At 37.4% G+C, this 243,793-nt stretch overlaps 6 protein-coding genes and 4 long non-coding RNA genes across 25 annotated transcripts in view; 5 read left to right on the forward strand and 5 right to left on the reverse strand.

Moving 5' to 3' along the window:
• The window catches only part of MKRN2 (makorin ring finger protein 2), a 32,080-nt gene extending 24,199 nt beyond the window's left edge, over nt 1-7,881 (reverse strand). For 6 of the 7 annotated variants that reach the window (XM_085516947.1, XM_015874733.3, XM_085516945.1 and 3 more), the window contains exons 1-5: nt 3,514-3,585; nt 3,214-3,342; nt 1,757-1,935; nt 1,180-1,484; nt 216-430 (exon numbers count right to left, since the gene is read on the reverse strand). In XM_085516947.1, the coding sequence (XP_085373073.1) occupies nt 216-430; nt 1,180-1,484; nt 1,757-1,935; nt 3,214-3,342; nt 3,514-3,539 (854 nt within the window). In that variant the 5' untranslated portion in view covers nt 3,540-3,585. Of the gene's footprint in view, nt 1-215; nt 431-1,179; nt 1,485-1,756; nt 1,936-3,213; nt 3,343-3,513; nt 3,586-4,231; nt 4,334-7,750 lie in introns of those variants that run through there. The other variant, XM_085516949.1, reaches the window with a different exon arrangement.
• On the forward strand, nt 3,636-6,685 carry MKRN2OS (MKRN2 opposite strand). The gene is made up of 4 exons (XM_015874740.3): nt 3,636-3,871; nt 3,944-3,993; nt 4,783-4,945; nt 6,058-6,685. Exons 1-4 carry the CDS (start codon nt 3,666-3,668, stop codon nt 6,275-6,277), a joined length of 639 nt encoding a protein of 212 aa, XP_015730226.3. The 5' UTR covers nt 3,636-3,665; the 3' UTR covers nt 6,278-6,685.
• TSEN2 (tRNA splicing endonuclease subunit 2) lies at nt 7,448-14,882 on the reverse strand. 4 transcript variants are annotated; one of them, XM_085516941.1, is made up of 12 exons: nt 14,824-14,882; nt 14,494-14,686; nt 13,737-13,818; nt 13,002-13,038; nt 12,053-12,584; nt 11,859-11,936; nt 11,515-11,565; nt 10,760-10,898; nt 9,687-9,723; nt 9,143-9,254; nt 8,456-8,545; nt 7,448-7,917 (listed from the first exon to the last, which is right to left on the reverse strand). In XM_085516941.1, the coding sequence occupies exons 2-12, from the start codon at nt 14,665-14,667 to the stop codon at nt 7,858-7,860; spliced, it is 1,392 nt and encodes a 463-aa protein (XP_085373067.1). In that variant the 5' UTR covers nt 14,668-14,686; nt 14,824-14,882; the 3' UTR covers nt 7,448-7,857. The 4 variants fall into 4 exon arrangements, with proteins under 4 accessions (XP_085373067.1, XP_085373066.1, XP_015730217.2 ...); XM_085516940.1 differs by having other exon boundaries at nt 14,494-14,689; XM_015874731.3 differs by having other exon boundaries at nt 14,774-14,882.
• Nucleotides 14,883-17,656: 2,774 nt separating this feature from the next.
• Nucleotides 17,657-36,886, reverse strand: LOC116654030 (uncharacterized). The gene is made up of 4 exons (XR_004308853.2): nt 36,799-36,886; nt 22,451-22,533; nt 20,284-20,369; nt 17,657-17,785 (listed from the first exon to the last, which is right to left on the reverse strand). It is a non-coding gene; the product is annotated as an uncharacterized LOC116654030 (long non-coding RNA).
• Nucleotides 36,887-45,507: 8,621 nt separating this feature from the next.
• Nucleotides 45,508-91,456, reverse strand: PPARG (peroxisome proliferator activated receptor gamma). Of its 3 annotated transcripts, none has more exons than XM_015874772.3 (7): nt 91,416-91,456; nt 66,487-66,714; nt 64,753-64,922; nt 63,878-64,016; nt 57,007-57,206; nt 55,095-55,545; nt 45,508-48,558 (listed from the first exon to the last, which is right to left on the reverse strand). In XM_015874772.3, exons 2-7 carry the CDS (start codon nt 66,704-66,706, stop codon nt 48,311-48,313), a joined length of 1,428 nt encoding a protein of 475 aa, XP_015730258.1. In that variant the 5' UTR covers nt 66,707-66,714; nt 91,416-91,456; the 3' UTR covers nt 45,508-48,310. The 3 variants fall into 3 exon arrangements, with proteins under 3 accessions (XP_015730258.1, XP_085373087.1, XP_085373086.1); XM_085516961.1 differs by having other exon boundaries at nt 91,295-91,456; XM_085516960.1 differs by lacking the exon at nt 91,416-91,456 and adding an exon at nt 69,265-69,477.
• Nucleotides 91,457-91,534: 78 nt separating this feature from the next.
• Nucleotides 91,535-92,048, forward strand: LOC146758374 (uncharacterized). Its single transcript, XR_014934850.1, has 2 exons — nt 91,535-91,668; nt 91,926-92,048. It is a non-coding gene; the product is annotated as an uncharacterized LOC146758374 (long non-coding RNA).
• Nucleotides 92,049-118,634: 26,586 nt separating this feature from the next.
• SYN2 (synapsin II) lies at nt 118,635-222,147 on the reverse strand. 2 transcript variants are annotated; one of them, XM_015874777.3, is made up of 13 exons: nt 221,671-222,147; nt 186,944-187,001; nt 184,599-184,690; nt 183,334-183,490; nt 176,460-176,549; nt 150,382-150,444; nt 147,979-148,121; nt 145,616-145,690; nt 141,679-141,781; nt 136,966-137,115; nt 125,887-125,947; nt 121,913-122,210; nt 118,635-119,538 (listed from the first exon to the last, which is right to left on the reverse strand). In XM_015874777.3, the coding sequence occupies exons 1-13, from the start codon at nt 222,033-222,035 to the stop codon at nt 119,403-119,405; spliced, it is 1,791 nt and encodes a 596-aa protein (XP_015730263.2). In that variant the 5' UTR covers nt 222,036-222,147; the 3' UTR covers nt 118,635-119,402. The 2 variants fall into 2 exon arrangements, with proteins under 2 accessions (XP_015730263.2, XP_085373088.1); XM_085516962.1 differs by lacking the exon at nt 150,382-150,444.
• TIMP4 (TIMP metallopeptidase inhibitor 4) lies at nt 119,478-175,630 on the forward strand. 4 transcript variants are annotated; one of them, XM_015874776.3, is made up of 7 exons: nt 119,478-119,565; nt 121,073-121,166; nt 158,758-158,853; nt 168,754-168,851; nt 171,359-171,473; nt 171,803-171,927; nt 172,070-175,630. In XM_015874776.3, coding segments are annotated over exons 2-7 (633 nt in total). In that variant the 5' UTR covers nt 119,478-119,565; nt 121,073-121,165; the 3' UTR covers nt 172,268-175,630. The 4 variants fall into 4 exon arrangements, with proteins under 4 accessions (XP_015730262.1, XP_015730261.1, XP_085373089.1 ...); XM_015874775.2 differs by lacking the exons at nt 119,478-119,565; nt 121,073-121,166 and adding an exon at nt 141,774-141,807; XM_085516963.1 differs by lacking the exons at nt 119,478-119,565; nt 121,073-121,166 and adding an exon at nt 158,551-158,673.
• LOC146758375 (uncharacterized) lies at nt 125,944-131,227 on the forward strand. The gene is made up of 2 exons (XR_014934851.1): nt 125,944-129,778; nt 129,813-131,227. It is a non-coding gene; the product is annotated as an uncharacterized LOC146758375 (long non-coding RNA).
• A 184-nt stretch (nt 222,148-222,331) lies between the features above and the next one.
• LOC146758376 (uncharacterized) lies at nt 222,332-242,969 on the forward strand. The gene is made up of 3 exons (XR_014934852.1): nt 222,332-223,602; nt 230,752-230,809; nt 242,579-242,969. It is a non-coding gene; the product is annotated as an uncharacterized LOC146758376 (long non-coding RNA).
• Nucleotides 242,970-243,793: the final 824 nt, after the last annotated feature.

A 243,793-nucleotide genomic window follows, 5' to 3' on the forward strand; every position in this document is an offset into this window, starting at 1 on the left:
TGATGCACCCTACCTGGCCTTGTACTACTGTGCACATTTCTAGCACTTGGACCAAGATTTTCTGAGCTCATATTTTACTAATGGCGGTACTAATATTTACAGCTACGAGATCTCTTACAACCACATTTATTTCTCTTATCAAGTCAAAATACAGCAGAATGCCCACCCCACTGACACAGGTCACAGAGACAACGGTCCGGTTAATGTGAACTTACTTTATGATTGGATTCTCAAACTGCTTGGCACACCTCCACTGCCGGATGCAGGACAAGCAGTACGTGTGATTGCAGTTGGAGAGGATCCCAAATCTCCTCTCTGAGGCTGATGGCTTTTCATACACCACTTCCATGCAGATGCTGCATACTTTGTCCTGACTCGCCTGAAAGGCAAAGGCCTTCTCCATCTCATGCTCAAATGTTGCCATGCACATCTGTCACAGGAGAGATGTCACTGATTATTGCTGTCTACATATTGGGCCGTTCTTTATAAAGCCAAAGTGTCTATGGCATGAATCTATTACAGGAAAAACATGATACACTGATGGAGAGCATCCCTACTATCCTTCATCATCATCATATAATCTTAAGAACTTTAAGAGTGATCACATAATTCCACCCTCCCATGTTCTCTGCAGCTTTCTAAGTATCAGAGGTAGGGCTGCCTGAACACTTCATTTACACCTGTCTGCATCTGTTACAGAGCAGCAGTTAAGCAAGGCAGTGCTTCAGATATCCCTAAGTCCCATCTAATTCAGGGTCCAGTATGGATGCTGCACTCAGGACGTTACTCTGTTTATCAGTAAGGCCTCAGTCATCAGACTCTAAGTTTTACCCTAGATAAGGAACTGGTTTCTTATGATGGGCTTCCTACAGCAGTTCTCACACCGTACTCAGTGATGTACCAATTCCTTTTACAGCACTACAACTGAGACCTCCCGTCGGCTACAAAAGACATCTTCCTAAAAGAGTCCTAGAGTATCTGGGAAGAAGGCAAGTTTCCCATAAGAAAGGGGAAGTCACTGTAAAGTGCTGTCAGCATCAACGTTACCACTGGGGCCCTGGATGCTTGTCATTCCACAGATAGACAAACTACAACAAAACACACCTTTCTATTTTTAAAAAACAAACCAAATGTAGCACTAAGCACACGCATCTCACACCGATTTCATGTTAACATTACCATCTCATGAGCCTTCCTCTGTTCTTGGTCAAAAGGGTGAAGCACTTGCAGCCCGCATATTTCACACACGTCCCCGTGCAGGTAAAGGCAGCGCTCCCCGAAGTGACACGCTCCTGCTGCAGCGTAAGGACAGAGCTGCTCTCCATCACCAAAGGAACTTCCAGCTACTGGATCTTCCAGCCCACTGCAAATAGCTTCCAAATACGAATGGGGCTTCATTTCCACATTATCACTTTTGTCACTGCAACACACCACATCATCTGCGGCACTGGCTTTTTCCTTCTCTTCATTCAAGCCACACAGATCTTAAGAAAGAAAAATGTAATATTAATAACACACCACAAAACCTACACAAGAAGCTCCCTATATTTTCTTTTCAATTAAAACCAGTTTTTAGCTTTACAAATGTCTCCTAAATAAAATCTTCTCAGCCCTAAGCCTCTTTCATTCCTATGTTATAAGATCTCCAGCACCTCTTTCCCACTGTCCTTGAACTCAAGTTAAAAAAAAAAAACATGAAAAATGACCCAGAACCAGAGGACAACATCAAGGATAAGCACAGTAGCCTCCTACTCACTTCTGTCCCTGAGCACAAGCGTTTTCTTCTCCCGTTTGCCACTCTCCCGCAGCTTGCTCTTGGTTGCAGGTGTGCTGTGCTCAGGTGCAGGGCGAGGGCTGAGCAGCGCTGCTGACGCCATAGCAGGAGGCACAGGAGCTGCTGCACCCCCAGAGGCAGGGAGCCTGATGTGGTCGTACCTGTAAGAAACACAGTAAGTGCTGGAAAAGCTCAGCTCAGGGCACAGTGGAAGGACGGCTACTTTGAATGTATTTATTTACACAAAGGGTTGTTTTAATGAGTTGTCTGAAATGTTCAGTCTCTTTCAAAGCCAGACTGAAGGACTTCTCAGACTCAGCAAAATGAAAGCATGTCAAGATCTTCCTCTCTAGAGAGGCCTATCACAGCTGAAAGAGCATCATTCACGTGCAGGTTAGATCAGGTCTTTGTCATCCTCATGCAAAAAGCTTTGTTAACATTTCTCTGAGAAGCAAAATTAAAAAGCCGTGCAGTAAGGATTGATGTGATCTCATTCTCCCTGTCCAAGCAGGGACATAAAAACTTCCTGCTCCCATACCACCGTGATGTCGTGTCTGCACACAGGACAGGAAAGGTTCCAAATGACTATGGAAACATACTCTCAGCAGCAGAATAAGAAGCAACCAGTACAGTACAAAGGTTTCTCTAGCAAAGCCACAAACATCAGCAGCCCATCCGCATCCAGAGCCCTCAGCTGTCCCAACACTGCTGGAGCAGCACATCAGCACTCCGCAGCTGCATATGGTGGTAATTCCATCTGAGCAAGCTATGAGAGCTGCAGAACTCTAAGTGCAGCTGGATGCAGGTCTGACAGCACAGGCAGAGCCCAGGGAAGGAACATAATGCAGAACTGCAGCCACACGACACCCTGACACCTCTGGCTGCTGCTGAGTGCCACAGACACAGGACTCCATCTGCCCCAGCTCTGCAGCACACTGCTGATGGCACACAGCATTTACCAGAGCACCTGTGCAGGAGTTTGAACCCAAAGGCCGCAACATAAGGTATGAAACCATTGCTCACAGAGCTGAGGAGCACAAAGAACACCCGCTTTGCTTTAAGACAGAACTCTAACTCCTCTAACCTCAGCACCAGGATGTGCAGGAACAAAAGCAGCAAAGCACTGCTGGGACACTACTGTGCCTTGTACAGCCCATAGCACACCTCACAGCCTGGCACTGCCACACATGGCATTCTGCTTTTAGCACCCAACGCTCCTCACCATGAGGTGAAAGCACATAAAACCCGATGCCTCTTTTCCACAGGACAAGGCCCAGTCAAACCATAACACTATGCCCATGTATGCTGGCTCCAGGAGGGGCAGCAAAGCTCGCTGTTGATTTATTACATCAACATGAGTATTTTGCCACTCAAACACCTCATCTCTCCTCGAGCTTTGCGTCCCCCCTGCTCCTCAGAGCACACGGCCCGGCTCTCACCTGCAGCGGGCTCCATAGGCGCACTGTCCCTTCTGGTAGTACTTGCAGATGGTGGAGGACTTGCTGCTGGACAGGTCGTGCGAGAACAGACACTTGTTCCCCTCCCGGCACACCCCCTGCACGTAGTACCTGTGGAGAAGCACCCGGTATAAATGGCTCCTCTCTGGGAGGCGCCTTCCCGCGCACAGCGCCGCCCCACACGGCCCATCCCGTCCCCCCGCATGTTGTTCTCCCGGGACCCCCCGCCGGTTCGGCCCGTCCGTGTCGGATCGGTCCCGGCCGTGCCCGGCGCTCACTCACCTGCACGTCACCTGCCTGGTGCTCATCCTCGCTCCGTTCTCCCCGCCCGGCCGGTTCCGCTGCGCCGCGGGGAAGGGGCGGGGCCGACACGGCCACAATTACCCGACGCTCCGCACCACAGAGACGCCGCACGGCGGGATAGAGCGTCGGCCATGGAGGCGGCCGCCATCCTGTACGTGCGGCACTGCGCCGCCGCCATCTTCTGCCGCCGCGTTCCCCCGCTGTGCCCCGTGTGCGGCCGCCCCCTGCGCGATGCCGGGCTGCTCAGCGCCCCCGTGAGCCTCCAATGTCCCTTCGTGCACGGACACCGGCAGCACCGCGCCTTCCTGCTGCGGCCCACGGCCGGCAGCTTCCTGCGGTACGGGACGGGACGGGGCTGAACAGCGGGACGCGCACGGCTCGTGTGTCACGGGCCATGTTTCTCTTTCAGAGAATACGACGGGAACTCGGATCTGCACGTGGGAATATCCAACGCTCGGGGTAAAACGCACTGAATATGGCTGACAACCTGCTGGCAATGCTGCCTCACACACACAGTGCTGCACACACAGCATCACAGAATGACCCGGGTTGGAAGGGACCACAAGGATCATGTAGTTCCAACCCCCCTGCCCGGCAGGGCCAAGTAACACAGCAGTAAGAGCTGGGAGCTGCTGCCTGCAGGAGCACATAGATATCAACACCCACATCAACACCCACGTCCCATTAGTGAGCTTGCCTTGCAGACATCCGCACGCTGAGCGAGTCAGAGCCATGTGCTGCTCTTCTCCCAGTTCCACTCAGTGCTGAGGAGCTGCACAGGACGGAGCTGATGGGTGACCTGTATTCGTGACAAACAAATAACAGCCAGGCAGCAAACAGTTTGGCTTATTAAACTGTCATTGCTAATTCTGAAGTCATCCCTAACTAAAACAAGCAAGCAAACACTACGTTAGCAGTCATTACAGGTTTCCAGAGCACAGCAGCCCATCAAATGGATGTTTCGAGTGAGATACTGCGTTAATAGAAAAGTGGTCTGAATAGGAGGTGTCAAAAAGAAACCTGGCAGTCCTTGTTAAAAGATCGGAAATTACCCTGTAACAATGACAACAGTTCTTTGATACAAGTAAACATTGCACTTCCTGCTCTAGCTCTAGGCCTCTGAGGGGAAGCTATGGCCTAGTTAAAAGAGTGGCATTAAGAAAAAAAACAGTAGCTTTCAACACTTAAAAATGCACACGAATCCATTTCCCCTGTACTACCTGCCAACCTGTTGCTCTTTATTTCCAGGAGTGGTGTATCATTACAATGAAGAGGGCGTTCACAGAGATGAAAGCGGATGGGAGCAGTGCATTAGTGTCCCACTAGTACAGCCAGACATGTTTGAGCTTCTTCAGCAGTGGGATCAAATCCTGGAGGAATTTTCTATGGGAGAGGAGTGGCTTCCTCACAGGTATGTAGCTGAACAGGTGAATGCAATAGGAGTATTTAGGATGGTAAATTAAGCCATTCTGTTTTGGATCCTGTGAGGTCTGTGGTTCATTCAGCTCCGTGGAACACACATTAATAAGAAACCAGTCTGAAATCTTTAAGATTGTCTTGAAACTCAGTGATGGTTTTTAAGGATGTGAACTATAAAGTTTTCTTCAGCAACAGAAGAACTGCAGGAAAAAGAACACTGGGATGCTACCTTTAAACTACACTGCTGGGTATCTTTTAAGTGTTTAACCACGCGGCTGCAGACATCACAGTATGTAAGAACAAGTCTAAAGAGGTTTCAGCAATTACAGTAATATAAGGAGATGAAAGTTTGACCCAGATTGAAGGTGTATATAAACCACAAACCTATTGGTTTTACAAGCATCTTTGACATTTCTTGAATTCCTGGTTCATTAAAGTTATTGCTGAAATTAACTTGATGTTAAACAAGCAATGGTAGAAAGTGAGTAGATTATGCATCTCTTCGACAAGGGTTTCTTCTGTTTTCCCTGTCAGACACTGACAAAGTCACCTAGTTTTCAAAAAATAAGACCAGCGACCACTTCAGCTGCTGAACAGTGGACTTGTAGATGTTAAACCCTAATGCTTATTTTTCCAGTGGACTGGAACTGTGCTAAACTAATCCCGTAACTACTTTTAATTTTCTTGTTCACTTTCCATTTAATGCAAGGATGGTGTAAGAGACCAACAAAGAGCAGTGGCTGCAGACATGACCAACATCTTAAATTACTGAGTTATTAATTTTCCTTGACAAGACAAATACATGCTTTCCAAAAAATGAGGTGTATGAGACAAGGAATGCCTCACAGGGATAGAAAGAACAAGGGGTAAGTGACACAGGATGAGGTGATTATAGAACAAGCTTGAGGATTAGGCAGATGGCAGGTAGTTATTCAAGGCCAGTGGAAAAACCATCACAAGGTTACCACTGCAGGAGGATATTTTCAAGATAACACAGTAACAACACAGAAGAGCAAAGGTTGACAAGGTAAAAACCAAAGCAGTATTTTTTAAATATTTAGAAGTAATCAGTGCTGACTCCTACTAATGCAATCTTTTTCCTAGGTATGAAGAACATGACCACAACTGCTACACGTATGCACTGGCATTCATTAACAGTGTACTGACTGCACAAGGAAAGCAGCAAATGAGTAAAAGTGAATTTACAGAGAAGTTTGTGATTCCACAGACAAAGAATGCTTCCAAGTACATTACCCTTCATCAGGAGCTAACCACTAAGGACTTTTACATTGTACCCCTTCCTGATCAAGAAAAACAGTGCTGAAAGTAAGTTGCAACATGAAAGAATCTACAAAATACTACATGAAAAGGAAGCGGTAAGACACCAGGCCTCATTAAGATACACAATCTGCCTGATGTACTTATAAAGACAATTAACTTTATGTATGTTAACCTGTGCATCATGGAGGGATCAAGAAACTACGCATATTTGGATGAAATAAAATTCCTGCAATATACACATGCAAAACTGCTGTGGGGACTAAACATGTGACAAAATGCATTCCTATTCACAGTCACTATATGTTGCGTTCTATTGAGACATTCAATATCAGAAATTGTAATGGCTGTATAATTAAGGGTTTTAAATAAATCAACTGTTGAAATAAGCTCTTTAAAACCATTTTCCCCATCATTAAATAAATAAATAAATAAATAAAAATTTGTGCTTGCATGTTGCCCAAATCTAAAGTCTGTGACAAAGCAAAGTCATTTTCCTTTACTTCAACTACTAGTAAAGCATACAGATTTATGTATGTACAGATTTATGTAACAAATAAATCCAGTCTCATTGTTAGATACATTTCTTTTCCAGTCCTTCTTTACGCTTTACAGGTTTATTCCTCAAACCAAGAGGGATCCGTAGTGTTAAAAGATAGCTGTACAGTGTCCTATCTGTAATGAACAACAGATTCATCTGGATCCACCTCAGAGAGGAAAGTTAAGAATTTATCCAAAAGCAATATATGTTTAAAGAAATAGAAAGATGCTCCAACAGTACTTCTACCTATTGTGCATTACAGAGAAGTGTATGCTGAGGACACGATTCTACAGTTCATAATTCTGCACACTTTTATTTACATATATTCTAGCTTAAGAAAACATATATATCTTCTCTTCTACTGGCTTCTACAAAGTAAGTGTAGCCCTGAGCTAGATTTAAGTCCCATTTCCTCAACTATAGAGAAACAATCAAACCACCATGGGCTGTCCATAACCAGTTTATAATTTTTTACCCCCATCTTCTTTCACTTCTTGCTGAATTCTAATTCGTATTTCCCTTAAAAGCATATTCAGAAACACAACGCGATAGAGACAACCATTTTGAAATGCTCAATTCTGCTGCTGCTAAGAGCCCTCCTGTCCAGAAACCTTTAGAGCAACTCCAAATTCTTTAGCTAAGGTTTGGCTTACAGAAATAAATGACAGCATGCTATTTCTGAGTATATCAGAATCCATACCTCATTTTAAGGTTTTAATTTCAACTGATGAAATATAAATACATGGCAAAGTAGCAGTGTCCTGGTAGAACTATCTGTTATAAAGTATTAGTTATAATCGTACCAAAACACGAAGTAGAGTCATCTCTAGTTACAAGTACAGCACTGTGCCACATACAGTCAACACACACGCAGATGTTCAGCTTGAAAAAAACAATCACTCTATTGATATTTCCATTTTACATCTTTCTATTAAATGAACAGGATATGCTTGGATTTTAGGCAGCATTTATACATACCAACTGAAAATGCTGAGAGAAACTGATGATGAGCCATTGTCTCAGGGATCAGGTGAAAAAACAACAAAATGTTTATAAAAAGAATTAGATTCTTCCTGTACATTCAGCTAAAGATCATCTTGCTCACTGCGCTCACGGGAAGACACCCAACGAGTTACAATCAGTTCCTGAAATTAAAAATAGCTACCATTACGGAAGTGAAAAGATAAAGAGCATTGCATTGAGATTGTTTTCAAGCATTGAGCAGACTGACTTACATGATGTAACCCCTGCAAACAGATGACTACAGTCATTCCTTTAGCAAGCTGGTCTCTTAGGTTTTTGGCCGCCCTGCCCACAGCAGAGGGGTGGTACTTAATGATCAAAGCTACTTACAACCCCAGTCATGAATGATTCTGTTTTTCTTTGTTTTTAAACATCCATAAACCACACGCTTTCCATAGGTTCCCCACCCATGAAAATATAACAGAGTTGTAGCAACATTCAAATTTAGATTGGAAAACCTGAAGTATTTAAACAGAATGTAAAGTGCTCCATATCTTAGGGCACAAATAAATCTAGCTATTTTATTGCAGCCATGCACGTAAAAACAAAAGCCAGCTAAAAATCAAGCAACAGTTCAAGAGGGCTCTCTTCTGGTAGGTTATGTGTCCAGCTGCCCCAAGGGAAAATAAATACAGGCAAAGGAAAGAAGTAATTACCCACCTGAACCTTAATTCTTTTCAAACATTCTGGTGTGGCCATCTCTTCTTCAGTCATATCAGATGGTTTAATCAAATAGCATAACATAAGCTCCTGTTGGTAAACAGAAAACAGGAAATTAATTTCAACTGATTTCCTTCTATACAGGTTTTGATTAATTAGAAATGTTAATGAGGATGTTGAGAGAAGATGTCTTCTGCAAATCAAATCAGAGAAGAGCTGTATAATCTGCATATCTCATTTCCCTTTATCAAAGCAGAATCATGTGTTGAGATAAACTATACTCACAACACAACAACTGAGCAGCATGATTATGAGAATAACATCACGTATGAGGCTCTATCACAGAAAAAGTTTCGGGAAATTTTCGATTCTTTAGTTGAAAACAAAATCCTTGTACAGAGAAGGATTTAAAGACAGAATTGGTAACTAGGAAAGAAGCATCCCTTGTGTCTTTCTACAGTTCTTCACACAACATTTAAAGTCCCTGCAGAGGAGAGAATTTAATAACCTTCTTCCAGACAGCAAGAGGATATTAACTTGTTTGCCCACTAGCAACTCAGTGTGTTCTTCTGCACACCTGAAGCAGAACTCCCTTTCCAGCCTCATGCCCAATTCCATGTTTTTTGGAACTAACCTGTGTATTTATCATTTCAAGGCTATGTTAAAATGAGTAGCTTCCGCCATTACCTTAGAAGCATTAACAGTCGTTCTGTTCAAGCCAGACAAGGACATCCAGCTCAGTGGTCTGCGAAGAGAACCTTCAAAATTGTCGTCAACTAATTCAGCAATGACAGAGTAACTGGAAAACAAAGGAGATGGGGATATTCACAGAAAGAAAATTGTTTTAAGAAGATTGTATAGCTTAACAATTTGAGCGAAAATCCCTTAGAATCACATTTTTTTCCTTCCAAATTACGTAAATTATCCATACTATATACCTTCAAAACTCAGTATTACTAAATGATATTCCCAACTACATTCATCATGAGTGCTAAATATGCTCATTTCAACTTTTAACTTGTAGTATTTTACTACTGTCACAAGAATACAATAAAACTGTGTTACTTAGTACCTCTGTGAAAAGAGGCACTTTTGCATGCCTAATTTGAATACCTCTGGCAAAGTATTTTGGGTTAGGAGTATGTGCTTAACCAGTGAAGGCACTAAATTAGCATGAGAGAAACTTCCTAATTTGAAGTTAAGAAGTTAACTACGAACATAAGCTTCAAACCTTGCGTGATAGAAGGGAGGGCCCTTTCGATACAGCACTGTAAAGGAAGAGAAACACCCGAGTTAGGCAATCACAGTTACTGCCTGAGTTTAACAAGCAGCTCCATAAATACTTCTACATGCTTCATTAATCTTAATTACACTAGACAAAAAATTTCAGCACTTCTGAATTTTGCTCAGAATTAAGTTGTCCCAGTAAATGAAGGGGAGGACAGACAGACAATTAATACAGGAGCAGCAGGGCCAAGTAGGAAGCAGCAGGTAAAAATGCAGAAAAGCCAAAAGAAATTATTAATTGCCATGGGGAAAAAGAGCTTGGAATTTTTCTGCATCAGATTCATTCTTTTAATACCATATTTGCAACACAAGTAAAGCTGCTGGAGTACAAGGGGAAGATCACAGTAAGACACTGAATTCCTGTTGGAAGCAATCACTTTCCACAAGTTCCTAAGTACTGCTACAGTCCTGTCTATAGACCCACCTAAAGTTCTATCTCTGTGCTCACATTTCCTGCCTTCTCCCTGTCATGAGTTTGCAAGAGATTACTTTAACTAGAACGGGTTTTCTTATTCAGCTGACTCTCAGGAAAAGCGTGAGTAGCACCTTATTCCAGTAGCAATCATGATTTGCATGTTATCCACTAAAAGCAACATTAGTAGCATCAGTTTGATAAAACCACAGCACAAGAACAAGAACCTAGAGGGCAGGGCTGAATCTTTACTAGCCTTAAACTAATCAACTTCATCTGGCACAAGATGATGCAGCAATATGCTGAACAACAAACTCAGGCCAAAGGTACAATGACCAACCTAATATCTAATGAATAAATCAGGTGGTCAGTATGAGAACTTTGCTGATTTGTATACAATTCATAGAAGATATCTTTCTTCACACACATCTTCATGTAACAACAGGCATAACTGGATGGTTTATGCCAGTGTGAGCTGAATGTAGTCCTTGAATTACTTAGCAAGGCATTATGGACACTTCTCATTACTTCCATATGACAAAAAAATTCTACCATTCGCAAACAAGCAATTGCAAGAGATTGTTTGTTCAAAGAAAGCTACTCACAGAGATCAGTTCCATACTTCAGTCCAACCTTGGGGACCCAGCCCTTGCTGCGGAAGTAATGATACGCCATGTAAGTAGTTTTAAAACTAGGCTTCACTTCGCTGAAAATTTCCCATAGCTTCAAAATAGTCAAGGGCTCCTAAAAGTCACAGATGAAGGCATTAAAATCAATACATTAATATTACAGCTCATGCAGAATACTGTGTGTAGTACGGAGTAAAAGCAAAGTATCAGACATCACAGTCCCAACATGATGAAAATGAACTTCAGAGAACAGAATGCAAAAGCCCTAAATGTAAGAGATAACTGCAGCTTCCATTTGGTTTTTTGATCATTTCACAATTAGTCCCATAAGGCTCTTGTATAATAAGCAATCTAACAGATCTTAAACTTGAACCACAGGAAGATTAAAGAACAATCTGTATATATGATTATGCACCATATTCTTCCTATGCTGCCTTCCCCCATATATCTATTACCCAATCTGCAACAAACAACCTTCCTCTACATGAAGATCCTGCTTGACTGTATTTTGGCAGCTGTGTTTGCCATGACAAACAAAACCTTCAGACCAATTTGTTATAAGCAGAAATGTTATTACTTGTTAAAAAAAAACCACACAATTACTCTGCTTGGTATTCCCTCCTTCAGGATTAAGAGCATACAGTGCTGTTACATTTGGTTAAAAGTTCCTATCAAAAGAGGCTCAAATTACCCCAAATTACAACAGTACCCCCATTAATCAAAGCTCTTACCTCACCATAATAAACAGTTAAACATCCCAAAGCGTACACCAAGAAAAAAGCCTGAAAAAACAAAAAGAATAGCTTTAACTGGTATCTAGACTCTTCTAGGAGTTCATTTTCCAGGCAAGAACAAAGGCTCACATCAAGACAGACAAGTTGCTCATGAGCTTCTTCTGAAGTTTCTACTTATGACCTTTGCATTTCAATAGAGTGCCACAGAAATTATGCACGTGCTGTTGACTCCTAAGGGCACTGTATTAAAATTGTGAATATATTCAGAAAAGAGCACAACAGAAGCAGGATTTATGTTTCAGAGACAGGCATTAATATGTTATTTAATATTTGAAACATACCTCTTCCAAGCTGAGTTGTAAATATTCAAAAATCCTAAATGGATTTTTTCTGCAGACCAGTTTTTCCTTCTTGACAAACTACAACAACAGGAAAAAAAGTTTATTACATTACTAAGATGTTAAACTGGAAATAATACCGAATTCTTGAGCTTTCAGTGATAATAGCCATTAAACAAACAAACAAAGAGCCTTACATTTTCTTGCTCATGAGCAGAGCCCTCTTCAGGACATAAGCTACTTTCTTCTTCCTCCTGCACAAGCACGTACTCTGGGGCATGTTCTCTTGACTTGGCCATGCTGCATGATTCTTGCTCGGGGCCCCCCTTAGCCTTGCAGCCACAATGCACATGAGAACCATGCTTCTGGCAGGACACTTGGGCTGTCTCTTCCATGTCAGCAGGCTCCTGTTCTTTAGAGCCAAGAGCAAGCACAGCATCAGAAGCTGGATCTCCTTCTGCATAGGGTTTCTGGCAGAATTCCTTCTGATGCTCAGGACTCAAAGTCACTACGTTTCCAGTATCTGTAGAAGACTGCCTGGAAAGTTCTGTATTTTCTGTGTTTGGGCCCATTGTGTCACAGCTATCACCAGTTTGCTCAGCTCCACCCTTTTCCAATAACGGAAGCTCAAGAGGCCTAGTGTAGTTGTCAAGAATTTTGGTCACGGAGCTGCTGTCAAATCCTTGCTCTTGCAAAGCGCTTTTGGCCCACTGAACACGCTGCTGGTACCTACAGAACAAGCAAAATAAACGAGAAGTTCCAGGGCTTTACACCCTCTAACACATTAAAAACACACACATAAAGCTCTGTTAATTTCTGTGGCCACAAGCACTCACAGAATGCTATGCAAGAACCACACCTAGAGGACTGCTGTGATGCAGTTTCAAGGAGCAGGAATTTAGTAGCTGAGTGCAGTTGTTCTTAATCAAAGCTGGGCAATTCTAGTAGTATATTCATTATTTCCCATAACTTTAACAAAGTTAAAAATCAGGTAATGTAGAATAGTTTTCTGAACACAATTTATAAATGAAATAAAAAGAAAGAGAAGTCACCATTACTGACATAGCCCACAACCTGAAAGCAAGATAAAACATGAACTAAATTCTCCTGCCTCCTAAAAGAAAAAAGTAACATAAGCTGACTTACTTTTTTGATGTGATTATAGGCATTTTTAGGTTGGCACCTGTTATTAAGAGAAAATCATACACTGTATCATCAACAAAGTTTGCATGTCATTTTGATCACTCAGATAATTACTCATGCTTTCAATAATCCATGCCATCTTGGTTCTATTTGCGTTGGTTAAGTGGGAGAACTAGAAATGGCACAGAGGTAACCATAAGAAAAGAAGTCTGCAGAAGATCAGCTAAACACACCGCTCTTATCCAGCCTTTACAGAGACGGGTACATAAGGATACTGCAAAATCCAGTGATGTCTATGGGATTTAACCATTGTGAACAATATGGATAAAGCATGACAGTCTCTCCTTAATGAACCAAAAGCACACCAGATGTAACCAGCCATTAGCATATTAAAAAATCCACATATCCTTGCCTTGTGATGTCATGAATCGTAAAAACTGGAGTTTAAAGCCAAGAGAAGCTTGATAGTTATAGGCAGAAAAGTCCAAGGATGACACCTTTACTTAGCAGAGCTCCTGAACAACAACTCACTGGAGTCCAGAAGGATGTATAACCACACACCTGGTTTTCCTAGGAGTCTTGTACTGGGCATTATCAGAGACAAGATATGGAAACAGGCTGAACTGTAACACAGCACAGCAGACTACTTTGTGAGTGATCTATATACATATATATTCCACGAGTGACATCATAATGTTATTAGAACAATGAAAAGAAGTACAAGTGGGCACAGCTTACCTTGCCACTTGGAAACCAGCGAAGGATCGGAAATGCTGTACACTGGCCGACTTCTTGAAAGAATGCCTTTTCCAAAATAGCCCTTCAAAGAAAAGCAAAAATCCTTAAGAAAACTGACATCTAAACTACAAAATGTTTACTGCTTCATCACTGAAATCCTGCAGCTTTTAATCTCGGCCCAAAACTTGTTGTTTAACTTCTGATAATTAAATGAACGTTTGCACTTGAAAATTTAATTTGGGGAATGTTGGGTCTTTATCCTCAGTTTTAAATATTTGTCAGACTACTTTTCAGAGCCTCTGAAAGCAGAGGCAGAAGAAGCACCTGTGTATTAAGTGACCATGTATAAGGAAAACAGGGATGATACAGTAATTGCATAAGAAGGAGGATGAAGTGGTCCTCAGCCATAAAAGGCCTAAAGCAGCTTATTTTACTCAGAAAGTCTTTTTAATTAACTCCAGAGTCACAAGAATTTTCTAAGTATCAATAAAATCTCAACGTTCCAACCTCCTGACCCATAAAACAAGAAAATGCTTCCACAGGGCTGCACACAACTTTGATAATATAAGGTAACAGTCACAGTATAGTATCTCAGTATACTTTTTGCTTGTTTTTTTTTCCCTTGTGTCACTTCAACACTTATTTTCTGGGGTAAGAATGCAATACTTCAGTCGGTTTGATACTGGATGTGTTTTGTGCTTGTTTCAGGAGTTAAGACACAGGGGGAGCAATGAGCACAGCACAGGGCGGTCAGCACCTTATTGTACAGCTGATCCATGTCCTCGGGGCTCCTCACCACGACGTTGTTATTAACCAAGTCAGCCCGGCACATCCTGAAATCCCCCCCGTCGGCACCCACAGGGAAGGGCGCCTGGTAGCACTCAAACACCCTTCTTTTCCTCCTCGGGGGATGGAAAGCTGCTTCGGCCATCTCCCTACGGCAACGCCTCCTGCTGAACAGCGGAAACAAGACGTGCTCAATGCTCGATAACGTTCACTAACGTTCACCCGCCCCGTCTCAGCGCTGCCCCCATTACCCGGTAACCCAGCCCGGCCCAGCACCGCCCGTCGCTCCGAACACACGCACCCGAACCCGCAGCAGCAGCCCCGCGTCACTCCGGCTCCATGAGGCCGCGCATGTGCTGTGCTGCCGGCCGCGTGTTGCCGTGCAGCTGGTGCCGGTCTGTCGCTTGGGGCCGCTGTATCCTCGCACTGTGTGAGCGCTGCATCACCTGGCCTCACAATTCTCGACATCAAATCAAGTTGCTTTTCATTGAAATTAGAGTTTATCTGGGATAGATAAGCCTGTGTTCTCGCACTGTGCAGACACAGTGCTATGAGATGTAGGTTACAGGGAGAAGCAGACAAAACAGCAGCAGGCGGTGGGTCAGTTCTTCCACATCTCCTTATCTCCGCTCAGCCTTGAAAGGAAACCACAGCACACGCCATCCAGTGAACTAAACCACACTCATTTCGTCAAGTGAGCATGCAGGATACATGTCTGTGCCCATTCCTTTCTCTGATTATAAGTCCAGATTGTTCTTCGAGCAGAAAAGTTGCTGTGTGAAGGACAAGATCACTGTGAGTTGAGTCATTACAATATATGCACGTGTTATTTTAGAATATCAACATTTGTACAGACGCTTTCACAGATGTCTGGATTTCCCTTTCTATGATGAGACAGCAATGACACAGCAGCAGCACAATGACTGGGCAGCAGCTCTGGAAAGCAGATGCTGAGGATGATAGAGAATCACAAGTTGGAAATAGGCCTGAATGTGCAAAAGGGGCATCATAGTGGTGCTTATATGCAGAGTGCCATATCCATGGCATGAAGTAAATGAGCATTTCCTTTATCAGAAACCTGAACTGAAGTGTGTGCAATTAGAAGAACAGGTCATGATAAATGTAAAGCAATTGGACAGTAAGAGAGTGACAAGAGTGACGTGAGGAAAGACTGAAATGACTCATAAAATGGACAAAATTGGCCAATATAGTGAGGGAGATGCTTTCATTTCCATCAGAGGAAATTTTAACAGCATGCTAGATAAATATATTTCAGAAGCAATTAAAGTTGATCCTGCCTTGAGACAAGGCACCGCAACTAAAAGGACCAAAGATGATTTTTGTGGCAGTTTTCAGGATTTATCCTCTCTGTTTTTTGATCTCTGCAGTGCCATAGAAACTGCAATACCCCGCACTGCCCTGCAGGGGCTGGAAGCTGCACCTCTTGTTACATCATCTCTCAGAATTCCTTCTGTTATGTGGTGTTTTGGTTTAGTGATGATGAGAATAGACTGTCTCATGGTGCGTGTGGCTGATTCATTGCTTTTGATGATGCAGGGCACTCTGTTACTTACTACTTCTTAATATTGAGTTTAATTACCCTGTTGACTTTATTCTAAGGTCCAAACTGATGGCAGCTTTCTGAGAAGTCATACTGCGAGTTTGTCTGGAATCATCAGACGAAGTACATTCCATGTATGCAATACTTACTAATATTCTAAGTATAATATTAATTAATTTTCATGCTATGCAGACTTTACTGCCAATAAAACTAAGTTCCATGTGCAGGAAAGTGCTGGAGAGTTCTGCTAACAAAAGGGGGTTTTTCGGGATGTCTGGAGACTTTTGGAAGGAGTTGGGTACTTAGTTCCCAGCCCCATCTCAGCCAAAACAGGTGAAGTGCTTTTTAAATAAATATTTTACAATCTTAGGCTTATTAGAAGAAATAGAAATATCAGCCTGTAAAACTATTTGCCTATGTAGCATTTTCTTGTGTTTTCTCAAGGAAGTTAATAATAAAATTGTAAAAGAATGACATATTCTAGTAATGCCTTCAGTCAGTTTTGGATTCCATACGAAACAAAAACCAGTTCTGTATAGAATCTCACAAAAACTAAGTCATAGTTTGTCATTGGGTTCATTTCTCTCTCTGGTTTCAGCAGGATGTTCCTACAGAATTTTCTTAGCCCGTTCTAGTTGTATTTCAATTGGAATGTTTTGACATGTGTTCTTACAAAAAGCCCATTTCTTTCTCACAAGGTGATCTGAACAGTAGCTGGGAAGATGGGCGGCTATTTATATTTGCAGTTCCAGTTTCCCTGGATCTGCAGAAATTCCCATGGAAATTCTGGTTACATTAACTTTGACAGAGATATGGGACTGTTTTTGGAAACTTTAAAAAAAATAATAATAATAAAAAATAAAAACCAGCAAGGGAGTACTTCTCATTTTTTACTAATATGTAATATCTTTCTTTCTTTTTTTTTAATTAAAGAAATAAATCAAGGTTAGTTTCTGCTTCGTTTCAGATGGTTTTCACAGGAGACAAAAAAAGAGAAGTCAGACAAATACTGACCACGCATCAACCCAGTCAGAAATCCCACAGCAGCAGAAATCCCAGCGTGGACAGCAATAAGTGGACAGCAGGAGAAAAGAGAATGCTAAAAGTGAATGTGTAGCTTCATGATTTTGTGTTTGTGGAGATTTAAACACCCTTTAGTGATGAAGTCCTGCGGAACCATCAGATCCTGCTGACATTCCATCCCATCAGCGTATGGCCTGAGGGCTCTCTGCAGACACTGCAGTGTGCAGGGGCTCTTTTTGTCCTCGTAGCTGGCTCTTGGTTTGTATTACAAACTTTATGCATTTGAAATGATGTAAACATTAAATTTTCTCTGCATCAAGGCTTTAAACACTCCCAAAGTTATTGCTTTCCTTCTCCCCATAGAAATTAACATAAATGGTCTGAGCTTGCAATTTCAAGAGTGTTTCAGGGCACTTAGAACCTCTGATTTTCACCCATCCCTTGAGCTTCAGTATCACATTTATTTACCTCTTGTTTGAGAAACATTTGTTCCTTCATGGGTCATTAGTTTTCCTGTTTCATCAGTCACCCAGGTGAGTTAAATGACGCACAGCTTCTATTTTGCCAAGTTCTGGCTGCGATACTTTTTGCCTCCTGCAACTGAGCAATTGGCCAGGCAATGAAAGGCAAGAGAACTCCAGGCTCCAGCAAGACAATCAGTAAAAGGCCATTTCATTTTCTGTATTTCCATAGGAAGGAAAACTGCAATAATTAGATGTCTCCACTAGATGTCCATATTTCAGCAATTTTTTGAGTCATAACTTTAATGAATTCAGTTGTCTCATGCAAAATAAAGTGCTGTGCTCCACTAAAAGATATAAAGACAAGATAGACTTTCATGCTAGTGAAACTGTGTTTTTTACCCCCCATCTTGGCTTCTAGTTTTTCAATACACAGTTCTATGTTGCATTTAACATTTAGATGCATGCAGATACCCAAACCAGTGGCTCAGGTTTTTAGCTATGCCTGAGTAATTGTTAAAATATTACTTTGCTCATAACATTTATCTTAAATATTGATATCCAGTATTTACCTACTTCTCTAATGGATGCTGTGCCTGTGTGGACATGCATTTGGTAACTGAGAACGTGCTCTTTTTTATGCTTACAATTTAAAACCAACTGTATGTGAACAAGCTTTTGGCCTTGGTATTAATTTACTGGAGATGCTTATCACTGCTCTGACTGGTCAAGGGACCGTTATGGCAACTGTGAATGGCATCACCTGCACTTCAGTGTGTGCTCATCTCCTGCCAAAGCAGTTAGTGCAGTGCTCATGGAAAGTGCCAAACATCTCTTTGCATGAACTGGCAGACAGCATCTCTGTCATCAGTCTCAGTGTATTTGGAGAGTTGCCTTGTGTCAAGTTGGTAACATTTTTACTCACTTCCCAGATTACCTGCATTACTGCAAACACAGGTACCTGTTTATATCCTCTGTAATGTCGTTGTGTTTTGTATGCCCATTCATTAACAATAATAGAGAATCAGAATCATAGAATGGCCTGGGTTGGAAGGGACCTCAAGGATCATGAAGGGCCACCAAACTCCACATTTAATACCAGCCAAGGCTGCCCAGGGCCCCATCCAACCTGGCCTTGAACACCTCCAGGGACGGGGCATCCACAACATCTATGGGCAGCTGTTCCAGCATCTCACCACTCTAAGAGTAAAGAACTTCCCCTGATATCCAACGTAAATCTTCCCTCCTTCAACTCAAAACCATTTCCCCTTTTCAGTTATGTTTTTCCCCTCTATTTTCAGTAATATTAAACATAAGGATAGAATGGACTTTAGAGAATGCTGAGTATCACATCATTCAAAGACTGAACTCTCAGAACCAGCTGCAAAGCTGGCACTAAAAATTCACAGTTGATGTAGATGTGGGTATAATTTAAAAAACTAAATTTGTTTCTAACACTTCTACTTCATTTACAATATTTAGGAATGTGAAATGTGTCTCAAAGTTCATCCTAAATTTTTTATTGTATGACAAAATTTGGTGTCACTCCTAATCTCAACACTCTCTGACCCAGCAGCATGCTTTAACGTGGCTGTCTGCCTCTAATTGCACAAATAATCCTATTGGGATTCAGAGATTATCTGAAGTGTGTCTCAAAGCTTATCCTAAATGCTGTCTAGGTTCCTATGTCATAACTGAAAAAAGGACAAAACAACAAGTAAATCAGGAGAAATTCCTAAATCATCACATTTTAAAGAATTGAAATAAACCAAATAAATCAATTTGTTGCCAGGAGTATTTATGTTTTTAAATACAAAATGACAGAACATCCTCTTATGGAATATATCCCAATCCTGAATGTTTACTTTCCGTTTGTTTAATAACAGGAAAAGGTTTGTAGCTCTTTTGTTGAGTTTTTCATGTCAGCATCTTCAAATACCTATGGTATTCTTAAAACATTTACCAGGAAAAAAAACAGTGCCATGGCCTATACTGGGAAACGTTCTGTTTATTTTAGATGCATTTATGAGCACACAAAGGCAAACAATTGCCTATCATAAACTGAGTGAGCAACTTATAATGGCTTAGTATCTCATTTGTACTTCTTTGTATAGTTCCTTGGCTCATTTGTCCCTGCCCTTCCTGTGTTCTGCTCATTACCTCTCCCTGTACCTTTTGAACTCAAGTGTAGATTAAAACCTGTTTTTTTTATTTCCCCATTACCTGCTGGGCTCTGCTTCTTTGGTGTCTCAGCCATAAGGAACATTGGGCTAAAGTTTTATCATATAGCTGTTACTGGATCCACAGGCCAGGGCTTGTCACAAGTATGAAGTGAAACAAAAAGCTAAGGGGATGCTTTTAAAGTACACTGCTTTTAGGTGGGACTCTGGAAGAAAGAACGGCAAATAGCTTTCAAGTATCTCTAGATTTCTTATGGAAATACTTCAGTCTATTTTTGCCTTGCCTGTTCTATGATGGCATGTGGCAGCAACTGAAGCAACTACAAAGCAAATTTTGGCCTAACTATGTTAAGAAACAGGATATTTCTGCTGCTGCAGTACAGATAAAGCTATACCAAGGTAGTCTACCCAGGTAGACTTGTGCAAACAAGTAAGGAACAAACAGCTGGGCTTTCTAGGATGACAACTGTGGGCACAGTAGAGTATGAAATCTATAGTCATAGTCATAGGAGGAGATCAGGTTGGTTCAGCAGTACCTGCCTTTGGCTGGTCCTGATCCCCTGGTTGTCTTGCACCTGCTGCATGATTGTGACCATGGCCATTGAAATAGGTGACTGTGTTACTAGGAACATAGTAGTATGATTATATTAACAACATGAGCACATTTAGAGGCAAGAACAGGACAGAACTGGCTAGTCAGGCTTTTTCTGAACAGAAATCTCAGAGAACGTACAGTAGAATGCTAACTTTTTGAAAGAGTGGTATTTTATGTTACATTTGAGATGTAGGTGGATGAACTAATACAGAAGCTGTGATATTACAGAATTAGTTTTCATTGCTCAAAATGTAGGTTTTCCACCTTGGAATAAACACAATTAGTAACTGTTAGAACTATTCCAAAGTAAAAAAAGGAGACCAAGCACTTTAATTTTACCATTATGTAACTGAGCTATTATCCAAGCCCACACTGAATGCTAACCTTGGTGTATTTAACTCAAGGCAAAACTGAAGTGCTTGGTCTTCACTGTGCTATTACCTCATGATTGCTCTTGCATGTAAACTTAGCATGAAGTAAAAATTGTAGCATTTTCAGTAACCTAATTAAGCCTTTACTGTATGCTTCTATAAGGTAATTTTCAAATAAAATTTACACCAAGCTACAGTTCTTTTGCTGTCGTTCTTATGTAAATCCAGAACAGATGCAAGCAGCCAAAGCAATATAGGTGGCTGCATTTGAACAGCAACAATTTTGTCCCTACAACACAGCACAAAACCTACACATAAAGTGTGTTAAAGCTTGTTCCCCACAGCATTCCCTACACCTTTTCCCTGACAAAAGCAGACAATAAACTGCATGTGTAATCCACTAATCTAAAATGTACCGGCTTTCAAAATTTTTTGTATTTAACATACATGATTTCTATTCCATTATCCCCTGAAACATTAGAGAAAAATGAGAGATATGAATTGCTCAGCACTTCCAACCTGTCACAGATGGAAAGCTCCACGTATTGATGAACATGTTCCATTCATTGTATTGTACCCACAAAGTCCCCCTAGGAGAATCACAATTCTGCAAAATGCTTTTAGGGCGCTGCATCTTGGACTGGGAAAATCACTTGTAACCAGAGAGCACACTGATGATTATGCCCATGAGAGGGCTCACGTGTGGGCTTCGTAAAGTAGTCAAAGTCTGAAATATCTTATATATTCCAGATACAATTACATGAATTTAATATATAGGATGCCTGGAACAATGGGATAAAACTTCCCAGTTTGCTGCATAATTGTCCACTCTGGTGGACACAGAATCATTGTGTGCTGTTACACAGAATTTAGTCATTTGGGGAATGATTAGAGAAAATTTCGTGAAGGAACAGTCTCCAAGATGTGTATTTCATATTTGCATTTTGCTTATATTTGTATTACCTGCAAGTCATTGTCAGGGTGTAGATGCAATTTGGGAGCCTAATTCTAGAACCATATGAGGACAGATTCGTTATGTTTTACACACCACAGCCATGGAATGACATCTGAACTTTACTACCTGAATTACTGATGACTGCATACGCAATGATCTTTAGCTATCCTGGCAGTCACCTGGTTTACTAGGCCAGTTTTCCTGTCCACTGATATGCCCATGTGACACACTCCTTCCCTTTTGATCACATACAGATTTTTACTTCTGAAGAATGTTACAGTTTAAGGCACGCATGCTTTTCCTTATTATTTTATCACATTCTAGAGGCTTGTGATACCTTTCTTTATGTGTGTGTGTGAGTGAAAAATGCTTCTTTAGTTTACTTTTCCTATTATTGCTTAATGGTATAACCAACCAAGGTTTATCTACCTCTTGACAAACAAGTTCTGTAACTTCTAAATTGTGGCAGAAACACCTATCTTTTTCTGTCACAGTAATATCCTCAGAACCTTAATATTCATCAGTCACTGAGTTTATAATAGCTAGCTGAGTCTTGTCTTGGGTAAGGTTTATCATTTTCTAAGGATGGGATTGCTACAGCAGCAAAGGGAAATCCTGATCCTCCTTCAATCCCTAGCACTGCTTTAATGCAAATATTACGGCATTCTTTGGAGCAGAAGTTACTCAGTGGAAAGTCTTGCAGGACTTAAATTAGCAAAAGTTTTGTAAAGTTCCTATTACTAATCCATAGAGTTTATAACAAAGGTGTTGAAATCACTTACGCTTTTGCTGACTCATTTCCCCCATGGGACCGCTGATGACCTCAGAAATGCCCTCACAGAAGTTCAGGGCACAGAGCTGCCATCTGTAATGTAAAGAACATACTGAACTCTTGGCTGTAGTTCACCTGAAAATTTTTGCTTAATATACCTTACTGCACTGCAAAAACAAGTCTATTTCAAATGCCATTTTCTTTTATAATCTGTTCTGACTCAGATGCTAAGTGAGTATGGTATTTACAAAATATCTGTATCACCGTGAATTTATCTTGCCAAGAGAAGTTAAATGGTTACATATTAAAAAAGATTTTATAAGCATGATATGGCACAGTAAACATTAGTAAAAGCTGTTCTAAAACTATTTCTGTCTTTTGTCCAGAAACAAATTATTGAAGCTTGAAGGGGAAGACTGCTTAGTAAAAGGAAGGAGAATTAAACGTACTGAGGTTTTAAAGGAACTCATAATTGCTGATTAAGTTCTTTCTGGAGAAAAACAACAAATGTTTTCTTCTTTTTTGATTCTTATATCAGGCCCAACTGCCAGTAAATGATTTTCATTACTGTGGGAAGAGGTTTATTTTTAGACACAAGAACAGCATAAAGACAGCAGACTGAAAATCAAGGCGTCTGCATGCTAAACAAAGCACCACACACGGCTTCTTGGTGTCAGCTCATTCAACTCACTGGGACTCAGCTTAATTTTCTGTTAGAAACAACTTTCCAGTAGTCACCTGACAAGACTATTCGAGTCCCTCTTATCTTAATGAAAGCATCTTTCAGTTATAGCTTCATGCCTTATAACTTTAGTGGGATTGAATTCTGCAGCACATTGAGACTCAGAGTGGAGTTGGAATTTCATCTTCTTGTCTATAAGTTTATATGTCAATCCAAAATCAGGACTGCAACTGTTATTATTCCCTTTTGAAGACAGATGGGTGGTGAGCACTACAACAACAGTGCACTTCTAAAGCAGAACTATCAATCGCAGTATGTAAAAGATACAAAACTAATCTGTCTTATCAAATGTTTGACATCACCAGATGGCAACCTGATAACAATTGAATACAATAGTTATATTTTTTAGATGTCTCCTGGTCTATTCATGCAATATTTCTATTTAAGTTATCACTCAATTACAAATTAAGACACCCAGGAGATCTGCTTTTTAAAAGAATGATTTGCTTTGCTCCTGAAGGTATTTGTTTCCACCAGTGCTGTTTACTGTGCTGAGTTAATACTTTTCCCTTCCATTGTTCCAGATTGTTGAATCAATGAATCAACAGAGAAAATAATTCTGATATAATCAGTGTAAAGTGTTCACTGCATTATTAAAGAACAGAATACTATCTAGCTCTCAGAAGTGTTGAAAGACTATATTGGTTAATGCTTGAGAAATTCCCTGAGATCCATGCACAATCTTTGCTAAACATAGTTTGGTTTAAACTAATGGCAACTCTAAACACAGACTGCACACAGTTCTTCTTCAGCACAGAGTTGTACTTTGCTCATATCAGCTGACCAATTAAAAAATCATTTTTATTTATTTATATATATATATTTTTTTACATCTCTTCCTCCAGGAGAATTAACACAAGTATATGAATGAACTGCTGACTATTGTCCACCTCCTGAAACTTCCAAAAGAAATTTTTATTAGGTTTCAATCAATTACGTCTACACAAAGTTACTGTAAGTGACAGCTGGGTCACTGAGGCTGTTGTTTGTTGATATGGAGCAGAATGTGGATTAATTTGAGGACCTAATTTGACCTCCAGTACTCCACACTTTTGAACGTATGCAGGAATTCTGATAAGAATCTCGTGCTCCAGAAACCAGGCTAAATTGTCCAGGCCTGTAGAGTTGGCAAAAAAAATAATTCTGTGATATCCCCAGTCCTAGCAATAGTTGGTGTGATTTCATACGCACATAATTCTATGTGCCTGTTGCCACCAAAGACATGACATGAAAAGTTGCATCTATGCATCAGCCCTTTCACATTTTTTCCTTGCTATGAAAATCATACAAATACTTACGGATTCTTGCAAAAATCTTAGGATTTGATAATGCTGGATACTACATATATTAATGGAAAGATTCTCCAATGACAGCCCAATGTCAGCAATGTGTATTAATGGAAAGTCTTGGGACTACAAACTATTAACTCAACTCATTGCAAGACTGTAGCGTGATTGCATCAATTCTTGCAATGGGTGTATGAATCCCTTGAGTCAACACTGTCTGATTAAAAAATGACTTGTGGTTGGATTTGAATACTTGGAATAAATAAAACAGCAACAGACTATTATGCAAGGCCTATATACCTTCCCCATGGACTTTCACAAAGATGCCACATTTCTGACACCTTTCCAGCAGGCTTAGAGGCTCCATGGTCTAAGTGGGACAAGACGCTAGACTACACATTTGAGTACTGGGTCCTATTCCACATTCTGGCACACAGCTGGGAAATAACATCTCAGTCACTCACTGTCCTTATTTGCAAAACAGAACGAAGGAATTTACATACTTACTTTAATGTTAAGAAAGAACTGCCATTTAAGACAGATAATTTCTCATAATTCCTTTAAAAATCATTCTAAAATGATTATGTATTCATGGAAGCAGTAATATCTATCTAAATGCAAATTTACTCCTTCATCCCATTAAGTACCTATAATGCATATTTAAAATCTCCATCAACTTTCTTACTCCATAAGGAATATTCTGGTCTCCTAGGGAGGCAGTAGGAATTTGAGAATGCTTTCTAAAGCACGCTCAGGTTCTGTAGGCAAGTGGTAGCAAATTGAAAAGATACCAAAAATATGGATTAAAGTAAAACTGATGGTAAGGAGAGAATGTAACTGTTCATTCACCCCTGTAGCTCTGAACCAGCAGCAATAGCAGAAGTCCAGATTCTGAAACACAGAAAAGGCCACACTGTGACACCTGATAAAATGGAGATCTGGCATTTGTTCACATCACATAAATTCTGGAGAGTGAGTACCATCAATTATTTACCTCAGTGCAGAATTACTGTACCAATAAAACATGGCAAATATTGATACATAATGAATTCCTTGTTTCTGCCTTCAACTCCTGACAAAACTCAAATGACACTGAAAAGAGGAGAGACATAAAATCTCTCATGCTCTTTTAATTAAAATCTTCCCATATAAATATCCCCTAATAGGCCAGAAAAATCATATAGCAGTTGCTAAGCTGTAACAACTCTCATTTCATTCTAAATCTAGTATTTTGAGTTCAGATGAGACCTTTTCTCCTGCTTCAAAGGAAGGTGTAAAAAGATAACGCATTTTGGAAAAAAATAAATAAATGTGTGCTATACTCATTTAAGATCTCAGCTTCATGGATATGAAGTAATTTTCAAGACATAATCTCTTTCTCAGAAAGCAACTGAAATAGCTATGGTATATCGAGTTTCAGAGAAAAGAAACCCTCCCCTTGGTACCAGCTCTGAAGCCACAGACACAGCAGTACGGTGGTTTCCTTTCTGATGATGGCATACAAAGTAAAATAGTTTTTGAATCTGTGATCCTAGATCACCAGTGCCAGTCCTGCTTCTCTGCTACTCACATGCGTGCCATCATTTCAGAGATGTGCAAAATAGGTACATGCATGACACCTACTGAAAGGCTAGACGTTATTTAGGCTATTTCTATCATTTTTATTTTTATTTTTAAATAAAAGGTTTAGGATTACGAAGGACCTGGAGTTCATCACTGTAACTTAGATTTCTGCCTAGAATATCCATATAGATAATCTCACCAGTGTTTCATCCACATATCAGAATTTCAAGGCAAACTCAACTGTTTAGTCTCTCCTACTTTGCTGGAAAGTTAAATAAGGTCAATGTATATAAATAACTTAAACATATGTACTACCTATGACGTAATAACTTCTATAACACCACAACATATCTACATTTAAGCTGCTAACTGCTAGTAAGAAAACAGATAAGAGGTGTGTTCTGTTTAACATTTCTGTGAAGCACCATGTACTCGAAATTAGAAGATTCAATCAGTGAAGAAAAAAAAACGTAGTGGATATAATCTCATTTTATAAGAAAAACTTGAGTCTGCTACATCTTATCATTGTACAGCCATAACAAAAAGGAGATACCAAAGTACTAGCTTTCTTTAGAGATACTTCACTGCTATCTGTCTAGTGCCATTGAATGAAAGGATCCAATGTCATTTGAGTCTGACTGTGGTACACGTTATTTCGGTGACATTATCTGAATGTGTAATTGTGGAAGCCAACGGGGGTTATAATTTACTACCCATTTGCAACCAATTTAGGGAGAAGAATTTTCAGTAGCACTTAATTCATATGGGCAATTAAACAAAGAAAGTCTTCTAGGAATAGGGAAAACTTGAGTTCATCAACAATAATGGCAAGTAAAGTCAGGGACAGTAGAAAGAATATTTTAAAACTGGCTAGGAATCTTGTTCATAGCTTTAATTCTGTGAGTTTTCTTTCACAAGAGTGGCCTGAATCTTGTATCGCAGTGTTAACAACCACAGGATGAAGTGAAAGGGGGTGAAATGGACTGTTCATCAACACAAAATTGCTGTCAACAGTAAAACTGCCAGCTTTTTGTTGAATCAATCTGCAGGTCATTACTGATCAGTAATAAGTACGTTCTCAACCTAAACCTTCTGCTGATCCTAAAGTAAATCCTTTTATTTGGTTTCTAATGTCTGTTAAAGTTGAGAAAATCATACCAAGCTTTGGATTTTAAAGCAAACTCCTCCAAGCCATCTCCTATTCTGCTTTTGATCAATAGTTTTAAATTTCTTTCAGTTCTAGAAAGCGCAGAGCAGCTTATTTCTTTTATTCTAGTTGTTGAATTGTCCATGAAGCATAAACCTGTTAAATAATTCTTAGAATTCCTCCTATCATAAAGAGACAATCAGAGATTTAGATTTTTACATTTTGTTCCCTTCTTGTTCCCTTCCTTCTTGTAATAATATGACCATGCCAGCCAGTCCCAACTATGCTGTGTATTGTCTAAGCTTGCAGCCTTTGGTCTCCTTTACCCTCACTGGCCCAGAGATGTTGATTCACTCTCCACATCGCTGCCAGAAAGGGGAGAATTTTCAGAGGGAAGAGAGACAGAAGTCAGGACTTGAGTGCACTTTGTCACAGTAGTACAGGATATACTCTTTATTCCTCCACTAGGATCTTTCCTAGTTTTTAAAAACTCATGTAAGTGAGAAAGAGATGTCACAGGAAGATTAAGGTAATTTTATGGCAACTCTAAGTCCAAGCCTAAAAACTAGGGTAAAAACTGGAGTCCTAAGAAATGGAACTTGCCATGCAAGAAATTTTCTTCTATTCAGTTATTTCAGTTTTCCTTCATTGTTTAACCAAAGTTCTCTTAACTGCATTTCATTATTTCCAGTTGCCTTTTGCAAGCACACTGCCTTGTATTCCTGCTCACATAAGTGCTCTCTTTCCTTTCAGTGAAGTATCAGGGACTAACATCTTAATATATAATATTTGATTATCATACTTAAATCCCACCACTGTGAAGGCAATTAAAGGGCACTAGGGCAAATAAACCACAGGCAGCTCTTCAAATTTTGGTGTTACACCAATCCTCTGCTATTCACAAACGTCATGTGGTTTTGTCTGGTACTGAGGTGAGGTGAAACTTTTTTTGCCTTTTTCAAACACAAGCCTATTGCAGCACTGCAAGATTGTGTTACATCAACATAAGGTTTCAAAATATAGTAAAACTAACTTGGCCCTAGATTATTCATTTATTTGTCTTTTTGTTGTTGTTGCTTGGTCCTAATGGCTAAGAAAGCAAGAAGATTCAAGATATCTGTCCTTAGCATTCCAGTGACCCTAAGGAAGCAACCCATAATCTGAATATTTTAATTGCCACAGGGGTTTGCGGTCTCTGGAGGAATGGGAATGCGGGCAAGCTTATTTCTGGAGCTATAATTAATTGTATTTGTTGTATATGTGTAATTTATGTGACAGTCTCATCACTGTGGGAACAAGAGAATTGCTATACGGAGATGTGAGGGTATATTGATTGAAGGAAGATGAATAGGTATCTCTTTCACCATCTTTAGTAGGCCATGCGTATTGGAAAGGTACTGTTAAAATACAGTAGCACACTGACAAGAGTTATCCTTCAGTATTCTACAGCCTGAAGATTTATTAAAGGGTGTTCCTGGTGTTTTTCTGGCTACTGAGACCAGTATTCACCAGGAACTTGGATTAAAGGTTGCAGCAGAAGTCAGAGCTTGCAAAATGATGCAAATGGGGCCTCCAAATTCAAATGACACTAAATGCAGCAGGAGCACATGATCTCTTTGCTCCCCTCTGCTCCTCCACAGAACACACTGCTGTCACTATCTGCTCCATTCTCCCAGAGGGGCACAGAGACAAAGAAACAAATCATTCGCAGCAAGTTTTTTCACTTTGTCCTATACAGATAACACATAAATGGAATATTAACTTAATGCACAATCTCTTCTGAAATTTACTCCTTTTTAAAATCTACATCGGTATCTTAAAATTTACTGTGTGAATTCAAGTTCCTCCAGAACAATTTGGTATTAAAACAAACTCTGTCATATTCTGGTGCAAGTCATGGCACTGAAAAAAGTCAGCATGCCAGCAGCATCCTTTTCTTATAAACGCTTATGCAGTTGCTGATCTGCACACTTTGTGTGACCCAAAGCATTCTTTTTCTGCAGAAGTATGTCATCTGATGTCCGTATTGCTTTTGCTCCCAGTGTTTCCTCTTTTTTCATACTGATACTGGAAGATGATGCCATGCTGAGACATCCATGTGGTGACAAGATACAGCATATTTTTAGTAATTAGGTTTCACTTACAGAAGAGCTTGTGAAAGATTCATTCCAATTTGTAGGTACACTACTTAACATAGAACAGCCATAAAAGATAACTGCTTTCTATGTCTAGTCAGAATACAGCAATTTCTTTGCCTGTGTTGTTTAGCAGATTAAGAAGACTTACGTGCTCTTTATTTAAGTTGCTGGGTAAAATGTAAAGGAAATAGATTTGTCATTTAGTTAGATCTATTTATTAAATTTCATAGAGCTGTTACCTGTGAAAATAAAAATTCTTTTTATTGAATATCCTGAGCCACTGGGGGACTGTAAGTTCAAGACAGGGTATTAAATCTGGTACATTAGATACCTGGAGTCTCACTGTAAAAGATTTGTCTGCTGGGTGAAAAAGGGAAACAAGAGAACTCTATGTGTCTGCTGTGGGAATGTCTGTGTGGCTGTTACCAGGACTAACTTGAAATCATACGCCATGCCTCCTCTATGGAACAGCAAAGCTTCCTCATCAATAGTGGCTCACACTAAGGGCCAACAGGCAAATTCTTTGACATGAGGAAGGACTCTTCCCTCCTACCTTTGAGCAGTAAATTAATCATAATTTTGTTGAGTTAGAAAAAAATATCAAACATTCCATGAAATAAATAATACTGTTCTCATAATACTGTTCACATAAATTCAATGGGACTCAATGAGAATTGATCAGCCATCAAAAATTTGTGCCACCTGCTACCAAGATGAAGAAGCAGGAATAGAAGCCCACAGAACAGAGCAGATTAAACAGTTTAAGATTTCGGGAGCATCCAGCTGCTTGCTGAAACAACTGAGAATGATCAGTCAAAAGTCATGATAGGTAGCTGCAGAGAAATGGTTTGAAGTTTGAGTCTAAACATTTATTCAGAGTTATTAGAGCCAGTTCATCCAGATGCTGTTGAGATTTCAAAAGGATGGAGATAATTATCTACACTGTAATTCTGCTTACAGATCCGTCTTAAACCACTTGTGTACAACTGATTTCCAGTTGTCTCTCACAGAGGCCTCTCCTGTGTGTGAGCTCTGGCTCTGTTACCCCTTCCTCTGATGTCAGAACAGCCTTTTCTCTCAAGGCCTCTGCCCCATTAATCGTAGCTGACTAATGCGTGGGGAAAGGAGGTGTGAAAACTACCTCCCTGTGCACAGAAAGCATCAAGGGAATTCTCTTGTGTTGCTGCATTTGTGAGTTTTTTCTCTTTTGTGACTGGCTTAGAGACAGCACTCAACATAGCCCCACTTTCTGAGAAAATGACTTACAATGAATTCTGCTAACACCTGAGGATGTTCAGGCAGATCTAATATCAAGTGACCAGAGGCCAATTACAACCAGGAATTTGGATTAAAAATAAAAGAGGAATGAGTACATTTGCCACGAAGCACTTCATCCTTCAGCAAGAAGAAATTTTTCTATTGAGGAATGAAAGTAGTGTTTGTTTTTGATAGAAGTGCTTCTGTTTCACTAACTTTATTATTTATTTATTTATTTAATTCTAAGAACACTCATAGTTTGAGACAGAGCGATTCCCCCCCTGAGTTTTGCTTAAGGAAGTAATGTGTGCTCTCACTCAGGCTGGTAAGAGATAGAATGTTGTGCCTGTGGAAAGCTGCAGGCACTTCGCACTTCTGAACAAAGTGAAAAAAGCAGTAGAATGGAGATTCTTTAGAGTATATCTGGATGGGCTGATATTCCATTGTAAAACAGGGTCAGAAAAAGAAGAAAAACTCACTCATTTGTATTCTGGAATAAATGACTGGGAACTGCCCAAACTAGATTTTATAGGGAGACTATTTACTTTGAGATAATGGCAGTCAGTTATCCAGGGATGAAATGCTCATATGTGGATACAAGGTCCAAGTAGTATTTTGTTCTGAGTGTTCACCTTGTTTCCTGCAGAACTGCTTATGAAAGAAGGTGTATTGTCATGTGAGTGACAGGACTGTTCACACAGTGGATGAGGGTTTGCCTGTTGGACCATCAATTAGTTTCTGGGGATGGAGGGGCAGTGCACATTTCTGCACTGCTTATTTCAGAACTGGCATGGGACCATGGCTGACCTTAGTTTAATACAGAGCAGTATGGTGCAGTCAAAAAAAGAACACACATAGGAAGAGGTCATTCTATTCACTCTATGCTGTCTACTTCAGCATGACATTTGCTCTTCAGTTAATCAGTCACCGACTTCTTCTATATGTCTTGATTCTCTAGGTCAGTGCCAAGTGGTTTGGTTTGATTCTGCTGTAGTTAGACATTTACCCAATTCTGTATTCCCCGATGGGTGAAATAATCAGACACCAGTACAGTCTGTAAGTCACCAAGTTCTCCTGCTGATAATTTCGTCATTTCTTTATCATCTGGCAGTGAACCCCTGCTATCAATCTGGCAGAACTGAAGCAGCGGTATTCTGCTTACAGTTTGTCACTCCGGTATTTTGTCTATATGCCCAATCCTACACAAGCAAGCCAAGGAATTTTGCTAACTCAGCTACAGTACTTATGCTTTGCAAAGCTCTGTAAACACAAGTTCCCAGAGAAGAAATCCAAGAGCATGTTGTGGCAGGGAAAAATATGTTTTAAATACATTTAGTGAGAATTACTGAAACAGTTCATCAATCAAGTGACACACAAAAAGAAAGATCTTGTTTTAAATCATTTTTTGCTTTGGGTATAGTAAAAGGTTAGTACATGGCAGGAAATTAAAATCGTATTTTATTTTTCCACCTGCTTCTTTCTATTATACCTTGGCGAATGGTGTAGTCTTAGTAAATTCCATAACAGGCCCCACGGCAATGAGGGAGCAATAATGAAACATCATTATGTTTTCTGGGAGCAACTGCAAAAGCTGACTGTTAAGACCATGGACTCACTTCAGCTATAGGTTACTGCACACTTATTTCAGCCTGCTGATAGCAGGAGAAACAACTAAGCTGGAAAATAGATAAACACTGATTTACTTGAATTACTTAACGAATAGATTTCTGACAGCATCTAACCAGAAGAATGTTTTTGTTGTTTTTTTAAAAGAATTTTCTTTCTTCTCTTAATTGCTGAATTATATCATCTAAATTGAATAAAATCTATGGTGATTTGTATGTTTAAATCTTCAGCCTCTGCTAAACTAGTCCAGTGCTTTTGTCTTGTTTTCTCTTACATTAAAGCACACACAAAATGACAGAGGAAGATCAGAAAAATAAGGGATTTGAGTGAAGACTGTATTTCACTTGGTTTACTTCAGACAAAATCAATTATCGAGTTTTTGCAAGCTCCAAAGAACTGGCATTCGAAGAGGCAATAAAGAACATGTGGGGTCTCAGTGTCAGCTGTTGAAATTTAAGGAAAGCAAATTTAAGGTCTGGAGAAGGACCTGAAAGACTTGAAACACAAACAGAACAGTAGTGCTTGAAGGGATCAAAAGAACTTTTAATCCATTCTCCTGTTCTAAGGTAGGAACTGAGAGTTTTAACTATTCCTGACAGTGTGAAGAAAAATACGTAGAGACAGATAGCAGAAGTATATAAAAGAGTGACTGCTGTAAAGGAGCATTTCTGTATAGTTTCCCTCTTTATGGATCACATTTATCTGAGGTCATATGTATAAAACTTTGTGCAGCAGGTGCTGCTGTATGGTAGCAGGTGTTGTCTGTGCTCCTGCAAAATCTTTTCCTTTTAATGAGCAAATCTTTGAGCTGCACATTCGTGCACACAGTTAAACACAGATAGTCTATTTAGTGTCTCAAAGGTAGGGTTTTGCAGGCTTTGCTGGCAGCACCACAAAGTGAAAGCACCTGAAAAATGTTATTGCCAGTGAAATGAAAGAAACAACACATTTCAGCTAAATGAAGGAAATGCTGTGATGAAACACAATTTACTTACAACTCCTGTTATCACAGGACATTGGTAAGGACATTTACTTAGTAAGCTGTTTCTATCGGTGGATAAACCCTTGTTAATGAGAACAGTGTGGACGTACATAGAGAATGAGCATTCCCTCTTTGAAAGTAATTTATAAATAACCATCTTGTTTATAGGGATAAGCATAGTAGCACTAATTCTGCTAGGAGTGGGAGCCAATCACAGGATAATCTGTTGCTCAATTCAGTCTGTTTAAAGCATTTTGTACTTTGTGCTTCAGGAGCAATTCCTCACATTTAAATACTTGGATCACACTCAAATGGAAAGCCTGCCTTGCAGACCCTTCTCCTATTGTTCTTGGATGTGCCTACTCAAAATCTTCACCTCACTCTTGCATAGCTTGCAAACATTGCTGCTTCTTCCAGCCCTGGTTGCATATTATCCCCATGGCAAATACAATTGCCTAATAGGAGCAAACATTAAGAAAGTATTTAATGTATTGCTTCTACTCTAATAATAAATGCAACAGCTTAAGACTAAGAGAACAACTGTCAGCTGGAACAGCTAGTTCTAAGCACCCAGTATTTTGTTAGGGACTCCAGCAACATGCACAGTGCATTCTGAAATAGGCTTTCTGGAAAGGTGAATTTGAACTCTTTTTCTTGAATCTTAAGAGAAATATTATAGCACCTGTACTACAAACTGAAATGTTTTCAAATGTTCTTATGATGATTTCCAGATGGATGGATTAACACAGAGAGCTCTACATTCACACTTAGGATGGTCTTCTGAAAGACACTGAATACCGTTCCTCTAACACCTTCATGTGAATAGAGTAGAAATGAATGACATGGATCCATCTCATAGGAAACTCAGCACTGGACTGAGCATACAGAGCAAATCTCACAACTCTTTCAGCAAGGCTGTGTCAAGGCTCCTAGGAAAATCCAGTGATGGCTGTCTTCAGTGAAGTGAAATAACTGCAGCACTTGAGCACTGTGAAGACTTGGAAACAGCCTTGGTAACCACATCCCAGTACATGAAGAAGAATACACAATCACAGCAAGTGGAGGGAATTAGAGTAAAATCATAAGATTTTTAAGCAGACTCTCAGTTTTTTTGTGCCTTAAGTTTTGTTTTTTGTTTTTTTGTTTTGTTTTTTTTTTTTTGCTTGACACAAATTTGTCCCAATTATTTGAGAAGTATCACACACATGAAAGTGCAAATGAAAAAAGATCAGAGGAGGAAGAAAAAAAGAAAAGAGTGAACTAATAGGAACCTAGCATTGCTAGGTATTTGATATTATTTATTGTAGTGGACTCCTTTATAATTTCATATATTATGTGAGAGAAAGGAACCTCCTTTATTTGACTGAAAAGAAGACATAGAGTGTCACAATACTGTGGAGCTTATTTTTGGCTATGACTCATCTTGCTTTTATTTATCCATCTAAAAGTTACACCCTTAGCCTGTAGAAGGGCCAGCATCTCCTAGATGTGAGCCATACTCCATACTGAGACATTGATCTTTGCAGGAGATCTGTGCTATGCTGAACTCCCATCTTTGTAGAATGGACATGGATGTCTGTCTTTTAGACAGAAACAGATGCTGGCAAAGTAAAAAAGTATCTGAGACCCTTTGGTCTAATTTACAACATTAATTTATACATCAGTTTTTTCCTACATAAATGAAATCCTGATAATTACTCAATCCACTTTTCCAGTGCCTTGTGCCTTACAGTTTTATTCCTGCAGTTTTTAGATCATTACTGTCCATTAACTCCTGAAATATCAGAGAGAATGTTAAAAACTATCTATTACTTCTCTAAAAGGAAAAGAATGTTATGAAAACAAACTGTGGCTTTTTAGGACTTTGTGCAATTTCCTGAGGCTTTTTCTTGAACTGGGGAACATCAAGTCCTTTCTCTCCAGCAATTCGTGGGAACACTAGACTACGCGTGAGAGATTGGTTAGTTTAAGCATCCATTAGAAAGGGAGAGACAGATTAATACAATCATCTGGTTTCAAAACGTCTTTCGAAAGAGCGTTGCTGTCTCTAAAGTACACCCTGGATTTGAAGCATGCATTGTCAGCCAGTGTTGACATAAATATGTTTGAAATGCCATCGAGAAATGACTACAGTGATTGTATTAGAGCTTTGTTTGCCACTGACTTGGGAGAATGACTTTCCTCACCTCTTCCTTTAAAAAGAATTCCATATCCTACATGAGAAATGAAATAAGGCTGTTTGGTTTTTGTCACTCCTTTTATTTCCCACTCACCCTTTCCTATGTCCTTTGCAGTCACCAGAGGACTGCACCATCAAACTCAAGACAAAGGCTAGACAGCCACGGGTAATGGTGGTAATAATCAGTTGTCAGCCAAACAGATGTTTTGGCTACCAAGCTCTGCCTGCTTTTTTTTTTAGCAACAGCAACATAATACTGTTGTGTATTGGGATTGCAATTTGCTTTACACAGATATTCATGCCGCCTTGCACTGTTACATTGCCAACTATTCAATTTTAAATGGCATATTACATTTTCTCTTGTACAGGTAAAACTTGTTTCCTGAATATCGCTGTACTGATTTAAGGAACTTCTAATAGCTCAAGATCAGGCTAAGTTAAAATCTTATGCTCTGGAACGCATAAGTCCCCTTTTCACTGTGACATGGTTTTAAAATGTTCTACGTGCACTGTATATTCTGTTATTCCAATAATTAAGGAAAACTTTTAAGCAGATGCTGCTCAGAAAAACTCCCACATGATCCAGATGGTGTGATTTCTCTTTTTCACAGCAAACTATTGAGAATTACGTTTTCTTCCATTTTTGCACTCATAATAGGTTCACTTTGCAGAGCTTCACTAGCTTGTCTACATTCAGTTGTGCAAAGTCATGCTACAGCACATCTACTGCTTCCTTGTTATTCAGAAGATAACAAGGAAGTTATTCTCTCAAAAGATGAAATTAAATTAATGTGGCATGATTTTACTCTGCACAAAAATGTGGAATGCTTATTATCTTGCTATTGACCAGATGCTCTAAGACAGATTGAATAGTAAAAGTTCAAACAAATCAGACACCAGCTGGGTATTTGAAGCTAGGCAAATCTATAATGATTGTCTTCTTTTTTCTTTAAGAGGAGGGGAAAAAAATGGAAGAATAAAATTGTCCTTCTTAAGCCCTTTGAGACCTCACTTGTTTTCCATGATTCACGAGTTCTTAATGATAAACGTTTAATGGTTCAGATTGTTTTAGCTATTTCCTTAAATACTCCAGAGTAGATTTCCTTACAGCTTGCTAATTTGAATATATCTAGCCCAGCCAAACATAAATTTAACCTATTCTTTTCTTACTCTCCACACTCCAGTTTGTTGCTAGTTTTAATTAATCTAAGCCTCTGTTAGAAACAAACCTTTTGCTGTGAAGACATTGGCAAAGAAGAAAATGAACAATTAATTTGTTCTTTGTCTTTTTCTTTTTTCACCCCTCTTCTCTTGGTAATTCTGTCCTACCAAAGACAGTATGCTCTAGACCCACTGCCTGGATGCATTACACTGGTTAGAGAACATATCATTAAACAGTTTCATTTTGGTTTCATGCTAATTAAACAGCTACACTGACCTGTTGTAAACTACAGTAGTACTTCTTCACATGTCATCCAGCCACTCCTGCTTTTCAACTAGGCATGAGAAAGCAGCATACAAAACCACTAGGAAAAAAAACAGAAAAAAGAGTGGTTCACTTTCAGGCAGACACACAAATAGGGAAGTGAAATTTTAAAGTCATAGTCCTACTTAGTTTTCTTCTTCATAAATTAAAATCTAATCATGATTTAGAGGATATCCAGTGGATTTTTCCTCTGAAAAAGAAAACTTCTGAGGTATTCTGCTGAAGATGCTTTTAACAGGGGGAACTGATGATGAAGCTTAGCATGCAGCTGGTTCTCTAGATGATCTCAGGCTAATCTCTTACCTACAACCTCAAAGCACCAGGTTCTTCCACTCAGTGAAACAAATCTGATTGATTGTTGCAAGGCATTTTTGGCTGTCTGCAAAAAACCCACTTCTATAAAAATGTTCTGTATTGGATGGGTCAAGCATACTGTTGTAGAACCAGAGAGCTGAGAATAGTCTGGGTTCAGCAACATGTTTTCTTTGGTAAATTTTGGTGCAAATTGGACTTCAAGAATTTTCTTTAAAACCACATTTGAAAGACATACAAAAATGCCCAATAAAAGAAGCTGGATTCTTAAACTATTGTGCAATTATCCATTCCAAATTATAGCAGCAGCATTAAAATGTAGGTGGGGTAATTTCTAAGAAAATCAGAAGATATACATCAACATTCTTGTGACCTGCAGCACTAAAACTTGCAAAATACCTATTGTGCTTGAGGAGGTCTACTCCTAATGTGCGAGCACTGTGGAGTAAGGTTTATTTCAAGTAAGAAGTTTCTTATCATGCAGCTATCAAAGTGAAATTTTGTGTTCTGGACAGCAAGCAGAATGTAGCCACTGTCTGTGATTTAAGACTTACCAATCATGCCAAGAATATATTAGCTTACTCTTGGCAATGGGAACTGCATTTGTGTAACAACAAGCTTTAAAACCATATTAAGAAACGTTGTCTGATCTGTAACATGGGACTCGTTCATTCTGTTATTGTCATTTTACTGAAAAGAAAAAAAATTGTTCACAAGATATTTTTCCAAAAATCTGTAGGGTACTTTGGAATGTTTTCTTTGTTGTATTTTTTTTTATAATGATAACAACAAAACAGATTGGGTAATAGCTCCATCTAGTACTTATTTAAGGCTTGTTTATAATGTAAAGGAGAATGTTTGTTGTGTCTCCTGGACACGGTGTGGTCCCTACACTATCTCACAATATGAATTGCACAAGTATTTCAAAACCACTGCCTGAAGTTAGGTTCTTAAATCTACATGCAAGTATTTAGAGTCAAGTTGCTCAGCGCTTCTGAATACCAGACCTTGTATTATTCATCTGACAAAATACAGAGTAAAGAGGGAGAAAGATCAAACAGCTGACAAGGATTGATTGGTGAGCTAAAATGCCCACCAGCAGTGTGAGGAACAAAAGTTTCAAGACCCTGCACTGCCCTCCAGATGAGTACAGTAACTTTCAGTGATGGATTTATGCAAAGAAGTAGGGGTCTGTCAGAAAACAACTGGAAGAGAAATGCTGCAATGGCTAAGATACCTGCCACAGCTGAGGAAAAGTAGATTCCAATATTGCAGCTCAAGGAAAATAAGCCTGAACCAGAGTTTTCATGCATGCCAAACAAGCTTTCACACAAGGAAATATTTCTTGATACAGTCATGTAAGTTTTAAACAGTTTCATAGTTGTCCCAGTACAGACTGGAATCTCATTTCGTGGATTACATTTATATTTGCTTTTGCAGAAATCCACCTTTGTTCTCTGCCCCACTATGAACATTTTAAAAAATCTTGATCGTACATTCATGCTCAGCAGGAAAACTGCCTGTAAGTTCTCACTCAGTTTTCGTACAGTTGGAGCTGTTGGAGACAAGGTTTGCTGCCTTATGGAATTGGCAAGATGCTCCTTCCTGAGATGCCTTAAGGCTGCCATTGACCTCAGGATAGCTGCAGAAGGCAGGAACAGCTGGGTCTGCATAGCTCTCATCCCCTGGCACAATGGTTTGTGGGGAAGGAAATGCTATTATAATTTGTATCCTCAGACCCTTGGCTGCTAACCAAACTATCATAACTCTGAGCAAGACAGACACTCACACCCAGCAAGGGCACAGGCCGGATGCAAGGAACAGGAACTGGGGACAATGGGAAGAATCTGGGGTGCAGCAGCAGCCACAAGCTGTCCTCTAGTCTGCATTGAGAGTCAGCGCCTTGCAGTTACTTCTATATGAAAAGCTACAATCTATGAAAAACCAACAGACACGCTCTGTTGTACAAGATCACCTCTCTCTTGTCTAACGCCTAGAACTGAATTCTCATATTCCTGCAAGTGGAAATTAGAGGATTCTCTAATACAAATTAGAGCATTCAGATCAACTGGCACAGAATAACCCATGTTCATTCCACTAAGCTTCAATTCTTGGCAGATTGAGAGCTGCCAGTATCCAAAACATAAGCACTTATGTAATAAATAACATGATTTTTCATATCATGTATGATTTTTCTCTAAACAAGAACTACTATCATGTTCTAGGCTTGATCACAGTTTTGGATATTTTTCCATGGATTCAGGAGGTTTTGGACCAAACTCTATGTAACTTGCTTACTTACATTTCTGGCTTCCTATTAGTTAACGTATACTGTTTTACTATGCACAAACCGAAACGAAGAGAGAACATTTGTGTAAGATCACCAATAAACGTTGTAAGTGGATACTTTACAGCCTGTTTTCTCCTCCCCCGTTATATATGTATTAAGTTGTATAATCTCTGGTAATTACAATTTATTGTGGTAGTAGAAGCTAGAAATACACTAAACTTCCATGACACCTTGCAAGTAAGTGCCTCACAATCTTCCACGCAGAGAAAAGTAAAGGTTGTGTTTATGGGGATCAAAAAATAGCTCACATCAGAATGCATTCACTCCATGAATATAGGGTTTTTATTGCTGGGTGCCAACCTAGACAATCTAAATAACTGCTACATACCACCTTTGCACCTCTGTATTGTTTTCGAAATCCATATTTGAGTGTGATTTCACCCAATGCTATTTCATTCTGTTATAATACCACTGCCTTTAACAACATTATACCAGCTCTGAATTATAATTGCAAGCAGACTCTGGACCTTCGCAATTATAATTGCAGTTATCACTCTTCATAGAGTTCATGCTACAATGAAAGTAGAGAACTCCCTCTGACTAAATTCTCCATCATCCTCTTAAATTTGCATTTTTCTCAGTAGCAGCTGCACAATCAAGAAGAGATTTATTTAATAACCATTTACTGTATTTAAATTTAATAATTTTTAAACCATTACTAATAGTCACTTGCAGTATCTTTTACCACTGGGCTGCAAGTGTAGGCTTAAAAGTAACCCTCAGGAAATCTTATTCCATAAATTGATCCTGGGAAAAGCACCTTGAAAATCCAGTTCTCCTTGAAGGCTGGCTTTATTATTCTTGTTATCATTCTATTACAAAAAATCATATACTACACATACTTTAAATTTGTACCTAAGTGTGGATAGGTGAAGAGTCTGAGTCTGGAATTAAAGAGATGTACGCAGAAAAGTTTGTATACTGTGACATCTTGCCTGAGCACAGCTACTGTAGGTTTGATTGACTGTCAGTCTGGAATTAATCTGGTGAAAATGCAGTAAAAGTGTGAAGTCTAAAGAAAAAGGAAATATGAAAGACAAGGAGAATTGTTCAGCTAAGTACTTATTGCATCTTTTGATTAAAGCTCAGCTAAGAAGTAGTAAGAATAACTTGCATTCAGACTCACCTAACTAGACAATTCTTTGTACTTTTATTCTATTTCAAGGATGAACAGTGAGGAATTTTGTGAGACAATTTTGTCTGTAATAGAGCCTTGCTGTGCAGATGGGTCAAAATTTGGAATTTTGAATTTCTATAGTTTTCAATTTCTGTGACTGTCAGCACAAATGTTTGGAACGTTAAGCACAGATCAGCTCCCACGGATTTAGCTCCAGCTCATACACCTAACAAAAAAAAAAAGGGAACATAGGAACCAAATTCTCATAAGAACAGCCAATTTGCTGAGATTCATTGAGCACTCCACACCACTATTTTGTTATCAAATGCAGGCCAAAATCTTTTTCTTTTTTTTTAATTTTGGTCTAGATTCCAAACCTTGCCCTTGCTATGAGAGCAACCCCCTTCACTCTGCAGTAATTTTTTATTTAGTATAATGGGAAGAAGAAAGATTTCCCTTGCCAGTAAGCAGATGTCCACCAAAACGTTTTTACTAAGTGATCAGTTGCAAAATCCCTCACTGCAATCCCTTATAAAATAAGATGCCCTATGTCCTTCCTCCCACCCCAAGCTTAGTTGCCAAAACTTACATACAAAATTATTACTCTAATGTTTTATAGTCACTGAGAAAAAAAAAAAAAAGAAATTAAAAAAAAGTATATATATATATGTATATATATATATATATCCATTTGGTCTTGCAGAATGATGTGAAATGAATCTCTGGCCTCAAAAGAAAAAAAAAAAATCTATTAAAAGTAGCTCTTTTTCCTCCCTCCTCCCTCTCCCAGGCCCCTTCTGCTCCCCTCCCCCAACAATAAAGGATGTTTTGGAACAGCCTTTTCAGGAAACATTTCCACAGTAAAATGCAGCATCATTTATAATATTTAAAGCTACATTTTTGTTGAGATGGCTTGGCAGGCTTTGCTTGCAAATCTGGCAGGATATGGCCAGCTGAGAGTTAGCACTAACAAACTGAGGATATGCTGACACAACAGAATGCTTTAATCATCATTGCAGCAAGCAGGACAAGATCTTCTCCTGCACTGCCAGCTCTTCCCAGTGTGAGAACCAATGGTACCGCGTATTTCTCCTTCCCTCCCCTGCCTCTAGAGAGTACAGTTTTCCCTTGCTGTTTCTACTGAACTAAAAAAACCTTGTTGGGTAAGAGCATATAATATGAGCAATGGATATTCCTCTTGGCCAATGCTGTTATGAAAATGCTGGATGTTTCCAGCACAATAAGGAAGCTCAGTAATTAAAAAGAAAGTCCTTAAGCCATCTAAAAGGGCTATATTTGCAGCTAAGGCTTTTCTGCTTACCATGAATGCCCTTTTCTAAAACAGAGCTGAAAGTGATATTCAGTTAGCAATATCATTGTTAGAAACTTGTCCCTTTCCAGAGTTGAAAACTGATTTTAGCCATTTGCAAAAATCTATTGAAGTAAGTCAGCCTCATATTTAAAAGAAGTACCCATCAATTCAACCCTGAAGATCTACAGTTACTGTTTCAAGTGAGGTTCTAATGATAGGGCCCAGAGAGTTCCTGCTGTATTACCCATACGAATTTCAGGGCAGACTACGTTCTTGCATTAACCTAGCATAGGATTTGACACAACAAAAACCTGTGTCATGGAAGAGAGCGTGAAATGAAGCAACTATTCATATTTTGGGAGCCTATCGAAGTATATACTGTTTTCTGTATTTATTTAACTTCTTGCTGTTACAAAGTCTCATAATGCAATTGGCTGCTGCAAAGTGTGAATGTAGATATCTGTAAGGGACAGCCTAAGCAATTGGACTGGGTACAGATCTGAATGTTGTTTCTCGTCTGCAGATCTGGAATAGGACAGCATAAAATTTCCTTACTGCTTCCTTCCTTTACTTTCCTTGTCTTGGTGTGCAAGCAACTTGAAACGGTGCTGGTCTCTGCAAGGCCAAGTGTAGCAGGGCTCTCTATTTCATTTTGGTACTTTAGGTGCCTTGCATACAAACAATTATGATTCAGGTCCTTTTCAAAGATTACATACTGCATGTATTGGTATCTTCACAAGTGTGCAGCTTTTATACAAAACAATAAGGTCCAGATACTAGGGTTCCATCAACAGGGATCTACTCTATAGTCTTTGAGAAAGACTATTTGCCTGTTTGACCAAATTTGTCAGGTCTGATGAATGAGAATGCCCAGTGAAATTACACTGTCTCCATCCATATCCTGAGCTGCTGTTGCTGATTCCAGTTTCCAGCTCTATGCTGAGACCTGAGCAAATATATTGCAAACAAGAGCTCCCATGCTGAGCAGAAATACATCTGAATTTATATGCCTTTGAAAGTGTGCGACAGAAGAGGACTGGTGAAATAGAGGGTCAGGTAACGAAAGACTGAGCAGAAATAAAAATATAAAAAATATAATTTTTATACTGGAAAATAAGTGGCATAGATTTTGAGACAACTCACAGCGTGTACAAGCAAAAATGTAAGAAGCAGCAATTTTTTTTCCACCTGGAATTCTTCCACCCACAGGCTACTAATTACTAGTAATTAATGGTTGCTGGTTAGGAGCTCTACATGCACGTTATGCATATACGTCCTTGCTTATGTGAACACCCGCATATATGAAAATATAATAATATTGCAAGTGAAGTCTTGAAATCTCTCCCTAACCATGACTTTCTTTTCTTCTTGGGTCAGTCACTGGCTACTGATTTTCATGATATTTTTTTTTTATCATGTGCTGCTTCTGCAGTCTAATTTTGTATCTATATCTGATATGAAAATGCATAAACAGAAACTCAGAAATTGTTTTTGCTACAATCACCAGCTCATTGAGAGCTAGTTAGTGCTGATGAAAGGATATTGCTGTATTTATGTAGTTGGAGACACATTTATGTAGCTGATATTTAAACACCACTGGCAAGGAAGTTGCAATGGGATGTAAGATCAGGCACGTAATTTCTTCCCATGCTTGAAACAGAAGCTGAAACAACTGACAGGTGTGTGACCGAGCTGCTGATTCAGGAGGCTGTTGCTTTTTTTTTTGGCCATCATTTATTCCATTTATATCATTTTCTTCCTTCCATAAATCTCAAGCTGCAGCTTTGTGTTGCTTTGTTTACAACGTTGATGTTACCTTCATTTAAGTGAGAGATACCATATATCATTGAAAAAGTCCCATTAAAATGTACTCCAGGACAGTTTACAATTGCAAATCAAATATTGAATCCTGATCCCTCAAGGCTTAACTGTACCAATGGTGAACTGAGAATAAGAGCGCGCACACTAAAGTGAAAGGGCAGGGCAGGCCTATCAAAACTTCTTTAGTTTTGAAACACAAGTCATGGCAACAGTTACCAGGAAATCTGTTTTCTAGGCTTCAGTATTTTAGACCACTGAAGGGCTGCCTACCATAGGAAAAGACTGTTAGAAACACACAACTCACTGCCTCCTTTTATGCACTACCGAAAGGCTGAGATCTCAACAAATTGTAGGGCTGGATAATTGCCAACTGCATGAAGTTCAACAAGACCAAAGACAGGATTCTGCACCTGGCATGGGGCAACCCCAGCGATGTGCAGACTGTGGGATGAGAGGCTGGAGAGCAGCCCCACAGAAAGGGATCTGGGGGGTTCTGGTTGATGGCAAGTTGAATCTAGTCAGCACTGTGCCCTGGAGTGCATGAGGCCCAGCACTGCCAGCAGAAGGGACTGTCACACTCTGCTCTGTGCTGGCACAGCCTCACCTCAAGCAGAGTGTTCAGGCTTGGGCACCACTGTATAAAAAGGACATAAAACTGCTGGAGGTCATCCAAAGGAGGGCTGTGAAAATGGTGAAGGGTCTGGAGAGCAAGATGCATGGGGAATGGCTGAGGTTACTTCTAGAGAAGACTGAGGGAAGGAGTACAGCTCCTCACTGGGAGCAAAGCGACTGTGTTGAGCTCTGCTCTCTGGTGACAGGGAAAATCACAGGGCTGCATCAGGGGAGGGTCGGAAAGGTGTTAGGAAAAGGTTCTGCACCAAAGGGCTTGTTCCTGGGCATGGTTCCCTGGGGCAATGGGCACAGCTCAAAGCTGCTGGAGTTCAAGGAGCATTTGGGCACCACTCTCAGACACTGGGTTTGGATTTTGGGTGGTGCTCTGTGGAGCTGGGAGTTGGACTTGGTGATCCTTGTGGGCCCCTTCCAACTTAGGATAATCTACGATTCCATGACTTTTCACTGATGTTATGGAAGTAGTGATTAAAATGCTCTCAACTGCCTTTGCTGTAATAATGGTCTTGCTGGAAATGTGTATTTGTCTCAGTTAAACTTTCATTTTAAGGCATTCACATAAGCATTTTCTAGAAAAACGGTCACCAGTGAGCACTGTCTGAAGAAGTTCCTATTACCTATTAGATATAAAGATATCTAGATAAAGAACTTCTTGCTTCTGCAAGAAACACTTCATTGACTAGCTGATGTTTGACACAGTGAGGGAAACAGGAAGATAGTTGCTAGATATGTGCAGGTATACTTAATGAATTTCTCTGCATGTTATTTGCCTTGAGCTTTTTCTCTTACGCAGTAGCAGATCAGTGTAAAATGCAAGGCAGAGTAACAGCTCAAAAGGTTTAAAACCTGTGGAAATGTACCAGTATCTCACCTGGCACATCATCTCTAAGATGTTATAATATATTCAATAGATGACTAAGGAAGAACAGTAAAAATGTAAGCAAAGTGAAGTTCTTCAAAATAAGGCATTTACCAGCTGTTTCTATTTTTGAGTTGCTAAATGTTAATAGTAGCACTGAAGATCAAAAACCAAATGGTTCATTTATGGCATGGCCCATACCAACCAAAACCCCAGAGTCTGAAAGTATTACAACCTACTTTTAAACTCCCATTAGCAAGTTTTTTGTTGTTGTTGTTTTTTTTAATAAATAAAATCCCATAGAAACAAGAAGTATTTACAGTTAGATCAAAATTCTGAACATAATTCACAAGAGAAAACACTGTTTTTTGAGAAAATGTTTTCATATCCTCATAACAGTCATTTGTTCTAAATTAGTACACAGCAATTGTCCATTAAATAAACATTTTTCCCTTAAGACCTATTCTTGTAGAAAAGTATTTTAGGCAAAACTTCCCAACCATGATGTAACCGTTTAGAATTAGAACATTTCTGTGATTAGTAATTCACATAAAAATTAACATTTTCCATGGCTTGAGGAAAACACGATAAATAATTATCAAAATGTAAGAGAAGCCAGGATGTAGGGAGAACGATATATTTTATTAAAGCAGCTTATACAGTTGAATTAAAAGTATAGGCTTTTGGGGCGTTTAGTCCCCCCAAAATAAAAAAGGTTAACACCCGGTCCTGCAAATCTGTCTTCTCTTTCATCTTTAGAGCATTATGACCACCATTACATTACCACTCTCAAAACATATGCATTGTATACGTCTGCGTTAGGCTGAAATCCTCAAGCAGTGCAACTGCTAAACTGATATGAAAATACTACCACTTGTAATGATGCAGAATAATCTCTGAGTTAACGTGCTTCTTAGTTACAGAGAAGTTCTTGCCGTGACATAGTCATTAATTTAATTTCATTTTAAATGCATCTTTTCCACCGTCCTTTTCAAATAACGTTTAACGATAATCATGTATGAATATGCCCCAGCATTACTCTTTATTTAAATCTAATTCTGGTATCTCATTTCTAGTGATACGAATATGAAATTGGGTTGTATGGGAAATGCAGTCTCAGATTAATAGTTTTGACAGTGTGTTACTGTTATAGGAATTTGGTTTTGGAACTGTGGTCTATCTTGATACCAGTTAGTCTTTGATATGTCCTCCTAGAGGGATGAACTCTGTAATTAAACAGAGGTTCTCCAATAAGTGCTAGATGGCAAAACTTCAAATGGCCAGTGCCCAGTGGAAAACAAGTTCGTGAAAGAACAACTTCTTTTGAATGGTCACAACCACAAAATAGTGTGCATGTAATCCCTGTCAGAATCTAATGCTCAGTTCATGCAATGTGCCTTAATCTAAAGTGCAGGGAAACATGACTTTTGAGCATTAACACAGAACACACCATTTGTTTTAGGGCAATTTTTCTAAGTTACCTGAAACTTAGTGAAGATCAAAGCTGTTTAGCCTCACACTGACTTCATCTCACTGAAATCTCATCTCTGGATTTTAAACCTTGATGCTGAATGATCCAATTCTCCAATCACTTCCTGGTAAGCATAATGCTCACTATTGAACATAGGCCCAGAGGTTGTCTGAAATAAGCAGTAGGAAATATTTTCAGCTATGTAAGACATAAGCACAAGGATTTATTTTAATTCTGACAGCCTCTTTTTTGTACCAACTAAGATTTCCAAGGGCCACATTGGTAGGAAGGCCAATTTAGACTCACTGAAAATTGAGCCTGCTCACCTATTCCCAATTCTACTCGCTTTTGGTCCACTTACATATGACCACTGAAAGTGTCTAAGTAAATGTGGCCACAATACATGTGAATTTAAGGGAACCTCACAATTGTACTGAGAATATCAAAAGGAGATAGTGTAACTAACTTTATCTTTTAATTAATTTACGCGTTCTCCTATGCTTTGCTCCCTGTGGAAATCTTGTTTGACACTATAGGGTAACGTATAAAATAAAATTAGCAATCTTAAAGCATTGAACCTCTCAAAAGCATTCTCATTCCCAGTGATAATGATATCTTAAAACACGAAGGTTTCCATTACAGGTTTATGTTTTCAAGAATGAATTCAAATCTTGTTTTTATTTAAGAGGTGTCATCCTATTCCAATTTTCCATAGTGTTTTGATTGAGTATATTTTTCAGTAAGAGTTCATCAAATAACTGTGGTATTATGTGAACCCATTCCAACAACAGACTTCCCAGTGTAGCTGAAGGCTGCATTAGCACTATCTGGTGTGGCATGTGCATTGCAGATCATGGCAGAGAGGCAGCTGCACTGCATCTTCATGCAGACTGCTTCTCCACCTGTCTTGTTACTGTGTGAGCAGAGCAACTGATAACGCTGCTTCCTAAGAGCAATGAGCAGTGCATATTCCTCATTTAATGCTTGAAACGGAGTCAAGTTTAGGAGTTTTCCCATAAATGATGGGCCTAACTCATACAAAGTCTTCGTTACAGAACTCTATCAATGTGGAAATTTATTATGGTAGGAACAACTACTAGACCTGACATGTCTAACTTTTACCTTTTGAGTTCTTGTGTGAAGTTATACTAATCCATGATTCAACTTCATTGTTATTTTGACGCTGCCTTGGGAGCACAGAATCAAACATAATACTTAAAATGTTTCCCTAGAAATGTTTAAGGAGAAAGATTTTTATTTTTAAGTTGAAAATTTAACTGCATGCTTAACCAACCTCAGTGAAGCAAGCACCAATCATACTGGACAAGCCATTTTAAGAAATAAGATAGTTAAAAAAATTAATTCTGAAAATACTGCCAACAATTTCATGATATAGATATTTTTAATATTAAAAGTAAATTGTAAATGTGTCTTTATAAACAATATGCATAAAATAGATCTACTATACTAAGCTCTCTCTTCTTTAAATGCTGTTTCACAGTAATTTCTTAAGTATGCAAAGTTTTCTCTCAAAGAAATAGTGCAATCTGAAGAACATACATTATGTCAGAGGATAAGAACTACTATCGCCATTAATATAAGTCTTTATAGATTTCTTGTAGGAGTGGATGAAGACTCATATCTGTTTCCGTTTTCTTTATTATTTGCAACAGCTGCACGTGTTCTGTTACAATTTGTCTGAGGTCCGTCATTTTCTGAAGCAATTTTGCAAACAGCTGTGACGACTCTGGATGATTGAGCTTTAGCTGGAGCTCCAAAGCTTGCAACAGATTATCTTGTATATCTTCAATGGGCTTCACATTTAACAACCCTGGGCGATCTAGGAAAAAAAGGAGGGGGGGGGGAGGAGGGAAGGTTATTTTTATGAAGAAAATGGAAACCACAATCTAATGTATTAATTTATTAATCTATATTAAGTATTTACATACAGCACTTACTGGCAACTGTTTGACAAACTATTAATAAACTTATTTGTAAGACATTACTATAATCTGCTACAAGAAGTTTTAGAATTAGTCTTGGAAGAAGTTCAAGCATATAATTTGGTTTATACAGTATTGCAATGCATTTTTCACAGTAATCTTGGAATGTCTATAGAAATGAACAATGAACTGGAGGATAAAATACTCAGGTGAATTTGCATGCAGCTGCTACCATTAAAAATATTTCCTGTGAAGATGCATGCTAAACTATCAAAGGAAAGAAGGAATAAATTCAGCTTCTGAGAGAGACATTTTCCATGACGGAGAACAGAACTGGACTGATGCAGTCACACTAATCTGAGAGATCTGAAAAATTCAGGCTCAGTTCTTCTTCATATCTGAGTTCCAGCTGCTGTTAAAAAAATCTCATGACTGCTTTTAGCACCAGCTTAGCCACATATGCTTGTAGTAGTAAGAACTGATAGATATGGCTTGTAGGGAAAATACCTTTTCTGGGCTCCTGCCAACAGACACTTATCGTTCATAAGGAGGAATCTGGTATTGATGTTTACAACAGAAATCAGCTACATGCACTGCGATGGCTGCAAGACCCCAGGATTATCTTTGGTATATCTTATTATTTAAAAAGAAATAAATCTTTCCTCATTGGTCATCATTATTATCCTTCATAATGACAGTTGCTCTGTTATTTCTGTCTGCCTCCCTCCAACAATCTTTAAGTACTTGCCATTATTTAACATAATCCTTTATTTTTTTTCCCCCTAACTTGGAGTAATATTTTATTCTACAGCCATGAAATCAAATTAAGTTGCTTACTCAAATCCTCACATCTACTGGGTAAATATCCCAATTATCAGAAATACACTATGGAAAAAAAAGCCAACAATTTCAACAACATTTTCTGTGTAGCCACGGAATTAATTTCAGATGTATCACTGACAAGTAATGGCTATAGGTAGCCTTGAGTTACTTTTCCAAAGGAAATCTTTCCCTTTCAGAATAGGCAAGTGTTTGATCTATATTTGAGATTTTCAAAATATGATCTTAGTAACCTTTCTGTGCATCCATTTCTGTCTAACTGCAGCTGTGTTGTATACTAGAAAAAAGGCTGGGGAAAAACATCTTTGGAAATAATTTGGGATCTTACTTAAATGAGGAAAAAAAAATGCAGTGTAAACTAAAAGGCAGAACTGGCATGGAAACAAATGAATATACACAAGCCATGAATACTGCACTGATTAGGAACAGGCAGCTAACTCTCAATGAGGCGAAGTTTGGGAACCATTTTTCAGAAGTAGGAATAATAGCAAGTTTGATATTTATTTGACTGCAGTTCTATGATGCAACAAAACAAAACTACCTAGTTCCTTCATATCTTTCAGAAAATTCCAAGCTTGGAATTCTTGAAAGCTGTTTGATAATTTTAGCTTTGGGTTGCAATAGCTTTCAATTTTACTTATATGTTGCAAATCAACTCTGAACTGGCTGAGTATGACTCAGTGTTCAGTGCAAAAATCAAGAAGCACAAGGACTACGGCCTCAATTTCCTCTGTGATTCATCTGTTTGCCCCCTGCTTCTTTTGTAGTGGGAATTTTTAGAGTGCAAGTATTTCAGAAGTGAAATTCAATTCAGACCCCATGCTCCCTAGTGCAAATTTCAGAGTCCAGGAGGAAAACAGGAGATCAGTGCTGAGACAGGAACTTAAGATGCATCCCTGGTAAAGTGGAGTGCAGTGAGATTTAAGCACATAACTTCCTTAAGTTCTTTTGAAAAAAACGGATAAATGGTTTTGTAGTGACTGAACTGAACCACGGTCAGAAAAGATGACTATGACAAAAGCTTAGGAAATAGTAAGAAGTTATTTTTAAATAGGCCGATTCAGTAGGAAAGAAAATTTCCATTGAAGACAAGGGAGATTTTTTTCATGAATGAGAACTTCAGGATATGGACATTATTTTTGGGTGTTGACAGTTTGCCATACTTTCTCAGTACAAATTTCTTGCAGAGGAAAATGCTGTTTCTGTTCCAAGATGCATATATAAATGTGAAAAAAATAAAAATAAGGAACTAAGAGGCTTTATTTCAAAACATTATCAAATAGTTCAAGTTGTTCGGATGCTTTTACTTGTATATGCTCCACAGTCACTGGGTTACAATAAGAAAGATGTATTTTGCGCAGGAGAGAGCGCACAAATGTAAGAAACTACGGGTAAATGTGGCTTTTGGAAAAAATACAAAGGAAATGATTAACAGTGAGCCCTGAAAAACAATCAGATTGGAGTAGACAGAAACAAAAATGAGAAGAAACTAGATGAGACAGGGTGGTGGAGGCCTTTGAAGAGGCCAAGACAGAATCTAATATGCTGTTTGAAAGCTCACAGAGAAGGCTGCAAAGTGTACCAATGAGGGATGTGGAAGACAAAAACAAATGAGCCATAGCAGGACATTCTTATGATAAAATGAAATTAGGTTAAAGAATGCCAAAGGACAAGGACTTGAAATGATTAAAGTGAGAGAGGATAGCACTGGAAACTACTTTTAAGCCTATCTGATAAAGAAGATTCTTTATTGAAGTTTAAGGCTTTTTCACTGTCTGCTACTTGCTGCCTGTCTTTAATCCATTCAGAGCACCACATCTCATTTCTTATTATAACTTTTCTTTATCCAGTTTTTTGTTAGGTTTTCATTCATTGTTGTGTTGATGTTTCATTTGATAATTCTGCAGGAAACTGTTTAAAACTAAGAAAAATGTTCATATTGGCTGGAAAAGACTAATAATCCCTTAGTATTGTGTCAACAGTACGACTTTGTGTAAACTCATGTCCTATACAATCTCAGGGAAGAAGATTTTATTTACTTATACATTCTTCTGTCATGTTCCTAACATTAACAGCAACTTTTCCTATTCCTCACAGAGGAAAATGCAATCTGCATACTTTTGTCCATGCCTTCATATTTTACTATCTTTGACAAAGTATATTTTGTGCTGAAATACACATTCTAAATACTTAATATGATAAAGCAGGCAAATATCTGACTCAATAACTGTACCACTGCTTTTGCTGAGGCACAAATGATTCAGCAGATCGAGTTCCTCTTCTGAGACTGTCACATGTACTGCAGTCATCAGAACTTTGGTTCAAAGCCCACGGTGATTATCTGCAGTTCCTGCTTTGGTTAGGAAGCAGTTTTTTATTCTAACGGGTTTGCTAAGGATCTGTGTAGGAGTCAAATACGGACCATTTCTTGGTACCACTCCATGAAAAATCTTCAATTTTTTTTTCTTTTTTTACCTCAGATTGTAGGAAAAATTACAGTGATTAAACAAGAAGCTGTTATTCACAGCTTAAGTATGTAAAGAAAACCGCTAAGAGACCAATAAAAGTGAACGCAGCAACCTTTCTGAATACAAATATTGCCCTGTGTGTTGACTAACAGCATCTGCTTCTTTACAGGTGTGCCCTACCACACCTCTCTACCACCACTATATCCTAAACACGGCATAGAATAATTTACAGGAGTTTAGGCCCATCCATAATACATAAATATGTTATGAAATTACCTTTGGAGCTTTTCTTTATTTGCAACAAGTGCTTTGACTGAGTTCTGAGTTAAGATGCTTTAATGTGTTCACCAAGGTACTCAGTACTCACACACAGAGTTATGAAATGGGAAGAAGAATGTCACCTTGAAAAAAGGAGACCTTCTCTTTACCTAAGTATATTTTTCAAAGTCACTTAAGTATACTTTTCAAAGTTGAGTAAAAGAAGTATAGCAATAAAAGAAGTGAAATTTTATAATTGTTGTTAATGGCATGAAGTATTTCCTTCATAAGAACAAGGTAATATCCTACTGCTCAGAGTATCACCATTTCATCAGCATTAAATTCAGAATATTAGGATTTGTTTGCCATGTACAGCAATACTTTAAAGCAAAATATTCAGACATGAAGAACAATTTTCAGCTTTGTAATAATGAGCTCAGAGTAATGTCTGGAATCACGGAGACAAAGCGTGGCTGCATTGAGAACCTCAGGAACATTAAAATGATTGTGGGAGTACTTTCATTTTGTTGTCATAACAGCTAATTTGTCAGTTTCTTGTTACTGTCACATATAATGCAAACTCAACTATTTTAGTATCAAAAAGTTGAACAGTTATGTAAGATTCGTGGCAAAACACTTTATGTGTGATTTTCCAGCTGGTATTATCTTTCTCTTTGGAGCTGCATAGGAGATGACATTCAGGTAGACAGCAGCACTAGCATTAGTTTGCTACAACAAATTTACTGAGAGGATTCAGCTAAGATCATTTTTTGTCTCACAAAGTTTTTAAGATATCTTTATACGATACCTATACACTGGATTTTGTGAAGTGAAACATCGCAGTATTCCTAGAGCTACTGAAGTCTCTGAGCTACTGTGTGCTGGTTTTGAAATTCTGTTCTCAGTGAAATTGACCTGGTTTGATATTCAAAAAAGTTCTTACAGAAATTAGGTTCTTGCAGAATCAAGAGCATCTAAGACATCTGAGAAATAGGTTTCCCTGTTCTATGTCACACAGTAGATACGGTTCAGTACGTGCAGTATTTAATTCTAAACTACACGATAAAGCCATTCTCTAATTGTCAGCAAATCTTAATCATTTTTGAAATGTAATCTCAGTTTGCATAAGTAACTATAGTCTTTTTTAGAAAGAAAAGTTCTGAACAAAGATAGTGGGAAATCTTTTATAAATATAAATTAGTGTGTTTTTCTCAAGAGGGCAAATTCACATTTAGGGAATGGCTTTACACACTAAGCAGTAAAATTCGGGTAGTTTTTTATGGATCTCTGTTTTCAAATTAGCCTTAAAATAACAAAGACGTGTTGAGAAATCTGGTTCAGAGCACTCAATTATTGTTTTCCTGTGGATCACTGTTCTCCTGAGATCTAAAACATATCATTAGTTACATCATACCTGTTTCCTCTAATGCAAACCAAACATCATTGAAGTATAGCAGAACTAGTTTCACAGATTGCAAGTTCCCTTTTTCAATCAGGCATTTTGAGAGGTCTGTTTTTCATCTGTTAAATTTCATTGTATTAGAAAATGCAAGATACTGGCATGCTTTGTGTTGTGCCCTAATAGACTAGTGTAATTTCTCCTCCCCCATCAAATTCAACCAAAAATATACCAGTAACATATTTTTCTGTACTGAATTAATTCAGAGTCATCAGGGATCACTGTGTTCAAAGGTTTCCTCAAGAAAACATCTTCTGGGAACTTTGCTTATTTGAAATGCCTTTAGTTGTTTAATAAACCATATTACAATACCACATTTTTATTGAATGAAACGAAACAGCAGAAGAAATTTTAGGTGAATTTGAATATATAAGAAGCTGTGCAAAACAAGCAATGCAATATGAACAGAATGTTTGACTTTAGAACAAAAGCATGTGGTTGTTGTGTTTGATTGCCTAAACATAATTCAATAATACTCTGCATCGCTCTGTGGAGGATCCGAATTCAGAACATTCAGCACATTCCTCCTATTGATATCTGCACCAGCAATCTAACCCAAAATACACACAGATCAGCTGGTTATACTTTGTGCAACATCACAAAGTTGATAGCACTGGCCAAAGCAAAAGAACCACAACCTCATCTGAAATGTATATCTGATATAACAAATTATTGGTAGAAAGGATTCCAAGCGAACTATATTTGGGTTGTTAATTTGCAAAATATAATAGTTAAAATCTTCAGTAGACTGTCTCCAATACAAGCTGAAAATCCAGTGTCTTTATAATTAAGTGCTAGAATGAATGTAGCATAATACCTGTGCTCTCAGATTCACATTTGCTCAAAGTGTAACACTAACACAAACAACAGCTTCAGAAAAATGAACAGAGCAGACACACAAATGCCTGTTTTTCTCAGGCATTTGTAGAGCACTTTCCTAATAAACCTACCGGTGCACAAAATCTGGTGTGAATTAAAAACCCAAAACCAATATAAACCCATCCTGTAAGCCAAATGCAACATATATTATGAAAATTTTATAGAGTCAAAGTTATTTGAGTTCAATTAACTGCAGGTTTAAAAAATCCTCATGCAGAAGTCTCATTTCAGAAGGTTTTGCCAGTGAAATTCCACCCATCCCTTTTTTCCCCCAAAAGATGGCCGTGATGTAGTTAATCACATGACCCACTGATTCAGCAGACATTTCCAGCTCCATCACTAATGTCAGATCATTTACATTTTCAGGTTCTGCATGAAACTGAAAACGTGGCAAACGATACCAAGAAAGCTGAAAGCTGCTCAAAAACTACCTGTAAATAAACTCCTGTCTCTTACTGCTGAGCACTTTCCTGTTTGGACAGGAATTAAAAGTTTCAATTCTATTACATAAGCAAAAGACAGCACTTACCTCCACTTAGTATAATGACAGCTATAAATATTGCCAGGTCACTGTCATCTAATTCCAGTGCATTGAACTTCACAGCAAACTCAAACTTGGGCTCCATAAAGTCACAAAAAGGTTTTCTCAGGCTCTTCAGAAACTCCCGTGTCATGAATCCTTGTCCATCAGATATAAGAACTCCATCTTTATTCATCAGAGAAGCCAGGAGAGTATATATGATCTCATGGACACCATATTTCAGGAGAGTTACCTGATCATTCAGGTCAAGATTCACAAAACCTGGAATGTTCTTCGCAAATTCTGTGATCTCCTGCACTGCCTCCACAGAGCGAAACTGACATCGCTGGAAAATGCGAATTGCTACTTCTTTGTTCTGTTCCTGCAGTGGCGATGCATGCTTACACTTGATCTGATCTTCTCCCATCCTTAAAGAGTTCATGTCGTAGATAACAAATGGCTAAAAGGGAAAGGAGAACACAAGTTACTTTCACATTTTCTATGAATGAGTAACATAACGAGGTACAACTCATCAGAAAGCACTTAGAAATGCCTGCTCATCAAGGGTAGCCAGTTTTGGGTTAAATCTTTAGAAAAGCAAACTTCTTCATAATGTTAAAATGACTTACAGAAAGGATAAGTAATTCTTAGGATTTCACATGTTCTGTGAATCAACACGCTGAAAACAGGACATTGGGTGAAACTTTTCTTAATCAGGGGCTGGGGAGGTACAAGGTAGGAACATATTCATGATTTTTTGCCCTCTTTTTTTCTCTCCCATTTCACAGAAGTTCTGTAAGACTACAATTCAAAGCTCCGAATACTTACTCCTCTTACCTGAATTCAACTGGCTTATATCAAATGTAACTAGTAAGTGTACAGCAAAATGTCTGCACTTCTGATAATACAGACTGTTTTTGTGGAGAGACACTGTATGCTAACATTTTAATTACTTCATATGTCGAAGAAGGATAAAACTTGAAACAATACAGAATTAAGGGTATTAATCCTCTGATAAATGTAACCTCGTGAAGGACAAAATGAAATACTTTTTCCTACCTTTGAAATTTATGAAGAAAATTAAGTACAGTCTGTTGAAACCCTGGCAATAAAATTTCTGTGTATCGCTTTAGAAAATACATCAAACTAAGCGCTACTAGTTTGGGAAATGTTATTTTGATCTTTAGTTACCACAACTGTGAAAGTATTGGAAAAAAAAAACAAACTACCACAATCATCAGATCTTATTCATCCTTCTTCCTACTGACACAGAAGGCTGTTAAGTACTGACAGTGAAGCTTCCAAAGGAACCCATAAATAATCTCTATGTCAAAGATTTTCTTGTGCATTCTCCTAAAATCCTACTTGTACCAGCATAGAATACTGATCCATGATAATCTAGTTAAATGCAGGAAGTCATCAGAGCATCATAAGAATAAACATCATAGTTAAAGCCTGTGATGCTGTTCGCACTGCGAATCATTTGACACTTATGAGAAAGAATACTGCCAGCAGTGATCATACTCTATGATAACATGCTACAATATGTATTCTTGAATAGCACAGCAACCAATTGCTGACAGCTAGATAGCCACTTAAAACAGATAGTGTGGAAGATAACCTCTGGTAAAGGAGAAGAAAAACGGGAAGAATGGATCAGAGAATACAAAAAGGTTAAGATGACCTTCAAATTCTTGTACCGGTTTCAAGTATTTTATTAGGTGAACTTGGAGTTTTTTCAAATGATGTTTACTTATCCTATCTAAAAACATTTCCTGTGTTTCAGACACAGCTTGAAACATGAAACTGCCAACAGCGAAGTATTTTTTTTTCTTTTTTTCTTTTTTAAAGATGTGTTGTCAATGTGGTAAATCATTTACTCAAAAGAAGAAAAAAAAAAAAGAAAACAGAGGGAACTAACTGATTTGTCTGTCGTCTTTCCTGTCAAGATCGCCCTTGCCTTGGCTTTGGTCAGAGGGAAGGACTTTATATATGAGTCATACAAATGCTTGGCAAGCGCTCGCAGATCAGCAGATTCAGGATTTAACTGGTCGATGTCGCTGGAAATCTCTGCCAAGAGCTTCTCCTTCTCCGCTTGTGGCATTCGCCCAAACCTGATGGCTGAAGAAGATGACAAGTAATTACCATAGCTACAGCTGCACCCACAAAAGCATATTTTTATTTTTCTGACACCTTTTATTATAAGTTATTCAATTTTTTTCTTAAAACAGTATGTAGGCAAATAAGAGGAAGATGTTTCTCTCCACTAATATAGGCAAACTACTAAAGCACTTCGAAGATATGTAAACAATCCAATCTGAAAAAGAAAATAACCTATGTGTGCACATAGTTCTATTACACTATCCTGCTCTGAAATCTAAGAACTTCTGTCAGTACATCTGACAGCCGGAGTTAGTGAAAACCACTGATTCTACCTCCAACATAAATCAAATATAAAGAGTCTTTAAGATATTAAAATTCAGTTTACTTAGGGTAGGAACCACCATTCAGCTTTGTATTGTTTTGGGCTAATCACCATATGGATCTCAGCTTCTTCATTTGTTTAGAAACAAAACACTCACTTGCCTTGCAGGAATGAATTCCTAAACAGTTCAACAGACATTAACATATCAAGTGATTTAAAATATTACCAAAATAGTTAAAGAATGAAAAAGATGTAAGTACAGAGAATAAAAACTACAAAAAGCCTGAGCTCTTCATCACAACTGTATGTGATTGTTATAAGAACAGGAAAGGGTCCCACCTAGTTGTATGATCTCAATTGCTCTACATATCTATAGGGTTGGCTGTAAACTTCTCAGTTTTACCCTACGTACTTAATAGCCAAGTCACTATTTATCCTTACGGAGATGGGCTTAGTAAATAATTCACATGAACCAGCAAGATCAAGACTGATTTATCATACAGTATTTCAGTAAACAGGACTTATTTTACAGTATTAAAACAAAACAGAAACAGAGCATCAAAACTACAACACCAGAAGGAAGAAATGAAGGTTTGCATTTTTAGCGGTAGGAAGAAAGAGAAATATTACTAATGTTTTTTTCAATGGTTAATGCCTTCCCTAGATAAGAACAAATTGTTCCTAAGGTCATACATATGATTACACTAGGGATGTTTGTTTTGGAAACTGTCAGCCACTTTCCTGCTTGCAGGATGCTTGCAGTGCATTGATGAAAAAAATGACACTTTTTTCAAGAATAAATAATTATGTTTTAAAATAAATATATATTTACTGTATTTATTGATCAGTTCTCTTATATCAGTGTTGTTGGTTTTTTTTTTCCAGTTTGTTTTTTGCTACTCTACTTTCCCTTTCAGTAAACTTGATCTCTGAGCAATGCAAGCTGTATGTTTCATTTCCTGGGGCATTCTTACTTCAGTCTGAAACAAAATTTAGTTCAGTAGGAAGAAACTAACACTGATTTATTTTTTTTCCTGTAAGTATCTGTTACTTAGAGCTTTTTATGAGGGAAATGATGAATGATCACCCACATATATTTCATTTAGATTATATACACAATTGTACTTTTTTTCTCTCCTTTAAGGAATAATGAGTACTCTTAATCAGCTACTAACAACAGCTGTCAGTGAGATATCACTGCCAATCCACCTCAATGCTAACAGTAAACCATTCACAGAAAAACAGTGACCCTATTAGCTTAAAACAGCTCAAAAAGTCTCTGATAATCTTTCAAGGTCTTTTCCAACTTAGATGATTCTATGATTCAGATCAGTCCACTTTTCAAATGTGCATTTTGCAGCAGCTTCATCAATAGAGAAGTCTCAATACTTTGATGCTTCTGATTGGTTTATTGGCAATAGATTCAGCTACTTGCCATTGACTTTTTTGAAGAATTTGCAAACTAATCTTTTCAATGAAGTCTAGCAAGAATTGCTGGTCTGATACTGTGAACTTTTAATTTGGAAAGTGAAGCAAGGCAAATATTAGCCTCATATAAGGGACTGTTAACAAAAAAGAGAGACAAGAGTTGCTTATGTCTGTAAAATGCTCATCACTCCCTGAAACACATACAGTATGTGTTAAGAAGTCCTCAGGTCATAAGAAACAGTTAACAACTCTGAAAAAACATGTCCATTGAAAGATTTCATAATTCTACCAGGAGCTGGGTGCTTTGGTATGACAAACTATGATAGGGTGTTCTGATATTTCATATGAAATAAGCGTAGGGCATTATATATAAAACCTCTATGTTTATAATAAATCATGCATACTCAACAGTCTGATCTGAGTACTATAAACTCACACTGTAAGCACAGTAACTCTTAAAATACTATAGAAATGGTGCTTGACTAAACAGTATGAGACATGATTCTGGTGCAAGAACTGTTCTGGAAATTTATGGTTTGCAGAAGCAAGCTCATAATGTAGAATCTCCCTGGCATAAGGTCCCCTTTCACCAAGGTTATTTTGTACAAGGAAGGGAATAAAACAAGGGATTAAAAAAAAAAAAAAAAAAAAAGATGGCATTTTGCTTCCCCTTCCTATGTTTTAATATTAACTCAGCTCTAAAATTGTTTTTATACTTCCCCAAGGCATTGAAAACAATAGGCTTTTTTTTCCCCCCACCTTTTTCTTTCCTTCTCTTTTAATTAAATGAGTTAAAACTTCACTAAAAAATTCTTTCACATAACTGTGTCTATCTACTACTATCTACTGTCTATCTATTTTTACATATGCTGGTAAACAGCCCAGTAAATTTCAGTGGTAAAAGAGAGCACACATGCTCATATGTAATCTATTTTGGAATTAAATCGCACTAGCACAGTGGAGAGCTATCAACTGATACATGAAAAAAGCTGCATATGAATCTGACATGTCTTTTTAAGGAATATTTAGCATAGGTTTGGCATACGGCACCATGATGCCAACTTGCCCAACATACCACATTTGTCTCTTCTCAATAAAGAGGGAAAAAAGAGCATTCTAAATTCTTTTTTTATGTAAATGGGCAGGTGGAGAGAGCCAAAAGTAGCCAAAGATACTGCCAAAGGTACCACTGAATTACACAGCAAGGCTTTTTGTTAAAATGCTGGGATTGCTTTGGAAGAAAATTAATGTATATTGGTGAATGGTAAACTAAGTTCTAAGCATTAACTTCTATTCTTGAATGTTTGAATGCTGCATTCAGATATAGCAAGGCTTATACCTTTTTTATTGAAATCTATTGTGCCAAATGTTAATCCATAATACTTTTCCTTGTTTTTGTTTTTGTTTTTAATAGCTAATCAATGGGAGACCATCTCATCCATCATTGGTTAACAACGCACTTGAGCAGCATTGTCTATCAATTCAACAAAACAGCCACTAAAATCAGTACAGTTACATTTAACTGATCAAGTCTTTTTAAATAGTGAATTTACTTCCCATAGAAGGGTAACAGGCTCTTATGGTTTTCTGTACTAATTCACCTTTAGGGTCTAGTTTATTGCTTGTCATCATATCAGACTTACACATAAAAAATAATTCAGCAATAATTAAATTCCTCAGGAATATCTCATACTTTGTTGTGTTTAGCATGTGAAAAACAAACTTAGAATAAAGTATGTTGTGCGACTTTTAAAAATATATATACAGGTTTTTAGGTGGTGGATCTGATGTTTCTTAGCAATCTGTCATTTCCATGTTTTTTTCTAAATGTGTATTTTTAAGATGGAATAACAGAAGAGATTCACCTTTAGATGCTGTCCCTCTGTCATAAAAATATGTGATAATGATAAAATTCATAAAATTTTCCTAAACAAAAGGCCAAAAGCGTATTTTAAATGTAACGATTTGTTAACAACAAAAACAAAGTTGTGAATCAAAAATTCCTAAGTTACAATTTAACAGGCAAAAATAAAATTTTAAAATATAAGTATGTTCTTTAACATTTAACGTATATTTTATAACTATTATACTAGTTACAGTAGATTGTCCAGTCTTTATTATTGTAGCAGGCAAAAACTGTGTCAAAATTCAGTCCTGTGGTACTGGCCTAGTAGTTTTGTTTTGGAGAAGTTGTTGCTTTCAGGGGACTAAGATAAAGTCAAGGAGTGGTCAGTGGGTTTACAGAGGGAATGTGGGAAACAGCAGTGGAATTTGGCTTGGGATGAGAAGTAGGAAGGATTGGTAATACTTGTGGAAGTTATGGCAGAAAAAGGGAAACTGACAGAGTGGGTAAGAGGAGTTCACAGCACTTCTGGTTGCTGAGGCAAATTTCAGGGTTCTGCAGAGTGAGCGACAGGACCTTCCCTCTTTTCTTCTTCTCTCTCCCTCCTGTGAATGGTTTTACCTTCCATTTCTTTACTCCCAGGAGTGATAATAAAGACACATTGTCACATGTGTTGTCTCTTAGTACACCGTGTGGCTCCATGTAAATAAAATTTTAATGCCAGAGGAAAAAAACACCAAAAACTAGTAACATTTCTAAAATAAAAGGAACAAAACTTCTGCTGAGTGGTATTTCAGAATACAATCTGAGCAACTGAGGGTTAAACATAGAGCAGCACTGTGGTTAGAGAAGGGAAGGAAAACAATATCCAAAGCATGAGAACACTACTGTCTTTCTTAACCTTCAGCTAAGTGGTATGCAGCATTTATACATGAAAAAATGTGGCTGTTAGCTGCTAAGTGTCTCCTTGCATTCCCCCACCCCTCCACCCCCTTTTTTTTAAGTGCCCTAACTATTCATTCTGTAATAATGTATCTGTGCAAAGACAGCCATAGAGTGGAACCCTCAGAAATGAGGAATCCACATTTTTGATTCCAAGCATTTAAAATTCAGATAGTTTCACAATCCAAGTTGTCCAACTTTAAGCTGTAAATGTAACATTAGAATCTGTCTCGGTGCCATTCACAACTTTCAGTGTTGTGCTTCTGCATGTCTCTTTATGGAGACTTCTGTCTCCAAAGGTAAATCTTAGTTATTTTTAAGATATGTGTTTGTTTATAATTGATGGTGGAGGAGGGTGTTGCTTCATACAATCTGATGTTACTGGAGCAGCCAAAAACCCAAATGTAGAAGCTAACACTTGAATATAAGCACTACTAACTCCTTGGTAAGTGAATTCATGGTAAAAGTCAGTGAAAGCATTCTTTCAAGCCCTGGGAAAAAGAGCAAAGCCCTTCCCCGCTCCTGCTCCTCACAGCCATGGTCTATGCTGGTGCTACAGCTTCATCCTTGCTGGGAAATTTTTCCTGAGCCGTTCATATTGCTATGCCAGAGATCATGATCTCAAGTGTTCCCCTTTTTGATAGGGCTGCACATGGTTCACATTGATATAAATGGAAACCATGTTGCTGGTTTATGAGAGAATTTGGTATGCACCTTGAAAAAAAAACAAAAAAACCAAACAAACAAACAAAAAAAAAAAAACCAAAAAAACCCCAGTCTTGAATGACTATAAAAATACCCACAGTAGCATTTCAAAATTAGTTTTATTTTTAAGAGCTACTGTTGCATCCCAGGAATGGAAAACCGTATTATCTATTAGCAAAACATTTCCCATCCCTATTTACATTCCCTGTGTGTACTAACTACACAAACCACAGTTAAACCTTCCTCCTGGGGACAGCACACTCATTTATTTTTTTTTTAATATTGAAAATAATGGAAGTTAAAAAGAAAAAAAAACCAAAAACCAAAAAACCACAGAAATTATTTTCCCAGTCATGTTTGCAATTCTTTACCCCTTGAATTACATAAGTCTCCATGTTATGACATTTAATTCCTGTTTCTACTAAACTTTGCCAATGCAAGGCAGCAAAGAATCTTCATCATTTACGTCTTTCTGTCCAAACATTCATAAATAAGTATTTCTAAATGAATTGATGTGTTAATTTTAAAATTCAGAGAGATTTTATTCTGGACTGTATACAAGACAGCAGCACAGTGATATGCTTAATGCTAACAGTTTTACCTGCTGTAATGAAGGCAGTGACAGAACCATACACAACTGCATACAGCTTTGCAAGCAAAGACTAGAACATATACAAAATGGAAATGCTGCTTACAGTTCACAGATGGGAGAGGATGTTTACCTCTGGATGATGGAGAGGTCAGACAATGCATAGAACAGAGGAGTAACAGCTATACACACTATATGATGAGAGGCCAACAGCTGAATGAGCATGCTATGAAACACTACACTCCTACTTACCACACATTGGAATCTATGCCCACATGTGGGTATCCTAAGGGAGGAGGAGGACAGTTGTTTTTTTTTGAACAGTACAGCATATGGCCCATTCCTTCAAAGTATGCTGTGTTCTAATATCAGGAAAAGTTAACTCAGCGATGCTGATGGTGCATCAAATTTCAGTTGCTGTTATTCACAAACTTTTGATAAACTCTCTACTCCATAATTCATAACTAAGTTCATTTTTCATAGCTACTGAGCTATGGTATGGAACATGCCTTACCAGCTTGACCATGACCTGAAACAAAAATTACACTAGGAGTATGTTCTTGAAAAATAACCAATAGTGCAATGTGCAAGAATGATGGAGGGTAAAACTAACTCACTGGATACGTTGTGTATACAGTGACAAATGCAAATCTTCACCTATCTGATTTATATGTTAATTAATCTCCAACTGAATACATAGGCTACATGGGCAATCTCTCTGATACGTATTTCTACACTGCCTGGTGTAAAGAAACAGAAGGCTCAAAGCATTAGAGCATCAAACTCAGTAAACAGATACACGCTTCATGTTATTTTTGAAAACAAACACTAGAGTTTTATAATATGCCATGTACACTTACCATTATGTGACATTCCAACTGCAAGACATTTCTGAAATCTGCAGTATTGACATTTATTTCTGCTTTTCTTATGGATGCGACAGTTAAGATCACACCTGTCATAAATGAGCTTTAATCTGATTGTTCTTCGAAAAAAGCCCTGTAATAAACATAAAAGCATGTAAAAAGGCAGAATAAGCACTGCCAGTGTCACTGTCTCAATTCTGTATAGACACGCAAAGCACAGTTCTGCATGTACACAGTCTAAATTTGTATTAGACAGATTTCTGAAGAAAGCAATGCTTGTGTCATCATATCTGCACAGCAGCATGCTCCCATTCTAAAGCCATTTTCTGCCAGCTTGATACGGGTAAAAGTCTAAAAAATAAAAAATAAAAAATCTATAAAAACTAATGGGAATGAATGGGGTTGGAAGGATGCTATGAACATAAATTAACAGTACTACAGAAACTGTGAGCCCAAGAAACGGAAATAGGGCTTTTAGGGCTCATGGGACAAGCAGTCACTCTATTTCTTTCTGTTTGCACTGTGCTAACCTAATTTCACAATGTATATTTCCGGGTTCTATCTTTGATGTTTTATTTTCTAGTTTATTCCTGTTGTTAGGATTTTACAAGTTTGCAAAGTACACTGGCACATGAAAAAATTCAGAAACTTGATACCAAACTCTTGGTAATTATTAAACAGAAATCTTATGAGGTCCTGTAAGGACGGATATCATTATGGAAATTCACAGGTCTGTCTTTTGACAGTCTAAATGTACTTTCTGAAATCAATAATAAGTGATTAATAAAGAAACAATTTAAAAGACTTAAAGCTTATTTAAATGAAAATAATACCAAATATTCAGAGAAAACAGATTTGCAATGACTTACCTTACAGCCTTCACATGCATGCACTCCATAATGAAATCCAGAGGCCTTGTCCCCACACACACGACATTCAATAGCCATAAGTGAGTTGGAAGACTCCTCATGAGGTTTATTGTATAACTGCACTTTTTCAGAAAAATAGGGTGGAGAAGGAGGCTCCATTTTGATTGCACCTGCATATAGAGAAGATTTAAATGAATAATTCAAAGTATGAGTAAAAATATGGTAGAAGGAAGAATCAGAAACAATCACAGTAAACATAGCCAGATTCATAGGTATGCTTTGTAACACAAAATGATGGTAGCAAACAAAGGATGTTAGGGAGTATAAGCTGTATGCAGATATTTCACTGGTAGTATGTAGGCTGAAAACCTTGAAGAGGCATATAGGAATCATGTCACAAATTCACTTTCCAGCTCTGTAGAGCAGAATGACTTTAATACAGACATGTAAAATTTGCATACAGAGACCTCCTACTTAAAAGGTCTTATTCCTTTTATTAATATCTAATTAGGTGACTTTAAGGTGTTCAGACTACTGCAGAGAGTTGAACTGGACACACTGATCCCATGAAAAACACCTAAGCATCTAATTAACTTACAGTGAATAATTTGTATATTTAATCAAATTTAACTCTCTCCCAGGACTGCTCAACTTTGGATGCAGTTTAGAGATGAATATTCTCAAATTTTCTAAGTACTGAGAGCACACTGGTTGCTTGAGCTTATTCGATATTATAAATATGACATAATTAAATCAATCACTGCTGATCAAAGAAGGCAGTTGTGACAATTGAAACCATATATAACATTACATCAAATCATACTTCAGGAATTACATGGCAGATGCAGTATTACCATAACGTGAATGTTTTGTTTTCTGTTTGGCTACACTAAATAAACTGGGAAGTTTTCTTTCCTACAGAAACTACAGGAAGAAAGGAAGCAGAAAATTAGCTGAGAAAAGACCATGAGGATTTAGCATGCCTAATGATTTAGCTAATCAACTCTTTAGTTTGTTATGAAAATATTATGGAATTTTCTAATCAAGCAAAAGAGAAATAAATTATTAGCAGTACAGTGTATTTTAATTCACTTCATAAATAACTCAGAAGCACACAGCACCTGGTTCTCTCTACTACAAAACTAAATAGTATAATCTTCATGAAAAATTCCTACAAAAGTGATGTCAGATTTGAATAGACTCAGAGGATCTTTAAAAAAGTTCCAGGCACAGCAACCTGACTTCTTACTATGAGCAGGAATGCAATAGCAATTTATTTCAGAGTAGACTACTATTTTTTTATTTTTTACTTTTTCCTCCTTAGAAGGAGAATTCTGTGTACTGTCTTTACATAACTGGGGAAAGGCAATGGTTTTTTGTACCATATAAATAATACTAGGTCACAAAGCTTCAAGAAACACTGTTTTACCAACATAGATGCAGCCAATATTTCTATTCCATCAGTTTCTTAGCCTGTATGGAATTCAAAAGCTCTGTGTATTATTATTTTCTATGTATGCTGCGTGTTACTATATGACGCCTTGTCTAATCACTAGAGGCTACTTGAGTGAAGGCTGTCCTATCAGGATATCACGTGGATATCTCTGTTGATTTTTGGATTCACAGTCTCTGCATTTAGGCATTTGAATCCATCCAGTTCTTTTGCTGGTGGTACAATTTCTGGAGAATGAAGCAAATGTGAGCATGAAGAAATACTAAAAATAAAAAACATACTTTGGCAATCCTGGAGCTTGATATCATACTTATAATCCATGCTTGTTTGATCGGCTCTTCCAAGAGGTATATCTTCATAGTGTGGTGAAGAAATGCTTGAGAAGTCAACAGTGGTAAATGGCTTTATGTCAAAGGAATGCATATGATCATCCATCGTAGACAGATCCACTGGGCTAATTCCAAAATTAACGGGCCAAAACGGCATTTCTGTGTCAACCATTGTAATCTCTGAAAACAAAAGAAGAAACAGGCTTTTTAAAGATGCTACTTATTTCTGTAATGTGTTTGAGCCAAAGTTGAGGCCTAATTATCTACTGCCCAAAGGACCGAGATGCAAAGTGTTAATATCAGAATCTTAAATGCAAGGCTCGAGGAAAGTTATTTTATAGCCTTTTAAATCTCATGTATGTTTATGCTGTAAACAAAAAGCTTCAGCCTGTGAAAATCTTTGGCAAACTGAATAAATTTAGACCGAGTAATAAAATGTTAATCTGAGTCAGATGCATATTTGACAGTCAGATGAACCAAAAATCATTGACTTAAACTTCAACTATGAAAAAGTTCACAAACTGACTCATAACAAGTGTTCATATTTAGTTTTCTATGATTCATAAAAATGACATTTTTATCTAAAAATAGAATAGAAATTATGGAACTAAAATAATTTGGTCACTTTGGCTTCTCAATTTGGACTTCAGATCCATCAAATAAGCAACTTTTAACAGCAGCTTTAGCTTCTAATTGACTGAAATAAATGAGATTTAATTTACACAAAGAAGTTTGCATGTACATTATTAACTGCTTTCCTTCCACTGAAAACTATTAACCTCAGCTATGTTGTAAATCTGTTTGCCTATTTCTGGATCACAACGCACACAATATGTAATTTCTTCGTACAACAAAACAGCCAGGCAATAATGACCCCAAATCAATAATGTTCATAAGCACTTCAGAATTATAAGAATTCGGTTTTGGATATAAAATCAGAACATTTCAGCATGGATTTAAAGATATAATCTTTACATATGACTGATCTCATAAATATCCTGCAAACTGAATACAATTTACTATTACAGTGGAAGCAAAATGAGTTTTACCAATATTGTCTGATCTGTATTATAAACACTAGAGGAACGAAAAACTTAATTTCACACGCATTTAAAATCACACAACCAACAGCAAACTACTGTCTACAAGGAAGTAAAGGCAGGCACGCGAACTTAGCTAGTATTTGTATTAACTATCAGCCACTACGACGGCTTAACCTTATCACAGTGCTGACTGTGAGAATTATATCACTTGGCAGACACTGTAAGTTGCACTGATTTCCAATTTGCAAGGAAGCTCTTCAGCGCATTTTTTTAAATAGGAAAGCACAGAATACAATGTCAGAGACCATCACGGTATGAAAAGCATCCTGGATTGCAACCTACTCTTTGCCATAAAGACTACCTATGCTCAGTTAACCTGAAAGGCCTGTTGCACTGCATTCTAGGCACACTTTTTCCAGACAAAACTACCAAAATGTGACCCTGTAGGTATTTAGTGAAGCAAACAAAACATCCTAGAACAACACGAGACACAGAAAATCAAGAACAAAAAAGAGAAAAGCTACAGCATCCCAGCTTTGAGAAGGAACTAAAACCAAGGCAGTGTCATAATACTATAGGTACAAATGTAAACATGAACGCAGATACATATAATGCTATTTTTAAGGTTTTTTGTTTGTTTGTTTGTTTGAAGTTAAGTCTGTATAGCAGACTTTACCTAATAAGAAAATCTGCATAAAGCAAAGGCACTATTTATCTAAATGGCTGTGGATAAGCCAAAACATGTAGGTTTTTTCTATATTATAAGCAATGACTTAATGTTCTTGGCCACAATCCATTTAATTCATTAGAACAATGATGCTGGTATGGTCTCCAGGTTCTCAAATCCAGCATACCACTCCATAGAGAAGGACCAGAACTCCATTGTGTTCTGTTGCTGCAGAGTCAGCAGAGGGAGCACAACATAACTAAAAAAGCTCTTTCCAGGAACTCTGCTGACACAATCGGTGACACTCTTAAACAAACAAACAAGCAAAAAGGACATGAAAAGAGCCGTGGTGGCTGATACAACCGATTCAGTATTTGACAAAACCCCAAAGGATGTTTTGCCAAGCTCAGGAACCTTCAAATGGTGATAAGAAAAACATCAGCAAAAAGATGTAAGGATTTCATTTAAAAGTTCCACTGTAGAATATTGTAATGCTGTGTTACTGTAATCAAGAAGTAGAATTTATTTTCATCCATGATTGCCTGTAAATAGATTTCTGTCCAGTATTTTATGTGATGATTTCTGCAAGAAGTACAAGATGCTTACCAGGCTTAGTCAAAAAGTATTTTTTTCCAGGAAAATTACAAGTGAGAAATGGCTACAATTGTGGAAATTGGACATCAGCTTAGTTAGAAAACTCATTTAGATCTAATTTTAATATTGCATGTTCAATCTTGTTTGAAAAATCAGCACTACCCCCAGAGTTCCCACCTGAGAACTGTGTATTGTAGCAGCAATGGAAACTCCTTGGCTTGAACCTTTGGACATCATTCCTGCTTCTACTGTCATCTCACCTGACCTCTAATTCTTAATTTAAGCATGAATTTACCAAAACCATTTAAAGGAATGGAAACTAAGCTCACTGGAAAACAAAAGAGCAAGACTTACACGAACTTAATGCAACTAGAGAAACTAAAGCCAGAATTTATTTAGGAGTAACAGAAGCGTGTTTCATCCTACCTCTTTAAGTTTCCTTTAAGAAGGAAATACCTTGTGTCTTCCAGCAATAATTTGCATCAGAAATTAGCTCCACAACAGCAAGTGACTTAGTGAAGAAGTGAGTCCTCAGGTGATTTAGTTCCTTACTTTTAACACAGCCCTAACTCCAAGCACAGGATGAAGACGACAGCAAAACAAGAACGGGGCCAAAGCCCAGACAGCAAAGAGTTGGAACTGAGCAGAGTGTTAAAGATGTGACAGAAAGGAAACAAAACAGAAAACAACAAATCAACAACAAGAAACAACACTGCCAGGAACACCTCAAAACCTGCCACAAGATGCCATTTCTGTCACACAACATAAGCCATGGAGTGCCAGATTGGTTGTCTTCACAACCAAGCTCAGGGATCCAAATGCTGCTCTGTCCAAGGGCTGCAGAGAACAGACACTGAGATCCCCCAAAAGGCCAAATTAAGGATTGGTGTGGTGATGTCAATGCATTCACCCTCTCACCAAGGCTGCACAATAAAACACCAGAAATGGTGGAAGTGCAAACATGAGAGAACGACAAAAGCAAGCAACTCATAAATCAGTAGGAAATGTATTTTATTGCTGTTACTGATTCACAACTACACACGGTAATAACTTCAAAGCACAGTCCATAACATTTACTACAATGTTTAGCACGGAGCTGCTAACAGAAAGGATTCTGAAACAAAAAAAGTTCCATTTGAGAATAATAGATCTGTTAAATTTAACATATATATTCTATTCTGTGCCTGTAGTTCACAGCAAGTGGCACATGGCCCCGGCTTCTCACTTCAATTAGCAACATTTCATACTTTTGCAGCAATAGAAACAACTGTAAATACAAATGCAAATGAGAAACAATCATAAGAACACCACAGGCTGCCTCAAAACAAATTCTCGGGATTTAAAAATCTAATGGCAAGGCTGTGCTCAACTAATATGTTAAATAGAAACTGAGAGCACTGGACAAGGGATGATAAATGGCGTCAGAAATACTGGTGTGTATCTTTGAAAAACTGTATGGATATCTCAGATTTAGGAGGAAGAGCACTATAAAATCACTGAGAACACAACCACAAAGTCCTGGAGGTGATGCAGCATTGGGCCCCCAGTGAAAAAAGACTGCTTACAATGGATATCTAAATGTTCTGCTACAATCACAGCCATGGCAGAACACTGAGCTGTTGAGCTGATTGCTGTTCTGTTAACTCAGATTCAGCATCTGCAGGAATGGACCCTCAAATTGCTCTTAGAAATGCTTGAACAGAATAGCGACCATTTTCTTGTTACAGACAGATGCCACCCTGATGTCTTCTAATGCTTTTTGCTTGAAAATACCTTAAAATCATTTCATAGTCTTCGAAATATAAATGGTTATTTCATTTGTTGAACACCACCACCACAGAAAACAGAAACACAAAAATGTGAAAAATAGAAAAATTCTTCTGCTCAAAGGCAAAATAAATGTCTATAAAATTCTGAAGGGTAAAACCAACAAACCAGCACTTATCACACGCCTAATGGCATTCCTAGGGCTCAGATTTGAGTAATTTTGGTTTTGAGGGATTTGATGAAATCAGAAACAACAACATGCCCCTAACTTGCACCGGCAATATTGTAAAACTATCTCATGACATAAAATGTAGGCGTTACTCTCTATGAATCATTGTGATTTTAAAAAGGATACTGATAGATTGGCGATGAATCACATTCAATTTTGTAATCAGAAAAAGCTGGCTTCTTAAGGGAGACCTTTGCCCCCTTTGGAAAAATATAATAACTAAGTGTGCCAAGGCAGTAAGGAGTAGGCCTTCTCTTGTCATATACATGGCCTCATAAGACTGAATTAAGTCATTGATTTTAAAATACAGAGACATGCAAGTTTTATCAACTAGAAAGTTGCACAGAACAACTGACAAGTACATGAGCGTTCTCAGAACTGTACTTGGCTTAAAGACTCATTTTAAGACACATTTTATTGCTGGCATTTGTTTATTACACTGCATAGACTCTGTATTACTCAGATCTAGTAAAAGTTTTACTAACTACTGGAAAAATCAAATAATTCAAACAATTCAGTGATTTCTTTAGTTAGGGTGTATTGCTAAACTATATGCACAATTCTATCCACCTATCCACGTATGATGTAATACAGATCAATAAGAAATTAATTAGCGTAAAATACACATTTCATATGCATAAAACACATATATGAACTATACATACATTTTCTATGAAAAAAATCCCATTTCTCACTAACTGCAGTGACAGCACTGTGCCCAAAGTGATCAAATCAGCTCACAGCTACCACGAAACAACAGCGTCAGTCAGCTGCCCACTGAATATTTAGTTAAGGGACAACAGGCCCAGAATATTTAAGTATAGTGTGATCTGCTGAATCTATGTTGTGTTCACACACAATCCATTTTGTGAAAATCTGTGAATTCCTCAATGGGTTCTTAAGCCTTTGCCAAACTAGAAAAGATTTAGACAGGCAGTAGAACAAAATATTCCACAGGAGCATAACCACTGCAGCTATTCATGAGACAATCTCAGACTTCACTGTTGATTTCATTTCATTAGGTTATTATCATTATGTCTTTCAATGTATTTTAATATACTAATCGTGGACTTTGTTCTTTAAAAATTGTTCTTGGTCAGTGTTTATCAGCTAGGATATGAATTTAAGAAGGATATTTACAATAGATGCACTTCACTACATAGTTCAAATCTGAATACAGTGTTTGAGTTTCCTTTTGAAATATTAACAACATTCAACATTTACTACTGAAGTTCTGTTCACAATATCCAGTTAATTTTGTTCTATATGACATCTTAGGTGAAATAAATATCATGTATGCACTGATGCATTTTTATAACATAAATACCCAAATAACCAAACAAAACGTTCTCATCTCACATAGTAGTAGCAGAGAGTTTATTGAGATATTTTTACAGGCGCATGAGACTGTTGGTAAGTAGCCTGGGATTCTTTCTTTCCTCAGACTTCATCAAGTCAGTGTTTTATAACGTTCACATCTCTGTTTCCAAGAGATGAGATAATAAGACACACAGCTTTAATGGAGTAAAATATACTCATTAATATCCCAAACTCTGTTCCCTGCCATGGCAGAATACTGAATACTCCCACAGGAAGAGAAGGAGGAGGAACAAATGCAACATGAGTTGAAACTCATTCCTTGAATTAAATCCCACTTTTAAAGTTTTTCCTGGCAGTCAGATATGCTGCAAATTATCCATAAAAACGTTTCTCTCATATCAGGAAGAGCTGTTTCCTCACAAATCTGTCATTTTCTAAAATACTAAAAATGCAAAGTGTATTTTAATGTAACCCCCATATATTTTGATGAAGCACTTTTTTATTTGCTACAATTTAAAATATTCTAACCTACAGCTATTTAAAAAGCACCATGTTGCATAAGTTATTCACTAACAAACACGCTTAACGCTATTTGTGAGTGAAGTACAAGTTCCTCAGCATGGCTGGGAGCACATTTACCTGTACATACCTACAAAAAAAACCAAAACATACTTGTTTTCTGACTTACATCAAGAGTAAGATAACCAATAAATGCTCATGTACGGTCACTAAACTGTGGTGGTAAGTAGTTCAAACACTGCTGCAAACTTGGGGAAATGTATGAAATGCACCAGAGATGACATAACACACCACGTCTTTGCTCTTCTAGGTGTCCCTTAAAGCAGTCTAGCACAAGAATGAGTTCATGTTTTGTCTGGAGTACAGTAATTCACACAATGTTATACAAGTGCATCTTCATTAGCTGCTGAAACTCTTCTATCAGGCAATTCTAAACATGGAGGGGTACCACTAGCACAGACATACCCCTCTGCAGTGCTGTGTTGCCCAGTGCAGCGCTGAAGGATGCTACTCTTCATTCCACTGCAATTATTGCCACTATTTTGACAAGTTAATCTGCAGGCAAAATAAAACCAGGTACTCCATTTCAATTTCATATGCCAGCAGGCTTTGAAACAGCCCGCAGTAAAAGCACTCACCTAGAATAATTCAGTAATAGATAGACATGAACTTCTGTACATCTATCATCTGTTGCACAAATATCTCTCTTTGATCTTTTAAATTAGCAGAAAAATTAACCTTCCCGACTGTACCAACTAAGCATAAAACCTGCTCTGCCACTTTTCAGTAATACAGCAATCTGCTGTCATCTGACTGCTGTACTTTTGACCCTCTGAAATAGTCCCAAGACATGTTGACATGTTTTTACATGTAATTCAATAATTACCGTTCTCAATACTGCATGATGCTAATCACACATTTAGATCAATGCTCCTTGCATCTTGTGTACTCCAACTTTCTCCATACTGATGCTTTGACATAGCTTTAAAATTATCCCATATCAGGGTGACTTCAGACTGTCTACGCAGGAGTGTAAAATAAGGTCATAAGCAGGGTAAGCTTGCTTTCGTAACTGAAATTGCAACTTCGTAAGACATATTTAATGAATGTCAGTAAATTAATAATGAACTGTGCTCCAAATTTAAGTTATTTTTAACTGTTTCACTTGTGAATCTTCTATTGCACTACATGGGAGGAGCATCGCGTGCATGTTTCACATTCTTGTATTTTAGGGTCAGTATGAAAAACAACAAAATATGACAACGTACTCCATATTTTATCCCAGAAGAAAAGTAGGTGGAAACTTTCAAAACAAAATTCAGCACTGAAAAATGACTAACACAGGACACAGACATAAAATGTTAACTTCAAATCTAGCCTAAGATTAAGTAATAGCAATCTGAAAAAGAATATTAACACAGCAACTAAAAAAACTGAGTTGCCATTAAATTAATACCTACTTATTTCCTTTCATATCATTGCATTCCTTAATTCCTACAGAAATCATAGGAATTTGGTTAGAAGTTTTCTCATTGGTATTCTTACAGACTGAACTTAGAACTCTATTATAGAACAGAGGATAAAAAATACACCAGAACCCAGAATCAAAGTAACTGGGGGATGGATAATACCCAGAAACACTAGAATTATTACCTGCATTACCTTGAGTTCTGAAATAAATGAGAGTAAAATGTAAGTTGATGGGGTATTAATTTTTTCTAACAATCTCTTAAGTTCTGGAGTTCAACCAACCCACTGAAAAAATCAAATGATCTTGATTACGTTATTTCTGTTCTTACTCTCTGATGTTAATAAACAAAACTCCCTTTGCAAATCAAAAAGAAAATATTGCAATACATGCATTCAGGGTACGTGCTCAGCCATTATTCACAGCTATTTAAGCCTTATGTCACACATTCCTCATTAGGTTTCTAAGTAAAGGCCTCCTTGTCACAAGCTTTTCTGAGAATCTGATGAACTGCTGGAATGGGATTGAATTTGACAGACATTTAATTGCATTCCAAATGCAGTTTTCAAAGGGAAAAAAGACCCAACATTTTGTTCAATATCTTATGTGATGTGTGAACAGTGTCCACACATAACAAGTCTCATTCTTATCACACTAACATACACAGGCAACAGACTTCTAACTGGATGGAGATCAGTGACAAGTGGTGGCCCTCAGTGGTCAGTGCTCTTTAATAGGTTTATCAGTGATACTGACAGAAGCCTCAGAAAGTCTGCAGATGACACCAAGCAGTGAGGTGCAGTTGACACACGAGGTACAGGATGCCATACAGAGAGACCTAGACAGGCTCCAGCAGTGGGCCTTGGTGAACCTCATGAGGTTCAACAAATCCAAGGGTAAGGTCTTACACCTGGGTCGTGACAATCCCACACTATCAATACATGCTGGGCAATATAAGAACAAAGCACAGCCCTGCTGAAAATGACCTTGGTGTACTGGTGGATGGCAGCTGTACATGAAGCAGTAACGTGCCCTCGCAGCCCACAACTGTAACATTGGGCTCTATCAAAAGCAGCGTGGTCAGCATGTCAAGGAGCCCCTTCTACTGCGTGCTGTCAGACCTCACCTGGAGTACCATGTCCAGATGCAGAGTCCTTAGCACAGGAGAGACATGGACCTGTTGGAATGCATCCAGAGGAGGGCCACAAAAATGATGCAAGAGATGGAATACCTCCCTTATGAGGACAGACTGAGAGAGCTGGGAGTGGTCAGCCTGGAGAAGACTTTGGGGAGACCTGTGAGCAGACTTTCAGAAGTTTAAAGAGGGGCTATAAAGACTCTTTGTCTGTTGTGACAGGACAAGGGGAAATGATTTTAAACTAAACGAGGGGAGACTCAGACTGGATATAAGGAAAAAGGTGATTTTTCATTTTTTAAACAATACGGAAGTGAAGCTGGTGGATGCTGGAGACATTCAAGGTCAGGCTGGATGGGCTCTGAGCACCTTGATCATCACAAGGTAGCTGGATTAGGTAGCCTTTAGGGGTCCATTCCAGCTTAATCTACCCTATAATTCTCCATAGTGAATGTATGATTGTACAATTCCTTCTATTAAAGGAAGATACTAAGTAGTGTTCCTACTTTTGTCATGGAGCTTTCAAGAGTTACAATGACATCATTTTAAGAAAAAACAAACAAACAGAAAGCAGAGTATCCACAGCTAAGAATAGTTCACTGTTAAGAAAAAAAAGCATTAATGTTTACTTTCAGAATTGTGTAACTTTAATTGATGATAAGCAGTGATTTTTCAAATGCCTTTGTTTTCTGTTATAGAGATTTACCAATGCTTGAGTGAACCATTAAGGACTAATTAAACTGAGAATTTTGTACATTTGGAGTACTCAGTGTCTAATACAAACCTTTTTTATATAGAAATATTGGGGAGAGTACACAGTGTCTAGTGAAGTAAGTTGTCACTGTGTCCCAGTCACCTATGTTCATATGGATTCCAACTCTGTACATGAGACTGACAACTGCCTGTAGGGATCTCAATTTGTATACACTTAATTTTCATAAAGAGAACAAGTAAGTGCCATTCCATTTCCATCTTTGACAGCATTTGTTAGTTTTGATTATACACTTCCCTCCTCATTTAACTCTGAAGCAGTAGTTCTAATAATTCCAGAGTTGTGCAACAGTAACTAGAGCAGTATAAGCAGAGCAGCTATACTAAATACTAACAGCATTAAAAAGAGGGGAAGAAAGAGAAAATTTCAGTTCCCTTCTCTGTCATGTGTTCTTGTCATCATCTTGGTTTTTTTCCCTATGTTTAAAGTAGTTAAAAAATTCCTTCTGTGAGTATTCTAAGAGGATGACTATCAGCAAACCTTTCAGCTGTGCTTACATGCACACAAACATGTATATTCTGATTCAAGGCAAAAATATCTATTTAAATATTGCTCTCTGTAAAGAACTTGTACAGCTTTCTAGAACGTTTATTGAGATGGGATAAGTTATCATACAGAAAAATAGCCATTAGCTAATTTTCTGGAATATGATGTAGAAACTGTTGGGATTATTTGGATCGTAATAAGACAACATTCTTCCATAGCTTTACTTAGACATACCTTTCCTATGTAAATGATGGGCTTGTAAAGTGTATTCAACATACAATGTAAAGCTACTACATTGTGATGACATTTTTGTCCATGTTTTGAAAAAGTGTAAATTCTAGAACACTCTTTTTCAAATGTAACTTGGTATAGGACTCAGTTCACGGTTTGGGACTATGGAATATTTGGTTCAATTCTACCACTTATGCTGAGTGAGAGACAAAAAAAAGTTGGGGTAACATACCAGCTCTTTTAAAAATTCCCAGTTTTCTTTTTTAGGGTGTCAGTGGAGGAAGCACGTTACTGAATAGGAATGCTGTACCTCTTGGTCAACATCTGAGCATAATATCAATCAAATCTCCTTTACAACGCAACTATACATAACCTACTAGGTATTCTCTCAACCAATCCTAGGAACTGTTGATACAGAGATCAGAGCAATATGTAAATTAATCAACAAAAAGCTTCCTCACAAGATTCACATCTGAATGAAAGCAGAAAAAGTTGCTGACTCCATTGTTTGTGAGAAAAGAGCCCCCAGATTATCAATGGGGGATGTACTGTGAATCTCAGAGTTCAATTGAATCTTTTATCTCACCAGTTGTATCTTTATTTTACTATTTGTTCTCAGATGTTAAAAACACTCTATTGGAAGCAATTCAAAAATACATTGTTGGAAAATTGTTAATGCTCTAGTCATACAATGTCATTCTGAAGCTCCCTGGGAATTTAGATTTGCACAGCTTATTAGGATATGACCTTTCCCTTGATTTTTTATTTTAAGATCAAGTTAACATGAAATTTCCCCAGTGGGAGTTGCTGTGTTTCCTTCACAGATAAGGAAAAGAGCAATGGCAACTCCAAATACAGAGGGCTTTCATACAATTCTACAGTACGGACAATTTTGTGGTCTTGACAAACATCCAATGCATTCCTAGAGGTTGAGAGGAAAGTCATGCGGTACGTTAACTAAAAAAAACCTCAGGAACATAACAAAGGTATTTCCCTGAATCTTTCACCCACATTTTTTTTTTTTTTTCCTGCAGTGTCATTCAAGATAAAGCTTTGAGGAATTTTTCTAAGGACTCCCTGCATTCAGAGAATCTGGGTAGCACTGACGGTGAGATAGCGGTTTGTTTTTGGAACACGTTCGTATTCCTTTGGATGATAAATTACTACCTCTACAGCATTCTTTTTTTTCTTCACAATACAGATCTTGAATCACAAATTCACACACACTTCAGCATTTCCATGCTTATTAATATTAGCTCCCCCCCCACCCCCCTGAATCCTTATGAAGCAGAAATAAAAACAGGAGGCTGGAAAGTCAGTTCTCAAAAAAATTTCCTTTGTGGCAGGTAGTCAGAAAGAATAATCCCTCTGGAGTTCCCTGGTGGTCAGTGAGACAGGTTCCACTACAGGGTGACTCAGTATCTAAAATAGTCAAACAGACTCCAGCTCTGAGTTGATCTATAGAGGAGATCTCTCTCTCTTTCTCCCCCCATTAATCTGCAATATGGGCAGATTACCAGGCACCAGTAACACTGTTTAAATACTTGAACTACTAAAAATGTTCACTACATGTATGACAGATACATTCAGTGTTCCTAAGCCAATGCCTATGTTGATGAGACCCACAGAGATAATTTAGAGATAATTAGATAACTGATCAGAAATTGAACAAGTGGTCAAGACTTAAAAAAAAAATACTTAAAATGATAATTTTTGCATCAGATGAGAATAACTTGCTCATCAAAAGTCAAATCAGTGTGTCAAAAAAAGGGATAGCCAAAATGAATATTTTGTTCCTTCAATATCCAGTGTAACACTTCTGAGCATTAAGCATTTCCTACATAAACTTTTCTGCTCAGATACAGGTATCATAACAAGAAAAGAAACTGTTGATGAAAAAGAAAATTTCTTTAGCTTTTTAAATACTAGGTCTGCTGACTTGGTACTTTTGCTAGGCATTGTGCATGTAACGTTCTTATACTGATGACACATTATAATGTAATTCAGTATAACATCAGTTCACTATGATCATATTTAAAAGCAATAGCAACGATAGGGCCACCAAACAATAAAAAGATTCAAATTGGTCCTAAGTGTTTTAATCAGTAAGGAATTTCTTATTAGAGAAAATTAATTTGGAAAAAGCTTTCTATACTGTCTGCAATGCTTCTCACAGTAGTGATGCACATTTTTTGCTGTAACTTGGGTATATGATATAAAACCTAATCCTTTAGTTTTCTTGCAACAACTACTGACAAGATCATGTCCCCACTACTTAAATTTGCATTTCCAGAAACACACATTTGTCTTTCAATGACTGATGAAAGGTACTGGTTTACTACGGCAACAAGCAAGTAGAGAGCCTTAAAAATAATTTAGCCTATACCTGGTCAGTAGGAGTTAATTCGCAATTGATCCAAGGCTAATCTGTCTCTCTTGGTTAAGTACAATGTCATTATGTACCTTACTGGTTAAAGACTACTATGAAACTTATGTATCTGATTAAGGAGTAAACAAACCCAAACTGATGAGATTTACTGCACAGAGCTGCGGGACACATCGATAAAGCTTTTCTGCAAACAAACACACAGAGTTTCTATGCTAAGAATACAGAAGGAAAAAACTACAAGCTGGGTAGTACAAACACACTGTTGGTTAACCTCATTACTAATGGAAGAATATAGAAGCAGACATGTTTGGAAGGTCATACAACGGACATCAGGCATCTTTCTCCATTTCAGTGTCAGGCTTCCAATGCATATGCATAGTGTAGGCACCAGAAGTTTATTTACAGAGGGCAGGACTGAACATTTCATGTGAACACATTCAGAGCACGATAAAGAGCTTTGTCTCCCATTAGCAATTTAAAGAATTGTGATTTGGTACTCCCAACACACCTATCATTGAATTCCTCAGTCATAAAATCACTGGTGCCAAACAAGTTCTGATATCTTTTATCAAGCCTCTTTTTTTCTTGTCATTAACATATTTCTTATGGAGCTTTTCTTCTTTTTACAGATACATTTGCTTTAGTTATAAATTAACCCTGGAATTTACTCTCCCAGAGGCCACAATCTGCTGCTTTGTTGTCCTCTTTAAAAAGTTTCAAGCATGAATTTATGATTCAAAACAATTTTGAACAACAATTGGTGGTTCATATAAAAAAGAAAAAAGAGTGGCAAGGTAATTAAGAATAAACTGAAAATGTCTGCATGCTTTTCTGCCTCCTCTTTTCTGGAAGTCATGATTTATTTACCAAAAGGCAACATACCTGACTACAGGATTTCTGGTGTTTTAAGTTCCTTGAGGTAATATTAACTAAGATACTTCAGTCATTCCTGAAGACGAATCCCAGCAGTACTCAGAATATTTTAAATTCAGATTGAAGTGCAATTTGAACCACAGTATGAAAATATCAATCTACTTCACACATGGACTCAAACAAGGAGCACAGAGAGACTCCTTGACAGACCTCATTTGATAAAGGTAATCCCACAAAGCATAAATGCCAAAAATTTTTTGCTGTTTCCAACTAAGCGTCTTTGTAAGTCTTTCTTTATTCAGGCCCTTTTGAAAACACTAGTTTATTTCAGCCACATTTAAGTACAAGATAGAGGAGTTTGATCAAAATATGCCCAAACTGTCATTAGCATCATGACTTAAAGATCATCAGTATGAGTTCACCCTACGAGGATCAGAAAATCCCAAAGAAAAATCTCTATAAAAAACCCCCATACTCATAGGAAGCCAATTTCATCAGTTCTATTGATCAAGGAACCATTTGTGTAAGGACAGAATGATACCTTTTAACAGCCAGGACAACACACATACTATTTCCTTCTTTCTGTGCTACTCTTACTACAAATCATATGAGAAATTTGAATTGATAGAAACCCACCAGACATGGCTTTTTTCCCCGGTTTGTTTTCACTACAACTTTCAAAAGTGGAGTAATTGAAAACAAACAAACAACAAAAAAAAACAAGTGCTTTCAAGTTTCAGAAAACAGGAAATGATTGTAAGGAACTTTGCGTGCTTTCTATTTGATAGTAATAATAGCAATAATCTTTGGTTATTATTTATTAGTAATAAAGGGGAAAATAAACCAGCCTGATTCAGTCCTAATCTAATTCAAATCAATTAGATGGCGAGCACAAGGCTTAGGTTGCATTGACTCGCCTGAAGGATCAGAACCATAAAGTGATACACAAGTATAACTACCTATTCTCACACCCTGTGTACACATTTCATAAGTTTGTTTGCACTGTGTACTTTCACTTGAGCCAAAAGGAATTTTCAGATCAAACAAGTTGTAATGTATTCTCTAAGGGTGAGTTACAATGTTAATTATCTGTAATTCCTGGAACGGACAGTAGGACATTAAAATTAAATATATATAAAACATGGCCAGGGACAATTCTAAGAAGTTAAGCATTTAACTATCCAGGTAAATTAAATGACTGAGTTAAAAAGAGCTTGTGCCCAGGTTATAGTACTCGTTAATTTAATAGTATGGCTCAAGCCTTGAGTTTTGCTTCTTATACACTCCCCCTGCCCAATTTCACTTGGCCATTTAATTTTGTACCAGTTTCATTTTTTTTCCTTTCTGCCTGTAAGCTGACAACACATGTACGAGTCTCAGCTTTCAGGAAGGAGATGCATGAAAACGTGAAGGCACTCAGCATCAGTGCGAATATAAATATCTCTCTATAAATCTCATACATCTCACCAAATGTGCATTTCCTTTGCACACACTTTTATTGAGCACTAGCATAAAACATATTGAACTATTTTTCCCAAACTGGCACTTCATTCCAGTGAAACACTGTATCTACGCCAGAAGGAAACAGTAGAGAGAAAAAAATACAGAAGTTTGTCTCTTGATCCTTATACAGGCAGAATGAGTGAAATTATAGTTTAGCTCTAAATTACCTTCTAACATTTACCCACATCTCTTCATGTCACATGAAAACAGAATAAATATTTTGCTGCTTAAAAAATACACTACATAAAAATGTTAGTATTACAGGCAGCTGGAAATCACTTTCTATTCATGTCATTAGATTATCCTGCTCTGAAAATAGGTAACAACATACACTGGACACAATCGCCACCCCAAAAATCAAACCTATCTTTTATGAGCAAAAATAATCCTATATATGAAGGACTAAAAACTCCTGTAATTGCAGAAGAAAACTGACTGTTCTTCAGATGCACTGTACAGCCTCAAAGTGTATAAGGAGATCTGTTAGTAAGTGGAAGATGAAGGCAGAAACATCTGTGAGATCTGTCAGTATCTCTTCCCAATATAAGACTCAGGATTGTAGTAGATTTTCCATTTTTTCCCCTCTAACTCCAGAAAGTCTAAGGTGCACCACTTGAGAAGCTATAAAGCACTTTATATGGCACACAGCAATCAGAAAACAGCTCTACTTTCCATATTCATTGCTAAATGAGCGCTCTACAACTCTCAAAGTCTTCAGCTACAAAGAATTCCTTTTTCCAATGGAGTCACTGCCAGGTATAATCACCACATTCATTAGTCCTTCCTGGAGTAATTGTCAGGGAAGTGGCAACCATATGTGCATCAATTTCTTCTTCCTCCTTGCTTTTTTTTCTGCTTTCCTTCAAGGACAATGGGTGTTTCTCTCTCATTTGTCTTTCTCTCTTACACTGGGACTCTCGTGTTATTGACCTCAAACCTCTTCCTCCCTTTATTCTTCCTTTCAAAATGCAGATTTGGGGAGGAAAAGGGTAGATGGCCCTACTATATATCTCTCACTGATTTCATGTCTATCAATCAATTAGTTTTTAATTATTTAGTTGTATCCATTCATTCTAACAATATTAAGAGAATTGCAATATGGTTCTTTCAGCAGTGACAGAATAAAAGATACCCTCCTGCCTAAGGGTCAAGCATCAGAGGACGTTCAATTCTGTCACATGCCGTACAACATTTTGCTATGCCTTCCTGTTGGGGATGGGGGAGGAGACAGGAATCTGTTGCACAGCCTGCGTCAGAGAATGCAGTCACACTACAGTATATCAAATACAGCGTATGTACAAGTCATTGTTATTCTAAACTTACCTCAGACTTCAGCAATACTCACTGCCTGTTCTCCCGTCCTTACTGACAGGAAAGCTGTCACTTGTTGTTAGCATATCGTACAGTTCCTATTCTCAAAGGAGTAATAAATAAGGCTAGATTTAAAAAACAGAACAAACTTGGGCAGAAAAAGAACAATGAGTATTAATGCCAAAATACAGTAAAAGATCAGTTTATGGCACTGTCAGCATATCTTAAATCGAGAAAAGATGAAAATCTCATAGGAGACCAGAGAGAAAAATAAATTTCAAACTTTGAGAAAGAAATTGAAGCATCTGTGTTTCTCTTCTTTTTAACATCTTTGGCAAACTTCAAAAGGCCTAAATAAATAAATAAAGCGAAACAGTCATAGCCAATCTTCCCCTTGCCTGCCTTTGAATTTCCCTCAACTAATACATTCATTTCCTTTCCTAACACTCATTATAGACACCTTTTTCACTTTTTTCTCAACTCTCCTCTCTGTGAGGCCTCTACAGTCCCACACTGACCTGAGGTCCCTGTCTTAACCCACTTCATCACTTCTACTAATCGTACCGAACACCACAGCCCCTATTACAGACCATCCAACCATTCCACAAAGCTGAAGCCTTTATCTCACACATCACCTATTCTGCACAAATGTTGCTGTGGATATTTTTGTTGGCAAAGAAGAACAACTGGCTGGTAATACTTTTGTTCTCTTTTCAAAACAATATTGATAAAAGATAAAGAAAGCATTTTTCTGGGTTTCCATTTCATCTCTCACCTACTCAAAAGCAGCATCCTGATGACCCAAAAGAGAATGGAAAGAAAAGCACAGGACTTGCACACCCTCAGTATAACAGCCCAAGAGGTGAAGCAGCCCACAGCAGGGCTGCTGCACCAAGTGCAACTATTTTCTTGCATAAAAAAATTCCTTTCCTAACAAAACTGGTGCATTAAAAATCTAACAGATGCCACATTTCAATGCACAGAACAATACAAACAATGACAGAGCGATAGACACAGGTTCATTTCACAGCCAGGCAGGTACCATGCACTGTGACATTAGCATGCTTAATTACTTTCTTTCTTTTTTAATGTAACAAACCTGAAGGTTTGCTTTTGAGAAAAATATTTTTTTTGGATTAAGATTCTCATTCCTCAAAATTTTTAAGATATGTCTACAGGAGAATATATTTCCCAGAGGAAAAAAGGTGTTTTTTGAACTGAAGTGTTTACCAGTACGACTATGACCATTTGTCAAGAATTCTTTCCTATGTCAACTGGGCTGAAATGGACATTTCTTTTGAAACTAGTAAACCTGACTTAAGAAAATGATTCCTCAAATGCAATTATCTATGTCAGAAAGTAACTTGCATAACCCTATGTTCTACCCTATCTAGATATAGCCTGAGAAACAGCCGAAACTCATGCAATGATTTCAGACGTGTACTTTATGCAAGGTACTGGACTACAGTGAGAAAACAAAACACCAACAAACTAAATAAGAAATTGTGAACAAAATGAATACCCACCGCACCCAATGTAACTGGGTAAAGTTAGCCAGCCTAATCACGAGGCAGACCCAAAGAACAAGTCTTTGGGCAGTACCCAAAGGAAACTGTGCAAAGAACTCTCTTGGGTCTCTTATTCATCATGCCATAATTCTCTTATCCACGTCTTTAAAACTATTAACCAGTTCAGGACAACAGGCAGACTGTGATCTAACTATTGCACCAAGAAAGTTGCAAAACAGAAACAAGGTCACCTGGGATGCTAATAATGGAAAGCAACTGCTGAATTTGCTTCCATCTCTTAAGTGCACACACCCCAATATCAAAAAAGCAAAATAAAAACAACTAATGAAGCTTCCAAAGGCTTTTTTTTTGGAAGTTATTTTGCATTGTCTTGGTAATGGGAAACGCTTCAAAACCATCATTAAAAACCTGAAACCTGATTTTTTCAACCTTTGCTTTTTTTATTCCCTTTTTTAAACTCAGAACCCAGGCACAGTAACCTTTTGTAATACTGATCTTGAAACTTATTTTGAGTTAATTATAACAACTGATACTTAGCTGAGATCTCTACTTCACCGCTCCAGGCCAATGTAGCAGTTCTGGCAATGCCTCTAGTATAAAATAAATAAAAATTTTAAAAGTAGAAAGAAGTCCAGAAAAAAAAATTAAAGGAAAAAAAAAAAAAAGAGACCCTCACACTTCTCATAGAGCCCATTTCATTCAGAAAACCATTTAATTCTTTTGCTCTAAATTCAGCTTACTTTCATCTTGTTTATCATCTCAAACCATCTTCAGCAGCAGCTGGAAATTCTGAAAGTGAAAGCCTATCTGCAGAACTTTTGTTTTCATCATGTTTTGTTTTAATCATGTTCTAGGCAAAACCTATAAAAACCCTACACTGCTACATGAGAGTTGTGTAATATGCAGCCATCTGCCAAACTAGTCATGTTGAAAATTACTTTGGGATACTTAAAATAAATACAACATTAGACTGCTTTTCTCAATGCTTCTAATAATTTTAAAAATTAAACATGCTAATATGTCTAACATGCACAGATCAGGCATGTTAGATATTCATAATTCAAGCGCAAATGATGGCATCTAGAAGATGTTACTAACTCCATGAAGTAAATCTTTGGTTCTGAACTTAGGTTCAGATATCCCGCAAGGAACAAAGTAAATAGCAGATTTTCTCATTGTTCTGGAAGGAATGAGCATCTCAGCCTTGGCCTCTTCAGAATCTCTCACGATTCAATCAAATATGGTCCTGGATAAGGTTAAAGAAAGAAGATAAAATTCTGGGCACATAAGACAATTTCTGCCTTCACACGCTTTTGTACTCACTGATCTACAGATAACTCTGGCTGCAGCTTAAAATAGAATTTTGCTTTATATATGTTAATTCTTAGGTAGGATTAGTAATCAGTTCAGCAATATTTCACACTATAACAAGCTTAAAAGCTGAGATTCCGCATAATATATTGTAGCTGAAGTGCCATTGTAGGGAACAGTGAACACTAACTCAAGGTAAAATACATTCAAGATGAAATGATAAGCTCTTCAGTTTTATTTACTGTAGGCATTAAAAAAAAGTCAGAGCCTATCATGAGGAAATATGTATGTTCTGAGAGGCAGTAAATAGAAGTGGCTGCATTTTTCCACAAGCCCCCACATTAGATAGCACCACAAAGCACCAGGCCTAGGTAGTAAAACCTGTTTTTCTGACCACCCCTACTAGAAGATCTTGGTGTGAGCGTTAAAGCCTGTAATTAACATTTTTCTTTTCATAGTTCCTTTTTCTAGTGCAACAGACTGACACTTTTGGTAGTCTAACATATGCTTCAAACCAGACATTATATCAAGCAATATTAATATATTCCCCTCGCATAAATACTGAGAAGGTGTATCACTCCATTTGTGTATGCATAGCAACCTAAGTCCAAAGCTTCCCAAACTTCAAAACTGCTGCTGCACAACTGTGAATAGTTACAGAAATTACACAACATCTCTACTCAATAAATCTAAAACAAACACACAAGTACTATGGACCTACAATGCAACATTATAAAATAAAATCTTCTTTTATGCAATGAACTGTAATCACATATTGTGTAAAAAGTTTAAGACCAGATCGTAATTGGGCAGGGCTACTTTGTGCAAATATGAAATTGTCTGAAAAGTAACGTGCCTCTCCTCAGTGGAAAAACACAAGACTCAATACAGAAACTTCCACCACTCTTGTTCACTCCACACATGTATTCCATGAGAGTTAGAAGTGTCTGTATTACAAAATAACATGTCTAGAACGCTATAAACACATTCAGGTAAATCAGATGCACCATAGCTGGAAGTTCCCTATATATTAGAGAAAAAAAAAGTATAGGGTTCTGGTAGAAGGAAATCTGAAACATGTTACAGTCAGATTTGTGATAAAGAGGAAAGATGTGATTCCTCCATGGAGCCATGAAATTACTGTCACCAATGATCCGTAAAACAGCACCAAGTATATTTTTTCCTCTTACAGCTGCTGTTACAAGACCCCAAACTGGAACACTTGCTGGCTTTGAAGGCCGGCGGTACACTAATCCCAACTGTTAGGTCTGTAACAAAACACAACTATTTCACTTAAAGTATATGGCAAAATTGATCACACAAATTCCAGAACTAAAGGAAGAGAAATATTGCTCCCGTCTCTCTTAATGTCCTAAACAATTAAAGAATTATAGCTTTTGTTATCGTACATATTCATGGTCATTTAATTTCAGACATCCAGCCTCACTGGGCAAACAACAGCTCATTTCGAGTTAGGCTCTGTATTTTCTCTATACTAAAACCACCACCTGATTTTAATAGTGGAAACAATTGGTACAAAGAACAACAGTCAACACTGCATTCAGACTGCAAACCTGGCTCTACCCAAATACCAGGATCTCCACTGACTTCAGTGAAGCTGGGACTTTTTTTTTTCCTAGACTACACATCTTACAATAAAGCAGCATCAACTTTTTTTGGTACAGTGGAATGTTCTCTGTATTTCTCTGTTTGGATATTATCCAATATTTATCACAGCGTGTTATCTGAAGTTATATATAGCTTTTCTACATTACTGAGATAAGCAGAAAGTCTTTCCATAACATAGGATTAATGCATTACCTACACACACGCCTGAGAAATACAGGCATAAACATACATACGCATTCAGTGTCCATCAAACACACCTGTGCTTGAACATACACACACAAAGCAACGTAAGCCTTGTGTTTTTTAAATTGCTAATTATCAACCAGCAGAGTAGACTTTGGGATTCATAGACTTGAATTCATAGACTTTGTCCTGAATGTGCAGACAGCATGGCATGATGGCGATCTGCTTAGTCATGAGGGAATGAGGTGACTAATGCAAGTTCACCAAGCATCCCCTGGTAGCTGATTCCATACAACCTGGTTTTTGAGGTAGTTACAAATCTTCCTCCTTCCTAAGCAGGATTCATTTTTTCCTATTTACAGCACAAGTCAGTAAAACAGCAACAGACAGTACGGTGCTGCTTAGAACTCGGGTTTTGGGGTTTTTTTTGCTGTAAGTTTGGAAAAACGTTACAAAAAATAAACCTTACCTTTTTCTTTTGTTTGTTTGTTTTGTTATTTGCAGTCACACAGGTCAGAAACTTTTACTTTTGTAAGAATCTATCACTGCTGCCAGCATAAATCAAATCATTGGAAATGTGAATTAAAAGTTTTGCATCAATCTCACTATAACATCCTGCCTCCATTGCAGATCTGTAATTATTTGCATTCTCAGGATACAGATCATATGGTGTCAGAGACAGGGAAAAACGTTTCATGTGAATGAGAAGGAAGATGGCTTGAATCTCGACTGGGCTGTTAGGCATTACTTCAGTATAGGTAATTAAACGCACCTAGATTGTTCACGTATCATGAATTATAATCAGAGAATGATGCAATTCTTTAGTTCATCTGAGTGCAATCACTCAATTCCTGAGTGGTTTAGGAGGGACAAAGAGACCAAATAAATGCTGGGAGGTGAGGTTGGAGAGGGAGAAATAGTGCAGTGTGAGCAAATTGGCTCAAGATCTGTGAAAGTTTTGAGGCATAAAGTCTGCAGATAGGCCTCACTTCCCCCATTTTCCTTAAGCCAGCAAGGAAAACAAACCAACAGCCTGCAAAAATTAGGTTTATATTTGCCTTATGTATTAAAAAAAGCAACCAATACAAATCAAAAATGCTCTATAGCAGGTAATCCCTAAGAACTGACCTGCCATTGGGAAACCCCACAATTTGCTCGTGGCATGGGGACATAAGAGTTGAGTATAACAACATTCTCTTTCCTTGTATTATTTCTAACTTTCTCCTTTTACAGTTGACAAACAGTTAATTGACACACAGAGAACATCTGTATAAAGGGCCTGAAAAACAGACCCCTAAAATAAAAAAAAATAATGGTGGTTATGGTAATACAGTTGAGAGTAATTAGGAATCCTCTAATATCATGCTAAGTTGGGACAGAGTCTGTTATTAAACACGTCTACCAGTGACTAATAAGATGAAACCAGTAACAACTACCAGTGGAGAGTTGTATCCCTGACTTCAAGAGAACCCAGCGCGGAGAATTAATAATTGCATTTTAATTTCTTTTGAGTAACTGCTCTGGAAACTGTTTTACTGTATGGCAGAGGACAGTATTGGAAAAACTCCTGCGATAAAAGCGAGTGAAAGAAGCTCAAGTTCTGAATATCAAATGCAAATATCTAGTGATGCACTATTAGGCTCCAAACCATGGCTAGTAAATACATGAACTGTTCAGGATGGTACTAAGTGAAAAAGGAGGCTTCAGAAATGGAAGATGGAAAACAGAATCCCACAGTAAACTTTCACTTACGTATTCCAGTCTAGTATAATACAGATTTTTCTTTCTACTTGTAAACTTTCCCCTATTCCTACAATGTAACTTCCTGCAAAATTGGTTTCTATTAGTCATTGTTAGAAGTAGAAAATTATATACTGATAATAATTGAAGGTTGACCTACATTGTATTGATTTCTAAATGGATACAGGTACCTCCAAAAAATCACCGAAGAGTCAGAAACAGCATCAGTAGCAGGTTTCTAATCGATATCATATGAAAAGCTGAAAGGCATTGCTTCAATGTATATTCAATCAAACTCTAATATCCTGCCATCTACTTTTTGAGATATTTCCCTATACGAACTACACATTTAAATCAGAGGAGAACGATCATTATCTGTTTAATAATCACATGGTAATTGAAGTTTCACTGAGCAATACTGTTCAATACATTGTGATATCCAGGACTCTGACACAGACATTGCTAAAATAAGCAGTTTACAGACAAATGGCTGCTGAGCTACTAAGAGTTAATGGTATATCCTACAAAACTGATGTCCAAGAATACCCAAACACTATGTAAAAATCCCTTTAAATTATATGTATTTATATCATTGGTTATCAAAGTCCATGCCAATTATTTTTCCAGTTCTCTCTCCCTCCTGACAAGTCCATGCTAACATTGCATCACGTGCCTTAACACACTGAGATTTCTTACAGACTTTTAATTAAATCTCTGAGCATTTTTGCAGCTATTTTTTGTAACAGCCACAGAGAATAATGATGTCAAACACTATTTCACGCAATAAACCCTGCTATTAAAGCAAGCAAAACATACGAAACTCCTTTCCCAAGGACAGCACTGAGTGCCACGACATACACAGCTGATGTACACTAGAATTTTTCAGTTAACTAGTAACAAATTATAGTCACGTATTAAAAGCTAAATTACTGATTAATTGCTACCAGAAATACACATATTTTTGCTTTAGATACTCGTGTTTTAATGGAACACTGCAATCATGTTCCATGGTAAAAGCCTGTTCTGAGATGGGGCAGCAGGTTGCAGATGGAATGCCAGCCCACAGCCCCAGTTATAGCCAGGATAACTGTAATCCATCCCTCCAATTTAAAGGCGCCCACAGCACAGGGAGAAACTGAGCATTTCCTGAGCTCTTCAGAGTGAATACAAGCCTTACGTCACTGATTATTAATAAATACATCACTGTTAAGTCAGCATTGTATGCTCGTGTGTACACACTGCCGTGAAGTTACAACACCACAGGAACTTGCACTCTCCAGTTGTAGAATACCCTGGAGAGAAATGACACCAGGAAGATTACAAAACGCCCCTGCAAACCTGAGGCATACCATCAAGACACTGCATATTTCAACACGGCATCTCACTTGTTGCAGGCTCATAAGGGCTCCCTGACTCGCTGCGGTTGAGAAATCAAACAAAAAAGGAAAAAGAAAAAAAAAACAAAAAACCCAAACCTCTTTTCATTCATTAAGCTCATGGACCAGGTGAGCACCACCAGCGAGCTCCCGGCTCCTTTCCCTTGTAACGCGGTGCCACATGAGACCCGGCGCTCTGCCCGTCACCCCGTGGGATGCGCCCAGACCGCAGCAGCTCCGCGGGGAGGAGACCCTTCCCCTTAACTCCAGCCGCCCCCAAACTTACCCCTACCTCCCCCCTTCTCTCTCCCTCCTCCCACAGGCCGCAGCCGCCGCTCACCGCCGGGCACGACGCCCCCGAGCACCGGCAGCGCACCTGGAGCCGTCCCGCGGGGTCCTCCCGCCCCCTCGCTTCTCCTCCTCGTCCACTACAATACAACCCCATCCCGTCCGCCCGCCCACGCGGCCCCACGGCGCTGTGTCCCGGCTGCTCTCCTCCACCCCCGACCCGGGCCGTGTCCCGCTCTCCCTCAGCCCCACCGCTCGTCCAGCAGAATCCCCCTCCCCGCCTCCCGCTCCCTCAGATCCACCTTCCCTCCCCGCCACTCTCAGCATCCCGCCGGCGTGGCCTCGTGCCCAGGCCCGGTGCCGAGCCCCCTGCCCACGCCGGGCGCAGCTCCCTCACCCCGACAGCGGCTCCTCAGCCGCCCCGCTTCCCTCAGGAGCCCCCACACCGCCAGTCCCCCTCAATGCTCCGCCGTCCCCTCACCGCAGGGGGGGAAGGTCCCCCGGTCGCCCGCACTGACCTGGCGCTGTCAAGTCTCAGCCGGAGAAACTGTTCCCTTCTGGTGGGATAAACTCCCGGTGCCGGCCCATCCTACCGGCCAGGCACCGCCTCCCGGCCGGGCGCCGCCTCCCGCCGCCTTGGGGCGAGCTGTGCCCGGGGCTGCGGGCGCTGTGCGGGTCGGGGCTCGCGCTACAGCGGCCGTTGGCGGGAGCGGGGGGGGGGGCGGGAGCCGGGGCTGAAGTAACTGAACGGGGCGAGCGGACAGAGAACGGGTCAGTGAGGAGGAGCCGCCGCTTCTCCTTCCTTTCCCCTTTAGACCCGCTCCGTTCACCCCGAGCCGGTTCCTTCTCGTCCGTGCCCGCTAAGCGCGATCACACGCGGGCACCTCGTGTGAGGACAGAGCGCGGGCCCTGCAGTGGATCTGGAATTTGATCTCTGCTCTCTGCAATCTCCTGTAGCTGAGAACTCAGTTCTTTCCGGCTGCTGACTGACTGCTGACTGCTTTCTCTTTTGCATTCCCCTTCTCCAGCTCCTCTGTGCGCCGTGTAGTCGCTCACCTCACGTCAGTTTGTGTCCCGCTGTGACAGAAGTAAATGCTTTTCTGAACAGATTCTTAGCGGTGACGGAGGTAAATGAAATTCTTTTTCACCCCTACTTCTTTTTTTTTTCTTTTTTTTTATCCCCTTTCCCTCCCAGGAATGCACTAAGCAGTGGTATAGGCTGTGCTCGGTAAGTCTCAAGACAGAGCAAGTTCAAACAAGCATGTCACCTCCTATTTCATCCCGAGATTCTTTTATTAAAAAGTTCGATGCTGTAAGTCAGTCATAAGATCAACAGCTTTTAGAGAGTCACTGTGTAAGCCCAGGTGCCCCAGCACGCAGCAGTTTATCTTTAAGAACTCCTGATCACTTGGTCATCATTAGGAGATTTAGAAGATCCCAAATTTGCCTCACGGTTCTTAGTCATCCAGCGTTTTGAAAGTCTCCATTTGTATACTGAAGGCAATTTATAGATTAGAGTTGAATACATCAAATTACCTGGTCTTCTCACAGATAAAAACTGCCTGCGGCGTTTTGTTTATGAGAACAATCTCTGCAGAGACTGGAAGCCTTGTGTTAAATCTTATGAGAATTATCTATTTGTATGGGCTTGAAGTCTTACTTCTGCCTTGGCACATCAGGGGATTATTTTCAGTGTATGCATTTCCTACTGTCTGTAAGTTTTAGGTTTGGAAAAGTGGAAATACTTTGTTTTCTTCTGGGTTTTTATTTAACATACTGCAGTAATACCTATTCGGTAGTGCACTGACTCAGAACTGGAAGCCAGGGGCTGAAAACAAGTAAAACAAAACCTCAGTATTAGTTCAAGATGTCACGGGTGAATAAACAAGCGAATGTGAGTAAAAAATATTACACCAGTAAAAGAGGTATAAATATGGGATACTATTTCTAACCACTTTCCAACATCTCATGTACAATTTCAATAGTGTATTTAAAGAGGAAGGATCTTAGCTGGACACTTGTACAGCACTAACATTTAGCTCTGCTGACAATAGGAAGAATGCTGTTGTCTGCAAAATAGTGGGGAATATGCTCATCTGATTTAAAGGTCTGAATAACAGAGGAGCTCTACAGAAAATCCGTGCTTTTAACATGCACATTTTTAAAAACTCCATAAAACTGAGCATTCCTACAACTGGCAAGCAATAATGAATGTATGATCTTGAATATAAAACTCATATTTGAGGCTAGACTTCTAATAAGTTCATAATTAAAGGAGGAAAAAATGTAGCATACTTTGTATTTTACCATTAATCTTAATAAATCTGCTTGCATAAATAATACTTCAAATTAAATTACTTGGATGAAATAAAGACATAGCTAACTTAGCCCAAAGAAAGCAACCAACCAGAGCTTCCAGAGAATTATTACAAATTCTATCCCATTTTATTTATGTACAAATTGCTTAGGTTTTGCAAATATGTATTTTAGCAGATTGAGACAGGAAAGAAAAAATAAATTACTTCATCTGATTTCCTGCTTAACATGGATTTCTATGTAGTAGTATACGGTGCTTTGTATGTTTTAGAATGACAGTTGATCTTCATTTGAGGAATCAAAGGATGAAGAATCCATAAATTATCTTTGGCAGTCAAAAATACACCTCATTTATAATTTGAATTAATGGGCTTTCTTTATCAACAAAGACCTTTTTTTTTTCACTTGTAGAAGGTTTCTACCTTCTGATTTTGGTTTTGGTAAAGAAAGTGGGTTACTAAAAGCTATCTCTTCTAAAATTAATTCTAGATATTATTTTTTACAATAATGAAATGGCCATTAAAATGAAATTCTCTAACAGGTTTTGTTTGCATCATTTTTCTTCACAGTTTTTGATGATGGGGTCTCTGTGCCTTAGCATCTGAATGAATTCCTAAGCTTGGCTGGGGCATTTAAGCCTTATGAAATAAGAATGAATTGTCAAGCTCAGGCCTTCCCTAAGTTCAAAGAAAAGCAGAAAAGGGCCTCAGCGTCAGTTCTTGTTTTAAAATCAGATGATAACTTGTCTTCACAAAAGATCAATTATGTTTTTAAATAAATGCATCTGAAATTTAATGCATCTGAAAAAAAAATAAATCTTGTTTTTGTACCGTGTGCACATTACAAATAACTTATGTATCAACAAACTTTGAAGCAGATTGACTTGAATCATGGCAAAAATAATCCCATTGAAATGAGAAAGTACTGTGTGGAATCTCAGAATGGGTAAGAGTGCAACCCCAATAGCCTCCCTTAAACAATTTTATTTTTTCTTCCCGTATTAATGATGGAATTTTTGTGCAGCTAATTCTGCTGTATATCAGATAGGTCTTGAAAGCTTGATCTTAGATCACAACACGGAATGTATTAAAGAGACTCTGTCTATGACACAGTGATTTTTACTATTGGCTGAAAAGGGTACAAATCTTTTAAGGCTACTGAGGTGAGAAATGTTTTTAGTCTCCGCAAATAAACTACTTCCAAATTTACTTATTGTGATGTTTCCTTTATGTCTGTGCTTTAAGGCTCCAGGTACATTACAGAAGTTTAAAATTACAAATCACACAATGTGTCCCATCTCGGTACATAGGAAAGAATGAAAAACTATCTAGCCAAGCTTAACATCTAGAGGGCAATCTCATACTCTAGCAGCATGACTATAAATCTAGCAGTCAGGAGAATAGTTCTGGCTGTGTAAATTGCATTGTTTTAAAGCAAAAGGATTCAAGTAAGCTGAGGAGCTATTCTATTGCTCTGTTTCTTAAAGTTACTGTGTCTACTTTATCTAATTTATGTAATTTTTAATTTATATATCTGCTGTTCTTTTACTGATAACAAGAACTTTGTATTAGCATATCTTATTCTGTCTTTACTGGCAGTTTTTGGTCTTCTGGGAGGATATTTTTGTAAGAAGCATTTCATAATATTCTGCCACACGCCTATCTTCAATTTTCACATTCTTTCTACATACTGTTTTATTTGAAGGGAATCGGGAGTTTAAATTATGATCGGTGGAGCTTAGTGTGGAAATACAGCAAAACCTACCGTATGAAACACAGTTCTTTGTGTGATGGCAGAAGATTGCTCCCTTGGTGTGATTCCAGCTCTCTTTGGAGATCGCACTACGCTATTGTTATACTGCACTCAGAACGCAATGCCTTGGATCCAGCAAAAGTGATAGGATTAGGCATAATGCAGATTTTTCATAGATAACTGTAGAGCGGGTCAAAACAAGAACCCTTTTAACTAAAAATGATCCTTATTTTCCTGAACTTTGAGGCTTAGATAAAAAAGAGATCAAAATCCAAATCGTACCTGCTTTAAAGAGATCACATCAGGCTGTGTACCTCGAATTATAATAGTTGTTCATTATCTTTGGTCTTTCCCCAACTCCTCTGATTTCTTTTGCTCTTGACGAGTATAGCTTTCTTTTTAGGATTGTCTGATTCTTCTGTGCAGGGATATTATCTTCACGTAATCCCATTCTGATCAGATGGGTCTAAACTGTGTCTCAAACAGATCTCAAGCAAGACAATATACAGTAATAAAGCATAAAAATCAAGCATACACTACAACCACCAGATCTGCTAGTAGATCAGAAATTGGTTTCTAAAGGAATCATTTTAAAGCTACAAAAAGTTTGTAGTCATTTTGAGTTTCATTTAAAAACATTTTATCCTAATTCATTCTGTAGTTAAGACAGATTTATGAATGTAAGTGATCCAGTGTTTGAAAATGAGATTTCTACAAGTGTACATAGTTAGACATCATAAAGTAGCAGCTGATGCAACCAAGATTTAGAGTTGTGCTAATATAGTATGGGAAGAGGGTGGCCTGTCTTGTGGTTAAAGCATGGGACTAGCTGCTGAGAGGTCTATGTTCTATTCCTGGTTGTGTCACTGACTTCCTGTGGGTCACTGGCTAAGTCACTTAGCTGTGGCTCATTTTACTCATATATGAAGTGGAAGTAATACTTTTATTACTAAACTGGTGTGAGACTGCAGTCATTAGTATTTATACAGTTGCTTCATGCTCATTGATGGACTGGGTATACAGTTGTATCAGCAGGTGAAAAACCGTATTAATTTCTTATAGTTTGCTATTTCTTTCTCACACAAAAATTCATCGATTCCAGTAAAGACCAGAAACTCGTAAGTGCAAAGTATAACTGAAAATATCTAGAGAACTTTGCTTCCAGGTTCAAAATCAGTGTTTCTTCACAAAGAGAATTTAATTTTCTTTTTAAGAGTGTGAGGAAAGGGTATTTATTCCCTAATAACTTCTTTTTTTTCTTCTTTTTTTACGTTAACTCCGTCCTCCCATTGTTTCTTTTGGAAGATTGTATGAGGATCATTCGATACTTCCATTTCCTATAACCTTTGTCCTCTTTTATAGTTTTCATACATTCTTGTGATGGAATTGATTTGAAATACTATTTTTAAAGTCCCTGCTTTTTACATATTTTACCCTAGTCTCCAGGGTGCTCCAGATAGCTGTTAGAAATACCCGTTGCTCAGCTAAGTGATGATTCTGTAAAGACGCAGTATACACTGCTACCACTAAATCCCAGTGGAAGTCATGGAATCACGAGCATCTCCTAGTATATTAATGAACCATAAGGAAAAGTTTCTTGGCATTTCAGTCACTGTGGGGTGGTTCTCAATTTGATATCACAACTTTGATTTGCATTGCTGAGACAAGTGATAGAGGATTTTAAAGTGAGGATATTTAAGTAGATCTGTTTGTTTTTTCAATTGTCTAATAAATTAGTTTAACATACTTAGATACATATAAACATTTTGCAGTTCTTCAGGACAGATATAGATCATAAAGTCTAAAAAAGAATTAGAGCCATTTGGACAATTATATAGATTTACTTTTTAAGAGTGTGAGGAAGGGGTATTTATTTGCTCATAATTTTATTTTATTTTAACAGTTGACCCCTTAACAATATATTTCCATGAAATACTTTCCTCAGTTTTTATGGCAGTAGGGTATCTTGCAATAATACAACCAAAGGCTAAAAAACAAGTTTCTTTTTCATCTTTATAGCTTATATATACTAGTTATATATAGAGTTGCATATATAATTATATATAGTATACTTAGTAAATATTAGTATACTAAGTATTTACTATACTGATATAGCATCCTAAAATTATATGATTTTATTAGTTATTTCTGAAAGAATCACCACAAGGAGCAGCAAGACAATAAAATGTAAACATTATTTTCTTGCATCTGACACCATGTTTTGCATAGGCTTCTTTTTTCTTATTCCACTAAAGATGTGACCAGCAAGGTGTGCATCAACAAACTAAGTCCATACAAATCTCCAACTGCTAACCTTAAAACATGGATTCACAAGCACTGTGAGAATACTGACAGTAGCAGTCAGTAGTGAAGAAGTCCATAAATACTCACAGTAAATGTTTCATTTATTCTGTCAGTTTGTTAGCTGCTCTTCTGAATTGACTCTTGTTAGACTTTTTAATAAATTGCTGTTATAAAATCTTGACTCTCAAAAAATGAAGTTAGTAACTGGTTCTTACTCTGTGCTAACCATTAGAGGATGCCAGGTAACTTTAGCAGTGAATCAGGGGCTATTTTGGGAGAAAAAAATATTATAATAATTTGCAGGAAATAACCTTTTTGTTCCAAAACAGCTGTCATTGAACACTATTATATCTACAACAATTAAAATTATCTTTGGTAACTTTTAGTGTTTGGCATTGCTCCATTATTGTTCAGTTAAATATTTTTCAAGTATGTTAGGACTTCTGCCCACTGTGTTCTTGAAACCCTTCGTTATCAATACAGAAGCTTTCTCATTTGTGTTGTATTGTAATCTCTCTCATGGAAGGATATTAAATAACTTCTGTGGAGATTATTTGCCGTTTTGTGAAATGGCAATAAGCATTCTCCTGAGCAGGGATGACTCAACATTTACAGTATAGAATTTGCTTTTTAATACGAAGTGTGGAATGCCGAATAATAGTAATAATAATAAAAATGTCCTCGCTAACATGAGCAAACATCCTGGTGAGTTTAAATAGCAAGTTGGATCAGAAATGGAGGAAAAATAACATTGGGTCAGGAACAATTTGATGATCTGAGTCTTATATGTACTAATATAATATATATATTAGTGAAAATTATACATACTAATAAAAGAACAAAACATAGCAGGTTAGTTGACTGTAGACTATAACTTGGTGACAGACTATTGCATGTAAACTTTCTCTGGACTATCCTACTTGCATTTGAAAACTCCTCATGTTTATTTGCTTGCCTGCCTGTCATTTTACTGCATACAGAACTAAAAGTAATAAGTTACCAAAACAAAAGTGGAGCGATATGGAAGAAAATCTGATTAACTTTGGAAATTATGCTTGAAGTTTAGTTGTATTTTGTTTATTACAGCTCAAGTATGTTTAGTTATAAAGCATCCACAAAGTGGATATGAAGTATGCAAAAGGGAGAGAAAAGATAGCAAAACAGAATGGAAAAATGGTTACTGGTTTCAAGAATTTAGCCTATTCCTCGGCATTAATCCACTGATACCTCCAATCTTAGCTCAGAACAAACAAGTATTTTATGGTAACTGCTTTTGCATATGGTAGCAAACTCCTTCCATTCTATCTTTTTGTCTCCAGTTTCCTGTTTACTCATCACACAGATCTGGTCTGGAGTTCTTTATTCATGACTGTACCTTTTAACATTTATTGGTTAGAAACCTCAGCTCTGTTTGTACAGATTGTTTTGTTGCTGGTTGTTTTTTCTTTTTTTTTAAACTTCTTTTTTTTGTTATGGAATATTCCTATTCTTTTTTTTAAATTGTGGATGTGATTTCTTACAGCCTGATCTGTGCACCAGGCTGAGTTTTTATGTTTTATCAACCCTTTCTTCAAATTTATGTTTATACTTTTGAGAAACCTTCCTTGTGATTCTATATGCATTTCTATTACTGGCAGATTTTTTTCAGAAATAGAGGACAATATCTCTTGTTTCCAGGTATGTTAATGTGCTTCCCAGTATTCTGAATCCACTTATATTGGGAAGGACAGACAATGATTTCTGGTAGCCAGGTGGAACAGAGGACAAGTAAACCGACCTGCTCCAAGATTTGCAGTTATGACAGCAAACCAGAGTTTCCAGAGGATAAATTCAGCTGTTTCTGATTGCATTATTTTCCTGTTTTAAGAATGATTATTAGAATATTCCATAAGATCTAGTAAAGATACTTAAAAGAGCATACTTTGTATTTTCCCTCAGACGTGTGAAAGAAATAGTTCTGTAGGTATTTATTCTCAACATTTTTAGTAGTGTTCACTTCCAGCTATGCTTTTAGTTGTAATAACATACGGCTTTTCTGTATGCCAATTATCTATTACCTACTCTGTTCATTAAGCTTAAATAATAACAGTGAAGCTGTTGCTAAAGCTCTTTCATATGATGATTTGAATAAATTATATTTTTTTCCTTAATTAACTTAAAATTGAAATATGTCCCTCAATCCGCATTAAAAGCAGAGAGTTGCCATGGATGCGTGCCAGTCTTGTAAAATCCCTTTTAAGTGAGAAAATTGTTTTTCTATCCTTGGTTTGATTGCTTGTCTTTTTCTACCCATTCAGTTTCAGTTCAAGGAACATTATCAGTCTGCCTGAGCCCTTAAGCTTTGAAAAATCATCCTTTTACACTTCTGTTTCTATTAAAAAAGGAGGCATGCCACTCTTGCTTATGCATTAAGACACAGCACAAGTGGGCATATCCTGCTGCCAGAAATGTGCACACATGTGACTTACAACAGGAATTGTGTGGGTGTCCAAGATCAGAATTTGGTCCAGTGCGTATACAGCCTGTGTTAGCATCCTCTTTTTATTTTGTGCAGTAGTAAAGAGCACCCAATTTCCAAAAAAGGAAAGACTGCATCATGATTTGCAGTCGGGGTCCCAGGGGTCTGACTGGGGCCCTCAGAGCATTTGCTTCCTAATGGGAAAGTGAGAAAAGGGAAAGCAAGGAAAAGGGAAGCAAGGAAACTTAACTTAGTTGATAAATTATGTATATGGTAGGGGTGGGGTCACAGACAAAAGGAAAGAAGGCTTTCTGAGGTTTCTTATAATTAGGAGCAGATTTTCTGTGTTCTTCTGACCTCATTATTGCAATAACTGAGACACTGCCTTGATTTTCTTTTTGTGCCTGGGGAAGCAAGGAACTAGAAGGGCTCATCCAAACACTGCCTTGGGTCCTTTACAGCACTGACACCAGGTGTACACTTCAGAACACGTCTTTTACTAAAAATGGCATTAATGAACAGCAATTGCCTTTTTCTTCTTCTGATTATCTCTGCTGTTTCTATTAGATGCCTTTTCTGTTCTCAGCTGATGCTGAATGCTGCTAAAAGGGATTAAAGACTAACATGAACTAGTCCAAAGAAATACTTTCTTCATTTGTTGCTTATTGTGTAGGGCACAACAGTGACAACAACTAGAATCCCAAATGTCACACCAACTTAAAACAACTGTGAGAATCATGATCAGAAAGACTTTCCAGAGCCTTTAGATCAGTTCATATAATAATAAACATTAAGGGAAAAGGAGGTTAGGAAGGGTTAAATTCCTAGATATCCATTCTACTGTGTTTAAATACAGTCCTAGAGACACAATAGAAACACTCCTATGCACGTGCCAGAGGATACAGTTTGTCTGAGATGATGGAAATCATTTCAGTGCTGAAACTTTCTTCCTTGCCTGAATGGTGCACTGGCCTCTTCTCCCAGGTAACTAGTGATAGGATGAAAGTTGATGGCCTTAAGTTGCACCAGGGGAAATTAGAGTTAGATATAAGGGAAAGTTTCTTTCCTAAAGAGTGGTGAGGCATTGGAACAGGCTGCCTACAGAGGTGGTGGAGACCTGAAGAATAGAAGAAAGATTTGTTTAGTGGGCATGGTGGGGATGGGCTTTCAGTTGGACTAGATGATCTTACTCATCTTTTCCGTAGTGATTCTATCATTATGTATGCTCCCCAGCATCCATCTCATTTGCCCCAGTAAGACAACAACTTAATCTAAAAGTGGGAAATGAAATTCAACAGAATAATTCCCCTAAAAGGTAAGGACAGCAGTTGGTAGGAGGACAGTTGCAGTTTGGTTAATCAAACTTCTAGCCAGCTGTGTTTCAGAAAAGACCAGCTGCAACTGAGAGAGAACCTTTCCAAGATCCGTATGTTTGTGTTTCATAATATAAAGAACACTTATAATTATTATATTAGAAATATTAGAACATTTGAAGACTAATTTTTTTTTCCATTTGTTTGTCTTTCCAGATACAGAATCTCTATTTCTTGCTTGATAATTTTTTTTTTAATGTAACCTTTTTTTGTTGTTATTTTCTCTTCTGATGCTAGAATTTTATACCTGCTTTCTAAAAAGGACTACATTTCTATCTTTCTTACCTATCCTGGGATTAGGAAACATTGCATTAGGTGAGAATGACCTGCTGTATTCTCTTAGGTGGATGTCTTTCACTAGGAGTTTATGGGGAGAAATGTTAAACATTAAAAAATCTGTACAAGATGCTCTGAGTAGATAAATGACTGTAATAACTTAAACTCTTAAAGCAGATGTTAATTAGGCTGTGAGTAATTTTTAAAGCATTGCTCTAGTGATAGTTTCCAGACTGTTCTTTTTTAAAAGAGGCTTTAGCTGTTTCTGGAATATAAGTGAATAAAAGTATTTTCAGAAGTTATTACTTCTCAATGCTGTTTTGGCTGCTTACACCAGTGAGGCGATGTAATCTGCTTATGGACATCCTTCTGGAACTGAAGGATTGAACAGGACCTCGAATGATTCAAAATTTAGGAGGGGTTTCTGTGTCATTCAAAATCTTGCATACTCTGTTTTAAAAGCGGCACTGTAGTATTGGTGTTTGGACTTATATCACAGTACCACGTTTACACATATCTACTGTCACTTCAACAGAACTACTTATTTTAATGTTATGTATGTGTATGCTTGTGGCTGCAGGAATCAAGATTCAACTAATGTCTGACTTTAAGATAGGTGAAATATAATATCTAGCTGCTTTCCTCCTACTTTGGGGTATTTTCTGAGAGGATTCTTTGCCTCAGATCCTTGTTTTTAGGTTCATAGTCTGCAATCCTAATGAAAAGCAGCCATTTGAGATCTGAAGAATAAAACACATACGTTTTTTATGACTGTTAAAAGCAGCTTCAGATTCCTGTAGTTGCATAGATGAAAGCTGGTAAGCAGACAGAAATATTTGTTCATATAAACAAACAAACATCAACCTCAACAAATAAACCCCAAACCTACTTCTCCTACAGAGAAAACAAAACAAAACCTTTCATAAATGGAAACTATCTGACAGCTTGTTTGGACTTCTAAACACATGCTTCCTAACTGTAAAAAAAAAGACATTAAAATGGCAAATGTGAGAGAAACAGCATCTGTAAAGATAGTCAGTTCTGTAGGACATTCTATAAACACCTGCTTTGCTCAAGCATTATTTGTGCCCGCAAAAGACTCAATTGTGTTCCTCATGGACAACTTTTCCCCAAACCTTTTCTGTGCACGCAGGTGTTCATTTATCTCTTCTCCTGAACTGAATGACAGATATTTTTGCCACTTTGTTGGTGGCTCATGATGATGTGTTAAGACTGAGAACAAGTCCTGATATCTTTATGCACAGAGATTTTGCGTTATCAGAAAGTTCTTGATTGATATAGTGACTACTTGGACAGAATGGGTGTACAGACATAGCAAGAATCATCTTTTTGTTTAATGACCCCATACTAAAGAAGTCCCCTACAAATTAGTATTGATGGTTTGTTAATGAAAATTGGTAATATTTTCCTAAATTCCTTCAGAATTTAAATGGGGTTACATATTGCAAAGACCCTTGAAAGACTGTTGATGTGATTTGAGTGTAATAGTGTGTGGGAAGCTGTTCTAGAATAGGTGACAGAGCTGTACAGAAAGTCATAGCATGACTTGGTGATGTCAGGGTCTTGGCCCAACTATAGAAGTTAAAGGGTCAGTTGACTCAGTAACTATCTATACTGTTTTTCTAACAGCTGAAAGTAGAGAAAGAGGTAGAAGATGCAATAACTGCATAGATTCAAATTAAAAAATGTAACTGAAACAAATAATCTGGAATGTGATGTGTTATAACTCAGAACCTTCACTCTGAGTTTGAATGCATCTCTATAGATACATTTGAATTGTAAAGAATTAGCTACAAGTTTGGTGGAACAATTTATAAGGAAGTGTCTATGGTTTGTATTATGCAGGGGATAAAATCAGATAACAATCTTTCCAGTCTTTAACATCAACAGTATCTTTCTTGATGTGCCTGAATTTTGATGATTGATAGTATCAAGCAGTTATTTGACGCTGAGTTGCCCTGATACATTCCTTCCACTATGGTAAACACACTAATTAATAGTAAAATCCATTAAATACTTCTCTTAATATCAAATTTATCATCTACTCTGTTTTTATTCCTCTGTGCATTTCGCCTGTTCTTTCCACAATCTGAATGAAAGAATATCAGTTCCTCCATAGCTATTCACAGTACTTTGTTTCCTATGTAACACTACTTTTGCTTTATAGTTTAATTCTGTGAAATTCTGTATTTAATAATAGCTTCTTAAATGTTTAGATTTACCACTTTCTGGTTCTTTTCTAGTTTTATGAAACGTGAATCATTTGGCAAGTCTGAATCACGTATGTTCTGCCAAAAAGCCAAGGAGCTAATTGAAATACTCTGAGTATTTCAGTTTCAATCTTTGGGCCAAATTCACAGTTGTCATCAACTCAGTTGTCGTAATCATGCAGCTCCACAACAGTATGTGGAAATATGCTGATACAAATTGAGACTATAACCTACTATCTGGAATTGAGATCCGTTGTTTAGTTGCCTGATGGAAAGGAAATTTTTTTAACATCCTGATGCTGTTTTCTCCAACAACACGGTTTGTCAGTAATTGCTACCTTTGTCCTCCTCATTACAGAATGTGCTATATCTAGCAGCTAAGATGAACTGTTGTACCATCCAGGATTGAATGGGGCAGCGGTCACATCCACTCTTGGCAAATATTTTCAGCCTTGGATCCTGTTTCTTGCATCCTGATGCTGAGCGTTCTGTTTACTACAGTATTCACAATAGCCTTTGAGAACGAGTACTCTGGGAACACAATAGTGTACCTCCAATAGAGTTGCCAAGGGGGAAAAAAAATAGACTTCCTTCTTTGGCAGTGGTCAAATTTAGGTAAGGCTAAGCGGCATTTGTAGCCAGCAAGAAGGGCATAACAATATATTTTGACTCAAATAACTTAAATGAAGTTTCCTAAGTTTCCTTTCAGAAACTGTTTTGTTTTTCTTAGAAAAGGGGAATTTAACTTTCCTTATCAAGAAAGATTGCATATAGAGGACAGAGGGAAGGAGGGTATATTGAAGGAAACTATGGAGGTCTTGTAATTCGCCATCTGCTATTGTCCATAAGTGTCAGGAAACACAATTTAAAATAGAGAGTGCCAGGATTATCTATGAAAAGTATTAGGATATCTTGTTTATAGTCTCTGTGTCACAACTACTTACTTAATGTCTTTAAGAGAAATTATAATGAGTAATGTACAGGGATATCATGAGTATTCATGAGAGGTTTCTGGGACTTCAGGAACCAGAATGGAGACAGCTACTACTTCTTACCATGAAAACTGCTACATACTTAATCTAGTTTCCAAGAAGTGTGATTTTTTTTCCTGTTTAGGCAAAAGAGAGAGAAGGTGAGGTAAGAAAGAAAGAAGAAATCCAGTCTGCTTTTTTCTTATCTTCTGTGAAAGTTGTAGACAGAGTGCTGTACCTGCCACAGGGGATGGAGATCAACCATACCTCCTTTTAGAAGCAATATTGAAGAGATAATGGTGCTAAAGAACTGTATATGCTTTTCAGGTTATATTAGAAAGGAGAATGCATCAGTAAAGAGGTAGAAAGATAAAATCAAATCTAAAAGAGAATTTATTTATTTTTGTTAAAGTGAGACATTTAATAAAGGTAATAGAGAAAATAAACATGTAGAGAAACTTTGGCTTCTGGGTCCCTCATCATTATAATTTCCTTACAGACTGTTACAAACCTTAGCAGTGTGGATGCTGGTTTTGATTTTGCTAACTCAGACATTAGCCTGATTGTGGCTGTGATATATGCTTGAGGTTATTTTTCAATTATAGTGTTAGTGAGTTGGGTTTTTCTAAGCATTTACAACAGAATTAGGCAGTCTTACATATCAAAAATTTCAGCTCGGCGCTGTACTTGGGAACTCTAGAGGTCTGATGAAACTTAACATTCTATGGCTGCCTCATTTGCTTATGTGAGTCCTACACTGTGAAGGACTCTGATGCTACTGCTTTAATTCTCAATTCATTTTGAATAAAATAGGGCTTGTATCTTAACCAAAACAATACAAAATAAACAAATAAAATCCTGCCCTTAACTCTTCCCATAGTCTCACCTTTTTTGTTCAGCACTTCTAATGTCTGTGTTTCAGTAATTGCACTGAGATTGCTAGAAACTGTGACACCATCAGTAGAAGTATAGGTGAGATATACGTGGGTCATCCATAGGGCAGGTGTACCCCGGTAAAGGCATTTTGGAAACTGTTTTGTGCTATATTAGCCAGATGCAGTGATTGCTCTGGGGAAGGGGAGGATGCGAGAATGAGTGTGGGCGGTACGTGGTAACTCACTGTGGTTGGCTGAAGGCTCAGCTCGAAGTAAAAATATGCTGACTTTTGTATGTATGTGATAAATGTGTTTTAAGAATAGCAGTGATTTCTTAATCCAGTTTTGCAAGTACAAACAATTACAATGTCTTGTAAAATAGTTGCTTAGATTCCATAGTCCCAATGTAACAAAGATCAAAATACTTTTCTGCTTCTGATGATCACTTCCACTCCTGACTATTTGAAGGGATAAGGGAAGGAATACCAGATTTTGAACCTTTATATCTGATTTTTTATGTATATAAGCTTGCAGGGGAAAATATCAGGAATGGATTCTGCCGTTTTATTCTTTGTTCATGAATAGCAGTAAATATTTTTGTCTTTACATGGAGTTGCTGTTTCATGCTATAGATTGGATTGGTTATGGGGTTTCTAGCAACCCTGTGCCCACTGAAGTACAGAAGAAAAGTAATTTCCTTCAGGACAAAGAGAAACTTTGCTTAATGTGAGCAAAGTAAATTTTTGCTTAATGCTTTCTGCATTAGTGATGAGATTTACTTGGTTATGCTTTATAAGACATGGGAGATGAAAGTATCTTACAACTATGTGCCAATAGTGAAAGGAAGAGTTAAGCATATCATGATGTTTGAGCTCTAAATGCTCAGAAGAACCTAAATCTGGATCTTCATTTAAAATGAAAAACATGCAGTTCTGTGGTGTTCACATTATAAGCCCAGTCCTCAAGGGACAGCAGTTTACTGGTATTTGATCAGCACAGTGTGACGCTGTTGGAAGAATTTGGGTTGGGAATTGGGGAAGAGGAAGAGAGGTGAGTGCCTGTGGAAGATAATCCCAGGACTGATCTGTCATATTATGTCTGAATTGTCTTGCTTCCCAAGAGCAGGAAGTATTCTTCTAATACTAGGCTCAGCACAGAAGCAGTTAACCATTTTAAAGTAGGACTTAGAGAGTCCTAGATCCTAGATACAGGACAATAAAAGTTATGGAAATGTGTATTTGTTCATTTGTTTTTAACAGGTATGCTACATTGTTAGGAGTTTAATTGCAATTGTATCTTTCCTATAAGTAGTGCAGCCAAGACCTGTTTCAGAGCCTAGAGGTAGAAAAATAGGACTTATTTCTCTTCTTTTTCTGCTCCCTCATTTCCCTCCCATCTCTGTGTTGTCAACTGGGGGAATTTGGCAGTGTGGTTGTATGTACATGCACTTGGGATGGGGCCAGAGAAACAACCCCAAAAGCCTCCTTCCAGCAGCTGTAATAAACAAGAAAGTGAAATTTCGTGCTTGCATTCACTCAGCCAAACAACTTAACAGGAAAATTTTAATTGTAGGGGTGGAATTTTTGTTATTTGCTTGTTTTGTTTGGTGTTATTTTTAGAGCACTGAAGTTTTTCTTTTCTAGCAGGCTTTCAAAATCATGCATTCATTGTCAAAAGGATTTTGTTATCAGAGGTAAAATATAGGACATAATTTGGTTATATTCCTGTAGCTCATTCAGTTATTTGTAGCCTACTGTCCCTCTGTTAAGCTGTATTATTTATTTCCTCTTTTTTCAAGCCCTTTTCATATGTTTCACTTCAGGTGGAAGTTTCCAAGCTAATGCTGCCCGAGCTGAATTTAAAAAGAATTAAAAATGAGGAAATGATTAAATATATTTGAATGTTACCAACCTTTCAGTTTTAATAGCACTGGGGCTCCTAACTGCCATTTAGCTATTTTGGAAGGAAAAGTAATACAAGTTGGTTGTTTCACCACATTCAGTAATAACCTGAAATTTCCTGGTTGCTTTCTGGCAGGAGAATTTGTCTAACCAAAAAGTGTCCAATTCCATTACACGATGAGGGGTGACTCCCCCCGCAGGGCTCCCAGCATGTGATGAAGCAGTTATATGTGGCATTGCCCCCTGCTGGAAGGCGTGTGGAATACTAATTATTTTTCCTAAGAATAACACTTCAGAGCTATCTCTTCTTTTTCTCAGTTACTCGGGAATTATGTCATGCTAGGCATGTTCTTCCATCCAAACTGGAACTGAACTTAATTGAATAACAATTTCTCTAATGCTGCTGTGGTATTAAGACAGTGGGAGCTTTATTTCAGAACCAAAGGAGAACTGAAAGCTGCTTTACCCACATTTGTTTGCTGTAATCATCACTGTTGCTCTTCCAAAATGCATCTGTTTGTTCTTTTGTTTAATACTTTACATTTCAGTGTAATAATAAGCGTTCATTCTATTACCTTCTCTTTCAGATAAGTTCAAATTCAAAACCTAGCTGTAAAGGTGTAAAACTTCTCATAAAATCAATAAGATTGATTGCACACATGCTTGCATTGGACAAATTCTACCCGGTGTTTATCTGACACTGGGGGAACTGGGTGCGGTTGCAGTTACTGAGCTGGTGTAATGCCCTAGTTTCTAATGATTAGTGTAAAAGCAGAGAATTTACAGCATATGAACATTGCATTAACAGCAATTAAGCCAACAGTCATTGAGTGACAAATCATTAATTCAGTACCACCCAGGATCCCTGTGCATAGCAGAAGGGATAAGATGGAATTAAAGTATACTACTAATTTTCCTTCTTTTTGCATGTTTTGCTAATATTTTAAGTGAACCAATATCAATTGAAGATTTCTAGTACTCAAATGTTCACTGTGAGATAATTTTTAATATTAGTCTAAGGGAGCCAACAAGCAAAGAACAGTTGCCTAGCATCTCTAGTGAGAAGATGGTAGACTTGGAAGATCAATTCTAACTAAATCTACTGAATGGAAGAGAGAAAGTAGGCCTTTCACAATGAGGTGAGTCTTTGACACACATTTTTAGTACACTGTTAAAAAACTGATGTCCTCAGAGTATGAAATAATACAGGTCACCAAGCCACACACAGATTACATACAGTGTAAAGCAAGAGACTGATGGGAACAATCTTCTCTTAGTAATTGAGAAGCATTTCAGGCCCATCTGGGCCTTGTCACTGCAGCTGGCTCTGCACAACCTGCAGTGTCTGTGGGTTCTATCATGGCACAGCTGTGCTGTTGCTCTGCACTCAGAAGGGTCCTGGACTATTGATTTCTGTCAACTAATCTTTTGTTCCTGTGGTTTATCTTTCACAGTAGAACAACTGTATTTGTCTTCTGGTATGCTGCTCATTTCACTCCCACTTTTCTTGTAAGGCAGCGTAATTGGTCATAGCTGGCAGTTACCTGCTTTGCAGGATTTTTTGGTAAAATAACACTCTGAGGAGGTGACTGATGCTTTGGACAAAAAGGAGGCTTCTAATTTTGTAAGCAATGTGTTTGTCCTCCTGAGTTACAAAAGTTTTACTGGTATCTTTATCACTGAAATCTTTACTCCCTTAAGAATATGCCATGTTAATTCTCATACACATAATAAACCACCTTTCCAGTTCTCTAAAACGTAAATGATTGTTGTACTTGGTAGTTATCAATTTTATAACTTCAAGGACTTCTCTCACTTATGATAGCGCACACCTGATTTTTAACCTTCACTGACAAGTGTAATTAGCTTGTAAATACACTGGGCTCCTTTTGGTGTGTGTTTTGTGAACAGAGGATGCTTACCATAACAGCAGATTGGGTGCCAATATTTCACATAGAAAACCAGTCCCTCAAAGTTCAGTCTGTTCCAAGAATGTGACCAAATCCTGCAAAAATGAAATAAATTAGTTCAATTACTGTAAAACAACTTTCAACACTGTTGCAGCGAGATCAACTAAATAAGCAGAAAATCTCTCAGCCTTTTTGCATTTGTCAGAACCTAAGTGACTGGGGGGCTTGATTTGTTGTGCTGTTAAATCACTTTCAGTGCTGATTCAGAAGGGCATAGTGCTGAAAACCGCAGTTGGCATTGAGGTACATTTCTCAATTAGATGATGGATTGTATTTTAGAACTGTATTGTGCAAATTGTGCACAAAAGTTAGTCTGGACTTCATCTTTATTTCATCACCTATTTCAGACTTATTGAACTTGATGCAAAGGAAATGACAGGCCTCAAAAAATGTTTTTAAACTTCCTTTCAAATTTCACGATTGTAACTAGAATGTGCACGGTCCTATTTCAGGAGAATGAACAGACTTTCTGGATCACCGTATCGCATCTGACAATGATTGATTGATTTAAATAGCTGTTCTTTTTCTCGACTGTCAGTTTTATTCCCATATGTTTATAATTGTGATCTTTTCAGACTCATTTTCTAAGAACACGGCTAACTGGAAATGTAGCTTTTAGATTTTCCCAGTTCTTGAAGATTACTTTTTAAGCATGGCATAGACTAAAGGAAGTACAGTGTCTGTCACTGATGATGAAATGTAGTTAGTATAGTCTCATGATATCTTATTTAAACATCTTGTTAAAGTATGTACAGATTGAAATTGATTCCTGACTGTGGTCAAGGAAGTGATCAAAATATCAGAGAGCAGGGCAGAACAGAAAGAAAGATGTGGTGGTCTTAGTTTAAATGAGTTGATGCTGACCTCAGCTCATGCTGAATGCAAAGAAATGCAGATAAAAGGCCACACACAAATGTGAACTACCTGTAGTTAGACGTTAACTCTCAGTGATGGCAGCAGATATACTCAAAGCAGAAGAATTCTCCAGGAACAGGTAAAGTGTCTTGATTCTAACCCAGACTGAGTGATCCAGCGCAGACTAAAATCAAACACCCAGATAGATTTTTACTCAGCTTTCAAATGTCCTTAGATGTTTTATTTTTCTCTAAATTTCTAAGGAAAGGAGAAAATGATGCTTTGAGGGTCAAAATCATAAAAGAAGGGACTACAGAATCACTAGAAGTACCTGAAATGTTACCTCTCACAATTTAGCTTTAATTCCAAATCAGAATTTCTTGTGTTATACATTGTACAAACTTGGAGGGATGATGTGGTAACTTAACTATGGAGCAGCTGCAGAGCTTCTGAAACAAACCTCTATATTTTCTTTTTGCTAAAAAAATATAAATATATATATATATATATATGGTAGAATGGCATCAGAAAACTCTGTGCTGCTCTTATGCTACTATTGATAAAGATGGTCAGCCTATTCTGATGAGAAATCCAATAACATCCCACTTTTGCCTGTTTCATGGCGTTTTAAGAGAAAGCACAAATGAAGGTTCAACATCTTCCAACCGGAAAGAAAATGGAAATGCATTCTGCTGAGTCACTCTGACACGCTGAGCCAAAAGCTGATGCAATCCTTCTTTTATCACCGGAAGATCTCTGGTAATCACAGACACACCTCTTATTTCAATAGCGTTAGTAAAGAACTGTTGATTCCTCAGACCTAACCCAGTGTGTACAAATCACATTTCTGTTTTCTAGTCTCAGTCTCTTAAGAAGAATGAGATTAAAAATAAGAGGCTGCAAAGAACAGGACTTCTAAGGAAGTTCCAGTCCTTTACCATGGAACTACTGCTTGGTTTACACAGAAATCCAGAACAAAAGTACTTTAAAATAACAAACGTAAGAATACTGTTTTGATGGATATTTCATTCTTATAAATTAATTACAAGTCTCCGTTGTGCACCATCTGACACAGCAATCTGTTTTTAATTGCAGCAGAAATGATTTGTGCTTTAACTAAAATGCAAGCCCTGTAAAATAACAAGTTCTTCATAAATAGAATTGTCCTCAGTGTTTTAAATCAATTCTGTGCTGCCATAATATTGGATCATGCTGTTTCATTATTATAACTAAGCAGTTTCTCTCTGTGGCTAATTTGAATTTAACAAGGCTTTGTTACTCGTGGAACAAGGACAAGAAATTGTTTCATTTTCTTTCTGTGACCGGTTTGATTACATGGAGATGATACAGTCCCAAGAAGGCTAAGATTTACATGTTAAAACTTGAAAAAAAAACTTACTACCTCCTATGTCAAAAGAATAAGCTCAGTGCTAGCAAAATATTAAGCTGGCATTGAACTTGGCAGTAACACTAAAAATAAATGAAAAATTACAGATGTTTTCTAGGGAAATGGGAGAAATAGGAGATCAATCTATTGCATCTGTTACAGTTAGAAGTTCTCCAATTTAAAAAGTAATTGATACTCCTTTTTCCACACCCTTCTGCCATAATTATGTAAAGAATCTGGATTATGCTTCCTACCTGATTTAACTGTTTTATAATAAGTCACAAGCATACCTTGCCTTCTTGATGATATTCCTTTAAGGCTGTGCCAGTCTTTCCATTATTAAATCATGTTTAGTGTTATATACTGGTTGCTTAAAAAAAAGATTCATTTCAAGCTTGGACTTGCTGTGTATTCTCAGTAGCCATATGTGTGAGGGAGCATGAAAAGCATCAGAATTATTTAGCAACTTCACATGTTATTTTTGTACTTCATGGAAAATTTGACTTCTGAAATAAATGAGGAAAGAAAGTTTTTAATGTGTTAGTGGGAAGAACAGGCATAGAAATAATGAATAACTGCATTTTGCCAATGTGGTCTGTGTGATGCTCCGTAGATTCTCTCTCATTATAAACCTGATTCATTTGTAGAAAAGTGGCTTTTAGTTAGAATGGGAAGCCAGGTATGTGCAGAGAATAGCAAGGATTGTAAGCTTTAAACACAGCATTTCAGATATAGATAGGTCCAGAAGTCCTATTTAACCATTCTGCTACACTTTTGGCTTGTTAGATTTCCTGAAGTCCTGAGTTTGATGAGAAATGAAGATACTGTTCAGTCTTTCTGTAACCTTTTTAGGTTTGTTTTCCATATCCTATAGAAACACAGAGACTTTGCAACTCAGTAATATTGACCAGTCAGTTCACAGAAGTTTCCAGCACATGATATTATCTGGTTAGTAGAATAAGAAGGACAGTTTTCATAGACTTTCAGGAGCATTCAAAATGAAACACTAGATTTCTTATGTGTCATTGCATAAAAGCAGTTCCTTGCACTTGCTTGTCTTCAAAGTTTCCCATAACCTCCTGAAGGTAAAAAATTATTTCAAATACCTAAATATCAAGGAAATACACTAAGAGTTACCTGAAGGAGATACTGTAAGGACAGTAAAATCTCTGCCTGGCTTTATTCTGAAGAGCTGTATCGCAATGTGCTTCTGCTATCACTAGTAATAGACGTATTTTTGCGTTTCAGTAGAAGACATGACTTTGTAGCCTTTAAAGGCAGTCATATTTTATTCTCTATTTTCAAAACACATAACTGTGTTCAGTCTTTACCTTCATTCAGATTTTACTATCTGCTAGTTGCAGAAAGAACTCAGGCCACTTAAGCATCCATGAATATATATATGTATATATATATATTTTAACCTATTTTAGACTCCTATAGTCAGACAGAGGTAAGCTAATAAATCCCTCCTAAAACCTTTTTGGAAGGTACATTTACGATATCTGTTAGTCTGATGTTGTGAACGCTCCCTCACACCCAGGCACTCAATTATAAATGCATCCTGTGCTGATGTCTAACACCGTGCACATCTGCCAAGTGGTCTCGTCCAAATACTTACTCGTCCAGGGACTGCTTAATCTCTGAGATCATTGAGACTTATTCTGATGTGGCTGTAGGCTCTAGACAGTTAAATTTGCAGAAATCCACTGAAGGCACTTTGCTTTTCAGAAGTTGCTGAGGGCGTAATTTGGCTTTTTCAGTTTGAGGGTGGGCTGTTTAACCTGAGCAAGTTCTAGCTTGTTCAATTATAATTTAACAATATATTTTCCCCATACTTTGTGTTACTCCCAAGGGATGCTTGCATCTCCTTGATGCATGAAAGGATACCTGTATTTAATGTACATATTAAATACGCCTGTAAATTCTCACATAATTTTACATTTAAAAGTACTATTTGAGGTGTGTGTGTATATAATTGTTAGATGCATGTATAGAAATAAAACAGTCTTTGCTCTTCCCTTTTGTACCTCCTCAAGACATGTAATCTACAAAGCAGGAGAACTGCATGATAAAATGTGCCAGAGTGGAATGCATAATTATTCCAGAGGAGGGTAAGTCAGTTCAGAACTTGTACTAACATTCTTAAGGGCAGCAGGAGTCTTCTTGCCATGAAATTACATCAGCTCTGTATGCCTCACAGTCAATGTACACGCTTTCCCTTTCTAGTAAAAAAAAAAAAAAAAAGTGTGAAAAAAAGTCAATGTCTTCAAAAATCTGCTGTAAAACAAAGCTGAGTAAATGAATTTATATTAATACGATGATCACCTGAAAGTGAACTTGAGCTTAAGGTTAGAAGAGATTGAGACACTGTACTTTAAAAAAATAATTTCACTTTTTAATAGATTAAGTCATGGCTTGCAAACAGACAGAAAACATCTAAATAAGAAAAAGAATGCTTCCTTGATCCCAGTTCAGAGACATTCCCATAACAGGTGGGGCAGAGGCATTTAAATTGCAGGTCTCCTCCATATACCCAAATTTGTTACAATTCCATCAAGCAATGAGAAAAGATGCCTTTGCAGTAAATAGCAGTGGATGTAGCTAGCAGCACCCATTTTCTAGATCATTAAAAGACAGATGTTTGGTTGGGATTGTGTATTAACAGTGTTTGAGGTAGAATCTGTTCTATATGGGAACACAACCCAATTTCCTAGGAGTCTTAAGATGAATCACGCAGCACTTACTGCTAATTAATATACTTAAACTGTCACCAAGATGGTTAACTAATGCAGTTCATCACAGTTCTGATTTACCTTCATTTCTGTGTAGTAATTAGGCCTGGCTCAGCTAGTGGACAAAGAGTGACTAATCTCCATTTCCCAATGAGAAGAGGGGAGGAAAGGAGCATTCCCTCTATCTTAAGCTGTAATATCTGGCACATAGAGCTATTTGTTGATCTGAAGAGACAAATCTTACAAAGACTGCATCTGACACGGCATCTTGACAGTAAGGTTTGTTTGCAGGCCAATTCTGGTGGCAGACTCGCCAGCAGCATGCCACATTTCTTAATACATGAGGCCAGTGGGACATGTGGTCTCAAACTCTATATGACTAAAAGAAATAGAGAAAAACATGCCTAAAGATATATTCACGTTTATGACACTATTATAGTGTCTAACTATCACTAGTCACTAAGCAAGGGAGACATGAAAACGTACTTTAGATTTCATTACAGCCTTGAAATAGGACACAGAATACTAATAAAGCAGAACTCCTGTTAATATGTCTAATGCTTCTTCATTACTTCAGTTATCATGTACTTAATGGAAGGGACTTAACAGTGCAATTTTAAGTCCCTATACTAGATTATTTTGGGTGGGGGGAAGAAGAGTTGTTGTAGTAACTTCTGTAACAGACATTTGATAAGTAACTCCTAAACTAAAAAATGGTGACCTGCTTTCACTTCTGGTTTTGTTTGTTCTCTTCCTTGTCTCTCATCCAGGTAGAAAAATGTTCTTTTGTAGTGACTATCTATATACTTTAAAAGCCTACATGATCTTTACCTACATTTCTCTTTTAGTTAAGGAAGCAAGAAATTATTACTTACTCTTCATAGCATAAGGAGGTGTAGAGCAATAACAGGTGATGGAAACAATTCAAAGATTTGCCCTCAAACAAATATGTAGTTACTCCTCAGTTCTTATAAATCCTTGAAGAGGAATTTGGCTGATGGGGATTGGTGAGAAGAGGAGGCACATGTGAGTAAAATGAGAATAATTAACTTGTAAATAATGAAGCTCTCAATTAATCCATTCTCAGTCTTGTCAGATTATTATACTTTTCATTTAGTTTCTGCTATCGTTGCTTATACAGAGCACAGGTTTAGCAGTGGAAGACAGTTGCCTTCTCTGTACGCTAGAAGTTTATAAATCCTTATCTTGAGGCATAACCTTCCTTAGAGGATGAGGAGGAATGAAAGGAAGTGAGGAAAGCATCATTTTGCAAATTTAGAATAGAGATTTGGAGAACTAATTTTAGCCACCTATTTTGAAACTTATCACACAAGATTTTAAAACCATCTTAAGAATTTTACATATGTCTAATAAAAAGCATTTCCACATTGGAGATGTATTCTCATCAGGACTTAATTTCATTTGTGCTGGCATTCGTGACACTTTAGATAATCTTTTGTAATCTCCTCTGAGTCGATAATCACTTCTGGTTATTTTTGCTATGAGAAATAAACTCTATTGGTGATAAAAATTTGCAAATCACTATTTGCAGCACTGACTTACAAGGTACCTTTGTTTAGTCAGAGAAGATGAAATGCAGAGCTCAGTCAAGCTGCTTCTTACTCCATGCCTGAATGATTAAAAAAAGATTACTGAAAAACCTGATCTGAGAGGAAGCTCAGTAATGCCTACTGCCACGTTAGGTCAGTTTATATGTATTGCTTGGCCTTGTACTGACAATTTAGAACAGCCCTGGTCTCCCACAGATCCTGTATTGTTGCCGTCCCTACCCCTAACCCCCAGCCTTGTGGTGATCCTGTTTATTAAGATGGATGTCTGGAAAGGTAGATTTGTTTGGTACATTCAGCCACTTGCATCCTACCCAACATCACCAGAAACTGTTGTTAATGAACAACTCGCTAGGAAATATATTTGTAGTATTCATCCAAATAATGGCAACAGCCACGTCAACATGCAGATATTGTACAATGACTTCTTCAATTTGGTAAATAAGTTTCATTGTATGTGATGTATTCATTGAGACAACACTGGCTGAGATAAACAACTTTGTTCTTCTGGAGGAGGAAGGATACAAATTACACTCAATATTTACAAAGTACCTTAGTGCTATTTGTCTAATTTTTATTGAAGAGTTAGTGGTGGTTGCAAAGCCAGTTTAGCATCCATATTCATCCATAATCACAATCCTTTGATATTTGCTTGTGTTTTGAATGGCTGCAGCCCTACTGGTCAGAAAATGACTCCATCTCAATCTTTAAACTTGATAAAGTAGCATTATAGACTTCATATTATACTGATCTATAAGTGGAAGATGACAAAAAGGATGGAGTACTGTGCATAGTGACCTATGGCATCATAATCTGCATCTCCATGCAAAAGGTACATACGATGTACACATCTCACATGTCTAGACAAATGTGCCCAAAGCTAAACCTCAGACACTCACGTTATTTCTGTGTTACCATTTATGTGAACCTAGATAGCACTGTATTGGATAACTGCGTACTTTGAGCACGCACATGTATTTAAAAGAGTATTTAATGAAAATTATACAAACTGGAGAATAAGAGTTTGAACAGATTTTTCACTATTTTTTTCTGATAGGTATTCTGAACATGTGCTATAGATTGCTTAAAAACTTAACTGTGAATAAGTACATAAGGAACAAATGCATGCATGAGCTTGCATGTGACACGCTTTAGCATGCTTGGAGATATAAAGAACTTTTGGCATTGCGGGGAGGCAGTGTGTTATGTACACTGTGTGGGAGGATACGCCATGCAGATCTGATTGCATCATCTTGCTCTCTTTTTGATTTTCTTTTCTTTTTTCTTTTCTTTCTCTCTCTCTCTCTTTTTTTTTTTTTTTTTTTTTTTTTTTTTTTTTGTTCCAGATGGTAAAACAAAGACTGCAGTGAAACCCGTTTTCTCCCAGGAAAAGGTGGGAGGGAATTTTATATGAGCAAGAAACTTCGCCTCAAGTCAAAACCTGGGGTCTGGACTAATGAACTACCTGTAGTTCATATTGTACTATATTGCTGAAACTAGGCATGTACTAATCACGAACCATGCCAAACTATGCATAATTACCATGCTTTCTCTGTAGCAGTAATTAATTTGCGTTAGCAACTTCGATTAATCTTTCTAATCTAAAAGTAAAGTGCTTCTCAGACATAAAAGGCTATAGAACTGCTCAGGGTTGTTATTGCTGCTAGTGAAGGGTGTTTCAACCCAGAGGGGAGCAGGAAAGGGACAAAACTAAAATCACTTTTGATGGTGTTTATGAATTAATAGGAACATCGATATTTAAGGAGTGCTGTTTTGCCACAGAATTCATACTCTGAACTGTAGGTTTCTTTCTGGGGAGTAAAAAAATAATAGAGTATCACCTTTAATTTAGTAAGAGAGCTTCTGTGAGCGCTGTTTCACAAAGATAATGTGCCCATCACAGAGACTGAGATTCCATCCTTCAGAGGGCAGTGCCTTGTATTTATAGTTTGTAACACTGCAGTGCAAACCTGCCCCTAGATTTCAGTCTTAATCTGGAGGACAGCATTGATCTACAGCAACTATCAGATGCCAATGTATGAACTTAACTGTGACATCACTTGAGTAGAAAGTTTCCATGCTTTCTTGCCAGACTCTTGGCCCAAGACAGACTCCTTGTCCAAAAGAATCCAAATCTGCTGAGAGAAGGTGCATAGTCAAAGTTACTGTGATTTCTCTATACTTCATACACTAATACTTGTCTATGAGCTAGAACAGAAGGTAAAATTTCAGAGGCAAATAGATGTGTTTCTACAAACGTATTATAAATTCCATAGGATTTAGCAGTTAACCTTGTGTAACTTGTTTCTACCTCAGATATACTAGTATAAATAAATATATATAAATATATTATTTTCTCATGTTTCCACTGCTCGCACTGTTTCCTCGCATAGAACACTGCTGCACGCAGTTCAGGATAAGCAGAATGACATGATATTCATTTGGAAAGTGATGGTCAAGTGATTACCGATTAATTTCAGTTTTGAGTATTAAAATACTGCTGTTATCTCAAAGTCTGGGATCAGTTCTGTTTCTGCAAGTTAGAGAAGTACTTAACCAATACAGCCCTTCTTAGAAAATGCGAACGTGTTTCCTAACAGTTATATTTTTTAATAATGCCAGTCTAAAAGGGAATTGTTTTTTAGTCTGTTTTCTTAGAGTTGTAGTTCGAGTCCAAACATTTAATAATGACAGAAGTGCCCTTTTGATATCAGTTAAAACAGACAATATATGCTGCTGTTGAAACAAGCTTTGTCAAAGACATCTTTTAAACCGGCGTGGGACTTTACATTTATTAGAAGGTGCTCACAAAAATAAGGGTAACATCATGCATCCTCTTTGCAACTGAAATCAGTTCTGCTTACAATTTGGAAATAAATTGAAATAGACACATGGAGTACAGTAGTACATATACACTCTATTTATGACATTAATTTAGTGTAATGATAACTCAGCAATACATCAGAAATCTACAGTCAACTGATGGCAAGATTGTATAAGGAGGAAGAAAGTGCTTCAGTTTCTCACGCTATTTATGCAGCTTGACAAGAACGTCAGTGTGAACTACCTCCTAAACTTGGGAGGCAAGAACAGATCAGGACTACTCTTGCAGTACAAAACATTTACACACAAAATACACATGCATTGCAATGCATTGGAAATGGGTAAAGCAAGAAGAAACCCATAACCCAATGCTTTATTAACACAGATCTACAAAGAAGTCTCAATTAGGATAATATAGTCACAGTAAGGCCACAATATTACAATAGATAAGGACTTCAGAATTTGGCATTCTGTTTCCATAATAGAGCTCTACCTTGTTTATCACTATACATGTTCCCAAATGGTATTTCATCAAAGTCCTTCTTCTGTGGGTTTTTTTGTTTGCTTTCTTTTTCTTTTTGTGAGTTTAACATATTGCTTAATACAACAGTTAGCACAGGAGAGAAAGGTACTGTCACAGGGAAAACAAAACCTATGTAACATTCACGTGGTTTTTAGACTATGTGCTATGTGCGTTTAGATGAAGCTGGCTAATCAGAAAAAAGACTAGCAAACGATTTCCTCAAGTTTCGAATCGTTTCAGCTTTTGCTTCATCTTCATTCACAGATGATCGGAAGAAGGAGGATTCTGTGAAACTGAAGGCATTTGTCAAGGACTGCGACTTGCTGCAAGACAAAAATGCAACATGTTTGGTATGGTCATATTGTCTACCCACTTCCATCCACATATAGCTTGTATAAATCAGAAGAAAAGAAAAAATGGCTGTGAGGTATCAAAAGTTTCCATTTGGGCAGAATTAATATTCAACACAAGTACTATGGTTAGATACAGCATATAGAGTTGCTGTAATAAAGCACATTCCTTCTGTACTTTGATTTGGGAAGTAGGACAAGTTTTATTTAGAGAACACAGCTTTTTTACATATCTGAAACATAATATATCTGTAAATTGGATGACATAAATTAGAACTTCAGAATTAGAATTAGAATTTAGCCTGCCAACTAAATCCAAATCACTACCCAACACCACATGACAATATCTTGAAGAATGAGACCTAAAGTTGTAATGTGGTCCACTGCTGTGTGTTAGATAATGTTCAGACTCAGTGGTGGTTTAACAACAGTTTTCATCTTTGAACAAACTCCCCAAATCACGTATCACTGCGCTTCCCTGGTAGCAGGTAGTCTAGTAATCCTGTGCTGTTTTTAGTGCTGTCATGTACACGTGGTTCACATTTCTGCAAGCATGAATAAAATAGCATACAAGAAAGAAAATGTCTGAAGCTTAGAACTAACTCAGGTAAAATAACGTTTAAAAGGTGGGTTTGAATTGAAATCCAGAACAATAACGAGTTGCAATCTTTTTATGAAAATATCCATGCACTGATGCATTAATTGATTTCATTTTTCTCTCAGTACAATAATACGATTTCAGTTTTGGCTACAGTTAAACTTCTCCTTATTCAGGTTGTTTTATACTCCCCATGGTTTTCAACTTCTCCACGTCTGTACAGCAAACAGTGCTGCAGGCATTTTAGGTTTTTTTGTAAATTATAGTTGTGTTAATGAGAATAGACTGATAAATGTTTGTTTGTACTCACTGAAAGAGGGAGGGTGGGAAGCAGCACTTGACTTGATTAGTAACACAATAAGTAGCCTAATTAAATATTTATTCACAGATTAATAACATGTACATACAGGTTAGGCAACAGCATGTGGGTGAATACAAAGTATGCACATGCAAATAGAGTTAATCCTACAGGCAGGAGATCTGAGTCTTGGTGCAGACCTAAAAGTTCTTGAAAGTCAGAAAAACTACACTTCTCCAGTTTGCATCTTAAACTTTGCATTCATTCCGTCTGCTTTTATACAGAGTCTACTTTTCCATTTGAGGAAAAGCGGAAAGCTGGGGCCGTGTATGTAGTAGGGTCTTTTTCATATCAGAAATGAACAAATTAAGTTTCAGACTGGTTTGGGGTCTTTCATCTTGTTTAAGAAAATGGAGCTGTCTATTGTCGAGATAAATAATAGATGAATCAATTGGAGTTTTATGTTTATAAAAAAAAATAAAGAAATATACTGTCCCAGGAATGCAAGAAAACACTTTCTTAGAAGGAAATATGCTTAAGCTTTTTTTGACTGTTGTTTTAATCTGTGCATCTTCTCACCTAACAAGGCTGTTTGGCTGAATTGTGTTCAGGCAGGGACACAGAATTGCTTCACACCAGTACAAGCATGAGAGGAAAGGGGGAATCTGCACTACTGAAAAATATGATGGCTTCTTCCTCATCAAAGTAAGTGCAACGTATCTGCTACTCTACTGGCGGCAGTGTGTGTCAGGGTCAACATGCTGAGAAACAACAAATTGCTGCTAATACCCTCTCCATGTTTTCCATTCACTCATTTAAAGCTCTGTGAGGATGTACGGTACTGATCCTGTTCACATTTGTTACTGCAGCGTGTAGCTGGCTCTGTAGAGCAACAGCCTTCCAGCAGTGCTACAGGCAGGTGCCTGTGCCAGTCCTGCTGATGTGTCTAGAAAGGATCTGAGTTACTCATGCTGTACAGACAGTAGCAATGTGCACCATGACCAGAGCACTACTGTAAACAGTTGGACGGCTTGTTCATTTGGGTTGTTTCTGAGATAGGCCTTTTGAAACTGGAATCTGTTCCTTTGAGTGACTGCAAGGTTAAAAGTTGAAACAGATAAGACTTCCTCTTTTCCGTGCAGGCGAATAGCACACCCAGATCATGAGTCAGTGACATAAAAAGGAGGGGAAAGAAAAGAGAACGATCAAGATTTTTCACATCAGATCGAGCAGGGGCATAAGTTGCACAACTAATGAAATCTTGTATAGCACAGGATGTAACTAATGCTACTCTAATGACAAACCAATAGTAAGCTCTTTGAAACCTCATTTTAGACTGGGGAACGTGTGTCCATCTTTATATGAATGTCAAACCAGCTCTCAAATTACAGTTCCAACAACAAAATGTAACTATAATGAGGAGACTAGAAAACTGATAAAGCAAATCTTACTTAAGCTGTGGGTGAGACTGAGGCTTCTGCTGCGGCGCGGGCTGCGGGGCGGGCTGAGGCGCAGGCTGTGGCTGTGGAGCAGGTTGTGGTTGTGGTGCAGGCTGTGCCTCTGCCTCCTTTTGTAATCGGGTGCTGGAAGGACCTTGAGCCTGGGCACGTGGCTGCTGGGTCGTAGGTCCGGGTGGACGCTGTGGCTGGGAAGTGGAGGGCTTTGCTGACTGCCCAGGGGGGTACATGCGCTGTGGCTGCAATGGCTCCTGGCTTTGTGATTGCATCCCTTGGGGTTGCACTGGGCCCCCTAGGTTCAGCACAAGAAAAACTTCATAATGTTATAGTATCAAAGAGCTCTTATTAGATTCATATCCAACACTTTAAAAAAATCCTCGAATGTGATAGTTATACTTTTGAGGCAAAATTCTATGGAATTCTATGCACTGCAGCTTAACGTAGTCAATTCTACAATCTACAGTTGGTACATTAGAAGCTTGCTTGGAGCATCCATAAAATTGCTAAGTCCCAGATTTATCCCAGCGGTAACCCTACTGCCTTCAGATTAGTCAGTGGAGTTACAGCCAGTATAATCTTGGCCCAGCTAAAGAAAAGGCTGCATATACCAACAGCAACTAGTTCAGCAATACAGCTCCTATTTTCTGTGTAGCTATTACAATTTTATTCCTCCAAAGTACAGAAGTTATTTTTGTAATATTCCTCTTAAATTCATTCTTATATTGACAAAACTAATTTAAAATCGTCCGATAACTCAACCCCTTCACGAAATACATGAAGAACACTGCAAGAAACAAAAGGAGATCTTCGCACTGAGAAGGAACTAGGCTGAAAAAATACTGCAGCAAGTGTGAAACTACCACTTGTGGTAGAGAGTTAAGTTGTGAAATCTGTGGCTGAAAGATGCTACATCATCAGTGAGGGCTTTTCTTTTTACTGCTTTCTGACTGAAATAGTGCTGTGTCAGATATTGGTGCTTGTGCTGCTTTTATCTCATTTCAGACGTCTGAATGTGGTTTTCTTGGCTGACAGTTGTCAGAAAAGCTTTATTCTTGCACATGACTAAGCACGTGGGACACGAGAGTTAAGGGGAGGAAGGGACAGGATGAAATTCTCAGAGACTGGTTTGTATAATGCTTCAGTCAGGGAAAAAGCTTTGCTGAACAGTAAATACTGTACAGTATGCTCAATATTTGAGCATTTTTACTCTTACACATACATTTAATGCAATTTTTACTCTTACACATACATTTAGTGCATATTTGAGTCTCTATGGAGAAAATCTTCATATCTGGAAATAACGTTGCGATTTGTGATTAAAAAAAAGAAATTGCTATTATAGATAGTTTTCCACTTACTCTATGAGATTCCAGTGTGTTTGTCTGAGAACAGCACGTCCTAATGCTTCAAGAAGTCTCAGTACAGTTACAGCAGTGTTTTGTGGTGTAGAAAGATAAATAGCACGTACTGTATGTTAAGGAATGTGCCTTCATCGTTTGTTAATTTTAACCACTTTTGTAGGAAATATTTGAAGGTGATAACATGGCCTTGCAACATCTTAATAAGGATCATTTTCTTATTAGTCTCCTTTCACTCAATTCTGAAAAACAGAAAGGTTTCTTTCCCCCACTTGTATATACAGGCTTGAATGCCAGAAACTTTACACTGAAGACAGATATAACTTTCTTTTATTGCACATTAAGCTGTACAAGAGATTTCACATAAAAGATATACTGCTGTCACACTTCCAGCATTTGCTCACTTTCTTGCAGCTGGTTTGTACAAAAGGCAACAATCATGAAAGAAATTTTTACCAAAAATAACAAAACTGAACATTAAGCCTACACTGTAAAACATCTGTTCCCTGTTACCACAATATTGCACCTAAGCATGCTTACATGCAGAGACATTTTGGCTTGCTTCTTGTCTGTAGTATGTAGCAGTAGTGTGTGCCCTTGTAAATCCTTTACAGTCAACAAGCTGAAATCCTCTCTGAAACACTCAGCTCTTCTTTGCACACACAGCTCACAAATGTCGTGTGAAAAGCACTTGTGAATAATTGTACTACTACATGCAAAAAAATACCAGCTGCTTGAAATAAAATCAATCATCAGATTCATTTCTTCACCCCAGGGCAGTATAGTTGGTTCACTTTTATGGTGTCTGGAGGTAAGGATTTTTGAACCTGACTCTATGTGGAATTTTCTTAATATAGAACAGAATAGTCAATGCCATCATGGGAATGATCACTGACCCAGACGAATGCCGATCACTAAAGCAAAATATTCATGTGAATTACTGATAGGTAGTAAACAGTAGCACTTACTACACACACTGAAATAGCTAATAATGCATACCTTAATTCTCATCTTACCAGACAGATCATACAAAGAAAACAAATGCTAAAAATGATGATTTTCACTGATTTTCTCCCCCTCCCCGGTGTTTGCAGGAAAAAAGAGCAGTAAAACATAAAGCTGTTCTGCCTTTAAGCAGAATTGTTCACACTAAGCTAACGGCTGCTCATCTTTGTACGTATTCTCAATTCAAATTAGAGCTCCGTGGCTCATTCAGAACAAAGTTTTATGGTATGCTAGCATTGTGCAGCTTGAGACTCTTGGCTAGAGTTCTCAGAGCAGATTAACTGCCCACTTGTATATTTCCTGTAATACTACACTATAAATTGGTTTGAAAAAATCCTAACTAATTTACCCACAGAAAACCTTACTGTTGTTAGGCATCTCAAGTCTTGTTGCACGTTTGATTTTAAGCAATTGTTTTAAACCCTGTTGACGTGGATAACACTGGCACTAAATTTTCTTTATAGCTGTCTTGAGATTTCTAGGCTTAAAATCATAGACCTGAGTTGGTGCAGAAAACCACCAATATTTTTGCCTTGCGAGACCTGTAGCTGGTTAAAGGTACTTTGGTCTGCCATGTCCATACTTCTCAGTTTTAGGAAAACAAAATGAGCTCTTACAGGAAGTTTAACAGTCCTTGAGGTACTTCTCACCAAATAACCTGGGATTTAACTCTTAGGTGAGCGTAAGATTTTTAAAATACTTGCATTGATTTTTTACTTAAAAATCTCCATAGATGTTACTAATTCAGAACTACAACAAAAGGAACTACGTAACTGAAATAAGATACATTAAGTACTCACACTTTCACTGAGATATTGCACATAGGTGGCCCATTTACATAGCTTTGTAGCCAATAATTTAATGCAGAAGTACTAAAAATATGAATACCAGTATGTAAAATAGAAGCTATTTTAAATATTCCTTGGGAAGAACTGTATCGCACTTAAAGAGTCTCTGAAATATTAGACTTCCACTTGCATATAAGTAAAACTCAAATGTTAACAAACTTTACAAAACCATAAATAAAAAGCCTCACTAGCAAATTCTAACCTAGGCTGTAAAAAATATTCTGGATCACCTACCTATTAGTCATGCACACACGCACACACACGCACACACAGAGGCGATGAGCATAGTGTGCACACACTCACAGAGTAAGCCAAGAATTTAGATTTGAACCTTGGTGGTATTTCACTGACAGATATATAATACTTAAGAAATACTGTCTAACCATCCATACAGTTGCACTGGGCTCTAAAGAGGCACATTCTTTGTACACTGTTGACAACAGCCCTGAAATCACAAGTTTTACAGAGAAAGGCAGGTAAGCGTTACACGCACAGACATGAACAAGTAAACAACCAGACGGTATAGTTGACACTGCATAGAAAAAACACAGTCCAGGTCAGCACTGAACAATGCAAAATTGAACAAAACTGGTATGTTTGCTTTAAAGATCGTGTTTTTGTTTCTTTATTATTATTATTTTTTATATATTTTTGTTTTTGTTTTAACTCTTGCTTTTAGTCTCAATTATCTAAGTAGCCTGGACTTGTTTTGGTCCTACTGCAACGCCATTACAGTCGAGAATGTACTGTAAACAACCTTGAGGTGGTGGTCGCTGAGGTGGGATTTTGTTTGGCTCTGGCTCCTTTAGTGATCCACTCTGGAAAATATATTTGAAAACAGAAGAGAGGAAAATTAGAGTAGCGTAGTTCCAGTTTTCCACTAATTTACCATTACTTTCAGTTGAAATCTCTTTATTGGCTGGGGGCTGAACGTACAATTTTAATTTATCCCAGAAAACGTTCTCAACTTTATTTGGCGCCTGTCATGACACAGAAATCCCAGACTAAACCAAAACGGAGTTAAAAAGCCAAACAACAACTTGTTTTCCCTTTAGAGCACGTGGTTGGGATGTAAGCAGTGCCTTCTCAGATCTTACCGCTATTTGCGTATGGTCTTCCTTCTTCAGTTCCCAGCACCTTGAACCACTTTTCTGTATCTCATCACTTCTGCAGTCTTTTCTAGAGTACACTGAACAGAACTTCAACAGACACCTTTGTGTGATTCGGGAAAGAATGTATTTTTCTAACATTTGTTTCTGGAAGCAGTAGCACAGCAGTGGTAGTTTCACTTTGATTCTCTGACTGTAAATGGGAAGAGAGATGTTCTACTCTAGGTTAACTACTTTGCTAAGCAAAATGAAAGAAGGAAGCAAAAACCACAGATAAATAATGAAAATAATTAAAATTACTTCATGCTGCTCCATCTGCCATGCTATTAGAAACACATGTAATGCTTACATTTTCAAAACAGTAAATTTATTCAGCGGTATCATTTTCGAATATATACTTGTCCAGAGGAAAAGATGGGCCTGAACCAAAACCTTGGAGCAGAAAACCCTTTGAGAATGTTAGCACTCGAATCCAAGCTTCGTCTTGGACTCATTTCTCATATTTAAAAAGTGAAATATGTCAAATAATTGGACACAATTTTAGGATTCAGAACTAAGCTGCCATCTGTCAAGAGGGAAAATCCAGAACACATTAAACAGTCAATGTGAAATTAATGTAACATGGTGTTTTGCAAATCTTATTTTTTTTCTGATAGTTTTGTATTTGATCTCAGAACTGTAGCAATAAATATTACTCAAGTGATCCAAATTCCAGCACAGCAATCTAGAAACTGTACTTTCTAAGCACTACAACAATGCTCTATTGAATGCTGCTGTTCCAAATTGCTTTGTCTGCTTTAGCTACATAAATGAAAGGACAGAAGACAGTCCAAAAGTTGTGATAGTTACCAACCTTCAGGAGAACAGCTGAGGTGTAAAAATGATACATACAAAATGAATGAGGCAAAATCTGATCCCCATGTTAACTGATCCAGTTGTGTAGCTCTCAGTAAACATTGCTGTAGAGATGAGGATGCACTGCCACCAGATAGTTTTAAAATGCTTTAGTGTGACTTAAAGACTCCCCTGTTTTATTTCTCTTCTTCTCGCTTTCTGAACCACACATAAAAATTGAATTTCTATCCTATTCCTGTTTTAATAACACATTAAGCATTTGTGGTATCCACTCTATATAATTTTCAGCTCATCAGTAACTCCTTGGATACTGGGGAAATTAGCACAGAGAATGGAAACCTTGAAAAGCTGCCCTAGAGGAGCCAACTCCTTTCATATTCCAGCACCATTGTTCTGATGCACCTGGCACCTTCCTCTACACACCCGTAGGGCATTTGGGTGTTCTGCATTACAGAGAGCTTCTGTTTCCTTTGGTGTTGAAGTATGACACGTGGAGTGTGCCCTTAAAGGGAAAGTGGGAGTACTTGGCTTTAAGGACTTTCAAAAGCTTTCTGGAGGACTGAACTGACCGCATGACTTGGTTAAAAAGCACGCATAGCGTTTTGTAAAGAATATTACTACCGTTAGCATGTGATAGACTTAAGTCCTGCAGAAGGTCATAAAATACACTGAGGAGCACTGTGCAGTGACAGGGACCAGAGAGAATATACACATTGCTGATTTTCTACTAAAAGATTACATAGGGAAGACTCATATTTTATTTAGAAACTGAAAAGAAGCTGATGCTTTAAATTCACATTGCTTTAATATTAAAACAACATCTGTAGGGCCCCCATTTCCTCTGTGCCTTGAGGCTGAAGCAAGTCTGCCATTTGTTCTTGCACTGAAATGGTCTCAGGTTTTATCACACACACTGTTTAACTGACTTGACAACATCAGCACTTATGCAATCCACATATCTTTCTATCTTACCAAGAAATTATTTTATCCTAAATTAGGCTTTCAATAAACCTTATAGAAGCTTGCTAATCCTCACCTCAACTGTTCTGGAAGTTTAAAGCCTTTGTGCATTTTCTGTTGGAGATGTATTTTCCCCACTCCAGTCATTGACTGCAGCTGTCTTGATTTTACCACCCACACATCCTTTTTTTCACCAGATATCACCTGGTGCTTCCAGGAACCTCACCCACACTCCAGGCCAATCACACAGGTATATTACTTTTGCTAATTAGCCAACCCACCCAGGCTGACCCAAAAAGACTAATTAGCACTACATTCCTATTTGAGAAATCTTACTCATGGTTTTTCAATGGTCTGTAGTAATCCAGCCTTTTTCAAGAGGGTTTTTTGTTGTTTTTTTTCCCCAGACAGTCAGAAGCCTTGATACTTGATATTAAACACAGGCTTTGAACCACTCTTGTTTGCTGTCCTGAGCCAAGGTCTTTAATAAAATCCAGGCTTCTTCTAAACACCACTTGTTGGCAAATTGACTGCAGTCTGTTACTCCTCACCTCTCCAACATGGTGTGCCAGTGTAATTGTTAGAGCTGCTAACTCCATGTAAGCAGCACAGCCCCTGTGAACAGAGATGCTGGACTAGACCTGTCCTGCAGATGTTTTCACCCCTCCTGTTTTTCTGTTGTTTTTTTCCCCTTTGTTGCCCAGCCTTGAAGCTCACCCTCCTACTGGTTTCTTTCAGTACAAACATGTTTTCATGCACTGCAGTTCTCATCTACAAACTTGCTGACTGCTTAATTCAAACACTACAAGAATCAAGGATTAGAATGTGGACTATATAGTGGAAAATGGCCCTGAACAGATTCTTATTTGGATGCTCAAGACTTGCCAGTTAGTAGTACCATACTGTACAGCAATTAGTAGTGCAGAGATGGGAAATGACAGCGTTCAGTATGGCTTAAAATTCCCTAAGTGAGGTCCAGTAATTGCAGTGGTAAGGTGCCCTTTTTGCTTTCATTTCAGGAATACAGCTTTTATATCACATCAAAATTCCCAGAAGAGAAAGGATTGCTGATATTGGTAGTAATGGCCACAGAATCTCTCCTGTTCAAAGGGAAATTACTGTTTACAGAACTATTAGAAGAAATACAACTGTACTTGTGGAAGCAAGAAGTCCCAAGAATACTTCAGGAATGCAAAACTAACTTCTCAGATCTGAGTATAATAATCAGTGCTTTGCTGATTTGCTTTGGCTGCATAATGGTCTTTAGAATATTGTCTAAGTTCAGTACAGCCAGAGCAAAAAACCTCGCTACTGTCTAAAATATAAGTGCCCATAGATGTCTCTGTAGAACTTCTCGCTTCACCTGAAACAATCTCCTTAGAATTTTTTAGGTAAAGCTGGAGTAAAACAGAGTTCTTAAAGCATGCTGTACTAGAATTTGATCAGTCGTACTATTTATTTTTCTATCTGTTTATGTAAATGCAGATTAGATTCATACATATTTGAATTTTGAATAATCAGAAGAATGCAAAAGGGTGGAAGCAAAAGCAGCAAGCTGGCAGGAAAATAGCCCCTAGGCAAGAGAGATGCTAAACTGAGTCCCAGCTAAAACTGATATTGATTTGGCTGTGTTTGAAGACTTTGTGAACTAAAGTTGGAGCATGCATTGTTGTTTTTGGGTTTCATTTGGTTTTCTTTGTAATGCAGTGATAGAAGTTTCTGTAGGTATTTCAGTATTTGAAAAGAAAGCCATCTGTAGGTATTTCAGTATTTGAAAAGAAAGCCATATTTTTTAGATCAAGAAACAGGATCAACTGAGAATTGCCCAAGTACAAGCTGAGGTAGATTGCATAAAGGAAACAAGAATTAATAGTAAAACAATTAAGTTAACAAAAGGACTAAGAAGAAATGTGATTGCAAAGCAGGGAGATAATTTAGATTATTTAAGTAGGGCGTCAATTGTGAATGATTGCATGAAAAGTCTCAGATATAAGTACTTAGTCCTTACAATGGAGGAACATCACCCCTGGTAAAGAAAGATGAATATAAGCCTATCAGACGCAGAAAAGCACTGTTAAACTGATCAAGCAGATGGAAGAGTCTGTACCTAGAACACATGGAAGAACTCAGCAAGCTTACTTTAGCCAAAGAGGCTTGAAGGCAGTAGAGTTCCTTTTAGGATAACATTGTAGTGGTAAAGCACTAGACAGCGAGCAAGCTAGACTGAAGGCTTCCTCTGAATGAGAAGGGAAATGACGGCTAAGAGGAGAAAACAAGCTATGCAGCTTAATTTTTACTTGGAACAGTATTTACATCATACACTGAAGAAGTTTTGGTTTTAAACATCAGAAAGTACTATAGCTTATGTTTTGTATACAGAGTGCTTTCCATTGTTAGATAACTAATTTCTTCCTAGAGAGGAGTTTTCTTCTGGAATATTTTTACACACACTCTGAAAAACGAATATCTTAGTGTAGATTCACTGCTATGTAGTGGCACACTTCAGTATTTTCCCTAAGATAATGAAACAGGTGACATCACGTTGCCTATGCCAGATCTATTTTCTATTATTTTGCTGAGAAAAAGAAATATCCCACTCACTACCACAAAACATGAAATTCCTATAGAAAATATGGGATGTTGACTTATCAGATAACAGTGTGTCTTAACAAGTAGCAGCACTTGTTGAAGTTAACTGGTCCCATTCCAGAGGCAGATGGTAATTCTAATGGACAAGGATGCAATCTGATTTTATTGCAGCTCTTGCTTAATGAAGCCAGATTTCAACTTCAGTTTTTGAAAAGGGAAGATTAAACTACGCTGTTGCAAAGCAGCTTTCAGGCAGTTCTTCCCAGTAAAAAATTGCTCCCCACAGACAAGGAAGGAATGTGGACTATGTGATAGGAGAGAGCTCCCTGTGTGCTAAAGCAGCTGGAACTGAAATGTAATGAGTGTGCATATTTATACCAGAGAAAGAGAACTGTAAGATAGATGGGCAGGAAAATGAAAGTGGTACGGCATATCTAGGAGGCTATCTACTTACTGGAAAGTTAATGTTCCTTCCATGTTTTTCAGTGTACATAGATATTTCTAGCTTAGAGCTTGATAGTGTCGAAATCCTGTGCTCTTGTTTGAAATGGTAAGGAATGTTTTAACCCTGGCACCCAGGGACGCTGGCTGATGCTATGCTGTATCAGTTCCTCTGGTATTCTTAATGTGGGATGACAAGGGATCCTTTCAAGAACAGGAAGAGTGAAAACCTGGAGTCACAATGATCCATCATTACTGGATCCATTCAGAACTGAAATCTGTGCTTTGAAACAGAAGGTTTGAAAAAAGATGGAGCTAACTCCAGTCTGGTCTTACAATGAGTGGTTTATCAGAACATCGAATCAGTGTTACAGAATGGTGGAGCAGGAAAAGGCCTGGGAAAGGACTAGTCGCTGAGCTAAGAGCCATACCCCAAAGAAGGGTAAAGTTCAGGGCTCAAACAGAATGCAAGACCTGTATGCCAATGGTTGCGTTGGCTTCTTTCCTTGCTTTGTCTGATACAGTACAAGCACACAGCCATATGTAGGCATCACTGGTGACCTGCTGGAACCTGAGAACCTTCTGAAGTCTCTTTTATGAGCTAGGAGACACTGAAGAACAGTCTGAACAGGTGAAAAGAAATTTCAGTTTGGCAGCTGGGCAGATGGAGCACTGATCCACCACTGGGTGAGCGGCGGAGGAACAGGGAGGCTGCTTATTTTTTCCCAGTTGATCATTCAAGAATATTTGAAAATGAGCTGCACTATTTTGGATTTTTTTGTAATTTCTCTTGGTAGTTATCCATGTTCAAAAACTGTAATGCTTATTTACCATGTGGTCCTTATTCAAAATAAACTATGGCAATATCTACTGGGGAGAGGGACAGAATCCTTGTAAGTTGAACATGGAATAAAGCCAAATGGCTTTGCCTAAGAGGTTATGACTTAAAATTCAGAGAAATCAAATTAAGAAAGTCAAGTGCCGACAGAGAATGATAACAAAAAAGTAGAAGGGAAACACCCAGCACAGTGGGGAAAGGAAAGGAGGCAAAGGAAAAAACTCCAAAGAAAGATAATTCTATCAGGTTCAGCTTAAATAAGCAAAATAGTAGAAAAAGATGAAAAATATGATATAATAGAAAAAAACCCAAGAGGATTTTATATGATAGTAATTACAGCACTAAGACCAAACGAAGAGATCTAACTTGGACTCTATGTTTGTATCTCTATGTGGCAACAATTGCATGTTCCATAGTGATAGTATCACTGTTTTCCTCGTTTTAATTTTGAAAAGACCGAGCTTTGCTACACAACAGATTGAAGACACCTTAAGGTCTCCCAGAAATGTCTGTGGGACACGGGAGCTGTTTCTCCCAAAAATCTGCTGAGAACATGCACTCTGTATTGGAATACATGGATTACTTAAGAATGAAACATCTTCTGTGTTCTTGAGGTTAGGCACCATGGAGTCTCAGAATTCTTATAGACCTCACGTGCTTCTGCCAACATAACAGGCAGATTCGAAGACAGATGGTCACAAAGTTAAGAAAAACATTATTTTGTTGTTTGGTGTTGACCAAAAGCATTATTAACATATTTTAAAACATTATTAATTAGTGGTAATTTTAATATGCTTGTTTCGTTTTTTTCCAGTTTTATCCAGCATGTTGTTGTTTCATGTACTACAACAATTAGCAGCAGTAAGGCTATTGCCTTACTTACCTATCCTACATACAAGTCATTGCGATCATCCCGGTCCTGATGCTGGAGTCTGTCATATTGCTTATGGGATCTTTCCCTTTGTTTTTCTCTCCTATGAAGTATTTTTGTGGGCAATTATTTCTGTTATCAAGCTTTACTCAGCTCAGGGCTATCATGCATGTATTCTTCCCAGGTGACAATAAACATCCAATATAGTCAGAACTCAAAACAATACTAATAATACTAACTAAAAAAATGCACAAGCACACAAATCTAGAGACAAACAAACAGAAATACAACCCACAAAACCAAGGCAATATCCTGAAACCTTCAGTCTTCACTAATTTCTCTTAATATTAGTAAAAATTTTAACCAAATAATCCTCACATTCTAATAAATGCCCTTTAGTGTCTTTTCTCTTATAAATGAAGTATCACCAGATCCCTTTAAAAAGGGCATTATAAAGGCACCCTTGTTTACTTGTGATGCACTAATTCAAAACAAGCTATGGAAGATGAGCACTTACTGGTATTTTGATTTAATCATCTACATTGTACACTGTACATTCACAGCCACCAAAAACAACTGTGTACACATCACTGGTAGAAGAACTGAGCAATACGTACTTACCTCCGTAGTGATTACTCCATCTACTGGTACAGGATCTTAACAAACATTTTAAAATAGGTTATCTTAAATTTTACAGTATTTTTAATGAAATCTCTGCTCAGCATCTGTGTATTGTGTCCTACTGCTGTCAAAAAGCATAAGATTTATTTTCCTGCGTGAACTTTGGTTATAGTATCTCACTCTCTGAAAGTCAAGCTTAAATAATTAAAATAAATCAATTGTGTAATGAAGTTGTGTTTTAAAAAACTCAGCCAGAACTCTTTAAAAGTACCCTTAATCCATCAGTTAAGTCTGCTGTGATCCCTATTATTTCTGTAAAGAACATAGACAAAGGTGTCATAATGAAAGACGGACAAAATTGGCGTAGTAAAATCTATGCTATCATTATTTGTGTGTGATAATTAAACTTGGCTGTTGTAAATATAGGTGGAATGAAGTGTGCCTTCCTCATGCCTGTTAACAAGAAGCACTCAGCTCTTGTGAGTCCATAACAAGTCTATTTTCTTCTGTTTTTCTTAATTCCATGCATTTAGATTAGGATCTAAAATCATAACAACTGTTTTCCTTGCATTTTCACACAAGTAAAATAACTAAAAGGTTAAAAAAAACCTTTTGTTAAAATGATCTTCTCTTGTTCAAATACACAAAGCTAAATATTGCACACGTATAAATGTACAGTTAAATATATGTACCTATTAAGTAAGAACATACATTATGTATAAAAACACTGAAATTAAATGGTGTAAATGCATTATAATGGAGTTTTCAGAAACGGCAGGAGAGAGATCATTTTGCACGGGTAAAATGTACTCCCAAGCTGTAGCTTCAGGCGGTGCAGTTTCTGCTGTGAGCTGCAGCAGCTGCGGTACCAAAGGCAGCTCAGATCAGCTGTCACAAAGACAAGGAAAGCCACGAGGTGTCGCTGGGATTCAAGGAACCAGAAAACGCCGCAGTGACCGGAGCGAACCTTCAGTTTAACAAAGAACTTGTGAGAACTGTTCTAACATTACAATTTGGCCTTTGAAACGTATTTTTAGTGTTTTGTTGTGTGTAAATGGCTCAGCAGTGCTTTTTCCCGTTCTTAATGAGTCTCGATGTCAGTCAGATTATCTGACATTTTGGGCATCTTGCTGCTGCCTGACTGCTTTTCCATGGAGTCACAATAAGTCAATAAACATCATAATGTAACAAGCAGTTTGCTGCCTGGGAACTATGATTTAAAAGAACTTCTAGGCAGATGCAGAGAGCAAGTAGCAAAGAATAAGTAGCAGCATTTTGTTTATAGTCACTGATGGATGTCAATGTGTAAAGAAACTGTCTGAGGTACCCACACACAATAAAAAGAGCTCGTAGATCACAGAACTTAACAGCTACACAGATATGCTACCTGTTCTTGGAGGTGGGGCTGATTGGTGCTATGAGTATAGCCTGGCTAATGTGAGTAGGTTTAGCGTTAGGAGCTCTAACAACAGAAAGAACTGTACAGAGGTGCTTTCACCTTCACTGATTACTCCTTTTCAGCGTACCTTTTTGTACAGGGTTTATAAATAAACAAATAGGAAAATAAGTTTGATATCTCAAATTAAACAGGTTTAAGGATCACAGGATCTGCACTTCTGAGGTTTCAACATGAACAACAGAGTTGTCTGAGGTTCGTATTTCTGGAATTTGCTACTTCTGGCACTCTGACAGAAGGAACTTTGTTGGCCTTAGGAACATATTCCGAGGCCAATCGCCTCCATCAAGACTTGGCTGCATAGCTCTAAACAAAGGCTTGTTTTCCTAATCATTGTTTCCTGATGGATTACTATTTAATTGGAACAGTAGTGACCACTGAGGGCACTTATAAACTGAAACACTGTTTTGTACATGACAAACCCAATGCCACAGATAGAAGTAATTAAAGAAACCCCAATGTAGGAATTTCAAACTTTCTAAAAATATTGCCTGTCCTGTTTTCGTTCTAGACCTGGTTTTATGTAGGCAGTTTTATGTGGAAATTGGTAAAACCTGTATTTACATACAGCAGGTAACAGGTAACTGTGTGACACCAGTAACCACAAACGTTTTTGCACCATCGCCTTCTTTGAAGTCCAGGGAAGTGTGCTTATAAAGGACATCACCTTTAGTGATTTAGTGATTGAAAGCATCTGAGTCACTGTGAATCTGTCTATTTTTGGTACAAATCTTGATTAATGTTGATACATACACTTTGGGCAACTCTGGATTTGACACTTTGCTTCAGTTGTATATATGACTGATTTTACAGTCCTGGAAGAAATCACATGTTGGTATAGGGTGATTTATTTTCTCCCTTTATTGTCCCTCTTTTTCAGTGCTCCATACAATAAACTTGAGTCATACTGGATGGAAATGTCTCCATTGTGTGTGGTTCAGCCATTTGTGCTTAGGTTTGAGTGGCTGCAATAGAAATAGAAGCCACACCAATTTTTTTTTATGTGGGATGGTGTATTTTTATAACTTAAAACATGATGATATATTTGAAGAACAGATTAGTCACCCTACCTCAAGAACTTGTCTGTCTGAGGTGTGCCACAAAATTGTTTTCAAATTGTTTACCTGGTATGGAGCCTTCTGGCAGTAAAAATAGATTCTGGATTTGGGCTCGGCTATTTCCATACTATAGTTTGGATTACTTTGTTAATCAACTGATCACCATGGAGCTGTGCTGGTACAAAGCAGTAGTACAGTCCTTAGTAGTTTATTGTCATGGTTTATTCCTTTAGTATATTAAAAGAAGTACATGAAAGTTGAAGCTAATAACATTGCCGAGCCTATGACCTGATAAGAGCTGCTGTTCAGCATTTAGGTGGCCCCTTTATGTTCTTAAAATCTTGTACAAATTAAGGGCACCCATAGAAGTTTTCTAAAGTGTCAATAGAAGAGACTTTGTACACACAGAAATGGAAATGAGGATAATGTCCAAAGTCTGAAAGACAGCTGGTAGCAAAGCGAAGGGCAGAATTCTGTGGTCAACAGGCTTTAATTATCAGACAATGTGAAATAAAACAACTGAAAATCATCCCTTTTCAGTCTTTGAAACTAGTTGGAGAGCATGCTAAAGGGATTTCAGGAGCTTCCTAGATTTCAGAGGTATTGTCCTGAATTGTAGCACAGAAAAAGATGATCATTTAATTAAGGTCTCAGAAAAGCACGTGAGCAGGAATTATTATCTTAGCATTCTTACTGATACCCTCAGGGCAAAGACTGTTGTGATATTTAAACTTCCATAACATTTTATGTAGACAAAACTGAATAAAAATAATACAAAACCCAGTAATGCATGGAATCCAGAGATGTTGGTTTTCTTGTAGAACCATATCAACAAAACCATAAAAAAAACCCAACACTACTCAATTACATCCACCCACCTCATTCAAATACGACACATCTATAACACATATTGGAAAGCTCTTGAGTTGCTGTAGCTGAGGGCACATCTGCAAAGCTGTCCAGCCAAATCCTTGAAGGAAAATGTTGAGTGTAATATTATAGAAAAAGTTACTCTATTGTAAGACCAGGATTTCCTACCTGAGGCTGCTGAGTGGCAGTGGGTCTCTGAGGAGATGGTACAGGAGTTTTGGACAACATTTGGTTCATTTTGCTTACAACTAATTCAGTTATATGTTGCCTGTCTTCGATCTGATGCTCACCGATCAGAGGCATTGCACAGTCCATTACCTGTAAAATAAAACACAGCACCAAAGTAAACTTATTCCACATCTGTGTACAACATAAGGTCATCTTTAAAAAAAAAAGAAAGAAAGAAAGTGCAGGATGTGGATCAGCAGAGTGGGAGAACAGCAGTTTTACAGTGTCATCATTTCATTCAGCTATTCTAATAGATAAAACTAACACTGAATTTGGTTCACTTCAGTGGGCTATAAGGACTTGTAATTTCTACAGAGGAATTGTTAGTTCCAAAGTGAACCTATTTTTGATGTGTATCTCCGGTGTTTCATGAGAAATAATAGGATAATAAGTGACCCTGACTACTATTCACAATGGCAATAGACGTTCTTATTTCTGCAGTAACAAAGGATTTAATTTGCTTTTGAGAAATTGCAGTCTTTCATTCAATTCAGAAAAAGGTGGCAGTGTGTCATCTGCAGCTCTGCATTATGATTTTTCTCATGGATGTGGATCACAAGTGACTGAAGCCTACACCACAACCAATAATATTAGGAAATAACTAATGACTGTAAAAGATAAAGCAGTTGAATTTCATGAGCAGTAATATACTCTATGGATGTTATTACGTCTGACCCAGTTAGATTATTTGTACTAACCGAATTGTGCCTATCTAATCTCCAGTCTGTGCCGGATGAAAAATGTCACACACAATTTCTCACTAGTGTAGACAGATCTTGCAGTTGATGCAGTAGTAAGCTGTGCTGGTAAGAGATAGGATGGTGGTGGATGAGGAAGGAAAGCATCATTTAGAAGGAATCTTCATGGATTTTGCCCAGATCTAGAAGGTGATCTAGGTCAGTGAACTACATGGAAGTATTTTAATACTTCCAGAAGTGAACTTCACTGTTCACTGCAAAACTGAGACTGATAAGAAAGAAGAGATATGCTGTTTATCTGTGATGACCATCAAAGGAAATGGGGTGGGACTAATGAGGGAGTCAGTGCAAATATAAGACATCAGTAATGCAAAAGAATCACCATTTTGAAGCAGGAACTGCACTAACTGCCATTGTCTAGACATACTTCCCCAGAACATAAAATATTTACCACCAGAGAACTATGAAAGATCTCTTTTCTACAGCTTTAAGAAGACCCAGCTCAGATGGTGCTGGGAAAAATGGAGCTGAAGAGCTGAGAGGAAGAGCAAATGTAAAGAACTCTGAGATGGTGAGAGAAAAAGTTGTTTGTCAGGATGCTGAGTGGAATAAGAATGAACAGATAGAAGGCTTGCAAGTCAGAAGTGTTGAGGGAGTCTGACAGGAGAGCAACACATGGATTTCATATGTAAAAAGACCTGGGAGTTTCAAGAGAAGGTAAGTGCAGAGGGAGCAGGAATTAATTTCACCACAAATCAGAGGAATTTTGAAGGTTCATTCTTGAGAGTGTGAGGACTGAGGAAAAAGAACAACAACAAAAAAAAACAACCCAAAACATTTATTTTGGTCTGTGAATAAGAGAAGCTGGGTTGTATTGTTGCCATTGTACGAGTGTTTTCATCTTCCCTGTTTTTTTATGGGACCTGAATGTCTGCAGTTGTGGTGAAAACTTTGACCAGAAAGGCAGAGGCTGAAAGAGATTTTAATGAAGAGTTCTAAGTATGGGGAAAGTAACTGACATTAACTGACTTAAGAGCAAGTAATAGTTTGAGAAGGTCATTTAAGATTGAGTGGGATGTAAGAGAAGGTGGTGTAATTTCTGAGAAGTAAGGAAGTGACTGGATATGAAGTAATCATGGGGCTTTCCCAGAGGTCTCTACAGCAGATGCAGGAATTATTTGTAATTGGAAATGTAACCACACCTGAGAAGTTGGCAGGGATCGTACTGGAGGGACACGCTGGCAGCTAGGAAAGTTTTTATGGTCCCTCCTGCAGTGAGGGAATAACAAGATTTGCAGAAGAAGAATAACGATGGCTGGGAAGGTGAATCAAACATCCCTCAGTGAGGGACCCAACAGCCTGAAGACGAACGTATGTAACTGCATTTCAATCTATAATGAAAGGAAACAGAAAAATTCCCCTCTGCTGTGTCTTTAAGGGTAGGTCCTGAATAACTTGAGAGTTAGATGTACTTTGAGCAACTGACGTCCTGATCTCCCATTCTAAATGTCTGTTCATGATTTATGAGACACCTCTCACAATAATACCATGAAATAATACTAAAAGTATATATTTTCATGTCCAGTATTTGGTGTTGAATTTTGGAACTGGATATGATTTAGATAGAATAAGTAAGCTTAGCTTCTGAGCACTTGGATGTACAGTGTTACAGTCTCAGGCTCCTTAAACTTGTGTCATTGGGACATAGCTCAGAATGAATTGCAACTGAATAGTATGGATAACATTTCAAAGGCATTACAACCATAAGTAAAATTGAACACAAACACTGCATGAGGTTAAGAGGTTTCATCACCTTTACTCCCTGCTCATGTGTTCTTTTGTGTACTTTAGCCAATATATTCAGGACAGTGAATATGGAGATATGCAAGTCTTCAAAAGACAGCATACTTAATACTGGTGCTGTATTATTAGATCTTGTAAGACAGTTATGTTTATAAAAGCTGGTGGTACATTTTCTGGTAGTTCAAACAATTGCAGCACCTTCAGAAATGGTGTCTGTTATACTGGGACTTCAAAAAAATCTCATTTTTTAATTTCTTAAATTGTTTTACAGTTACTGAAAATATCCCTTAGGAAATCCAAATGTTGTGCATCTTGCTGGGTTATAAACCACTTAGAAGCTAATTTTAATACAGCTTAAGATAAAAATAAGCAGAAAGAAGACACTTGCAGCAGCCCTCCTCACCCACTCCCCCATTCAGTTTTCAGCAAAATTGGTAACTATCCATGAGGCCACATTAAAGGATTCTGTTCCTTTTTTTTTCCTGCTGTTGTTTTCTTACTGCATTCATCATCTCTATATGAGCTTTCTGTTTTGTTTCCCAGAGGCCTGGTTTTCCAGAAACGAGTAATGAAAACAGTCTTATTCGGTGCTCAGGAACAAGAAACACTCCATTTTGTGTTCCTTCTATTATTAAACTACAGCAGTATTAATTGTAAAAGTGAAAGATTAAATGTCTTTCTCCCATTAAAGTTTTTAAAGCTTCATGGACCTTAATTTGATCCTGTGTTATCAAGAATTGATAAAGCGGTTAAAACTTTGTATGCTGAAACGATGTGTTCATAGAATTCTAATTTCTACAATTTGTCTCTGTTTTAATGATGCTTTGCAGCTGAGTATTCAAACTGAAGTAAAAAGAATAGGAACTGTACGAATAGCTATGATTGTTACACACAGAAATGACTTGGGCTTCCTCCTGAGCAACCTGACAGCCCTTTCAGTTAATTCATTTGAAAGGGTTCTTTGGAGCACAGAAGTAAAAGGCAAAAAAAAAAACCCCAAACAAGCAACCCTACAACAAACCATACAACCAAACAACAGCACCCCAAACCTCACAAGGTTGCTCAGAGAAGATAATTTTTCTCTCGGGACAATGCTTAAGACCTTGTTCTTTTAAAAGTCAAAGTTACTTCTTACAGCCCCCATCAAAGAAAACTGTGGGGAACTTGCAGCTTCACAGAAAAAGAGAGGCTGTATTACATTGGAATGATCTGTGACTCCAGCATTTTGTCCTTGCTGTCTTCTGGCAGGTCAGTCTGGATTTTTTTCCTGGGGATGCATAAGTTATCCCTCATCTGCATAACAAGAAGGCTCAGATGGACACTTCAGAATTCCCATGGGTTGCATTTACAGCAGCGTGGAAGGATGAATGGACACTGGAAATGTTTTTGTTTTATAATGTTTGGAAAATAATGGTACGATTGGCCTGAACTCAGTAAGATATCTAGAGTAGCTTAAAAAGTACTGAGATGCCAATGCACAAAGTAGCACCAAGAAAACAGATTCAGATCTATAAAATGCATCCAAATTAAGAACCAATAGCTAAAAATGTGAGAAGGCGTACACTGCAAGTTATTTGTTATTACATTACTTGGTCAAAGGAACATGCACATCCCACCATGGAGGCATCTACGAGAAGCCAACAGCAATTAAGGTAAATGAAAAAACTTTTCAAAACAGCAACATCTAGCATTGGAGTTTCATGAGGAATCAGATCTTGAAAGTAACATTTAGGACAGAAAAGAATAAAATTGTTTCCACTTTGTTCTTAATTTGCCTTTCTATGTAAAGATATAATTTTGTTGGGGTTCCCCTGGGAAAATGCTATCTATAAACCTTCCAGGAAAAACTGTTAAGCCTGATCAGGAAAGCAGTCACAAGGGCTGGGAAAATATGACGTCTCCATTTGGTTTTGTTCAGCAGTTTGTGTACGTTTCCTCAAGCACTAAAAAGCATTACCGTATGAGATGGTTACATTTTCCAGCAATGCTGCCACTAACTTGGACTTGTGGCTTTGTAGTATGATTTAAACATTGCTCAAAAATATGGTATTTCCAGAAACACAAATAAGCCAATGCTTAACTATCACAAATGTTCTTCATTTCCATATTTGTAATATATAAAGCATATATTGAAAAACGCGGGATTGCTTACCTCAAAAATATAATCTTTTCCATCCTTTCCATGTACAGCTTTAACAGCACAGATGTCCAAACCACCAAATATTTCAGAACAGGTGTCAACCCAAAGCTTGTACCTGTTTTATGAAACAATGTTTTTTCTGTAAGTATCTTATTAGGCTCTTATTACTCTATAGCCTTAATCTAATACTGTATTTTATATAAAGTTTGTTTGAAACACTGAATTTTCACTGTTTTTCAGCTTTACTGAATTTATTTTTCCTAGAATAGCAGCTGGTGTAGTTACATTATGCCAAGGATTTTATAAGGCAGGGAATGGGGCTTCTGTTATTCTGTGAAATTCAACTGGCACACCTGCAACAGATGCAAGTGTGACCATCATCCTGCCTGTCCCTCTTGGTAACTTAATTATGGATGGGATTTATTTTTTGACTGGGGAAACCAGGATGAGAGACTGTCTTAAATTACTGACCAAACTGTATTCCTAAGTAGCAGCTTTTCTTTATACTGAACAAGGCAAAAGAAAAATCAAGGAACAGCAGGCCTTAAGGCAAGAGGAGAGGAAGATGGCACTATGCAAAAGTTATGCAGCATGCAGACAAACAATGTCTTCATGTAGGGTTACAGATAATTACAGGAAAATGCAATGTAGAAATGTAGAAAATTTTGAAGCATGTTTATAACTCTATCAAGAAACATAGTTCTTCATACAGTACTGAACTCTACACTGCATTTCCAACCTCACAGTAAGAAATTCGGTCTGATGAATGGACAGTTAACCCATTCTACATGTAGTAATATGATTTATTTTTGTTGCCTGAAGAGCTTAATCCATCCTATCAATAGAGAAGTTATCTGACTAACAAGAGAATGAAAGGGGACTTACTAGAAAAGGGGTGAGGCAATTCCTGAGATCAAGTACAGAACAGTTAGTAGCGTATAATGGGAGCCATAATACTTTGTTGAGAGGGCTCCGAGGTGATGTAAGTTGTGTGTGTTTGCTAAATGGCAAGAATTGACTGCTACGACACAAAGCAGCATTGAGAACTTCAATTACCTAATAACATAGCTGTGTCTGGGCATCACTAAGTGATTATATGATTTTGAAGGTTTATACAGGCAGATATCACCATTCCACCAACTGAAGAACATGTTTTCCTCCCCCCTACACCCACCCCCAAAAAAGAGTGGATTTAAAGCATTCATTTATCATGGGCTTTTTTTCTCTTTCACTGGCTGGTATAAGTAAGGGCTATTTCCTTTTATAGACCCTCCCCTGATCCAGCCTTTAATCCACGCTGATAAATATTCCGCATCATATTATTTTCCATTGCAAAAATAAAATAATTGATATTATAAACATAGTGTTTGACTTCATTGTAGGATGAAAAGAAACTCCTTGCTGGGCTGTGAGTCTGATTCACATAAAAATATCTTTAGTAATGGTCCCCTTCCCAAGTAAACTGATTAGATCACACTCTGTATTTTCTGTTCTCATGGAAAAAAGAAATCTTTTAAGCAGAAGGAATCGATACAGCTGTTAAAAAAAAAAATCCTCACGGGAATATTTTAGCTTTTTTTTTTTTTTTAATCCTGTGAGAAAAATGTTTCATCCAAAATGAGAAGTTTTGTTGGAGTCCTGACAATGTCAGCATCTGTAGGTGCACTGATTGGTTCGACTGCTTGCACACCTGTGTTTATAAACAACCTTTAGTTCTGCTCTGAAATATCACCGTGTATCTTAGCAAGCCGCGAGGACAGTAAAACTTGTCTTTAACAGCACATAATTAAAGTTTCTATGAAAAAAAAAAAAAGGAAGATATTTTCTTTAAGAAATTGAAAAATTAATCAGATTTAAATAAGAACCCATTTAGTAGTCAGTCTTCTTCCAACAAACACATCTGGAGAAAGACAACTGCATTTGGAAAGAGAGGTCTCAAGTAGACTACCCTGTAGTGCTGTAAACCCAAGGCTTGCACAGCAGGTTTGTCCAGAGGCCGTGGTCCTTATCTTCCCAGAATCAATGTAGCATGCAGCATCCTCTGAACTGACAGATAACAGAGTGCTGTCTGACATGAACTGTGAGGTGTGCACAACCACAATAGGTCAGTATTCTTCTGGCCCAGCTGGGGAGCAGTGCCTCTCTGAAATGAAGTGCTCAGTAAGAATATATAATGTTGAAATTTGCTTGTTCCCTGCCTCATCATCATCTCTTACTGCTCCACATCACTCTTTACTAAATTTTAGACTAACATTTGCGTTCAGTCAGCAATGTTGACTCAGGCACCACTTTCAAAACACTTCTTTCTAAGTCAAGAGATGTATTATAAATGCCCTGAAGTGCACATGCATCAGATTTGATTGCTTTTGGTGTGCCTTTGAAGTGCTTCAGCTCTTCAGAAAACATCAATTTTCTCTTACTTCCTTTCTCTGCTTTGTATGTAATCAGACTAAAATTGTGGCGTACCCTTGCTGTTATGAGAACACAACCCTCTTTTCTATGCTTTTGTCTTCATCAGCATAAAAGTTCTTGTTTGTTGCCAGTGTTTTTTAAAGTGAACATACCTATATGATTTAATTTTGTTACATTCAAAAGTAGAAGCAGAACCAAAGCAGCACAGCGCATTTACAGTGAGGAGCCTGTGCAAGGTTAGCATTTTGTACTCATTGCCCATGCTTGATACTATTTAGTTTTCCTTATGGCCAAATTAAAGTGCTTGTTTTTTACAGAGAAGTAGTTCACGGACTGTAATTACGCGGAGTAAAGCACACTCTTTCCCTCGTAGTGAAGGCATAACCTCACGGTCTAAAGGAAGGTGGGAGGAGAGTGAGAATGAGAAAATAATGTGGCTCCACTCCATCCCCAGAGGGGAGATCAGTGAGGACACAGTCTAGACAGGGGTTGGACAGCAGGGAGTTGTAATTCCCGTCTTATTTGCTTTCACCTTTCTTAGGGCAGGCAATGGTTCACTTCAGTTTCTCTCAGCTACAAGTAATTGTAGGTCCAGATTTAACAAAAAAAAAAAAAAAACCAACACAAAACCAACCAACCAACCAACAGAGAAAGGCTGCCACTGAACTTTAAAGCACCATTTAAATTACGCTTCTCCTGTACAGAGCTTTCAACATTTGTAGTCACATTGACCGACTGGAGTAAATTTAGGGAAAATAAAGCTGCAGTGTGAAAGAGAAACCTTTGCAGAAGGTGAACAAAATAAAATTCTTAGCCATAAAAAGTGCCTGTAAGCTTTTCTTTGCATGTAAAAGAGGCCTATGTTTTGTGATCGGAGAAAATGAGCAGTATTGAGCAGTAGCAGAGTGAGGCTTCCAAACGTACTGCAGACTGATTAACCAAATTGCTAAGAGGTGACCAGAACAAGGATGGGAGAGAAAAGCACAATAAAACAAAGTACAGAGCAGGAATGAAAACATGAGGGGAGAAAAGCTTTGTTATATCTCAGCAATAAGACTCACAGTGCAGTTGACCGGAAGATTCAATAATGACAAATAAGCAATTTAGTAGAAGAGAGAAATACAATTTAAATAGGTGAAGTTAAGACCAAATCACTTTATTACATTCTGTAATATAGGAGAAAAAGTTTAAATGCTGTGAGATGGGGTAAAGTAAAAGAGATCAAATGAACCAGATGAAATCACTGGTAGGTTGAATCTGAAAAGGGCACATTTAGAAGGGAATTCCAGTAGCTTTCTAGGTGCAGATGTATATTCAGGAGCTCAAAAGTGCCTGTAAGCTTGTAAGCCTGGTAGTTAGCTTGGATACTTAACTGAGACAACTCATAGGGAAACACTTCTCTCATGTTTTTTCATCTAGTGCCAAAATGAACAGAGGATCTTCATATACTGCAAATTGCACACCAGTGTGATTTCAAAAAAAAAGGGCTTAAAATAAAATTCTTTTCTTTTTTAATTACCTTTTGCATGAGACTTACTTATCTGACATAGCAATTTGTTCCAACATTGCAGAGCCTGTGTTTGTCTTCCAGTTTCCAGATATGGAAGTCCTCCTGAAAGGGGAAAGATATTACAAAGGGAGCCGGTAGTTCTGTATTTTCCAACCTCCTAAAGTTTTCTGATTTTCACATGGATACTGAGGCAGTACTTACACATTTCTTGTATTCGGCAGCTTACAATACAGTATCTAAAACATGATGGATTTTAACAGGCTTCACAATGTTATGATGGATGACAATGACATTTCTGTTCCCCATTAGATCACTGAGGAAAAATTTAAAAACTACTATGACTAAGTGCAAGTGTTAACAACAAGATTTTATCAGTTATGAATTGACTGAATAACCTGTAGCATACCAATAACACAACAGTCAAGGAAATGAGGCTTCAGCTTCTCATTTCAGATCCATACCACTGCAGATTTAGGTCCCAATACTTGACAGTCAAGATGTTGGTTTTGAATGTCTCCATTCTGTTTTAGAGCTTGATTTTGGTTTTTCCTCCAGTTTTCACTCTTTGCTAGTTTGTGAGTATAATCTAAGCATCGTATTTCAAGGCTACCTTTTATTTAATCTGCAAGAAATATTTAAGTTCTGTTTCCTTTAAGTCAGATGAATTCCATAATGGTACCAAGTGCTGTTTAAGCTTGCATCACAGTGTTTTGGGGAGCTGTGGTATCTAGAGAGATCCAGTGTTGCATCTTGGCCATAATCTCTACAGACAGATGATAAGCAGCAGTGTTTTGTGAGTCATGAATCCACTTAAACCACAATTTCCCACAGAATTATAAAAATGAAACTCTTCATAACTCTTTAAACTAGAAAAACAATTGCTCAGCTTGTATTTTTGTGGTTGCTCTCTAAGTACTCTGTTCCTGTGTGAGAGAACAAAATGAGAACCAGCTGTAAAACAATATACTACTGACATAATGCATGTGTATGCATATGAAGAATTTTATAGACATTTGGTAAATCTCCTTTCAAAATGCTTTGTAAAAATGAATCAGTATTTCATTTATTGTGATTGAACCACATGAAAGTAAGTAGAGAAAAAATGATGGCTGAGCTCTTAGCATCTGGATGAACCCATAGTTTCTGAGGGAACAGAAGCATAAAAATGAATAAAGTTAACAGAAACAGGCTGTCATTCTAATTGTTTTTTCTTTTTTTTCCCCTCTTTGATCCTTAGATCAACTGCTTCTTTTGTGAAGAAGAAACATTCTTGTTAAAAAATTATACATTTGGCTGACTGCTACCATAATTATTATAGAGGCTAAACAGAATTTTAATTGAAAGTCAAGGAAAAAAAAAGGTAGAACTCCTTCCTATGAAATGTAGTGGTTCTACCACAGAGAATGAACCATCAATTTACTAACACTGCATCTGATTACTGGTACCCAGAGGTGTGTCCCAACCATTAATGGCTGGGCTTTACTGCTAAGGCTGTGCCACTTGGGAACTGTAAGACAGAGATAAATCAACTCTGTGTATTACAAACAACAGAGGAAATGAAATAGATACGTAGTGGAGTACAAGAAATTTGCATCAAACACCCGTGAGAGAGAGAAGCACCATCCCAGCCTTGAAGAAGCTGAAGTGGCTGCATGAAAAGGTATGAGATAAAGAAAGAAATCTGAATGGTGACTGGAAGTGGAAGGAGAGTATGTTTGTAAATTGACCAAGGCAAGGAAAAACAAAGATTAGGACGTAAGAGTTAAGGACATGTGTGTTTTCATCCAAGTATTTTTTTCCTGCCTCAGAATTGTAAGCATGAGGGAACAAAAGCATGAGATGAATTAACTTATCTGAACAACATGGACGAAATGATTGAATGTCAAATAGATCAATTAATACCTCTTAATCTGTTTTGCTGCTCTAAAACTGAAACAACACTTTAATCCCACATATAGTCGTGATCTCTAAACATATCTCCATGAAATTATAAGAGATTTTTACCCATATATACAAAGCCCATCATAAGATAAGAATTTTTCTCATTATTTTATGTTAAAAGGAGAGTACTCCCTCCCATTAAAGTTTCGCCACTCAAATTGCTGTGAATGAATGCCATCTAACTACAGATGACATGCAAAAGCAATTAAAAGTTGTCAGAACGCTGCTCCTGCAGGCTCACCTGTTATGTTACTCCCCTCCTCCCAATGACAATCAACTTAAAGAAAAAAGTGCTGATAAATCCAGAAAGTCTAAAACACTGTCTTTGTGAAGAGTATGACAATGAAGGCATGGAGACACCACATTTCTACTCAGAGTCTCATCCAACAGTCTTAAACTTACTGGTGCTTATCAATTTTCAAACAAATGATGAAAAGTTTTTGGCTCACATGTATGCTTTGTAGTTACTGCCTATCTTTTGGATCCTGATGTCATATTTGGAGTCTATGAAGGGTTCAGTAGTGGCGTAGGTCTGAGTAAGTGCTACCACGCTGGCTATGTCCTGAAAATCGTAGTGGTTGTCTACCTTGATCTGTAGTCATCATGCCACAAGTAAACGGCAAATGCAAAAGAAAAAACAGCAATTAGAAATAAAATGTAGACTTCAGTTTCAAACGGCATTCATGAGAAATACGGTTCTTGATAGCATCAGTTTATAAAGGGCATTTGATATTTGATCTGATTTCTGGATTCTGTAACAGTCCTGCATTAAGATATCTAATTTTCTATGCAAAATATTACCTGCTCATCCGTAGAAAGCAGCTTGCAGATAGTGGACTTCTATTTTCAATTATCTTTTAATAGTTTTGATTGATAATTTTTAGATCAGGAGAATATTTAAAGGTGTGGTAACACTGATTTTATGCAATTGCTCATGATTTTCTGAACTGCTCATGTAACTGCATGTCTGCGGTGCCCACCACGTACTATCACATTTGGGTCACGCATCTCCCAGGAGGGAGGACATGAAGGCTCATGACATTCTGATGAGGGCCCATTCACATGGAACACAGAAGGTGGGCTCAAGATGATGGAATCACTTTTCCCATTTGTCCTACTTCTTTGCAAACAAACTTTAGATAGGAGACAGAAGTATTACTTTTTAACAGGGAGATTTTATCTCTACAGTTGAGTTCAAAGGAAGCTAGCTGAAGTAGGGAGAAAACATGAATGAGAAGTCTTAGGAGAAAATAGGAGAGGGAAACTGGAATGACAATAATTCTTTACCCAAAGTGCATTTCAGCAAGGTGAGGAAATGGTGCAGGGATTCCTATGTATCATACTATCTAATATTAGAAGAGGTTCCAACTTCTTGCCAGCCCAGCATCCCTTTTGCTTCCACTGTCAAATGGTACTTAATAGAGCACTTGTAGCCTAGAGTGCCCATGGCTGTGAGACAGGAATTGTGTATTGAATGGTGTCCAGTGAAGGGAGGAGTCAGGCCAAATACTGAGGCCAAAAGGCCAAAGTACTTACTCTCAGCTCTTGGTTCAGAATGATTTGTCATCTGAGAGCCAACAAAACAAATACAATTCCTGGTGTCAACTCCGTTTCTGATAATTGAATACTGTGTATGAATCTAATTATAAGTGAAAACACTAGTCCTAGCAATGCCTTTTGGGAGAACTGGGGTACAAGAGGAACCATTACTTGGGCTCTGATAATAAGTATTTCACTACAGAAGGCTGGCACCTTAAGTCTTTAAGGACTTAAAATACTTTATAGCTAAATAATAATAATCTAGATTTGTGTTTATAGACATTTGATATGCTGGATATTTTTGTCCAACAGAACTGTTTTCTATAAATGAGAAGTGAATATTCAAAGTATGATATAAACATTATAATACTTCATGTATGCAATCCACAGAAACTACAGTTTAAGTAATTAGTGGTTAATTCTGCGCCCGGTTAATTTGGCTGCCAAATTTCTTCTTACTTACTAAGTAAAAAATAAAGCAAAACAGTTGTAGGCAAAAGATCATAGCACACAATTCAAATTGCACAATTTTTGAATGACTACAAATACATCAGCTTTCTATTTCTTGTGGCAAATGTGTTCATAGAGCATTTGGAGATTAAACAGGATAAATGTAACTATTCTCTGATGATTTGTTTTAAAATATAAAACACAGTACCAAAGTGTTTTCAATGAGAGAAACATAATCTGTGATGACTATAAATGTTCACTGACACCAACAAAAGTGTGTTTAAATTGTATCACTTGAACCATTGTTGTGAGAGAAGTGGTATCAAAACGACAGTACTCACCCCTTAAATGCAATTACTTTGGAGAAAGAAAGCAGCAGTTACATAGCAGTATGAAACAATCACAGGGAATACATTAAGACAGGAAATGAAAAAAGAACCTGGATCAGGCTGTAACTAGTAGAGAACCAAGGCAAAACCATCCTAGAATCCCAGGTCCAAAAAGTTGGATTGTGCAAACAGACACTGACTCTTAAATAGTTTCACCACAGTCAACTAAATCCATTAACAAGATTCTGCTTCAGGAAAGCATCTCAGTTTTTTTTAAAAAGTGTTCTGAGAAGAGCAAAACATAAACTGAATTAGAAGGCGTCAATATGAAAATATTAATTAGTTTTTTTTTGGGTTTTCTTTTCCTAAAGAGAGGTGCTTTCTTGAATAATAGACAAGCAGAGATTTGCAAGGGTGAGGATCAAAGACAGCGTTTGGACAGCAAAGAGATAAAATATCCAGGAAACAAAAAAGCATGCATATTATTTGAGATGAACACCCAGCCTCCTAACATGCAGTAAGTAACATCTGCACCTTTCCCATGCCTGAATGAGCATGTCCAATCTTCACAACAACAGGAAATGTCGGCATTGTTAGCTGAGAGGGAGAACAGAAAGGAAATGTTAGAGCAGTCAGCTGTGAGTTATATGATTAAGCTGCATCATTTATGAAAATGATTTTAATAGTCACAAAGAGGGAAGATCTGCTTTTGGCATGTGGTTATTTGAATAGAGATCCACAGACTGTTCTGATATTCCAATCAACTGCAACTGTTATTTTATCACAAAGTCACGAGTGGTGTTGCTTATTTTAAGATCCATTTCACCAAAGTGAATCTACTGGAAAAAGTCTGAGAGTCAGTTCTAGGAAGAAGCCCTGTGAAGCAGTGATACACTAATAAATGTTTATAGTTCGGGTTTCAGAGGAAAATCTCTCTCATGAAAAATCATAAAAACATAAAAGCTCTTTACAGAGCTTTTGATCAGGACAAGCACTGAACAGTTCAGACTTCACTGTCAACTATTCTGTTTCTTGGCAGTTTTAAGATTGGGGTCTACTTGCAGCAAAGCAGTTCTTCCCTGTTGGATACTTGACATGTTATACTTACAGTGTAAGTCATTAAAGACTCCTTGCCCAGATTTTAGCACTCTGATTAGTGGACATTTCTATTCTGCTCTGAATGTCAAATTAGATTTCTTGTGAACTGTAGGAATGCAAAGGCCTGTGTAGTCAATCAGCATCCAGTTACTGCTCTCATATTTTAAAAACAGCTATTTGATGTTCCTTTTCTCAGTTTTGAAGAGGGAGGGAACAAATCATTGCCTGAACTCAGAAGGGCAGCAGCACATTCTTATGAGTGAACTATAAACCACTGACACAGGGTTGGTAATGGAAATGCAGGCAGACATCTAAGTATAGCACTACAAATGGCACTCCTGTAATTAAGAAGACCATGTATTTTCCTGTGATTCCATAGCTGTGGAATCCTCTGAGGACCATAGGAATAAATGCTAATTCAAGACAAAACCCCAAAAAAACACCAAACCAACTCTGCTTTCTCCCAGAGCAAAATGTGTAAGTGTGCTAACATCACTTAGGGAATGACAATTGATTTGGCTCTGGAGTCCAGTATCAAGATTTTGGTGGTATACCACATCTCAGTTTAGACAAAGTGAAGAGGTTGTTGCAGCAGAAAAAGGTGCTGAGTATTGCAATTCAAATATACAGACAAAAACCAGGTAGCATAAAAGACAGTGAAATACTAAGTTTTCCCAGGGCTTTTCCTCTTCTATCACTGTGACAGTCCCATGAACCTGGGGCTGATGAAGCCGTAGTGATTTTGCTCTTCTAGCAGTGTTTTCTTTATTCCTGGCCTTGCTTTAATTGCCACAGTCCTCCCATTGTATAAGGAGACTGTGCCATCATGCAGTCACTTTGCTAACAATAACTAGATTCCAAGATTGTGTGGTACTGTTCTATCAAGCAATAACTTGATCTTAGTCCTTTCCTCACCTCTTTCCAGTCCCTTCTTTCTTGTTACTATGTCTTAACAGGCAGCCTCAAGACCTTTCATATATTTGGATTAACATTATGTATGATGTAGCTGTGCTACTGACACTGAAAGTGTACCAGCTCCATGGGTTTCCTTTAAATCCCCATTACAGTTACTTGGTAGTAAGTTATCTTGTGAGAAGGTCTTGCAGGTGTGCAAGTTTTCAAAGCTTATTTTTCAAAGCTTTTCTTAAATTCACGATAGTGTAAGTTCTATGACAATTAGAAATAGAGGCAACAAATCAGAATAGAAAACTGGAAGACCAACAACAGAAATTACATTGTTGAATTTGACATGGTCTCATAAAGGAAGTCGAAAGGTTCATTACTTACTGGTCAGAACCTCTTCTAAACTCTGAAAATCTATGAAATATCATAATGCTCTTCTGAAATTCCAAGATATTTCTGATGTGCTACATATATTGTCTATGTAAAAGATTTAAGATTGGGAAGCTTAAAGAACAATGCAAAAACTGCTCTGTGTAAAGGAAGGTCTCAAAAAAGGTGCTATATCTGCCAGCTCCAAGTAGCTAATTAACAGAGTTATAAAGCTCACAAACACTGATCTGGTTAATGTTGTGTTCATGAAGAACAGTGATATTCCCACACTCTAATGCTACCTGCATATTCACTGCTTTTAGATTAAGAAAAGAAAGTACTTCGTAAGAAACCATCAGTGATTCTCTTCCTCTTGAATTCATCATTAAAATTTCTTTAAAACCAAATTTTTGCCCTTTGCCTGCAGTTCCAGGGCAGCAGCAGGAGAAAAAAAAAATCCTGAACTTATCAACAAGAGTCGTGTCCTCCCAGTGAACCGGACAAAATAAACTCAACTGGTGTTTTAAAAGGAAACAAAACTTACACTGCAACTAGAGGCAGCCACAGCGCTATTATTAGCCTGATGAGTGTACCTTCACTTTTTGGGATGAGTGTAGTGATCAGACAACTTATTTCTGCTTTGTTATTCTCTTCTAAAAAAACTCCTAAAGCTGAGTTTTTTTGTTGGTTTTTTTTTTCCCCTCAGAGGAATTTAAGCTGGTTGATAAAGGTGACACAGTTTGACCATAATGAAACTGGAAAGAACTGGCTAATAAGAAACTGGCTTTGAAACTGTGGAACTGTATATATACACCATATGTAATGGGAATAATAACCACCCTTCCCTACTTCAGAAATATTCTGAAGCTTAATAAGAGTGGTTTGCTGCAGTGTAAGTCTATTGATTTAATATAAATTCATAAACGTTAAGCTTTGATCACTAAAATGCTGAATAGTTTATAAGTTCTTCGCTTTTAAACAATGCCTGGTTATGTATTGCAAATATTTTATTTCCAAGAGATATGATTGGAATACTTGTGAATTCACTTTTATTTATGTTAAGACATAATACAAAATATACCCAATGCTGTATATAACAATAAACCAGGCAAAAGCCCTCTGCTGGAAACAATGCAGAAAACAGTTTTTTGGAGGCAGGATTCACTCCATATTTAATTTCCTTATGGTTGTGTTGACTAAGAAAGCCATGATAGAAGAAAAAAAAAAAGGGGGGGGGGGGGGGAATAAAGTAGAAACACACAAAAACTTCATAAACATGACTTACCTTGTTTAAATATTTGTCTTTCCAACAATCCCCAAGCAAAGTTCACTCAGCCAATCTACTTCCATGTAATTTATTTATGGAACATGCATCAGACTAAATCTAAGGTGTTCTTTTATTCATTTATTTATTTTTTTCTTTCTCAGAAACTGGCAGGAAGGCTCCTAAATCAATAAACAAACAGTACTTTCTGTAGTCTCTTTGGTTTAAGGCAAACAAACCTAAGACAAGTGAGGGTTTGAACATGCAGAAGTTCTCTGTCACCAGCAGGGGTAGCTCAACTTATTCCCCTCATCACTCGGAACTGCAGGAACTCCACACCTCAGCAGCTACTGTTTGTCAACAGAGATCAATTCAGAGATGTTAAATCAGAGTTTCTACTATCTTGTGCCCTTCTAGAAAAAGGAAGTGTAAAATCTGTAGAGAGAAACATCCCATATTCCCTTTACACAAGAAGCAATACAGAGCATACTGGATTCTACCTTGTTTTAATGAAACAACAAGAGCAGCTCTCACAGGTTTCTACTAGAAATTCTAGAGAAGACAAAGTCTTGGCTGAGATTTATTATATTTTGATTCTGGAATGTCAGTATTTCATTCCATTCCAATCATTCTCAGAACTATTTTGCAGACTGCTGCCCCTAAAACAATTTCATTCCGCAACTTCATAATAAAATGATCCAACTTGTTGTGAATGTAAAACTAATGTGTATTATCTCTATAGCATTCAGGAAGTGACAGCTATAAGTACCATGCCTTTTTTAAGTGGGCTGTAGTACATGTGTAGATACTAGGGATTAAAATCCATGAAAACCCATCTATTTTGTGAAACACTATTCTAATTTGGGTTTTTTAAATACAATTACTTTTTTGTATGGGATATGTGCTGTGATTAAACAAGGTAGTTTTTAGGAAAAATAAATGCAATGCCAAAAGAAAACTAGGGAGAAAAGTACTCTAGCAAAGCAACAAAAAGGCATCAGATAAACTATGATTGTGGAGAATCCTGCCTACAATCATTCTAAAGTAAGATTCATTTCCCACAATAGAGAGGGAATAAAGTAGATATAGGTATAAAACTATATTCTGTGCACAGTCAGGAACTAATGTGCAGAGCAGGCAGCCCAGACAAATGCATCATGTAGGTTCAAACTGCTCTACAGCAAGAACAGGCAGCAAGCTCTCTGTTGGATAGTCCTTCATAGTTTAAAAACCTGTGAAAAAGCTGCTTGGACAGTCCCTAAGCAACAGAGTTCAGAGCAACCTGACATAATTCAAATATCAAAATCAAGTCTGCCCACAGGAATGCTCCAGATCAGTCCCTTGGAAACAATAAACTGACATCACAATGCTGCATCATATGAACAATTAAATACAGAGGGCAGATAGTTAAGAGATGCATTCCCAGGGAAGAAATGAGAACATCATAAGAGCAATGAGTTTGTTCTGGAGCTCAGGGGAAGCAGTTCTGTCCATTGAAGCCTGCATTGAGGAAGTTCAATGGATGGCAGTCTGGTGTTCTTAATACAGGTTGCTAGAGAACATTAGATAAAAAAAGAAATAAATTTGGCTATTAGTGACTTTTAAGCTTTTACCAGAATGCTGATGATAGAAACTAGTGATGGATAGTAAAAATTAATAAGGAACAAGGTAACCCACTGTCCAAGAACCCAATTGAGAATTGTAAGACCTAGGCAAAATTAGTGTTTCCATTGAGAAGAGACAAAGCTGATCATAACTTTGACTGTAGTCAAGTTTCCTGCTTTCTTTCTCTGTCATATACATCAACAAATACCGTGAATGATCCACAATCTTCATTATTTCATTGCATTTTACTAGAAAATAGAAATGAATTATTAAGCATTAAGTTTATCTAGCTAGACAAAAAGAGAGAAGCTGCCAAGTGTTCTTCCTACTACGTCAATTGTGAGCTGACGCAGTCAGTGACTGTGCCCCTGGAGAAATAGTTTTCTGCCTCTTATTAGCAAGCATTAGTTATAACAGATGATAAGCAGGGAGTGGGCGCTGCTAAGTCCTGCTTCATGCTTCATTGGTGTTATGACACAATTTGCTATGATATCATGGTTTACATATCAAACCAAAGGAAAATCAACATAACAGTGCAGTCAAAGAGGCCCTGTACAGTTAGTCTGTTTTTACAGATAGGAGAAAGACTGAGTGTTTTTTTGTTTATGTTGGCTATCTTTTCTTTACTATTGCTTGTGATAAAAGCTTTGCTTACAGATTTGTAAAGGAATATTTCTGTGTCTTCTGGAAGCAATCTTTGTGCTCTGCAAGGTCAAAATCTAACTGACATAGTTAGATCTAAAATTAATTAGATTGATATGATGAAAAGAATACGCAATATTAAAAAGCACAGTGCATCTTCAAGATAAGATCTAATGCTTACTGATACTGTTCAGAGGCAGCAGGTTCTCAATTGTCGTACTGGTATCAGCAGGAGCTACAGATCATCTTTGGCTCCTTGGATAAATGAGGTACCACTATGAAGGATACTCCTCAGCTATCTTGCCTTGGTTTTGGAATTAAAAATAGTTGACAAAACTTCTTGCTTGAGAATGGAGATTTATCAGAAAACAGTTCTACTGAAGTCTCCAAAATTGTTTCCCTTTTACATTTTAATATCAACACTGTATTGACATTTCCATGAATATCTGGAAGATATTCCTATCATAGAGCTGCTCATTAGTGTGGTGCACATGTCTGCCTTTGGCTGCTGGTAGCCAGTTGTTCCATGCTATGGCTCAGAAATGTTACAGCCATAAGTTTCATTGAAGGTCATACTACCACTGACAGGTCTTGCTGCTGACAGCATGTTCCAAGTATCTCTCTTACAGCATTGACTAGTTCCAGAGAGACCAACAGTGGATGTGTATGTTGAATAAGAAGCCCCTTCCTGGCCATTTGCTTCTCTAAGTGTAACCATTCTCCAAGTATTCTGCATATATACAAAAAGCTTTGATATACACTTAGAAGTCTAAACGACTTGTTCCAAAAACAGCTGCAGGCAATGCCATATAAGATCACAAGAAATGTGTTTTTTATGGCATTTGTACAATTACCACACAAGATTTGGTTTTAGCATGTTTACATTTCTGCACAGTCAAATGTAAATACTAAATTCCCATCTATGTCTATAGGCAGTTGTGAATTAAATTTTAACTTGTCATAATTATTTTAAAATGTATTTATTTTATAAGGATAATGATTTTAGTTTGGCTGTACAATTACTTTGATTGCACTAGATTTCATTCATCTAAAGGTCATTCCTCTAAGCATGGAGAGCATACAGTCTTAATGTGCCATTCTGTACAACCTTACGGGATACCTTCCTTCCAAGGTATTGGAAGGTATCCAACTACCAATAGGAAGAACTGCATTATCAACGCAATGAGAAGGCTTAGCCCAGAATACTTATCTGTTACTTGTATTTTACTGAAACAAAAATCAAATTGACTTATTTGGATGGTTTATGACAGCAAGCATGTGGTGTTATTGGGAAACCAGTCAATGGGTCTGAATTAATTCCTTCAACACTTTCCAGTTCTGCCACCCCAAGTGAGATCTGAATGTCAACAGCCCTACAACTACAAATGATAAATCACAGATGCCATTAAAATACCTGCTTGTTTTGTTTGTTTGTTTTAAATGGGCTTGAACATCCTGGAGAAGGTTTCAATCTCACAACTTTTTATTCATATGAAAATACTTCCTGAAAAATTAAGTGTCCTCCAGGTAAGAATGAAGATATCAACAAGTCTGAATTATTTGCCGCTGTTAGGCCTGGACTTGGATCTATCCCTATGACTTGAAGCAAAACTTCAGACTGAAAAAATAAAGTTCAAAGTATGACTGCTTAAATTAAATCAGGATATCATGTAGAATATTCCCAGTCCAGTTTTGAATCTAAACATAAGACCCAGTTCTAATAATTCTGAGTATCCGCATATTATTTATTTTTCACTCGAGTGTCTACCTGGGGAGGACTGAAACAAATCAAAGCAAATCGTTTGCTGCCATAATGACCTCTTACAGTTTGACAATAAAATCAACCTTCTGCTGTGGAACCTGCACATATTTCTATAAAGATAATAAACTACTTTGTGTAACCTAACTCTCGACAAAACAGCTTTTCATAAGCCTTGATTCAAATGGTTTATATTATATTACTGAATTTTCAGTTCTCAAACTTGAATTGTGACAAAAAATACAGTTCTTTAAGTTCTGTTGTCCATGTCAACCTATGTCTTATATTACTACTGTTTTACTACTTTATAACATTTATAACACATATCCAGACTCTTATATCAAAAGATCTGAAGCTGAAAAAATAGTTTCAAACTTTGGAATTTATGTGTGTGTTCCATGCATAACAGTACCCAGAAAATGCAGATACAGATCTGTGTACATCAGGATTAATATTGAAAAAGAATACAGAGAAAAAGCTGTGCCTCCAACATACATTAAATCTACATTAAATATTTGATAAAATAATAAAAAAGCCCTTTACTGCAGCTTTTATTTTTAACTCATTATTCCTTGTTACTGCTAATTGTTGTAGCCTTACAAATAGAGCATTGAAACGTCCCTTTTTCATGAAGTTCTGTCCAGCCTGCAAACAGGAATGTCATCTCAAGAAAATGCACAGAAGTGCAGGGGAAGACCAAGGACTGCAAATGAAAACAGGGTTTAATGAAGGACAGCTGTTCACTTGACCAGAATAGAGAAGGCGGCAGATTTATTTTGTAAATTCAGGCTGGAAGAAAATTTACTAGAAAAAGATAAAAAAAATCTTTGTTCTGCTACAGATAATTAAATTAACTGCAGAAAATTGTAAAAGCTGTTTTTGTAAAGGCTTTTGATTATTAATAGTTATACTGACTCATAACAGCAACACTGCAGTGCTTACTAAGGTAATCTCACTTCTGGTACAATAACTTTCACCAATGATGTGCTTTTTCCTTAAAGGAAGGCGGAGTTACCAGTTAGTGTCTGGGCCATAAATAAGAGGTTCCTATGTCAGGGAAATTAGAAGTCAGTTAACATAAGCAGACTGAGCATTAGAGGGCTTTTCTAAACCACCCAAGTCTGCTGAAATTGAAGACGCAGAAGAAATCAGATAGTTTGTAGGAAGTTTAGATATAAAATCAACAGTAAGAAAGCATTTTCTCTTGGCAGACCGATTAGCTGTGCTTAAGGCAGCATGAATCCTGTACTTAGTACCTTGTTGTTTTCAGTGCTTCTGCTGCTGACCCACAGAATTCAGGAGCTGGTGGAGGCGTGCAGCTGTGCCCCTGCTCATCCGCAGCAGCTCATCTGCGATTCTGCTTTAGGTGAGTCATTAATAACGACGTGCTTTGAACTGCTGGTAGGAAATCGAGTGGAGCTAATCTAACTGCCGCATTCTTTTCTGTACAGCTGTAGAGAAATATTTTTAACCATGTGGCTTCGACTCTTAGAGGATTTTGGAACAAAATGACTGCAGACAGCCCTTTTAAACATACGGCTATGGGAAGAAAAATGTGGCAGTAGCTGATCTGTTTTTCTTGATTTTTTTTTTCTGTTTTTTCTTTTCCAGAACATTTTGTGGTTGCAGATTGTTGAAATTACTGCACTATTTTAGTGGGCTTTCTTTTATTCCTTCATAAAAACCACATCTATGTTAGCTCCTAACTTAGAGCAAGCAGCAAAGAATATGTGGACGTCTAAATGTTTACTGCTCACTGTATCTATACTAGACTATTCCATCTAAATACAGATCCACTCTAACTGTGCATATCAACAGTTGTTACAGCGCTCTGGGAAACAAAATGAAGTCCCCAATGACATGTTGAAATATTTGATCTTTGTTCTGCTGCGCTCCAGTATCTGACTTTATTTTCCAAAAATACTTGAGTAGGAAACTGATATGCCTTCACTTGTTTGAATCTGGCTATAGAGTTTCTACACAAATAGGATTCTCCAGTCTTTAGAATGGCTGTATTTCATGACGTTCAATCAGATCTGCGGCTGTCAAAATACTTTTAGAAAGAAACTAAAGATCTCAAAATTATACTGCATGGGGATAGGAAAATGTGTCATTTTGCAGTCTTTTGATTTCATTAGCTCAAGCTGAGGCTGGTTAGCTTCCATCTAGTGTGAACAGTAAATGTAGAACATGAGTTTCCAAAGTGTCACAAAATTAGCATCTCTATGGGGCAGGCAATACCTTCTGCATACTGATTAATTGCTTTTATACTCTGACAGAAAATCTTTGTAGCCATGACAAACTCCAAGCTCTATTTGTGGCCATCAGTTAAATTGTTGTTTAATCTGGTTGTGTTAAGCACTCTTTCACTGAGTTACCTACACCAGGCATTACAAACTTGGGGTTCAGGTGTAAAAGGAAATAAAGTTGCACTTCCAGAAGCTTAACTAAATATATGCATACAGTTAATTATGTTAATCTGCTGCACTCCTAGGCATAACAAAATAAGTTTTTCAGCAGATTTGAGAGTTTTCTAAGTAAATAATTTCACAGTATAGAGGAAACTCAAAATACTTGTTACGAGATGTACATACTTCAGGGAATTCATTCTGGTCACTCTAATTAAGACAAGGTCCTTTATATCTATACGTATATATATAATAAATGGTAGATATATACTTTTAATTAGGTTGAAATAAGAAATTGTAAAATAATGCTACTTTATATCTGGACTTGGTGCTTAAGCTCTCATTTACATGAGTTTTCTTTTAAAAGTCAATTGTACTTTATACCTAAGGAATACTTCCATCATGGATCTCTTTGTTTATCACCCATGTTTCAATATATATATATTTAAAAAAAAAAAAAAAAAAGATTGACAGATGTACATAATGTACATATATCAAATCAATATTTGTAAATATATTTTGGATATGCATACATATGTATTTGCATATATGTAACACTTAAAGCCTGACCTAAGCATTTAGGGATGAATTCCTTGATTTCTTTTGGATACAGTACATCTTGTAAGCAGATCAAAATGGCTTCAAAGGATCTGCAGAAGACCTGTGGTGCAGTTTGCCCTGCATAAGAGAAACCTCCACTAACCACTTTGGCAAAGGCAGTTTCTCCAGCTCCTGTGCCAGGGCTGGGGCTGTCCTGGGGAAGTGGGCAGCACGAGGCTGAGTTTTCCCACACAGCGCTACTCCAATGGGAACCAGGGCAATGCCTCTACAGCTGTTCTTCCTTTCTGAAGCAAAGCAGGTTTGAAGCCACACCTGCATCCTTTTTGCACCACTCAGTTCTTAAATGGGAATGGCCATGCTATTAAGTATCCTGTGCAATAGTACACATCAAATTTCTCCTGCTAGTAGTATGAAGAATTTTATACCTACACTTTCCAAGATTTAAGAAGATTAAAACATGTACTTCAAGATTTGTGCCTTAATTTCAACATATCTGTCCTTCCAAAATATCAATAAACAAAGAGATCAGCTCTTCACCTACCAAAATCATTAGTAACTGATCATCAATCCAGCTTCTTACTGAGACAATTCCATCTTTGTCATTTATTTAGATCATTCATCTGTGTACCCATAGAGACATTCAAGTATTTTCTTGCAGAATAAAAACCTGTGAGGATTTTGTGGCTTCACACTCTTAGTAAATACTCAATGTAAAATACACCTCACCATCAGAGATAGGCTCCACACTGTTTGCATCTTGGAGCTGTCTAAAAAAAACCTTTGGACTTCTCCATAGTATGGAAAGATTGTAGTAATTGGCATATAATACGCACTTATATTTTATATTGTTGAACTTATTGTATTGTATATATTATATGTTATATTATTGTCCTATCAAATGGAGACAGACCTTATTTGCTTGATAGCAATCACAGAATCACAGAACTAGATATTTATAAACATTAATCAGATCCCCTCTATCTTCTTTTCCGCAGGCTGAACAGACTCAGGTTAATCAGCCTTTCCTCATACAGGAGATACTTCAGGCCCTTTAGCATCAATGTGGCCCTCTGCTGGACTCCTTCCAGGAGATACCTTTCTATTTTCCACTGGGGAGCCCAGAGCTGGACACAGTATTCTAAATGCGGCCTCACCAGTGCAGAGCAGAGGGGGAGGATCACACCACTCAACCTGCTGACCACATTCTTTTTAATTCGCCTTCCAAGGTCCTTCCCTGCAAAGCTCACCTCCAGCAGCTCAGCATCTAACCTATACTGGTGCATGCAGTTATTCTTCCCCAGGTGCAAACTCTACAGTTGCTCACATTAAACCTCATCAGATTCCTCCCTGTCCAACACTCCCATCTGTCCAGGTCTTACTGAATGGTAGCACAACCTTTTGGTGTAACAGCCACTCCCCACAATTCTGCATCATCAGCAAACTTGCAGAGTGTGAATGTTCTGCCTCTAGAGTGAAAATCAGTGACAACAATGCACAGGTATATTTCTAGGACAAATCAGCACTGACTGGAAAGAAGTAGCAAAAATGAAAGAAATGAAAGCTAAATTTCTGTTCAAGGTATTGTAAGTTTGATAAGAGAAATTACAAACTGGACTCTATCCTAATTCTCTCTCTTCCTTGAAAAATATACGTACAAATGATGGGAAAAACACAGCACCTGTGCATGCTGCTGTTAAGAAGTATTAGAGGAAAAGAATTTGAGGCCTAACTGATTTCCTTATTCTCTTTTCAAATCACAGTGTAAGACTGCATCGTCAATGTCGTGCAACTTAAGAATTTCAAATCTGCTGTAAATGTTCTTCAGAATCCTGCCATTTAACCATGAAATTGGGGCTCAGTCTGGAAAAATACTGTCACTTTCTTCTCCTTTACTCACTGAATGTTTTCATGGCAGCATTCCTGACAGCTTTAAAGCTGAAGCTGTATAATGAGGTGGCATCATGAAATAGTGAGCAACAGGACAGAATTTTAGAGATGTATCCGTAGAGCACAAAACTCTGGTCAATTAGATCAGTGATGACTATAAAAAAATCACACTTCGGTGGAAAAAAATCCAACTGAGTTCATTGTTGTGAGAGAAAAACTCACAATTATTGCAGTTCACTGATTTAAAAGTAACTCAGTAATATCAACTTACTGGTGACTTATGTGCAAGATAGGATAATTCAGCAACTATGTTACTTTTATTTAAAACTGTACATTATAGGGATAAGAAATGAAAACCCATGGTTTCAAAATCATTCTGCATACGCTGTGTGAAAAACAAAATGCAAGCTTATGAACAATGACTAAATAATATAAAACAGACGGTAAAATACTGCCAGATTCTTAATCCTATTAATCTAGCAATTTTAATCCCTAACTTTCTCATTAAAAAGTATTTCAACAGTACGGGGTTTCTTCCGCATGGAGGAAGAGGTATGCAGCCATGAATGGAAATCTACAATAACATGATGTATGTTGTTCTACAGACTTCAGAGTATAAAGAGAGTGTTATTCTTCAGCTGAAATTAGGCAGATGTTGATTACTAGTCAAATGATGTGGTATTTGAGGCTTGTGAAGTAGAGAGAAATATTTCTGGTAACATGAGTAGCAGCTGTAAAAACAGTGCAGAAAAATGAAAGTGACCTTGAACAACGTTAGGAAATCACGATGTTTTTCATGTAATAAATAAGTTAAGACTAGCACATATCTGTTAAGAAACCTCTTCCATTTTAACGTGTATAAAAACCTCCCCCTTACAAACTGAATATATTCTTCATCTGATAATAATAAAAGGACTACATAATCTGGTTTAACAAGGAAGCCAAACTAAATCAACTCTTCCCTTCAACACAAGGAATTTTTGCATCCCAAGCCAAAAACACACAGGGACTCACAAAATCCTGACCTACCAGAAAGTCCTAATGAGCTTCAACAGAAATGCATTTCAGATGCAGACAACCACTAATAAAACGCAACAGCAGAATCAAAGTCTGCAAAGCATTTATGTTGAAAAAGTTGATAATCAGTGCAAATTAATGTATGTATCAAATAGTGATAAAACAATTATTTGTTTCTGCTTCATAGACTTCAGAAGTGTATGCATTCTTTTTCCAAGAAGGTGAATTTTGGAATGCTCTGTTTTTATTGAACAGAAGCACCACGAATAACAGTGAATGACATTAAAAAATTGCAGTTCATCATAGAGAGAAGAAAGATGTAACCAAAACATTTACACAGCAGCAGTATTAGCCTGTTAGCAATATTAAACTTGTTAGCAATATTATTATTGCTAATATTAAGTTAGATCATGTAATCTTTGTTCTCAGTGTGCAAAATATAGGTTTATCCATCATCTACTCTTTCTTTTCTATTTTACATTGGATTAATACAACTTAGGTTTGGCTCAGTTCTTGAGTTTTAAATTAAACTTCCCTTTCAAAAATCTCCCTGGGGTTCCTTCAGACCAAGCAATAAAATTTTAGTAGAAGGATTTGATTTTTCTGTTCTTATAATACTGTTATCTCACCACACTTGCCTTCTCATGCAACACAAACAAGGCAATGCTCCTCTAGAGTGTTTCTATAGAGTAGAGGACAAAAAATGTTATAATTATATTATTCAACAAGATCTGTGGGTACAGATCCAAAGCCTCTGTGTCCCAACAGCCTGACAAGTTCTGTTTTTATTCTTGTGATGTTCAAAAAGACAGTCAATTATGGTGCCACTGATTTAGTTATTTTACAGACAGTTGTGAACAGTTATTAATGGAATATCAGAAAACTAAAACACAAAGCAGGCAAAGGCTGTGTTCATATCCTATCTAACATAGGCATCTTCTGAAATATAGATTCCTTGGCTTTTGTTCTAGGAACTGTGGAGAAAGGGATTATTAACAATGCATACTTACATTTAAGAAATGCATCCTACAAACAGAGGAAAAGATGTTTTGAGTTTCACTCAGTACTGGACAAGTTTGCTGCCACAGCACTCTTTTTACAATTGAACCAGTACAACAGTTTCAATTAGGTCTCTGTTTGGAATGAAATTGCTGTTTGCCAATCAGCCTTGTTGAAATCTACATTAATAGATCAGCTGTTTGCTAAACACATTTGCTGTTTTTCCAGCTTTTTAAAGATTATTCAAGGTAATTATTCTACTCTCTGTTGAAGTCTGCAACAACTAAAGGCTTGCATAATAGCTCAAAAATCAATGCTGCAAAACAACTGTTTCAGTCACCTCTACATTGTAAGAATGAAAGGCAAAAACTATGTGGAACATGCACTGTTTGCCTGTGACAGCACCAGATATCAGATTTGTTAGATTTTCTCAGAATGGTGTATAGTTATATCTCAAACTGGTATCACTGTCATTGATTTGGTAGCACAACTGTTATAATATAGGAGTCATCTTTCATTTCCCACGAAAACATGCGAAATGAACTCAGTGCTAGGATTAGGGCTCTTGGACTAGAGAGAAATGAAGGAAATTATAAATGGAAACAGGATAAAAATGGCATTTTTATGAGACACTACTTGGCAAATCCTTCAGCATGAACCAAGAAACCAGAATATTCATTGTTAAAGGACTCACTTTTAAAAGGCCTTAAACATTTCAGAATAAGGGCAACATATTAAGCCATTCCATTATGGTCCATGCTTTTAAGGTTAATTTCAGTGAGGAGTCCACATTCTTAAAAACAGTCAGACGTACCTTTACCAGGTAGTCCAAATTTCTATTGGCACCAGTAAGAATTAATATCAGGTAAATTGAGGATTAATCAGGAATTTCTATTTTGATATACCCAACTAAGAGGGAAGATAACCCTCAGTTCTTAGTGGGGATTACAAAAAGAGTATAAATACAAAACAGAACTACTTTACTAATGTTTCATAAGAAGCTTTCCCCCTCCACTTTGGTAAAAGGACTTACTGCCTTACTTACATTTATTTCAGAGATTGTCATTTCCCTTCTTGTCTGGCCATTGGGTAGAGCTCTTTCACTTCCCTCTCTCTTTTCTCTCCACCTCCCACACCCTTTTCTCTCCTTTTCTTTTTGTTGTAAATTATTTTTTACCACAAGCTCTGAATATTTGTGTACATAACAACCCCTTCCACACCTCACTGTCATTTTCCCCTATGTTTTTCTAAATGACATTTTTTCTAGTTGCAGCTCATGTCACTTTTCTTGTCTTAACACATCTGAGAAGGGTGTAGCTACATATTTTCCTCACTCTGTGGATATTTCTGTAATTAAAGGAAGTACATCTATTCCTATTCCAATCGCCCTTACAATTATTATTATTTTTTTTTAATCAGATGAAAAATAGTTCAGTCTTCTGGAAATTATACTCCAGAAACAAAATTAACAAACTAAGCCCAAATTAATAAGATAACTAAATATTAGTGTATATTTCTCATATTAATGTGATCTTCACAATCTTGATAACTTTGTCCAGGTAGTTCAGCTACTGCATTATTTTAAATTTATTTCTAGGCTTATATATTTAAAAGTGAGTGCACATAAAATGCCTTCTATTAAATGAGGTGATAGTAACATTTGTGTACCTGTAAACAGCTGCCGGATCTGATTTCAGAGAGAAACCACACACTACTAGAAAATACATGGCTAATGCCTAACCTTTTAGCTTTGAATACGTCTGCATTATAGAAAATCTAACACTTGTTTCCATATTGTTTCAACAGAAATATAGCTGATAAGTAATATAAGTAAGTTCTGTCCTTTTGCGCAGTTCAAAATTACCTTTCATTGATGTAGAAATGGTTGGGAGATAATATTCTTAAGGAAAGGAGGAAGAAAAATATTCTTAATAGATAATCTAATAATAAACGTGCAATTGCCAAGCTGATTTACTAAATAGAACAGTGCCCTCCTATAAGTGCAGTGTGATATGACCCTAGTGCAGTTGCAGTTGCTTAGAGGGGCAGCAATTTAACAGCATGGACTCAACACCATAGTGGGAACCAATAGCTGCCATTAGGATTTTTGGTTTGAGGCTCTAACTGACCACCTGCATAGCTTTGATCACATTCATTTCTTCCTATTTCAGCTACTCAACACAGTTTTCAGCTACAAAACACAAAATATTTCTTAAAATACCAAGAGTTATAAAATGTGGGAGCACTGCATAAATGCAGCCTCCCACTGCTGAAATATTAGCATGAAATGCATCCTGTATTTTTAATGTGGAACAAATTTGAGGCAGACTGAATTACTGGCATTAGAAGATAAAACCTATGCGTATGCATTTCATGTGGAATTTCTCATGTGGAACCAACAACTGTCTGAGAGATAAACTGAAATTATTGCCCTAAACATGCAGAGGTTATTCTCAGCCAAGCAGAGAAGCCAACCCAGCAATGGCACAGTTGAAACCTTTTATTGAAAAGAAGTACAGACATGGAGGAATCTTAAGTTATAACCACCCTCTGAACCATGAGTGAAAAGGAGATGGTTGGGCCCAAGAATGCTAAATCAGGAAGTGCTTGTGGTTAAAAACAGAAGCAACCACATGAATCAGAGGTTTTAGGAGACAGTGAAATGACTGATTGAAAAAAATAAAGGAATCAAAGAACAGAAAAAAATGAGGAGGATTAAAAGACCCCAAAAATCTGTGTGTGCATGAATCTGATTTCAGGAGAAATGTAAACCGAAATAACTGAAGATTTAGACATCCTTTAATGTAAAAACTTTCTTGTCATTTAGAAAAAAACACATCTCAGTTTGGACTAATTCCACCATCTGGAAACTCTCTCTTAAACAAATAAGTTTCCTTCTTCCTTTTTTATTTTTTTCCTCTCTACACACCCACAAGAAGATCTCATAATGACAAACTGCCTTACAGCATTCCATGGAGACTCTTTGAGCTATTGTAGGTAACCTGTCACGCTCCTGTCAGACGGTAACAAGAATTTAATACAAATATGAAAATTAATAATATTTCAATCTTAAGCAAAAGGGGAAAAGTAGTTTTAATTATCCTACATATATTTGTATTGAATATGAAAGAAAATATTTTCTTCATATAAAACATGTTGTGATACTGAGGAAATTATGGGTCTAAGTTGTTGTCTCAACTTTTACTTTCTACTGAATGGACTTTTTCATGTTGAAACCTTTCCTTACAAAGTATTGCTATAAAGGAAAACAACACAAAACAGAACACGATTCTAATCTGACCTTTCCATCAACATAGCACAAACAGGCCACAACACTTTTTGTCTGGAAGTAGATCAAAGCACTTAGAAGTACTGTTAATTTGTGGGAACATGACACATCTGCAGATGATTAAAGAGATGCTGCCACTTACTATTTGAAATGAAGAATTTGCTGCTCATACTTTAAAGAACTCTTTCCTTTCAATCTAATCAGAAAGTCTAAAGGTCTTTAAAAGAGTCTGAATGGCTTGGGAGGAGGGAGCCCCATACCAAAAATGGACGACTCCAGCTTTGAAGCTGCAGGCATATGCACCATGTTGATTTTTACATCTAATTTGTTCTGCTAATAAGTGAGGAAATGAGAATTGCACACTTTTAAATGAAACTGACCTCTATTTGACTATAAGAAAAATGGCATTTTGGATTTCCTATTCCTTTTATTTAGCTAATTTATTGAACAAATTTGCTGGGGATGGAAAGGAGAATGTCAGAAAAATATATATATCAATATATGTACGTATATATATGTGTGTATATATGTATATTTCCTCAACATCAACTTGATTTTCTGAAGAGAACAATAAGTATGAGGATTTCACTATAGGAATGGACAAAATCTAGAACAGCATTTCAGGGAGTTTGGAATTAATGCTCTAATGCATTAGCTCTAATGCTGAAGAAGAATTTCTGGTCTCTGTGATACCTGCATGAAGAGGCATAACCTAAAGCCTTTGCCACTCTCTTCATGGAGATACAGCTTGTTCTAACAAGGAGCACATCTGCAGAGGAGACACGATAACAGTGATCAAGAACCAAGCCAAAACTGGACTACAAACAATTTTGGGGTGGTGGAAGTTCCTAGAAAATCTTTGGGCTCAATGAAATATACCATATTATTAGTATGATTTTATTGCTTGTGCCAAATATTCTTGATATATTTTAAAAAATATAGATGAGGGACACAAAACAAGCGTAGGAAAGAGAATAAACTATTTTTCTGTCATAGAAATGTCTTCCTTTCCTTGTTTTAAGAATAGGAAATAGTGATAGCTATTACTCGTGAAATCAGGTATATGCTTACTTGCTTTTAAACTTTTTTTTCCCCTCTATTACAGTGATTCGAGCAAAAATATCCAGTGAAAAGGTGGTTCCTGCCAGTGACAATCCTCTTGATACCCACAAAATGATCCGGTATGAAATCAAACAAATAAAGGTACATGGAATCACTCAGCTAATTTGAAGTTCAATACTGATAACCTCTGTATATTGCTACACAGTTTAGCTCCAGATGCTTAAAGCTGGAAAAGGATCCATCTGGTTTCAAGGTTAGACATAGGTGAACTACACTGAATTAAGAGTAGGGTTGAAAAAAGGAAAAGAAGGAAAAAAAAGAAGAGAGAACTCTGGATATCAGAGAAGCGTCTGCAGCATCTATCCAGCTGCAATAGAGAGAGCTTTTCACAAGTGGATATGGACATATGCAGAAGCAGAATTCCTTCCCTGCTAAGAAAAATCAATTTGTGTGAATGCTGCTAGGAGAGTAAATAGGAGTGCACAAAATAAAAGATTAAGGATCTCATAGGATTTTTCCATTTATTTTTTCAGCTCCCATAAGGGGACGCATTCATTAATGTTCTGTTCAGGGTCTGTGCACAGTGGGAGTATGAGATGATGCTCAAGCTGATAACTAAACAATATGTGTACTTTATAGTGATGCATACATAAGATGTAAATGCATTATATCAGAAGGTAGAACTGGGTCAGGCCATCCTGGCGTTTACTCAGAAAGCACCCACACTTTCAGGTGTTGGGGGAAAATGACAGAGAAGATCAAATACAGTTTACTGAACTGAACAGATCTAAGAAATGGTTTAACAAATATTCATCTCAAAACCAGAGATAAATCAGAGCTGGAATATCATAGACCAAATAAACAAACAGCAGCCTGATGAGGGCTTTAGGGTGCTCCATACTTATCATAAAGTTTTGTTCAGCTAATAACAAACTCTACCTCCAATGAAACTCAAAATGCTCGTTTTAAATATTGATCAGATCTCCAATATGAGTTGCTATTGATTCATGTATATATAAGCATATATGCATATATTACATAAATGTATGTAATCTATGTATGGCTCTTAAGCTAATTCAGATCAAGTAGTAGGTTACTCACATAAAGTTGCACCCTACTATAGAATGTAGTCCTATCTGAGGTTTCTGAAAGTGAACACACGGGATGCTTGCAGAGTTCATACAGTTAACTCTGTACTAAACTTCTGTGCCTAGCATAGCCCAAATAAGGTGGATTTAAGTGTCACAGAAGCAAGAGATTCCAGTTCCAAAGGTGACAGGAATCAGAGACTTTTATGGGAAGTAAGGAAGGCGCTGGCTCCTTCCAATTGGAGCTCTGCTTCATCTATGAGGCAGATTCTCTGCAGCACACATGACCTGCTTCTGCATCTTCATCTTCTTGAGAAGATCATTTACATTTGGCTTCTATCTAATAAAAGTAGACACACTGTCCATCACCATTACATGCATTTTCAATTACACTATTCTGTTTCACCATTGCTCTGTACAGGATGCTGGGTATTTTTTTAATTTTGTTTTTCTTCTTAGTTGCTATTCTGAATTTTTTTTTTTTCTTTTACTAAGTATTTCAAATGAGTGCCTAATGTTTTTGGATGGGAAGAGCAATGACAACACCTTTAACTATTTTTGTAATTCTATAAATAAGGCTTCAAAAAAACCTAACATATTACTGTGTATTTTGTTGCACGCTGTACTATTTAAATCTCCTGAGAGAAATTGAGTAATATGAACATATTTTCCAGGGACGCCAGCTGCAACAGAGAGAGCTTGCCCATGAGAGCTGTGAACCTTGCAATTGTCCACAGCTGTCAACACACAGCATGATGTAACGAAACGGGGCCCCCCGAGTGCTGGGGCTTCAGTTATGTCATATTAGGTGATGACAGGCGTTCTGAAGTTGATTAGCGTCTTACGGTTCCTTCTCACGTTTGGATATAACTAATTTTGTTTCTGTCTTTTAATGGCTCGCTTAGCCATAGCTGGAAGTGTTGGTTAGAGAGCAGATAATCTGAAGGCTGCATGGGCTTTGGTTGTGAACCTATTCATTTTGGTGCTGCAGGAGAGAAATTGTAAGAGCTAGCTCCCATTTTCTAAGAGTTGTTAGAGAAGGTTGTGTTGGGCAAAATTATCAACTGGATGTGTAAAAACAGTATGCTTTACTGACAGAACATAGGAACAGTGCTCCACTTCCTAGCATGTTTTATGTTCTAGGAGTTGCACACCATTACACTGATCATTTACATGCAAATATATTGGTAATTTTTTCATCATTAAAGATTCAACACTGTAGCACCTTCTTTAAGATGAGTGCTGGGTCTGTTTTATTCTTTAAATGGGAGACACGAGTAGAATGTAATGCAAAGAGAAAGCTTTAGAGAGCCATTAAAAACAGTTAAAAATCAGATTTTAAAATGATTTTTTTTTAAAAAAAGCCTAATATTCTTATAAAATAACAGACAATTCATTTTATGAAGAGATGGAGCCTAATGGTTGGTATTTTTTCATAGAAGTTCAAACTTCAGAGCCCTTTTTCCAGAAGACGCACCATGTACTTATTTCAGTTCTTGTTTACAATGCTTTTTCATGTTTCTTTTCCCCCTCTGACTTTCACTTTCTGATAATTTTCAGATGTTTAAAGGATTTGAAAAGCTGAAGGATGTGCAGTATGTCTATACTCCCTTTGATTCATCACTCTGTGGAGTGAAACTAGAAGCAAACAACAAAAAACAGTACCTTTTGACAGGTAAAACACAACAAAACCTATTAAAAACAAAACAAAACAAAAAACTTACTGCTCAATGTCAAATTTCACTTTTTTATTAAAACCCCCTCTATATATTTCTGTGCTGTTTAATTAATACAAACAGAATTAAATGAACAAGTTGTATAATGCTACAGTTAATGTGCAATCTTTGCAACTATCTCAAAGGATAGTTCTGACATTTTAAATAAAATTCACCGAAAAAACTGTGAATTATGACAAATTTGGTGCAATTAGTTACAAACTTTTGACTTCAATTTAGTTCAGTATTTCATTTGCTTGCCTTATTTTCCTTATTTCCCATGCTCTAGGCCAGATTTTAAATGATGGTAAAGTCCTCATCCATTTATGCAACTACATTGAACCATGGGATGATTTATCCTTGTCTCAAAAGAAGAGTCTTAACCAGAGATATCAAATGGGCTGTGGCTGCAAAGTAAGTATGCAACAAAATACTCTTCACTAGTGGAACTCACCTTTCAGGAAACAGCATTTTTCACTGGTGAAATACACCATGTATTTTATTGCTCTTTTAGAGACGTTCAATTTACTGAATTAATGTACTGTTTCACATTTAGATTACTACCTGCTACATGGTGCCCTGCTCAATCACTTCACCAAACGAGTGCCTCTGGACAGACTGGCTGATAGAAAGAAAGCTATACGGGCACCAAGCCAAGCATTACGCCTGTATCAAGAGAAGTGATGGCACTTGCAGCTGGTACCGAGGTGGCCCTCCCCCAGAGAAAGAGTTTATTGACATCAGTGAACCTTAAAGTGATCACTTCCTGAAAAGCCTTGGAGTCTAATTCCATCAAAAATTGCACGCTCACAGCTTTGAACTGCTATCATCTAATGTATCCATTGCTTAGAAACAAAAACAAATTGTCCTGTAAAGCTAAAGTATGAGTCTTTGGAATTGGCACTCAGATAAGAAGAGGAACAAATCTCCCGAAGGTAGCTACTCCTTAAGTCGTGCTTTGTACAGAGAGGCTCAAACTGAGAATGCTGCTCTGGGTTTTATAAGGCATAACAAGTTTTTTTTGTTGTTGTTGTTTGTTTTTTTCACCAATATGAATGTATGAGAACATAAGAATGATCAGAAATCTGTACCCTACTTCTGCTAACCTACACATCGAAAGAGCTCCACGTTTTATTTCAAATCATTCTGATGAACTAATGAATGTTTTATAGAACTATTTTTCCCCATGTGAAAGTCTTCTGATACAAAAGAATTATTGTACAGTGTATATGTAAAGTATTTTAACAATCTGCTATAAAATATTCAAAAAATCCCTGTTTTTTCCTTACCTTTTGAAACCAGTTGGACACATAGATCAAAACAATCTATGCCCCACATTTTGTTTCGTAATTATGTCACAGGTTTCTTTAACTACAGAGTTGTAACATTTGTTGATAATTAAGTTAAAACACAAAGTTGATAATCAAAACCCCAATATCTAACTCAATATTCTACAAGGTATAGCTTGTCCATAGGAATCTAAAGATCTAATGCTTCAGCATTTTGTGGAATCAACACAAATGACACCAGGTGAAAACTGCTTACATGTTTACAGAAACCACATCCATCATCACTGCAGCTGTAGTACTTAATAGTGCCATTCTAATTATGTGACATTTTATTTCAGCAATGTTAAAGCCGTGGTTTCATAAACTCATATAAAAGTATACGTGCAAGATATTTAATAACTTACACTGCAAGATTTCTAAAAAGCTCTCAAACATTTGATCATATTTAATAGTAAATTAAATTTATATTAATCACTTTTCATTCATGAATGCCCATTGTAATTTGTCATAATGAGTTTGGCAACTCATGAACTTATGCTAGAGTTACAACAGTTTGCCTTCAATTATTTTTAGGCTTTTAAGTATTGATTACTGTGGTTAGTAGCCAGTCTCACACAAACATAAGTTTACAAAAGCATCTCAATTCACAGTGGTAAAACTGCAGAACTTATCTCATTAAGAGTTTAGACAGCTGTTCAAGAAGTGCTTGTGTTCTAGAAACTGGATGAGAACCACAATACATGTTATGGATCCTACATTTTAATCTAGTTTTCTTTATTGGGTTTCTTGAAAATCTTTCCAATTTTGCCTGAGGATTACTTTCATATTACTCACATAGGAATTTAAGACTGCAAACATTGCAAAACCGACAGGAACACTCAGCACTATTCCTTTGAGGGAGAGTCACCTATGTCCCTTAGTAGGGATGTAAACATTGCCTGTCAATTTCTATTTACAGTCCTAAATTAAAACATCACACACCTGTGCTGCCAAATATAATGCCCATTTGGTTTTCTGTTTTGCTGTAGACAAACAAAAGATGACCAGTTGGCCAGTTTCAGCCATTGACATACATGTGTGCACACATCTACTTACGTAAGGGAAATATGAAGGCCACTTTTCTTCCAATAAGGAACTGATATTGCAAAGACAACACTGGCAGTGCTAATCGTTGCTAGTGCTGTGTATATATATTAACAGTTCACAGACACATTATAAAAAAAGGAAAAAAAACAACAGCAAGAAAACCAGGCATAATTTCCTACTGTCAAACAGAAACAATTCATAGACAAAGTCTGCAAAAGCTTAATGACGATACAAGGTCCAAATCAAGCACAAGGCTGGTTAGTATTTCACACACGGAAAGAATAGCATTTGTTTCCTAAAGTATTTTGATGTAATGGTGCATTTTGAATATCACTCAGCAGAAAACAGATATTTTCTGCTTTTAAATTAAACACAGTTATGTTTCTTTTTCAAAGTAGACCTTAAACAGAACTAACCAAACTCTCATTGCCTTCTTTGTAGACATTGTAAAAATAAATGTTTTCTTCAGTATTTATGAACAAACTATAACATGGATTGTATGTTATAATGAGTTTTTAAAATGTTTTATATTTGATCTGCCATAAAATATCCAATATGAAATGTTTCAAAATTCTTGGCCGTCCAGTTTGATTTCTGTCTGAAAAAATCTTGCCAAAACTTCCCATTATGGTTGATAAGAAGATATGGGGTGGTTTTTTTCCATATAAATAAATATTTCCAGAAAAGATTTTAAGAAAACCAAACCCTCTCAAAATGATTTCTTAATTTTCCTGAAAAACCAACAAAGATTATGAAAAAGATGAAGTAGTGCTGATTTCTGGCTGTTACTTTCCTATATACAGATTTGTTTCTGACAGCAGTGGCATTGGTACATTATTAAAAGCAGGTTAACTTTATTTCTGCTTCCTGACACCACATGCATGTTGTCAGGATGGTCAGAGCAGAAACACAGCCTGGTACAACATTCTATTTTAACCTGAAAATTATTCATGTGACTTACAATTAGAGAAAAGATCAGAGAATGGAAGCGGTACAGGTGAATGCTGGAGAAATGAAATCCTTAAATATTGCTAGGTTTTTTTCTTTTGACACAATGCTTTATTCAAGTTTTATTAAAATGCCCAGCAATTATAGTAAGTATATTTTTTTTCCCCTGATATAACATAGGAGGTAGAAATGCAGCGAAATAAAGGGAACTAATTACTGAGGGAAAGGCTGTAAATATGACTCAACTAGCAATGAGTTTAGAAAGCTTTACAGCATTTTGTATAGTTCTAATCAATTTGAGATGGATGAATGTTTCTGTTTCAAGAAGTGTTTCTTTAAAGCAGCTCCAGTTTTACACAAAAGAATGGCATCTTTGTTTATTTACCTTTTACTGCTGCCTGAAGACTCAGTACAAACGATCACCAAAGAATGAAAGAAACAAAAACCCAAAAGCACAACTGGCATGCTCAGCCAAAAACTCCATCCACAGATCTGAAGTTTACCCCTGCTCTCCTCCCCTTACCCCTCACTGGGTTGAACTGGATGAAAGGAACTCTAGATTGTGATTTGGGGGATAAGACATGAATGCATGAGCACAAGAGGAACTACAAAAGGGGAAACAGTAAAAATCAAATTCTGTAAAAGTAAATTCAAATAAGGCAGGCCGTAAATAGCGTTTAAAAGTGAAAATTCAAACAGCATATTATTTCAATTTATTAACTAAGAAAATGCTGACATCGAAATAATTTTACCACCTATTCTAGAAATTCAAATAAAAATGCTACCTAATGTGATGCTGCCTGATTATTTTTCAAGTCACAAAGTCCCCCAGAATTTCATCAGAAGGCAAAACCGCACAAATTATCTTCAGCATAATCATATATTACAGCATATTTGAATGATGTATGGCAATGTAATCAATCATTGAAAAACAGTATGAATTGCCTCCATCAAATAGTGATATTGTGCACTTGGTATCTGTTATCTGAGCAATAAAAGAGAAGCATCAGCAAGTTGGAAACTGTGTTTACATCCTGCCAGGCCAGTTTCAAGGAAAAAGCCACACTGATGTAGCCTCTTCCAATCTATTTTCAGGAACAACCTGAGGATGAAGGAAACTTCTTCCACCTAAAGATCAAAAATCTGTAGTGTCATTTTATTTTGAGAAAAAAGGTTTAGGGAAGATCATGAGTGTCACTTTAATGAATACTTTTACATGTGTAAAAGACTGGAAATCAAACAGTGCCAGCTCAAGTACATGAACATGTATGAACATGAGCACGTCATCTAGGTAAATAATGAAGTCTTCGAACATGTCTTGAAGAATTAGTTTGAAGCAAAACATAAAAGTAACCCTTGTGCTCTAATAGTTGTTCTGTGTCTTTACAACCATTTAATCTCTTGAAAGACTGAGGCTGATTAGTTGAAAAAACGTCAGCCTTAAGTTCTGAAAATCTTCATCTAACTACCACAATGCTTTCAAGTGGTCACCACATCTCATCCCTCTGAAAACTACCAGAATAGCTTTTAAAACAGACAGTAAGTGAGAAATGGATCATGTGTGTTTACAGTTACTATTTAAAAGAGCCAGTTAACCAGTGTAGTAGCAGTACTTGCACATACCATTTCCTTGTGGTTTGGATAGAACGTTTGCTCAATTAACGGGAACTTCTCCGGACCCAGAGTTTTGTAGACAGACACCAGCTGGGCAAACTGAAAAACAAGGCAAAACAAAATCTCAGGAGACCAATCACATTCTGCTGAAGGGTTGTTATACCATCACCCTGCTTTTGGTCTTCTGTGTTTCGTAAGCTCAGCGTAAGATACACAAACATCATCTAGTTTCTCTCCTCTCTCTTCTACACATCTTTTTAATCCACTCAAGCTATGACATCTTATACAGAGGAAAAAAGAACAGTATCTCTAAGAGTTAACCCTCACACCTACATGAAATAAAATAAATATGAATACTGATTTTCAGACACCTCATATTTTGCATATTTAAGATCATTTTGTGATGAAGTCATTATAATACTGAATTTCCTACCATCTTCAATTCAAAGATCAAATAAATTTCACATTAATTTACCTTCTGGCACTTCAGTGACATTGAAAGGCAATTTTGCAAAATTGGAAAACAGAGAAGAGCAATAAATGTGTGTCATATACAAGTCAGATGAAGAGGAAAGAAGAGAATTTTAATTTCCTAGGCTCTAGCCATGTACCTTAGCCACACAGCCATTTTTCCACTGTCTTCAATCAACAGCGATGTTGATCATTTAAACAGTTACGCGCTATTGGCTGCTCTACTAACATTTATTCTCTGAGCCCTTTCCTCAATGCATATCCTCTCTACCTATAATGTCGATGGTAACAAGAACATAAAAAGCCGAGCAATATTTAAACACAAAACTGCAATCTTCTATTAAATAGAAACATATTTAAGGGCTGTTCTCTTTAGTGAGCAGATCAGCTCTTCTGCTCTAGCAGTTCAAAAACCAAAATCTCTTTTCAAATTACAGTTTAGCAAATGAGGTTTCCAGGGAGCAAGATGACTTTGGCAGTCAGAAGACCACTATTGTCTCAAGACTCCAAAGCTCTGGCTTGTACATGCCCATGATGTGTTTAGTTGTCATTATGCCAACATGAGACATAAACAAATTAGCACAACAGTTTGAATAGTGGGATTTGCTGGTTACAAACAGGAAAAAAGCAGAGAACAATACAAGTCTGTCTGTGATGCGGTATGATCAAATGCTCTGTTAATGCAATTGAGGGTGAAGGGATAGTAAAGACCATTTAAAGGGAAAAAAAATAATGATAAAAGCTCTGTACTGCCTATCCAGCTGGCATAGAAAATTTGTTTAATTTAGTGGTGTTTACTTAAGTTTGGTAAAACACGTATTTAAATTTAGAAGGCCAGTGGAAAATACCTTAACGATGAATAGTTTTCACCAGAAGCCTAAAAAACTCTAGCTGGATGTGTGCTGTAGAAAACAGACCTCAAGGAAAGGAAATATTATCACAGCTACCAAAATAAGGTGGTTTGCGAATAGAATTCCTGACAACTTAGCATTTATTCCTGTCCTTATCCAAGACCCAAATTTAAAATTCCATGATGAAATACTGCCTATTAAATACATTATTTTAGCCAAACCATTACGTTAAAATAAAGCACTTAGTAATAAATCTACCCTTACAAAACATTCCTTTTAAAAAAAATTATTCATAGAATATCCTGTGATTCTTTCCTGATTTTTTCCCCCATTTTTACTAAAAGATAGAGAGAAAAATGACTCTCTTTATGGAGATAAGGACATTCATTCAAGACATAAGAAAGCTGTATAAAAGCTGTATATATACACATTCCCCAGTAGTAGAGAAACAAGGAAAAAAAAAAGGTGATCACTATGTTGCCAAAAAAAGCTGCTGAGATGGGAACGTTTTACTCCTGTATTCTCACATGAAAATTTATCCTTTTCCAAATAAATTAAATCTGTATCAGTGTTTGTGGGTCAAATTTCTGAAGTAAAATTGTTAAAGTTTCTAACAATTTTGGTATTCAGTATTCCTGAGAGCTTTCTTTGAACATACATTTCTTAAAAGCAGATGATGAACAACAGTGGGAAGATCAGACTATGTTAATCAAACATTGCAAAACACAGACTTCATTTTTTTAACCCCTTTCTGATCCCACCCTGAACAGCATCCTGATGAAGGAAAACCATTTTTAGGCTGTGGCTTGTAAGTCTGGTCCTTCAAGGAAAACATGGCTGCCTCATAACAGTAAGAAACATTCAAAAGAGCAAACACTCAGTACCATTGGCACAGAAAGCAGGTCCCTGGAAGCCAGCAAACTGAGTAACAAACACTTGTAGGCCCCCATCAGTGGGAAAAGAAGTGATTGTGTGGAAGGGTATATTTGATACATACACTGGGTGGGAGTGAACTTAACCAAGATTTTTCATCATCCTTTGTTTTTTGTTACAATTTCTGCGTTTGTATTTGCTGGTACTGTTTTGTTGGTTTTTTTTTTTTTTACTTCTACTACTACCTGAACTGTATCTGTGTTACTCTTTTTGTGCTCTTCATAGTGCTGGTTCTTTGCTGTGATTCAAATAACACACTTGGACTGTGAATGGAAAGATAAGTTACAGGGAACTTGCAGTAATTTTACAACACAAACTAAATTGTTCCCCAACCTTTTGGAGTCCAGCCTCACACAAGATATTGGTGCTGATCACCAAGTTAAGCTGCCCTTCCTCACTAGTTTTTATTCAAGTCCTACTGCTCTGCCCATTAGTAAGGGACTAACTAAGAGAATTAAAAATAGTTATAAGCATAAAGCATAGAAACAGATAAAGTGGTGTTTGTCAGAAGAGAACTAGTCATACCATGTGGCCAAGATGAAGATGACTTTTGGATCTTCTTATTTTAGAACAAAAAGATAGAAAAGGAAACAAAATTTTATGAACTGAGTCATTGAAATAAAACCTCTTTCTTGGGTTCACTTGGCAGCAATAAGAATGTGCAGTTGATTCCACTGTTATGGGAACACTGAGTTCAGTGTCCTGTTCAAGGAAACATTTGTGCACCTGTTTACTTTAATGAGACTTGGGTGTGTGCTTAGGCACTTCTCAGGTGAATTTCAGTCTCACTACAATAAAGAGATTTTATTGTGTCATGGGTTTTCCATTTGTTGCTCCCCTCCCCCAGTATGAAATCCTCCAGTTAAAATGTTTATTTTGAGAAAACAGTAAAATTTAATTCAATGAAGATTCACAGTAAGATGGGAAGAGTCAGCCCAACAATGCAAACAGTATTTTGGCAGATATTGCCCTCCTGTGTCATTCTTAAGGACCCTCGTAAGTTAATGAAACTTTTTGCAGGTGCTTAGATGTCTCAACATGAAATTGTTGTCAGAAACAATGCATTATTTACTTTTGAACAGTTCTGTACATAAACTGTTATTTTAAAACTGCCAAAATATCTTGTTAAATCTTTTTACTCTCAAAGTGTACAGACACAATCATGTGCATATACAAATTTGCTCACAAAATTCAAACTTGGCCAATACGGGCTTCATACCTACATGGATTTTTCCAGTCTTCTTGCTACAAGATGAGGAAAACAAAGAAAAAAAAATCCATATTATCTGTTGGGAAAGCTCAGTGGTCGAATGCAACCCCCCAGAACAGAATCAGCAAACATGCTCTTTCAAATCCAGCACAGAAAGTCCCAGGACTTTTCTGAGGTGGCCAGCATCCAACTTGTGCTGTACTCTATAGTGATATAAACTCAACTGTAAACTAGAGAAGAAGCGCTTCATAGAATGGGAATGTCAGTGATAGGTATGGAAGTTTCTAGACTTTATTTAAATAGTTTCTTTTCAGTAGAAGTTAAGCAATTAGTAAAGATCTGATTCAAAATTTTGCCTCTGGAAACAGTCAAGAGGTCCCAGTTCTGCTTTGTTTTTTATAGGAAAAACTTTCTCTTAGTGTAATTGCTTTCAAAGAGGCCAACAGAATTTGTTGAGGGGACTGCCACACATTGTGATATGAACCTGGTCAGACATTGTCAGTCACACAATGACATCCAGTACCTAAGAAAGTAAATCTTCAATGTTTCAAAGCCAATGAGGAAGAGAGGTGCAGCCCTTGGCCTCCATTCCTGAAATGAAGAAACTGCTTTTGCTACCACGGATTCCTGAAGCGTAAGAGTTGAAAAAGGATACTAAACAGCATGAGTAGGTGAGATCCACATACTCCCATATTTTGGCTGCTCACTGTCCTCAGTATTCCCTATCACGTACATCAATCTTGCTAGAGTGGTTGAAAATACAATTTATTTGTTGATAAACTCATTTTATCTCATTAAGACAAAGTAACACTGAAGGCTGACTTATGAAAGTATGTTTACAGTAAACAGATTTTGAAAAAGACTTTTCTTCTTATGGACATTCATTTTATCTGTTATTTGTTCTCTAGAAAATACTATGACACAATATTGAAACTTATCTATGTGCCTATGTCTGCCTGCTGGCAGAGCTTTAATAATTTCTGTCAACAGGAAGCTGGAATGAACAGAGCTCATTTCTTTTATATGCTTCTCCCTGCAGAGTGCCTGTAACTTTCATGCCAGTGCCCCAGTCTGCAGCTCAGAATATGAAAATATACCTTGAAGAATGAGAAAGCACAGAAGTGCAACTTCTTATAGCAACAAAAGGAGAAAATAAGCCCAGGGAAAATACTGTGATACTGTCAGAAAGCAACAAAGGACAGACAAAAACAACCTTCCAGAATAGGAAGTTGAACAGAGAAACAAAGTGTTCTGTAAGAGAAAGATGAAGATAAATAAGGGGAAAAATGTGCAAAAACAACATGAACTGAAATTTAACACATGAAGTCATGGAGTTACGTAAGTTTGGCAAAAGGAGCAAGATGGAAAAAATTTCAAACTTGCCCAAAGCTCACTTGAGAGCCCACTCATGAACTGCAGGAAAAGACACAAAGAGTAACTGATATTTATAATACAATGGAGTCTGATAAAAGGAAAAGTCATAATCAGCCTCAGAATGAGTGCAGAAGAGCAAGGAAATCACTTTGGCATAACAGAGCATATTATCACACTTCTTTAATAGCAATGAATTCCTACAATGAAGTATAGTCACAGTGATCTTCTGAATACGGGCTTACATCTGGAACACTGCATAATAAAAATGCCAGAATCTTTCAGGTGTCCTAAAAATACAGATAAGTCTGATTTCAGGATCTGTCTGTTTTCAGATTCCACTCTTCCAGCTGTTGACCAGAAAAGAATTCCTATTTTTCTCCCTTTATTCCCCACACTACTGAACAGGAGAATGATGTAGCACTTTGTCACTATGCCAACAGTTTCCTTCACTAGAGGCTGAGCCTGCTCAGCATCCAGACTTCCCATCCATGCAGCGACAGACACCCTTCACAAGTTGTTATGTCTATGCAGCAGCTTGACACGCTACAGTGAGCCCCGGTATCCCTTCTGTCATTATAACAAGTCAGCATTTCAATCGCTTCACCAGCTTGGCAGCAGCCAACTAAGGTCATAATGCTCACATGTCTTCTGTAGGTACTGCCATCTTCTTCACCAGCACGAATGAGTAATTAATGTCTAAGTAGATCCTCAAATCTTTCTAAACCAACCAGCTTCCCAAGGCACAGTAATGAAAAAACAGTTTTAGACAGACACAGATGCTTCTATGCTTTTCCTCTTCAGTAGAAGAGTCATTAACAGCCATCACAGAATCTGGCTGATTACACAAGGATTTTCTTTCTCTTCAAAAATTATTAGTACAGACAATTGCAGGAATTGTCATCTATGCTCTGTTAAATTCTTATCAGTACCTGAAACTAGAAACAGCAATTCAGTTTCTGTAATGAAAGTAATATGCTATATCATAGCCAAGGTTTAATCAACATATTCTATTTATAGCAGCTATGGACATTGAACCTGCTGTAGTTTAGTGCAACACAAAAGTATAATAAAGTTAACTGCAAAATATTTATGTTTCAACATCCTGACAATACTCTGTAGTGGTTTTCAAACTAAATGTAAAATAATTTGTGGCCTCAAAAATGTTTATTTTATTACAATAAGACTTTCCTTTAGTGTGAAAAATACTTGCATTAAGTTATTTTCTTACTTAAGCATCAAGATGAGAAAAAACAAATAGGACTTGCTGGTTACTTATAGCAAGTAGTATTCTTTAAAGCTTCATTAGGTCTTGGCAACTGAACACATCTATGAAAGGAAATGATAGTACCATCCATAATCATCTTTTACAGCATCATATTTAACTTGTTCCTGCTAATTATTTCTCTATGAATGAAAATATCATTCAAGTCTACCTCCTTCACTACAAAATACACAGTGAGAAGCAGAATAAGCTTTTACACTAAAACTGCATCAGAGATTCTCCAATGTGCCTCACTACTCCAGGTGTAACTGTAAAAAGGTCAACTCCTAACCAATGTGCCCAAGATTATGAAAAGAGCTTTCAAATGATGAAACTAATAGCCTTAGGTTTCCTCGCTGAAGCATAGCCCCAAAAATTTTGCAGGCATGAGGAAAACACTGGCTAAAAGTCTTTAAATTATGTTCAAAACCACAAATATGAAAAATATTCTCAGCTCGCTTTTCACACACAAATTGTGAATAAATACTTTCCTCACTTGAGGAAGGATGTTAGTAGTGGATAGGCTTTCCATTAGTTTCCTCACTTCTTTCAGTATTTATACCACAAATATTTTTCTCAATCTCCACACTGCCTGCGCTGTCATATTTGGGGGAAAAAAAGATGCTTTAAATACCTTAGTTTGCTTTTTATTCCTCTCACAAATATTTCACTGCTCTGTGACTTTACGGTTGGTCACTCAGTGTTCACGAGCAAGAACTAAATAAGCAAACAGAAGTAAGTTCCTCAGTTTGCACCAAGAGAACTTTTCAGTACATCACTTACCACCCACGGTTTGTCACAGAAGTTATAGATTGATTCCAAGGAATTGACGCTGGGGATGCCCGCGTACTGCAGTCCAATGATCAAGTTTCGGAAATCTTCATTTTCTGCCATACTGAAGGAATGTTGCCGAACAAGAACAAAATCAGGTCTGAATGACCTAGCAAGGAAGAGATTGGTATTAATCAATAGTAGAATTGTTTTTGAAGATATCAGCACTCTGAATGTGTTCTCAGGATTCTTTTATGTCATTGCTCAAGAACTGATAAATGAAGCAGGCAAATGCCTCTGCCAGCAGCCACTGTGTTGTGGGAAATGGATCTGTGCCCAGGTGGAAGCTGTCCATGAGTGGTATCCTCATGGGTGCGTCTTGGGACCAGTATTCTTCAACATTTTTATTAGTGACAGACAGTGGGACTGAGAGTACACTTAGCAAGTTTGCTGATGACACCAAGCTGAGTGGTGCAGTTCATACAGTAGAAGGAATGGATACCATCATCCAGAGGGGCCTGGACAGACTTAAAAAGTAGACCTATGTAAAACTTACAGGGTTCAACAGGGCAAAGGTGCTGCACCTTGGTTAGGGCAATCCCAGATATTTGTAGCTTGGAGAAACAACTTGTGAGAGCAGCCCTGCCAAGGAGTTGTAGCCAGAAGGGCAAGGGAGGTAACTGCCAGCTCAGCCCCTGTGAAGTCCCATCTTGCCCTGAGCAGCCTGGTCTAGTGGTTGGCAACTCTGCCCAACAGCACAACAGAACGGATAATCTTTAAGATCCCTTCTGCCCTGAGCTATTCTATGATTCAATGAATAGAAAATACTCAATGCTAGAAACAACTGTTACTCATCTATAAAGGTCTGGCATGTACTAAACCACCAGGACTGTCATAAATCTGACAGAAAGGTAATACTCAAATTGATAACTGATTCCCAAGCATGTATTTATACCAGACTTAATTACCTTTTGTATTGGCAAAATTTTGGTAGTGGGGAGCTGCATGGGTGGCCTCTGTGAGAAAAACGTCAGCAGCTGAAGTCAGGTAAGAACCAGCTGCAGACAGCCCAAAGGTGACCTGCTCCATTTCCCATGTGATTTAAATGTTGAGAGATTAATTCCTGTCTCAGGATCTACTCTACTGTCATGCACAGTGATCAAGTTGTGTTGTATTTGTCAAAATCCCCACCACATATAAAATTACTTAGTACATCTAACACGAGTAAATTATGCCACTTATTGCTTTCTGCTGTTATCTTATTTTCTTTTTCTTACCTGACAACTTTAGTGCCATTTCGAAATACTTGGATATCTACTGCATAATTGCCATCAGCATGGGCTATCAAGTTGATTTCAGAAAATTCTGCCTATGAAAAGAGGATTCACATTAGCTGATTTGTATTATTTTATTTCCCCAAAGCCCTTTGTGTATCTGAACTGCTAACAGTATATATTTGGAACACAAGGAGCACTGAAAGAATATTAAACCAACAGTGAGGGTCACAGTATGGGTAATGGCACAACACATTTGGATAAAATGTAGTATAAAGAAAAAAGTAGAAAGCTGTATAAAGAAGGGCTGTGATGTAGTAGGGATTATATATTTGATTGGTATGGAGTACAATATAGATTAACATAGGCAGAACAACGCACTAAGTGCATTTTGATTTTTCTCCCATTCCCTTCAGATACTTTTACTACTTTCTTTTTTGTGCTTTTACACGTTTTTCAAAAATGCGTGGTGCTACCAAACAATTTACTTGCAAAACTCACAAGTAAATAATTTTCTCTACGTTCTCATGCTGGAAACCTGGCATTTGAAAGGAACCAAATCCATACTTTAAACCTACAGTTATTTGAAATAAGCGAACAGGATGTTTTTCCATTTATCCAGTCTTTCATCAGCTTAGACTCTCAAAGCACTTTACAATAACATTACACAGCAGAATAATTGAAATGCGGCCAAGTGTCTCCTGGAGGATAAACAAAAGTGTCTGTGCTATCCCAGACACTAATCGAGGATAGAGACTGTCAGAATTCTCATTAGCCTGCTCTTCAATTGTATAATTGAAGGTTTTTGAGTGAAATCAGGGTAAGACTTCAAGAATTTAGCAGTCAATTTAAGCAGGTATTGACTCCTCTAGCCATTGTCCCAACTCAGTGGCTTAAAGTATGTTCTTGACTTCAAGCGCAGATGTCTCATCATTAAATTCCAAATGCTTACATACTTCCTTGAATCATTATAATGATTCTCTAAACACAAGGGGAACATTTATGATTACTGTGAAAACAATGCAAAAGGTGAGACACTGATGTATTTGTACACTGTAAAATCATTTTTTTTTTTATTTTTTAAATCTGAGATTGACAAATAATCTCTCCCATTCGTTGATAATGTTATACAATTAAAAAGATCTATAGCATAGGTTTTGTACTCCAAAAGCACTTGACAGAAAGTACTGTAGATAATATGTTGGATGCTGTAAGCAGCACAAAAATAAGGCAACACTATTTGGTAACAAGAAAAGAACACTAAAGTTAGTAATATTTGTACACAGTTTAAGGTGTTGATGTATTACAAAGCGATTAAGAGGGTTCAGAAACCTTCACATTCACACTGATTTAAGGTAGACCTGGAACTAAGAGAGGTCACATGAGGGAAATCCCAGTCACACAGAGCTTTTGTTAACAGTAAAGAATGTGCATGATATCACCTGCAGTCTGATATTTGTGAATAGTATCTGAAGACAAAATAGCATTTATTTTTTCCCCTCTGTCCACCAATACTGTTGAATATCCTTGCAAAGCTGTTCAAGCCAAGAACACGAGGCAGATAATTAGCGTTATAAAGAAGAGCCAAGCTAGATGTGATACTATTAAAGTGAATTTAGGTGAGCTGGGTCCACATTTTGACTTGAGAGTTTTGGCTAAAGTACAGAGGACTACAGGTACACATATATATGTCTGCAGGTTGCTCCAAACGTAATGCCTCCTAGTAATTTCCATGGAAACCACAATGAATACGAAGAACACGATAACACCGTTTAATAGAGACAATTCTCGGGTATAAAATAATATTTTCCAAAATAGTCACCACCATTAGCTCTACATTATTTTTGACAGTGATGAGCAAAAGTCTGCATGCCACACTCATAACTGCACCAGCGGAGGTGGCTCACTGTTGCAATTGCCACTGCCAAAGCACAACACCCACAGCCTCACTCTGCTCACATCTGCTGTTTGGTCTCCATAAACTTTCAGCAAGCATTGATGAATGTCAGTGGGTGCTATTTTTTCCCCACACAGAGAAATGCTATTACATCCTTTTTCTTCATATGCGCATCCATGTTATACATCATTTTGTTAGACTTCCTCTCTTCTGTCATCTGCCACATAGCAACAAAATGTAATGGAATACTGATGGAAAGGTTCAGCCTCTACTACCACATCACCAACATTCACCTCTGATGTTGTGGGCCAACATAATAAAATAGGAAGCATTACTTTTGGAGCAGCCTTTATACGTATATATATAGCGTGCATGCTATATATACACTACATACATTTGTATATCTATGCAATCAAAAAACCCAATCTGAATGGTTGAGTCATTTAATTACCTGTTCAACCTTGATGTCATATTCTCCATGGACCTTTTTTCCACGAAAAGCCTTGGCCCTGCAGGAAAAAAGGGAGATAAAAATCAAGGATATATATCTGCAATGAGTAATACATAAAGATTCATTTATTTACTTTATGCAAAAATTATTTTACATATTATCTAAAATCCCATCATATTGTTTTGTGATTCTCCTTAAGATCACCCAGTGTGATTTTCAACATTGAAGTGTCATTGTAATCAATCTGAAAGAGAGATTATGAGCTGGTATGAACTGCAGTTGTTATAAAACACAATGGTCCAATCTCTCATGCCTAAGAAGCAGACAGCTTTCTAGCCTTTTGCAAGTTTCATCTCTAATCTAGCAATTACATGCTTTGTAATATATAACAATGAAAATAAGCAAACAAACAAAACAACTTGCTGAAAAAGTACTCTGTAGTTAAGAAAAAGGGTACTGTATCCCTTTCTCTTCCTCATTCATGCCAATGCTTAAGGTACTTTTACAAGAAAAAGAAAAAATCTGCCACACAAAATAAAAATAAAACAGAACACAGAGTTTCAACAAAACGTTACTTTATTCATTTGGAGAAAATGCTATTTGTTATGTTAAACTAAAATTATCTCATCAAGTGGAAGTAATGTAAACAATGTAATAAAACAACTCACTATTGCTTTTGGAAAATCCTTTTCCCAAGGAGACCCAACATTGGAAGAATCAAATATCTTAATGGTCAATGGCAAATGCTGCCCTTGGCAACATATTTCTTAAACATCTCCAGTTTTTTTGGATAACTGATGATAATAAGCAAAGAAATTGCTTGTGCAGTAATGTGATACTAAAATACTGTTCAGTAATGAGTTCTGTATGAATATGCTATTAGTAAGAAGATAATAATGGAAGTATGCTTTTATTTACAATGCATACAATAAATAGATTATTGGACATCATATAAAACGAATTAAAGTGGAATTATGTTGGCTACATATCTCAGTGAATTTATAGTGTAGCTGCCCTTTTAGCACTGTAAAACAATCTTAAAGTACCACCGTTTCTTCAGAGATGAATGGTAACTTGATCATAGACACAATAAGCCAATTGGAGCATGTACCTTAACAAATGTCAGCAGCTGATTACTTCTTCATGACAGGAAATAGAACTAAGAAACCACAAAGAGCCAATGAGAGGCTCCACTGTTCCTTAGCATTAAATTCATTGCATTTATTAGAATGTTCTCCACACATTAGTTAAGGTAAATGCTACCCCTTTAAATTTACTTTTTCTATTTCAGCATCATTTAGAGATGATGCAACCTTTAAACAACTATGCTTTGGCACGATTCATGTTTCAACAAATGACTTCAGCTTTGAAAATAAACAGCATAGTAAGTACTGAAATTATGTCATCTAGGGCTTGAAAACAAGCATGACTAACATTAAAAGAACTTTAATTTCGAATTAGCATCAACCAACATTAGCTAGATAAAAATGTGTAATATTCAATATCCTCCAAATGTTGATCCACAAACAGCTGGACTTTATCTGTATCTCTTTTTTTATAAAGAGCTTACAATGCAAAGAGTAAGACACACGCTGGAGCATACGCAAAGAAACAAAGCAGGTGAATGGTCTGGAGCACAAGCATTGTGGGAAGTGTCTGAGGGAACTGGGATTGTTCAGTCTGAAAAAGAGGAGGCTCAGGAGAGACAATATGGTGCTCTACAGTCACCTGAAAGGAGGTGTTGGTGAGGTGCAAGTCTGTCTCTTTTCCCAGGTAACAGTGGTAGGAAGAGAGATATTGGCTGTAAGTCACACCAGTGGAGGTTCAGGTTGAATACTGGGGAAAATTTCTTCACAGAGGGTCGTGAAGTACTGGAATGAGCTGCCAAGGGAAGTGGTGGAGTCACCATCCCCGGAGTTCAAGAAATATTGAGATGTAGCACTGAGCGACAGGGTTTAGTGGGCATGGTGATGAGAGCTTGATGGCTGGACTTCATGATCTTAGAGGTCTTCTCCAGTTTTAATCATTCTAAGATTCTCATTCCAGAATAAACTCTGAGGTACTCATACTAGTATGCTGTGAACTAGTACTTAGTTTGTGTCTTGTTTACCATGCTCAGGAAATACTGTCATGCCTTATTTGATTATTCTATTTGCAATCCTCTAATAAAGACATTACTTAAATAATTACCTTATTTTTCCTAAGGGAAAATGGGGAATAAAATACGGTGTTATTGATTTACAGAATTTCATTGAAATGTAATTTGAAATTCCAGTTACACCTTATTCTTCTCCACCCCAAGCATGGAACATTTGTACATCAATTCTCCTTCCGCACCTCAGCAGAAAGGGTGTAATGCTTTCAACACTGGGACTTCTAGTCAAGGCACCTGAATGCTTTATTGGCACTTACTGCTCCTTATTACAATTATTAGCATGAAGTTCTTGTAGTCAGAATCTATGCATAAATATTTCACATATTTTGAATTTCTTGCTTCACAATTAATTTCCTGGACAAAAATCTTTCACACTTAAATTACTCTGAAATATAGAATTGCTACAGATACAGCTAAATACGATCTCATGCTATTCAGTTTTGGCAAAGACAATGAAGCAGCGAGTAGTAAAAATGTTTAAAACATATTTTAAAGAAAAACTGAAACATTTCCCTCAAATCACTGAGCAGCTTTATACATTTCCACGTTACCTTACTATGCCATGAAATCAATAATAAGTAAACAAAGCATTAACACTATGCTATAATCAGCTGGCAACAAAAACAGGAAAATCATTTCCCACTATATAACAGACTTATGCTTACTCGGTTTGCATTTTTAAACAGCAGTGCAGAGTTTACCAGCAAGAGCCTTTATTAAACAGCACACATCCTCTAAAAACATGGGTTCCAGCCCTGAAAGCTCCTGCTCATGTAAGTCTCCTATTTGCACAGCACCTCACATACCTAAATACTACAATTTACCCTTCTTGTCAATTTAGAGAAGCACTGGTAGTATGATTTCTGTACAATGTGCACAAGATTTAGATCAGCTTAAGCAGTAGGTTTCTAGTCATGCCAGAACAGTGGGATCCAATTTCTGTTCACTTCAATAAGAGCTTTGTATGCTCAAAAATAATTGTAGCGCCAGTTTACAACCAGGGTAAAAGTTTGTTCACCAATTAGAACAGTAGCACCCCCTAGAGTACACAAATTGCAGCCCATCGATGCATCTAAACAGCATAATTCACTTCAAGCCAGGTTACTTATACATACACATACGGTCTCACATAAATGGTTCACAGGAATCTCCACATGCATATAAACATTTTGGCAAACTCTGACACGTGTGGATCACAAGCTTCAGTGAGAGAACATAAAATGTTCAACAAAAAAAATAAAAAAATCATAAATCCAGTCTTCAAGTTCAAACCTAGTTAGAAATGACTACTGAATTCATTTCTTTAAAGAAGATTCATAGTGAAGTTACACTTCTGCACATGACCTAATCAGTATTTTACTAATGCAAAACATGTTTTCTTAAGCCATTACCTCATAAATTGTCTTAAAAGAAGCAGACCACCACCACAAAATCAGCACAGAACGTACTAACTTATGCATGACTCCTATCATTGGTAGTGCTCCCCGTTAAGGTGGGGTTAATTAGATTACCATTAATCTCCATTACCAGGAGCCTGTGAATTTGAAGAGCAGCATGTTCTATCAGCTCTGAAGTAAAAAGCACAGCTCATGTTATCAGATTCCATAGTTCAACCTTGCACCAAGTTAGTTAAGTCCTGTCATTAATCACTGAGTTTGATAGTGTTATATTCAATACAGACATTGAAATGGAAAGGATACAAGTGTTGTTCTTTCCAGTTATTCACAGTGTGATCTGAGAAGTCACAGAAACTTGATTAATTTCATAAAAACAGCATGACATGCATGATTATTGCCTTACAATTACTGCATTGCTTCAGATTAAGTCATGGCCTTGCCTTCTCAAGGGAGAAAAACACTGTTCAAGCACTAGCTCCTGCCAGTAATGCAACATTCACAACTGCAGGTTGGCCTCTCTTTAATCTATCAAGGTCACAGTAGAAATGTTTTCTGAACACACACTGTGCCCAGTAATACAACACTGCCATATTTTTTTGATACTGCAGTGTTTCCACTGGTCTCAGTCTCCACTGTACATCTTAACCTGAAATCACTGTCTCTGATACTCCAGTGCCAAACTTGCCCATCACATCATATGGGAAGAGAATTACTGGGAACAAAACCAAGCACTTGCATCCTAATGTATATAATGACATGATGGAGTCACCCCAGATAGCCTAATGATATTAGAATCTATCACACAGATTATTCTATCAAGCTAATTTGATTATTCATTGCTGATCTATCCAGTTTTATTGAAGTACATTTACCTGAATAGATCAAACAGGGAAGAACAAGACATCTGTAGGAAACAATGATCCTCTGTTGTAGAGCTTTTCTTCCCTGACTGAAGTAAAGAACTTTCTCTTAAATGTATGATAAAAAACAGACTTCACTCCTTCATGCAGTCCTTCCTCCACAGAGGCATGAATCATAGAATCACTGATGTTGGAAAAGACCTCTAAGATCATCCAACCATCCACCTGCCACCAACACCGACCAATAAACTGTGTCTAAGAACTGTTTTACCATTCCCTTTACAGGCGATGGCTCATGAAAAGGTATTTTTCAGTAAAGGATTTTCCTGTCCAGTCAATTCAGAAATTGCCCAAAGAATTTAAAACTCCAAAAATGTTTTTGATAAATAATGAACTATTGAGAAATAAAGAATGCAAGCTGATTAAGTGGCAATCATTCCACTTCCCTTCCTATGCTACATATCCCTCTTGCTAAAGTGTTTTTTCTTTTGTTTGTTTGTTTTCTCCAGAACAGCTTTGTATGTATGTGGCACCTTTGTAGGTTTTCACAGTCTGACTCAATCCCAGTTTTTATCACAGGATTTATTAATAGCACTTTTAAAAACAAAAAAGATATCTCCTTGATATATAAAGTTATCATCCTTGCTTGTTTAAACAAAACAGGGCTATTTGTTCTTACACAGTACAGGTATTTCAGCCCAAGAACCACCTCTGTTGTTTTAGTCAGGATCCCTTCTATTTGCCACACTATTTTGTGCCTGAAAGCAGTACTTCCAATAGAGCTTTGAACAGGAGGAATATGCCTCCTACTCTTGAATATCTAATTTGGACTTAAACTTGCTGGATTTTTTGAACAGCATGCTTTACCAAAAATGAACTTCATGACCAGATGCTAGACTGCCTTTCTGTTTATGTCTCTAAATCCCACATCTACAATTATGTAATATTTACCACTAGTACATTGCTAGATTTATGGTCACAGTGTAATTTCTGTGTTGTTGGTTATTTCTGCAAGTAAGATGACAAATTAAGGAGTTTTTAAATGTTCATTCCCTCATCACTAGAAGACCTCTTACTTAATGCAATGTGTTATATAACCTTTTCCAAATCTGTTAGACTCATTAGAACAAACTACCACTATGCTTTTCCATGGTTAAATTTGTATTCTGAATAAAAACTCCAAGCTTTTATATAGAAAAACATCACTAACCCAATTATGAAACATTACTGTTCTAAATGCTGCTGAATGTTTCAATGGCTCCTAATGCTATAAGACCCAAAATGCATTTTTGGCATCAGATGCTCATTCTTTCCATATTAGTGCTTTATTTTAACTTTTTTTTTTCTTTTTTTCTTTCTTATTTTTGTTTTTAAATCAAATCTTATGCCATGTTCTGCAGGGAAGTGCACAGAATGATGTGGCAGATTCCAAGAACTGCTCCATCTTCTTGTAGCTGCTGAGCTGTGTATGTGAAACATCCAGGATTTAAAAATGATGATAATGTGATAAGATGATAATACAGAGCTCTATAATACAGAATATTGGCTTATCTTGACCTTCTATTCCAGTGAGTATTTAGCTGATACTTCTTTAATTGACACTTCCAGGGTATCTCTTTCTGTCTATATGTTCAGACATACAAGAACTTTTATCACTGGAAATTTCCACCCCCGCTCACCGAATGGAATAGTCTCTTCTCTTCAGAGCTAAACTTTCCAAGTACATTATAAAACTAAGCTAATTTTAATACTACATTTAAAAGTATAATCAGACATAATTTTGTCTGTACTTAAAATACAGTTTGTTTTCTTGATTTTTAACATTCTCTAAAAAGTCAAAAAAGAGCCTGTGTTCTTAAAGACTTCCAGCTTCCCATTGTGAACTGGAGAATAACAGAATTTTCTGGTACTGCTGAAGTTAGCAAATAATTTTTTTCTCTAGGATAATCTGGCACTGCAGTTAATACACTAAATGAATTATTGTCCATAAAACTAGAAGTGAGGTGAAGCCCAGCAGAATCTAACAGAAAACATATCATAAGCCTCAAGGATATAGAGACAAATGGGAAGTTATAAAATATGAGTTTTCAAATGAAGATATGACATCAAGTTTCATGAAAGTACTGTCTTGTATTTGGAATTTTGTAAGCAGATGTGTGACCACTTTATTTATTTACTGTTCACCACATTGGAAGCCAAAATTAATAATAAACTAAAAAAAAATCTTCATGAACAATACATTCACTTTAGTCAAACTATATATTTCATTAATATAAAATCCCACAATTGCCCACACCTCATTTATTTGTTAAACAAATTTGATCTGAGTTTTTAGTGCTGGAATCAAGCAAGTCCCACACTGTCCCAAGTGCCTGCTATGCAACTGTACCAGCCACTCTATCCAAGGTCTGTCTGTATTACACCAAGGTCACATTCAGCCCTGAAAGTGGGGCAAAATCTAATGTAAACTGTTCCACAAATCCCAGATTTTGAAATTCAGCAGCATGCCAACCTTTTCAGCAGAAGTCCCCCAACAGGCCTGTGTTGCAAGTCCCCCAGGAGCCCAGAGCCGAGCTGACTGGCAGTACATTACAGCTGTGATGAGCAGAAGCATCTGCTGAACACAGAATTGTATTCCAACATCTCTTCACCCTCCCAGCTGAGCTTTACTTCTACTTTTTGCACAACTAAAAGCTGTTAATTATCATATGGTTAAGAGAATCACTGCCAAAAATGGCAGTATAACAAACACAAAACAACTAAGACATAAATATTCTCTTTTAACATATAAGAGAACACATAGCAATATCTATAACAGTTTCATAATTGAACAATTCACATCTACGTGATTAATTCCTCAGGGCCTACAGGGGTGAGAACAGGACCTGTTCTCTTTTGCATACAATAACAAAGGTGGTTCCAAGTTCTAGGAGATTTGAGCAGATCTTCCCTCTAGTAGCATTCTGTGGAAAGTTCACTTTAAATTTAGTTGGCAACGTGTATCATGTTAGTGAGGGATGTCCAAGAGATGAACTGAATCCAGTTCCACATCATTTTATGGGCCATGCCTACCCACTTCAGTCCCTAATGAGAAGTGGCTCACTTATGCTACTAGTCACCTCTCCACTAATGGATCCTTGGGCAACCAGAAGTCTGCAGATTATGGCACTGTTTCATTTGGATGAGGAGCTGTTACAGAAAAAGACAGGAGTACTTTTCCCATGAAGATATTGCCACTTGGCAAAGATGGAAACAGCAGGCGTGTGCAAGTCCTTGTTACGTAACATCCCAAATCTGCAGCTAGTTACTGGTAAATATTTTTGCTAGTGAATTTATGACTCTGGGCAAGGATGATCACTCCAGTGAGTAAACAAAACATGAACAAATAACAGCATTCAGAAGAAGAATGTTTTCTTGGTTATTCTACAATAAGGCCTGTTGGGACAAAAGCTCAGGATGTGTTGAAAACCTTTCAGAATGAGAGAATCATGGTATTCACACTGCAAGTATAGTTTGCTAAAGGAAGAAATGCTGCTATGCTCATTCTAGCTTACTATTGCATCAAGACAAACTAGTCTTCAGTTACGTCAGTGATTGCTTTTAGACAGCTCTCATATTGAATTCATATAATAACTGCCTGCCTGCCATTTTCTTTATTCCAGTTGTGAAATAGGAAAGTAAGACAAAAACAACTTAAAAAAAAATGCAACACGAGAAAATAATCACTGAATTCATAATGGCCCGATATACACAAAATGCCACAAGGATTTGAAGACATTAGTTTTTTAAAATGTAACCAGCAAATAAAATTTCTGACTACAAATAAGAACAGCAATTTCTGTCTTTGGTCCTGTGTGTGCCACTTGAGAAATGCAATTTTATAACTTTGTTTTCTGTAAATGCAGCTTTTTTCAGTTTATTATTATTTTTCTAACCCATAAGTTAAATCCAAATAAATTCACACAGTTGAGCTGAAAACTGAATCTTATGTTCTGTTTTTGGTAAGGAATTCTCACCAAAACTCTTAGTAGATCCCTTTTAAAAAAAATATACTGCCGTAATATGCAGCAGTGATGCAGAGCCAGTAAGATCAGATTCATCCATTAAGATTTAACAGCGACCAAAAGCACTCTGAGATTTTTAATAAAGCAGTGATTACAGATATTCCTTCGAGTTACCTTTCAAGTTGTCCACTCAATAACAATTATTTAAGACAAAACATTTGACATCCCCTTATCTTATTTCGTATCTCTTACATTTTAATTAAACTTAACAAGATGCCCAATTTCACCACTCGGCTGTGAAAGGAAAGCAAAGCAAAACAAGGTGAATTTCTACAATGCCTACGTTTATGTAACTGAACCAGACTTTCTGCAGGAATTGCCATCTAAAAGAAACGAAACAGAGCAGGCTTCCATCTAAATTCGGTTGAACATCGCCATCTGCTGGGAAGACATTAAACTGATGATGTTCCAGTACAGGCTTTGCAGCAGAAACAAGTATGAAAGCTCCTAAATTGTTGATTTAAAAAGAAATAAAGCAGATCAAACAAAAAACCCAAAAGCGTTCTCACACAAAACAACAACAGCAGCCTTTAAAACAATCATTTTATACACACAAAAACTGTATTCTGAGAATTTTTATCAGACTTGTCAGCTAGAAAATACTCCAAAATGACAGGCATTTGTAGCATTTTGAAAAGTCATCAATTCTAATGAGATCTCTTATTTAGATTTTACTTTTTTTTTGTAGTACCACAACAACATTTGTTATAACTCTTCGTTCCATTCCTAGATTCACACTCTTGTTCCTGTTCCCTTCTTCCCCACCCATCCACCTACATATGTTTAAGACTAGAGAGATGGAATATGCCACAATCACAATGTTTATACAGAATCTGTATTTCATTATCACACACTTTTCTCCTCCCTTTCACTCAGAAGGCTATAATTCTCAATTTTATGCAAGAGGACTGCAACATTTTTATTCTATTTGCCTACGATGCAGTAGTCCTGGCAACCAAGTTGAACCAGACTTCAAGAACTAGTGGTTTCTTTAGGTAAAATTCTCACTCAAACTCCACAATATGTTTCCTCCTGAGTACAGACAGAAAACCCATCACCCTGAACAGATGGGAGTAGTCTGTGGGAAGGCAAAATCTGTCAGAGCAAGAACATAGAACATGAAAAAATAAATAAATTTCTGAGTCACGGGCCTGACAAAAATCACAAGCTTAGAGTAAGAGATTCCTAAACTTAAGATATACATTTAACTTTAAGAAAAACAGGATGCATGATTTTGTAAATTCTCAATTCTCTTCAAGTGAAGTATCAACCTTTTATTTATTTGAAAATATACCTGAGATTCTTACTCAGTTCCAAAAGCTGTAATAATAAAAAAAGGGGAAGGAAAAAAGAATGGGAAAGAAGGATGCTCACAAGAAAACTGAGTGCTTACAACAGTAGGACAGTTATTAAACTGTGTTGGTTTCTTTGAAGACATGGAAAAGCAACTGTCAGACGAACTTCGCTGTGACTTGAGCAGCTGCTGTGCCATGACTACTGTTCAGTTCTAATTAAATATCAGTGCTAACTCATTTAAAAACACTAAGGATGCAATTCAGACCCAAAGAACATACTGTTACATTCATTAACTGTTAAAGCCTTCTCCATAACATGGGAATGTTGGCTTCCATTTTCAAGCTTTCTGAGGCAAACTGTTTTGACTGACACAGACTTACCTGATGAAACTGAAATTAATAGTCACAGATTGAAAAAAACAGGAAAGTCATTAAATTCACAAACTATAAAGATTAAAAAAAACAAAACAACTATCTTTCTTCTCTGAACTGGTTTCAGCCAAGGTTTCCTTCATGCTTTCTGCTTTCCTGCTGGTCACACAAAACATTGTTCCAACCCTTCCTTTTCCACATCAAGATTTTAAAGAAGTTTCCTTTATCAGGTTCTTCTTCCTTTATTTTTTCAATCTGCTTTGAGATGGTTTGGGTTTCATCCTTGTATATGCAGTACTACACTTTAAATTTTAAAAAAATTTGTCAACAATTTTGTTGATCATTCTGTACAGTTTTACCTTTACTTGCAGTATTTCCATTTCAGGTTTAATTGGCTATTTTGACAACAGAAACCTTACCTGAAATTGAAACTGAAGTTATATCTGTATATGCCTATATTTACACGCATACATGTGTGTAGATAGATGTCTGCTGATATCAGCTTGTTATATTTCCTTCAACTCTATAAAATACGGTCTTTCTTTCAAAACATGCAAGTATTGTATCAGACTCAAGAATTACTAACTTCACAGTATTTTGCAAACCATCACCAGGATGACAGAAGGTAAATTAACACAGTGAAACACATATCAACAACTAATCTGTCATCTGTTGCCTAACCTCCTAGTGAAAGCACAGCAAAAATATGCTAAATATAACTAGTTTTTTTTTTTTTTTTTTTTCTCTCCTCTTCTTTTTTAAACAGTGTCAATGATTTATGGTTTTCTGCACAAAGCTTAATTATGTTTTTCCCAGCCTTCACATTTCTGCCATTCCACATACAATCAAATTAATTCCAGACTTCCAGGTGTGGGAATCCTACCACCTCCCTGTGCAGCCCACTCCAGTGCCGAACTACCTCTTCCACAATGAATGATTTCTGATATCTCACCTAAACCTCAACCAGTGCAACTTGAGTTTTTTTCCATATGCCTCCACATGGAAGAGGACAACAAAGCCAGAAAAGATATTATGATATTATTTCAGAAAGGATTAAAAAAAAAAACAAAAAAAACCAAGGTTTTGATTATGTAAAATTATCCTAAACCAAAATTATTCTTGCTCTCGTTTCACTCCATGACTCATGGGCAGAAGTTAATACCACATGCTCAAGTCACTTGCATACTACTCGTGCCTTGGGGAAGGATACATTTATCAAACACAAATGACTCAGAATTTAACATTACATAGCAATAGTAGATCACTACTACCCAGTTCCAAGAAGGATTTAAGTATATACATACAGAATAATTTATGGCAGCTTATGAATGTCATTTTTAACAAATGTTCATGCTACATTAATTTGAATAAAAGACAGTTATGTATTAATCTGAATAAGACAGACAAATTCCCCTCCAAATATTTCAGAGACCATACTCTGAAATATTTCCCATTTCAACCAGTTCCTTTCTTCTTAACAACTTGCTCCCTACAAACCAGAACATAGCCTTAATATACTTCTAGCAAGCCATGAGTATAATTCACATAACAACTGTCTTTAAAACTAGAGTTTTAAGTGAGCAATTAGCTGTCGCTTTTCGTTCTTTTCTAATGCCACAGTGAGGTCTTCTAAATTCCTTCAGCCTTTTGCTTAATTTTAAATATGAAATTATTATTTCATCGCCTTTCACAAATACACGAGTGTCTTTAGCATGCTTAAAAATACAAAACAGTCCCTAGAGGATGTCCGAAATGAAAATTATCAGAAGTAAAATCTCATTTGGTCTACACAACTTCATAGCACGGCACACATAAGAATTTCAAAGCTTGTGAAATCAACTCAATTACAAGAGTCTCCTTGCTTTTATATAAGCATTTGCATGTGATTGAATGCTCATGTCACACCTAAATTTCACAGTTTTAATTAGAAACAAGTCAGAACAGGTAGCAGTATAAAAAAGCCTGCAGAGAAGGAAAACCTCAAAGGTTCAACAAACCAAAAAGAAGAGAGTGAGTTGAATGACAAAGTCTGTTTGTACTGAAAGGGGAGTTAAAAGGGGGACTAATGAAAGGAGCCCAATACAGTGCCAATTCATTTTGAATATAAACATAAAAGATTGCCAGGAATTGTATAAAAGGGGATGATTCATACCTTCTCTTTCTGTTCTGTCTACTATGATATTTCTCAACTCTTCTTCATTTTTATTATTGCATCTACATTGTTACATCTCTGTTACTTTCATGACGACTATAGTGCAAGTTGATTAATAGAACAGATAAAAGCAAGAACATACCAAAAGGTTCACTGCAATGAAACACACCAGATACCTCAATAACCAATCTGCACCAGCATTAAAATCTAAGAGGACAGTTTCATAGTGGCATGTGTTCGTAATCAGTATATGTATTCAATTTTAAGAAAGAACAGCTGTTTTTCTTTCCTCTGTGAACATAAAAGGATCCAGTTACACATTATCCCACTTTCTTTTACAGCCTTAATAAAGGTGACAGCTCAATACGAAATTACAAGAAAGAAATCCATCCTCTAGAAAATGTTACTTACATGAAGTCATTTTTAAAAGCATCTTAAACAGTCCTTTACAGAAGCATATATTTTCTAACCTGATGAATTATGTAAAATATCTCATAACGTCTTTTAAATGTTTGTTAGACGAGTACACAGAAAAAGTTTGCTAAATAACAGTTTTCCCTCATTCCAAGCAGGATCGATAGCAGCTACACAAGTTGACAAAATTGGAATGGTGGAATGGCTTTATACACACATCTAAAAGGAAAGCCTACGCATGCACACACTTAGTATGGGGATGTTTATAAATGTGCAAAGCATTTCATTCTACTCAGTGTTGCCCAAAAGTTGCTACATCACACCAATAGAGATCTATCATCAGTTATCTGTAATCAAGCCTACTTGTAACTAGGAAAGTCCCTTGAGGAACAGTCACAAGTGTCTATTTTCATATGAAAAATAAGACTCATAAGTAATGTACATATTATTGCCTTCAGACACAAATACAATTTTATATTTGTATCAAAATATTCCCCTGTAATTGTCATCATAAGACACTTCGGGCTGAATTCAGTATAAAAAGTACATCAACTTCATTACTTTGCTGACTCAAATTTATTCTCTAACAGATGGTAATGTGACCAGCTCCAACCCTGGGATCTCCCTCTATCAAGTGGTACACAACAGAATGGACTGCCCTGGTGCTCACCTGACTCAAGTGTTTGGCACCCTGTTAAGACTGATTTTGCTCAAATGCCACACAGAAAGCAAAGATGTTGTAATAATTATTTTGTGAACAGTCTGTCTGAAACTTAAAATCACAACTCTATCATCTAAATTTAAATACGTGACTGCTACAGAAACTGATCAAAGCAGCATTTCTATACCTCTCATAACCATCACAATTTAACTACACATAAATACTGATCCTAGGCATATGCCTACTCATCTGAGCTAAAGAAGTCATAAGACCCATGCTGACTGCTGGCACAGGAAATAGAAAAGTAACACAGCAAGCAAAGAGCACTTGTCCACTTGCTCTCCTTTATTACTTTGTTATGACCCAAGACAAATTGCAACACCATCCAAAATTATACGTAATGCCATCACATGTGCTTCAAATTTGAAGCAGAGGCAACACAACAAATGAGATAGCATACCAGTCTAACTAGACCCACGTAGCCTTTATTCAGGAATTAATTACAATTTCCGCTTAGGTGACATAAACCTATAGATAGTAACTGGTAGAATTTTGCTCCAACATTTCTGTTGGAAACTTAGTGGCTGCTACATTGAACAGAATTTCCAAAATTAATCTCAATGCTTTTGAAACATTGCTTAGTACTTTGCACAACATACTTCCACATCAAATTCAGCTCCCACCTGATGAGCTATGTTGAGAACACCTACTTGGAATTGTGCTACTAGCTATTGCCAGCACCTGTTCACAAAACACTATTAGCAGCAACCACTATTAAACACAAGAAAAGCTATTAACACACATGCAAGAAATACAGAATAATATTTGTCAAACGTAACTAAAATATCTTATGCATATAATCGCCATGATCATGATAAGTAGAAGTAATAGGGTCTTGCTTTATTAAAGAAAGGCTACAATCTTATTCATATAGCTCATCTGCCTCATAGAAGCAAAGTAGTTGCATTGAAAAATATGAAACAGTTAAGACAAGGTATTACACATTCTATATCACATTCTGACACTGGATTGTCATAGCATTACAAATTCTGGCTGATAATGTGATCATTTCCCAGTCTCATTAATTTCACCTAGCACCTAATAATACCTGATAACACCTACGCAATACTTGATATCTTGCTAAACCACGTGCAAAAAAACCCAACTTATTTGTATGCATTTCTTAAGGATACAGGGGGGAAAAAAACAACAGATAAGATTAGAAAAGTCAGCAGATCTATTTAGCTGATGAATCTCATACATATGCATACTGATTTTACTGAAAACAAACAAACAAACAACAACAAAAAACAACTTAGTTCAACTTCTGATAAAAGCAAGGCTTGATCTGTCATCCCAATCCCCCCTGAGCACTTACAACACAAATGAAGGAGGAATGGAATCTTATAATCCATTTAGCCCCATGAAAATTAAAAAACCATAGAAAAATGCTTAGAGACAGTTGACTTCAAAGGGAAATACATACTCACTGATTATTTCATCTAATCATTTACAACTTTAAAACAGAAACAAAAACACCTTTATTGTTATAAAAAACAATTTATTATGAAACTACTATGAGATCTTTTCAGGAAGAAGCATTTTGTGTTTGGACAGGACCCAGTTGGCTCTTCACTACTTATTGAACAACGATTAACAATATCTGAAAGGGACACCACTCTAATGTGGTATAAATCTAAGTTTGCTGTTTCCTTGCAAGCATCTCCATATGCATATGGTACACCCTAAAACCCTGCTGCCAGTTCCATGCTGAGCCGTTCCTATTTTCCATCCAAGTGTTCAGCTGAGTGCACCTGCTGCCCTGCAGTCCTGTTGCTGCTGGCAGCGTTACATACCACTATATCACATGCTATGTTGTTCAGTGGGGAAGAGAAACATTTAACAGTTTACCAGCTGGTTTAGGCAGAATGCTACAGCACAGCAATAGCCTTAAAAGGATGGAAAACTGTGTGGTGCACTGCTCTGAAAGGCAGATCTCCACACCCTTAGATTAATTCTGTGGCCATCTAGAAGTCTCACAGCTTTTGTCAGAGGTATAATTTCCTTGGCCACCTGCTACAGACTCCTTTAACCCATCAAACAAGAAGGCACGATACACCAACACTTAGCATGCTTCCCTGCTACAAACCTTAAAACTTTTGCTCTTTTTTCTGACATTTAGATTGTTTCAGTATCATAAGTTACATTTCAGTTTGTTACACAGATAATCTACTTGATAGGTCTTGGCTAAAATGTACTCCATTCCTGTCAACAAGGACACCAAAATACTCCTTTCTCAGATACCTGACTATTAAAGACAGGACTACTTGATCTCCCTCACTTGCTTCATCTATACATAAAATTCCAACTGTCAAAAGCCTTGAAGAAATTTTAGTGACATTCACCACTTCTCAAACACCTTTTCCCACAGAGTCTCTGCCTCGGGTCTGCAGTAGTGGCAAAATGCCTGAAAAATTTAAAAAAAATTTAAAAATATCCAGCTGCTTACTCACTGGCTTCTAAAGAAAGGACAGATAGCACTGCAGCAATGATCACCTTCCTGTCACCTTCAGGCTGACAAAATGAAATCTCAGTGCATTTCACAAAGTGTGTATTAGACTGTTATGTATAGATGCTGGAACACACACACTTAGCCAATGGAGTACAGCTGCAGAAGCACTGGATAGATATTTTAACAGAAGAAAGTCAATATAGATTACATGTGCAAACAGTAAAAGAATTCTCCAAAACTGAATACCCCAAGTCAGTATTGACAGGCATGAGTAATACAAATGTGTCAACAAGGTGAAAAAGGTAATATTAAGAGATCTAAGGAGAAGTTTCATTTTAAAGCATTCTAAGCAATCTTTTTTCTCCAATTTTGAATCAGAAAAAAGGCAAAACAAAACAAAGTATTTCAAGGAAGATTCCTCAGCTGATGGAAGAAATGCTATTGCTAATCTCTTGCTGGGAATGGATTAAAAAGATGCATGTTTGAATTTTAACAGAGAAAAAAACAAACACAGACAAAAAAACAGCATAATATTGTACAGAATGCATTAATAATAAACAAATCTGCAGTAGTTGTAGCAATGTATGTATTAAAGAAGAGTGTATTACAGTTTAGACAGGACAGAAGCAGGAAGTTTTACCCCTTTTCTATTGTTTGCAAATGAGTTTGATACGTTTTTTCCTACAGTGCTGCTTTATTGAAATTACTGGAGTAAATAAACAACCATTATTATCTAGTATGGAAAGTTAAAAGGTAAGCTGTCTGTGTTAGTGGCAGCTATAGGTCTAATAATGCTGAAATGGAAATACAAACAGATGTCAAGCAATTGCACACATGGTGTTGATTTGACTAATTCATATTATGGCTTGTAAAAATTACATACAGCCACTCTGTTCAAATTCAAAACAGGAGGCAGCTCCATCCCTAGGGAAAAACTGTTCTTGTGATCAACAGATAATGAAAACCCCATTGGAACCTCAAAAAACCACCTCATCTACCAGCTGCAGACTTTCCTATGGATCTCCTTCCATTGAAGTATTTCACAGCTTCCTACCCTGAATTTTATATGCAGGTAAACATATGTCAGAAAATAATTTCTCCCCCCTTCCACTGTTCAATCACTTGTGAATTAGAAATGCTTTTTAGGAGTTTGTTTTCACTTTCTCTCCGCTTGCTTACTATCTCAGCAGCTATAGTCACTCATTCATTTGGGCATCAACCTTGCCACTGGAGGCAGAGAGCTGCATGGTCACCAAAAGCTGATGACAACCCAAGAGGAAAAGATGATGAAGCAGCAGTACCTAGTGCATATATCGGTATGCTTACTGAACTCCCTCCCTCCCATAAACATATCCAGTTTATGTAGTGCCATCATCCAATACTTTACATCTCTTGGGAGGATGGCATGGTAATAAACGTAGATAAGGATGCTTTAAAATAAGACTGCAAGCCCACAGAACCAAATCCTCAAGTACTTTTGAAAAAATTCAGACTCCAATTAGGACACTACTCCAGTTGTTAGACACTAATGACGCTTTGCAATGATCATCACAGGCACAAATACCCTAATTTAAGAGCAATTAGCAAGCCACATCATTTGTAACAGAACATTCTGAATATATCTGAAAACTGGCTGTGCTTTCTAGTTTGTTTTTAACGCTCCAACTCCAATTTTAGCACCAACAAAAAGAAATTATTAGCCTGACCTGTAAAAATCTGCTGCTGGTTGTTTTTTTTCTTCCTCCCAAAAATATTAAGCATTCATTTTCTACCACTGAGTGTGTAATTGGGGGAAAAAAGTGTGTTGTTTTTGTTTTCTTTTGAAGAAAATTGAACAAGTATTCTATAAGAAATTTATTTAGAGGAAATAAAAAGTGTACTTTCCAACAAAAGTCTCAAGTTTGCCTTTAACAGATCGATTGAAGAGACTTGTCAACTATAAGCTGTATTTTACTTTACAATGAGCACTAGGCTATCACTAACTGTCATGAAAAAAAAAGAAAATGGAGCTTTGCGGATTATGCATTGAGAACAGAACATTAACAATCCCAACTAACTGAAATAATTAGATCATCTGCAGCTCCAAAACTCCATGTCAAAACAGTACCTTTTTCACTTAACCAACACAGAGAATTTGATTTCTGCTCCATAGCCCACATAAAAACACAGTCTGCCACTTAAAAGCGAATCTGTATATTTAATATTCTTAACTTTCACTGGGTAAGCCAGCTATATTTATCAAATCAAAACTTTGAGTACTCTGCCTACAGTAAGACTGATTAAGGTCCCTGTAAAACTGTCAGGATATACTGTTTAGACTATTGGAGAAGAGGGAACCCAAACAGTAATAAAATTACTAAAAGAGTGTAATGAATGCTCTCTTTTAAGTTAGAAGATAACGTACATTATTTTCTACAAAATTTTTTTGATTTTGCACTTTAGCAGAATGTGTTACTTTCTGGAGATTACCTAAAAGCAGATCCACACTGACATGAAATATCATCACTATCTTAGAACTCTCTTCACTATTTTTATTGCTGACAATTGTTAGGACCTGAAAGTATCTGCAACATATATCTACCAGTAAGAGTCATCAAAGATTTCATAGCATAAAACACAAATTCTTCAGATATTAAGCTAAGATTTAAGAAATTGGTAGCTTTTCAGCACAGAGACATGACAGATGGGATTAGTTCTACTCATTAAGTTAATTTATCATCTGGCATGACATCCTGCTGGAAGAATTATGAAGGGTACATGTGCGTACCCCGCTGAAGGGTAAGCAGTCTTTGCAGTCTTAACATTTGCAAGTTTGTATTCAAAATGACAGTGATGGCAAACTTTTCACAGGCACCTCTGACATTATCCCATCCAAATGAATTAACACAGCTGCCAGTCTGCTGGGCTATATTAAACCATATCACAAGTTAAAATTGCCCTGCACCAAATCTTTAGTCAGCTTCACCTTATGTGACACCAGGAAGAAATCAGACATAGAAACAGATCCTGTAAATACAACAGGCTTGATGAGCAGTAATTCCAAAGTGGAATGGAATGAAGAAGAATAGAATATTGCTTCTACTGACCCAACTGAAGAAATCTGAGAAAATATTTTAACTGTCTAATTAAAGCTTATTGTACTCAATCATCATGGCAAGGGTTCTTAAGCACATGTTTGGCTCAGAAACCCATTTAGAAGAATTAAGACTTCTGGTGAAAACAGCTCTGAATAAATACTAAAATTTCTGTCCAACAAGGCTTAGAAACAGGTTACTTGTTGGTGAGCTGACTCATATGCTCTAATTAAATCTAAACTGAATATTCCTTCTTTGAAGTTGGTAGATGAACACTGAATGAGACTTTTTCAATTCCGCTGACTACCACAGAAATTAATAAAAAGTTTTATTAAAATGATTGCAAACTTTCATTTCTGTACACTACTCCAGAATTAGTAATTACTTTCATTTGTCAAAGCAGCTCCCAAAGGTACACTTTGGTATAAATTGAGCACCCTACCACGGCATCTCAATGATACAGCTTTATTTAGTTATGAAAGAAATGCGGCAATTTTCTTGTATTTTATTTCTGTTGTTTAGTATGTGAGTACTAATGGGAACCATAACAAATAAAGGTAACTGAAGGACTCAGCACCATGTTAAGGACTGACAACATGAAAATCTTCATAAATCCCATCAGAACAGGAATGTATGTTTCAGATAAACTTAGAAATAAGTAACATAAGCGCCTAACACTTGGCTGCTGAAATCTGAGTAATTGCCATATGCTGTGTGTGGAAAACATATGCAAATATATTATGTGCTGACATAAAATTCTGAGATTTCTTTTTTTTCCATAGAAACATCAGCAAAGCCAGTTGTTAGTATTCACAGCATTACCAGACTTACAGCTAACACTGGTAGGTCTTTTTATTTATGTTTCTGAGCTGCTTTTCTATGCTTGAGGAACACAACAAAGACAGAAAATGCTGGAGACTAGAACATCTCATACCTTCTTCTGACTAACTGGTAGCGGTGCAGAATGGCCAGATGCAAAAGCCTTCAGATGCAAAAGCCCTGTGTTTTGAATGCTTTGGAAACGTTGGACCTGAGCTTCCACGCAGCAGAGGTGGAAAGTCATGTTACGAGTTCCCTTGAGAACAAGGCATGGAAATTACATCTGACCTAATTACTTATTCTCATTTGAAATAAATTAATAGATTATTATTGGGTTAGCTAGTATTAGCAAAATACTGCTCCAAAGAAAACCATAAGTCATAGAAAATCAGATATCACATTGTTCTTCCTGTAACTGAAGATACCTGTTGCATTCAACTGCTCATTGCTGAAATTAGATTCCCAGCCCCTGGAATAAATTTTGCTAAGTAAGGAAAGGCATTTACTAGAAGATATTTTGAAATCATGCAGTATATAAATGAAACATTTATATTCCTACATCACATCTAGATAATATCGTTGAAATCAACAAAATTCAACAAATTCAACAAATTTCTCTAATAAAGAAACAAAAAGCAATCACAAAATGGATTGGAATTTTGAGGCTGTTTGTATACTCAGATTCCACATAAACATTTTAGCTTTCACTTTTTAAAAGAAAAACTGTACGTGCATAAGCCTGCATATTCTATCATGTGGTTTTAGGAAAAGAAAGTTCATTAAATTATTAAAAGCCACCTGTTGTGCTGTGTCCCTGCCATCTATATCTGTAGTGTTTACTCTGTAAGAAGCTGAAGTTTTCCACCAGCTGGAAAGACAGAATATTTCTTTGCAAATTATTTCATACATTAGATAGAAGTGTATGATTTCAATTTTAATCTCTTTACATAGCTTATATAAAGCCTTTAGGTAAAATATAGAGCCAAGTTTACATATCTGTTCTTTTCCATCCCTTATCTTTCCATTTGCTTTCCAAAAGAGAACATATTTTTTTTGCATTAAACAAACTCAGTATTAGCAATTCTGTCTAAAAGAAATATTACATAAATAAGACAGGAGTCAGCCTATTATCTCCTCAACCTCAGACAAAATCTGCAAGTCAGAAGACAGTATTTTGTATGAGTGGAACCAATTTAAATGTCATCTGTATACCCACACTTGGGAAATCCATTTGTGCATAAAGCACGATTACTGTTTGACAGTTAAGACTTTCTGCAAGCTCCTGGGTATCAAGACCTATTTTAAGGAAAGTATTTATTAAATTCCATTGTTGTAGGCATTGAAAAAAAACTAAACAACACCTGCAATTGCCCCCTTGCTGGTACACACCTGTCATAACACAGTAATTGGATCTTGCAGATGCTGGAAACTCCTTTGCCAATCTCCTGGTTGCCACTCAGAGTGGATTAGCTCCTCATCTACAAAATCTTTTGCTATGATATGGAACTTAACCATTTTGAGATCCAGAAAATGTACCAGCTCTATAAACACACTGGAGAGGGAATTTAAGTAAAGATCTGAAATTGTGATCTTACTCCCTCTTGCCTCAGCCTTCTACAAAATAATATTTCCCATCATCTTCCACAATTACACAAAACTATCACCAAGAATACACAGCAGTAACTAAGTAAATACCTCTGTGGAACTGAATGACTTCTCCTCCAGTTCCCAGGTTAAACTTAAAGAAATAAAATATGCGATTAGTGCAAAGTCCACATCATACAATTTTAGATATACAACTATATAACTTTCACCAGAGTCAGAACTGCCTGAAACAGAATACTAATATTTCCCACCTCAGCAGATATTATTATGGGCAAAGGCATCAAAATTTACATTAATAATAGATATTTAATATAAGAAATTTAAACCTGAGAAGTGCCTGAGCAGGTCCCTTTCTATAGTGTTAAAACACACTTTTAAATGTCTTTCAGAATCAGATCACTCTGACACAGGCTTGGTCCTATTTTAATCACTCTTCATTAATTAGACCCATTAAGTTAGGCAGAAACAGCATAGCTGAAAATATTAAAATGTTCCATTAGAATTATATGATAGAGCAATACCCTCATAATAGTGATTTTTCTAAATCAATGTATAAAATAAGAGAATGTCTTTTTAAAGTTAATGTATTTTCCATATTGTTTCTGTAAATTTTTTCTTTTACCTACAGTTATTTCAAGAAAAACTGGCAAGAACATCACACACATTGCTATTGCCATTTTTCAGCTTGGGGAAGTGGAAATATATATATAACTTTCACCAAAATTAACCTTGAAAATAGTTTAAGATAAATACAAAAAAATGTGTATGTTTAAACAACAGATAAATACAGTATATTTCCTGTGCTACAAGATAAGCCTGGGATAAGATGACTAAGTTAAGACTGTGGATGATGAACAGAGCAGAAAACAGAAGAGCTTACTGTCTATAAACACCTTTATCAAAAGCGGAGCCTTAACAAAGCTCTTAATGTTTAAAATAAAAACAATCCAAACAGCAATGTATGGTATTATTTTCATATTCTGTCCCTTATGATTTTCATGGAAATGCATTTCACCTGACATTCATGGGGAAGAGATATTTATGAATGAGGTCACAAAGGACACTCCCTCCTCTGACAGGCCCAGAGAATAAAGCTAGCAGCTTTATCATAATACTTTGCTATAAAACCATCACACAGACTATCACATACAGGCTGACACACAATCCAGATTCTTCAGAGATGAATAATTTCTACTGTCTTGCAGTAATGCTTAGAATTCTAAGCATTGACACAATTGATAATTGCCTAAATTCTACCTATCTTGTGTTATACAGAATTAATCTTTGATAGTACTGAAGTCTGCTTCCCATGTCCTGTTTTGTCAGCTTAATAGTAAAGAAAGTGAAAACAGTAACGAGTAGATGGTGAGAAATAGATGTATCCACAATAGGAAAAGAAAATACAGCCCCTGCAGAAAAGAGGACTTATCAACATTAACATAATTGTCATAGCTGGAGATTCATTTTTGTTTTGTCCAAGGCTGTTATCAAGTGCAATCACTGACAGAGCACCTTACTTCCAATTATTGCTCACATTATTAAAATGACTCTTTGAATGTCACAGCCATTAATTAGAGAAAAATAGCAAGATGGCTGATCAGAGGCCAGGTTCTTCTTCCTAGGTTCCTCCTTCTCTTTTGTAGGGATACACAAAATTGTTATGTACTACGATACCTCATAAATAGTCAGGCAATGTATTAAACTTCATATGACTTTTGGCACGAGGACATTGTGATTATGTGTGGAAATACAGCAATAAGAACAAAACAAAAAACAAAACTAAACAAACAAAAACTTAAGATTTGGGCTATAGTGAGATTTTATTCCAACAGTAAGCCCTAAACAAACTGTCTACAAGGTTGGTGAGTCATACATGCACTATGTAGGTCAATGCACAAAGCCTCCTTATTTCAGATAACCTTTACTTTGGCTGGTACAGAGCCTGAAGGGAGCATGAGTTACTTACACAAACCAAGACATAATCAGACTTGGGGAGATACATACAAATGGAAGATACTGTCCTCAGACCCTTAAGCAATGCTTTCTATGCTACATAAGCTATAAACAGAGAAAAAGCAAATTCTGAGTCAATGCCAATTTAGTACCTCTCAGTAATGCTTAGTATATTAGAAACTTACTCTGTCAATTTCTCGATCGTCCTGAATGTTGTTTGCGGTTTAAAATGAAATTGTCCTGCTTATTGTAAATCCACCTGAACAAACATAACCGGGCGCTTTTATTTAAAAAATAATAAAACCTGATAGTTATGACAAAAGATACCTTCAGACAAGGATAACCTCATCCATTTTGGTTACTCACTCACTGTTATTCTTTAACAGAGATGCAGCAGGCCGTTCTCAAAGTGCCTGACTATCACAAGGAAAACTACAATGAGTTGTGGCAACAACTGACTTCAAGACAGGGCAGCTGACAGGAGAGATATGGGCCATTTCAGCGAATGGTGCTTTGACAAAATGTTCTGTTAGTGTGAGCTAATGGTAAAGATTCCCACTCATCTGAGAGTTGACAGAGCTATAAATCTCTCACTTCCTTTTGTAATTTAGTTTCATTTCCAGTAATGGTCCCACACAACATACCCTATAAATTATGCACAGTTTTTTTAAAATACTACAAAATCTAAAAATCTTAAAAAGGAAGAAGAAAAAAAAAAAAAAAGGAGATTTAGACTATAATGAATTCATACTGATTAAAAAATATAAACTATAACAAGATTAGATAGGTTAGGTTCACAGTAAAGATGTAATGCATGTACTATGGTAACGTGCTCTTTGAATGCTCTGAATGGATGAGAATGCATGAAGGAAAACGTGTCCTCAGTGACTTCTAAACCATGTTAGACAGTCAGTAAACAACCTTTGTCATCCTATCTATACGTGGACTGTAATATAATCTTATCTCTAAATTTAAAAAAAACATACTAGAAAAGAAAGCCAAGAAAAAATATATACACATATTATGTAATAGAAGTTGTAATCATTTTTCCTCTTCATTTCATTTGTAAAGACACAGCATTGTAGGACCTCATACTGTGTAACTTGGCCTCCAAAAAACACAAGCAATCCTGATCTTATTAAATTCTCTGCCTTCACCTGCCGAAGGCTGCAACACCTGTCCAGCACCTGAGAGCTTTAAAGAAAAATAAGAAAACACCTAACAGCTTTTAAATATACCATAAGATATTTTAGTACATCTTTCATAGTGTTTGTTCTAGTGATTTCTCCTGACTAAAAAGCAACAAATCTCTGCTGAAAAAACACAAATGCAACTCACACTGGAAATAAGATAAATTCCTTGTGTTCAGAAAACAGGGATGCCCCAGTGTTCACACGTAAGATTTATAATTTTATTTAAACATATTTCCCATATTTCTGACTCCATATGTTTTACTATAGAAGTGCTTTTATTAAAACAATAGACGTACATCTCTTGTACACATACAGCACAGAATCTGCTATATACATCTTCCAACTGTCACAAAGAAACTATTAATCTGCTGTATGGAACCAGAGAACATGCGTGGGCGTAAGAAAAATGTCTGTAGGCACTAACAGAAGGGAAGGCTACAGAGATTACTGCAGCATAACCACCCACATACATTTTATCAGAAAAGAGCAGCAGCTGAGTCATGGTGCTGACTTCTGCCCAGAAGAGGGATTTTCTCTAAGCTGAAATACATTTCAGTCACGACTAATTTTCATAGGACTGAATTTCCAGCATTTCAACATCTACTTTAGGATTAATAAATACAAACCCTTACTCCCATTTCAATGGTTAGTGCTATTCTCCCTTTTCCATTCCCGTATCTCTTGTAAGAATTTCACTGAAGTCCAAGGATGAAACATTTACAAAAGTATTTCTATAAAAATTGGCTGGAAACTTCCAGATCCATCCCTTGTATACAAACAATTATATTTATTTTAAATATGAGGGTATGCGTTGTATTTAAGTTGTTTAATAAAGTGCAAATATGCACAATATTATATTAATCACAATCTTTAGCTGTCCTGGACATTCAGAAGACACCCAAATGCTGAACCTTTTATGACATAATTGCTCACACTACTGGCACTTAATTGAGGAATGTAGGAAATCTGTTCCAATTGTTTGCTACAACTGAATGCTTTTAGCCTTTGCTGACCATCAGCTGCCAGGAGGTCAATGCCACCTTTTCTGAAATGTTTCTCAAATGACACAGAAAATGTCTGAAAAGACTAAAAGGGCAAGTTTCAGAACTATGGGAATTATATTATCAAAGGAATGGGGCAGAATTATTTATAAAACAGTCAGATGAGCAAAGTATGCTGTGTTACTCAAAGACTCTCAAGATTTCAAAACAGTCAACATATGGATTGTCAGGCTGAGACCTCCCTGCAAGTACTCAGCTCAACATTCTATGTTAGTACTTATTAATTTAATTCTAAGTCCTCAGAGGGATAAATATGTTTCACTACTCATTACAGAACTATGTGAAAGGCAGTACAGAAATAATGGTAAACAGTAATTCTGTGCAGAAACGGATTTTCAAATTCCTCTCCCCACTTTATTACTACTGCTGAGCAAAAGTTATCAGCCTCCCTATTGCACATTCTCTGTGGTATAAAAAACAGAGCCAATGAGCACGCAAAGACAAATTGAATGTCTTATGGCACAGGGAGGTACACACATGCTGGCTTTAATCTATCTAGCCAGGCAACAACAGAGCACAACTCAGCATGTTTACATCAAGGCTCCATCTTAACAGTGGCATGTGCTCTGGTTTCTAATTTCCAGTCCTGCTCATTCAGTACAGTTTCTACTTGAAACTAGCAGACATACACTTATCTGTCCTGTTACTATTTCTTCTGCTGTACATCCTGGGCAACATGGATCAATTATGCATGTAGATCAGGTGAGGCCTTAAATCCATATGATTCAATTTATGAACTTTCTTTCTTTAACATGATATTTATTTAGCACAATGTTAAAAATCCTGGATATTCAGGGAGTTCTCTAATTCTCACAGCCAAGTACTTATGAGGGTTAATCTTCAATTACTGTTACTACTGGAAAAACTGAGTGTGCCTTCTTTAAAACAATAAATGTAGATTTAAAGAAACAAGACAAACTTGTTCTTGCATATTTATTCTAGTTTGTAGCTAGAAATCTATAACCAGCATGTCATACATTTTTCTTCTTTCAAATAAAGGGTGACAAATTAAAATCAGGAGGAAACTTTCCAAAATAACCAAGTGATCCTGAAGAAGTGGTTTGAAATTGCTCTTTGAATATCATCAACTAGAATCAAACTTGTGACGAACCTACAACTTCCCCAAAAATCCAGTGGCAGCATATGCAAGTACTTAACTGCCCACATGGAAAAACTGCAAGAGCAAATAAACAAGTGATGAGACATTCCATAGCTATTTTATACCTTTCATTGTCATTTGTTAAACCCCACGGTACTTTCATGCTAAATATTCCATTTTGGTTTCAGCAGAAAGGTCAAATAAGGACTTGTTAGTTAAAAAAAGACAACTAAATGGAAAATGTGGATTGAGTTTTTCTCCTCATCCTATCTAGGCAACTGCAATAAGGCTCAATTCAACAACAACAACAAAAAAAACACCCAATTCTGACATATTATTAAAGAAAGATTTCAGTTTTTGAATAATTCTAGAAGTTCGTTGTATTACTTTTTAACATAGTTTAGATAAATGACTGCACACAGTCCTCAGAATGCACTTAGCAGTATTAATGGAGACAGCTGATAAAGAGAATTGTAGAAGACAGTAACTGCATTACTAACAGTTTAATTTAAGCATGAACAGAGATACAACTATCCCATTTGAAGAGAATAAAAGTATATAGGCTGGGTCAGCGTCCTGGCACCTAATTTTCTTTTAAAGGATATGGATGACAAGTGTACTTTTATAACTTTAACCACCTGATCAAAGCTGTTTCTAACTTTTTTTTTCCCCCCCCATTTACATCCTTACACAACTGCTACCAGTTTCATATGCAAGGATTTTTACCCTGAATTTCCAGGCAAAACAAAATACTTTGCCCTTACCACGAAGAACAACCTTGAACAGGGCATTCAGGAAAACACCCCTGGTTTACTGCAGAAAGAGAAATACTTATGTATATCTTCATACAGGTCTACAATAATCCCACTGTTCATGGTGCATAAGATGAAATCCATTTTACATGCTAACTGCTGCCTGTTACAACACATGAGCCAAATGCAGATCCAGCAGAGATGTTGACTTTGATCAACCATGCATTCAAACAAGCTGCTTTTACTGATTAACATTATTTACTTTGATTTATATATTGCACATAATCCTATTTTTCACTATGAATGTTAATTCCTAAATTCCTAAAACTAAAAACATTCTCCTCTTCAGGAGCATGGCACACAGAGCTCAAGTATTTCCACACAGAGTCTAAGGACTTAGAATTCTGTTCATGCAGAATCTCTTCTCAAGAAGTGGGTCCCAATCTGAGGGTCAGTATTAGGGAGTTTGTTCCTTTGCAAACACTGCACCCAAACTGCCCACAGTTGCAGCTTTTTGCACCAGACTGGCTGATGGTGCTACGTGCCATTTTAATTCTCTATTTGGTAAGGGATGAAAAAAAGAGGTGATCACACTTCATTAGACACCGTGCATCCCACAGTGCTTTTTACAAAAACAGGGAAAGTACATTTACACTTCTGTCTGCACAAGGTGAGACTATGCCCTCATGCCCACACAAGGCAGAAAAAGCTTGAACTCTCCTGCCCCTTTTGTATGAGAGCTTAATAACTACAAAAAACACTCTGAGTCCAAACAGTTGTTCAGCGGTGAAAGCTTTAAGAGAACACTGTTCCCATTCAGCAACTTAAGTGACACCCTATGTGTCTTCTGCTCACTTAGTAACTGCTACACAGGATGAGGGATGAGATAGCTGCTGTATGCAGGTAAAAAGGGAAAAAAAAAAAAAAGGAAAGAAAGAAAGAAAGAAAAAACCCAAAAGCTGAAGTCCCATCTTCTTCATTACAATCTACTGGATTCACCCATTAACTGAATCCCACCTCTGCTGATGTTTGCAGTTCAGAAAGAAGCAGAGTAAGCAGACATCCTCTGGTGGCCTTCATCAGCTAAGCAGCCCAGGCAGCACTCTTGCTGAGAGGCAGCCACAATCAGTGAGAAAAGCAGATGTCCCATGCTATTGCCTGACAGTGCCAAACCAGAAAACAGCCCACTTTAGGTACGACTTGAGGGCTGGTGCTGCTCTGCTTTAGACATTGTTCTGCCCTGAAAATCAGTCCCCTCTAGAGCAATATTCAAAGGAACATGCTGCAATTTCTACTGATGCAGAATTACCAAACGATGATTGAATGAGATAGAAGTAGCTGATTTGTAAGTGCAGCAGCTTATTGCTAAAAGCAACAAGTTAGCAAATACAATACTATCCTTACAAGCCATGTTCAAGCAGCAGCAGAATTTGATGGAAAAGACCAAAGGTCTGTCTACAAGAAAACCAGCAAGAGCCTCTTTAGATTAAAGACTGTGTCTTATGAATTACCATTTGTATGACTTTTGCTTGCAAATATACAGAGATTTACATTGGTCGACAGCTTTTTTTTTTTTTTTTTAATTAGAGTATTTGTCAGCATTTGTGAATATTTCTGTTTCAGCCAGGTGGATGTGTGGATATACACTTGTGGTGAAAAGGATATTGGAAAATAGACAAACAAAACACTTCTTCCACTTTCTTGCAAACCTGCAATTACTCACAGTCTGCAGTTATGTTGCCACGAATACCCATCCTTATTCTGCTCCATCTGGCTGTCTAAAAGTGCACTAGCTTCCTTCTCACAAGTCAGTCTGACTTAGCACAGACAGAGCTGTTTAATTAGCAAAAGCAGCAGTGCATTCAAGCAAATATTTTACATGCTAGACCAAGCTATTATGTCCTCCCACCCATGGCACTTTTATAGTCTTATCACTTTCTTACACTTTTTCTTCCACTCTACATTGTAAATAGCCTCATTTTTGGGACAGATATCATTATTTCAGGCAATATTTACTTCATAGCTCATGGCTCTCCTTGCCCTTTCCTTACAGCTTTTCCACCTACTCGTACCCTTTCATCTGGCACTTTTCATCCAGTCTGGCCTAGAATTCTTCTTCAGAGGTTCTGTATCCAAATACAACTTTGTGTAGTTCTTGTTCCCTTCTTCAGACGCAACTTTATACACAAACACTAAAAGTCTTACCATAGTATTTTTATATTCCAAGTGCATTTTATCTACAAACATAAAATATTAAAGAGATTTCTGTAGTTTAGAGCAGTTGCTGGGAGCAAGCTGGATGAATACTGAAGGTAATAAAATTCCACATATGAACCATCTCACTGTACTATTAAGAACTGGGTACTAAAAATGCAAATACTGAAGTGTTATATGAAGAATATACTGCAAGAATATTTATTTAGCATTGGTCTTTTGGAGAAGCAAATAAGTTTTAATAAAAACAAGTACAGCTTGCTGCGTCCTGCGGTTTTTACAGAACAGAGATTAATGCATCTGTTTAAAACAGAAACAGCTCAAAATACAGAAAGTCCTTTGGAGACACTTCACTTTTCAACTAAGTAGACTGCAAGATTCACTACCATTCTGAGCATGACGGAGCAGGTGACAGCCAAAATCCAAAATGAATAGATACAGAATGTTCAAATTCCTAACGAGCATCTTATGCACACTAAGCTGCCTGAAACTACATCACAGGATGTAATAAACCATTTAAATAGAGAAACTCATGATCCTGAGGATAAAAGTCCTTTTAACTAAGAGTTTTCTACTTTTACTTTTTATAAATATCTTGTCAAAACGCAATCTCTATCATATACTGTATTTTCCCACCTCTGCTTATACAACTTGTCCCCATTTTGGACTTTCCTTCCCATTATACTGCGGTTGTATTCTTTCTATGAGTAGCAGCATGCTTTGTAATGCCAGAAGACAGGCAAGAACACTGACCTTCCAGAGACTGTTATCCTACTGTTAACCAGAAGATTATCAAGAGCTCTGGCAAAGCATGTGCCCTGATGTATGCATTACTAAAATCTAAGTGACACCTTCTAAGATTGGAAAACTTGCAAACAGTAGACTTGCCATGAATGGTGCGATTATTAAAATATGTTGCTATCTAATAAAACAATTCTGATTCTAGTTTAACTTTGGTTTGGAAATACTTAGAGCTGAATTGGTTATGCACAATTGAACTATCCCTATAGGAATAACGCAATAAAATCTTGTTGTAGTAGGCAAGTTATTTTGCAGTTACACATAACATCTTAAGTATCTTTAACAGAAGCTGTTTCCACCTTCTTGTTTCATGGACAAATGCAAACAAACAAATGAAAAACAACCTAAAGTAAATTTCTGTATCATAAATCAGTGTCTTTCCACACTGAGACAATGCCAGTGAGACTAAAAACATCATGGTGAGTCATATTAGACCATAGATAGCACAAGAGTTTTGGAAATGATTTTTTGAACCTGTCAAAAGACAGGTAACTACTAAAGCAGCAAACATTACAAGAAATGTGTAATTATTGGGGTGGGGAGAAACGTAAAAGAAGGGAATTGCACTGATACTTACAAGATTTGAGCTTTCTCCATCTGCTTCTTTCATCACTATGGCCAATGAGTCAATCTTTAAAGCAAGAGACCAGCCAAGCAACAGTAACTTTTCAGTATGGAAACAACTTTCTAAATACACATAAGCTTTCAATACAGGCAGTGATTTACATAGGCAGCATTTTGGCACCTTGCCACCGATTCACACCCTCTAATCAATCGCTCACACAGAACTGAATATTCAGCACATTTTGCACGCAGAACACAATGGTTATTTCCTGAAGAAATTCAATACACTGTAAAATAAACATATGTAGCTGAAAATCCTGGACACTTACAACAGAACAGCTAGAAAAGGAGACTTAAAAGATTAAGCAAAATATCTAGGTTTTATTTCAGCTCTGTCACTAGGCTCTTGGATGACCTTGTGCAAATGATTTTACTTCTTAGCTTCTTCCATTTGTAAAAATAGCAACACAGATACCTAAACCTGTAAAATAATCAGGCTGAAGCCTATTAAATAAAGCCTAAAAGTAAAAAGTGGTTCTTTGCAGCTTTCCCCTCCCTACCAAATCCATGAAGTGACTGGCAATCATATGTTTTCCCACCAAAATGGCTTTACCTTTTAAATACATTGCAAGGTTCTCAACTGGATGTGGTAACTCAGGAACATCAACAAAGGTATTAAAATATCTGTTCAGTATGCAGCTGCAGAGGAAAAGAATGATCCAAAAAGTAAGAAAAACTTTCCCACTGCTTTTATAGAAATGAATAGCACTGTTTCATCTGAAGGAGTGTTGGAATTACCAGTCATCCCTTCTTTATAGTGATAGTCTAGAATGAGAGAAAGCTTCAAAGACAACTGACAAAAATGACTGTTGTTTTCTTCCACCTTTGGACCAAAGGATCATTTGATGTAGGAGACCAGGAGAAAGTACTCTGTCAGAACCAGAAGTAATGAGCATAGCTTGTCTTGGGTTTGTCTCTGGACGCTGGCTTAAAAGCTTTATCCTGTTTTCCTTTTTTCCTTCACTTGTCACGGAGTCAGGGGTAACAGTATTAACTGATACAAAGCCTCTGACATCAGCTTATTTTGCAGCCTTGTCTTTATTGGAAGTCCTTGAAGGTCTCTCTCATTTATGCAGCTGCAAGTTTCTGAAGAACCTGTATGAAAATAACCTTCTTTCACAGTTCCAACATGGAGTTGATTGAGTGTCAGTGGAGTAAGGAGCATGATTTGACAAGATGACTATACTTGCTTTCTTTCCTTAAAGACTCAGACAAGTTAACATGGCAAAATATGCAAATCAACACAGATCAGTTAACTTCCCCATGCCATAAAAGAAACAGTAAAAGAATAATTTCAAAACCTGTGAAAGGAAAAACTTTTTAAGACAAGAAAATTATAGAAGGCGCCAAGATCAAGATTAAAAATGCAAACAACAACTGGACATTCATTTATTTGTAAAATAACCCGTACAGTTACAACAACATTGGAAAGGTTATTAAATCTCAGACTTTAAGCATGAATTAATTTCTAATAGAAATTAAACACGACTGAAACACAGTGTACTTCTGGTGCTAAAATTAAGGGGCAGTATGTCTAGCTCACAAAAGGTGTTTAGTACATATTCTAGAGCTTACCAAAAGAGGAAACGGAATTAGTAGGAAACCAGATTGTTATGAACCAGATTGAAATTCTTTGATTTCTATTGAGACTGCAACCCAATGGCAATAGATACACTTTCAATATAATGAAAACACAATGCAGCTCAAAATTCCCAGCGCATAATCTTCATCTCAGGATTAAATACATGAACTGAAATTGTTTCTCGGGAATCTACATTCATTGTAAGAGGTTTACTTGGTATTGGGGTTTTTTGTTGTTGTTATAGATGGTGCTTTTTCCATGTATCACATGACAGCAGCTCTACATTCATCTCACTGAATCGTACGCCAGTGCACCAGACCAGGCAGGGAGCTGCAGGGAGAGCCATCAGATCGTTGTCATTTATCTATTGCCACTTCCAGCTTTCAATATAATTATCACTAATAGCGCAGCCCAAGCCTGCTCAGAAGTGTGATACAGTCAAATCCCATTGCAGTCCATTACATTACAATATGGGTGTCCAAAATTCCAAAGGTATGGAACAAAGTTTTCTGCATATCTTATCAGAATACACACATTTATACTTTAACACTTATTTTAAATCCCCAATTGCAACATGATTTGCCTTTTGGAGGGAAAAGAGACAGTAACAGCACAGTAACAAGTAACTGTTCTTGATACAACTACTATGTACCCATAACACATAACATGGGAAGGAAAAATAATAGAGAAAAAGCAGGCAAGGATGACCTTGTGTACATTGGAGATTGCATCTGATCTCCCACCTGAACTGCAGTTAGTGGCATTCACAAAACAGACCTATAAGAGCTTCAGTTTTGCTGAAATATTGTGCTCACACTGGATGCATTTTTCAAATATGTAAAACATTCCATGGTTATAAAACACAGGTTGGCTTCGGTACCAGAAAGATGCTACCAGAAACAAACTTCATGAACACGGGTAGTTATTTAATTTACCAAGCACTGTGTGCACTGTAGAATGTCAGATAAACAGATGAATCTGCACGGCAGTGAGCAGTGTCCATGGATGCAACTCCATGACGTAGGCACTGAGGCTTCTCTGTAGTCTGGCAGATACAACAACCTTGTTGGGTTTGTTGTTTGTTTTTAAAGGGAGACATAACGGGTAACATTATTGTACCATCTTTGCTATGGATAACCCCACTTTTATTATGCTTGAATTTCTGTATCGAGTATTATATTAAAGTACTATTCCAAAGCAAATGGTCTGAAATCAGAATGTCTGGGCAGTGGGGATACAAATTGGAGAAGCTGACAGTAAAATCACAGAGCCACAATCCATTACCAAATGATGTCAGTGCTATAACAACACACTTGTTTTACTCTGCATTATTTTTAGGCACCACTCAGATATTATACACCGCAACTGGAGACACCGAGTGAGGGGAATCACAGCTTGACACGTAAACACATCGCAGGGAAAGATGATAACGATTAATGAACGGGCATCTGTCTGTAAACGACAACATTCAGCACAGTCATACACGACAAGCGGGTCTGAAGCTGTCACCTCTTCCATGGGCAGCAAGAACGAGTTGCGGTACAAGTTTGGCTTTGGTAAATCACACATATCTGTGTTTATCGTGGAAGCAAAACCCCCCCACCCCAAAGCAAAGCCCAGCTGTTAATGACCCTAATCATCACACGCATGCACAGAGCTAAGGCACAACTGCGGACTCGCCACCGCTCTCCCGAAGGAGCATCTCAGCAGCTGCACCAGCTCTGCACGAAAACAAGAGAGCTCATCAATATGAATTAGCGCACGTTGCGCCACAACCACAGGGCATCCAAAACAAATTCGTGCACCCAGCAAATCGCACGCGTTCTTTATTGCACTAAACACAGGATAACGCCGTTTCGGTGCGGTATTTAAGCTTTATTTGAGCGTGCCGACGGACCCGGCTCCCGATCCCTGCTGCTGGCGCTCCGGGCTCCATGTTCCAGCCCGGCTGCAGGCAGCTCCTCCCGCCCCGCGCCTCAGCACCCCCCGGGATCCCAGGGGAAGGGGAGCGGGGCTGCGAGGGATGGGGAATGGAATGGAAGGGGAACGCGGAGCCGCGGGCACCTACCAGTCCGTGTGCGGCTCGTCGATGACCAGCAGCAGCTTGAACTTTCTGCCGGCGGCCGAGGAGGAGGTTGAGGTGGGATCCACCAGCCCGGCCGAGGCCGCCGTCTGCTTCACTGCGTTGGACAGGGAGCTGAAGAAGCTGCTGCCCGCCGACTGCTGCGGCTGCGGCGGCTGCTGCTGCTGGGGGGGCGCCGACTGCGGCGGCTGCCGACGCTCCGCGGCCGGGGAGCCCGATGCGGGCGCTGAGGAAGCCGAGGGAGGCGGCGGCTGCTGCGGGTCCGGCCGCTGCAGGTCCGTCATGTAGCCATTGGGCAGGTTGGCGATGAAGCTGCTGTCCGAGAGCCTGCGCCGCAGAAAGTTCATCATCTGGCCGGGCGGGAGAAAGGCGAGGCTCTGGAGGGCGGCTGGACGAAGGCTCGGAGCCGGGCTGGAGGGCGGCGGGCGCCGCAGCGGGCACTGAGATCCGCAGCCGGGCTCGGTCGCCGCCTCAACTGCCGGCCGGGGCGGGGAGGCGCTGCCTTCACCACAGCTGCTGCGGATCGCGCGCCTCCCGCCCGCCCGCCTGCAGGGGGCAGCAGCGGCAACGCGACGCAGCGCAGCCGTTACCACAGCGCGCCTGATGCCGGGCTGAGCCGCCCTGACTCTTATGGACAAGGAAATCTAATTCATACAGTAAAAACGCTATGAAAATCCTCTGCGTTTTAAATGCCGTAGAAACGGAGAGGGGGGGAGAGGCCGTTCATGCTGCTGGGCCACAGCGTAGCTCCCATACAGCTTTTTGCTATGAGATCACAAGTGCTTAAACAAGTGAGAAGAGCTGAGGGCAGAAGTGCAGTTGGAGTGCTCCCATCCTTTCCTCAGCCAGTGCTTCCAGAGCAGCTGTGGAGCCGTGCTTGGATCAGGAGCAAGGCAGGGCTGCTGGGACCTGGAGAGAATAAACTGCTCTTTGTAGCATCAGGCTGTCCAAAAACCCAGTTGTAAACACAATTACACAGCTAGATGACCTACAACACAGCACAGAAGCAAGTCATTAGCAGACAGTGGAATACTGCACTTTGCTGTGGCAAATGCATCATTTCCACTGGTATTACATGCGCACAGATGGGAAAAGCACAAGGCTGAGAAGCTGTTTGTTCCTCCCCACTTTTAACAGCTGCAGCAACAATCCCTCCTACCTTCCCTTCTAAAAGGCTACCGACCAAATTAAAGACAAACTCAAAAGGGTTTTTATGGAGCACCGACTGCTTTGCTGCCGGCTGAAGATATTACTAAAAACACTCAATCAGCCTGATTCCCTCAAAAATGATAGATATTTTTGTAAGTGCTGTTCTAGGTAGAAGAGTGATAGGAGAAAAAAAGCCCCCTTTGGCCAGATTGCTTCCTATGCTCCACCAGAAGTGTTGGTTTCGCTGACAACAAGCAGCCAGTCTTGCAAAGCAAAATTAAGCACGGCAGAATGAACTACGGTCCATTCCACTCTGCACATTAACAAAAGTATTAAGCTGGGCTCTATTGCAGGCCAAAAACCTACCTGCAGTGTCAGCTGCACTCTTGTATGAAGGCAAGGTATGTGCAAGCAGTGAATATGATTGGGAGCAGTTTCAGTGTCAGGATCCATTAGTGTAAAATGGATTAACAAATGATTAAACATCAAGCAGTTTGGTGGCTCCCGTTTGTGGGCTGGAAGATCTCTATCCTTGTTAACATATTTGCCTGGCAAACTTTTGTTTTCTGATTGATGAAATCTGATTGTTATCTGCGGTACTTTCTTGTACATTCTCAATGCAGCTCAGTAATTGCATTAAGATTATACAGACTGATCCTAACTGTAATCATGGCCAACAGCCTCAGCTCGACTGCTGGATGTTTGATGGAACAGCAGAACCCCATTCACACCCTGTGCACTCTGGAGGCGTACGACTGTTCAGAACAGGTATGTCCAGCTTTACATATTCTGTTTATATTCACTATGTACTACTCTATTAGCATCTCCCCTGCAATTAGGACATGCATTTTTTCTACTTCTTCCATTATGTTGACTACAATTTTAAAAATTTAGAATCATTCTCCAGTTGTAGACACCAAAGCTTTTTCAAACATCTGTTAGATTACTGCCATTCACAGCAACCCTGAAGTACTGTAATGACATTAGAAATCCAACGCTGCACTATGGTAACTGGCAACTGAGCTTGGCTAAAACCTCAATGAACTTGGTCCCTCGGGCAGTCCAAAACAAAAAGCAGAGCTCTTCCTGTGGCTTTAACTGTACATAGAAAATTTCGTTCCAAGTGTATCAGTAGAATGACAGAGCACCTGCTAAATTTAATATTATATAAAACACTGACTGAAAGAACTAATAATGGCTGGTTTTGCCCAACTCGCTATCCATGACACTTCAACACCTCACTACACATTTGTGAGTTATTTTGACATTGATTATATCTCTTAAGAAGTGAGAATAATGAATCACAGGTACGTTGAGAGACAAAAATCATAAATTGGGTCAACATCAAAGCAGAGAGTACAGTGGAAATTTTCAGTCTTGTTTCCTAACACAGAGATCACAATACAGATAAGATCAAATTACTGGAGATTTCATTGTGTTGGCCAAGAATGAAGTATCCAGGTCAGTACATTTTATAATGACTTTTCACATCTACACAGTGGTATTAACAAAGAAACAACTAAAAAAGTTCAAAACTGAGGGCTCCTCTGTTGTAGTGCTGTATCAGTTTGAAGACCTTGGGGCATGTTTCCAGTCTTGGCTGGACTATCCCATCATTTCCACTACGTAGGTCAGATTTAGCACCTTCTGACTTCCATCTGTTCAGGCCAATGAAAGACAGGCTTCCTGGGCAACATTTTCCTAGCAGTGATGCTATCATAGCAGCTGTGAAACAGTGGGTCACCTCTGCTGGTGCAGATTTTTATGTCCTGTAGGTTCTTATTCATCACTGGCAAAAATGCTCTGCTATTCGTGGTGACTGTTTTGAAAGATAGTGTTTTATAGCTGAGAATTCTCTCTATCAAATAGTTATTGTGCTGTTTACATCTTTTGTAGTTTCCATGGATATAAAGAGGAGGCATTACTTTCAGAGTGACCTACATAGATGCAGCTTAGGAGCAGTATGATCTGAATTTATATGCTTTTGCTATTATCATGTCAAGTTAAACTTTAGGCTGGTCAAATGCCTCCTAATATTACATTACCATTTTAGAGAGAAGCAACTTTCAGGTAACTGTATGTCTTGTAAATGAAAGAGTCAGCCAAGTCATACGTGCTAGAAATCAGGGATACTTAACACTTGAACAGGCTGAATTCAAGTACATTTTGAATGACAACTTAACATCTCTCTCCACCAGTTATTCATTGACACACATATTTTTGTAGACCCACGTAATTTCATTCAATGGACAAAAATTACTCATCTTCTCAACCATTATTCTGTACATTGTATATTGCATATAGTAATAGTAAGCAGAAATGGGAAGAATCTAGGAGGTATTTTCTTTGAATTATGTGCTAGTCTGTACTATGAGCCACATGGGCTTCTGTTCACCACATGGTTAGAAAAAAAAAACCAACACGTTCCATTATTTTTGTGAATTACATTTCACATGTGTCAGTTAATAGCACGCTTCTAGCTGTGTTTATGTCCAGCTGTGCACATACAGCTCAGTTTGCAAGCAGGCAAAAGCTGGCTGCCCACACCAGCAGGGTGCAGGGCTGCTCACTGCCTGCGGTGCAAAGCCTGCAGTAGTAAAGCAGTGCACACATCTCCTGCCTGCCAGCCAGGTGAGGGCAGGAACAGAGACAGAGCCAAGGGAAGGAATTCTGATAGCTGACAGCGTAATGGAGTTCGGAACAGTAGGCACTCAGTAAGTGCTGGACAATCTCTGTGCTGAAAATAAGGCAAACAAGGAATGTACCCCTCTAGAACGTAGCACATCTCCTGGCAATCCTTGCAGAGATTCAGCCTTGTTAAAAGCGTCATAATTTATTTAAACCAGTAGGTCATCAAAAATTGTCATATATTTTCCATAGAAACATGGCAGATAATAGTTGTGATTGATAAAGAACATACATATAAAGGAAACAGAAAATGAGGGCTAATGTGGATGTTTCATTATCCTTTCCTGACAAGGATATAATGCAGTGTATAAATGTGACATACAATATCTCTAATTACAGGAATTGCTAAACAAATTTGATCCTACTACAATACACCCCTTCCTGTACTTTATTAATAGCTGGTTTTTCTTTAAACATTTTTCTCCTTTAAAGACAGCAGGATAGTTATATATTGTTCTTCATAAACACAAATTTTAGTCACTTATGTGAATGCTGATTGTTAGTATGAGAGCAACATTTGTATAATGGATTTGCTGAATTTGAAATATTACTTATTCTAAAAGACTAAAATTTCAAATTCATTTCACCTGTGATGCACTTCTTACAAGCCTGGTCCACGTGTATATTCTAACACTTGTGTTATTTCTATCGAACATTTCCAAATGCCCAGCATGCAATTTCCCAGATACATCATGACAACTTCCCTCACCAGAGGTGTCTGACCTCCAGCAGTCCCATTTTCCCTTCCTTTCAGTAGACACTCACTGAATTCTCCCAGAACACCTGCTGCTATCATGTCCCTGAAGCAAAAACATGTCAGTTTTCTATTTCTGATCTTCCTTGTGTTTTGTTGTCCAAGGTGGCAGAAGTACAGCTAAGCCATATGAAGATATGGCAAAAATAGGCACTCCAGGGAGCAACTGTTTAAGTCATTGCATTAGAAAGGACACAAAATCAGCTTCTATATTTCCAAAATCCTATATTTTGACTTAGAGAACTCACAGAGAACAAATCGCCAAGAGAGAGCACAAATTAACCAAACTGTTTTTTCTTTTTGTCAGGAGATCATTTAAACACCTAAGTTTTTTATTACCTAGACCATGAGAGTCCAACCTTCTGCTTGCCTGGGATGCACTGAGTTAGGAGGAATTGTCTTGGGCTGCATATGGCTACATTGTACATTGTGTAGTTTCCGTAGAAACTACAACTGATACAATGAGCACAGAAACTGTTTGATAGAGCAAATCCTCAACTACAAAACAGTGTTTTTCAACACAGGCACCACCATTAGCTATGCATTTTCATCAGCAATGAACAAGAGCCTTCAGGCTGCACTGCTAAAAACCTGCACTGGAGGAGGTGACCCACAGTCACTGCTGTCACTACTGAAATGCACCACCCACCACCTCAGCGTGCTCATATCCACTGTTTCATCTCCATAAACATCCATAAGTGCTGATGAATGTCAACAGGTGCCATGTTTCCTACACAGAGGAATTCAGTTCCACACCTTTGCTTCATACACACTTCCATGTCCGATGCTGTTTTGTCAGCTTGCCCCTCTGTCAGACAGCAACAGAACATCGTGGAATACTGGCAGGAAGATTCAACCTCTACGCCATCCCACCGACATCCACCTATGACATCATGGGCCAACATAATAAAATAGAGGGCGTTACCTTTGGAACAGCCCTCATAAAATATATGATATACTCAACATATATAAGTAACAACATATTTTAATTTTTCACATTTTTTTATTAAAACATAAAGAGGAGGGCAACAAAACCACAAAATTAAAGGGAAAATTGACCTTGGATTTGCGAAGCTAATGCATTCAAGGGAGTGGCTTCTACCTTTAGTGACTTCTCAAGGTGTTTGTCAGAGATTTTTGATGAAATTTTATTTTTTCCCATGTTTCATCCTTGAAAATAGCTGTTCACAAAGGTACATAACTGCCAAAAAGTGGTAACATGAGTAAGGCATGACTGTAACACAAGGGATATTTCTCTCTGCTCAGATAGGGCATATAAAAGTCTGGTAAAGAGGTGTTCTATTTTTTAAGTTGAATATCTGGCTGCAATCCCATTTAAAAATTTTCAGGTTAAGTTACTCTCAAATGTATCAATGTAAATTAAGGCACAAGAGCTCTCTTTTATTTATGTCAGCTTAGTAAATATTTACCTGGCCAATTTCACATTTTATAAGCGTACCAATTTACACAGTTCTGCATTGGCAAGAAATACACTGTACAAGTTGTTCTTAAATATCTCCAGGGAAGGCAATTGGACCACTGCCCCGGGCAGACCATTCCAATGTCTGGCCAACCCTTCCATGAATAAATTCTTCCTAATATCCAGTCTAAACCTCTCCTGGTGCAACTTGAGGCCATTTCCTCACATTCTATCAGGGACAGGGTCATTCCTGTTACAGAAAAGATTGGTTTTGTTTCTCTGTGTAAATGCTTAGTTTATTATTTTTTGTAAATATCTTGAATTTTCAGGTTTAAAGAATAATACAATAAGATGTGCCATCTACTCAGAATCACCAGGGACATGGTTTAGTGATGGATTGGGTTGTGTTAGGATGATGGTTGAAGGTGATGAACCTACGTGTCTTTTCCAACCCAAATAACTCTACGATTCTTGCAGTCAGAAAGAACTCAATGGCTATAGCAGTATTTAAGGAGGCAATAAAAAGCACTCCACATTTCTCCCACTTCTGTCCCAGGAGAGCAGCCTCTCTGCTGCCACGACAGGAGCTTCTTCCTTCACCCATAACAATCCCAAAGAGAGGGCAGCAGGAGCATGGAAGAAGATGCTGTAATCTCCATGGGGCTCAATGACCTAACTGACTTAACTTGTACTGATGTCAAAAGGAACATTTTGTCTCCTTGACAGTACAAAAGCAAATGATCATCTGGCAGTATTTCCTTGAACATAAACCCACGTAGAATTCTTGGAAAAAAAAAAAAAGTAAAAAACAAAGTACTGTATTACACACCCACCATGCTCTGCAGTCCAGTAACTTCTATACAGAAAAACCATGACATGATTTAATTTATAAACTATATCTATCTATCTATCTATCTATCTATCTATCTATCTATCTATCTATCTATCTATCCATCTATCTATATATATGAATCAGTACTTTTACCTTTGCAAGCTTTGAACATGTATGAAGCAGTAGGGCAGAAAAGAGCTTTTTTATTCTCAGGAGTAACACTTGCTGAGAAGTGGAATCTTGGAAAATTCTGTATAGAGCATGAGGACAAACTGTGATAGACAAAGACAGGTTACAGTGTATAAGATTAATAACTATAGAACAAATAAATGATTATGGAATAGGCAGTCTATTAAAATAGTTTGTCCCATGATTTATTCCAAAATTGGAAGCTACAATACTAGTAGCAGTCTTGTGTTCCATTTCCCAATAATAACAGAAATCTAAATAATTATTTTTTAAAGAGAGCTTACGGCAAAAATTGAACAACTGCATGAATTGACTGACAAATTCAATGTATGTTAAAGGACATGTTTAAGACATACATATATTATAAATAAAGCATATATCAAATATAGTTTACTTGAATTTCTAGAGGAGTGTATCAATAATGCAATATGCCTATGCAACTTGTCTTTCTTATGCTTTCTACTCTTTTAATTTCGAAAGCATAGCCTTTGTTATACTGCTGATCTCAGAAACAGGTAACTTAGTTGTGTCTCAGTGACAGATGTTTCTTCATACAATCCAGAAGACTGATTTAGAAACAGTTCACCTTCTGGTTTTGTGTAACATATAACAATTTCAAATGCTAAGACCCTTTTACTGTTTTGCACATGAGTAAATACCAATCTTTCCAAACAAACTGCTTACAGACTATATATACAATGTTGGGATAATTCTATCAGGAAAATCTGGAAATTTTTCAGTGTGGAGGAAAGTCACCATTACAAAAAGAAATAAATAATATGAACTATGATTAACAAATATATATATATTCATGGTAACTGTATCATTGGAATTTGATGGAGTCAGAAGATTAAATATGTTTCTAAAGGCCCATGTTCTTCAAGATCATGAACTTAATCAGAGCACAGTCACTGCTGCTCAGGCTGCCTTCAGTCTTAATGTCTTTGATGGTCTCTGCTTTGGTGAGAATCAGGCCCAGGCACTCTTCACCTCTGATAGGTCTGTCCAATACCTCAACCAGAAAGTTATCATGTATGAACTACAGAAGTCTCCTGTATCACTTGCAGCTCACTGTGTGGGCTGAAATTCCCCCTTCAGAATGTGAGGAGGTCAGTTTTTGCAGCTGAAGCAAAAAAGCCTTGACAACAGACTCACCTTGATCAGGTTGCTTATAGCAGACCCTGATCACCATCTGTCCTTTATTGGTTCCATTCGTAATCTTAACCCACCAGCTCTCAACCTGTTCCTGATGGTTTCTCAGAGGGAGCCAGAGTATAGTTTTGAATTCCCTTAGTTAATGCTAACATTGCAAAATCATGATTTAGTAAGTGCTGTATTCATGGAAACACTCTTCCATTGTTTACATAACAATCATTAAGCCTTTTACTGTTCTTATGGTATACCTCTCTATAAATATTTTGGCCATTTAAAGAAACACAAATGCTTAAGAACCCATGAATAATCAATTGCACTTAAAATGGATGTCTAAGTGCTTTCTAAAAGCAAACCTTTATGACGTTCACAGCAGTACAAAATGCAACTATCAACCTACCTCTATATTTTTTACTGTCGAGAAGAATAGTAAGTCACAGTGACAGTGTTTATGGGATACTGTGAATTAAACTCTTGAAGTAATGGTTGTTGATGTGCTGTAACTGCTCTTAAAATGGTCATATCAATTTTTATATTTATCTGCTAAGAGTTACACTCTCTTCAGAGACCACAAATGAGTAAAAAGAAAAAGAAAAAACAAAAACTCCTTTTCTCCCTTTGAAACAAACAGAAGAGAGGTTGGTGCTAGACAGAACAACAGATTCAGTCTTGAGCAGGATTTGAAAGCCTTAACAAATAATGACTTTTTAACTTCTGATACTTAATAGCTCTTCTGTGAGTCAGCTGCATTTCACTAATAGTATGTTTTAATCACTCTGAAGGTAATTGTGCTTTAAGTACAATTAAGAAACCATTCTTAAAATCACTCCCAGGTTATTTGAGAGATTAATTTTTCCTCATTTATCTCTTGATCTGTTTCAGATCCATAATCTGACATTTGACACTCAGAGATGCTACAAGATTTAACAGCAACTAAGAGGTATGTAATAATCTTCCTTCCCTTTCCTCATAGAAGTGCTATGTTACAATAATCTTGTTTCTGTATTTTTCAGTGTGAAATCAAATAAATAGAAAGCATGCACTTTAGGTTATGTTGTTCTTGCTTATACAATACTTTGCCCCTTATCAAGGATCATACTGGAAGGTTTTTCTTAGTAAAGTAATAGATTATGGAATTCCATAAATATTATATAGCATGTAGTTACTGAGTCAGCCCCCTTGACCTTTTCTTGGCTCTAAAAGACTTAAAGGCCTTACATTTAGATTTGAATAATTAGTATTTAGCAATGGCATAGTGTGAAAAACCTAATCTCCAATCCCTTAGCAGAACAATTTTTACAGCTTGTGAGTGAAAATCAAACAGAGCATGGAAGGAAGAAATGTGAAATGTCATGAGGTGGGAAATTAAAACTCAAGAACTCTTAGAGAAATACTTCCCTAAAGCAAGACATAAGGTCTTACTTAAAACAAATAGAGCTTGACTCCTTTCACTGATGTTACCTCTGATCTAGAAAGTGGGCATCCCTGCAGGGGTGTACCTTGTTCTGTGCTATCTGTTATGACAAGGAGAGACACTTAAGTTATACTAATTTCTGCCTTCAGATAAATAAGCAGTTTTGATAGCTGACAGGACATTTTTTCCAAGAGAATATCATAGTACAGGCAATGCCTCTGCCCACACCAGCTATTTTGCAAGAGAATATAAAGGAGAACTCAGTGCTAACATAAATGGGTTTTCCTCTAAGGCGGGAATCCTAAAATGATTCTTCATTGCAAGACAGGATCACTTTTGCCAGTTATAAGATCTATAGGGGAGATTTTTATTTCAATGCCTACCATTTCATTTATAGAAAAATATTTAGCATTTGTCCTATTGGCACAGCAATGTTCATTTTATGTCAAAGATTCATTGTGCTTTCCATTAAGCTTCTTTTTCCCATACCAAAATCCAGGCACAAATATTAATGTTAACAATAATGCAATGTACAGTAACGGTCAGATTCTTGTATTTTGCAAGAAATTTAACTTTATCATGGAATTTGACAAATAATTGAAATCAGTTAACCCAGTTTTATATGTAATTAATATAAATTTTCTTCTGAAACTGAGGATCTTCTTGGTTCCATATACAAGGAAAATATTTCAATTCAGCCAGAACAGATAACAATTTAGATTAGCTGAGTCACTGTATTGCTGCAGCAGCCCTTAGGAGGAAGCAAATAAATTAGCTCGACTTGTCCAAGAGATACAGACATCACCAATAGGGGACATGGTTAATAACAGAATCCAAAAAGCATTGCATCATTAGTACCAAGGACATTCTTTATGTCATTCTAAACATAAATAAAAACTGCAAAGAGCTGATTAATAGGTGCAGATCAGTAAAGGTTAAGTCAAAAAAGAGTCTGAATGGTGCACAGTGTAAGAGTTTGTCACTGCTGTATTCACACCAAAATTAACCCTTAAAACCAATGGCTCTATGTGTCCAGGAATCCTTTACTAGCATATTCTTTACAGTGCTCAGTTTATTAATGGAACAGCTTAGCACTTTTATCCAGCACTGAGTCTGACAGCTCACAAATAATTCTCAGTCCTTAGAGAAAAACACAGAAATGAAAATAGGGTGATGAATTTGGTCTTGAGTTGTCTGTTTTCAGTGACAGCATCTTGCAGGGTGCAGTGGTTCTAAGGTTTCATATACAACTACTACAGGAATAGTCACTCAAGCTGTAGTATTAAACAGTATTTTTTTTCTTGAGCAGCTGTTGACTATGTTTTCTTCACATTTTTTAAACAGAGAATTGGATCTCTGACAACGTATTGTCTTTTCACTTGCATTTATATGGTCACATTACTATAGAACTGCTTCGTTTTCAAGCATTTGAAATGATCTTTTGTGTATCAGCTGTAACACGTAGGGAGTGCTTTGAATGCTCTGTAATACACAACACCTGCAATATCTCCCAGTCAAGTAGCTCTCTATTATGGTAAATGGATGACAAATGCACAAAAGGGCCTCTTAAACACTGTTCACATTTCCAGAATTCTAGCAAATTTTTCTGTGGTAAATTAGTAGGAGAAACAGATCTCATGTCCTGAGTCATCCTAGAGTGAAGTGTTTTTCCTTCACTCATACCACAAAAAGCTGGATTCCCTTGAGTTCCAAAATGTTTTCAGGAATACAATTCAAACAGCAGTGAAGGGAATGAAAATCCAAGTCAACTATCACTGATTGTTATGAAGGTTAAGCTGTGTAGGGACCCTGGGGAGAAATGTATCAAAGTACAGTAATTACTATTATATTTATTTTTTGTTTGTTTCCTTTGCTGACAGATACTGACAGACAGACACCATACATTTGCACCATTGTGGATCAGCAGCACATTGGTTTCCTTACTGCATAAGCTCAACAAATGAGCAAATACACTCCTATTTGTACTGTAATCAAATCTTTGCAAATATTTTTTGCATATTTTTGAGGGAAGATGGCAATCACAAGAAAAAGGATCATTTCAATGTTACTGTCACTCTCTAAGGAAAGTCAGTGTAATGGAGGGATAAGAAAGGAGTTTGCCTCTCTTGCTTACTCTTTCAATTCTCTTTTGTTCATCATTCAGATTTGCATCCACATGGGAAAATTAAGTTAGTGATTTTAAGGTCTGAGACAAAATGTTCCTTTACTAACAACACTGATGGTCCAGTTTGGATTCTGTGATATTTTGAGATATGAGTGAAAAAGTGTTAGCTGTGAGGTGGAATGCAGGCATTCCTTAATAATCCTCTAGAGTCCAGGCTTTCCTTCATTCAAAGCAAGTCCTGCAAGTTGATAAGATGATGGAGAACTCTGCAAGACATTATGTAGTAATTTGAAGGAAAAAAATAAAAGAAGAAGAAGAAGAAGTGCTGATAGCTGTGCTTTAGTTTTCAGAAAAACAGGATCAAACACTTCTAGGAATACTTCCATAGACATTACTTAGAGATAAGCTCTGGTACTTTCCCTGTTAACATCAATAATTTGTTCTAATTTTGAGAGTATGTACATGGGTAGTTCTTTACTCAGGTTACTGCAGTCAGTTGGCTTGAGCTTTTCATGGCTGGTAAATGCTGTGTCCAACATAACTGCATTAATGCTTAGGCTTTCAGTCACCTATTTCGTATGTTTCTCAAGACATGAGTACTGTTTTACCCAGAAATTGTAGTAGAAAGGATAGTGTATCCAGTGTACCTACAAAAACTTAGAATATCCAGAAATACCAGAAATGTCCACTGAAATTGCAAACAACCTGATGGCTCAGCTTATTAAAAAGATAAGCATGTTCTGAGAATAGATGTTTTTATTCAGACATGAAACAGGAGGATCATGCTGAATTTTCACATTGGTTGTTGAAATACTGATAGAAAGTAAACAGAAAAGCAAACATCAATCTTTTTTACAATTCACAAATAAAGAGACAAATTAGCAGCCAATACAGCGCTCAGCTCTAATTGTGGATTATTCCACATGGCTGCTTTCCAGCCAACTTTCATCAGGTTCCATTAACTTTCCCTTATCTTCATTTTCTGATCCATAGCTGCTATATTTCTGGGTCAAAGTGAGTAGTGGAGAAAGCAAAGACAAAATTCTAACAAGAAATACATAAAGGTTATTACAAATAACTACACCTGACACGAATTACAGATAATTAATGTCATCAGTAATTACTGGTAATTGATTACCCATACGCCTCTTCGCCTGTCAGTATTGAAGAGGCATTTGAATAGTATACACAATAATATGCTTAAACTTTTTGTAAACAGTGCTAGGGTCAAACAGTTGGACATGATGATCTTTGAAAGTCCTTCATTCACAGTTAAACCAATGTTGTTGCCTGAACATCTTGTGCAAGAAGGTGACATTTAAAAAACAAAAACAAAAACAAAAAACCACAAGATTAAAAAATTGGAGTTTTTTTGTTTGTTTTGTTTTGTTTTGTTTCCTGGCCATTTCATTGCTATTAATTTGTTAAACAAGCTAATTCACTGGATTTGAACTGAAACCTTCACAGGTCTCTCCAGTCACAGAGCTTAATTTATGGCAGAAACACATTAAAACCAGCTCCAATTTGCTTCATTAAAATGAAAGCATCAATGGATCCTATGGCAATAGTTCCAGAAGAATTAAAAAGGATTTAAGAGATAATGAAATAAAACATGCTTGGTAGAAACAAGCAGACGGACGATATTATTAGGCCAGCCACTGCGGTTTAGTGGCAGTTAATGAAAAAATAAAGATACCTCAGCTTAATCTTACTGTAATTAAGCTGTATATTATGAAAATGAATACCTGCAAAACAGCAGCACGTCCCAAGACATTTAATTTAATTGAGTGTTGATGAATTAATGTTTTTGGATGCAGAATATTTCCGAAATGTTGTGCAAGCACACTGGAAATTACTATTGGTGAGAACACATCATGAGATGAGCTACAGTGTACACTCAGCATCTTACTTGCTCCAATTTTCTGGCCTTTTCCTACTGTAACGGTCTCCTCTAAGAAATGGAAATACTTAGGAAATGATTAGTTTTAAATCCCTTTAGAGCCTGCAGATACTAGAGGAATAAAAGTCATCCAGTGATCTGTTGGTAGGACCAGTTAGAGCTTTGTTTTGCCAAAAACAGGGATAAGACATTTTTTAAAACTACGTGTAAGAAAATTATGTAATACTTGTGGAGAACAGAGGATCCCAGAATCCTGGTTTTCAAGTGAAAACAGAAGTTAAAAAGTTTAAATATAAAGGATGAACTTCGCAGAGAAAATCCAATAAAGAAGGAAAAAACAGCATTTTCTAACTTAGCTGTGGAACTCACTATTCTGCTTGGTCCAAATATCTCAGCTTCTGTCCTGAACCTATCAGCCTTGCTGAAAACTTTTTTCTTCTGGCCATGTATCTCATTAGCAAATCTCAGTTTGAGAGCAGAGTGAGAAGTTCTGCAACATTCCATTGGTGTTTAACTTGTGCTGTTATAGAAGCAGGGCTGCAGATAAGATTTGTGATTGCAAGCACACTGCTAGCTGCTTCAAAAACAAAACGTGAAATAATGTATCAGTAGGAGGTCTGGGGGATATCAGAGACATATTAAGATGGTTTAGGCTGAAGAGATTAGAATTTTCCTTTAAACCAAATATTTCATAAATGAAGCACAAAGTATTCAGTGGAATATTTTACCATGCTAACAATCGCTTTGCCCTGAATAATAAGCTGATAGGTGATGTGAATGTGATGCCTCTGGTTGCACTGCAGTATGAGTCACTAGCTGAAATAAAGGAACAGAATCCCAGCAGCAATGCTAAAAGCTGCAACATACTTGAAGTACGCCTGCTCCAGTGACACAAAATGAAAATGATACTTTCTTCCTCAGCCGAATTTTCAGCTGCGTTGACAATGTCTGTTAAGTCTCTGAAAGGCAGACGGAGCTCCACAGTAAAACTACTGTAGAAACTACACGCTGTCATTTTCAGAAGTATTTATGGAAATGCATATCAGCTGTTATGTAGGAAAACTTTTAGAAGACAATGGTTTTATATAGACACATCATTGAGCCTATGCATTATTTACAAGACAATGAGGTAGGTGCGCGACTTAATTTGCATCACACAGTAGGTAAAAATTAACACAGTGGAGAGATCTGCTTGTGTCAGAGACTACGCTAAAACCTCATCTGTTTAATTTTAAGCTGTGCATGTAGCATACATCTCGGGCATCTCAAGGTGATGCTCTCAACCAATCTTCATAGCAGGTCACAAGATAGTGGGACCTTCTCCTTGTCCCATCACCTCAAGTCCTGCCTGAGGGTATGTGCATAAATCAGCATTTCTTACATGTGGAAGAAGTTTATCATTCTTAACAGCTTAGCAGTGCCAAAAAAGAAATGGATTGCAAACCAAGTTCCATATTCCAAAGACTTAGAGAATTTTCAGGACATAGGTGCCTGAGACAGTAAAACCTTTAACTGCAGAATCTTCAGTGTTTTGCTGGATCAGTCATTCCATTCACAGTAGGCCAAAGTAATTAAATGGTCATTTTGTTTTGGATGAATGCATCTTATTCTAAAACAGAACTCACTGAAATAAGTGAAACAATCAAGAAAGGATTGCCCTACCATGCTATCCACAGCACAAGAAAATTATCAGTGAGAGAAACATCTCATCAGAAGGCAGATAGATCAAGAGGTTCATGTAAGCATTCACAGTAGTAGCTGTATAAGGGGCTCCTTATGCATTTCAGTTACTCCTCAGCCAATGAGTTCTAAAAGCCTTTTCCTATTCTTTGGTACTCAACAAGTTAAGAGAGCCTCCATACGTGCTCTGGGTATTCCCAATGCTTGCCATCACAAAATATTCATTTAATTTAATGGAACTGGTATACTTACAAGGATGAGATTTAATGAAATAACGCTTTCATAAAGTCAATGGAATTACATCTGTCCTCCCAAACAATTTCATTTGTACTTGACTATTTAGTCTGTACTCTTCAGTCATTCTAAACAAAGTCATAAGTCAGAAAATAGCAAAATGTTTACCATGTGTAGAATCATACAGTGTGCTAGATGGATGTTTTTCAAAACTTAATTGCTTTGTTATCTTTAGTAACATTCATAGCTGCTACAGATTTTATCAGAAATCTGTGTATTAACAGTTCTGTCATGATTATGAATGACATCTCTAAGGGCACAGCTGCAGGCTCCTAATTGTCAGCTGATTGCAGTGGGTCACTGTTCCAAAGACTGCAGGAATCAGAGAGCATGCCAAAAGTTCTGTATATTGGCTAGTTTCAAGGAGCCCTGATAAGCAACTATGGATTAAGAACCAGTATAATCTGAAACTATTTTTATGCATGAAGAATTATAATCTGTAAACCTGGAGGGAAAAAAAAAACAAAACAATAACCCCAGCAACCCCTGTCTTTTGCTGAGTATCTGTGCAGCAGCACACTTAACATTATTCATTCAGGATTGTTGACAAATATGTCAGGAAGCTTTGGCTCTTCAGGCAGGATTTGCACAGTTTACATGGCACTGACTGATTTGTTTGCAAGTCAAAACAGCTTGCTAAAAACAAGCCATAACTCAGAGAGCTGTGTGCCACATAAAGCAGTAATAACCTACAGATGCTACTTACGCTCAATAATAAAGCACTAAGTTCTCACATCTCACATATTGTCATGATGACGAAATGTGAAATTCTGTATCATCTTATTATTTATATTATACAAATAAAACCAGCCAGTGAGGAAGTTTTAGGTTATTAAGCTCAGTGAAAAGGAATACATCGTACAGTGAAGATAGAATGGACTGACTGAGGTGGAACCAAAGATGCCATTGTGGGAGTTGCAAGATATAGCAGCATGCTTTGTAACTCTGACATAGAGCTGTTCATACTGCACATCCTCCTGCACAGGTAAAAGAAAAAGAAAAAAATAATTTAAAAAAAAAAAAAAAAAAAAAAAGTAGGTAACCTTACTATATGCTCAATCACTTTAAAACATCCAAACAAGATAGCCTGGCAGACTTCCTACCACTAAGATTAATAGATTCAGCTGAAAGAGCTCATAATCTTGTCTTTTTAATGCAAATTGAATGCTAATATTTATGAAAAACAAGGAGGTAAAATCTTCCCTCAAACAGCCATGCAACAAACAAAGAAAAGCTTCTGAAAAAAATAATAATAATCCCCAAGCACTAATTTATTTCCAGTCAAAGATGACTGACATTATTAAATGTTGATATCCTAAGGATACCACTCAATACTGGGTCTTTGTGCATTTACTGGTTTGGCAGATTGTATAATCATTTTTATAAGCATCATGCAATCCATCAAAGCATAAAAAAAATGGTGACCTCGGTATTCACACATTTTTTTCCCCACTCAATTCACCCTTTCAAGAGGGACTAATTCTATCTTTTCACAACATCTTATAACTCCCCTAAGGGAAACACTATTCCAATTACATTATTTCACTACCTTTTTATGACTCTCCGGTTAAAAGTCTCATGTGGTTACTTCATTAAGCATACTTATTTTGATATAGGTGGTTGAAAGCAGGGGAAAAAGATTTATCCAGGTTTTAAGCAATGATGGTATTTTCATAGAATCAATCACAGAGAAGACCTCTAAGGTCATCTGGTCCAACTGTCCACATACATTCTGAACATTTTCCTAAAAGGTGGGTAATATGTGGCATCCACCAATACGCTGTTGAAAAAACAAACAAACAAACAAACAAAAAACCTCAAACAACAAACAATTAGGGATATGAAACCAAGTCGAAACTATTTGGGATTAGCATTAGGATTTTATTCCTAGTGTAACAAGAAGCTTCAAGTTTGCTCTTCCTCCAGGCATGATGATTCCTCTGAAGAGAAGTCAACAGCTCATATTTCCTAACGGGAATATATTTTGGGCAAGTTGTTTAAAAATATGATGATCCAATAAGTCCTCTTGAATTAAGGCAGAACTCTACCCCACCCCATAGGAAAAACAAAACAAAACCAACCAACAACCCCAGACCAGGAAATATATTGTGAAAGACAAATCATGTTTTTCTAAAACTATTGAAATCTGTAAAAGCAGAGAGCGATACATACATCTTCAATCCATACCCCACACCTTTTCTAAGCAGAAGAATTTAAACAAAATTGCACATCTCAGAAATAATTCCCCTTGAAGCACATCCATAAACTCACATAGTTGAAAGGGACTCAAGAAGGCTTTTAATACTTGTGGGTTTTCTAAAGACGATCATCATAGAACAGAACATACTAGTACACTTCAGTTCAGAAGTAGATTTGTTTCTGTAAGTCATTTATTACAAATGGGATAGATTTAGTACCTCTGAAGGTAATTATTAAATATTTAGGGTTTTTTATAATCATGCTTGACTTCAATTTGTAGGTATTGATTGACACCTACAGACTGATATAATCTCTTGCTGGTCTCACAGTATCAAGGCAATGAACCAGTTAAGATGCGTGTCCTTACATAAAAATAAAAACTAAAAATGGAACTCAGATGACGGCATAATGTTTTCAAGGCTGAGGTCCAGCAAAGCACTCACACACACACATACATTTTCTCAATTATCTCAATGAAACTATCCTGTGCCTTAAGTGCTTTGCTGGATCAAAGCCATCCAGGAGATCACTTCTGCCCACCTAAAAATCTGTACAGCTCTTGAGTCACAGTTCTGTAAATATTTTATTTCCATTAGATCCTATTCAATACTGACCAGTTTCACTCCTCATCTATTCTATAACAATTTCCTACTCAATAAGTGTTTAACTTTTAAAGGCTTTTTTGTGATTTTTTAATAAAAAGTTAATGAGAGAAAATCTCTAAAAATAGTTCACAGCTGAGGGAAAGGTGCAGCAAAGAACTGTGACTGACTGAAGAGCCAGGGAGCAGCTCAGGAGGGGAAGTCACACACAGACACATGGCCTGGGGAAGACTGGAAACACCTTTAGAGTATGGAAGCATTGACAAATCAACACAGTCCTATCTCAGTTCACACTTACACCTCATTTCATTAGCTACAGTGAAGGAAATGCATCACTGCAGCAGCAGTAGAAATCCAAACCTTTACTCCCTGCTTCCTGTTGTGGCCAGCGGGGGATTGGGCAGTCAGAGAGGGGGAAACTTCATTAACATGGGTATAAAAGCTTCTCTTCACATAGTTCTGTTATTCCAGTTTTGTGACCAGTTTGTGATGCACCTATGCAGATACAGGTGCTTATTTTTAAGGAGCTGTATTCCAGACTTCCTACTGTTGCAAAGAAAGAAAATCAACAGCAGGCAGACGTAATTGAATCTGAGGCATTTTACATGGCCCCTTGACCATGCAGAATAAAGTGCTAATATTTGACTGCTTATAAATTATAAGATTCACAATAATTTTGATTGCATGAGGACCTAGTGACCTCAAGCAAAAGCTAAGGTCACATTGCGTTGACTACAACAACATATACAAAGAAGTAGAGGACAAGAGTAATCATTAGCTTAAGCATCTTATAATTTAGATGATGTATCATGTTCTAACTGAAGTTCCTAAACACTGACACCTATAGCAAAATCTGCATTAATGAGGAGAACATCACTGAAAGAAAAGAAAGTGCTGTGATCCCATAGTCTGACCTGCACATGCAGGAAAGCATTCCAAGACAGGATCCTAGTGAAAATGAGTGCATGTTTTTGGAAGGAGGGTGTGTCTGAGTGCAATGCTTCACCAAAACTTCTCTCTACAAATTGAAGGTTCGATCATTACTAAAGGAAAGTATGTGGAGAATAGGAAGGCTATCACTAAAGGCTTTCACTCTTCAGCTCCTAAAAGCATTGGTGTTAGTATCCTAACTGTAGGAAAGCAATTTCATTAAAAGCAAAAAAGGATTTTTGTTGCTTGGTTACCTTGTTTTTTCCTCCAACTGAAAAAAAAAAACAACTCATTGCATTGTTACATAAGCAGCAGTATTACATCCATCATGTAAGGAAAAAAAACAAGATAAAAACCTGCCTCGATGATAGGAGGGGCTCACAGAATAGATTTATAAAAAGAACATGGAGTTTGTAATGACTTTTTTCTTTTGCACACGTTATGCTGCAGATGGTCTTAGAATGCTCTAGATGTAAATGCTACAGCAAAACATGCTAGCAATAGAAAAGATGAGGAAAGCTCAGAAAATTCTTCTTCCTTCTGCAGACGTAAATGGATTAAAGAGCAGTGGTTTAGGTGTATCTGATCCCAAATGAACCAGTCTCCTTTCAGTCCCATTGTTGACTATTAAGACGACAAACAAAGATATCTGTCATCAACAAAACAGGTCTGTCTTTTCTGGTAAAGCAAAACTATTATACTGAAAACTAAATGGCTGCTTAATTGTAAATGTAGGGTTCAGTACCCAAAACAGACAACTGTTTTATATCTTTATCACTAAATGCACAGAATCACATGAGCTTTGTAGAAAGGGAATAGCAAGTACCAACAAGCTTGTTTAGATATTTGATATTCTTCTTACCAGATTTCAGTATAACTCCAGACCAACAGAAAGACTGTTTGGAATGCTGTCTTTCTGTCATCTTTTTCACTTCTCTTTCACCTTTAGCATAATTTCTGTAAAATTTCTGACTTTAGAGAAGAAACAAAGGGATAAAGAGTACCAAGGAAGGTTGCTCTGGTATATCTGATATGGTCATGATGTAGTAAAGGAAATATATGAACTGCTTTTCATCTATGTTGAATTTTTAGCTTTTAATATCATGAAGTGATACTAAAGTGAATATCATGAAGTGATATTAAAGAAGTGAATTCTGCTTGTCCATGTGACCTCTTGAGATGCATTACAATCCTAACTTTGGAGATATGTACAAAATTCAGCATGATTGGTGGCACAAAATTAAAGAGGGCATCATGTTTCAATTGATGGTTTTCTTCTCAAGTTGTTTCCTACATAAGGCAAATTTGACTGTATTTTGCTGCAAGTAAAATGAAGTTCAATCAATATAAAATAAAAAATTGTAGTAATTTAAGGAATTGTAGCAAATGAATCCTGTCAAACACAACTACCACATTTTTATATCATTATATTTCTCATCTTAAATTGATTTAACTTCAGATCATTATTGAAATCTTCAGAAATTAGTACTTTATGAAATACCACACAAGCAAGTCATTACAGGCTTGCTATACATTTTTATTTTGTTTTCTTTTTGTTTTGAAAGGCTACATAAGAGTGAATCACTGAATCATAGAATGGTCTGGGTTGAAAAGGACTGCAGTGATCATCCAGTTCCAACCCCCTGCTATGTGCAGGGTCACCAAACACCAGACCAGGCTGCCTAGATCCACATCCAACCTGGCCTTGAATGCTTGCAGGGATGGAGCATCCACAGCCTCCTTGTGCAACCTGTTCCAGTGTGTCACCACCCTCTAGGTGAAAAAGTTCTTCCTAATATCCAACCTAAACCTCCCCATCTCATTTTAAAACCATTTCCCATTTTAACCTATTTTTAAGGTTAGATGAACCTCTTAAAGAGGTGCATGCTTACCTAGCTATAAATGAATGCTGCAAGTACTACACATCTATGCTGCACAGTGCTGGTATTACCAAAAGCTAACCACACAGGAACCAGACTTCTGGCCATTCTACATTCTCAGAAATGAATGCTATTTAGTTTCTAGGAAGGAAAAAAAGGAGACATTGCGTCTGACTGACTCTTATAAAAAACAAGCTGATATAGTAGAGAAGCCTAATCTACAAGATGATCAAAATGTCTGAATATTTACTCTCAGTTCTTAATACGCATTTCAGAAAGGAGGAAGACATTCTCAAAAGGAGCAGCACGGTGTCCTAGCATTCTATTGTATATATTCTATTGAAGGCTAACAGCTGTACTTTCATTTTATCTAAACAAGAGGTAATTTGACCTGAGCACATACTGCACTAAGCAGAAAGCTCACTACTGCCATTTTCTCTTTGTCGGCAAGATTGATTCCCACTGCTCATTACCATTCACTGTCTCATTCAGTTTAGTATTTACTAAACTAAATTTTCATTTTATTACAGATTTCATTTATTATTCTGAATATTTTTCACATCCTTTAGTAAAAGATGATGTAGCAGAACATTGTTTTGTGCGGAATTAGACCAAATGATGATAGGTATAACAGAGAAGAGGCAGCTCTGGTCGATACAACAGTCATTAAGCAGTAGTACAGAGCATGCTGTGCAGGTAAGGTTTCTTTACTCACAGCAGTGAAAAGCTCCAGAATATCTGGTGCTCAGCCAGTGAAGTTACAAATCAAAACATTAACAATGCTTGCACCTTGGTAGCCAGCACTTTTAAAAGTGGAATAATAAGACATGTCCAAAAGCTATTCATATATTCAATTACAATAGTCATGAAACAACTTCTGCTGAGAGCTACCACCTTCAT

This window comes from Coturnix japonica, chromosome 15 (assembly GCF_054131305.1).
Source record: "Coturnix japonica strain WE chromosome 15, WE-NBRP24, whole genome shotgun sequence".
Taxonomy (NCBI): domain Eukaryota; kingdom Metazoa; phylum Chordata; class Aves; order Galliformes; family Phasianidae; genus Coturnix; species Coturnix japonica.

What these genes read in the sequence shown, in the direction of transcription:
- MKRN2OS (XM_015874740.3), top strand. Translation starts at nt 3,666, where the DNA reads ATGGAGGCGGCCGCCATCCTGTACGTGCGGCACTGCGCCGCCGCCATC. An exon ending in ACGGCCGGCAGCTTCCTGCG is followed by an intron (nt 3,872 to 3,943) that starts GTACGGGACGGG and finishes TTTCTCTTTCAG; the next exon opens with AGAATACGACGGGAACTCGG. An exon ending in GAGGAGTGGCTTCCTCACAG is followed by an intron (nt 4,946 to 6,057) that starts GTATGTAGCTGA and finishes TCTTTTTCCTAG; the next exon opens with GTATGAAGAACATGACCACA.
- TSEN2 (XM_085516941.1), bottom strand. Translation starts at nt 14,667, where the DNA reads ATGGCCGAAGCAGCTTTCCATCCCCCGAGGAGGAAAAGAAGGGTGTTT. An exon ending in CCTATAATCACATCAAAAAA is followed by an intron (nt 12,585 to 13,001) that starts GTAAGTCAGCTT and finishes CTTGTTCTGTAG; the next exon opens with GTACCAGCAGCGTGTTCAGT. An exon ending in GAAGTATGGAACTGATCTCT is followed by an intron (nt 9,724 to 10,759) that starts GTGAGTAGCTTT and finishes CTTCCTTTACAG; the next exon opens with TGCTGTATCGAAAGGGCCCT.
- PPARG (XM_015874772.3), bottom strand. Translation starts at nt 66,706, where the DNA reads ATGGTTGACACAGAAATGCCGTTTTGGCCCGTTAATTTTGGAATTAGC. An exon ending in ATGCATGTGAAGGCTGTAAG is followed by an intron (nt 64,017 to 64,752) that starts GTAAGTCATTGC and finishes TGTTTATTACAG; the next exon opens with GGCTTTTTTCGAAGAACAAT. An exon ending in GAAAGACGACAGACAAATCA is followed by an intron (nt 55,546 to 57,006) that starts GTTAGTTCCCTC and finishes TTTCCCTTTTAG; the next exon opens with CCATTTGTTATCTACGACAT.
- TIMP4 (XM_015874774.3), top strand. Translation starts at nt 158,724, where the DNA reads ATGAATCCTGTACTTAGTACCTTGTTGTTTTCAGTGCTTCTGCTGCTG. An exon ending in CATCTGCGATTCTGCTTTAG is followed by an intron (nt 158,854 to 168,753) that starts GTGAGTCATTAA and finishes CCTCTATTACAG; the next exon opens with TGATTCGAGCAAAAATATCC. An exon ending in ATGAAATCAAACAAATAAAG is followed by an intron (nt 168,852 to 171,358) that starts GTACATGGAATC and finishes GATAATTTTCAG; the next exon opens with ATGTTTAAAGGATTTGAAAA.
- SYN2 (XM_015874777.3), bottom strand. Translation starts at nt 222,035, where the DNA reads ATGATGAACTTTCTGCGGCGCAGGCTCTCGGACAGCAGCTTCATCGCC. An exon ending in AGTAACTACAAAGCATACAT is followed by an intron (nt 145,691 to 147,978) that starts GTGAGCCAAAAA and finishes TTCCCCTTTCAG; the next exon opens with GAGGACTTCCATATCTGGAA. An exon ending in CAGTCTCACCCACAGCTTAA is followed by an intron (nt 119,539 to 121,912) that starts GTAAGATTTGCT and finishes TTTGTCTTGCAG; the next exon opens with CAAGTCGCAGTCCTTGACAA.